At 40.0% G+C, this 288,358-nt stretch overlaps 2 protein-coding genes across 18 annotated transcripts; both read right to left on the bottom strand.

The window, feature by feature from the left end:
* Positions 1-59,516: 59,516 nt before the first annotated feature.
* Cdca7 (cell division cycle associated 7) lies at positions 59,517-92,907 on the bottom strand. 9 transcript variants are annotated; one of them, XM_063259304.1, is made up of 12 exons: positions 92,765-92,907; positions 89,942-90,037; positions 86,831-86,908; positions 67,525-67,647; positions 66,865-67,101; positions 65,086-65,328; positions 64,385-64,462; positions 63,309-63,503; positions 62,536-62,673; positions 61,900-62,049; positions 61,592-61,728; positions 59,517-60,865 (listed from the first exon to the last, which is right to left on the bottom strand). In XM_063259304.1, the coding sequence occupies exons 4-12, from the start codon at positions 67,603-67,605 to the stop codon at positions 60,826-60,828; spliced, it is 1,299 nt and encodes a 432-aa protein (XP_063115374.1). In that variant the 5' UTR covers positions 67,606-67,647; positions 86,831-86,908; positions 89,942-90,037; positions 92,765-92,907; the 3' UTR covers positions 59,517-60,825. The 9 variants fall into 9 exon arrangements, with proteins under 9 accessions (XP_063115374.1, XP_063115375.1, XP_063115378.1 ...); XM_063259305.1 differs by lacking the exons at positions 89,942-90,037; positions 92,765-92,907 and adding an exon at positions 88,994-89,033; XM_063259308.1 differs by lacking the exons at positions 86,831-86,908; positions 89,942-90,037; positions 92,765-92,907 and adding exons at positions 69,031-69,151; positions 70,234-70,332.
* Positions 92,908-118,641: 25,734 nt separating this feature from the next.
* Positions 118,642-284,665, bottom strand: Map3k20 (mitogen-activated protein kinase kinase kinase 20). Of its 9 annotated transcripts, none has more exons than XM_063259295.1 (20): positions 284,554-284,665; positions 272,301-272,493; positions 207,653-207,740; positions 197,383-197,484; positions 193,402-193,467; positions 190,016-190,044; positions 189,611-189,748; positions 182,877-182,963; positions 177,895-177,969; positions 172,828-172,934; positions 165,531-165,666; positions 154,099-154,143; positions 152,349-152,379; positions 152,115-152,254; positions 148,773-148,835; positions 147,393-147,485; positions 130,317-130,433; positions 127,658-127,732; positions 124,232-124,382; positions 118,642-119,487 (listed from the first exon to the last, which is right to left on the bottom strand). In XM_063259295.1, the coding sequence occupies exons 2-20, from the start codon at positions 272,457-272,459 to the stop codon at positions 118,775-118,777; spliced, it is 2,415 nt and encodes an 804-aa protein (XP_063115365.1). In that variant the 5' UTR covers positions 272,460-272,493; positions 284,554-284,665; the 3' UTR covers positions 118,642-118,774. The 9 variants fall into 9 exon arrangements, with proteins under 9 accessions (XP_063115365.1, XP_063115366.1, XP_063115364.1 ...); XM_063259296.1 differs by lacking the exon at positions 284,554-284,665 and adding an exon at positions 284,373-284,504; XM_063259294.1 differs by lacking the exon at positions 284,554-284,665 and adding an exon at positions 272,691-273,059.
* Positions 284,666-288,358: the final 3,693 nt, after the last annotated feature.

The following is a 288,358-nucleotide window of genomic DNA, read 5'->3' as shown; positions in this document are numbered from 1 at the left end:
AAAAGTGGCACGGTACATATTACCATGGGCGTGGCACGCTATGGTAAAGGAAGAGCGCACAAATTAGATTCTCCAGGGTCGTTCCCATTTCAAACGTTCTGTTTCTGTGTGTCTGTTAGTTCACCCTGACTTGTCAAACCATATGTCACCCAGATTTTTGGTGCCGAAAATAAAGCAGTGTGAGTTTCTTGTTTATTATGAAACAAGTACATAGTAGGCATGAATAAATACCGAGGAAAGAAAGGAAGACGGAAGGGAAGGAGGGATGATCAGACAGGAAGAGTCGGAAGGCTCAGACTTCAGCTCTAACTTTACAACTACCTACTTGTTGGCACTTGGCCAAGAAAAGTAATCTTCTGAACCTTTGCTTGCTTCATCTAGACAATGTCCAGGGTGAGCCAACTGCTTTCTGAGATCCACTCAAATTTCAAAACCTGTATTCTAATAAAAGAAGCTTCAGCCAATACTGTTACACCCCTCTCCTAGGCTCCGGGTCAGATGACTTCATTGTGGCCAGGCAGATTGACAGTCCTCTAAGCAGACAGAGACAATGGCACTGAGGCGTCTTTATCCTTTGTAGGTGGCAAACCCAACACTGGAAACCACTGAAAGCCCAGTCTTTAATGGGAATAATGAGACAAGGGCCACGCAGAGATGGAATTGTTTGGACCTGTGTTGTGTTTTGTCAAGGAGCTAAAGAACTTCAGTTTTAGGCCAGAGAGAATTACAAGGTGCAGAGGCAAATCTTACAGGAAACATGCCAGTAGTTAAGACTTTGAATAACTGATTTAAGAATAATATACTAACTGAATCAAAATATGTGTAAGTGACATATAAGACTTGCATAGGACTGTTTCATAAAATGAGGGAAAGACCTGAATTTATAGTCAAAGTTGGACTAATTTGTTAGTTGTATAGTCAAAGTTGGACTAAAACAGGGGAGTACTTTGGAAAGTATTTTTTACTCAAATGTTTAATTTTGCTGGAAAGAGTATTGTAATCTCATTCAGGAGTTACAAAGAATTTTTTTAAAGAATTGACCATAAAGGAAGAGAATGAGAAAAAAAAAAAGGAAGAGACAAAGAGAGGAAGGAGGAAGGATATGTTACACAACGCTTCTGAACTCTTCTGTTCAAAAAAATGTGGACTGTGTAAGCCCAGGCTCACAGCATGTTCTGTTGCTAAAATCTTCTCCTGTGATCTTGGCTAAGAAAGAGAACTGCTGGTCACCAGGAAATAATTCTTTACTTGTCTTCAGTTTCTGTTAAAGTTCCTAGTGCAGCATCCAGGGGTGAAAACAAAGCCAAATAGCCAAGTCTTTGCAGAAGAATCACCATTTCAGGATTTCATGAACTCCGTGAGGATGTGATTCCATCTCCAGAACCACACACACACACACACACACACACACACACACACACACACACAGGTTATTCACATTAGACTGTATAATTTTACTTGCTCCATCACTGATCTAAGTACCTGCTTCACCCACCATAGTAATAACTGGTGTATATGGAGCACTTTCCAGGTAGTGGTCTAAGCATTTTACATCTATTAATTTATTCAACCATTGGAGTAATTCTATCTCCATTAATTAGCACCATTTTGCAGATGAAAAGGAAAGAGAGACAGACAGAGAGTAAGAGACAGAGCAAGAAAGCAGAAAAATTCAAGATACATGAATCAACCAGAATAAACCTCAGGCATTCTGGTTCCAATATCTGTCTTCTTAAATCTTTAGACTGTATGATGCTGAAAACTTCTGCTGGTTTTAAGCATCCTTAGCTTAATCTATCTTCTTCTTTGTTAAATCACCTGTAATATTTCTACTTTTTTTTCTTCAATGTTATCTAGAATTAGAAACAGGTAAAAAATATATATGCACAGAATAGTTCAAAGAAAAGCAAGTCTGAGAAGGCCTTGGAAACATATTTGTTCATTTTAAAGGATTTTCAACAAAAATGCTAGTGTTTTAAATCTCTGCTCCATATGTTTAAAATAAAAGGCTTTTATTAGAGCAAGTTATTGAACTAAGATGCAAATCATTTGAAAGAAGGAAAAAAGACTCTTGAAAATGACCTCATGCCATTGTCTTGGAAGAGGATGATAAAAAGGACACAAATATAAGCAGTTTTCAAACTCTCAAAAAAGTTTTCAGATTTAGTTTAGTTTAGTTTTTACAGGTCTCTAATCCACAGGGAGATCCATTGTGAGCATTTTGAAGTACTTTCTCAGTCAGTTTCAATATTTCTGAACAGAACTACATTGATTAAATAATTTAACACTTAGACTATAAATGTTTGGTTTGGAGATTTTTGTTGATTTGAAGGTCATATCTTGTAAATAGCCCACACAGCTGTAGAAGAAATTGAGGGAGTATTACTATGTCAAAAGACAAATGTACAAGGCATCAGAAATAAAGTTCTTTAAAGAAGTTAGCTCTGATTTAAGTGTAAATTACTTTTAGCATCTCAGGCTTGGGATTCGCCATCTCTCCTCCACAGCATGGGGCTGAGTCAGGAAAAGAGATTCCAATTACTGAAACCAACAAAAATGTTTTCAAGCAAGTGTTTCAAGATCATGATTTATGATCATGAAAATGAACAAAGGAAAATAACCATTGGAATTGTCCAAGTTTTAAACTTTTAACCCAAATATTGACCACATAGAGATACAGCTTCATTTGATCATTTTCTGTCTTTTGAGTTCCTTTAATGTTTCTGTAATGGTACAACCACTACTAGAATGTAGCTCTATGAACTTGTTTAAAACATCTGAAGATGCTGAATTGAGATGGTAAAATGTGATGTGCCTAGAACATGAGAAGCTCATAGAAAGGACTGATAATGATGATGCTCAAAGACACCCACTTCTGTTGCATGCCCTAAAGGGTAACTGGCAAGATATCCACTGACTATGAATCATGTGGCTCAGGGAAATGTATATGGCTTATGCAGATGCTCCTCAACATAAGATGGGATTACTTCCCAATAAACCCTTGGGAAGTTGAAAATATTGTAAATCAAAAATGCACTTAATGTACCTAGCTAGCAAACAGCATAGCTTAGCACCACACATCACTGGAGAGCATCAGTTGCTCCCTGGTAGCCACTGGGTTGACTGTGATTCACTATCCCTGTCCAGCATTGTGAGAGAGTATTGTTCCACATATCACAGCTCCAAATCCAAGATTCTTAGCCTGCTTTACACTGCATGGATGTTGCTTTGCACCACTGTAAAGTCAAAAAGTCCTAAGTCAAATTATTGCTAATGGGAACCACAAGTAGTGGGTTTGTAACCATGTAGATGGGATGATGGAACTGAGGGATTTTTTTTTTTTTTTTTACTCTTAGGTTCCTTAAAAACACTGAAGGCCTGGCCCTAGGCCAGACCAATGGCCTCAGCATCACCGGATGTGGAGCAGGGATGATGGTGTGTGTTTAACCCCCAGAGGATACCACTATGCAGTGTGTAACACACTGGTACAGACAGTGAAAGCTGGCCAGGTAACAGCTCTGTCTCTGATTAACTGCACTATTGAGCCTTGTGTCCTTGTCCAGAAAAGAGAGATGGTTACTCCTCCAAAACTGTAACTACTAAACGAGAAAATATATGGGAAATATTTGGTAATCATAGCTAGCAATGCCAGTTTTCTTCTCCTTTACTCCTTAATGTTTTCTCGGCTCTGAAACAAATCTAATTTTGCTAAATTATTTCAAGAAAGTCATTCAAATATCCAATATCTTTTCATTCCTTCCCAAGGAATTTACTTTCCATAAACTATGCCAACCCTGGCTAAGTAGCTTGGGAATATCGTGCAGCCACAAAGTGTGAGCACCAGGTTAGAGAGCAACAAGTCCACACTCAGTAAAGCCTCACTTGCACACTCTAACCAGCACAGAAAGCTCGTACTCTTGTCTGTCTCTGATCTGACTTAACCTGAAGATTCTTCCCAGAGGGAGCCCAGCGCATGCCTGCCAATATTCTTTGTCCCTGGCTCATTAAATAATGGCTCAGACTGCCATGGGAGCCTGACATAGGAATTTTCTTTAGAAAGAGGTAAACAAGAAGAAAAAAACAGGAGAGAAGAAGGGGGGAAGGAAGGAAGGGAAAGGAAGGACATAATGTGATCTTAAAACTACAACACATCTCACCTTAAGAATCTAAAAACCCTCAGGAAGTTTGTCTCTGGCACAGAGGAGGTGGACATTCTGAAAGCAGGTGACACTGGATAAGTCAGGGCTGCTGGAATATGCCGGGAACCTTGCACGGGGACAGAGGCATTTCCCAGGGGACGTGCCGTCCTGCAAGGGAGGAGTTAAGAAGACCAAGCCGTGCTCTTTAGCTGTACTCTTCTTCCATCTTCAATTGAAAACTCAAGCCATAAGACTTCTGACCCACTCAGCAGCCCAGAAGGAACCAGGAATTTTGTTGATGTCTATTTTCCCTTCCAAAAGAGACAACCATTTTATTTTTATCATATTTCAATGGCTAAGCTAAATACTCTCCTCTCTTCTTTAATGTTCATGATTTTGCCATGAAATAAAAGCTATGCTTGGGTTCAAGTGTGCATTTTTCACCAGTAAGAAAAAGCTCGTGATCTACTCTTGAGTCAAAGACAAGAAACTTTAGCACAAACAGCCATGGCAGTAGCATCAAAAGAAGACCAGTGGGTTATATTTCAAACGAGTCCACATTTCTCATTACCACCATGGTGCACCGAGGACTGAAATGCAGCTTTTCAACATACTATGTGTCGAGAGGCCCCGTCCTTTGTCTGGAGGAGGAGGGGTCCCAGGTTCCTGAGGCACCTCGGCCCGTGCCCAGCCGCGCCTGGCCATCAGTGTGCGGAGGAGGAGCTGCGCGGATCCGGAGAGCCTGCAGAGGCCCCTTCCTTTGACTGGAGGAGGAGGGGTCCCGGGTTCCTGAGGCACCTCGGCCTGAGCCCAGCCGCGCCTGGCCATCGGTGTGCGGAGGAGGAGCTGCACGGATCCAGAGTCGCCTGCAGAGGCCCCTTCCTTTGTCTGCAGGAGGAGGGGTCACGGGTTCCTGAGGCACCTCGGCCTGAGCCCAGCCGTGCATAGCCATCTGCGTGCAGAGGAAGAGCGGGGTAGATCCGGAGTGCCCGCAGGAGGCCCTTCCTTTGTCTGGAGGTTTGTGGATATCTCTGCAAGCAGGGAGGGATCACAGGCTCCTGAGGCACTGCGGTCTGTGGTGAGTACCCTAACCCGGCTGCGATCCAAGAGCTGTGGATCTACCAAGGGGCAGGTGGACGCACAGTGTCCCTGAGGCCCAGCTTGTCTGGAACCGCGGAGTTGTGAACAAGCAGAGAAGGGCCATTGGTTCTGCAGGCCCAATGGCCTGGGGTAGAGTGGTGCCAGAGTCTCAGTAGCTGCAAACATAGAAGGGGATTTTCAACAGATCCTGAGGAGGCTTTCAAATAACACTTGAAACACAGAAATATAGGAAAATGACAAAACGAAAGACCAAATTACAACCTCAAACCTCCAGCCCATCTCAAGAAACCCTAGGAGCGATGTATATAGAAGAAAATATATCCCATCCACCTCATATATCGGACACAATAGCCACTGAAATTGACAAGCAACTCCAGGAAGCTTTAAAGAAATTCAAACTCGAAATAATCTCCCAGATAAAAGAAGAAATGATAAAAGAAATGAAAGAGATTCTAAATATATCTAAAGAAAACACAGATAAAAAATTGGAGGAACTAAACAAAAAGATAGAATCCCTAGACGAGCAATATAAGAAACAAACAGAATACATAATGCAGATGCACAGAGATATACAGGAAATAAAAAACTCCACTGAAAGTTGTAAAAACCGCCTTAATGAAAGTGAAGATAGAATTTCAGACCTTGAAGACAGGATTGCAGCTAGTGAACAGGAAAGGAAAGATCTTTTGAAAATAACAAGGAACCAGGAAACAACAATTCAACAACTGCAAGACGATGCAAAGAAGAATAACATAAGAATGATAGGGATTAATGAAAGAGAGGGAGACAACATGAAGGATGTCAGGAGGATATTTAGAGAAGTAATAGCTGAAAATTTCCCAAGCATGAGATCAGAAACTGACATCAGGATCAGTGAAGCATATAGAACTCCAAACAGTCATAACCAAAATAAAACTACACCCAGACATATAATAGTCACCATCCCAGAAATCCAACACAAGAATAGATTATTAAAAGCTGTCAGAGAGAAAAGACAAATCACTTATAAAGGAAAACCTATCAGAATCACAGCAGACTTCTCAGCACAAATGATAAAGTCAAGAAGAGCATGGAGTGAAGTATTCCAGATCCTAAAGCAAAATGATTTCCAACCAAGACTGATATATCCTGCAAAACTATCATTCAAAATAGATGGTGCAATACGATACTTCCATGACAAAGAACAGCTGAAGAACTTCATGAACACCAAACCAACCCTGCAAAAAATATTGAAAGACAGTTTAGATACACAAAGGAAAAAACCACTAAGCAAAGCAAATAATTAAACAGAACCGAAAGATAAAGATGCAACAGCAGAGAGATAACATTCCTACAATTAACCAGCATTTAACAGTAATAACCATTAATGTAAATGGTCTCAATGCACAAATCAAAAGAAACAGACTAGCAGAATGGATCAAGAAACAAAATCCAACCATATGCTGTTTACAGGAAACCCATCTAACCCAGAAAGATACTCACATACTGAAAGTCAAAGGATGGAAAACAATTCTCCATGCAGCAGGAATCCAAAAAAAGGCAGGAGTAGCCATTCTGTTTGCAGACAACGTGAACTTTAAACCAACAATGACCATAAAGGACAAAGAAGGTCACTACATACTCGTAAGGGGAAAACTCCAAGAGGAAGAGATAACTATCTTAAATATATACGCACCAAACTCCAGAGCACCCAGTTATATAAAACAATTATTAACAGAAATGAAAACTCAAATTATCAGTAACACAATTGTAACAGGAGACCTTAATACACCACTGACACCAAGGGACAGATCAACCAGACAGAAAATGAGCAAAGAAATAACAGAACTGAATCACACCTGTGAACAAATGGGTTTGATAGACATATACAGAATGTTCCACCCAACAACATCAGAATACACATTCTTTTCAGCAGTACATGGATCATTTTCTAAAATAGACCATATATTAGCTCACAGAACATATTTAAGCAAATGCAAAAGAGTTGAAATCATCCCTTGCATATTATCGGATCATAGCGCTCTGAAATTAGAAATTAATGACAAAGGATACTGCAAAAATTCCGCAAACACATGGAAACTAAATAACACACTCTTGAGTAATCAGTGGGTCACAGAAGAAATTAAAGAAGAAATTAAACAATACCTAAAAGAAAATGAAAATGCAGATACAACTTACCAGAATCTGTGGGATGCAATGAAAGCCGTTCTGAGAGGAAAATTTATTGCACTGAGTTCCCACATCAGGAAAACAGAACGAATACAAGTAAATAACTTGATGCTACACCTCAAACAGCTAGAAAAAGAAGAGCAAGTCAAGCCCAAAGCCAAAAGAAGAGAGGAAATTATAAGAATCAGAGCAGAAATCAATGCAATAGAGACTAAGAAAACAATCCAAAGAATCAACAAATCAAAGAGTTGGTTCTTTGAAAGAATAAATAAAATCGATAAGCCCCTAGCCAACCTTATTAAAAAAAGGAAAGAAAAAGCTCAAATTCATGCAATAAGAAATGAAAAAGGAGAAATCACTACAGACCCAATAGAAATACAGAGGATCATCAACACCTATTTCGAAAACCTCTACTCTCAAAAGTTTGATAACACAGAAGAAATAGACAGATTCTTAGAAGCATATGAAGTACCAAAGCTAGATCAAGAGGATATAAAACTGTTGAATAACCCAATCTCTGCTAATGAAATTGAGAATGTAATTGGGTCCTTGCCCACCAAGAAGAGCCCAGGCCCAGATGGATTCACTGCAGAATTCTACAAGAAATATAAAGAAGACCTAATGCCGACACTCCTCAAACTATTCAATGAAATTGAAAGGGAAGCAATCCTTCCTAAGTCATTCCTGGAAGCAAATATTACTCTAGTACCAAAACCTGAGAAAGACCCAACTATAAAAGAGAACTATAGACCGATCTCCCTAATGAACACAGATGCAAAAATCCTCAATAAAATATTGGCAAATAGGATCCAGCAAATCATCAAGAAGATTATACACCATGACCAGGTGGGATTCATCCCAGGAATGCAAGGATGGTTCAACATACGCAAATCAATAAATGTAACCCACCATATCAATAAAGCCAAAAATAAGAATCACATGATCATCTCTATAGATGCAGAAAAAGCCTTCGATAAGGTCCAACACTTATTCATGATAAGAACTTTACAGAAAATTGGAATAAATGGTCTTTACCTCAATATAATAAAGGCCATTTATGACAAACCAACAGCCAGCATCATACTAAATGGCCAAAAATTGAAAGCCTTTACTTTAAAATCGGGTACAAGACAAGGATGTCCTTTATCACCACTCCTATTTAATATAGTACTGGAAGTACTAGCCAGAGCAATTAGGCAAGAAAGAGAAATAAAAGGGGTAAAGATAGGAAAAGAAGAAGTTAAGTTGTCATTGTTTGCAGATGACATGATACTCTACATAGAAGACCCCCTAAGCTCCATTGAAAGACTCTTAGATACAATAAATAAATTCAGGAATGTGGCTGGATACAAAATCAATACTCAGAAATCAATAGCATTCCTATACACAAACAACAAAACCACAGAGAGGGAAATAAGGGAAACTGGACTATTCACATTAGCAAGCAAAAAAATGAAATATTTAGGAATTACTCTTACGAAAGAAGTGAAAGACTTATACAGTGAAAACTATATTACACTGAAAAAGGAAATTGAAGATGATCTCAGAAAATGGAAAGACATCCCTTGCTCATGGATAGGAAGAACAAACATTGTGAAGATGGCCATTCTCCCAAAACTCTTATACAGATTCAATGCAATCCCAATAGAAATACCATCAACATACCTTATAGATCTAGAGAAATCACTCCTAAATTTCATCTGGAACCAGAAGAGACCTAGAATCGCAAAAGCAATTCTAAGCAGCAAAGACAAAGCAGGAGGCATCACAATCCCTGACTTGAAATTATACTACAAAGCAACAGTAGTAAAATCAACATGGTATTGGAATCAAAACAGAGCTGAAGATCAATGGAATAGATTAGAAGATACAACCACAACTACAAACACACTCAACCACCTTATCTTCGATAAAGGAGCCAAGCAGGTTCACTGGAAGAACGACAGTCTCTTTAATAAATGGTGCTGGAAAAACTGGCTCTCCATTTGCCGAAAACTAAAGCTAGACCCATGTCTATCACCATGTACTAAATTAAAATCTAAATGGGTCAAAGATCTGAATATTAAAACAGAAACGCTAAATCTATTGGAAGACAAATTGGGTAGAAACCTTGGAGACATAGGAGTAGGTAGAGAATTCATGAATAGGACTCAAACTGCACGGGAAATACTTCCCAGAATCAATAACTGGGACCACTTCTTATTAAAAAGTTTTTGCATGTCAAAAGAAATCTCCAGCATAGTGAAAAGAAAACCCACAAACTGGGAAAAGATTTTAGTGAACTCTCTCTCAGACAAGGGACTCTTGTCTAAAACATATAAAGAATTAAAAAAACTCAGACCTTCAAAATTCAAAGATCCAATCCAAAAATGGGCATCTGAGATGAATACGCAATTCTCAGATGAAGAAATGCAAATGGCAAATAAATACATGAAAAAATGCTCATCATCATTGGTCATTAGAGAAATGCAAATTAAAACCACACTGAGATACCATCTCACTCCTGAAAGAATGGCCAGGATCAAGAAAACCAACAACAACAAATGCTGGAGAGGCTGTGGGGAAAAAGGAACTCTCCTGCACTGTTGGTGGGAGTGTAGACTGGTACAGCCTTTGTGGAGATCTGTCTGGAGGTTTCTCAAAAAGTTGGGATTGGAAATCCCATTTATTCCAGCTATTCCACTTCTAGGTATATTCCCAGAAGAACTGAAAGCATCATACCACAGGGATATATGTGCACCTATGTTTATAGCAGCACAATTTGTAATCGCCAGATCTTGGAAACAACCCAAGTGTCCATCAACTGAGGAATGGATAAAAAAGTTGTGGTATTTCTATACAATGGAGTATTATTCAGCTATAAAGAAGGATCGCATTGAGATATTTATCAATAAATGGGTGCAGCTTGAGACCATTCTCATAAGTGAAATAAATCAATCTCGCATGTATGAATACCGAATAGTTTCCCTAATGTAAGTAATGATTCAAATATATAAAAATATGTGATAATCATGATTCCCCATTATGTGGCCTTGAAGCCTTATAAAATTTTCACTTATTAATTAGAAAGGCTTTACTCTGGGCTTTTTGATATGGAAATATTTGAAGCTATAGTATATGAAGTTTTATCCAAATATTTTAAGGAAAAAGACAGACACTATGGTAACTACTATTCTTTAAAAAAAATTATTTAGCTATTTCTTATGTTTATTTTAATTAAGGGAAAAACTTAAAAAATTAGGATATATAGTAGTAACTCTTTTTGATCTCCTATTAACTTGTTTTGAAGTCCTGTAATACTCCCAAGATCTTGTTTTGACTGATTAGACTCTGTTCCATTCTGTGCGATAGTAGCAAGTTTGAAGGTATAGGCAACTAATTTGAAGGCAATAAGATTCACAAAGATGCCCATTCTGGTTTGACTATTGTCTCCTTTGGAAGTCCTGTAATGTTCACAATGCCTAAGTTTTATTGGTCTTGTTCTCCACTGTTTTGTCCGGCTTTATAATATCTAATGAGATGGACAATTCCTTTTAAGGAAACAAGAGACAATGTTGATAACCATTGTTGATGACCTTGTACTCTGTTCTACATCATGTGCTATGTCTATCCTTGGTTTGGACTTACAGCTTTGTTTTGCCATATTTGACTTTATTCTCTCCCCCCCCAAGAGAGTAATGAGAACTGAGGAGTAATAAAATCCAAAATGTGTAAATTTTGTTATAAAAAAGAGAGGGAGGGGAAAAAAAAAAGAGCTCTAACGGATATAACAACAAGTGTGTTTAGGGATGTTAAATAGCTGACTATATTAATGTTTTTGGATCATTGAACACAGCTGTTTGCAGTCTCTCCGTTTGAATGTCTACTTTGTATTCTTTGATACTGTGATTTGAGCAACTATTTCCAAGATGATATTATGTAATCTATTAACAGGTGATTTCTTACTGTTATGTTTTTTTTTTTTTTGTAGTTCTGTATTATGTGTAACCTTACACTGCTTTGTTTTGTTTTGTGTTTTTCTCTTTTTCCTCTTAAATTAAAAAAAAAAAACATACTATGTGTCTAGATCAAACAGTATTAAATAATCATTAAAATCCGCTTTGTCCTTCTTGAAGAGCTGCTCATAGCGTCACATTGTGCCGTGTGTATTAATGGAACACTGGATATTATAGAAAACGTGAATTGCAACTGCCTTGTGTGGTAGACAGTTTACTAAAGTATTATCCAGAACACATGCTATCTGATTTACTAACTTATTATCCATTTAAAAATCCCTGAGTAAATAAATGTGTAACTAAAAGAATTGTTACTCTGTATAATCAGATGAATAGATACAAACAGGGAAGATTGCTGTCATTATGCTGTATATTGTGCTAAACAGATGCACACGATTTTTTCAAATAGTGCACTATATCAGACTGCTTCCTTCTGTCTGGGCTTTGCTTTATCAATAAGATGCCTCGTATTGCAAATCAATTGTTCCAAGAAGGCAATTCTTCTCCCCACCTCTCCTCCTTCTTCTACCCTCTCATCTCCCTCCCTCCCCAAATCTTTTAGCCAAAGGGCTTGGCACAGAACAAATCACTGGAGACACAGTGTCAGTCGCTGAGCCCAAGTCTGCCCTTGCCCTGCAGAGAGTACTATGCCCCAGGGAACAATGGGAAAAAAATCACCCAAGCTTAAGTGGAACCAAGGTCCTAAGAGTCTGCCAGCAGCCCCGGATAACTGCTCCAGTAAGCACAGGCCAAGTCACACATTAGTGTTATTTGTGCCTTAGATTCTTCAATAGATGACAGTGATGGAGCAGCATTGAGTCCCTCAGTCCTCATCTCTTCTGTCCTTAGCACACAGCTTTTATACAACTGGTAGGATTCCTAAGAGCAGACAGTGGTCATGGGCAGACATGATGACTGGCCCTGTCCTTGTGTCCATCCATCCATCATTCCACCCCATCCATCCACCCATCCTGTCCACACCAGAAGCCCTCTCAAGTCTGTCTGGAAATTCACAGTATGCAAGGGTGTGGAGGTGAAAAGCCTCCAAGTATTGTAGTTCAGCATCCAGGAGCAGGGGCTTCCTGGCAAGGTGCCAACCTAACAGAGCGGTACGAAGTTTTTGAACTTAGCATCAGATGCTTTGCAAGCAGACAGGAGAGGCAACTGACCCCAGGGGAGGCGCAGTTACTGCAAGTTGTTTTAAAAACAACTTTTAAACAGCTTTATTGAGATATTACCATACAGTTGTGTGAGTCAATGACTGTTAATACATTCACAAGTCTGCACAGCCATCACCAACATCAGCTTCAGAACGTTTTCATCAGCCCCAAAAGAAAGTTTGTATTTTCTAAACTGCCACTCTTCATTCCCTACTGTCATCCCAACCCTAAGGAACCAACCTATAATCCACTTTATATACAGATTTGCCTATCCTAGACATTTCATATTAATAGGCTCATATAATGTGATTAGTTTGTTCCACTTAGTGTAGGACTTTGGGGTCACTGAAATTGTCTTGAAAAAGGCAGCCATGGGTCCCAGTCTTGGGGACAGCTGACACGCTGGCTCATTGTGCTCTGGACCAGAAGGGCAGCCAATGCACATGCTGATCATCCACCAGGGAGGTGGTCTGGTGAGAAATGCTAGGCAATCAGATCCTCTCCCATTGGAGCTGGAGAAATGCTAAGAGCACGAGGCAGCCTTTGGTGGGACCTGAAGCTTCCCGGAGCAGGATGAAGAAGAGAAAACTTCCAATGATCAGAAGCTGTGACTTAATGAAAAGATGCAAATCCTACCAGGTCATGCAAGGCAGGCTGAGGAAGCTTAGCGATGCTGCCCAGACTAAAACCATAATCACCTCTCCTGCAAACCTTCTAAAGAGATTTTCTGAGGTTGTGCTTGTCTTCGCCCAGCAAGGCTTCCTTTCCTTTTTGCCTGTGGCTCTGGCTAATGCCCTTTCTTATCCTCCTCTGTCAGCACCTTGATCTCTGTTCACTTCTCATTATTGTCTATATAGAGACCTTGCAATGTCTGCCCAGGATGGATGGATGGATGGATGGGGTGGAATGATGGTTGGATGGATGGACACAAGGAAAGAGCCAGTCTTCATGTCTGCCCATGACCACTGTCTGCTCTTAGGAATCCTACCAGTTGTATAAAAGCTGTGTGCTAAGGACAGAAGAGATGAGGACTGAGGGACTCAATGCTGCTCCATCACTGTCATCTACTGAAGAATCTAAGGGACCTGATTTTTGGTTTTGGTTTTTCCAGCTCTAGCAAGATTCTCCTTCCATGTGCATACAATAAAACCATCATTCTGTGAAATGATTCAAATGAACTTAAAAGAAAGGTATCTAAGTAGGATGAGGAAATAATGAATTCAGCACAAGATGTGCTAAGTTTAAGGTCTGAGACTCCAAGCTGAACAAGTGTGGAGATACATATGCACCTATCCGAGCAGAGACAGAGCTTGTGCAGACATTGCAAGGTCTCCAAACAGACAACAATGCGATCAAGGTGCTGATAGAGGAGGATAAGAAGGGGCATTAGCCAGAGCCATAGGCAAAGAACCAGGAGACAATGGTCAGGGACCAAAGCCACAGCTCTGGCCTCATTATGCTAAATGTCAATGCACTTGGTCATGTGACTGCTTAGATCTGCGTTATTTCCCGTCTGGTTAGGAGAATAGACTGCTCTGCTTCTTCTCAACTCTGACGTCCATTTAACTCAATGAACACTGAGGATGGACTTCTATAAAGCGCTAGGCTGTGAAGGTTTGCATGAGGAGGGGGTGGTTAGGTCCTGGACTTAAGGGAAAGGAGAGGAAGACCCAGCACTCTCTGTGAGATTACCATACACCTATCTGGCAACACACAAGACACATTTTAAAGTTACCTTGAACCTCTTAACAACCAGTGTAGAACCAGATAATCAGATGCTCCAAAGAGACAAAGAATAGCTTTCAGGCAGACAGAGATGATGAAACCTTGTTCCCATGTTGGCCACAACACCCAACACTCGCACCTTAAAAAAGGAAAGGCTGAAGTTAGCTCACGCTTCAGGGGAATTCAGCCCACACTCAACTGGCTCCAAGGCCAGACCATCAGCGTGGAAATGTGTGATGGAGCAAAGCTTTTAGTTCATGTTGCTCTTCTGTTACCTGGAGAGCAGAGCAGTGCTCTCCTATATACAGTGCCCGAGGCCATGCCTCCATCATGGACATGCCCAGGAGTGTGCTCTGCTAATCTGCTGGGCATGTCTCAATCCAGGAAAGTCAATATATAAGGATAGATAGTAAAACACACTGCTGGGGAGGGAGCAATTGGGCAGAAATGAGATGATATGAGTTTAATTCCTCCTGCGTAGTGAGTGATGAATGCACCGAGATGTTTGTTAACATCATCATTATCATTTACTTTCTTGCTTGCTTTTTTTGTAAACAGGGTCTTACCCACTATGGTAACTACTATTAAGTCAGGTTATATGGTGGTGAAGTACTAGGTTGTTGAAACAGTCATGCTGTGACCTCTATTGTTATATTGTTATGTCCTGTTTTATCTCAATCTCCCCCTTATTGTTTTAAAAAAATTATTTAGTCATTTCTTATGTTTGTCTTAATTAAAGAAAAAATTCAAAAAATTAGGATATATAAATAGTAACTCTTTCTGATTTCCTATTAACTTGTTTTGAAGTCCTGTAGTACTCCCACGATCTTGTTTTGACTGATTAGACTCTGTTCCATTCTATATGATAGTATCAAGTTTGAAGACATAGGCAACTACTTTGAAGACAATAAGATTCACTAAGATACCCATTCTGGTTTGACTATTGTCTTCTTTGGAAGTCCTGTAATGTTTACAATGCCTAAGTTTTATTGGTCTTGTTCTCTACTGTTTTGTCCAACTTTATAGTATCTAATGAGATAGACAATTCTTTTTAAGGAAACAAGGGACAACGTTGATAACCATTGTTGATAAACTTGTACTCTGTTCTACACCATGTGCTATGTCTATCCTTGGTATTGACTGACAGCTGTGTTTTGCCATATTTGACTGTATTCTTTCCCCCCCCCCAAAAAAAGGAGTAATAAAGCACTAAGGAGTAATAAAATCCAAAATGTGTAAATTTTGTTGTAAAAAAGAGAGGGGAAAAAAAAAAAAGAAAAAGAGCTCTAACGGATATAACAGCAAGTGTGTTTAGGGGTGTTAAATAGCTGACTATATCAATGTTTTTGGATCATTGAACACAGCTGTTTGCAGTCTCCCTGTTTGAATGTCCACCTTGTATTCTTTGATACTGTGATTTGAGGAACTATTTTCAAGATGATAATATGTAATCTACTAACAGGTGATTTCTTACTGTTATGTTTTTTTTTTTTTTTTTTTTTGTAGTAGTTCTGTATTACGTGTACCCTTACACCGCTTTGGTTTGTTTTGTGTTTTTCTCTTTTTCCTCTTAAATAAAAAAAATAAAAAATAAAAAAATAAACAGGGTCTTACCAGGCTGGCCTTGAACTCACTTTGTAACCCAGGCTGGCTTAGAACTCACAGCAATCCTCCTGCCTCAGCCTCCCAAGTGCTGGGATGGCAGACATGTACCACCACACCCAGCTCATCCACTTTCTTGTTGGGGGTAAACTTAGTTTCCACATCAAATTTTCAGACAGACTAACTTTTGATGGAACTACACTGTAGTCCGTGCAGACACGAATAACCACAATTCAAGGCAAAATACACTGCACTGAGAACAAGCCATTGGGCTCAGACCCTGCCACCTCTTCCACATCTTCGTACAAATTCTCTGGTCCTGATACTCCGCAGCTACCCGTAATTCCCTGGGGTGGTTTTAATATCTAACCTGACACTGCACAAAAGCTTTCTGTAGACTGTAAAAACATGTGCACAGCTACAATTTGACAGAACTGAGAAAGATCAGCCAAGTTTGGTTTTGGGAAGTGTTTTGGATACACAAGATCTTTTTTGTTTTGCTTTGCTTTTGTTTTTATTTGTTTTTGTTTTTTCATGCATCTTCAGTGGAGTCTCACTGTAAACACTGTCAGCCTCCTCTCACTTAGACATAACCTGGTGGGGAAATCCCAGGTGAGACTCCAGGAGAGATGGAGGGGGGAGAAGGATACCTGCAGGAGAGGTGTGATAAGGGCAGAGACAAAGTCCACAGCCACACGGCTCTTTTCCCTGGGTGCCCCTCAGAAGGATCCCCAGCACTGCACCCCCACAAATCTGTGGGCCACCTAGGCTGTTGGTGTCATCTGTGGCCATACCAACTGCCTGAAGTCCTCATAATTAGCCACAAACTGCTAAAGCAAAAAAGCAGGAAAAAAGACCACATCAGTGGAAGCCACCTTCAGAGATTAATTCAGACCACCCAGAAAGGCACTTAATTCTGTCAAATTCAACAAATCTCAACATACAGCATTATCAATAATAGTGAAAAGTAAACCCCAAACCAGACCCTCTAATTCTGAAACCAGCAGAGACCAACTGAAATAAAGAGTAGACATTACAGAGAGTTGTCAAATCCCGTACCGCACAACATACACTACTGGCTTGGGAATACAGGTTATTATTGCAAGGTGCAGAGAGACCTGAGGTCTGAAGGATTTCCCAGGCTCTGTGGTTATGTGCTCTGACTTGGTGAACTGCATTTGCGGAGGCACCAAGGGTAAAGAAAAGATCACTGGGACATAACCCTGCTTTCCTAAAGCTTACACCCTAAAGCGTCCTATGAAAGAACAGAAACAGGCCACACACAATGAGTGCTAAACTGTGTAGCCGCAGCTGTAACAATTTAAGACCAGTTAAGGTAGAAATATCAGGGAAAGTTCCATGGAGGATCCAGAACTTGGGGAGCAAAAGGCTTTCCTCTAGATAGGAAAAGTATCTAGTACATAGTAAGTATACAGTCAACACTTGCTGGATAAACTTTGTTAAAGGAAATCATCAAGGTGGACAAGGCGAATGGTCAAAAATGTCACTCTGGGAAGCCACACTTGCCTGTCTTCCTTCTCACACACACAGCTGGTCAACATTCCCAAGGACAGTCATTTATGTAGTCTGTGTCTCTTCACTCCAAATAAAGCAGAGGTAGGGATTTGCAAAAAGAAAAATAAAATATCCTACTAATACGAAGGACCTGTCCACCCCAGCCAGTGCCTTTATAACTACTTAGAAATTAATCTTCAGACATACACTTTACAGTTTGCACTGTTTTGCTAACATCAGCCCCGAACTCAAGCCCTCTGGCTCTTCCTATTCATTAAGAGATGGCAAGTCCTGGCAATCTATGGAATCTCTGTAAAAATTCTGAATAAACCTCAACAATTCAAACTGATTGATTGCACGAATTAAAGCAAAAGAAAACAAAAATCTATGTATGCATATGAAAAGCAATGGAAATGATACATGAAACTATTCTATTGATTACCCCTAGCAAACAAGGTAAAACTACACAAATAGTCAATGATATGCAAACCAAACAGGAAGAGAGGGAAATACTGCTTTTTCTTGTCATGTGATTTTGTCCATTTTATTTATTTGCAGGCAAAAGTCTTCAGCCTACTTTCAACACAAACGTGAGGCCAGCTTCCAGCTCCAGAAACACAGGTTTCAGGAACCTGGAGTACATTTGTGACTCTATCATTCCCCTCCCAGCCAGGAGCCACTGGTCTGTATAGAAATAGAGGAGTCTTCATTTTCCAGAAGAGGAACCGGGAGCCCCGCGAGGTTATTGATTCATCAGAAATCACAGCAGCTTTATGTAGGTCCAGAACCAGCTGACAGAGGGGCACGCTTTTCTTCACCCCTTGAACTTTGTCTTTTTCCCCACACTTAGCATTTTATAGTGTGCTGCATGGAACAGCAGAGCCTGGAATGTAAGAGCTCTGGGGAGACAGGAAAGATCATGGGGAGATAATTTTTGGAAATACTGCATTCGATAAAAATCGAATGGTTTTTTTAAATTTCTTTGTTTGAACTGCAGCACTTTTAGGACTTGTAACAAGCTCCTTCCACAAAGTCAGGGGGGCAGATGGGAACTCGTGGATAGTGGATACAACTTTTCCACGGCCGTGACCACAGACAGCACCCGAGGGGCAGCAGCGCTGCACAAAACACAGCTCCGGAAACGCTGCCCAGCACACCGCTTCTCAGGCATTTCAGGGGCTACCGCGGTGTTTATGTTATTTGCACAGCTGCCTGCCTCCTCCTGCAGACTCTGAGCCGAGCACAGAAAAACGAAGTCTCTTTGCACATCATGATATAGCCACGGTTTAGGAGGCTCTGTTTTTTCCTTCCTAGAACCCAAAGCAAGAGCAGCAGGCACCAGGCAGTGGCCGAGAGCTGACTAATGGCATCGGGAATCTGATCCATCTCCGCCATGGTCAGTTTTTACAGCCCGAGGTGTGGTGACCCTGCTACCCCTTGGCAATGTGTGGGGCGCCGCCCGTGATAAAGAAACAATTGTGGGGGAGAAAGGAGCGGGTAGGGGCTTCATCTGAAATTCCTCGCTTTCTTTGTAAGATGGGTTACGGACTCCTAAAATGCCTTTTTATCGGTGTTTCTCTAAAGGCATTAACTGTTTTCCTTGCCCAGGGACCACGCGAAGGGCTCTGTTTCTAGCTCAGCGTCATCGCCCGTGCACCTCTTACCCACCTCGGCGACCCGGGAACGCTGAACTTGTGGGGAAGCCTGGCCCGCTTGGCCCGCGTTCGTGCAGTGCTGCAGCTGGGTTCCCAGAGTTAGAGCTCCCCCTGCTGGAATCTGAGGCCCTCGCCGCCCTGCCTGGCTGTAAAAACCACAGCCCGAACAGCAGCCCTGATGGAACAGGTTTCCGTAAGAAGAATCCTGTACAGAGGCTTCTCCTGGGGAGCCGAGCTGACATCGTTTTCAGGCATTCACCATTCTTCTTGCCCCTTTGTCTGTGTCCCTTTTACTGAAGGACACTTCGGTTGGCCCAGCCCAGGTGCAATAAAACTCTCCTAGACTGAGAAGGTTTGGGGAATTCCCCAAATAAAACAAGGAGATCCTTGTAAGAGAAGTTTCTCCCTAACAAAATTACATTTATCAAACATCAAGCCCTTTAAACAGAGAGAGGAAGAGGGAGAGGGCTTCTTGTCTATGGTGGGAAAAAGACATGTATCGTTTACCTTCATTGAGATCCAGGGATTGGCAGGTAAAAAGCAGCTCCAAGTTCTTCTTTGGAGCGAGGTCTACAGGGCAGGCTGGGGCCTGATTTCATTCTGCTGCCATTGCTAAGCTGGTTCTTGCTGGACCACCCTGTGGTCTCTACTGAATAGAATGAACCGTGGCTCTTTTCTAGCTTCATGCCCAACCATATTCATCTCTAGAATCCCAGGCGGCTGAGAAATTCCATGTCCCACCACCCAGAGAATTCACCCTAGACAAAACTTTAATGGGCCCCGCCTATTTGAAATGCAGAGTTCTGTGTGTGTTTGTGAAAGAGGAAGCTGAAGAATCCCTTCTGCACAGAGACTGGAAAGGGTGTCTGGTCTTACGGTACAGGATGGGGTAAGGCTTGCTGCTGTTTTTCTCCATCTGATGATGACTCATTATGATTCCTTGGTGCACAATTTGGAGGCTATTTGGGGTCTCAGAATGAGGGGACTGTGTTTGCTGAAGGTAGTATGTGCACCCACACCAGGGCTTATTGAAAATATGAAATGCAAAGACACCGAATGTAAAAACCTAAAGGCATGCTTCTTTCAACCCAGTGAATAATCATTCAGATTTAGAAAAATGAATAATAAAGAAGCAAATCTTCATTTTACAGAAGGATGCACCATGGGATTTCTTTACATTTCCAGTTCCCCTGATGCATAAAACATACGATTAGATTTACAAAAACTTGATTTACACCGTTTTTTAAGGAAAACATCTTTGCAGGAAGATTAGGTGTGATTAGTTGCAAGAAGAGCTCTTCTCAGAAGGGAAAACAAATGCGCTTTGCTAACAGGAGATGGTAGAGTTAACAGCCAAACACTCTTCACACCATTTGACAGAGTTGATTTCAATTTGGTGGAGTTCTTGGAGGTTTGTTAAGCAAGTCCAAATGACTGCTCGCAGAGATGAGAATGGAAATCTTCGAAGCGACGGCTTGGTGAAATGAGTGGGGTCCAGCCCCTTCCTAACTCCTGAGTTCTAGAAAAAAGCCGAGGAGGCCGACCGAGCCGCGGGGAAACGGTGAGGTCTGCCCCCTGTCGGGCAAAGGCGCCCCGAAAGATGCTCACTCCTCTCCACGGAAAACCACCCCTCCCGCTGCTGTGAGGCGAGAGACTGCGAGGAGAAAGAAAAAAATCTGGATGGCATGGAAAGCGTTTGGCTGAAGCCGAAGGGAGAAATCTATCACTCTAAATTAATAACTTTGTTCCAAAGAGGTCTGAGAAGACTCTCAGAGCCTGCAGAAGAGAGCTGGGTTTTCTAGTTGCAATTTCACCATTTTCGCAGACACATCTTTCCTGGGAAGCTCTGCCACGTACCGGGCAAAAGACTGACCGTGTAGACGGTGTGCAGCACCATTAAGGATGCTCTCTCTGCACAATCTGGGTCATTTTACTTTTAAATATAGACTCAGAATAATTAGGTATTGTAACGTAAAAAAATTTCACATAGCCTCTATTCTAATATAGAAATATTACCTGCTTCATTTCAAGATGTCTATAAATTTCTGTCCTATTGTGGTCTCATTCCTGATTTGCTTTGAACCTTCTGATCTGCGGGCGACAAGGAGCTATGTGTGAGAAGCCACACCCAGGTTCCTTTCTCAGCATCTTTCTCCCCACAGCTGCACTTCATGGGTGGACAGAGAAGGGGGGCCCCATCCTCTTCTCTCCCTCCTCACAGACTCAGAGCCACAGCGATGTTGAAAACCTGTGCACACGCACGTCCACTTCGGTCGGCTTCCGTCTCTGTGCACGCTACAATATTTATGATCTTGCACCCGTTCTGGTGATGCAGCACATTTGTAGCTCATGAATATTTGATACCAAATTAAACAATTTGTCATTCTATTCCATAAAGAACACAATTTAGCTCAGAGCAAACCATTTGAAAGAGAACTCATTATTATGATACGGCGATTTTATTTTATTTTATTGTAGTGTTTTGATTGTTAAATAGACAATACATGTCTTTCTTCCTCTCTCTTTCAGTTTTGTCTAAGAGATGAAACCCTGCCTTTTACTTTACAGACTACATCATTTATTTTCATTTAAATAAGGAAAAATACTTTTCTAAAATATTAAATTGTTTAATTGGTGACAAATGGAATAATAATGTTTTACCATGAGACAATGCTTTAAAAATTAGAGAAAAAAACATGTGCTTTTTTACAAAAGAATAAAGAAAATCATGTTTGTATCTGCATTTGATAACAGTTTAACTAAAAGTTCTGGACTTAGCAGTAGACCCTTGCCAGGTTTATTAGTGGCTAACCCTCATAGGGTCCTGTGCATGTTGGTTATTAGTATGGATTCATATAGGGAGGCCTGGATACAGTATAAATGTTAGGCCTTTTTCAGCAGAACCATTTCTTTGTACATCTGATCAGGGCACCTACTTTGAGCAATGATGAAAGTAACTGGAGTTTTGTTAAGCAAGCAGAACAAGCAACACACTCTTCATTCCATTCCAGAGCTCACCTCAGTGCAAAACTACCCCTGTGTGCCCTGCACCCTAAGATACAGACTGAATTGCTGGTGGTGACTTTAGCAGCTGGAACGCCCATCACTCAAGAGAAGGACATCACTTGTGGTCAGTAAGTAGAACGGTGCTCTGAGAAAAAGGGTCCTAAGTCCACGGACCTGGAAGATTGTTCACTGACTTTGCTTAACACTGCTATTTTCTTGTTTGATTTTTCTTTTCCCTTTAATTTGACCAAAGTAAAGCAGGAAATGGTTTTACAGCTTTTTAAAAAATTAGCCTGAAAAACAAATCGAATTACTTAAAACACCCCTTGAAAGCATAAAGACTTCTTCCTTTATTCTCAGTTAGTTTATGAGACTTAGCCATATAAGGCGTTTTGTTAAGCTAGAAAGCCGGTTCTCTCCGTGCCATTATTAGTTGTAACTATCTCCAAGTATTTTCATTTCTTCATTTCCTCCCTTTAAGAATTTTTTTTTTCTTTCCAAGAATCAAATTACTTTATAAAGGTCCGGGATAATAGCTCTCATGCCCAATATTTGCTGGTTCGCACACCAATATTGAATGTGTTTTCTTTTAATTTAAATGCTGCCTTTGATGTATAATTTAGATAAAACCAGTATTTGCTGATTCACACACAAATATTAAATGTGTTTTCATTTAATTCAAATGCTTCCTTTGATGTCTAATTTAGATAAAACCATATTCAGACATAACCAAGGAAAATAGAACCCTTCATTCTGTTTTACTGTATAAAACACCAAATATATTTGAAATTCCTCTGTTATATTTTACATATGATGATCTCACTGCATGATAGCCACTAAAAACTGGCCAAAAGGTATGGTCTATACCTGATATCACTCCTAGAAGTTTTGTTAAATTTTTGTTATATTTTCAAGAATATGAAAGGACAATAATAGTCAAATTATTCTTTTTCTTGAATAAGGTACTTTAAGTCAGCAGGTACTGGATATGTGTTTGTGATTATTTTCCTCCATAATTAAAACTATATAGTAGTCTCCTAGCTACATCTGAATTAATGATTTATAATCAGTATTTTAATATTAGTTTCCCATTATTGACTAATTCTAAAGGGAGCTAACCCGAAGGTAGATTTTGTCTTTTAAAGATGAACAGCACAAAAGCTGGAGTCACGACTCGATTAAAATGAAGTCCGTGGCAGCTTCTGCTTCCCGTCTGATCTGCGGGTGGCATAGCTGACCGGTCAGTATTGCTCATCTGAGGATGCCACCGCGCCCTCAGCTAAAAAATGCAGAAGCTGAAAGGCGTCATCTCTGGCTTGTACAACTCATGTTTCCACTTAAAGATTGATTTGTAAAACAAACTTGGCTTCTTTGAGTGAAATCATTTAAGATAACTCTCCTGTGGAGGCTCCTTAGCCAGCCCACCGGCAGATGTTCTGTTCTGGGGGCAGGACTCTGTTCTCTGGGTTGTGTGTTTATTGATGCTGCTGTTACTTATTGGTTCTTGTTTAGGTGATCTGATTTCTTTTTTTGGCTACCTTATCATTTGCTTTCTCTCCCTTCCTGTTCCCCCTACCAACAAACACCAACAGCCTCTCCTTCTGTCTGTCTGACTGACTGACTGTCTGTCTCTAGCCCTCGCTCCTCCACTCATTATCCATGAATCTTCTTTCTAGCTTGATGGTTTATCTCCCCTCTTCTGCATGGTCTTCGCAAATGTTTCCTTCTCTGACTTTTGCTTGCTTTGATGTTTCCCTCAGTTACTAGTTTCTAAATCGCTTTATATCTAGGGCTGCTTGAAAATTGAATTTGCCTCAGTATTACTAGGAGTTAGGAAGTCCAATAACCTATAAAGGAATCAGATTTGTTTGTTTGTTTGTTTGTGCTAGGGATCAAATCCAGGGCCTTGTGCATGCTAGGCAAATGGTCTACTACTGAACTATATGCCCGACCTTCAAGTTTATTTTTCTAAGTCTGTGATTGCTCATGAACATGAAAAAGATGAAGATTAAAAAGAAACACAAAGATATCACTGTAATGTGGGTTCTCCATGGGCTCAGTCAAATGTAAGAGACCTTCAGAAGATAAATATTAGCCTCAGAGAGAAGACAATTTCTCTTCTATTGGGTCCACATCTGGCTTCCTCCCATTAACCAAGAAAGGCACTAATAGGCCTTGCTTTACTGTTGATTTTCACCCCCACATCGCCCAAGAGAGAGTGGAAGGGGTCCCTGCAGTCCCTCATCCAGTCACCCTTAAGGGAACAGCTTTACGTGAAATGCAAATCACACAGGAATTAAAGGTTAACCACAGAAAGATTCAAACTGCTTTAAGTCTCAGTGGAAATTCAGGCATTTAAAAACTACAGTGAGGGAGGGCATCCAAAGGGTATAATAAGCAGCCAATATACACGGAGTAGAGGAAACATTAATCAGAAAGGCTTCCCTTGTTATTACCATTTTGTTTCATTTAAATCTACTGACCATGTTTTCACCCAACAGCAAACTGTGGGCAGAACAAGATTCTCCACACCTGGTGGGTGCTTGTATAAATCTCAGGAGCCAGTATCTGGTTCTCCCTTGGCACATGTCGGAGCCTGTCTGGATTCCAGCAGATAAGAAGGCTGTTGGCCTGAGCCAGCGTGGTCTTAAACTCATCAGCCTCCTGTAGAACTCAGCTCTTGGTCAGACTGTCCTACCTGGGCATCCTAGGGTAAGGCCAAGGACGTGTCCTCAATAAATGCTTGTTGAACTTAGCTAATTCATGATCTCAGTGAGGATTTAATTCTAGATAGGTTCCTATATGTGCAAAGGTAAAACCAGGGGAAGTTCTGTCATGAAATCCAAAAACCAAAATTCATCTAGATGTGTGGAAGGGGGAGGTAGAGTTTCTCAGACTTGACTGAGGCCCACAGAGGAGAGACTCAGGCTCAGGCCAAAGCCTGTTCTTGATATCCATAGCTGAACAAAAGCTCATTCCAGAGCCCTCAGCACCTCTGGACCAGCCACACTCAGCCAGTATTTGCGAAGAAGCCACTCTGGGTCAGACTCTGGAGTTTCACAAGAGAGACTGCGAGCCCCAAGGCTGAGTTCTACAGAGAAACCTAAGATCCAGAACCACCTTAGCTCAAACTGCAGAAGTCCTGCCAACCTGTTAGCTGCAGTCCAGATTGTCATGGGCCCTCTAAATGAGGTCTGGAAATGCAGTGAAAATGTTGGCACCACAAGGAGAAAGAGGGTGCTCCCTGATGGTGCTCATGGAGGGCAGCAGCTGCCAAGGCACTTCCCACCTGCACACAAGACCTGTTCACAGCACCTCGCTTGGGAAGCAAACATGCCAAAGCGACCTGAAGCCACTCGAAATAGGCGGCATGTCTGCAATCAATGAGGGGTGTCAGTGGTTATAGGTGCAGGTGAAGCCTTTCTGGGGGATAGTTCCTACTTGGGTATGGCCAAGTTCTTGTTTGTTTCTGCATCACTCTAGACACCCTCTATGTCTGCAGTACACAACCCCTGTTCTTAGGGGCTCTGCCAAACCCACACCCCTCACTGGGCTGCATGCAAGAGGAAGACCTACTGCTCTTCTGCCCTGCATCAGACTGTCCTGCTGTGAGAGCTATCAGCACAGAGGTCCAAGGTCTGAGCAGTGGGAAAGCATGCAGTATTTCAGACATCTCCTGAAACTGTTAGAGGCACTGGTTACAGAGGACTTAGGCTGTCATCTAAGATATTTACAGACACTTTCATTGTTCAGACCAGCTCACCTTTTTAAAATAAACAAGCCTCATCAATTGTGTCAGCAGAGGTTTTCTTTGCATTTCACGATTCAACTACCTTATGTGTTTTTATGGCAACCTCCCTCCCACCCCACCCCCACCCCAGCATTTATCACGTCATCTTATCACAGTCTCTTTGGGAGACGCAAATAGCACACTAATGTTTCCTTTTGTTAGGGTGAGTTGTCAATCTCCTCAGAGAGGGAACAACTACAGACAGCTCTTTCTTTTGATAATCCTCCTGACACTTGCCTGGGACTGGCTTATCCATCACACTGAACGGGGCTTGGGGAGCGGAGCATGCCCACAGTCCATCAGTGTGGATGTCACTTTGTATCCATCAAGAAAATGTGTAATGTGAACTATCATGTATTTTTGTTCTAGTAAATAGCCTTCCTTTCTTCCTAAATCCTGTCTGGATTCCGTGGGCTGACAGTACAAACACAACAGGCAGAACTCTGCCCTTTTGAAATGCAAGTCTGAAAGCTGTCTTCTTTGTACGGCTTTCGGCTTTCTGATGTACTCTGTTATTTTCCGTGACGAAGGTGTGGGCGCCACAAACACGCGACTCGAAATGCTGCAGTTGGGACCAAGAACATCTTAGTGGAATTAGGGATGCTGGGTTTGGTGTGAAATTGCAACTAAATTGCATCATCAGCCCTAACCTTCCAGCCACCGGAAATCTTCCCACCAATAACAGTGTCAGATGCAGAGCAAGCCATAGAACTTGCAGGAGGAAACTAACACTACACAGTCAGAAAGGTATAATGAAGCCATTTCTACAAACAGGTTGATATACATCATCCTGGTCCATGCCCCATACCCCGCTTCTCAATTTTTCTTGGAAACTTTTCTTTTTTCATCTGATAGAGGAAGAAAGTCAAGCAGGAAGAAGGATTAGGGAAGGCAGGGATGGAAAAAACAGGAGGTTTTATCTTTATATTTGTGGGCTGGGTGGGCAGGCCACTCCCTGACTCTGAAGAGTCCCATTCCTATTCTGGAAATAGAATTGAATAAAAGCTGCCAAATGTGATTGTCCCCAGGCCTGGCCAAAATCTGCGGCTGGTATTATAAGTGGACCTATGATACATTCAGATGCAACATCTAAGTTTTCAAATAGAGAAATCTGAAGAAACCTTAGCTGTCCATTAACAGGAACTAGTTAATAGATTTTAGAGATCTTTACTATGGGGATCTCTGCTGCCTGTCAAAAATGAATGGATTTTTGTGTTCTGCTGCGGAGAAGGTCCAATATATAAACCACTTTTTGCATGATGACATGGCTAACACATCGCATATTTTATTTCTAAAGCCTGACACCAATGTCAGCTGCTAATGATTAACCCGAGATAATAGGACCGTAAAAATGCATAATTATTTTATTTTTCCATTTTTGAATTTTTAAAAAGTAAGTATTTCTTTGCTTGGTTATTTACCTTAAAACAGTAAGAAAGATTTCCTGACTTTCACTCACACATAGTCTCCTGGCCAGGAAGGGTTTCAGGGAGAAAAACTGCATGTGCTTTCATTGCTTTAGAGAAGAGAATGGTTGTGTTTTTGTTTTTGTTTCTTGGGTATGTGTTAGGATGGAAACAAAAATCCATGTTTAAAAAGCTCCCTGGCCAATGTAGCTGAGAAAATTAAGATTTTGGTGCTCTCTGCCAATACAAGAGAATTGAATTGAACTTGTTTAAATGGAAGAGAAACTGGAGCTTCTAGGTCTCCCGCAAAGATCTAGGGATTCCACGACAAAGAAATAATAATCCCTGTGGCTTTTGGACTAAAAAGAATTCCATAGCATTGATGTAAACAAACATCCTAATAAAAACCCTTTCTGCTTTAAACATATATCTCTAAGAATTATTTTCACTTGTCTTTTTGATTGAAGAAAAAATTTTAAAGTGTCTAAAACATAAATTAAATAACTGACCAGGAAAATAAACCCATGGATGACACTTCAGCAAACATGCAAACCCACACCACTGAAGTTTTGTAAGAGAATCCGATTCCTAATGAAAAACATGGAGTTTTTACACAAAAAGCTGGGGTTGGGGCTGAGCAACAAGGGCAGTGATAGTCATGGATTCGAGTGGAAATAAATGTCCTCTTCAAGGGGTGCATTAGGTCAAGTGGAAAAGGTGACTTTACCACGTGGCTCAACAAAGCACTGGAGCCCAGGACTCTTCTGTTTGTTTGTTTGTTTGTTTGTTTGGATTTTGGGGTTTTGGTTTTCGTCCCTGCGAATTGAAGACATTGAATGATCTGTGAGGAAATGAAATTCAACTAGAAATGAAATCCAATGCAAATTTTTAAATGACTTTTAAAATTAAATGATACCATATGTGAACCCGAAAATATAGCTCATGTCTCCTGCTCCAAAATTGGGCTGCATGGCAGCCTAGAAGGTACGGCCACCTACACGCACACACATGCACACACACACATGCACACACAGGCTCACTCAGGCTGTCCTCTAGCACGTGCTATCACACAAGTACATGCCTTGCTGTGTGTCCACCTTCCTTTCTGATTCACCCCTGACTGCGCACATCCTGGAGAAGACAGAATCATGGATACTGCCAATTTTGAGCAGTTTCTCCAGGAGAGAATCCACATGAGCAGCAAAGCTGGGAATCTCAGTAGCAGGGGCATTCACCATCAAAAGGAGATAGAGCAAAATCATCATGACTTCCAAAGCGCTTCTCTCCAAAAGGTATTTGAAATATCTCAACAAAAAATATTTGAAGAAGAATAATCCACATGATTAGTTGTGCATAGTCACTAGCAGCAAAGAGAGATGAATTATATTACTTCCAGATTAACAGGAGGAAGAAGAGGAGGAAGATGAGCGTTAAAACTCCTTGGAATGTTTTTTATGAGTTCTTGGATACAACTTGGGAGCCAAGAAAAAAAGTACATATATATTATTCATGATTGTCAGGCACAGTGATGTGTGCCTATAGTCTAATTACTTGGGAGACAGAGGCAGCAAGATTCCTGGAGTCCAGGAGTTCAAGGTCAGCCTAGGCAATATAGCCAGAGCCCCGTCTCAAAAAGTTAAAACACAAGAATACTCATAATCGTTTTATAACATTATAATAAGATTACAAAATCTTTTGAAATAAGTTTGTTCATAGATGTTACCCTAAGGGTACTTTTTAAACATAACCTTAAAGGAAAGATAAATGTTTATCAGTAGAATAAATTACAAGTTACGCTACACCTAACAATGAGATGTACTCATTGGAAGTGATAGTTTGGAGGCTGAGCGTGTAGCACAGTAGAAGAGTACTTGCCTAGCATGTATGAGGATGTGGGTTTGATCCCTAGTACCATCAAAAAAAGTGAGTTTAGTTTTATACTTATTGGCAGAAAAGTGTGTTACAAAGTGATAATTATATAAAATTCATACTTAACATAAATGAAATTTTATTGGCATTAGGGAGTGAGTTACATAAATATTTTAATAAAATATGTCTAGTATGATATTACTAAAGTGAAAAAATCAGATTGTAATATTGCATGAAGAATCTAGTCCAGTTTTGTGAAAATGGTATATACAGGTAACAAAATATGATGATATAGAAGTAACTGAACACAAATGTGATATAAGACATATGTGAGCAATTATGTTTTGTTTTATGTACAATATACATATTACAAAGTATAAAATGATAACCAAGGAGTCAAAAAGTGACCACCTCTTGAGGAGAGATTTCTGAGAGGGCGTTACCAGGAAGGGACTTGACCTAGTTTGCTAGGTACAAAAGACATTTGACCTCAATGGTGGTGATGTGGGTACATACCATTTCTAAAACGTTTTAAATGTTAAGCTATCCATTTGTGATTTGTGCTCCTTTCTGTATGTGCATTATAACTGAATTTAAAAAAATAAGTAAATAAAATTGGGCCAGGGATTTAGCTCAGTGGCATAAGCCCCTGCCAGGCAAGCGTAAGATCATGAGTTCCATCCCCAGTACCAAAAAATAAAATAAAATAAAACTCAAGAACAAATTTGTAAGAATGCCATCTTTGGAAGATATGGTTGAATTTTATTCTTCTCGGTCTTTCCCTCTTACTTAAATGTTTTACAATAATCACACATATGTTTCTCTTATAATCTGAAAAAAATAATAAAGTAATTATTCAGGGAAAAAAACTCAAGCCATAAAGACCAAGATGAAGATCAACCTTGTGGAGATGAGAAGCAGCCTTTGGGTTGGAGGAGATGGGAGGGGAAAGAAGGGTCAGGATGCAGAATGTCTGTGTATCAGTTCCCCACAATGCATATATTCCTTAGGTATCACAACGATATACTAACTTTTTACAAGTTTTAAAAATAGCTCCATCATAACAAATTTTCAGAACCAAGACATAATCTCCCTCCCTTGAGCTCTTTTCTCAATTTGTGGTAGATATATTATATCCATATCACGCTTTCCATGCATTCTAAAAATGTTCCCCAACCCTGATGAAATCAACGGTCTTCCCTCGGTGGTTAAAAGATGTAACATGGAGACCTAATCCTCCTGCCTCATTAGGAAAATACCAGGCCCAAAGAGGTCATCAGCCAGAGCAGTGTCCAGCCCAGGAGGGAAGTGAATGGGAGCGGGGATGAAGGGAGCCCGGTCTCAGATTCCTGCCGTTCTGGCCTAGAAGTTGAAGGGCTCCGTTGAGGTGTGTGGCTGTGTACGTGCCAGGCTCTGTTTATTTCATGTTCTGAATGATTTCTTTTTAACCTACCAAGTATTTATAGCCCATAGAAAGTCGGAGATGAAAGTTTTTCCAACGTGCAAAAGCCACAAATGACAAAATCTTGTTAGAGTGGCCAAAGCCAGGAGGGCTCTCAAGCCCGTGTGTGTGTCCGTCCGTCTGAAGCCCCGTTCATTACGACAGAGCTTTTCTGGGCTGGTCCTCAGAGGAGAATGGGTGACCCTAGGAAACCAGTGCCACCACTGTGTTGTGAGCTGAAGGAGAGCCATTGAACACAAACAAAAAGAATGCTTCAAGGACGCACTGCAACACAATCAGAACCATGCCACAGGCTCTGATGGCTAGAGGGGACAGCAGGAGTGACACAATTAGGGACAGGAGTGGTTCAATTTAGGGGGAAAAAACCAACAGAAGTGTGCGGTCTGCCGGACAAAGAGGCCGAGTTCTAAAGCACCCCCAGTAAGCAGCTTCCACAAAGCGCTGACCATGTGCACGGAGCAGCCTCTGCAGATGGCTCTTTAAGGCCCACTCCGAGCTGGCACTCTCAAAAGAGTTCGGGGGCAGCAGGCTTGCAGGCAAGGCAGGGTGCAGCTGCGTGAGAACGCGCGTGTGCCCTCGCGTACCAGAGGCAGTGCCGGCCAGACAAAGCCCCACCTGGCAGGACTGGTGAGTCTCCAGCCTATGTCTGCCCTCTTCCTCTTCTTCCCTGTCCTAGCCTCCCCAGCACTCCCGGGTTTGTGCATTTTGAAGTGATAAGCCAGTTTCCAAGCCCTGCTTTCCGCTTGCCTTTCGTTCAACCATTTTGGTTACAGAGCTCACTCAACTCATGGGTGAACGCTTTTCGTCTAGACAGCCGTTCTCAGAAAATAAGGGCTTGTGATCTTCTGGAAATACAGGTTAGCAAAGCCGCATCCTTCCTTCCAAGAATGCTAATGATGTTCACTGTATCCCCAGTGACAGAGACTCCTGTTAGAATAACTAGGGAAGGCAGAGGTGAAGGACACAAGTGGAATTAAATGGTTTTTGTTTTGGGGTTTGTTTTTTTTTTTTAAACAAATCAGAGCCTGGCACAGGTGAGGCATGTACTCTATCCCTGAGCTATACCACCAGCCTTCTTTCCAGGTTAATCTTAATCAAGATGTTCACAACCCACTTCACAAAATGAGTTTTGACAGTTCTTGCACATGCTGCTGAAATTGGGGACAAGCAACTCTCACATGCTCTGTCTTACCATGTTGCTCTTGAATTCAGAGGAAGAGGCCATGGGTGTGGACACCCAGCTCCACAGACGCTAAACGTGGAGTTTAACTTACCTTGCAGTTCACAGGAGACATTTTCTTCCTTCGAATATGAGTGCAATTTGCAATAACATGAGAGGAATGCACTTGCATATTTTAGCAAAGATAAATGCTATAAATCCTATCCATTTTTAGGAAATACTTTCTGCAATAGAAGTCATAAGAGCAATCTGCCTTGGAAAAAATGCAGACTTCAAATTCACCAATTCTTTTTTTTTTTTTTTTTTTTTTTGCAAGACATGGAAAAATGTATCCTGTATTGGCTTTGGCGTCCCCTGGTATGGCTGTATAGTCTGTGTCCCGGACAGATCAAGGAGACTATCCTCAAGAAGACTGTCAAGTGCAATCTAACCCACAGTATGAGGCTATATCGTCCATGCTACCAAAGTAAATGAATATGTGCTATGGATGTTGTTATCCCAAATTCATATTAGCCTTGTTCTCTGTCCTCTTCTGCATGGTGGCTCAGGTAAAATACAGTGTCACCCTGCACACACCCAGTTCTTTGTCTGTCCTGAGTACCCAAAGCCTCTCTACCATAGAACCAGAATATGGCTGTTCTGTGCCTCCACACAACAGTGAGCTCCCCAGCTGCCCCTCAGTAGTGATCATGATGGTCCCATGTGTGGGATTTCTATCTTAATGAGCTGGGACCTGGGCTGACAGCCAGACTGATGACATTATACTGTCCCTTAGAACTTGCCGGGAAATTGGTGCGAATGCAACTCAGTTCTCCCTGAGCCAAGAGGCCACATCCTTCTTCCTGTGACTTCGGGCCACTGCCCCAGTCCCTCAGACCTCCCTTCATTCCCAGGGGCTCTGTGCCTCCGACGTGCCTTCCGCTCCTAAGGCCGCCTAGTCTGTGGTTCTCTCAGATTCAGCTTCATTCCCTCAAAACAGGCAAGGCCTCTGTCCCCTTTCCTCCACCCAGGCATGGTGTGTTGTTCTGCAGGTGTCTTTGTTCCGTGTCTGCACTACCATCCTGTGAATGTTACAAACGCAGGGCGGTACCCATCACATAAGCCATCAGCACCTAGTGCCCAGCGTGGTGCCTGGCACGCAGTCAGGCTTATGTTCATCTGAGGGTCATCGCTTTTGCACTCAGCTGGCTGCCTCCTGACCTTCTTCTCCAAAGGGCACTTAGTGACCTTCTCTGCTTGACAGGATTCCAGCCTCTCTCCCACGGGGCGGCTGCATTCCCCATATTCTCCTGGGCAAAATAAAAGGCTGTTCACCGCTTTCTGTGTTACCGTGACTTGGTCCCACCACTAAGTACAATATTACTCATTAGTTTCATGTACAGTGATCATATTATAGTGATATAATACACTGTGACAATCCTGATACTTTCGTCTGACAAGCCAACAAACCTGACAATCTCATTTTAAGGCATCTACAATTTAAAGGGAAAAAAAAATACATTCTAATGTCATTGTACCCTCCCCACGCAAGGAGGGGTTGGACCCACTTGGAGTGCGACATTTTGAGATGCTGTCAGAATTCTTAAAAGTTAAACAAAAACCCTCTTGGTGTTACAAGTGAGAAGACAATAGCATCCACTACCTGAAGAGATAGCTGTCACTCCAGGCGACAGCCGACAGCCGACCAGCTATTTAGAGATGCCGCTTTTGAGAGAAGCTACGCTGAGTTGCAGGGGGTGTTTTGGTAGATATCAGATCCAGCTGTGGATGGGGAGCTGACCCTCACCTGGCTGGACTGGTCCCAGGCCATGGCTCTGTGTCTGGCAAACAAAGCCTGCAGATAGGAGTGAAACAGGGTAGCCCGGCTGTGTGGTAAGGTGGTACTAAGCCAGAAAACCACAGGACAAAGCTGTGTCCAGCCATGCCCCAGCCCCCACAAGACTTAACGTTTCCATTCAGCTCTGTTAATCTGTTTTTCAAACCACTATGTGCCTCTGATAGGCATTTTTTCTGGCATTTTCCCACCTAGGTTCTCAATCAAAAGTAATCACTTGCATTCTTAAAAAAAAAAAAAAAAACAACTTAGACTCGCGCTATAAATACAAGAGCAAAAAATCTAGCCAGTTCTGATCGTTTGGAGGAGAAAGGATACCCAAGAGCTTGTAAAATCCATCCGCTGTGCTCGCCTGGGAGCAGGCGCTGTGTCCGTGTCTGGTTTTGAAAAAGCCAAGCGCAACCTGCCCCTCAGGCAGAGTCAAGGCCTCACACTTGCAGGGCGGCCTGTGTCTGGGATCATTTCCCAGCCTTAATAAGAAGCTCTGTCCTTCCCAGGCAGCAGATGAGTGCCCCTTCGTGACCCCAGCACGCGACAACACTGAGTTGCCGAGAGGATGCTCACCTTTGGGGAAAGGAATGCTCTAATCTTGATCCCGTTCCCACGGCTGCAAGAATGCCCCCTGGTTGTGTATCCTCAGTCTTTTTTCTTGTTTGCTTTTGTGGTCTGGGTACACTGAACCTCTCTGCCTGGGCGAGACAGCAGCGTGGGCCCCAGGGCTCCCTCCCTCGCCTCCTCATCTGGGTAGCAGGCTTTTTCAACCCCCAGTCCTTCTTCACAGGTAGGAAGCACATCACAACTCATTAGTAATTTACTGCTACAGTAATTTTTATAATTACTGCCAGGAGGCCTCATTAAATTTGATCTAATGAATAAATATTGTATTTTTCAACGTGATTACCAGAACAGCTTAAGCTGAGTGCCATAAACAATTATTTTCCTCACTACTCAGGATGTCGGTGACTATTGATTTTTATTTCATAAAGAATTTACTGTAGTAATACCAATATAAATGAATTCAGGAGTAGCAGCATCCACCATGTCAAATGGCAAGCAACAGTAGCCCCAGAAACAGCCGGAGGGCAGACAAGGGAGGCAGAAAGAAAGGAACTCTGGCCAGAAGAGAGGTGTGCTGGGCGTCTGTGGCCAGGACAGGGCTCCCTAAGACCAGCCACTATTGTCCACTTCTGGTCATGAGCTCGGGGTTCCTGGGTATGGAACACCTCCTGGCTGACTAGCAAGACTGGCAGTCTTTTGCATTTTATAAAATTCAGGCAATAAACTATGCTCCCTTGAAATTTTCCAAAGTAAAACATGAAAACTAGGCTGAGTGGGAGGCTCACATCAAACTCTAATTCTGCATCTGTTTCTTCACTCTCAGTGAATAACTTGTGCTCTCCTGTTTCCCCTTTTATTTATTTATTTTTTCATTTCTAACTTCATCTAATGGAATTTCACATTTTAAATTACGGGATGGACATCTCTTTACCTCTTTCAGTGTCTGTTGCACGTAACATTCCATCTCTTCATATCCTAAGCCACAGTGAACTTGATTTCTCTTCCTAACCCAAGGAGCAATCTGCTCCCACAGGTGTCCATCATCGCTCTGGCTCACGGCTCAGACCACTGCCTGGAGCAGCCGGCCTTAACCTTGCACTATATTAGAATCAAGGATATTTTCAAACATGCTGATACCCAGACCCTTCCCGCAGAGATACTGTTTTAATTGGTCTAGGTAGGGACTGGCTCTAGCTATCGGTTTTTTTGACTCATCAGATGACTCTCATGAGTCAAAGAGAAGGCATGAAGGCCTCAGGCTAGAGGAGTGGCGTAGGGGCCAGGAGCCATGCCCACGGACCTGCAGAATGGCTGGCAGTGGTCCTCATGGGCTCCGCGGTTCCCTCACAAAGCTCTCTGTTGAAGCCCTGATACCTCAGAATGCGAATGAATTAGAGACAGAGCCTTTAAAGAGGTAATGAGTCATAGAGATGGGCTCTCACCCAATATGACAGTTGTCCCCATGAGACAGGGAGAGGAGAACACAGATAGGTGTGGAGGGAAGACCATGCGAGGACACAGGAGAGTGGCCTCTGAAGAAGCCTTCCCCGCCAATATCTTGCTCTCAACCTGCAGCCTCCAAGATTGTGAGAAAATAAATTTCTTTTGTTTAGGCCACATGGTCTATGTGCTCTGATTTGTTTTAACTTTTATTTTATTTCTTATTGATGCATAATTGGACATATTTATAGGATAGAGTATGCTACTTCAGCACACGCATCTGCAAATCCACAATCCAGCTCAGGCAATTAGCACAACCCCAGTGTGGTGCTTCGTCCCGAGCGCCCCGGAAATGAGCACAGCCGGTTTCATGGACTGTGTGGGTGGTGGAGCCCAGGGATAAGAGGAGAGTTTCTGCAGAGTGAGACTCAAACCTGGGGCCTGTTAGAGCCTCATCAAAAACAATTTTTTTCGAAGGACAGTTTTTAAGTATGGAAAACTCTGCAGTGTACATTTAAGTCACAGCAGTGGGATCTTCAGCTTTGCCTGTTCCATCTTGCAACACAAGCCACAGACTTTGGACCCAGGATTTTGCCTCCCCCGTGGCAGTGGATCTCATCACAGCTGTCACTGTGACTGCTCCTAAGAGCTTCCACCAGCTTAGGCAGATCTCTTTGACCCACATAAAGGCAGGGGTGCAAGTGTTGCTGTGGACTAGCTTCTCAGCCTGGCTGCCCTTGATAATGCAGTAGGGAGCTCCTAGGACAGGCAGGACTGCTCTCCACCAGGGAGGTGACAATATTAACTCCTGCATGCAGGGCAGGTGGTCTCTTAGAGGCAGAATCCCCTTCTTTGGGGGCTTTTCTCCTCAGCTCAGGCCCAGTCTCTACTGCTGTTCTTTTCCCCCTGATCTGCACGTATGGATCAGCTTACGCAGTTGAGTAGCTATTTGGCCCTCTGGGAGTGGATGGACTGGTTAATCGCAGGAGGCTCTTTCAGCTGCTTTAGAAGATAGCCCTTTGTCACTGTGGCCAGATGTAGCAGGGCCGTATGACCAAGCAGGTTACATCTCTTCTGCTTGGATATCCTGTCCCAAGCCAAAATTCTTCAACATTTTCTCAAGGGAGTTACCACCTTGGCCTCCTGCTTCTTCATAACGGCAGAAGACCGGGCCACCACCTTCTCTTTTGCCTTTTTCCTTTCCACATCTTGAGCATCTAGAAGAGATAGTTCTTTTCCACACTAATGAATTCCATAGTTGGGGATGTTGACAGGAGGTAACGGGGCAGTTTGTCTCTGTTCAGTCTGGTCTGAGGCCTCAGATGGAAAGCTGGAAGGACGAAGGAAGGCAAGTCGTGGTCCAGGATCCGCTAAAGTTCTGTCTTCTCCCATGTCTGGTGATTCATCAGCCATTGCTGGGACTCAAGTAGAAACATTAGCCAGAATACTAACATGTGGTCTCTTCATCGAATGTGGGCTTCCTCAAAACATAGAATTGGACTCAGAGGGTGGGAATCATCACAAAGGGACAGTAAGACTCTGTTCTGCTTTCTTAAACCAAGACTTGTAAGTCGGTGCGGTGAGATTCCCACAGGCTTCTTCCCATCAAGACAGTCGAAAAGGCCTGCACACCTTCCACGGGAAGACACCGATCCTACAACAAGCAGAGTGAATGCCGTGTTTGGAAAAGCAGGCAGGGCCAGGATTACTTCTGTGGCTGTTTTTTGCAGTCTGCTACACCTGGACTTATTTTTAACCTCTCTGAGCCTGTTTCTTGGTCCTTAGAAGTGGAATATTTCAGATTCACTCATTTGGTTGTCAAAGGATTAAAATGGCAGCTCTAAAGCACAGTGCCTGGCACCTAATAAGGCTTAGGAAATGTCCTTGCTCTTACTGTTCCTAGGGCCGATGTGCTTACTCTAGGTTGACCTTGAGGGTGAATCACAATTCTCAGAGGCTGCTCTCACTCGCCCAGAATCACGACATTTCCCCATGGCATTTTTTTTCTTTAAGATAAAGTCTTGCTATGTAATTGAAGCTGGTCTTGAACTCACTAAGAAGCCCAGGCTGGCCTCAAACTCACGGCAATCTCCCTGCTTCAGCCTTCTGAATACTAGGATTACAGGACTGCACCACCACACCTGGCTTCCCCCTTGGCTTAGTTTTCTTTCTCATTGCTGGGACAAAAACACCTACCACTTACAGCTTCATGGAGGAAAGGTTTGACTTACATTTTTAGTGGATAGCTGGCAGGCTCCAAGAAAAGAAGAACATGAAAATAGGGCCTGGCCAGATAAAGGCTGTTCACATCATGGTAGCCAGGGAGCACATGGCAAAGAGAGAGGCCACAGAAGGAAATACACCCTTCCAGGTCACACCCCAACTGATCCACCTTTTCCAACGAGGCCTCATCTCCCAAGTCAGGTGTATCACTCCAGTGATTTAATCACCTTCCAAAAACCCTGCCTATGACTGCAAGGAGACATTCTCAATCTAAACCATAATATTCTTCCCCTGCTCTCCTAAAGACTCAAGGCATCTCTTTATCCAAAAGGCATTTAAGCCTGGCATGGTGCCACACAACTGTAATCCCAGCATTCATGCGGCTGAGCCAGGAAGACTGCTACAAGTTCAAGGCCAGCGGGGGCTACATAGTGAAATCTTGTCTCAAAAAAATAAAAAATGCCATTTAGTCCAGGATCATCAAAGTTTTAACAGCTTTATCATTGCTGAAAAGTTCAAATCCAAAGTGTCCTTTGAGCCACAGGACAAATTCTTAGTTGTAAGCCTATTTAAAGTAAAAAAAAAAAAAAAATACATACAACACATACATACAGACATACAACACATTGTGTAGGGTTAACACTCCCATTCCAAAAGGGGCAGAGCATTAGTGGTTCAGTACACTAGGGCTTCTCTGTTTGGCATCTCTAAAACTTTCCAAACTCTTCCCAGAAGCCAGTTCCAAAGACTCCTAACCCACACAGTTATTCATATTAATGTCTCCACTTTTCTGGTTACTTTCTTGTCAATGGGACAAAATACCCAATGCCCACAATTTAAAAGAGGCAAGATTTATTTCGGATTGCTCATGTTTTCAGTCCGTGGTCTGCTGGAAGGTAGGGCATGCTGAAAGGGTCTGAGCAGCCAGCAGAGAGTGAAGGGAGACAGCACAGAGGGAGCTATACTCTCCAGGTCACACCCCTTCCTCCAACCAGGCCTCACCTCCTAACAGCAAGTCAGCTATAGCATCCCTGCTTATGAGCGCATGAGGCCTTTGGGTGATATTTTCAGTCCAAACCATAACACCCCTTATCTTCTTCCCCTTTGTACAACTTCAAGACAGACCCATTCCCCCCTCCCCGCCTTGCCCCAAACCTAGTTCCACCATCTCTCAGGCTTCCCACCTCAGTGCCTTTCATCCCAGCATCTCACTGCCCATTCACCTTCCATTACTCATGTTACCCAATATCTCATCCCTTAAAGGAGTACCTGCTCATATGAAAAACAAAATTACTTGAAAATTTTCAGAGCAAAAACTAATTTGAGAAAAGGAAATTATAAAACAGTACCTCCCAAACAATCCCACTTTTGTTAAGCAGAATATATATGTACCTAGACAGAGGAGATGTAAAATGCTACTAAAAATATTTATCTCAAATTGATGAGATTGCAGTTACTTTTTTTTCCTTTGTGCTTTTAGCATTTCCCACATTTTCAAAAATAAACATTCACTAACTGTAATCAAGATGTTTGGTAGAGTTTATGGTGTGGTTGAAAGGGAACTTTGTTATCACTGACTCTCCTTTTCAAATGACTCCAATAATTTCATGAACCTTGATCATGCTACTTCCCTAGTTTTTGATCTTCAAAAAACTCCTAGATTTTCAAGGTAGTTATATGTATTGGTTACTTTTCTCTCATTGCTTTGACAAAATACCTGACACCCAAAATTAAGTTCACATTATTTAGTTCATAGTTTGTGGAGGTTTCAGTTCATAATCAACTGATACCACAGCAGAGTGGCACATAGCAGAGGGCAACAGTTCATGGCAGTAGAAGACAATAAAAGCAACAAGAGCAAAAAGGGAGGAGTATGGAAAGAAGACTCTTTCTGTCCCTAATATTTCATGTAAGTGATCCACCGTAGGTGAGTGTAGCACTCATACCCATAATCCCAGTACTAGGCTATGAATTAATCACAAATCCTAGAAGCCTGCCTCCACATATGACTGTATGAGGCTTTGGTGGGGGAACATCCAAACACAAACCATAACATTTAGTCCTGGCCCCAAAAAAGACTCATCTACATCCTTTATGCAAAAGACTTTTAATCCATTTCCAAGAATTGTCAAAGTCCTAACAGTTTCAGCATTGCTGGAAAGTCCAAGTCCAAAGTCTCTTCTGAGATTTAAGGCAAACTCTTAGCTGTGAACCACTGTACAAATGAAAAGAAAGGTAAGCACTTCTAACATTCAGTGGCACAAAATAATACCATTCTGAAAGGTACAAACAAGGATACAAAGGATTGGAACCAAAGCAAGTCCACCACCCACCAGGACAAATACTGGGTACTGTAATTCCATGTGGAACATCCAAAGCAATCTGTGGCAAGTTGTGAACTCTAAAGGGATTGTGTGGCTCTGCCCCTGGCAATTCCAGTGGTTGTACCTCTCGTGGCTTATCTCCTGGCCGTTTCACTCCCTCTTTGCAGGTTTTCTCAAATGATCCGTGTTCCTGTCTTCTCCAAACTTCTGGGGTCTCCACTGCACTTTTGTATTCACACTCATGGCTTTACCCACTGGCTTCTCAGGGGCACACTGCCTGGACTCCTAGGCCTTCTTCTGAAATCTGGGTGGAAGCCTTTTTAACCTCAGAACTCTTGCATTCTGCATCTGCCTAAAACCAGTGCCATATGGATGATGCCAACATCTGCTGCCAACTGGAACAGTTGCCAGGCTTTCCTCTCTTGGCCATAGATTGCTGGGCACTCTGAACTTGAGAAACAGATTTTTAGGCCACCACCATTCTGGAACCTGGTGTGGCTGCCACCATTTTGGAACCTGGTGGCCACCATTCTGGAATAAGGGGAATCACCCAGAGGAGTCTCCTTGAAAGAAGAACAATTCTCTCCATTTTGGATAAACTTGGCCTCATCTCCATGTATTGATATGTACAGAATGATATGTATAGAACTGATATGTAAAGAATGTATTGATATGTACAGAGATGACTAGCCTATTTCTTTGTCCCTTCAATGGGCTTTAAGCAATGTAAATTGGATTGGCTGAGGAACTGATATGTAATCTTTGAAGAAAGGCCCTAGTGACTCACAAAAAAATATGGTTGAGTCAGGCAGAATGAAGAACCATGCTCCATGCTATCAGCTGGGATCTAGCCTCAAGAAAGAGGTTATGACTTCCCAGGGGGAAAAAAGACCATAAATCAGAGCTGAAGTACTGACCTCAAAATATTAGATACTACATCAGTTGTGTTATGCATGTTACTCTTTTGGCATTTCTTGCCCTCTGCATATTGCAGAGGTGATCTCAGGCTTCCTACTTAGTCTGGCTCATGGCAGCCATGTATTTCCCACCACTGTCACTGTCAGTCATTCCCAAGCCACTCCACTTACAGAGAACCAATAAAACCCAGGGCCCTTAACTATATACAGTTATGGGAGCCAACAGGGATATATATATATATATATATATATATATATATATATATATATCTTAGTGTCTTTATTCTCCCTTTGGGTTTCATCAGAAGTGGTAGATTGCAATTAACTTGCTGGAATTCCAATAACTTTCCCATAGGATTACAAATATAAACTTTCTAGACCAAGACAAGGATGGGGAATTGATCTCTATACTGAAACATGGTGCTCTGCAGCTCACTCCTCAAAGCAAAGTCTTTCACTTTTGCAATTTTCAGACTACAAAGGGTAGAGACTTACAGCTTCTTGTAATGCCCTCAGGCCAGCTTTTATGTTCTCCTGTTCCTTCTTAGTAATCCAGATCTTCTCAACTCTTATCTTTGCAATAAGCAACAAGCACAGCTTTACTAAAGTTTCTTTTCTAGATGTAGTGGATTAGTTACTGGTAGTCAGCTTAAACACCAGCTGAACTGAATTGGCATGGTGCTGAGTGTGGGTGGTCCACCTGAGAACTGTTACCAACACAAAAAAAAGACCTGGAGAGAAAAAGTAATATTGTGGGTTCTCCTAAGTGTCGCTATTATTCGGAGCTGTTGGTTCTCCTAAAGGAGCTTGTCATGCTGGCTCCCCTGATATGAACTCTGCTGTTATCACTGGAGGAGCTCAGGACCTTGTTGCTGAGAATGACTGTGGTTCAGTTTGGGGGAGCTCTGGTCCTTCCTTTGAGCATTGCTTCCTGACTCCCGAGGGGAAGATGTATGCTGTTTAACCTGTGGGAGAAGCTTATCATTGTCACTGAGGATGAGTGTGGTACTTTTCAGGGGAGCTCTTATGTTGAGCATCATTTCTTGGCTCCAATACAGAACCCATGACCTACTAGCACAGATCCTTCACCCCACTGGCATAGACTTTCTATCTTTTTTTTTTTTTTTTTTTTGGTACCGAGGATCAAACTCATGACCTCACACTTGCCAGGCAGATGCTTATGCCACTGAGCTAAGTCCCCAGCCCTAGACTTTCTATCTTGCACCACTGACTTTTGGGCCTTCCCAGCACAGATCCAAGAAACAACTTGCATGAGTCATTGTCATGGGCTTTAGGTTTTCAGCTGAAGTCATGCAGTTATTGCCATGAGATATAGTTATATAGTTATATAACTATAATTATATAGTCATATAGTTATTGTCATGAGATCCAGCTCCTTGACTGGATTTTCTAGGTCTTTAGTGTTGTGGCAGATTTCCTGAACTTTCTTGTATTTAACTCTGGGTGACCATCATAAAATAATGTTATAAATTCTGTGTCCTGTATGTAATTATTCTCCTTGTAACCCCTGACTGCAACACTGGCCAAACACACATTTTAAATCATCCTTCTGGGCTCTTTACTCTTGATTCTCAATGTAGATCTGGCTAAAAGCTCCCAACAATAGCCATGCCACAGCCTCAACATTTGACAGCCTTGAAATTTCTTTTGCCAAATGAATTAATCCACCACCCTTAATCTTAGTCCCAGACAGTCTCTGGACATGAGCAATGCAGACAAGCTTTCTTCCAAGCCATAACATACATCATCTGGAGTCTAGTACCCAATGCAGTCCTTTCCAGCAGAAATCTTCCAAACCTTGTCTTTCTGCAGGATTTTTATCAGCTTTCTGGTCTGAGTCTGATCAGAATCTCTCATATAGAACAATTTAAGGCAATCCACTCTACTCTTTCAGGCAACATTACAGAACCTTTCCAAACTCTTCTCACAAACCATTCCCAAAGGCTCTCAAGCCACATGGTCAGGTATAGTCATAGCAATGACCCCACTTCTCTAATACAAATTTCTGTCTTAATTACATTTCTTTCACTTTCTGGGACAAAATAGCTGATGCCCAAAATTAAGGAAAGAGATGTTCGTTTAGCTCACAGTTTATGGAAGCTTCAGTCCATAATCAGCAGGCTCCAAGGCAGGGTAGCATGGCAGAGGCAATAGTTCATGTCAGCAGAAGACAGCAAAGGCAATAAGAGCAAAAAAGGGGAGCAAACAGAGAAGACTCTTTCTGCCCCTTATATTGTATGTAGACCACACCCATAATCTCAGCATTAGATCATGAATCAGTCACAAACTCTGGAAGTCTGCCCCTATGACTGCATGATGCTTTGGGGGGACATCTAGACCCAAACCATAACATTATGCTAGACTCTCATTTCTTGAACTGGAGGATGAGATGTTACAGGCATACATTTGTGATCATACCATTAACCCAAACATATTCCTAGAGAAATTTTAAGCAGATTGTAGAGGAGTTAGTAATGACTATTTTCCTTCCTCCCAAAATGAAGGACCATAGTGGGTGGGGAACTACTCTACCCAGTAGGATAGCAATGAAGCCAGTGTGGTATTGGTCAACAATAAGAGGTTGAGCTGAAAATGAGAAATGGCTAGAAGGCATGTACATGAATAAGTACCTTTTACTTTCACCCTGTAGATGGATGATGATCAGCCAGTCGTTCTCCCACTCTACTCCCATTCTCCTAGAGTTCTCTTCTAGGGAGACAGAAGTGAACCGTTCAGGGAGATCTAAACCAACTAATGTGTGCTAGCACTTCCTAGAACAGCCCTCCTCATGCTGGCATTTGTCAGTCTCCTAGAGGAAGACTCACTCCCAGCCATCAACTTAAAATGAAGTCCACAAGTAAGCAAGCCTGGCCCAATTCCAGAGCCCAGAGTCAGCTTTCCAATGGCCCCATTCCTATACATGAGCTGACTCTGAAAGGTCCCTGCTATCATTTAGAACTAAAATGTCCCCTAAAAGTCTCATGTATTTAGAAGTAGGACCTTGCCATGGTGATTGGATCACAGGGAGCTATAGTTATCAGTGGATTAATCAATTGATGAGTTAATCCTGAATGGGCTTTTAGAAGGAGTGTGGCTGGAAGAGGCAGATTACTGAGGGCATGACCAAGAAGAGTGTATTATTTTCCCCAGCTCTTCCCTCCTCTCTCTGCTTCCCAGGATCATTCTCCTTTGAGAAGCCAAAGGTGGTGATCAGGAAGAAAAAGTTAAGAAATGTAATCATAATAAGTTATTCTCAAATGTGACATCATCTTATTCATGTAAATGTCGTTTATTTGCTCTCCATCTCTAGGACTATGCTAGAGACAGATTTGAAAGACTACATGTACAAAAAAAAGGGGGGGGGCTGGAGATTTAGCTCAGCGGCATAAGCACCTGCCTTGCAAGCAGGCGGTCGTGAGTTCGATCCCCGGTACCGATTAAAAAAAAAAAAAAGACTACATGTACACAACAAAATGAAAATACCATCATCCTTAACTATGAAGCAATAGAAGAGTTGCCAGGAGTTGGTCCTAAGTGGGAAGGAGAAATTGGAACGTAAGTAGGTAAGACCTCAAGTTGAGGAATCAAGAAATATTGAGAAAGAAATATTACGGAGATAGGGAGGTATTCACAGAAAACTCAATGAAAAACTTAATGTTGTTAAGATTTTAATATTCCCCAATACAACTACAGCTTCAGTGCAATCTCTATCAAAAGTCCAATTACTATTTACGTAGAAATGAAAAAAATCTCTTCTTAAAATTCACGGAGAGTTGCCCAGGATCCCCAGTAACCAATATAATCTTGAAAAAGAAAGTAGAGTGATTTCATTCTCTACCTTGTTACACTTACTATGACACTATAGTAATCAAAACAGCATAGCACCGCCGTGAGGATAGACCTAAAGATCAATGAAATTGAATCGGGAGTCTAGTGATACATTCATATATCAATGCTCAATTCATTTTCAACAAGGGTGACAATGGGGGAAAATTAGCCTTTGCCTTTTCTTTTCTTTTCTTTCTTTTTCTTTTTAAATTAGCCTTTTCAACAAATGGTACTTGGACAAAAATTATCTGCACTAGCTAAAAGCTGAAAAACACCAAAATATTCACCAACTAATATACGGATAAATGGCAGTATATTCATACAATGGGGTGTTATTTAGCTGAAAATAGGAAAGGAAATACTGATACGTGCTACTTCATGAAATAGCCTTGAAAACATTATGCTAAGTAGCAGAAGCCAGACACACATTACCACATGTTGTATGTCTCCAAATGTCCAGGATAGTCAAGTCCACACATGATATGGATTGCCACAGACTAGGGAAAGAAAAGCAGGTGTGGCTTTTTGACAAGTACAGGACTTTGGGGGAAGAAAATGAAAACGTTCTGCAGCTCTATAGTGATGAAAGCTGCACAACATTTGCAAACATGCCAAAGCCAGAGACAGCAGACTCTGGACTGCTGCCCACGTCCAGTTCTATATTAAAACGACTAAGTTGCAACAGAACCTCTAACCATGAGATCCTCTTCCCATTTGTAAGAATTTGAAGAGCCCCACATCAATTAGCAGAATTCTTAGCATCTATCTTAATTCTCGTGCAGACAGATACAATTTTAATAATACCCTTTCTCCCTCCCTAACACTGAAAAATAAGACAAACAGAATCTATCTCCATAATTTTACTTAGTCGTGTAGTTCGGTAGCATCTGTTTATCATGATTTACAAGAATTCGGCTGGCAATGAGAGTTGCAGAAAGTATTTGCATAAAGGAATTTTATTTACATATTTTTCATTTTTAAGCACTAGGATCCTCAACATGGCCGTGCCTTGGAAATTCGGCGAGCTGCACTGGTGATTACTACTTTTCTAAAAGCTATATTGGATGACCATTAAGAAGTGAGAAACATTCACAACTACGCAATTGAGAAGACAAACTTGAGGATCTGTCTGTTACAGTAGGGTCAAGCAAATGAAAGTAAGAGAAAGAGAAGTTGGCATTCATGTTGCTCAGGCTTGCTGCTAAGCCTGTGAGAAAAGAAAACTTGGCTTTCTTGGAATAAGCCCACAGAACCGTCTACCCTAGAGTGGCAGGGAAGGAGAGAAAAGCACCCTCCAAAAATTTGTTTCTGTGGAATTTTAACGCTTACTTCCAAGTTCACACATGAAAATGTACTTCAGAGTTCTTTATGTAATATCATTTGGATAATAAAACGTATTATGCTTATCTCTCCCACATGTATTATGTGGAAAACAGTCAGTGACAGAAGTACCTAGTGAGTGGTACCATCTTTTATCTGAAAGGCAAGAGGGTACAAAACTAGACATAGTTACCTAGATTTTTAAAAACTGAAGTATATAACCAGGTGAGGATATGCAAGTGTATCCTCCTTGTTACTCAGGAGGCTGAAGAAGGAGGATGTAAATTCAAAATCAACCTAGGTAATTTGATGAGATCCAGTCTCCAAATAAAAAATAAACCAGAGGTGGATATGGAAGCACACACCTATAATCCCACTACTGCAGAAACTGAGGCAATGGAATTGTAAATTCAAGGCCAGTCTGGGTTACATGATTTTAAGAACTACATAGCAAGACCATAAACAAACAAACAAATAAATAAACGGGTTGGGGATGTGACTTAATATACGTAGCTCAATAACCTCAGAGCATCTCTGAATTCTATCCCCAGTCCCAGGAGGAAAACAGATCATAGTTTTATAAATGGATACCTATAGAGCAAGAGATCACTCAGGACAGAACAATCAGAAATGTGATCTAGTTATCTCTAAAAATAATCTTGTTCATGTTCCAGCTCCCAAGGATGAATGTAATCACTTATGTACTGCAAACATATACTAATAAAAATTTTTAAAAATAAAAAACTTTATTTTGTAGATTCGATTTAGTAATGTGTTACTATTTATGTTTTATATCATTATATGATAAAAGTAAATTCTAATTTTTTTTTATTTTTTTGGTACGGGGGAACAAACTTATGACCTGGCTCTTACCAGGCCAACCACTTGAGCTGCTGAGCCAAGTCCCTAGTCCTTAAATGCTAATTTTTTAAAAACTTAATCTTTAAAATCAAAAGCAAGCTAGGCATTGTAGAGGCAAGAGATTAGGGGTGGCAAAGTGGCCAGGCCGGCCAGTTTAACTTGTCAATCAGGAGATCCAGGACCATGTGACTCAAATCCTGCACCAAGGACCAATCAGAGAATGCTAACTTTAACTCTTCTGAGGAGAATTTAAGCAGGTTTTTGATAGGCTGGCACAGCCCAGACATCAGGACAGGGAATATAAAAGGCTACTGTGTTTGCTCTAGCTCAGTGGTGCATCCTTGTCCTGCAGAGCCCACTTGTTTTCCTATTTGAATTGGCCCACTCTTGTTCTGCAGAGGAAATTTCTACACTTATCTTTTGCATATGTCTTCATCAGTTCTTAGCTCAGGACCACAAGAACCTCAAAAGAATCTCTAGAAGAACATCCAAGGACCCAGAACCCCCCAAGAGCATGGTGACACATACTTATAATCCCAGCACTCTGGGAGGCTGAGGCAGGAAAATAAAAATTCAAATCTAGCCTAGGCATGTTTGAAACCTAGTAAAACATTGTCTCAAAATAAAAAATAAAGAGGGCCTGGTGCTGTAGCTTGGTACAAAGGCTCTGAGTTCAATCCTCAGGCCAAAAATAAAAGCAAAAGCAAAACTAAGCAATGAATCTAATCATGTATCAGCTTGGTTTGACCATAAGAAGGGACTATTTGAAATGGTTTTGAGCTGGGGATATAACTCAGTGGCACAGTGCCTGCCTGGCAAGTACAAGGTCCTAAAGTTTGATTTCGACTACCAAAAGTAAATAAATAAATATAAGATAAAGTGGTTTTGAAACATACTAAATTAACTATATCTAGAATTCTAAGGACAAAAATCAATAATATTGCAATTATAATTATGAAATCATGCATGTGTACTTAATATTGTTGTTATTAATATATTCATATAGTCTGCCAAAAAATGTCTAGACCAGGAAAAGTTTGTGTAAATTGACTGAGACATCACAAGATTAATGAGTTACCTTTGGCCACTAGTTACAAGAGGTATTCAAAGTGGTGGCCATTATTTTCTAGACATTTATTAGGATAAAGAACTGTTTAAGTGTATATACATGATTTTGGTGGACTCCAAATATAAGGATTGAAAGAGTTTTGTATAGTTATGCCGGTGGTCTAATGTGGCAGAAGACCAAAGCGGGGATGCTTACTACTTTCTTCTTCTTCTTCTTCTTCTTCTTCTTCTTCTTCTTCTTCTTCTTCTTCTTCTTCTTCTTCTTCTTCTTCTTCTTCTTTTTCTTCTCCTCCTCCTCCTCCTCCTCTTCTTCTTTCTTCTTCTTCTTCTTCTTCTTCTTCTTCTTCTTCTTCTTCCTCCTCCTCCTCCTCCTCCTCCTCCTCCTCCTCCTCCTCCTCCTCCTCCTCCTCTCCTCCTTCTTCTTCTTCTTCTTCTTCTGCCCTAAGCACAGAGAATTCCAGTCGGTTCCTCACAAGTCATCAATATCAGAGGTCATATAACCCCAGCCGCCATGAGTTGTGTGCTCCTTTCCAGGTCCTCACCTCAATAAACCTGTTCTTTTTGTTTTGTACTTTTTGCTTCTCTATTGTGCCAGAATACTCTAGTATTATGGTGCCAAAATCCAGGATAAAGGAGTCCCTTAGCTGCTGGGAGTCACTCCCAGTTGGAGCTACCCTGCCAGGAACCACCTTTCCTTCCCTCCAGGGTCTGTTTATTTTTCACCACTAATCCGCATACAACACTGACCCTCCACTCATCACGGGTGAGTCTGTTTCTGTCCCTAAAATTCACAAGCTTGCATCAGAAAACCTATCTGTTGCTGGTCCTTGGACAGAAAGAGCAGTTTTCACACTCCTTAGGCCGTACAGCCTCAGGCAAACTGTTATCCTTGTTCCCTGGGACCCCGCCCACACTCAGGATGGCAGAGGAGAACGGTGTTGGGACCTTCCATGTCACATGTGATGACTTCTTTTGATAGGTGTGATCCAGGACAGTTTCCACGTTCCTTGGGGGAGAACTAAAACTCTATATTCTGAGACGAAGTTGTTCTCTCAGCACACTTGTAATTCGGTCATGGGGACCATTTCCTAACCCCTGAAAAACACACCTCTGGGGTGCCTGGTTCATAACCTTTGTGGTTTTGGTCTCAAAAAGGCTATAAAAACCCAAAAGTAGATACCTTATTTATACTTTTGTCACAATGGTGGCAAGTTGGCAGAAACCCTTCATTTCTAGGCCTTTTTCACTTTGAGCACATGTCCTTCTCCCACTGTGTCGTGTATGATGGCCCAAATACTTCTGGCTCACTCTGCTCCCCACCAGACACGGCTCCTGTCTCTATGGTTCCTCCCCCATATCTCCAAGACCAAATCCAGCAGATTTCTCAGCCAGAGATTTCTGTGTCCCCTGTACCATCCTTTCCCCCTTCCTCACCCCCAGTGGCCTCTAATCCTCTCCTTAGTTTCTCTCCCCAGTCTCAGATTTCTCAGTCCCCTCCACCAGAGCCATCTATTCCATCAGACGGCTCTGCTTTGTCCCCTATTCCTGCACTGCCATTTTCTCTGCCAGCTCACCATACTTGGTCTTGTGCATTTCAGCCACCTAACAGGCCACATGGTCTTTGACCGCCATCTTGTGATCCCACACCACGTGGTCTTCAGCAGCTATCTGCTGTGGGTCTCATGGTAATCAGTCACCATCTTGTGCTTCCCTGTAGCATGGTGGTCAGTTACCCAGTAATTGCCCACCAATGCCTGCTGGGCAGTTGGCAGCTTGGTGGATGTCTACACCTCCCACTTCACAACCTTCTCAGCCTCAGTCCTATTCCCACTTTAGGAATAGGATGTTCCTGAAGGACTAGTTCATATTCGTGTTCTTTTTTCCTCTTGCTTACCTATCTCAGAGTAACCATAAATTAGGTTCCTTTTCTGCTATTCTTATTTCAAGAGATCTCTATTACTTAATCTACAAAAAGATTTGCACTAGTCTATTTATTATAGTTCAAATTGGCCAAATGTATTTGAGAGCACTTTGATTTTGTAAAATGTCTGTCAGTCTATATATCTGTTGTCTGTTTGTCCAGTCTGTTTTGTACTGTACAGATCATCTGTCCATGTTTGTCCATTTGTCTGCTTTATAGACAGCTGTTCCTTTTTGAGCTCAACAATCTTTTTTCTCCTTTTTTACATTTTCAGATCATTTAATCAAGATTTATTTGGGTTATAGATTTAAAAGTCATGCTTCCACCTAGGTTGCCAGCTGGTCAAAAGGATGCTAAACCTGGTTAAACAAAATCCCTTGAGGTGCAGAAAGATTGGACAAGACTTCAATTGTTGAATAAGAAAGGGCCACCTGGTAACTTTAACCAGCTCTTGTTCATTAATTGGAGGCCCCAGTAATCTCCATAGCCTTATGGAAAACACCCCAACTAAAGTTCATATGACTAAGAAAATTCATTGTTGCCTATTTGATGGTAAATTCACGCCTTCAAATACAAAATTGGGGTTATGATGACAAATATTTTCTTTCACATCCAGACATCTGCCTTTTTCTTGTGCTCCAGCCAGGAAATCCAAGTCAAACCAACATGAGGTCACTGGCCAAATAATAATTTTTAGACAAAAATTTATGTAATTATATGTTATACTTAGAGATGCTTAAATATTGAGCAGTCCAAACAATGTCACAAATTTCTTCATTGCTCAAATGTTCAAACACCCATAGTTAATAGAAAATAACAGTTCCATTTAATGCTCTTTGTTAAGCTTATTGAATTTACTACACTGTACTGTTATCAATATTTTCTTCTGGACGTTCAACAAATAAATCTAAGAGATAATTATAAATTCCTTTTAGATTCCTTTTACTGAGATCCACCAGATCTTTTCTAGACAAAGGTTATATGATGCATATTGGGGCCATAATTAACTATACTCAACTGGCCTTAAATGAAACTTCAGCTCAACTCTCTCCTAAATAAAAAATGATAAAATGAATAAAACAGGCTATTCTCCAAAATCAGATGACAGTAGACATTCAAACAGCACAGGAGGTACTTATACAACTGTAAAATCTAAATGTGTGTATGACAAATGAATGATATGTCAGTTTCTAAAATTCCCTAGACCTTATCCTTATCCTCCTTATGGGAAGCCAATACTAAAATTGTACTGATAAAAATCCCATTGGTTCTATTATTTGGCCCCTGCATACATTAATTGATTTTTTTGCCTTTGTCTCCTTTAGACTTAAAGCTGTACACCTACCCAAGATGGAAATGCCTGCTATCTACTGAGGGCCACTAGTTAAAACTCTGCAGAGTATCCTTCACTGCCATTCAACAACTTCAGTCCCCTTCAGCCTGAAGAAGCCAGATTGGTCACCACCCATTATCCCTCACAGCAGTTCGAGTTACTTCTTCAGAGAAAAAAATGTTACAGGAATCTAAATCAGTTAAAAATATTATAGGCAGTCAGATAGGGGTAGGGCCTCAAATTAGCCAGCACAAAGAATCAGATGTCTTGTGATCGTAGAGGAGACAGATACCTCCTGTGGTGGGTCAGATCCCAAGACAAAAGGCTAACCTTGGCCCTTAAACCCCATAGAGAGACCTTCTTAATATGGCTTTTCATGTTTTCAATGATACAGATAAAAATCAAAAAGAAAAAAATAACAATCTGATCTTTTAGAGTGACACTTGGAGCTCTGAGACAGGTAAACTGAGGTGGAGCTGCTTGAGCCCCTCTGGGACCATGCTTCAAGCACAACAAAAAGGACACTGGGCAAGAGAGTGCCCCCTCTGCAATCTCAAGGGCCATTGGAAGAGTGACTGTCCTAGCCACCAGAGAGCAGGTAAGCCATTCTCTAAATCCTTGCCCTCACAGGAGATCTCATCACCACTGCATTCATCACTGGCTGATCCACTTGGACTTGCTATGAAGAGTGATAGGGCTCAGGACCTACAGCCCCCATTAAGGTGTCCTTCTCAGAGCTCCAAGTCTCACTGGAGGTCTCAGGTAAGACATTCTCTATACTTATAGACATGGAGGCTATATATAGTGTTCTTCCTGAGTTTTCAGGCCATTACATTAAGTCCTCAGTCTTTGTAGTAAGTGTTGATAGCCAACCTACACAGCCCCTACAGACAGGGCCCAATCCATGTAAGTTCCAGATTCTCTTCCTTACCCATAGCTTTCTAGTAATTCCAGCATGTCCCATGCCCCTCTTAGGTAGAGATCTTCTTCCAAAGCTTAGCTTCTCCTTTACCTTCTCCCTCCCCACAGCTCTAGTCCCCCAAACACCCTCACAATGTGCTGCAAAATCATCCCTTCCTCTCCCTTCTTCTCTGGTCGATCCCATTGTTTGGGATACCTCTAGGCCCACCTATGCTACCCATGTCATGCCTGTTTTAAATCCTCTCAGGGATCCTTCAGTCTTTCCTTGCATTCCCCAGTAGCCCACAGTCCCCATTTATGGGGACTTAAACCTATAATTTTTTTTTGGTACCAGGGGTTGAACTCACAACCTAGAGCTTGCCTGGAGGGTGCTTATGCCACTGAACTAAATCCTCAGTCCTGACAATGGTTTTCTTAAACTTACCCATCATCCTACAATACTCCATTCTCCTGGTACTCAATCCTAATGGGTCCTATAGTCTGATACAGGACCTTAGAGTAGTCAATGATGCTGTTACTCCAGTTCACCCAATGGTGCCAAACCCTTGTACTATGTTCTCTCATATCCCTCCCTCCACCACTCACTTCATAGTGCTAGATCTTAAAGATGCCATTTTTTTGTTTTTGTTTTTGTTTTTGTTTTTGTTTTTTACTATCTTCCTATATCCTGATTGTCAGGATTCCTTTGGGTTTATGTAGATTGACCCAGACACCCTCAGGTCTCAACAACTTACACCTGCCCTCTCTATGTTAGAACCTCTCCTCAGGGACACATACCACCCCTTTCCTTTCCTACTCATTAATTTTGCAGACACTCTCCTGGTCAGATCTGACGGGTAAATTTTAAACTAATGCCCTCCACAAAACTCTCAAATATCTTCTCACCTTTGTTTGTACTTTTTCAGGATATATAAAAGCCTTTCCCATAACCAGGGAGACTACTGATATAGATACTAAAAGTCCCATTACAAAAAATCGTTCCAAGGTTTAGTTTACCTCAGAGTATCAAATCAGTTCAGCCTTTGTTCCTCAGATCCCCCAACAGGACTACGACTAAAATGGAGTGGCCCCCACCTGGTCTTCCTTGGAACTTCAACAGTGGTCCAGGTCGCTGGACTGCCATCCTGGTTCCACATCACTCAAGCTAAGCGGTGCCCTCCTAACCCTGAATCTAAGCATCCCGAGTGGTCATGTCATCTGCTATCTCCCACTGTCTCTGTCTCCAAAGCCCCACAGCCGCAACTCTCAGTTAAGTCATGTTTTGTTATCCTATTTGGTTACTGATCTCATACATTCTATTAATTATTTTTTTCAGTAGGACTCTTGGCAGTCTTTCCTAAAGACTCCCACATCATGCGTAAAATTGTCTTCATGTTGTTCAACTTGACAACTATCTTAGTCCTCTCTACCCTCAGCTGTTTAGTTAAATGTGAGATCCCTGTGGGTCTGGCTCTCACCTCCCTTAGAGTGGCACAGCCATGGCCCTCCCCACCCCTACTCTATAATTTCCCAAACATGATTCAACTGTGCGGCCTTATATTTCTCATGCTTCTTATTCCCTCCAGCTCAACTCCTGGACCAAAGACAAGCCCTACATACCTACACTTTTAACTTTTACCCTTTCAGATGGGGGAATAATTACCTCTCATATCTTCACTCCTCCTAACCCCACACTTATTTTTCAGATTCTACCTCACCATGTCCCTGATGGAATAACACATTTGGGTCAAGGACACTTTTCCTTCTACCTTTCCTGGGTCCTTTAATTATGATAATGATCTATCTCCTCATAGCACCTTGTGTTTTTTATTTCTCCAATCTAGTATGCGAGCATTCACCAATGATTAATTCCTTGTCCTGGCTGAAACACCTGGCACTAGCTTCTACAAGGGCATCAACCGTCATCCTGTCAACCTTGCTAAACCAATGCAGTGCCCCCTTTCAGCAGTAAGTACTAACAGAGAGACTTTGCCCTTCTCCTAACAATAAAAAGACGGGAATGAAAGAGTTTTTGCCCTAGTATAAATTACAGTACAGTTATGGCAGTGGTCTAATGTGGTGGAAGGCCAAAGTGTGAACGCTTATCACTTTCTGCTTCTTCTTCAGCCCTAATTGCAACCCCCCTTCCTGTTTGCACACACAGAGAATTCCAATCGGTTCCTCAGAGTCCAGATGCCATGGGGTGTGTGCTCCTTTCCACATCCTCAACTCAATAAACCTGTTTTTTGGCTTGTACTTTTTGCTTCTCTATTGGGCCAGAATACCCTAACAAGTATATAAGAAGATACATGTATGTGTGTATAGTGATATATACAAATTGATATATAACAGGTTGATTAAAAGAAATATGTCTTGAAAGTGAAACACTTTAGATAGACAGCTGATTCCAGGTTAGCGGCCAAAAGGACAAGGAATGAGCCTGCCTGTCTTATGTTACCAGAAAACAAAAAGATGCTTTCAACACCAGGGGGGATGCTAATGTTAGTGCTGAGGAAGTTGTACCAATTAGTATAAATACTACCTCATGAAACAAAACACACAGACATGGTGGTGGGTCTGTCATCTCAACACTCAGGAGGGTGAGGCAGGATGATCTCTGCAAGCTGAAGGTCAGCCTGGGCTCCATAGTGAGTTTAAGGTAAGCCTTAATTACACAGCAAGACCCTGCCTCAAAACCAAGAAACAAACTAAAAAAAAAAAAGGCACAAGCAGACTGGGAATAGAGCTTAGTGGTAGAGTACATGCCTAACATGCGTGTGGGAGACCCTGGATTTGATCCCCAGAATCACATGGAGGGAAAAAAAGAAAGTTGGACATAGCGGCATCGTCACCAGGAAGCCAGGTCCTGATGCAGTGAGAAACTGGCCCCCTCTCCCTTGGTCCGTGGTTTTTTGGGCCTTTGATGAAAAGAAGCCAGACAAGACACACAGGCTATTCAGAAGAATAGGCAGAATTTACCGTAAAGCAGGCACAGAGGGCACTAAGTGGGGAGGTGGGCAGTGCACAGTGTCCATATGTGAGTTTGGGTACATTTTTATGCACCCAAGAGGTTGGGGGAACTGGGGTAATTCTGGAACTTATCAGCAATTTACTTAGAAGTCTTTCTGTTCTACATAGAACATCTTTCTGTTCTTTTAGATGGCCAGTGTGTTTCCTGGGGCTTTAACCACTTAAAGATTTACAAAAGACAAATTCTTAATTTTAACCAGGCCCAGCCCTAGGCAGGAGGCCCACAGAAGAACTTCTTTCCTGCTATCATTGGGCCGTAGGCTACCGCCACCAGGAATGCAGTGCACCTCATCTTGGAAGTGGCCAAGAGGTGTCAGAATGGCTCAGAATGGCTCTCTGCTCCATGGGATCACGTTAGGTTTGAGATTCAACAAATGATGGAGGCAGGGGCCGTGGGGTACCGGGAATGAAATTCAGACAGAGATTAGAAAAGATAGGAATGGAGATTGAACCCAATGATTGTAGCCACTGAGCTACAGCTCCAACCCCCTTTATTTTTATTTAAACACAAGGTCCTGCTAAATTGTCCAGGTTGGCTTGAACTTGTGGTCCTCCTGCCTTGGCCTCCTAGGCAGCTGTGGTGACAGACACACATCTACACCCGCATATGCGTGGCTTTTTCCTTTGAGTGGTATCTCCTTTCTTCTTGCTCTTTCTCCAGTAGCTTTCATCACCTGGATATTTCATGCAATGAAGGCCTCTCCCTGGAACTGTTACTTTGTGACCAACAGGCCTCTCCTTGCACACACCCTCAGGTCCCGGCTCATGTTCTACGCCAGCTCCTGTGTCTCAGAGCAATAGCATCTAACAGTCTCTGTGCTGTGCTCCTCTTTCCCCAATCTTGTAGATCTCTAAGAAGTCCTTTCCTGCTTACAGAATTTTTGAGCTTGCAGTTAAAGTTTCAGGAGTTTTCCAACATCTGACCCTGAAAATGTGCTACACAGACAGGCCTGGCCAGCTGCTGAAAGGTCTGTCTCCCACTGAGCCTCACTAAGCAGGCTACTTCCCGGCACCCTGCTCAGTCCAGTTCAGTATGAAGTCCCTCCTTCCTGTCCAGTGTGGCTGTCAGACCTTCAGCTGGGGCTGATGGGCATTTTCCTCACAGTTCTTGGCCTTACTTCCGCCTGGAGTACCATCAATGTGGGGCTAAGTCCACATAAAAGGACCCACGCTATTTATGTGCTCAGGACTCGCACTTTATTCTGAGTACCTAACACTGTGCTCCCTCCTCCTCCTCCTCCAGAAGCTCGGAGCTTTGTTCCATTCTCCCAGTGTGCAAATGACTCAACTTCTTCCCAGGCCTCCATCCGGCAGACACTCCCCTCCAGGCTTTTCTTTGAAAAGCAAATTAAAATAATGCCTCCTGTAGCACTGGCCACTGCCCCCAGCCCGCCTCATTGTAAAGCTTGTCTGGCGGTATAATCATCGTGTATGGAAGGATCACTATCACCCCAACTTCAGGACCTCAACAGAGAAGTATTTGGGGTACAGAGCCAAGATATACTTTTTCTTTTTTGGTTGAGACAGTGTCTCACCATATAATTCAGGCTGGCCTTGAACTCACTGGTGTGACCCAGATTGGCTTTGATCTCACAACAATCCTCTTGCCTTGAGTGCTGGGATTATAGAGGTGCACCACCAACCACGCCCACCATAATTACTTTTCACATCCACTTGTCCAAACTCCAATTCTGCAACTGAGGATGGTGTGGAGAGCTCTGCAGGGGACATTTTTGGTTGACACATTGTCAACTTGGTTTAGAAATTTAACTAAATGACTCAGCAGGGAGTCAGGATCCTTACTTTATAAATACCATTCTGTGCAAGAGGACACAGATTTTGTGAGCGCTACCTCTGCCCTGGGGTGCAGAGGGTGGCCTGCATATTATATAAGGGAGGAAGAGGCCTGTCTCCCGCTTTTGCTCTGCCTTTAAGCATTTTCCTGGTGCCATGCCACCCTGCTTTGGACTGAAACCTCTGGTGAGCTAAATAAGCCCTTCCTTCCTTCATTTTGGGTGCTGAGTACATTGTCCCTGAGACCACACTTAAGATCCTTACTGTAAAATGGGAGTCATAACAAAAATCCAGGGAGCAGGCCAGGTAGAATCCATTACTCAGGAGACTGAGGCCGGAGGGTCATGTAAGTTTAAGAGTTTGAGGACAGGCTGAGCAACAGTGAGGACCCCCCCATCTCAAAAAAAGAAAGCAGTCACATGATTTCAGATGTCTAAAAGGAAAGAAAAACTAGATAGGGGAAAAGGAAAAAAATTATATATATATATACATATATAAAACATACACGGGATTTAAGATAGTTATACTAATTTCTCTTAGTTCACTGAAAAGAAAGATTTGTGCTATTGTTTGGACAATTTTTCATGCCTGTATCTTGTACTGAGTAACTACTCTGAAGAGAACAATATGCAATGTATTAACCATTGCTACTTTTTTTTTGAGCTAAGATCTCACTACAGTTCAGACTGGTCTCGAACCCATTTTGTAGCACAAGTTCCTCCTGCCTCAACCTCCCAAGTGCTGGGATTATAGGCATGAGCCACCAGGCCCTTTTCTATTCTTTTTTTTGAAAAAAATTTTTTTCTTTAAAGTAAAATTAGGCTGGTGATATAGCTGAGTGGCACAGTGCCTGCCTAGCAAGCATGAGGTCCTGAGTTCAATTCCCAGTATAAAAAAAAATTAATTTTTTAAAAAAATCAAATGTCTAGTAATGAGAAGAGACAAGTTTGTTTCCTCCCTCTCTGTATTCCTGAAGATAACATTTTTAGGTTTTTATCTTAGTTCAGGCCACTACTGTGGATCCTTTTAAGATAAGGCATCACAATCAACTGTCCCTTTTCGTGGTACTAGGGATTGAACCCAGGGAGTTACACTAAGCTACATCCCTACCCCTTTACTTTTTTTGACACAAGGCTTTAGTCACCCAAGTTGAGTTTGAACATGTGATCCTCCTGCCTCAGCCTCTCAAGAATGTTGGAATCACACACAAGCCCAGCATTTTTAGGGAAAAACATACTAGCTCTAAAACACAAAGAATGTCCTAGTAACAGGATAGACCTATGTGAAAGGGTATGTGCTTAACGTATGCAATACCCTGATGGGATCACATATCACATATACGTTTCAACTATAATATATACCTAATAAAGCTGAATTACTATTAGAATTTTTTTTGGTACCAGAAATCAAACTCAGGACCTTGCGGTTGCCAGGCCAAGCACTATGCCACTGAGCTACATACATCCCTGGCCCAACTATTAGGATTCTTTTTTTTTTTTCCTTTCTATCGGTACCGGGGATCGAACTCATGACCGCCTGCTTGCAAGGCAGGTGCTTATGCGTCTCAGCTAAATCCCCAGCCCCAACTATTAGGATTCTTAAGATTCCAAGTTTATTTAAAAAAAAATCCTTTCTTTTTCCTGGATCTGTCGTTCACCAACCGTGGTGTGCTCCTGGTGGTAGCTTCCCCCTGCCAAGTAAACACAGCTTCCCAGTAAATTTGGTGTAGGGTACCACAAACGTTCCATAAAGTGCCATGTTATAAATATTTTAGGTTTTATGGGCCATGCTGTCACATGCTCTTTTAATACAGGCTACAGCAGGATTCAGCCTTCAGGCTGCCATTTGCCAGCTCCTGGCCCTAAGAACTGGGCTTTAGCCAGGCACGGTGGTGCAAACCTGTAATCCTAACACTCAGGAGGCTGAGGCAGAAGGACCACATAAATTGTGAGGTCAGCCTGGGCTACACAGTAAGTTCAAGGCCAGCAACACTGCCTCAAAAAATTAGGTAATAAGAGTTTTTACACTATACCTTCAGATTCTCCCAGTCCTAGAATAGGTCTCAAAGAATAGCATGCGTGTAATAAATATTTGAATGGTAAGAGTAGCCAACCATTGCAAAACCACTGTTAGTTTAGGGGCCGCAAACCACAACTCACAATGTTTGTTCTGGGTGATGTGGCTGAACTGCTCTTCTGATTACAGCTGTTAGTCACATGACCAAGTGAGATTCTGTTCAAAAGAGCTGGGCCTGGACCTTCAGAAACAGGGAAATGTACAGAAAAGGCACAGACACAGTGCCTGCCTGGCAAGCAGGAAGTTGGCAGTTCAATTCCCGGTACAAAACAAAACAAAACAAAACAAACCAGAAAAGGTAGAAACAGCCTTTTATTGAAATACAAGGAAAAATATAGATTGTAAGATTCAGTATTTTAAAAAGCAGACAAGTTAAAACAAAAACATTATTAAAATAAAAACCTTTGTGTAAAAGTATTACAGATCAAAAGCAGTATTTACACTCATTGTCCGAAGGTCTAATTAGCTGTCGCTCAACAGCAGAGCAACAGCTACACAGGCGGGGAACTGGACGCGTGGACCAACTTAATACGAAGGGCAGGGGATTGATGATGCGAAATAGGCCCAGAGGCAAAACTGGAAGACACTGTGTTAACAAACTGTTGAAAGGTACCATCTCCAAAAAGGCACTTACTGTTACAAAAGTGCTTAAAATCTCAACCCTTTACACAGGAACTGGCAGGGATAATTTTAAGGCACCATAAAAACCAGACTAGTCATTAATACCAAGATTCTAACCTCTCATGCTAAGGATTCCTATCAGCCAGTTACTGAATTTTTCACCATCCAAATTCCCCCAGAATGTCTTTTCCACAGTAATTTTAAGTAGCACAGCATAATACTGCCCACAACCTCTGGAAGACTGACTGTGTAAGTCACCTAGACCTCGGCAACCAAACCACAACTGTGGGGCATTCTGTGCTCTTCCGAGAGGCATCTTAAGAAACACACTCCACTTTGCAACAATTACCTAACTTTTTCACATAGTCTTAAGACCTGGGTGCCTTGATTCTGTTAAGAAGTCAACCAGGGTGAACTCAGTTATACCCATTGTTTCTGTATAAACAAGCTAGAAAGCTCATCTCTGACATCCACCAGAACATTGAGTTAACACTTCTATGCTTCTAAGTGCTTGGGTTTATGGGAAGGTTCCAAAGCTACATCAACATGCATTAAATCAAATATACACTAGTAATCATCTTTGAAAAAGAATTTGAGGGCTGGGGATGTGGCTCAGTGACACAGCACTTACCTAGCATGTGCAAGGGCCTGGATTCCACCCCGAGCACCACACACACATAAAACACACACACAAATTAAAAAAAAAAAAAAATCTGGGTACTTAAGTGGCAGATGGAAATAGAGGAGACACTATGAGGTGGGGGCAGAGGACACAGAGAAGTGGCAAAGAGGGCAAGGCGTCACTAGCAAACCACCTTCCATGATGTTCTAGAAGCACCTGCAAATCTACTGGGATTAACCTGATCTGAGTGTTCTATTAAACTGACCATCACAATGATTCTTAACTCAGGTTTCAATCAATGAAAGAACTGGAAATTTCAACTAGGAAAATGTGGGCTGTGGAAAGCAGGCAGCCAGTCTTCTAGGTATTATGTACTTGCATTTCAAACTCCTGTTTCAGACTGTGGGGGGAAAAGAAAAAAAAGAGTATGTCAGATATGACCTATGAATTCTCTTTTGAAAGCCAAATACCACTCCCCACCTTCTAAATACTGTGCACTGAACCTAGGGCCTTTGTACTGAGCTACATCCCCAATCTTTTTGAAATTTTTTATTTCAAGACAGGATCTCAATAATTCACTAAACTGCCCAGGTTGAGCTGGAACTTATGTTTTTTGGTCTTATGGGGGTTTTTATGTTGGTATTTTGAGACAAGGTTTTACTATATATTCTACGCCTTTAACTCTCTATGTAGCCCACCCTGGCTTTGAATTCACAGCAATTCTCCTGCCTCTGTATCCCAAGAGCTGGGATTACAGGTGTGCACTACCATATCTGGCTTAATTTTCTAAACAATGTTTTAATTATAGAGTCATAACATTGGCCAGGGGTTTAGCTCAATGGCATATGTGCCTGCTTGGCAAACTCGAGGTTGTGAGTTCGATCCCTGGCACCATCATAACATGCACATGCTCAAATGCACACATCAAGTGTATAATCTGAACTTTACATTCATCCACCTGGCTACCACCCTTCAAATGAAAAAAATGTTTCCAACTCTCACTATTTAGTCAGTACGCAATACTCCCCACGCCCTAGAGATAACATGATTCTGGTTTCCATCATCTTTTTATTAAGATGCACAAATGAAGGTAAAATTCAGATGTGGAAGAGAAAATGGCTATTACCTCTTCAAGTAAGCATGCACATTCCCAAAGCCATGGTATTTGGCTAAATACACAAGGACCCCAGTTGCACACCGTCCATCTCGCTGGCGACAGAAACTGCAGTTACAGATCCCCCGACAAGGTGGGCAGTGCCAGTCCTACAGGGGAAGTGTGAAAAGCACCCTGAAACCCGAGTTCTGTACATACTGTGCAGGACACTTGTGCACCCCAACACTGTGACTCTACCTGCCGCCCCCAGGCCGAGCACTGCCATCTCCAAGGCAGCTGTGATTGAATCCCGAGGGTCCCCCTTTGTTCAAGGCACCTACCGGGTCCAGCAGTGCATCCCTGACCTCCTCCCCATAGCGATTCCGAAGGCAAGGGCCACAGAACTGGCCACGAATGCCCCAGCAGTCTGGGTTCCTGCAGTTTGTTTTGGTATCAATAGTTTTCTGACGGCACTGATGGCAAGTAGAACCCTACAAACACAGAGCAAGTAAAGACAAAACTCAGGACTGTTGCTTGTTGTAGAGAAAAATGGCACATCTAAAGAATGACCTGACCAAATACGAGTGTGACATTTTCTGTGAATCTTATGTCCTATCGCCGTCCTCAGGTACATGGCACAGCATGGGAAGCCCAGGAAACAAGATGACCGCACTCAGCAGTAACAGCACACGGCACTGGAACGCCTTCCTTCTCTCCAGGGACAGATGCACAGCCCCAAGGTGCAGCCCTTGCCTAGCATGTGCAAGGCCGAGTTCCACACAGGCACACATAGCAATCTGCCCAAACCATTCTTCTCTTTCATATGCCACTGTGTCTACATGCCTGCTTCCTTGTACGGGAAGGCAGAGACACACACCCTTACATCTAAGACGTTAAACACTAGCAGCACTGCAGCCGCATCTCCCTCTCCCTACTCTCACTGTTTACATTCCGAGACTGAATTCCGGAGCTCTCACCAGCGAGCGGTTATAGATCTTCTCTCGGGAGTTGCTGCAGATGTTCTCCAACTCGTCCTCTGTGATTTCTTCTACTGGACGAATTATATGTGGAAGGGTCATGGATCCCGGGCGGCGACTTCTGGGCATGTCATCGTCCTGTGTGATGAGAAGCAAGAGACAGGGTTCCCTCAGCCTCCCCGCAGCTTTGAAGCTAAGATGCCTGATCTGTAATTTCTTCCCAGAAGGTTCAACTGGAGATTTCACAGGCTTATGCAAAAGGGGCAAGTCGTAAGTTTATAGTGAGGATGACTGGATGACACTATGGAAACAACTCTTACAACTGAGAAAAGCCCTAACAAAATCAAACCACCAGCATTTTGGGAGGCTGAAGCAGGAGTCACAAATTCAAGCCCAGTCTGGGTAAGCTAGCAAGACTCTGTCTCAGAATAGAAACTACAAGACAAAAAAAAAAAAAGATGAATATTACTTGGGCTGGGGATTTAGCTCAGCGGCATAAGCACCTGCCTTGCAAGCAGGCAGTCATGAGTTCGATCCTCGGTACCGATAAAAAAGGAAAAAGACAAAAAAAAAAAAAAAAGAAACTACAACAAGGCTGGGGATGTGGCTCAGTATGAAGGCTCTGGGTTCAACCCAGAACCACCACCAAAAAAAAATCAAATTAAGTTGATGTGACAGGAAAGGTTCTGAATGGTTAGAGAAAACACTTAAGTTGGTTCCCTGGGTGGGGAGGCTGTGTGTACTGGACCCTGGACCAACAGAAGAGCAAGTACCAATGCATCCAAGGCCTTCCTTTTCCTCACGAGCATGTACTTATCGTCTTCCTCTTCTTCCTCCTCCTCAGTGGGGAGAGCACTCAGAGACCCCAGGATCCGAGACCTGGACCTGGTAAGCGGCCGAGCTCTGCGCTCTGGGTTCCTCCTGGCAGCCATTCGTGGGAATGTGCGCCTCCTGGGAGTCTTCGACAGCTTAACAAAACAGGGTGGAATCCAGTTTATTTCATAACAAAGACAAGCAGAACTTTGGACAATTTACATCTTTCCCTTAAGGAGTTTCCTTTTAAGTAAACAAAAGAGCTTCATTTTGTCTTTTTCATAATGCACAGAAAATGAGCCCAAAACTCATGTAGCTATTGTAGTTTTGTAAAACCAAGCTCAGGTTCTCTCAAATTGGTCTATTTATTCTTCTATTTAATGAAGATGTGAATCTGATTTCTTGTTCCAAAAAAACCCTCTATTACATCTCTTGAGCCCAGGACACACCTACTGTTTCTATATTTCACAAAAGAATGTCTGGCCCACCCTCTTTACTGCCTCACTGGATTCAGTCTGTCTCCTGGGGCAGGACAGGAGGGAGCAGAGTAGGCTTTGCTTTTGTTTTGTTCTCTTTTGTGTACCAGGAATTGAACTTAGAACCTAGCACTTGCCAGGCAGATGCTTATGCTGTGGAGCTATGTCCCTGGGCTAGGCTTTCCTTCAATACCACAGCAGATCCACCAAATTTCTCTCTGCACTCCAGCTCAGTTTCAGAGTATAATCACATAGGATATCAGGCCATCACCTGGTACAGAAATTGCTTTCCTGATTTTCCATTTTATCCCATGCATGATAAATATGGTAAAGCCATGTAGAGAAACAAGGTCTCGGCTTAGCCTAACTGGGAAGGACGTCAGAACATAAACAACCAAATTTTGAAAAGCCCAGTGTGGTAGTACAAGCCTATAATCTAGTACTCAGGAGATTGAAGTAGGAGGATCGTCTGAACTAGAGGCTAGCCTAGACTGTATGGTAAATCAATTCTAGGCTTGCCCCAAACAATGCCAAACAAATAAGGAATCACATATACTCACTGATCTGGGGCCCGGGACAGATGGTCTTCCAGAGAATGAGCCAGGAAAACTTTCTAATTCTGACATGAGTTTTGCAAGCTAAAAAAGAAAAAAGTTAAATAGAAATGAATGATTTAGAAAAGCAGTTGGCCAGGGGTTTAGCTCAGCGGCTTAAATGCCTACTTGGCAAATGCAAAGTTGTGAGTTCAATCCCCAGTACCAAAAAAAACAACAAAAAAAAGAATCCCCAGATAATTTTGGGGCTAGGGATTTAGATCAGTAGCATAAGTGTCTGCCTTTGCAAGCGTGCAGTCGTGAGTTCCATCTCACGTACCAAAAAAAAAAAAAGAAGAAGAAAAGAAAAGAAAAGCAACAGCTAACTTATAAAGATTACACTAGCATATCTCACAGTTTTAATAAACTGACACATTCAGAAGTTTCTGATTTCTCCTCTGTGCTTAACCATGTCTTTAACATGTATTGTATAAAGCAAAGTTTAGGGAACGAAATGCTTTTTTTCTGATGCTAGGGATTGAACCCTTTGTCAAGAAGCTTATAGTAGTATACCACTGAGCCAAACTCTCAGCTATAAGAAAATGCACTTCAAGTACATACTGTAAAGTCTTCGCAGTTATACAGAAGTCATTCTTAGAACACAGATATAAGCTAACAAGTTGCTCAGGGAAAAGCTGGGAAGACGTGATTCAAAGTCAGATACTTACCATGGCTTTGTTTTGCTTTATATTTAAGGCCCTTTTTTCCAGAAAGTTCACGCCACTTTCGTCTTCTGAATCGGAGATGGAAATGATGTCAGAATTCTCTGGAGGTTTGGGGGGTGCTGGCTTTTTGTTGGTTGTCGCCCTGGTGCTATGCACTCGCACTGGAAACTTCATGGCCACCCTGAGAGGGCCAGAGAGTCTACCCTGGCTGCGGGTCCTGCAGCCCTCTCGGGCTGCCTGCAGTCTCTAGTCAATCAGAACAATTGTTAAGGACTTGATAGAAGATAAGCATCACCAATTTGACCTCCCTCTAGTACAAAAGACACTTCAGCAAATGAATTTTAGCCTCACATTGGGTTAACAAATCATTTGGGTTAACAAAATCAAGACATGCAAATAAATATAGTAACTGGAGAATACTGTGACACCATGCAGCCCATCTGGGACACACTGTTCTGAGCCATCAGAGAAAAAAATGTCACTCATGATGCCCCAGGAAGATCCATTTCCCTTTTTCTTTTGGGGGGAACTGGAGATAGAACTCAGGGCCTCTGTAACAAGCTGTATCCCAGCTCTTTTGAGACAGGGTCCTGCTAGGATACTAAATTGCCCAGGCATGGGCTCAGATTTGCAGTCCTCCTGCCTCAATTTCCTAGAGCTGTAATTACAAGCATGAGCCACCACACTCAGGTTGAAAAACTCGTTTTTAACATTCAAAACTTTCTTAATAGGCTGGGGTACAGTGCTGTGGTGGAATGTGTGCTTACCAGTCATGAGGCCTTGGGTTTGAACCCCCAGACTGAATAAATGAATAAACAAGTATTTCTTAAATCCCCATGATTTTTGGTACTATTCATGTACTTTTTCGTGTCTAGGGAGGAGAGAATACAAAACAACAAAGAACTTTAGGGATTCTTTGTACTTCTAATCAACGGGCATTTTATTCATCACAATGCCCAGTATCTACAAAAACCTGAAATCACTGCCCAGTAAGCATTCAGGCTACTAACAAAGGGTCACATCCAGATTTGCAGATTGGCCACTGGGGATCAGAGGAAGCATGGTCATGGCAGTCACAGGGTGCTAAGTGCTCCCGGCTCAGGTACTGTCGCTCACATGTGTTACCCAAGACATGGCCTTAGGAGTGGAGCTGTGCTATACCAGTGAGGGAAGGCATGCATCCACCTGCAAGGAAACATGCTTCCTTTGCAGAAAGTCTGGGGCAAGAACAGGCCTGCAAAGCTAGGCACGTGCTCAGGAATGGGGCAATCGCAGCAGCAGCCTTAGCAGGGCAAGAGTCAAGAAGGAGGGCACGTGCACAGAAGAAGCAGACAGAAGAGCAGACAGACACAGCAGGAAGGGCCCTATCTGTCCTTGTGTACTCTAAGCTCCTGCCCAGGAAGTCTGCCAAGTTCTCAGGATACAGGGAAGGAACTAACTATGGAAACCGGCGTTTATCTAAGGCCAGCTGTGGTACGCTAGGCACCAGGCTGGGCACCTACACAGACACCCAAGCGCTTCCTGTCATTAGGCTGGATCTCTGTGGTTATCATGGAAATCTGCACTTTGGCCAACTTGAGCCTGCAAAATGTTTGAGATTTACAAATAGGGCTGCAGTAGGAAAAACTGTTCCAAGACATGAAGATAATATTCAAAATGTTTAAATGGTCAACAAAATCTCTGGCACAACTAAAAAAAGTAAAAAAAAATTTTTTTTTCAAAAACCATGTCATGCCTTAAATGCACCCTACTTCTTGAAATTGGTGAAACTGTCAGACTCACCATTCCATCTTGTATCTCACTCTCTGAGAAACCGCAAAATGATTCATCGTCAGAGTCGGCATGAAAAATACTGGCCAGTTCGCTAGTGACATCTGGCCTTGGTTTCTGTAAAAATCCACAATGGTCTAACACATCTTGTACCTCACTTTCGGAAAAGCCGCAGAAAGATTCATTATCAGAGTCCTCATAAAAAACATTTGCCAGTTCTTCACTGATATCTGACCTGAATTTAGATTTCTGTAAAATAAATAAATAAATAAGTGTGGTTGTGCATTTTTTTTTCTTTTTCAAGAACCAATTTTCCATAAACCGTGCAGAGAACAAATCACATTTACAAGTGCACTACAAGAGAATAGCTTTTGTTACAAAGAAAAATGGTTCAGAGGTTTACAAATGATTTCTGAGTTGTTAGGGCAAATCATCAGGCATGTTAGGTTAGGCGACATTTCAAAAGGACAGAATAAGTAGCTAATCTACCTCCAACAATTACTACCTAGAACCACTGCAAAAAGTGAAATAAAATTACAGTGCATACTGTATTTTCATAGCGGCTGTATAGAAATGTAGGCAAAAAGCAAGCAGTTTTAATCATGCACAAAAGCATTTGGGGCATTTTGAGTACTGCAGATTCAATTCTGTTTATTCTCAGGCTGCACTTACTGTGTTTGCAAAATTATCAGAAGCAAAGCTGTCACAACTGTCATCAGAGGATGACGATGTTTCCATGGAAATCAACTTCATATATCTGAATTTCTTTACGTTCTTCACTCTGAGATCCTTTTGCTGTAAATGGAAATGGCAATACTATTAAATAGGATATTTCCTGTAGTAGCTAGCTAAAGACATCATTTTTGAGTTTAAGTAGCAGAGTAGATATGTTCATTTCTTATACTTTACAGAGAAAAAAGGAAGCGGTGCAATTGCTACAAAAAAATTTCTAAACTAGGTCAAATTTTAAGAGGTATTCCTCTGGAAAAAGAAAAATGTAATGGTAGTTATCAATTTATTGAAACATCTGCAGAACTACCTCGCTTCCTACCTTAAGAGGCCCTAAGCGCTTAGCATTATACTGGGCTCCATAGGAATTCAATATTAAACTCTTAAAGAGTTTAATCCAATCTCACTTTAAAAAAAACTGAACTGTACTTTTAAAAGTCAATTTCAAAAGCACAAAATGGCAGAGCACATTTTTTCTTCCCTCAGCCAAAATCAAGCTAATGAGATCTTTTTAATGTAAGCTTTGGACTATGTACTGTTGCTAATTTCTCCAACTACCAAAATTGGGCAGGACCTCTGTTTCAAAATAGCTTCTAAACAGCTTGTGTTCCAGTCAGGAGAGGTACAGTGATTTCACCACAAAACCTTACCAATCAAATCTATCAGCTCAGCAAACACGTGGTAGAAGACAAGTTAAAGATCAAACACCCCTCCAAAGCAGGAGAGACACTTGATTCCATTTTAACACTCCATGGCTGTCACTCAGCTCTTTCTGCAGACCCCTTACTCTGTTAAGACTTCATTTTTTAGGGCCGGAAATGCTGCTCAGTAGTAAAGAACCCCATGCACTGCACAAGGCCCTGTGTTTTATCTCAGTACTCAGAAAAACAAAAGGAGAACTTTTTACAAGTTCTTTCATTAAGTGCAAATTACTTGTAGACATGAAACAAACAGCCCTGCACTACACATCAGAAATGCAATCTATCTTGGGTAAAAAGGACAGTAGTTTTTGCCATTTCTTAATGAGATTATCTTAAATGTCCGATTTGTTCCTATGTTTTTATTTCCTTAAATAGGGCCACAGAGGAGCAGTGAATCCTTTCACTGAAACCCGAAAGGCAAGTTCTGCTTTAGGTCTCAAAAAACAAGGTGTGGGAAGAGCAAATGTTCTTGATTTCCTCCTTCACTTGACATTCTGCCTTTCAGTCTCTTACTAACAAAATTATTTGTGTAAGATGGCAGCCTAACTTTCCTAACCCGTTAGAAGCTATCCAATAACTTTAAGTGTCAGTCTTTCTGTCCTTTTAGGAACTATTTTCCGGATGAAGAAATTCAAGCCCCTACGAAGGAGAAATTGATTACACAAAAATCCCAGGGCTGAAAGGACTGTAGTTTGCAACCTCCTAAAAACAGTAATGCTCCTTACTTCGGGGACTCATCATCATCTACCTGGAGCGTCGGAGGCCCACCATAGCCTCCAGGAATGCATTCTATATGGACTCGGGGTGGAGGGAGGGCGGAGTGATTGCTGCACTTTAACAAGTCAAGTGATTTACCAGGCAAACATAACCTTAGAGGAAACACAAAAGAAAAGCAAATGGTCGTGATTGAGATGACCGTTTTTTGTCAAGCCTAACTGATTCCGTTTCACAGTAGGGTGTAAGTGTGCCTGGTCTTTGTTAAACACTTACACATCCTGTTTAATTCTTGGCAACAAACGTACTCCCTTAACAGACGAGGAAACTTAAGTTCAGAGAGGAGAAACGGATTGCTCCAGTCACACAGTGGACCAGATCTGAATCTTGCACACAGTTAACAGCCGGCTTTCCACAGGCTGGACCCCAAAGCCCTCAGCACCGGGCAGGGAACGGGTTCTGAGACCACGCCCCTCGCACCCAGCTCAGCCTCCCCCACACAACTCCCTAACCCCTGCTAACTTTTGAGCACATCACTCTTTTCCTTTCCACCCAACCCCCACTTTCCTCCCCTCTCCTGGCCAGGCCCTAAATTTTGCCTTCCGTTAGAGCAAACAGTTACGTTCAGTTCTGGGTAACTCGCAGCTGCGACGGAGTGGAGAAAGCGGGAGCGAAGGCTTGAGATGGTGGTGGTGAATAGTTTGGATCACCTGGGGCTTCAGCTGGGCTTCTGCAACACGTGGGACTAAAAGTACACCTCCTCCCCTCAGTGCACAGCCCACGTCCCACAGAAAGGCGTCTGCAAGACCCTCGGCGGTTGGGAGCAGCCGCAGGGGCTCTGCGTCCCTGGAGCATCCCCTGTGCGCTTGAGCGGGGTGTGCGGCCGCGCTGTCTGGCTCCGGGACATCCCCGGGCGCCGCCAGGCAAGCGCACGTGCAAAGCGGACGCACGTGCCTGGATCCCCCGCGCTGCCACCCAGCCGCGAGCAGCTCTCCTCCCTCCGCGCTGCGCGCACGCAACAGGGACGGCCCCAAAGCCTTGAGTTGCTCCAAATCTTAAATGCACAAAATCTGGGATTTGCTCAAACCGGCGACGCCCAGGACGGCCATCAGTTGATAAGCAGCCTAGGACTGCAGAGTGCTTGGAGCTGCCGGGTCCCGGCCTGCACACCGCACCCAGCCTGCCCGCCCCTCGGGTCCGCCCACCCCCCCCCAGCCCTCACCCGCACGCGGCCAACCTCCATGCTGGCGGTAGGCGCCCGAGCGGCGGTGCTCGGACAGGGAACGGCGAAGGAGCCGCGCCGCGGTGCCAAGGAGCCGGAGCAGCGGGAGCCGCGCAGCCTGCAGGCGGGGCGCGCGGACGGGGTCCCTAGGGGCGGGGCTCAGGCCGGTTTTCCCGCGTCGGGGCGCAGGTCCTGCAAGCTGAGGTAACGTCCCGACAGCTCACAAGGCCAATTTGGGCCCCGGGAAAAACTTGGCGCTCCAGATATTCTAGGCATCAAGGATAACCTTGGGGACTCCTAAAACTTCCTTTCAGAAAGTGGGTTCGGGGAGACCTACAGAAATCTCACTCTTTATGTAGCTGCGCGGTCCTGAGCGAGTGGCGCGAAAGTGGTTCGAATTGCCCCAGGGTGAGCTGGATGATTTGCATGAATTCCGGAGCAGGGGAGAAAAAGCCAGGCGGTGGGCCTGGGATCGGGGGTACTTTCCGTGCTCCCCAGAGCTCCCATTATCTGAAACAATATAAATAACGAAGAATCCAGCAGGAACACCACCCTTTGTAGTAGATTTTCCGTCTGTGGGTATAACTCCCCTTATCTGGTAACACCACCACTATCTGAAGCAATAAAATGAGTTAAATCCTGATCGTTCCGGAAAGTACAGGAAATCGACTCGTTTTGCATAAGATCTATAGTGTTTAAACTGGAAAACAGCCGGTGCCATTTAGTGAAGACTTATCCGTGGGATTAAAAATGATCTCATCTGAGTAACTACTTTGAAGACAACAATACGCAATGTATTAACAACCATGGTTAGTTTCCTATTATCCTGTTTTGAAATTCTGTATCATTGTTTCTATTTTTTTTTTTTTTTCTCTTTAAAAAAGAAAAAAGAAAGGTCTCTAGACGGTTATTTGTTGGAGATAGAAGCTGCAGAATGTTTTAATGTGGCCGGGTGATCTTTTCGAAATAAAGTACCTACCTGAGTCAGAAAGAACGGCAGCCACTTTTCACTGCCTTTTAAATTAAACCTACCGTGACAACGAAATGCTGTAAGTGCGAATCTTTTTTAATTTCTTTTGGTAAAGAGCAAAAAACTTGCTTTTAGAAGAAAAATACATGGATTACTTTTAAAAGATCCTAATAACATCGTACATCTTCAAATAAATGTTTGAAGTGAAAACACATTTCTCCCTTTTTAAGAACTTTTCTCTGAAGATGATTCCTTGGCGTGAACTCACCGTTTTCCCCAAATATAAACCTGTCTAAGTAGGCAGTGCTCTGAGAACAATGAATTGGAAGGAGTCTTCCTGCTTTTCATAAACACGCCTGCCCAATGGGCACTGCCACTGCGAGTTACAAAGAAAGGGAGGTAGACGCCAGGAGGGGAGGCTATTGGTCTTGTCTAGTGAAGTTACCAGTGGGACCAGAGCCCTCGGTAGATGTTTGTTGAATAAACAACTAAACTGGAGGTAGACTAAAATTATTGTTGGTATAGTGTCCTTAGGAGTAGGATTTTTAGTTTCCTAACCCTCAATACATATAATGGAATTGTTAGTCACATAAAGTGGGGAAGATAAGATAAGGCATAATTATATGCTTGTAAGAGGTTATAAGTCTTAATCCTCCTGGGGCACTAGAAATAATTTGGTATATATATAATATATTTTTTTAAAAGGATAAGCTCTCTGGTCCTTTTATGAAAATAATAATAAGCTTTTTAATAATTAGGAAAATGCAAATTTAAAACATTAGTTACAGTGTTGCTGTAACTGGCAGGACTTCAAAAACCTGCTAAGACCAAGTTAAAGATGTGAGCAACTCCCATAATGATAGTAGTGTAAGTTTTTATAGTAAAAATCAATTCGGGAATATTTAGTAGACCCAGCTAAGTCACTTTAAGATATATACACTAGAACAGTTTTTCACTTTGTGGCTTCAAATCTGTTAGTAGATTGTGAAGTCAATTCAACGCGTTGCAACTAGCGTATTTTCTTCTATTTTTATGTGTGTCTGTGTCCGTGTTTACTTTAGCAATTTTATTTTATTGTGGTTGGTTCAGAAAACACATAATATGAGAGATGTACCTTATATAGTGCTGTTGACTATGGATACAGTATTGAATAGGAGATCACTAGAATTTATTAATATTGTTTACCTGAAAGAGAGCCTCAATCATTGAGACTTTCTTGGCCACAAGAAGCACTTGGGATCCATCCTAGGAATGCTGGACAGACAGGGAAGGGTTTTGATGGAGGAAGCAAAGATGCCATTAAACCTCAAGGGTGGTGTGCACTGTGGACTGCAGGAAAACCCTAAGTGAAGCTGGGAAACTAAATGGTTCTATTTCAGACCTGTTATTTTGAACTTGGAGGTAACTGGGTTTGCAATGCGCATGGTTTTGTAGCTGTTAGCATCGTATGTCATGGTAAAAGATGGTGAAGCACCTATATGCACTTTAGAAAGGAAATGGATACGCGGGCAGTGGTACATGCAGGCAGTGGAATTTAAACAGTAGTTCAAATGAATTTACCTACAACAAGGTAGATAGATCTTAATACTATGGAACGAAAAAGCAATATACATCTGTAAAGTGTAGCCCTTCTTCAAATTTTATGAACAAAAAATACATAAATCGTGAAAATATTTTTTTAAAAACCTGGAATAGATAGGATAGAGGTTAACACCAAAGAGGCATTGGGGAAGAAGGGAAGGCTGGAGCCTCAGACTCTAGTATGAATGCTTCCTTTAAAAATAAAAACAATATGTGTAGCCAGAGGTGATGGCACATGCCCTTGACCCCAGCACTCTGGGAGACTGAAGCAGGAGGATGGCAAGTTTGAGTCCAGCCTTGGCAACTTAGTGACTTAGGAAGACCCTATCTCAAAACAGGAAAAATAAAAAAGGGCTGGCAGTGTTGGTCACTGCAAAGACTGTGACATTAAACCCCAATTCGCTAAATGAATGAATGAATAAATGAAATAAAATAACCATATGAAGCAAATCTGGCAAACAATAAATATGGGTACATGAGTATCTTGTTTTTAGTTGCAATGGTTTTTTGTATCTGAAACATTTCATAATTAAAAATTGTTGAGCCTTATAAAATATGTCCCACTATATATAAACTGTGCATATATATATATACATATGTGTATGTATGTGCATGCATATATATTTGTAGGTTTGTAGTACTAAAAATGTACTTTCTTGCTGGGCATGGTGGCATATACCTACAGCACTTGTAGAGGCTCAAGCAGGAGAACCACAAGTTTCTAACTCAGCCTGGATGACTTAGCAACTTAGCAAGAGCCTATTTCAAAATAAAAAAGACTAGGGTTGTAGCTTAGTGTGAAAGCCTGGGTTTAATTCTTAGAATGACAAAAATAAGTAAGCATGCCTTTCTTCTTTAGGATTCAATGAATAGGAATGCAAATTTCTCTTGCAATTTTAGGTGCATCGAAAAGGTTTTTTGTTCAAGATAAATGCTTTCCTTTTTTTGGAGTCAGTGTGTTGTATGATAACCTAGATGGACCCAAACTCATAATTCTCCTGCTTCAGCCTCCTGAGAGCTGGGATTACAGCCATGTACTGTACCACCACACCAGCTCACCAAGGTACACCTCACTCTATTAATCACACACTAGTTTTTCATTTTGAATGAAAGACAATGAATAAAGAGGAAAATCAGTATCCAGGAAAGATGAGCGCCCTGCCGCAGCAACAGGTGAAGGGAATGGCATTTCATAAGCACACGCCTGATGCATTCACATCATATCTGAGGACTGTAAATAAAACAGCCACTCGGTAAATACTTACTGCCAGCTAAAATGATTGTAAGTGGACTCTCAAATCTGTTAAGCATTCTAAACTCCGAGGCTGCTATTAGGGAGCTTTGAATTCCTCGGGCTGTGGCAACTCTTCTGGCTTTCCTTCACCTTGCACGGTGAATTCCACATTGTAACGTTTGCAACTTGACCCTCTGTAATGTGCACTTGTGTAATGAAGTGAGCTAAAATCAAACTTTAGGTTGGCATAATTGATTTCAGGACAAAGAATGCAACAACTAGTAAAAGGTATCGTTTGTAGGTGAGCTTTCAGGACAGTGCTAATGTCCCCACCACATACCCATCTCTCAGGCATAGGAACAAGAGCTCTGGCAGGCCTGGAAACTAGACACCTCACCTGGAGACAAAGGGCTGCAAAGATTTTTCGCTGCATTAGTGGGCACAGACAGGTGGCAGTTTGTCAGGTCACAAATCTCTTAAATTAACCCCCTAATTATGGATTTATCTCCCCTGTGCCTGCTTTCAGAATGCATAAAGGCAAGAAAACTCAAAAGCCTGAAGTTAGGCTTGCATTGCCAAGAGCCACTTGTGGGCGGGTGGCGCGTTACCAGTTGGTTCACAGATACTACCTCTGCGGACCTCCTGGAGTGGTAGCTTGTCGTGTCTGCATGACAGCTGAAGTAGCACAGTTTACTGACATCCAATACTTGATTAGAAAAAAGAATGTGGAAAAGTGAGGGCAGATCTGGCATTTTTAGCCGAAGAAAGTATTTGTTTCTTCTTGGATGAGCATTGTCCATTTTAAGTGTCTGGCTGCAAGGTGGGAAAACACTATTGAACACTAGAATTGAATCCAGGGCCTCGAGCATGCTAGGCAAAGGCTCTCCAAGAGTTTTAACCAGTCCCCTTAAGACTTCCACACACACACACACACACACACACACACACACCCTTTTTTGAGACAAGATCTAACTATGTAATTCAGGTTACCCTTGAATTCACTAGGTAGACCAAACTGCCTGGAATTCACAGAGATCCACTTGCCTCAGCTTCCCTTGTGCTAGGATTATAGGTGTGCACAGCCATGCCCAGTTACCCTGAAACTCTTTGGATAAGTAGAATCAGGTTTTGACTACTGGATCAGTCAATTCCAACATTATGGAAGCATGAATTACAGCTAAAACCATTTCTATTGATGTTTTAAAACTCTCTTCTATCTGTTTTCATCCTATAATTTTAAAAAATTTGTACTTGACAAGGCTTTTGTTTGTTCTTAAGTAATTTGTTTGTTTTTATTTTGATACCCCCCCCCACCAACTGGAGTAGCCTCAAAAAAAGTTTTGAAAGATCTCTATTCATTGCATAAATGAAAGAATTAGAATCAACTCTATACAACTTTTTGAGATAATAAAGGAAAGAATACCTCCTAACTCAACTTTTAAGGCCAGAATTACCCTTATGTTAAAATAACAAAGATAGTACCAAAAGAAACAAACAACAACAATGAAAAACCCTTACAAGCCAATATTCCTCATAAATGAAGGTTTAAAAAAGCCTTCAACAAAATATTAGGAAATAGCAATATGTAAAAACCTTGCATGTTGTGATCATGAGAGGTTTATTTCAGGGATGTGAGGTTGGTTTCATATTCAAATTTCAATCAGTATAATCTACGATATTAACAGTTAAAAGAAGAAATATTTCATGATCATATTAATCATGCAAAGAGGATTTAATAAGATTCAAACCCCAATAATGATTTTTAAAAACTCTAAAGAAAGTAAGATTAAAATGTCCCTTCCCAATTTAGTGAATCCCATTTTCAGCATAGCTAATATTTCACTTAATGGTAAAAGAATGACTCCTGCCCCTTGCTTGGGACCAAGGCAAGCATGTCTGCTCCATCACTCCTGTTCAACATAGTGCTAGAACTCTGTGTGATAAGGAAAGAAAAGGAAATAAACGCAAAATAATGCAAAAAAGGAAAAATAAAAACTGTTCCTATGTACAGATGACATAAAACAATACAGAAAATTCCCTGGAATCATTTGTTCAAAGAACCATACAGACACACACAAAACCCTTTTAGGAAAAGAAAAAATATAAATATATACAAGATATTTCAGATAGTTATACTACTAATTTCTCAATTCAGAGAAACAGAATCTGTGCTTCTCATCTTGTATTCTTGAGTAACTAATTTAAAGACAATACACAATGCATTAATCATTATTACTCTATTACCTTGTTTTAACATTTTGTTTCATTTTTTTCTCTTTAAAAACTCTTTTAGAATTAATGTATTCAGTAAGATTTCAAGAAATAAGGTTAATCTTAAATGTTGTATTGTTACCTTTTTTCTTTGTAAGACTTTTTGATCTATTTCTTATATTCTGAATATGTATTTTGAAGATAGTAATATACAGTATATTAAGTATCATTCTTTTACTATTTTGTTATGAAATTTTGTTTTGTTTTTTCATTAAAAACCGTACAATGCTTATGACACATGAAGTCCCAGGTTTGAATCCCAGAAGTATGTGTGTGTGTGTGTGTGTGCACACACACACATGTGCAATTAATTACATATCTAACAAAACACATACAGGACTTATATATTGAAAATTACACGAGTCTGCTCAAAGAAATCAAAGAAAAAAATATATATACAGAGAAATATTTTCATAGGTTGCAAGACACAAAGATATCAATTCTCCCTAAAACTGGTGAAAAATTTAATGCAATTTCTATCAAATCTCAGCAAGGGTTTCATAAGTAAAAAAGAAGTAGAAGAGCTCAATGATTTTTAAAAAGGAAGTGAAAGGAATTGATCTACCTGATTTCAGGCCTCACTATAGCTATAGCAATGAGTGTGCTGTGGTGGAAGGATGGACACATATGTCAGCTTCCACTGAGAACCCAGAAATAGACCACTGTGAAAATACTTGTCTTTCTTTCTTTTCTTTCTTTCTCTCCCTTCCTTCCTTTTTCTCTCTTTCACTCCTTTCTTTTATTTTTTTTCAGTGTTCAGTATTGGACCCAAGACCTACACATTGAACTACATTTGCAGTCTTTTTTTCCCGGAGACAAATTCTTGCTAAGTCACCAAGTTGTCCAAGCTAGACTCAAGCTTGAGATCCTCCTGTCTCTGTGTCCCAGAGCGCTGGGATTTATTTTGATAACCCCCCCCCAACAACTGGAGTAGCCTCAAAAAAAAGTTTTAAAAGATCTCTATTCATTGCATAAATGAAAGAGTGTATGCCATCATGTCCAGATACCCATGTGATTTTTGACAAAGCAGTTCAATGGAGGAAAGAGGGCCTTTTTAATAAATGATGCTGCAGTAATTGGATAAGCATAGGACAAAAGCTCAAAGTCTTACACCTCATGCCTTACAAAAAACGAACACCAAATAGACTACAAATTTAACTGTAAAATATAAAACTGTAAATATTTTAGAAAAATGACAGGACAAAATATTCAGAACCTGAGGAAAGGGAGAGAGTTTTTAGCCTTGACATTGAAAACATAATCCATAAAAGAAAAAAATGATAAAAAGGGGCTTTGTTAAAATTAAAAACTCTGTTCTGCAAAACAGCATACTAAGAATGTGAAAAACCTAAGCTAATCTCTGAGAAATTATTAGCAAACTGCATATGAGACAAAAGATTACGTTTGTGCAGACAATAAACCCGTGAAGAGATGCGTGGTATCATTAGTTACTGGGAAAATGCTAATTAAATCCACAATAAGACATCTCCACACACCTATCAGGATAGTGTAATAAAATAGAATGACACCACTATATGCTGGTGAGGATGTATTCAAATACTGTACAACTCAACTTTCACACTGCAGGACATTTATTGCCCAGAAATAAAGAGTATATTCACACAAAATCCTATACATGAGTTTACGTAACAACTTTATTTAGAATATTCAAAAACAGTTGAGAGGGAAACTAAGATGTCTCTCAATGGTTGAATAATTTAAAAAGCAATGAGTACATCAACACCTTCAAATCCTACTTACAAATAAAAGGAAACAAGCTACTGACACATCCTGAACCTAGGGTCATTGCTAGAGTTACGCTGAGTGAAAAAATTCAAACCCCAAAAGTTACATGCAATGTGATTCCATAAGTAGCATCCTTAAAATAGCAAAATCATAGAAACGGAGAAGAGACTAGTGGTTGATAGGAGTTAATGAGGGGGTTGAGGCAGGAGAACAGTAGATGTGACTATTAAAAAGCAGGTGATAATGGAAATGTTCTGTAGCTTGATTATATCAATATCAGTATTTTGTTGTAATTATTATTAATGCTTTTTTGAGAAAAAGTCTTGCCATGTAATTCAAGCTAGTCTCAAACTTGTAGAAATCTTTCTGTCTCCGCCTCCTGAGTGCTGAGATTACAGACATGGCTACCACATCAGGCTCCTGTTGTAATATTGTACTATGTTACATTGTTACTTTTCCATGGCTGGAACAAAATACCTGATCTATACAATGTAAAGGAGCGAGTTTACTTTGGTTCAGGGTTTTAGGGGTTTTAGTTCATGGTAAGGTGGCCCCAAGGCAGAAGCATGGTGGAAGGGCACCGCAGAAAAAAGTTGAGCACCTCACAGCAGCCAGGAAACAGAGAGATGGGGAAAGAACCAGGAAGGAAGGGGGCCAGAGACCAGAGTCCCCAAGGTCATGCCCCTACAACCCACCTGGACACCCAGAATTATGTTGCTGGTCTCCTTGGTGTCTCTCAAGTCAATCAAGTTAATACTCAAGATTAACCATGAGAATTATTTTTATGGGAAGCTAGGTAATGGTATGTGGGATTTCTATTGTTTCTTATAACTGTATAGAAACTACAATGATCTAAAAGTTAGAAGTTTAGTTTTAAAACAGCAAGGCACATGGACAGGGTGGTACATGCCTGTGATCCCAGCACTTCGGAGGTGAGGTACTTGGTTTGTCACGTATTTGAGGTCAGCCCGCACTATATAATGTGTTCAAGACCCACCTGGACTACACAGTGAGAACCTGTCTCCAAAAAGAAACCACAAAAAAAGCAGGACTAGATACATAGCCAGTGATATAGCTCTGTGCTTAACCTGGATAAGGCCTGGGGTTTGATCTCAAGTACCAAAAAATGTTTATAAATTTAAAAATATTAACAGTTGACTATTAAGGCCTAAAGAAAAAAATTTTAAAAAACCATTAAGCATAAAGCAGATCCTTTTATTTTTTTTGGAAACATAGAGAAAAATTCAATTAAATATATTGACCCAAAAAGTACTTTGGAGATACTGCCTACGTAATGATATAGAAGTGTCTAGGAGACCAACACTCCTAGACCAGTTCTGAAAAACGGCTAACCTACTGACCAAAAGCACTTGAAAGTGATTAAAAGCTGGCAAGAACTGCAAAGTTTGTAGTTGGAAGAAAGATACACTCTGTGTGATGCCCATTTTTATGACTTTTTAATTAGTCAGTTGAAGGTGGCACCAGACAGGTTGGCTCAGAGTTCAATAGAAACTTGGACCCTTACTGGCTTGAAACCAAATGGAAGAGTTTAAAGACCAAAGCATCTAGAAACTGAGGGAGAAATCTCATAAAGGAGAGGTGACCAAAGGATACTCTCAACTTCTCCAAAAGGCTCTTCTCACAAAAATTCTTCTCATAAACCCTGCCCAAATTTTTGTCTGATCTCTGTACTACATGTGGGATAAATCCAAGAAGTTAAACCATGGCATCCTTGGGTCAGAAAACCATGATAGGTTTCAGCTGCTGCCAACTACAGAGAAGACCTACTTAAACTTTTGTTAAAACAAATAACCCAGACTCTTTAGGAGAATGGAACAGAACCCAGAGTCTCTACAACATATTGCTTTCAATGTCTTGAACAAAATCCAAAATTACTAGACATAGAAGAAAAAAGAAAATCAGTACAGGCTCACTTAAAGATTCACCAGATATTGAGGCTAGCAAAGAAATATATTAAAACTAATTTTGAGTGAAGAAAATATCCTATAAATTACTAAACAGATAGGAGACATCAACAGAGAAATCAAAAGTATAAAAAAGAACCACACGGAAATTCTAGAACTAAAACACAAAATAACAAAACGAAATAGCGAAAGGGCTTATAGGAAGATTGTAAATGATATAAAAATCAGTAATTGTAAATACAGATCATTAGAAATTATCCAATCTGAAAAACGAGAGGAAAAGGTTTTGGGTATATGGGAAAAGAAGACAGTATAACAGGTTAGTGACCTAGAGAACTGCATAAAAACTAGCACATGAGTAACTGAAGTCTTAGAAGGGAGGAGGGAGCATGGGACAAAGAATATCTGAAGGAATAGGAACTGGATCTCCCAAATTTATAGATTCAAGAAGCTCAGCGAACCCCAAGCAGGATAAATACAAAGAAAATGACATCTGTAGTATTAGTAAATTTTATGAAAACCAAAAATGAGAAAAATACTAAAAACAGTTTTTAAAATTTCAATATATAGATATAGGGGATTATAGCACAAATGACTACTGATGTATTTTTTTTTTTTTAGAAAAAAAAGATCTTTGTTATTTAAGTATTCCAGAGTCTGTGTTTTAGGAATTAAACTTTAGCACTCCATCAGCTAGACAAGGCATTGGGACACACGTCCATGATGTTAGGTCTCTAACAGAATTACGGTAGAGGCATTTTTTTCTTCAGTCCCATCTCCAGAATAGATCAAAGAACTACTCAACAGCAGATGAACAAAACCCTAGTTGCTTAAGGAAATAAAATTGTGCCTTTGTTAAATAAATCCTAGTATCAAGTTGTCATATCAAGCCCTGAAAAGCCAGAATTGGAAGGACTGATAGCAGGGAGATCAGGGGGAAAAAAAACTGTAGCTGATTAAATTGGATTATCATCCCTCTAGCCTTTCTTCTAATCTTCAGTCAATGCTGTCTCTCTGGGGGTTTATTTTCTTTATACTCTTTGGATAACAGAAATGTTCGTTTTCAGGTGATACTGACCTGATCCAGGACTAGAGTCACACGACTTAAAAGAAAATTTTATAACTCTCTTTAGGATCAAGATCAATGTAGAAAAAAAGAAAGCCAACAATAGACACTTCTAAAATCGAAGACGTTTTCATCAGAGACATTCAAACAAATGAACTTATAGAGGTATTTTAAAGCTATCTTCACAATGGTTGGAAATATAAAGCAGAAATCAAATAAAAAAACATAAATCAGAAGTAGAATTGAGCATGTTATACTGATTCTTACACACCGTAACAACCTATAAGGATAAAAACATCTCAGGGGACCAGAGACAGAACCTCTTAGAATGGCTATATTCTCAACAACCTTTAATTAAAGTTGTAAAACCCAATCCTAACAATGGCACTGGACTGAAGGTCTTAAGCCTTTGAATTCTCAAATCTATATTTCTTAGCCTTACTCCTCTTCTGCACTCTGGATTGCTGTTCATACCGTTTCATGGTCAGAGGGAGTGTGGTGCTGAATGATGCTTTTCTCTTTAGTCGTCCGGCACTGTGGTGATGTCTTTTGCCATAACTATAGAGCGTATACCATCATGCCTTTGTTACTTTAAGTAGACTTACATTTTTACTTGTATAAAATTACAATCAAAGCTATAATTAGAAAAACAGCATAATTAGCCACCAACAATATTATAAATCTATGAAATATGAAACATTATTATTAAGTTTTAATTACATGTTGTTGTCTTCCAGGGTCTGATAACTATTCTTTCTTTGGGAAAACAATATCCAGTGTTAAATAACATCAGACTGAGGCTTTTCTTTGATATAATTAGAAAGAGAGAAGAACATACAGGATTGGAAGAAAACTAACTCTTTTTAAAAAGAGACAAGGAGGAGGGCCAAAATAAGAGCAACCAAAAATGTTATATTCTAATATTACTAAAACAGTGGTGTTAAGGAAAATAGAGAAATGACTAGAATTGGATAGGAAAAGGAGAAAGTCTATTTCATGAATCTAGTTGCCTTTGACAGAAATATATTTGTAATAGCAAGAAGTAAATTGAAATTGTCAAAATAATCATATTATAAAACTATGCAGAGAACAGTAAAAGGTGTTCATATTTGGAACATAACCTAGATAAGCTTAATTTTTTTAAGATAAGCTTGATTTTATACTTGACTGACCATGTACCAAATCTAATCTTCTCTAAATAGAACTGACTGCATTTATTTTACTTTGGGACAAGACAAATTTAATACTTCTCTTTAAATTTTGAATGATATCTATAATCTTTGCAAACTCAGTAAAGTTAAACTAACCACTACTGGCAAAATTTTTCTAAACAACCAGTTAACTTTGGATTGAGCTGTATTCTACTTTAAAATGCTAAAAGTCATTTTCTAATAGTCATTTAACAAAAGAGTTAAATACAATCTATTAAATTCCCAGGAAGAAGAAGGAAAGAAATGACACTCAGAGGATGAAGTTCACATTCATACAATTTTCTCATGTTTTGCATCATGTTTCAGTTAGACTTTATGGAAAAATCTGCATCCTGGAAATTCAGGAGGAAAGCCCGGGAAAGAAAGAGCCATAGAATAACCAGGCCCCAAATCTGCTCATAAACTCCTGTTAAACACTGGTTGATCTTTGAGGTATACCTTTGTGGAAATCATTCCAAGGAGTCCAGTGGAAAGCGAAGGTTGGAAGGTTAGAAAAATTTAGCAGCTAAGTCTGTTGCTATCTGCTGCAGCAGAGGGTTTCAAGTCTGACTCTTGCTTAGTTACAAGTCTTGGTAAACAAATTGATCTTCAAACAGACTCACACTTACGGCCAAAGTTTGGAAAGGTTAAAGTGATCAACTGCTAATTTGTGTATAAAATGAAAACCAAAACCAAAGATCTTCAGTGAGGAGAAGGAGGAAGAAGAGAAGGAGAGCATACCATAGAAACATACCCCGAGATGACACATTTTGGCATTGATGGACAAGGACTTCAACGCATCAATTGTGATTATTATAAATAGTTATTTTACATATATATGTATTGGGAGTAAAACATATCACACATAGGGGAACAAGTTTAAGAACGATGGCTTGATTCTCATCCAAGGCAATGGCTACCATAAGACTTGGGACCATATCTTTAAAATGCTAGGGAAAACTCCCTGCCCAAAACTTGATATCCAGTGAGAATACCTTTAAGGATGAGATGTAAGGAAGGTATTTTCATATACTATTAAGATAACCCATTTCATTAACAGTAGACATATAGCACAAGAAATAAAGAGGTTATTCTAACTCAATGGAAAGGACATGAAATTTGGATCTACTAAAGGAAGAAAGGGCACGAACAGTGGTAAATACACAGCTAAAACAAACACTTCCCCTTTTCTTTAACAAATAACTGATTGCCTAAAGCAAATAATAGTATACTGTGGGATTTATAACATAATTATATGAAATATAAATGAACTAAACAAACCAACTATAATACTGGAATTATAGACTGAATCAAAAAGCAAAAGCCAACAATGTATTGCCAAAAGAGACCTAATTTAAAGAGAAAGGCATAAGCTAAAAGCAAAAGGCTGAAGAAGGAATGTAAAGAGAATTAAAATATGCTGTGTCTATATACCATATACCAACTCCCCAAATCAGTGTAATCATTATGTACTATAAACATGCGCTAATAAAAATAAAAATTAAAAAACCAGAAAAAGCATGAGAAAGGACATAGCATGTGGATAGTAAGTATAAAAAAGTAGGGGAGAAGGTTTTTAACACTTCAAAAATTGATAGACAAGCAACAACAGCGACAAAGACATGAAGCATCTAAACAACACAATTAAACAACCTTATCCAATCACAAGCATGTGCCACATAACATTTCAGTCAGTGACAAGCCATATGTGATGGTGATCCTGTGAATTAAAATGAAACTAGGAAGTTTCTCGTGTGGTTTGAATGTTTCCTGAGGCCTCAGGTACCCAGAGGTGGGGATTTGGGATCATGGAGAATTCATTTACTAATGAGTTCAAAGCTAACTATGTTGTTGGGAAGTAGAGCTTGGTGGAAGGGCCGGGTGCTGGGGACTGACCTCCTCCCCAGCTCTTCCTTCTCTCTCTGCTTCCTGGCCACATGGTTGGGCACCTTTCCTCTGCCATGCCCCTCTGCCATCCTTTTTCTGCCTTGGAACCATTGGACCATGGAGGGAACCTTGTGAAACTATGAGTCAAAATAAACCTCTTCTTAAAATGGAGCATTTTGTGTCAGCAGGAAGAAAGTGACTAACACAATTCTCATTTCCTTGTAGCAGAACCATTTTCTGCTCCTTTTATCCAGACTGCTGGGATGAGGAGTGCTAATCCAATCAGTGGACCGATCTAGCCACCCACCCTTAATCCCAGCACTCACAATTCCAGGATTCAACAATGAATGAATTATAAAAAGGCTTTTGTGGGGTCACATTCTTGATATAAACCATAACAGTTTGTATCTTAATTTTTAATAAAAAAGCAATAGTTTAAATCAGCATAATTGCACATGCCTATAAACTCAGCCGTTGGGAGGCTAAGGCAGGAAATTTGTCATAACTTTTTGGCCACAATGGACTACATACTGAGACACTATTCATCACTGCCCCCCAAAAACAGAAAGCAAACAATTTAAGAATAAAAAAAACCAAACATATAAAGAAATAATTTTTTGTATAGTTGTACAATATATTTAGAATTGAAGTTAAGTGTTACCACAAGAAAGTCAAAAATTCAAAAAAGTTAAGAGGCTTATAAACTAAAAAATAACAGTAAGCTAAGGTTAAATTATTGAAGAAAAAAACTTGTTACTGATTTAGGGAAGACTAAGTGTGCAGCGTTCACATGGGCTACAGTTGTACACAGTCACAGCCTGGCCCTTCTGTGGTCCAGCAGAGAAGTTTCCAGTCCTGTGTCCGCCTTTCACAGATGGTGACCTATACGGGTGTACCTTAAAAAAAGTTTTTTTCTGGCCAGGGATTTAGCTCAGCTGCACAAACACCTGCCTCCTAAACACAAGGTCAACCCCGATGCAAAAAAAAAAAAAAAAAAAAGTAAGTTTTTATCCTACATTTCTGCTGTATCTTTTTTATACTGAGAGATATATAGAAAGAAACATTGTACTGTTGCAATTGCCTACAGGTCTATAGTTTACAATGGTTGCCTATACCATCCAGGTTTGTATAAATACATTCCATGATTTTGCACAAGGATGAAATCCCCTAAGGACGAGTTTCTTAGAACAAATCGTGTCATTAAACAGTGCACGACTGTACTTAATAGTTATAAAACTTTTCACTCAGAAATAGCAGAATACACATTATTTTCAAGTACAAATGGGGCATTCATCAAGATATATCGTATGTTGGGTCACAAAATGTTTCGATAAATTTAAAAAGAAGTTACAATTGTACATAACAGGTCCAACTGACTGCAAGAGAAATCAGTTATACTAAGATATCTAGAAAAGCCTCAAACATTTGGAAATTAAGCAGCACAATTTTTCTAACAATCCATGAGTTAAAGAAGATATCACAAGAGAAAAAATATTTTGAGCTGAATGATGATGAACAGGACAGCACTAGAATAGACGAAAATGGAACTGTGGTGATGGAATCAGAACTGGACCGGTGACTGCAGTGCAATGTGGGGATGAGCTAAAACATGGCACCACACACAATGTGCTTGCAAATTAGCAAAACAGGGCTGTGACTGTTCCTGAGAAACAGATCATCTGAACTCATGGACAATGGTGTCACTACATGCTATGACTGCCAGGGTTCTGTCTCCAGCCACGACCTTTTCTCTAAATCAAACTCATATAGTAAACCGGCTACTTGATGTCATTTTAAATACATCAGTAACAGGACTCTTGGTTCTCCCCTCAAATCTTCTCTACCTCACTAACCCAAAAATTCCAAGATCATTTTTTTAATACATGTGCACATTGTTCAAATTAGAGCAACCGTATCTATTTCCTAAATGCTTATTATTTCTTTGTGGCAAAACATTCAAAATCTTTTCTTCTATCTTTAAAATCTACAGTACATTCTTAAGGATCACCCTCAGTCCTTCTCTGTTCCTTACTCTTCCCATCCATTCGGTCACCAAATAGTGTTGACTTTATTCCAGGGTAACAGCAAATCCATCTACTTCTCTCCACCTCTAATGCTATCACTGTGGTCTGAACAATTATCAGCTCTCTGGGCACTCGAGTGGCTTCCCAAGCAGAGTGACTGTTTTTTTTTTTATTTTTTTGGGTCCTTTTTGTCGGTGCCGCGGATCGAACTCATGACTGCCTGCTTGCAAGGCAGGCGCTTATGCCACTGAGCTAAATCCCCAGCCCCGCAGAGTGACTGTTTAAAGAAGCAACTTGAACTGTGTCACTGTCCTGTTTAAAAAGTCTTTCATCAGTTTCCCAGTTCCTCAGGCTTTACCAGATCCGTCCTCTGCCTCCTCATCCACACCAGTGATCCCCTTGTTCAGTGGAACCCCGCCGCAGGAGCCTCAGAATGCACAGGCACCTCAAGACCTCAGCATTTGTTGCCATAAAAGGATCTTTGTGTTTTGGTATCTCCTCAGGCTTCAAGTCTAAATTCAAACGTCACCTTCCCTGGGCCCTGTATTATATTCAGAAACCTGCTCTGAATCCATTTTATTCTTTCTCAACATCCTGTTTTTCTTCACAGGTCAGTCATGAAGTCTAACATTTTCATGGTTATATGTTTACACTCTGTCTCATCCACTACACCAAACACACACACACACACACACACACACACACACCCGGCACTTACCTAGAATATAGACTTCTGATTCCAGGCTGTCATCTTAATCATGTTGAAATGAATGAATTAACTGGACCTTGTATGGCTCTGTAGATAGAGCAGAAATAGAAATGATAACCAGAGAACAAATAAGGTGTATGAGAAAGCTGAGTCACCTCCTTGCCTCTTGTCCCTGTGCCACCACCAACCCAGTCCAGCAAATTCTGGCCAGCGAGTGTTTGTAACACACACACACACACACACACACACACACACACACACACACAAACGTATAGTCCTACTTATAGAGGAAGGAGATTTTTCTTCTACCCCTTCTTTGTTCTTACATGAGTTCTTTGCTGGATCTAGAAGTCCAATTAATAGAAATGCTAATTAACAAAAGAAATGTGCATATTTTACTAATTTTACATACATAGGAATCTTTGCAAGAGAGTGAAATCCAAAGAAATAACCAAAATATGATGTGTTTGTACGCAAAAAAACAAATTTGTGAATTTTTCCACAGATGAATATCTGGTTACAGCCATGACTTCTAGGAGTGTTACTAAGAGCTGGGGGGGAGCCAGCAGAAGAAGCTTTGACATCAGAGTTTGTTTATTTAGGTTCCCTGCAGCCCCAATTACCTGTCTCCGGCAATTAAGGCTATTTTCCAGCCTGGAACTGATAAGAGACTAAAACAATCTTTTGGCTCCCCCGTGGTAGGGAAAGAGACCAAGTGGCCTTGTTTGAAGTTGCAGCTTCTCAAGTGACTTTTGTTTTAAACAAAGTGAAAGCAATCAATGTACCAATTTGGCGTATTTTGCCTTGATTCCTTCACCCTGTTTGCAGTTTTTCAATGGCTTTCCATCTGGCAGTGAATAAAAATTCAAGAATTTCAGCCTAGCCCAATCCCCTACTGTCTTTATTTCTTCAATGACTGAACAGGCTTTTCGTTCCTTTCTACAATCTACCATCCACCATCCCCTATGACTTGTAGCTGTTTTCTCCTTTCCCCAAGACTGACTGACTACCTAATGGGTCACATTTGCACAGCAATTCATGTGAGAGTTGGTGTTGGGGGTTCATTTATGTCACCCTGACACATGCCTTTTTGGAATAAAGATTATTTTGAGCTGGAGGCAAATAAGAATACACAGATAAGAGAAAGAAACCTCCCAGGAACTTCCTGTAACCTGATGACAAGCCGGAGCTTCCAAGAAGTGAGGCTGACCATAAATCTTTCCCAGAGAAGTTTTATGGCCTTGGGGGAGAGACAGAGTACGTGAACCCACAGAACATAACCTCACCCATTAGTTTCCCCGCATATTTCTCTTCCCACAATGTCCTACCCTAGAACCTCAAGAAGTTCTTTTCCTCAGAGCTGGCACTTGCCTTAAAAATCTATTATTTCTTTACTAAGATGATAAATAAACTCAACTTCTAACCAGCCTTTCAAGCTGCTCCTCAGGAGGTTGCTCCAGTGAGAAATACACTGTGTGCATTTATAAACTGTTTTTCTCTTCACCTTGCCCTCTGTGTCCAATTTACAGGACTCCAGCTGGAAAATCTAAAAGGAAATAGGAGAGAGATTTTTTTCCTTTCTTATTGTTACAGTCAGGGGTTGTGAGGACACCAATTAGAATCAGGACACAAAATTTATAATATTATTTTGTGATGGTCACCCTAAGTTTAACACAAGAAAGTGCAGGAAATCTGTCCCCAACACTAAAGACCTGGAATATTCAGCCAAGGGTCTGATCCCACAGCAATGTCCTTCATGAGTCCAGATGAAGACCTAGAGCCCATGACAATGCCTCCCATGAGGCCAACTGGAGGTCTAGAGCCCATAAAATGGACTCATACCAGTCTATTTTATGGATTCATGCTGGGAAAGCTCCAAAGACAGTCGTGGAAGCTAGAAAGTCTATGCCAGGGGCTTGAAGGAGCTGTGCTGGTAGGTTGAGGGAGCCAAGAAGTCACTCTCCTAATAAAGTCCAGGGCTGTCCCAAAAGCACCACAGGCATCTTCAGTGGAACTACTCCGATGCTAAGAGCAGTCAAGTACATGCCAGAAAGCCAGTATGATGAGTTTCTTCTGAGGATTAAACAGCATGCATCTTCCTCTCTGGAACCATCAAGGGATGCTTAATGTAAGGACCAGAGCTCCCCTAAAGTGAACCACAGCCATTCTCACCAACAAGCTCCCGAGCTCCTCCAAAGGCAATGGTCAAACTCATAGCCAGGAAGACAGTCATGACGAGCTCCTCCAGGAGAATCACTGGCTCAAACAGCAACACTTAGGGAAACCCACAACACCTCACTCGTCTTCTCCACATCTCTATGCTGGCAACTTTCCTCAGATGAAACAGCTACGCTCAGCACCATGCTGAGTTAATTCAGCTGGTGTTAAATTGACCACCAGTTTTTAATCCATAACACCTATATAGGCAATCTTTCTGTCTCCACTGTGCATCAGTTCCTCGGTTCACCTCATAAAAAAGATATTGAAGGGGAGAAAGATACAGTTTCTGAACCTGCACTAGGTTCTTAGCTGGGACAAACACATGTTAACAAAAAGGCAAATTAATATGAGAGGAACAAGCAATTTCATTAACATGTGCCCTGCCTGTCATACAGCGGAAAAAGACAGCTCTCTCTGATAAGTAACTCTCCACCTCAGGACTCTATTTTGAATAGTGTTTTAAAGAAGATCAATAAATCTCAGGGTGACAAGACAAAGAAGTAAGGAGTTTCAGATTTCAGAGATAAGACCCTGTGGGAAGGTGATAAAGCCCGCTCCAGATTCTGCTGGGTCTCTGATGTCAGGTCTAGGCAACAGCTGCTGCTCCCGCTAAAGAAGATTTACACTTTTGGCTTCGGGGATGACAAGAAGAGAAGGGGAGAAGGACCTTTGTCTGTGGGATTGTCCATCCTCTCACCAGGCAAACAGAGAAAGGCAGAGATCCCACCTCACTATTTTAGGGAACGATATTTCAGTTTTCTTTGAGGTTCTTGGGGATTCTGCTCTGCAGTGCTGCCCCCCAATCACACACTCTCTGCATGATCACAAATGTGTTAATCAGCTTTTCTGTTGCTGATACAAATACCCAACACCCACAATTTAAAAGAAGAGAGGTTTAACCTGGCTCACGATTCAGCAGATTCAGGTCATAGCTGGCTCCAAGGAAGAACCATGGTGGGAGGGCCCAGGGAAAAAAGGCTGCTCACTTGGTGGCAACTAGGAAACAGCAGGGAAGAGTTAGGGACCAGAATACACCTGTTACCAGGTAGGCCCAGGTGTTTGACCTACCCCAGCCCTAATCTCCTACCTCGTACCCTTCCAGGTCATGTCCCCAGTAACCCACCTGCAAGCAAGCCCCATCTCCCAACAACACATTCAGGCAGGAATTCATGGATGGATGAATCTACTGATCAGTGTAGCACCCATGATCCAATTGCGTCCCAGTAGTCCATCTCTGAATAGATGAGACTTTGAGGGGAAGGATATTTTACCTCTAAACGTAACATGACAACATCTAATCTTTCCTGACTGGTTCCCTCCTTATAGCTTCCTGGCCTATTCATTCTGTTTGGGGCTAAATCTTCAGGGTTAGGATGTTTCCTTTCATTTTAAAAGAAAAGTGGGGAGTGTAGCTCAGCACTGGAGTGCTTGCCCAGCATGCAGGCAGTCCTCAATTCAATCCCTACTACAGTAAAAAAAGTGGATAATCCCAGAGGCAGAGTGAAGGTCACTGACCCTCACATGAGCACTGCATCATTTTCCTTATGAAAAGCTCAGAATTTGCAAAGGCTCCTCTCTTTTCAATGCACCCAGGGACTTGAGCTCATGGACAAATGTTTTTCCCTGTATTCCAACTCTCTGGGCTACTGTATCTCACAAAGTAGCAGAAATAGTAGCCAAAGATAACAGATGCTCTCTGGTCTCGAGTGGGTTATCTGTATTTTGAGGGCTTCCTTCCCAGGTTATCTAAAGTGACAGAATCACTGTGCTTCTCACTGATGCATTCTGAAATTCTTTTTCTGTGACAAAAGTTGAGGACTCTATTCAGCAAGACAGGTTGAGATTCATATCTTCTTTTCAGGGGACCTCTTCAGATTCATCTGGTGACAAAAGAGCTTTTGCATCACACAAAAATGTCTTCTGAGAGGGGCCTTCTATCATACTTCTTTTTTCTTTTGTTTTCTTCAGACAGAGTCTTGCAGTGTAGTTTAGGCTGGCCTGGAACTCATGGCAGTGCTCCTGCCTCAGCCTCCTGAGTGATGGAGTACACCCGCCTCTATATTATACTTTCTAAACTTAGGTGATTCTCTCTAAACCCCTATGAAGAGTGCTTTATCACTCGACATGGTGGCACACTCTTGGGATCCCATCACTCTGAGAGGTTGAGGCAGGAGGATCACAAGTTTGAGCCAGCTTGACCCTGTCTCGAAATAAAACGTAAAAAGTGCTGGGGTTTTAGTTCAGTGAGAAAGCCCTGGGTTCAAGTCCCAGTACTGCAGAACAAAAGATGCTTTATCTTCTAATCTAGACCATCCTCGCCCCAGTCATTAAGATCCTGAAGAAGAGGGACTTCTTATTCCTGATGCCTCGCACAAGAATGGCAACTGAGTTTTCCTTTTCTGAACCAGGTCCGAGCTCAGTAGTGATTGCCTGGCTCAAGAATGACCGTGATCTTGAGGAGATGAAGGGCACCACAGCCCCACTGCAGCTCTAGCTCAAGTTAATTAATAATTAAAATGTACCAGGTACTTCCTGGTGAGCCTCCATCCTGGCTGAGAGTTGCCTAGGTTTCCTATTACCAGTTTTTATTGTTTATTAATGTGTGTTTGCAGCACAGAATGATCGCCTTCCTTGTGGGAAGTAGATATGTATACATAACACACCTTAATTCTATTTTCTTCCTCTATTCTTACTCTCCTCTCCTTTCATCTCTTGGTTCTCTGTTGCAAAAGATCTATCTCCCTTTCTCCTATTACCTACTTTTCATTTTGCATATTTATATTTTGGGTTTGTCATGTAAGAGAAGCTGTGCAATATTTAACCTCGTGTGTCTGATTTATTTCACTTAACATTATGGTCTCAAGGGGCACCCATTTGCCTACAAATGACTCAAGTTTATTCTTCTTTACAGCAAACTAGTATCTATTGTGTATAAATACCATGTTTTCTTTATCTGCTCATCTGTTGATGGACATTTAGAGTGCTTTCAAGATTTAGCAAATATGAGCTATGCTACTATAAATAATGGTATGCATATATCACTGTAATATGATGATTTTAACTCTTTTGGGAAGATACCTAGCAGGCGAATAGCTGGGTTGGATGGAGTTTCTATTTTCAGTTTCCTGTGGAATCTCCACACCTATTTCCATTGTGGTTGTACTAGTTTACATTCCCAGCAGTGTAGGAGTAAACAAAATCAAGTCTGCAGCCCCCCGGCTTTCCCATGGGAACTTCCGCTCTCCAGCCCTGCAGGAATGACCCTCCTTCTAGCTTTTGGCCTGCTAACACCTGTTCGGCCTGACCTCTCACTGTGACCACCTGGATGACACTAGGATTCCCAGGTGAGATCATTAGTTCTCTGTTTTCATCCACCACGAATGAGAAGGTATATGAATTCTCCTAGTGGTTTGTGACCAACCTCAGTTAATTTATGTCTTACTTTCATAGCAAAAGCCACCAAATCAATCATACTGTCCCCACTGCTCCACTGTCCCCACACTGCTGTCATTGACCAACCTCCAGGTCACCCAGAGTTTTTCATTAATTTCAGGACTTAGAGTTCATCCTGTCAACACTTCTTTTTTTTTGTTTGTTTTTTGTTTTGTCTTTTTCATTTTTATCGGTACCGGGGATCAAACTCACAACCACCTGCTTACAAGGCAGGTGCTTGTGCCGCTGAGCTAAATCCCCAGCCCCCTGTCAACACTTCTAACACCTCACCGTCAGTCTTCCTTCATTTGCTCTTTGCGATCTCCAAATTCCTCCTTGCAGCTTAGAGCAGCTCCGTTGGCAGAAGGATCAATTTTTTTTTTTGTACTGGGAATCAAACATAGGACATCGTGCTTGTTAGGCAGGCGCTGTGCCACTGAGCTACATCCCTGGCCCAGAAGGGTCAGTTCTAACAAGAGAACTCAAGATCAATATCCGGTCCCTCTAGTCAGCTCCTTCACTGACTTCCACTTTATATTCAATCAAAACAAGCTGTTCTTTGACCTCTCTGTCTTTTCTTGGCCACTGGCAAATACAGCAGGCACCAGGCTCAGAGGCTCAGAGGTCAATCCATCCCTTCAATCCGTTTTAACCACGGCTCTGCTTCTTCACCGACGGAGGTGTGGTCCCCCTCACCAGCCTGGTCTCTGCCAGCTGAGTGCCGTTGGGAAAAAGCACCTGACAGTGAAGACTAGTAATGCTCAATTTATGATGTCTGATTTAGGCCAGATTCTCAGTGGGTCTCCTTAACGTTTTATAGGGGTCCAGGTCAGTTCTGACAAATAACAAAATTACAAAAAATTAGGTTAAGGACCTAATGATTTGATTTTATTTATGATTCATGAATTGGGGAAGCCTCTGTTCTACAAAGCAGAATGGGATCTTCCTACCAAGCAGTGATGAACAGTGAGTTTATAGGACAGGAACAAGGAAACAGAATAATACAGAAAATGTGGACTAGCTAAAATCAGGTTATTTCACATCATATTGCTTTTTTATGAGGGTTAAAGCAGAAGGAACTTCCTTATTATGCTTTCTCATGTAAACTGGAATCTTCCGTTTTCACAGGCAAAAAAACAAGTCTGTTTCGGGATCTGTTTCCCAAAAGTTTCCCTTTATGTGGTATTTAGCGTGAGTGACTCCATTTTGACTTAGCTGTTCAGTAGGGACCCAGTAGAAGAGCTCAGGGTGAAACAAGAACCTCGTAATTCTTCATGGCCGTTCCTTCATTAAGTCTCACAGGGCCTTCCCTAGACCACTCACCCCTTTCAGCACAACCCTTGACCTCCTTTTACCTTGTCTTTTGGCTGAGGAACCCACTTTGTGCTTCAACAAGAAATAAAGATACAACTCCCCACCTAAGTTCCACCTACAAACAGCTCTGTAGTTTGATGTGTTACCTGTTTCCCCATATATATATATTTTTTTTTTATTCAAAACTATGTTTTCCTTGGTTCTTGGTCAGGTTAGTGCTCTCCAAGTCTAGTTCCTGGACCAAAGATCTTTGGAACATGTGAAAAAGGTAAATGATCATTGGTTTCACTCCAGGTCTGCTGAATCATCTGCTCTGGTGGTGAGGTGAGTGTCTAGTTTAACAAGGCCTCCAGGTGATTCTGAGGCAGTGAAAGTTTGAGAATCCCAAGTGTAGACCTTCACTTCTGATAATCCTTTGTTCTTTCATTTGCTTTCATTCTTTCTATCTTATTAAATAATATTTTCCCTTCTGGGGATTTATTCTTTAAAAGAAAACAAAAAAGGAGATATGATTTTATATACAAAGATGTTCATTACAGTATTATTTACAACTGGGAAAATTAGAAATGAATTCAGTGACAGGGAAATTATTAAGTAAGGACAATAGAATATAAACAGCAATTAAAATACTGTTTATTAAGTTTTTATCACATGGGGAAATGATTATGCTGTAATGTTAAATAAAAATTTAACAGGAAATATTGAATTGTATATAAAGTTTGGTTTAAAATGTTGGTTTTAATACCAGGAATTAGTTATGCTACCTTTCCAAAACCCACTAAAACTACAGTAGTGGGGCTTAATGGGAATTTCCTTTGTTATTTGTTCATATATAAGGCAAAAAATCACAAGTTCTAAGTGGATAGGAGGAGAAAACACTAGCAGTAGGGTTTTAGAAACTGAAAAATCGTGGAATGATAAACAATTTGAGAAAATGCATTTTGTACTAAGCAGTTAGTAACAGCATGAAACAGACCCTTCAGTGGGTAACACTCTCCCAAAGACTCAGGAATTGGCCCTGTCTTGTGCTCTCCTAAATAGCAGTACATGCGAGCTGCACGTAGGAAAAGTCAAAATGTGGTTGGAGAAGTTGGACCAGGGCTTGACACCTGCTGGAGTCAGATAACAAGTTCCTCAATTGGAATAAGTGATGCATGACAGTTCTTAGGCCAAATATGGAGGCACCAGCTCCTTCTTTATTTGGCTTCCAAACCTCTGGCCACCAGGCACATCCTAGCCACACAGGACTGGAGGAAAGTGTCTTACACTTGCTGATTCCAAGAGAAAGTTCTGCCCAACAGGTTCCTCAGGAGACCAGCCCAGTCAGATTGTCTTGCCCAGGGCCACTCAGCCCAGAGAAAAACACATTCTGAGCTAGGAAATCAATTTAATGCCCATAAAATAGGAAGAGAAGATCTTAGATGGTCTCACATGCAGGAAAGGGATGTATGACTACAGTTTTGTGAAGAGCAGGGTGAAACTTTTAAGATAGACGCGCATACATAGCTCAAGGTTATCACGCTGTGCATTTCTTGCTCTGACTTGAACAAAACATTTCGAAAGCTCATACTGTAGCTAATACTGTAGAAGATGACATGGGAAAAAGTACGTGACATAAAAGAAACAGAAAACAAAAAACAGAAAAAAGCAGCTTGAAGAAAACAAACTCTATGGGGGGGATGAATGGCAACTGATGGCATTAACATCCCCAGGAAATGAGAAGCTATTGAACAAGAACAGCATGCTACAAAGAAAGAATATTCAGAGGACAAAAGAGAAAGGTTTGCAAAATAAAAAGTAGGATTGCAAAACTGAAAATCTAAATAGAAAGGTTTAGAAGACAGAACTACATAAACTGTGTCTCCTTTGTAACCCTTTCTGCACCACGCTGTGCACAAATCAAAGAAAAATGAAAGATCTGTTCAGTGACTATAACATACAAGTTTAAGTCATTTGTCCAGAGTCACACACATAATTTACAAAGCTGGCAGTGTAAACCAGGTCACCTAGTTGAGGACTCTACCACACCAGAAAAATGCAATAAATGTATCCAGAAAATTAAACGTGTTTTGTTTTGCTCAGCACATGTGTTCTTTGCTTTCTGACAAGTGGTAATGAGGAAAGTTAGCTGAGCTAGTGTGACATTTGACTGCTGGTATTTTCATCCTGAACCATTGTCTCTTCTGTCAAATCAATATTGTGAGCTGTTCTGTGCCTGTTTTAGTTCAAGCTGCTGGAACGTATCACCATACACGAGGTGGCTTATAAACAGCAGAAATTTATTTTGCATAACTCTGGAGGCTGGGAGTCCAAGATCAAGGTCCCATGTGGCCAGGTCCTAGTGAGAGCCTCTTCCAGGTTGCAGACAATGGCTTCTCATTGTATAACACGCAGGGAACAGAGCAAGACAGCTGTCTCACAAGGGCACTGATCCCATTCATGGGAGCTCCATCCTCATGACCAAATTACCTTCCAAAGGCTTCACCTCATGATACTCATATGGGCACTTAGGATGTCAGTCTGAGTTTTGGGGCGACATGAGCATTCAGTTCAAAATAGTCACTGATTTTTGTGAAGTTATTCAAGTTATTTACCAGCAACCCTCCCCAGGATCCAGCTACTATTTAGTGGAAAAAAAAGATCAAGCTATACAAATGGTCCTGCCATGTTAACACTTGGTTAAATATTTTGTGCTGAATTAAGTGTGAAAATGTAAAGGTCAGACCATGAATAGATGAGGAACTTCAAGAAAGGAAAATCAAACTTTCTGTATGATAGGATTATTTTCAAAACATGAAAAATATTTCCAAAAGATGAGAAGTATAAAACAAAAAGCAGCCTTTATTCTGAGAACATGGAGAGAGATGGCCAGCACCCCCCACAACTGGCATCTGGCGATCTCTCTGGCGGACACGTGGCGTGGGGGTATGGAAGTAGCCTCGGTTTGGGGTAGAACCTAAGGGGGCATCAGGGATGCACAGGTAGCCCATTGGTCCTAGGTTTCGTGCCATAGGTAAATTCTCAGAGGCGGGAAGATGGAGTCACAGGTAACTTCCTAGGGTCAGGAGAGATAGGGGCTTCCTGCTTCCGGTTGAGGCTTTCCTGGCTATAGTGTCCTGTCTCTGGCTATAGTGACCAAAACCCTTTCATATCCCATCTTATGATTATTATTACGAAAAGGGGCAAAGATTTCTCTCTTTAACTACTTCCTTCTGGCAGAGGGCACTGTACTGGAGCCTAGGGGAGTCAACGGGATGACGGTTGATGCCCAGGTAGAAGCTGGTGCCAGGTGTTTTAGCCAGGACAACTTCACGTATGTTAGACTGGAAAAACAAAGAGACAAGATGTTATGAGGAGACATGGCACCGTCATATTTAAGGACCCAGGTGAGGTAGAAAGGAAGGTGCCTTTGATTTAGACATGTCATTATATCAGGACGATGTTGAGGTAGGAACATTTCCACAGTAAGGCAGAATTCTGAAAATTAAATGTGGGGTTAGGAGGAGTGAAGTTATGAGAGGTGCTTACTCCCCCATCTGAAAGTATAAAAGTTAAAAAGGGTAGGTGTGTAAGGCTTGTCTCTGGTCTAGGAGTTGAACTGGAAAAAATAGGGGGAGTAGGGAAGGTGGTGGCTGTACCAGTATAGGGAAGGTAAGGGCTTAGGCTTTCAGGGATGTCACATTTAACCAGACAGCTGAGGGTAGAAAGAACTGTGACTGTTATCATATAGAACATTATGAAGATTATCTTACGCATGATGTGGGAGTCTTTAGGAAAGACTGTCAAAAGTCCTGCTGTAAAAATAATTATTAATAGAATGTAAGAAATTAGGAACCAAAGTGGATAACAAAACATGACTTAGCCTGTGGCTGTGAGGCCTTCATGAGATGGAGACGTATGGGTGACAGAAGATGAGATGACCACCCAGAATGATCAGATTTAGGGCTGGGAGGGCACCTCTTAGCCTGAGTGATGTGAAACCAGGATGGCAGTCTAGCAACTTTGATTTAGGCATGGGTCGCTGTAACCTGGTTGTAGTCCTTGGAATGATTTGCTGTAACAGAACTTTAGCAAATATATCAGCAGTTTCCCTGGCTGTGAGAAAGGCTTTTATGTATCCTGAAAAAGTATAAACGAAGTGAGAAGACAAAATGTACCTGTCAGTCTTGACCAGGGTTGTCTGACAAACTGGTGAATAAGAAAGGAAGGGGTGGTCTTATATCACTGAGGAGAGTTCCACCAGCGACAACAGGTGGAAGCTGCTGAGGCCTCAGTGTGTCTAAGTTAGCCTGTATATTTAGGACTGAGACCTGTATGAAATAGGGCCCATTTATAAATGGCATAGGTTGACCATCAATACCCCGTCATAGAGATTGAGGACTTAATATAGCAGCCTGAAAACTCAGGAAGACCTCTGTATATATGGCCTCTATGTCCACAAATATAGAGAATGTCTTACCTGAGACTTTAGTCGACTTGGAATCTGAGACGGACACCTTAAAGGGGGCTGTTGTTGCCCCTCAGTCTTCAGCAGCAATTTTTTCAGCAATGAATCTGGCAGTGTCGACATTTCCTGTGAGGGCTAGAAGTTAGGATGGCTTACCCACTCTCTGGTGGCTAGGACAGTTCGGTAGCCCTGGAGTAAGGTCTCAAAGAATGCCAGGATGGGGCACTCTCTTGCCCAATGTCTTCTGCTGCATTTGAGTGTGGTCCATGGGGGGCCAGGCAGCTCCACCTTGTGTAGGTTTACCTGCCTCAGAACTCCCAAGTGTCACAAGTGTTAAAAATATGAAAAACCATATTCAAGATGTGTCTAAGTTTTGAAGGTCAACTTTTGCCCTTTTCTTTGGGATTTGGACTACAGTACAATTAAGTAAGCATGTAGGAGTTTAATAGTGGCATTTTAGATCAGAGAGCAGGATTTATCTGGATGGCATATGACTTTTAGGGTGTTGTGTGGAATTATATATTTAATAAAAAAGGCTTTAGTCTGCCCTCCCCCTTTTGGAGTATAATCTCATTTTAATGGAAACATTTAGCAGTAAAGGTTTACCAATCTTATGAATACTTTTACCAAAACTGATCTAATATTGTCAAATTCTGAACACATTTAGACAATATTAAAACTTTTAACAAAACCCTTGTCTTGGAACAGAGCTAGTGGTTTCCAGCAAAAAGGAATTTATAACCTTAGTTGTTAAACAGGAGATTGGTGAAGGCTTTGATTGATAAACAAGGCTGGTAAAATTATCAGGTGGCCAATAACCTTGATTAAATGGTTTGAGAATTGTAAAAAAAAAAAAAAAAAAAAAAAGCATCTCTTAAGTGGAGCCGAATTGTAAAAAAAACCATGCCTGAACAGAGCTGCTGAGCTGCTGTTTCGCGGCACACCGGCAGAGCATGCCCAGGGTGGGGGTGGGGCGAGCAGTGGGACATAGCGCGCAGGGGCAGGCTGGGACTGCCCTCGGAAATGTGTAAGGCGGCGGCGACAATGACAACAGTGCACAGGAGAGGGAGGGTGCATGAGGGAGGGGCTGGGAGGCGGCCCCACATAGCACACGAAGCTGGAACTGCTCGGCGTGGTGCAAGGATTAGAAAGCCAATTTAGGAACATAGCTGGGTTTTTATTAGCCTCCTGGACCTGTTTTAAAAGTTTGTTATAGTTAGTATGCTTGTCCTGCTCTGGCACAGCTGTAGGCCCAGGGTCATTATCAGTGGTGTTTAACTTATGTCTGTGATCAGCTTCTTCTTGAGCTGCTTGCCACAGATGATTCTGTTCTTGTGAGCTGAGAGTGGTATTTAGAATCACATAAACATCCTTAAAATGTAAATCATAACAATTAGTAATAAATTCAAATTGCCTGATATAATTCTGTGGGTTAACAGAGAAGCTACCTAATTTATGGGTAATCTGAGATAGATCAGAAAGGGAAAAAGGCACATGGATGTTAACAAGTCCCTCAGGGCCAGCTTGCTCCCTGAGGAGAAGATTCCGGAGCAGAGAGCCATTGGGCAGCCATCTGTCCGGTAGGCACATGTGAGCAATCATCTGTAGAGCGGCTACAGAGCTGCTGGCGGTCACCCTGGGAAGCACAGGCAGATGGTGTCTCACTGTGTGCCTTGCAGCGAGAGGATTGCTGTTGGCAGCGCAATGAAGCGTCCTGTGCACTGCAACAGGGCAGCTGTTGCAGTTCACAAGAGGAGCCACAAGGGGGCGCCCATTGACAGTGAGGCCCGTGGGAACATGGCTGCGCTTGGCTATGTGTTGGAGGGTTGTAACATGGCGGCTATTCTCTGCGCCAGTTGGAACAATCACGTAGCCTGCTAGAAGGACATAGGGACCAAGACCTAGTATGGTGGGTGGGCGGTGAGAATGCTGTAGGGGATAGAGAATTCTCAGGAAAATAAGAAGTTGAAGACTGCGAGGTAGTGCTAACAGAGGGATTAGGGCCACTGGGAGAGCTATGGGTCCTGGAAGACGGAGGGGAAGACAATTCCACAGTGGGAGATAACGGCAAGGAACCATTTTGGGGGTAGGGAGGCGGCGGCTGAGAAAACACCGGAGGGCAGGACGGAAAAGTTTGTGGCACGGTAGAGTTAGCTAGAAGTATCTCAGCGGGAGCACAAGACTTAATGAGAGATGGGCGTGTTCTCAGAATAAGAAAGGCCTGACTATAAGGGAGTTGTAATAACTTGTTGCTGGCCTGACAGAAATCATACAAATTCCTGAGAATGCAGGGGTCAAATGTTCCTTCCTTGGGCCAATGATTGCCGATAAGCAGGTAGGTTGGCCAGACCTCCTGGCAGTAAAAAGTTAATTGTTTAGTTTTTATGGTACTTTTAATTTTTAGAGTACGTAAATTGGAAATTAGGCATTGTAAAGGCGTCTTTTGGGAGTTAGAAAATACATTTCCCATGACTGATTCAGGCAAGAAATAAGCCTTGGAGTAAGCCGTGGTCCAGAACAAGCCGTCACTTGTTTGTGGCACCACATGGTGGCTAAGGTTCCAAAAACTCGTATATTCCAATCGTCACTGAGAGATTTACGAGTGGAGCCCACGTGGGGTCAGTAACAGTTTTGCCCATGAAAGCGCGAGGCTTTAAGGGAAGTGAGGGCCTTTCAGTGTGGGCGGTCCAAAAATCTCTGCTTTGGGCTATCCGAACCCAAAGAACGTTTGAGATTTTAGAGTGTGGACACAGGTTTGCCCAGAAAGAACCCTGCCCTGGGCTGTCCTAAGGACATGAAAATGCACAGACCCACGTGAACGGGGAGAACAGTCGACTGGGGCTGCCCAGTGCCAAAAGTTCCCTGGGGAGCGCTCACCTGAAATCAATCTGGCCGATGCTGAGTGCAGGCAGCTGGTGACAAGGACGTCTCGGGAGAGGAAAAAGCGCAGAATTAATCCAGGATGTTATCTGGTTTGTGAATTGGCTGGGGAGTCAATTGGGTGTGTCCCAGGAGTCAGTCACCTGCCAATCCGAGTCACGGCACCAAATGATAGGATTATTTTCAAAAGATGAAAAATATTTCCAGAAGATGAGAAGTATAAAACAAAAAGCAGCCTTTATTCTGAGAACACGGAGAGAGATGGCCGGCACCCCCCACCACTGGTGTCCGATGATCTCTCCAGTGGACATGTGGTGTGGGGGTATGTAAATAGCCTCGGTTTGGGGTGGAACCTAAGGGGGCATCAGGGATGCACAGGTAGCCCATTGGTCCTAGGTTTCGTGCCATAGGTAAATTCCCAGAGGTGGGAAGACGGCATCACAGGTAAATTCCTAGGGGCGGGGAGATAGGGGCTTCCTGCTTCCAGTTGAGGCTTTCTTGGCTACAGTGTCCTGTCTGGGCCAAAACCCTTTCACTGTAAATCTGATATTCAGATACCCAGAAAAGTCATTTGAGTGACATGCCTACATTGGTAATCTCAAGAAGAGAAGTGGGTGGGCATCTAGATGCCTCTGCAGTCTCCAGCGAAAATATTCTAGTACTTTTCAACTGGATCTCATGTCAGACCTACTGTTTTCCACACAGGATGTCTTAAAAATTTTTATATATATATTCTACAATAAATATATAATCTCCACAAACTGTTACTAACCAGACATGTAAAATCCCTCATAGGTAACCTCCAATTAGTCACAAACAAGGTTGTGATACTCAGAGATCAGGAAGTATATTAGAATAAAATTTAGAAAAAAGATCTCTGTACCATATGAAGCCCATTACAAAAATATTTCTACTGATCTCCATCTTCTTCGGGGGACTTGTTATTTCCTTCCAGTTTATTGACATGAAATGTCAAGAAAGAAATCTTTTCCAGCTCAGGTGTTTTTTATTTTTTTTTTTCTCTGTTACATAATAAATCAACTTGTCCTTTCAGCCTCAGAATAATCGAGTAACTAGGTCATTGGGCATTCCACTACAGAATTAAAAATTTAAGTAAATATCTATAGGACCTCCTCCATGTACTTGGGAGTTTAGGTTTGTGGAACGCAGGAACTTAAAAGGCAGAAGGCCTGATCCTCAGCAGTGCAGCTAGAAGCAGGTGACTGAACTGTGGCTGAAGGCCACACACCTGGAGGTCCTTGTTTCAAGTGATTGCACTCAGGAGGAACAAAGACAGTCTGAGGAACTCTACTCCAGGCGAGCCACTCAGCAAGTTTCCAAATAATGGTCTGGGAGCAGTTTTGATGTGTCCCCTTGTGGAGTCTGCCGCCAATGGGCTTCCTCAAGCACTTCCGTATAAGTGGGGACATCTACTGGGGGAGGCTGGAATAAAGGGATGAAATCAGATTAGAGAAATAATAAGGGACTCTGCAATCAAACCCTTAACTGAACTTGATTGGTGGAGGAACCAAATAGTTATGACCGCAGCTTATCAGCAACTCCAACCCAGGTTTCTCTACAGGACAGAACAACATTGGTGCATTCAATTTTCATTCATGTGTGTCATTCAAAAATGACTGCAGACTGTGTATGTTCTGCTTCCTTTCCTAGGACAACTGTATGCCACTTAGTAATTTTCTGAGCATGGTAATCATGAAGCAGAAGCCCGTGTGTAGGTACATTGCCATTCTGATGGGCGAATAGGGTTGTGAATGTTAGTGGAATATGTTGTTTCACTTTTATAATATTGATTACATGTCATCATCGCTACTTACCATATGCTGAGGTCTCACCATTCTAAGCCATTTACCTATGAATAGGTCAGGTAGTTTGTTATCTTATTATCCTGTTAAGAAAATTGAGCACGGTGGGTTAAGTAGTTTGTCACACAGTTTGAAAGTGGCAAGTTGGAATTTGAGCCCAGGTCTAGTTTGGGACCTCTCTAGGTTTAGTCTTCAGGGTTTCATTTTTCCTTTTGTCAGGGATCAAATCCAGCACCTTGTAAGTGTGAAGCACAGGTAGCACTGAGCCCCATTCCCTGCCAAGTTTTAAAGAAAGTCAAAAGAAGAAGATCTAGAGATCTTGAAGACTCTCACAGTGAATGCTACCCAAGGAGATTTTGAGTTTTGTTTTGCTATGCCAGGGATTGAAACCAGGACCAGGCACGTGTGATCTCACTGTCACTGAGCTACATCTGCAGCCCCAAGTGGTTTTGTTTTCTTTTGTTTTGTTTTGAGACAGAGTCTTGCTATGTAACCCAGGCTGTCCTCAAATTTGCGATCTTTCTGCCTCAGTCTCCTGAGTGCCGGAATCACAGCTGGGTGTTCTTTTCACTTAGTACCAGATTGGGATCCTGATGACCCATTAAAAATTTGCAGAATCTAGACCAAGGATGTATTCAGTGGTTGACCCCTGCTTAACACACGGGAGACCCTGTGCTTGACACCCAGCACCTCTCCCTCCAGCCACCGTGGCATTCGGTGTTTGAGAACACACACATGTGTAAAGCCCAGGCCCTTCATAACAGCCAAACCCTAGAGGCAGTAGACACATTTATTTTGAGGGGAAGCTGACTAGAATAGAAGAATTTAAAGAATTTTAATATTGATCCACTAATAACACAGCGTCCTTAAAAACAAAACAAAACCAAAAAGCACAAGAGAGTGGTTTTGACAGAACACATTAACAAAAAACTAAAACAAATACTTAAGTATTTAGCTGGATGGAGGGGGCTGGGGATGTAGCTCAGTGCTTCAAGGGCTTGCCTGGTAAGTACAAGGTCATGAGTTTGATCCCCAGTACCAAAAAAAAGTATTTTGCTGGATGACAGCTGGTTTAGAACCTGAGTGCTGTCTCAATGCTGGCCATTCTATTTATGAATTAAATATATGTGACATATAATATGTAATAGAACACATTTATATATAATATTATTTACTAAAACACATTAATAAATAATAATAACAACCATGATAAAAGTTGTGTTTTACTGAATCCATGGCAGGGAGCCAATATAAACAGCATTTACCTATATAACCTTTATCTTTTACTCATAAATACCATTTATTTTTCAGCCATGGGGATTGTGGCCAAAGTTTCACACATGCCAGGCAAGTGCTCAGCCACTGAACTACATCCCCAGCTCCTTTTCAATTTAACTTCAAGACAGAGTCTTGTTAAATTGCTGAGGCTACCATTGAATTTACAGTACTCCAACTCAGACCAGGTCGTAGCTCGGGTTACAGGCAGATGCCAGAGCACAGGGCTGTCCCTTTGTCTTTTTAATGATACTTATCTCAAGGAGGCATAGAAAAAGGAGTAAGGGTCAGGCTGATGCTGCAACTCTGTAATATCAGCATTTTGGAAAGCTGAGGCAGGAGGAGAGTAGCTTTGTCCAGCTCCAGCAATTTTAGCAGGCTGCTAAGTGCTAAGTAAATGTGTTAGTAATGTGAGATATTCCTCTCATATTGTCGGTTCAGGGCATTACCCCTAGTTTAAGACCTGTCTGGGCTGCATAGAGTCCAAGGTCAATTTGAACTACACAATGAAAAACAAAACAAAACGAAACCAGAAACCGAGATCTTTATTTTGGTTGGTTTCAGTCCTATGGGTCCTGCCCAGTGGTCCTCAGGAAAGCGTACTTTGGGGGATGAATCAGTCAGCGCCTGCTGTGGTAAAGGTGGCTTCTCAGCTTCTCACTTTCAACCCAGCTCTGACCTTTGCAAGTTCAAAAGTTTGCCTGGTGTTAAAGGTCAAACCCGGAAGTGCAGAATGTATTGAGATTTCTTTACCTTCCCTTGCCTGTTAATGGTGACAATCTGGCTTTCACATGCTACAATCAGCATACTGTTGATCAGGCATTCAAGAGATCTCTGAAATAAAAATGTTTTGTTGAGCTACATTAGACGCTAGCCAAAAAAAGGATTCTGTATCAGGGCAGTTGAAAACAGGAGCACCAAGTCTAAGAAGCCCAGGCATTTTGACACATAGGGAAGCATAAATCACCTGCATTGTGAATTTATCTGGCTACAGATAAAAGGGATGGCACCAAGAGGGCAAAGTCCTGGGATGAAGGAGAGGCCAAAAAAAATGTGTTGCTCCCCCTCCTTCCCTGCCTCCCCCATCTCCTCCTCCGCTTCCTCCTTGAAACAAGGTCTCACGATGTAGCCCTGGCAGGCCCAGAACTTGCTGTGATACCCCTGCTGCAGTGTCCAGAGCACTGATATTAGAAGCATGCAGCATCACTCCAGCTGCTTGTTACTTCTTGGCTGATTCTACAAGCAGAATATAACGCTGTGTTGATGGCTAGTCTTTTACTTATTTAACCCATACCCCTATACTGGAAATTGAGCTCGGGGCCTCCGGCAGGCTGGGCAAACACTCTATCACTGTGTCACAATCCCACCCAGGGAAGCTGCTCTTAAACATACAGGAAAGGCATGTTTGTTTTGTTTTTTCTTCTATTCATTGTTGGCTTTGCCCAAAACTGTTAGCCAAATACACCATCCCTTATGTTTTCCTCTGTCATTTTCTATCTTATACCTAAATTTACATCCTGTGGCCCATACCTAAATTTAGGACATTTTAGGAGTTTTAGTAAACTTCAGGAATGATCATTTTGAAAGAAATCCAGCCAGACATGGTGGTGCATGTTGTAATCTCAGAGTTTGGGAGGCTGAGGTAGGAGAATCAAGACTTTGAAGGCAGCTGGGGCTACATAGCAAGTTCAAAACCAGCCTGGTGGACAAAGAGAGATCTTATCTTAAAAATTCAAAAAAGGCTGGCTGGGGATTTAGCTCAGCGGCATAAGCGCCTGCCTTGCAAGCAGGCAGTCGTGAGTTCAATCCCTGGTACCGATAAAAAGCAAAAAAAGACCAAAAAAAAAAAAAAAAAGATTCAAAAAAGAGAGAAAGAGAAAGTGTGTGTTGATATCGATTGCTTTTTTCTTTTTTTGAGATAGGGTCTTGCTGTGTTGTTCAGGCTGGCCTTGAACTCACTACGTAGCCCAGGTGGTGTCCAAGTCAAAGCAATCCTCCTAGCTCAGCTTCCAAAGTGCTGGGATTACATTACAGGGATGCACCGAAATGGCTGACCAAAATTTATGTTTTAACGTTCATATTCATTTGTTTTAAGACTGGACTTGTGCAATCACTCTTTTCCACCTTTATAAAACATTAACCCTGGGGAGAACAAATATGTCTTTTAAAGGAGCCTGAACTTTAGTAACCTCCCAATGTAACTTGTTGATTAAAGCTTGCACTATCCGTCTCCCGTGTTGAATGACTGGTTTTGAGCATAACTCTTCTCTGAGAAATCTTTCAAGATATGCATAAATTTAAAGAAGAAAAATCTCCTATTATCATAAACTGCAAGTCGATGGGGCACAGGCCCCTTCTCCCTGAGGGAAGCCTGCGCCCTCTTTGCAGCCCAGGGCCTGGTTCGCTCTTACTTTACCACAGTTATGATAGCAATCAGCTTCACAATGATGACACTGAAGGGCACCACGGTGGTCTGTACGGAAGACTAAACTTTGATCCTTTCGCATTCTAGCGTGGGTGACACTGAATTTTTCTGATCAAGCCAGGGGCAGTCTCCGCCCATCTGGGGTGGTGTCCTTTGGAGTGCTCTCCCGCAGCGAGGAAGCCCTCACTGCCTTCCAGGGTACTGCGGTTGACCCTGAAAGCCTGGCTGCTGCACAGGACAGCAGGAGGAGAGTGGAGGAAAGGGCCGAGGTCTTTCTTGGGGAACCTGGCTCAGGAAAACACAGCTCACAGCAGAACACTATGAAGCACAAAGGCTTCCTCTAGCACAAAGACTATTACTGAGAACCAAATGACTGCAGTCATATACCGGGCAGAACGAACTGTCTCTCTTTAAAAACAACAACAGGCTCGGGACATAATAACTCCACAAGCATCATTCATTCTGGATTCTAGTCAGGGACAAAAACGGCATGATTCAGGGGGAGAGTGCACCCCTCCGGGAGCCCTCTGCAACATTTGAGCCGGAAGAGAAACATCCCCAAGACCAGACACACAAAAGTGATCTGTGCAGGGAAGCAAACCGAGGATACCTGGACCTGGGAGTCTAATGACACACTGCTAGGTGGCCCTTAAAGCGCTCTGCACACAGGGAGACACAGTTAAGCGACAGCTTCAATGATTACTACCCCTGAGAGGGGATGAGAGGGGAAAAGTAAAGGCAGTTAGGACAAGCGTGGAAATGCGGACTTTGGTGACACTGGCAAGCAGGACTAGAAGGCTCCCAGGACAAAGTCCAGGGGAGGACACAGGTCTGAAAATGGAGTCGTGGCTCTGTTGTCAGTCTTTTGTGGCCTTAAATTCCATCATGGTTCCCTGAGGATCCAAGTTCTGGGCATTTGACCATGTAAGACAGTATCCGTCCTAAGTAGCTCATGGGTGGGGGCTGGGGATTTAGCTCAGCCACATAAGTGCCTGTCTTACAAGTGTGTGGTCATGAGTTCAAGCCCCAGTACTGATAAAAAAGAAAAAGACAAAAAAAAAAAAAAAAAATAGATTACTAAGTAGCTCATGGGTTTTTTTTTATATTCCAGGGCCTTGTCTACCATCCAGAAAGTAGTACGGAGCTAAATCTGTGTTCTTCGATTTCAAGTAGTAGGTAGTGTCCTCTTAAAGGAAAAGAATTATTGTCACCCTGGGAGCCTGAAGTAGCAGGATAGTTCCAAGTTAGCCTACGCAAGTTAGCAAAACCTCTCACAAAATAATACATAAAGGGCTGGGGATTTAGTTCAGTGCAAAGGCCCTGGGTCCAATCCCCAGAACTAGGAGGAAAAAAAAAAAAATACCCAGGTATAGAGGCATAAGCTTGAAATCACAGCACTCTGTAAACCTGAGGCAAGAAGGTCACAAGTTCAAACCCAACCTAGGAAATCTGTGGACTTAGTAGGAACCTGTTTTAAAATAAAAATAAATAAGACTGAATATGTAGTTCAGTGCGAAGGCCCTGGGTTCAAACTCCAGTAGTGCAGTAAACAAAGAGAATTATATTTCCTGAATATTATTAGACGACTCTAGTTACAATGCTACCTAAACATAAACACCCACATGGGAGGGGAGGATAAACCCTTTAATCTTACAGTTGTCTTTCAACTGTGTCACTCTAATGATTTACAAACTAAATATAAACAAAATCAATCTTAAGAACATTGATTAGATGTGAAGATGATGCTGTTTGTTAGAACAAAGTGCTTCTCCTTGTTAAGGATTCCATGTGTTCTCCCCCGCTCAATCTTGTCCTTTTTTTTTTTTTTTTTCCTGTGCAAATTGAGAAACCAAACCACTGACTACAGTGAGTCTTGGTCTTAATGTGTTTCACGGCAGTGCGGTTTCCTCTTCTATCTTTGGCTCCCAAAACAAATATTTATACCTTACACCGAAAATGCTCACGGAGTGAGCTGAAAGTGCATAGCTGTGCCCGGGTTTGGGGCATCTGTGTGGGTGGTCAGCGTGGGTTCATATTCACTGTTTCAGGTTGCTCTTGCAATACAAAAGCACAACTTTAAAACATTGCTAATAGAATGAGCGACCTTGACAGTGCATCTGATTTGGGGACACTGAACCAAGTGATCCCAATATTCTTCTTAACTCTATTTTCTTCCTTTTCAGAAGTTTGTCCTTTACACACAGTAGGTGCTCAGTTTCATATTGGTTTAAATTGATTACTTGTGGGTCTATAAAACTATCCATTCTCATCTTCTTTAAAAAGCAGAGATTTTATCTGCATAACTTTCCCAGTACAGTTCTCACGAATGCCACATAAAAAGACTTATCAAACTTAGCAAATTTGTTTAAACATGTCCTTGTAGCAAGCTAATAAAGCACTAGAGAATAACAGCATGCTGGAAAGGTTATGCCTATACCTATTTTAAAAGAAATGATTGCTCCCCAAGGTTCTTACAGCTTAAGTGCCCAGCTTGCTCCTGTATCTCATCTCCCTGCAGCCCAAGACGGGCATGGCTGGGTGCTGGCACCTGTTCAACTGCAGTGCTGCCGAGCAACATCTGACCTCTGTGATCCATCTCAAAGATATGATTTGGGCTGGGGGACCCTGAACCCAGGGTCTGGAAGGAGTTTCCCAGTGAAAGGCAGGAGCAGCAAACAGCATCAGGGAGCCTGTGGGTGCAGGCTGCCACATGGGGAGAAGCAGGGAGCGGAGGCCAGATGCCGGTGGCTTAGAAAGGCAGATCTTGCAGGGGTAGCCGGGTCACAGTGACAGTGGCACTCAAGGACAAAGGTTCAGCAACCCACCCAGCCCCTAGAGCCACTTCAGATTCCGGCAATCCCCCAGCTGCTGTGTCCTGCTCTGGTTCCATTTCGTGGGTCACCTTGAGCAAGTAGCTAACTTCTCTCTGCTCATTTCCTCAGCTGTAAAATGGGGACCATAATAGAATCTACTTGTAGGGTTGATGGGGAGGTTAAAGGAGAAAAGAATTCAGAACCAGGTTTGGCACATAATAGTGAACATTCAGTAAATGTTAACTTGCATCAGAACTATTATTCTCAGGATATGCACATTTTACATTACATCACAATAAACTTAATTGTGTTTGAACTAGCTGGCCATTTCTTTTTTGCAGTACTGAGGACCAAATCTGGGTCCTTCCACGTGATAAGCAAGTACTCTACCCCTGGGACTCTTTACTGTTGTGAACCTGCAGTAAACCCAGCAGGTGCTGTGCTGTTTTCCTTTCCATCTCCTTGGGATTTCACTGGTGTTGGTAAAGAAGAATGGGATTTCTGAAAATCAATTGTCGGTGTGGGCAGCTCATGCTGCTAAGACAAATTGTCATAGACTGGGTGGCTTCAGCAATAGGCATTTGTTTCTCACAGTTCTAGGGCTGAGAAGTTCGAGACCCTGGTACTAGCATATGGTGTTCTGGTGAGAGCACCCTCCTCTCACTGTACACTGCACACTGCTGACTTCTCACAGAGAGGACAGAGCAGAGGGCATGGGAGGGAAACCAAGCTCTTTCATGCACAAAAAAGGGCTTCTTTTAAACTGATACAAAAGGCTTCCTCTTCATATATCCTTACATTGGAGATTAGGGTTTCAACATAGGAATTTGGGGGCAGCTATAAAGTCCATAAAATTATCTAGCATTGAATTGATACACCTCTCATTTTAATAAATTCATTTTGAGTCTTAGATAATGTAAGGCAGTGATTTGCTAGAATGGACCAAGTCACCATTGAGAAAGCCATATTAAATTCAGGAATTAGTGATTTTGAGACTTCGTGTATTTTTGGTACTGGGAATTGAACTCAGGACCTTGAGCTTGCCAGGCAGGCGCTGTGCTGCTGAGCTATATTCTCAGCCCTTTGAGACTTTCACAGATAAAGTATAATAGAGAAAGTTCACATTCAGAGTTTCAGGCAAGGGTGCTACGCAAACGGGGAGGAACGGGCAGGGTGGGAGGCAGAAGGAAACCCAGAACTGAGGAAGAAGAGGCGGAAAGCGATGATCCCTGTCCCAAAAAATACATGATTTCTCCCATTTTATGTTTTACTCGTTTTCTTTGCTCATTTCCAATTAGGTTTATATGGAACCACCCCCTCCTCACTTTAGAGACTCACATCTTGAAGGAACAAAGGAATCAGAGAGTATGTTACTTACGAAGGTGCTTAGTGTGCAGTGTTACAATTTAGTTTGCAATTTTATTAGAAATCTTTGTTCCAAACAACAAACACTCTATGGCACCAGAAAATCCTAAAGAAAAACTCAGGCCTGATGAAAGAAGGAGAAAGTGTGCCGCCTTCACGATTGCGGTCTAGAAGCATTGACTGAGCCGCTGAACGCTGAGACTCTCCCAGTCTCCATGGAGAACCGGGGAGGGTTGGTCATTAACACACACACACACACACACACACACACACACACACACACACACACACGGCTCACAGGAGCAGAGCAGTGCATGAGCCTGAGAAGCGCAGGGAGGGAGGCGGGAGGGTAGTTTTGAGCTCGGCCTTTGTCTGAAACTAGCAGCCAACGGGGCAGAGGCTTTGCTGCCTTCACCCGAGCGAGCGTTGATTAGCTCAAGCGCCCCTAGATGATCTTCAAGATGCCTTCTGCTCAGGCCTCCTGGTGCACTGGGCTTGGGTTCAAAGTTTAGACTGCAGGAAAATGTGGACCGAGCACAGGAGGCAAAGCTCGGAAAATACCCAATCGCAAGGCGGGTAGGGAGAGTTTATGGGTGTCTGTGGCAGCCAACCTGCTATTGGGTCCTGCGGTTCTGGGGACTCCTAAAGATTCTTTCTGAGTTTATTTTGTCCTGAACAAAAAAATGAACAAAATAAGCCCAAAAGGTAGTGAGGCTTTGCATTGTTTTTGCATTTTATTTTATTGGTACATTTTAGGTATACATAATGGTGGCATTCATCATAGGGAATCTGTACCTGTATATGATATACCTTGATTCTTCTTTTTTACCCATCTACTCTCCTCTATGAGATTCCTTTTGAGTTAAATGTGTCTCTTTCATTTATTAACTTTTTGTTTGTTTTAGTACCAGGGATCAAACTCACAACTTTGTGCTTGCCAGGCAGGCACTTGTGCTGCTGAGCTAAATCCCTGGCCCCATGTGTCTTTTATACAGAATATTGCTGCGTTTGGTTCTTGATCCATTCTGCCAATCTGTTTCTTTTGATTGGTAAATTGAGACCATTTACACTGATGGTTACAGCTGATATGTATTGCCTTATCTTTGTCATGTTACTGGTTCCTTGCCTTTCCCCTCTGGTTAATTCCTTGCCCTGCCTGGTGGTTCTTTGTTGTCGTTCTGGGAAATGAGGTCATCTCTATCTCTATTTAGAGTATCTTTCAGTACTCTTTCTAAGATTAGTTTGGCAGACATGAATTTCTTCAGTTCTTTGTCATGGAAGTATCTTATTTCTCCATTAAAGTTGAAAGATAGGTTTTGGGTTTTTTTGGTACCGGGGATCAAACTCATGACCTTGGGCTTGCCAGGCAGGCACTTAGGCTGCTGAGCTAAATCCCCAGCCCTGAAAGATAGTTTTGAAGGGTATGTCAGTCTGGGCTGGGAGTTGTTTTCTTTCATGGCTTGACATACTTCACTCCAAGTTCTTGATTTGAGGGTTTGTGTTAAGAAGTCAGCCATGATTATAAGGGGCTTTTCTTCATAGGTGATCTGTTTCTTTTCTCTAACAGTTTTTAATATTGTTTTGTGCTGAATTTCTAGGACCTGGATTATTATATGTCAGTGTATAGATTTATTTTGGTTATGGCTGTTTGGAGTTCTATGTGCCTCACTTATCTTTCTATCAGATTCTATTACCATGCTTGCAAAATTTTCTGCCATTCCTGCAAATAGTATTTTTATGTCATTTGTGTTGACCATTGCTTTTTCAACGACACCTATCATATTATATTGTTCTTTTTTGCATTGTCTTAGAGCTGTTGAATTGTTATTTCATGGTCCCTTGTTATTTTTAGAGATCTTTCCTTTCCTAATCGCTAGTTGCAATCCTGTCTTCAAGGTTCGAAAGTCTATCTTCAGTTTAATTCAAACGGTTTTGCCAGCTTTCAGTGGAAAGCATTCCATTTTTGTACAGTTAGTATGACGTTGGCTCTTGGTTTGTCATAGATGACTTCTGTCAGATTGCAATAAAGACCATCTATTCCATTTTTATTTATTTATTTATTTAATTTATTTTGGTGCCAGGGATCGAACTCATGACCTCGCGCTTGCCAGGCAGGCACTTAAGCCAATGAGCTAAATCCCCAGCCCCAAGACCATCTATTCCAATTTTCTGTAGACCTTTTATCATGAATAGATGTTGGGCTTTGTCAAGTGCTCTTTCTGAGTCTATTGAGATAATCATGTGATTTTTGTCCTTGACTCTGTTCATACAGTGTATTATATTTATTGATTTGCATATATTGAACCATCCCTGCATCCCTGGGATGAATCTGAAATGCTCTGCGGAACAAGTATGGGGCAGTTAAAAACAGGAAAAGAAGTACACTCTATAGGAGGAGTGCAGGCCATCGGGAAGAGAGAGCCCAGTGGCCCAGAGCTCAGGCAGGCCCTCTTTCATATCTCCTACCCCTCAAGCTGACATCAGGTCCAAGTTTTCTTACTAAAAACCTGCTTTAATTCTCCCCAAGAATTGAAGATAGTACTTTCTGAATGGTCCTGGGTTGTGGGAACCTTTCTGAACATGCCTGGATCTCCATGATTGACAGGTTATGCCCACTTGCCCCGCCAGCTGTCCACACCCTGATTGTCTGCCTCAAGCCAGCAAATGACCCCCAGGGTCTTGTTTCCTGGTATAGGTCTATAATCCTGGGACTCTGAGAGCTTGAGGCAGGAAGATCACAAGTTACAGGCCAGCCTGGGCAATTTAGTAAGACCCTGTTTTAAAATAAAAAACAAAAAGGGCTGGGATGTAGCTCAGTGCAAAAGTCCAGGGCTCAAACCCCAGTACTGCAGTAAAGCAAAAAAAAATCTCATTATCAGGGATCTGTGTGATAAATGGTGGCAAACCATCACTCTCTAACAGATATCACTTATACCCCTGCTGAATGTGATCATTTTTGGTTTCTGTCTGTGTTCTGAGTACATCAACTTTGGCAGTGACTCAGTAGTTGAAGATAATGCTCTTCCGTTCAGGCTGCGGGATTGTTTTGGGTTTTAATACGAGTGATCAATACCATCAGCTCCCCTTTAAATGCTAATGAACGCTTTAACGCCACAGATGCAGACATACAGTACGCTGCAGATTAAAATTAGGCACAAAATTAAATTGCTTACACATAGCAAAGGAGCCAGTTTGGACATCTTGATAATCAGCTACAGCCAGCTGACAAGTCTTGAATTGTCCCTGCACCGAGACAAAGCCTCTCCAGACTCAGCCAGACAGACGTTACCCTCCACTAATGAGGGGGCCCAAGGCCAGGCAGGACTAAGGCCAAACACCAGGTCGGGTTTAGAAGCATAGGTTTAGAGGCAGTCACAGCAGGACACAGGGCTCCAGGGTTAGGACCGATCCAGTTTCATTATGAAGACAGAACGCTGTGGAGCCAGATTCTGTAAATGTCCCAAAGGATGATGTCTGTGTTTGAATTTCTTGAAAGTACATAAAAATTCCTATTCTTTTTATTCCTATGACAAGTGTTTACTGAGAGCCTGCATTTACAATGCTATGATAAGTGCAGAAATGCAAAATGGAAAATGAACACAATTTGCTGTGACACAAGGAGCAGCTTCTGGGGAAAAACAGGCTGTCCTTTCCCTTGGGGACCTTAGCCACCCACAATCTGCCTTCAATCATAGGCTCCAAAACTTAATCAGGGTTTAGAGTTGTGCTCAGGGGCCAACTCCCATTGGTAAAGCTCACCGGAGACCAATGTATAAAGTCAGAATGGCAATTGATTTAGCATTAAATATAATTCTTAGGGGACTGAAGACTTCTATTAAGGTCACTTAATGAGTATGGAATTAGAACAAGAATGTAGAGGATTTGGAGGTCTGTTAGTCTGGTTAATAATCAGTGAACCCATCACACAGCAAACAGACTGTACTATGTTTTAGAGATACCCTGCTGACCCAGGCATAATCCCTGCTTTCATATAGCTATAGCCCAGAGTGGCAGGCAAATTCAGAGAGGCAAATTCAGGGAATAAATTGGATTGAGTGACTAAAAAGTTCTGTGCAAGCACTCAGCGCAGCCCTGAACTGGGCCTGGGAATCAGGGAAGTTTCCCTGGAAGTAACAGTGTCTTAGCTGGGAGTTGAAGGATGACTTAGCCAGATGACAGCTGGAAGCTGGTTGACGACAACAGGAAGCGAGGGATGGGATGTGCGACAGTGTAACATTTGATTGCTTTGGTCAGGGTGAGTGTAGTGCAGACAGGTTCGCATGAGCTTAGTCTCATGATCGCCTCCACACAGGTCTGCGTTGCTTAGATGGAGGGGACTGTCACTGTGTGTGGGGCTGGCTCCTGTCCCCCACCTCCAGTGACTGGTGGGTTGCATCCTTTAGGGAATCTTTGCCTGCACAACAGGTAATCTTTTCCTGTCCTTCAGCATGGTGTTTGTGTGTGTATACACGGACGTGCAAGCACCAAGTTTGAGATTTAGCTCAGTGCTGGGCAAGGGCTTTCTCTGGTAGAGATCAGTAGTTCAGGCTGGCCTTGAACTCGTGGCAATCCTTCTGCCCCAGCCTTTTAGAGTGCTGGGATTACAAGTATGAGCCAACACACTTGGCCTCTCTCTCTTTTTCTCTGCACTATGGATTGAACCCAGGGCTTTCACACCGCACTGTATCCCCAGTCTTTTCTGCTTTTTGAGACCAAGGTCTTGCTAAATTGCTCTTGTCAGGCTGGGCTTCAACCTGTGATCTGTCTGCCTTAGCTACCCAGAGTGCGAAGCTCATAGATATGCACCACCATGGAACCCAGGGCACCATGGAACCCAGCACATGCTAAGTAAGTGCTGTGCCACTGAGCAACACCATCTCCTGCTCCATGTTTTGCTCTGTTCTTCTCTCATACAGCAAATTGAACTCAGGGCCTCACTCTTAGCTATGCATTCAGACTTCATCATGTTTGTTTTGAGACAGGGTCTCACTAAGTTGCTGGGCCAGGCCTTGACCTTGCTCTCCTGTTTGAGCCTTCTACAGAGCTGGGATTATAGGTGGTACCATAATGCCTGGTCCCCCATACTTATTTCTAAAGCAGTTCTTGACTTAAAAACTCCATCCCTGCACTGTCTGGGATTATCCACTGACTTGAGCTTGGTCAATATCAAGAATCTGGGGACTCTGTTGGAAGAGATCACCTGGTCTGTCGGGGTTGGCTGGGAGGGAGGCTGGAGCTGGAGCTGGCAGCCCACGGCCTGGCTCTGAAGCTGTTGAGGGACCTCCATATCTGGAGGGGCCCAGGCCAAGATAAATATTCTCTTGATATATATATATTTTTTGTCTTTTTTATCGGTACTGGGGATCGAACGCACGCCCACACACAAGGCAGGCACTTATGCTGCTGAGCTAAATTCCCAGCTCCACTCTTAATATAATTCTATTACTACTTTTTCCTCCTAAATTTTTCTTCGTTCTTAACCTCAGTCTCTTGCAACTAAAGATGTCCCTGACTATTGGGAACACTTATTTTCCTTTTGGCATCAGGGCCTCGCACATTCTGGGCACCTGCTCTTCTGTCCCCTGAGCTACATCCCCTGCTCTTTTTTTTAAGTTTTTAAACAACTGAGTATTTTGATGGAAAAATATAATTCTTGTTAATTCCTGTTCTGCTCTTGACATACATTCATCTTTCAACCTGGCAGCCACTTTGGGAGAATAAGCATCATTAGGGAAAAAAGAAAGAACATGCAACTCTTATTATTTCTTCACAATCAAGAAGCAGCCTGCAGATGTTCTTGTTTTGATTTTGGCTGGGAGCACTGATGCTGACAAGTATTTTTCCATGAGATATTACAGAGTGGTCACTTTTGTGGATGTTGGAAAGACTTTTTTGTGATCACCTACTATACCTATTTATAGGGCTGAGATCATGGAGTCTCTTTACTATCAAGCCATGTTTTGCTAACCCTTGGCCCAAGAAAACAGATGCACAAAAATAGCATGAAACAAGCTATCTTTTGCACAGCACCTTTTAAAATAGAGTGGTCAGTAATTCTCCAGAATGCATTTTTCTAAATAATTAAAGCCATACTTTGTGTTCTTTTTTAAATAACAGAGTCCAGTCTGTTCAGTTACTTATCTAAGGAGTGTAATACAAGAAACTTTTATTTGGAGAAAAACCTTTATTTGGAAACAGCATGGAATTAAAATAGGATACTTTGTATTAGTTGGCTTTTCTCAATTTAAACATGAACAAAGGACAAAGGGTTAAAATAACTGAAAACAGTCTGTGGTTGATAAAAGTAAGCATTGTGAGTCAGTGGAGAAGGCTTAGAAAGTCTGGCTAACTGATCTCATCATTTCTAATCTTTACTTGTAAATGCCAACGGCAAACAAGAATACTAGCTGGATGTAGGGGTTCATGCCTGTAATCCCAGATCCTCTGGGGAGGCTGAGGCAGGAGGGCTGCAGGTTGGATGTTGGCCTGGGCAAGTTACTGAGACTCTAACCCTAAGGAAAAAAAGGGCTGGGAATGTAGTTCAGTGAAAGGCCTTGGGTTCCATCTTCAGTCAGGCAAAACAAAACGAAAACAAAAAGACTTACAAAAATCAAGTCGTTGAATCAATGTTTAGATCATAAGAGCTTCCATCACAAACAAAGGTCTTCTATACCCTTGACTTTAATGCTACAGAGATAGTTTTTCACAGTAGAGTCCAAGTACTGTGCTACTCTGAGGACCCACGCACATACTTTAATGATGAGTTCAACTGAAAAAGAGACCTCTATCTTGTAGAATCACAAGTCACCTGGATGTCTACAGAGCATTGGAAAGCCTAGGCAGGGCAAAGGATACTTGATATTCAGTGCTAGTGAATGCTGAATGGAATCTCCCAATATTGAAAATAACATTTATTCACTTGACATGTTTGTTGTTGCCTGATTTTTTTTTGAGGTGTAAAAGATGAAGAATTTCCCACTTTGGATTCCACCATTGCTGTCCTAAACAGCAAGCCACCTCCTCTATACCCAGCTACTTCGAGCTGTGTTGCAGCAAGCCTGGTATTTACTATCTTGTTCTAACGAGGATGTTGGTAATTTTAAATTTCTCTGGCTTTTAGCTTGTGATGTTATTATCCTGCACTGTTTTCTTTTAGATTTTAGATTTCTGACCTCCTAAGAGGCCTTTATAGAGCCTTTGTTCTTTGGTGAAATGTGGAAAACAATACTCAAAAGGAGTCCTGGAAGCTTATGTATGTGGCTTCTCATGAATCTTAATGAACGAGACACACATCAAAACCACCATTAAGTTCAATAACCTTTTTAATTATCTAAAAGGGACAAGGCAAACCAGTTCAATTACGACCATGACAGAAACACAGTATCTCACTAAAATAAATACTAACCAGCAAAGCTGAGATGAGGGAGGTTCACTTGCTTTGGTCATAAAATGTTGAGAGGCATAAAAAAAAAAAAACCTCTCAGTAACTCATAAACGTCATTTTAACGGAATATTTTAAAAAATAAGACCAGTGCCAAAATTCATGAACAAAATATCAAAATTTGAAATAAAAACAGGATCGGCAGTAGTGGTAAACAGGCAACACTGTCTGTATAGGGATGTTGCACCGTGCATCCTGTCTGTGTCAGGGTTGCGATTTTGTGTGGACCTCACTTGCCTTAGGCCCAGCCCCGCGGACCAGGTCAGTGCTCTCAGCATGCCCGGCGGAGCCCCTGCTCCCACCGAGTTAATTCCGCGGAGGGCCACATTTCCAAGTCCGGTTGCCACCGCTCGGCCAGCACAGCCACGCTTGGCCGCGGTTTGGCTCCGGGCCGGGAGGGAAGGTGGCTGCCGACCCCAAACCCCGCAGGGAGCGCCGTCCTGCGGGCCGCACCTGAAGACCGCCGCTCGGCAGGACGGTGGCCGCGCGCGGGGAGCGCCCGTCGGCCGGCGGCCTGCTCAGAAAGTCCTGCGGCCCGGGTGGCTCCCCCGCGCCCGCTCGCGGCCGCCCCTGGCCGGCGAGGCCCTGGGCGGCTTCTTCCGGTGCTCCACCCTGGTCCAGCCGCCCTCGCCGCCTCTGCTCTCCTCCTCGCCGGCGCGCGGCCGGGGCTCGGGCTGCACGGGCATCCCCGGGATGGGCCTGGGCAGGCGGCGGGCGTGCGGGCTCCTCCCGGCGTCGGGACCCGCGTAGGAGCCGGAGCCGGAGCCGGGCGCCGGCGCAGACGCCCTGTGGCCCCTGCCCGCGCCCCGACCCCGAGGGGGCGCCGCGTGCCGGCTCTGCCCCCCGAAGCGGCCCCGCGGCGAGGAGCCCAGCGACCCGCCCCCGCGATCGCACTTCCTCCGGCTCGGGTCCGAGTAGCGCCCCCTCTCGGCGGAGCTGTCGGTGTTGAGACTGGAGAAGCCGCTGTCCCTGGAGTTGAGGCCCAGGCCCGAGAGGCTCTTGGTGAGCCCGTACTGGGTGGGCGAGGAGCTGCGGGACTGGTTGATGGGTGTGATCTGCTGGTACTTGACGGGCCCCTGAGTCCGCCGCACCGCGGCCGCGTAGGAATCCTGGTCGTTAAAGTACCGGAAGAACGGCGAGCCCAGGATGGGGTTGCTCTGCGAGCGGTGCAGGGACGCGTTGGAGGCGATCTGCCGCATCCGCAGCGTGTCCAGCCACTGGCAGTCTGCACCTGCGGGACAGACGGACATGAGCGTGGTCCAGCGGCTGCCCGTGCCTCACTGGGACCAGGAAGCTCGAGCTGCCCGGGCTGCTCCATCCTTTGAGGCCACAGAAATTCTAGGCCATGGATAAGCAGGTTTGCTTTATTCATACCGGTGGTTGATAAGTCACCTGGGAGGAGGGAAACTCGCCCAAGGCCACTCAGCCAGTAATCCCAGGCTCTCCCGCCTCTAAATGCCATCTTCTTCCTACCGAGTTGTGTTGTCAGGTCTAGGAATTGCTGTTTAAGTGTGCCTGGGTGGTAGGCCTGTGTGTGTTTCAGAAACCAAAGAGTTTGTTTTCTTTTGGCAACCAGCACTTTTGACCCCTAAGGGACCCAAAGGCAGATAAAAGAAAGAAAAGTCTAAAGGTTGAGCCTGCTGGAGCCGCCGCCGTCTCCAGAGAGAGGTTCCATGCTATGGCACCCCACCCCAAGGTCTGCAGGGGTCTGCGCTGTGCTCCGTTGCCTCTGGCCCTGCTGGTTGCAGATGGCGTTTGGGGTGGTGCAGCAGAGCATGCACCATTCTCTTGGCCAGCAAGTGCCCGCCCTCTCTGCTGAGCACAGGGGGCTGCATCTCTAAGGCAAGAGACTTTTCCAGACCTGGGGCACCTCTGTGTCCTCCAAGCTTCCATCTGCCCAGTGCCTTCTTGTCACTGTGTGTGTGTGTGTGTGTGTGTGTGTGTACCACACGCCATTTGTCAGGGCATGTAGTCAGGAGTATTTAGCACACTCCCTCTTGTGCAACAGCGCTGCTGCAGACACGATACCTGCTAACCATTCTTTCCGCGCCTCCACCCTCTCCGAGACCCCGGTAACTATCCATCTGCTCTCCATGGCTGTGATTTGGATTTCAGAAAGGTGACATGAGCCGAATCATAAAGCATCAGGACGCCCTCTCTTCTCAATTTGATTTCTCTGACATTTTAGCTTCCAACCGAGCCATGATTTTCTGTGTCTGCAACCCCAGAAACCTTGAGTGCGTGCTAAGGAAGCAGGCCACCGTGGGGCTCCCAAGCCACTCTGGTCTGAGCCAGAGTGCTGGTGCCAGGAAAGGGCAAGCGGCTCATTTCTGCCAGAGCACAGTCAGCAAGGGGCGTCTGCTAAGGCTGTCCTCACTGCTGGATCTGAGGGCAGGGAGGCCCTGACCCTTCCTGTCCTCTGGGCGTGCCCACATCCTAGGGTCTGTGGACAGAGAGCAGCCAGTGGAGGACTGGCCAAAGGGCAGGCAGGGCAGAGTGGGAAGAAGTAAAGGGACAAGGACAGTCTCAACCTTTGCAGGGTCCCGCTGTGTTTTCTCACCACAGCTGGAGCCTTCACTGCCTCTTACTACAGAAGACAGAACATTTTATTGTTACTTGACTCAGTGATTGAAGGGCTTTACAATACTTCATAATTACCCAGAGGGCTTCTTAGAATGAAGACTGCTGTTCTAACCCCAGAATTTATGATTCTGTAGACTTGGGGTGGGCCTCAGACTCTGGATTTCAACCAGCCCACAGGAGAGCCAGATTTGAGAACCCCTGGAGAGAGCTAAAAGGGATTTTCTGCTACCCGCCACTGAAAGAGTCAGTAACTGTTTGGGGTAGTATCTTCTGAGTCTTCACATCACACTGTGAAAAGGGGTAAACTGGGATCTAAGGTCTGGGCATGGTGGTGCTCCCTTGTCATCTCAGAGCTCTGGGAGTCTGAGGCAGGAGGATCACAAATTCTACCCCAACTTGGTCGAGCCATTTAGGAACTGTTATAGCTTGTGTCTAGATGTCTTCCCAAAGCCTCATGCAATCAGAGGTTGGGCTTTTTCAGAGGTGACTGGATCTAGAGTGTGTGAGGCTGGAATTGATTCAGGGTGCAACGCTAGCTAGAAGCAAGGGCACTAGGGTTAAGGGTGTGAGTGCTACCTGTCCTAAGTAGCCAGACAACACGTAACAGACAGAAAGAGCTGTGATCATCTCCTGCCTGCTTTGCTATCATCTGCTCACTATGAACTGTTTCTTCTCTACAATACCTGTCTGACATTCACCCTGTCTTGGAGCCAGCCAATTATGGACTGAAACCTCTACAAACTGTGAGCTAAATAAACTTTCTGTCCCTTAACTTTGGGTGTTGGGTATTTTGTCCTGGCAATGAGGACAGTAACTATAACAGGAACTTAGCAAGACTCCAGCTCAAATCAATCAATCAATCAATCAATCAGTCAATCAATAAATAGATGAGCTTAGGATGTTGTTCAGTGTAAAGGCCCTGGGCTCAATCCCTGGTACTTAATAAATAAGTACATAGCTATAATGAAGATGAAAGGGAGGCAAACTAGATAAATTTGAAGTCAAAGAGATACTCATTCTGTAACCTTTCTAGTTGATAATCAGAATAAAGAAGTCTTGGCCATTTCTAACAAAAGATAGGACGGTATGCCTGTGTACATGCATAGAGAAAGCAAAATTTACTATCTTCTAAGATATTTATTTTTTAAATTTACCATGTTACCCTTTATTTTTTCTTCATGATACCGGGCATGGAGCCTAGGGCCTCATGCATACTAAACAGTGTTGTTCCACTGAGGCTCACCCTGACCTCCCTTTTGAGACAGGGTCTCACTAAGTTGCCCAGACTGCCCTTGAACTGATTTTTTTAAATTTAATTAAATTTATTGATACAATTTAGGTATCTATGATGATCGCATTCTTTAAAGAGAATTTGTACCTGAACATGATATATCTGGATTCCTCCTCTTTCCCCATTTCCCTCCCCTCCCTGCAACCTGTCTTCCCCTCCTTATTCACAAAGCTTTGTTTGCATTTTATCCTTCTCTTCTCAGTTTTTCTTTTCCCTTCCTTTTTACCTCTCTCCCTTCCTAGTTCCCTTTTCTTTTCAAACAATTTTTCCCATTTCACAAAATCTATTGTACATAAAGTATTTATTTTTAAGAGTGGCCAAGAACACCTATTGCTATTTATCACATTAAATAGTAAATTTAACACCACCTAGGCCCATGTCATGCCACATTAAGGGTTCTACCTTGACTCCATTCACATGGTGACAATATGTTACATTGGATGTCCTGGCCACCTACCATCCTCTCATCCTATTCACGGAGCTAATTGGTCTATAAGAGAATGCTTGGAAAAAACAGCATCCATAAGCTTTATGCTAAAGAATCTGAAATTGTTACCGACAAAGTGTCTGTTTGGTGACTCTCACATGGTGGGATTGGAGTCACATAAACCTTCGAAGCTGGTGGTAGTCGTTCTGTATCATGTTAGTAGGGAAGCAGAAAACAAGCTTTTAATGGAAGGAAAATACAGCAGAAATGCAGAAAAGGTTTCACAGGGCTGTTGTAGGGATCAAAGCAGATCAAGGTTATAAAAGCCCTACAGAAGTAAAATGTGCCCTGCAAACACTAGTGGTTGTAGAAAGAAGTCCTTAGAAGTATAATAGGCATGCAAAGCAAGGCTGGTGTATGAACAATATAAAAGAACTCGGAAACAGCTTCTGAGAGGACAGCTAGTGGGAACCAACACCTATTGTGTGGAACAGTCATTTGTAGGAACAGCATGCCCTAAAAGATGTTTGGTGACAAGATTACAGCAAGGAAGGCAGGACAAAAACTCAGTCATGCCCAGTGCTGGCAGTCAGGATGTCCCTGATGATTATGTATAAAAGAATATAAGCAAATCAACCGTCCTGACAAAGGTGGACAGGCCTGTCATGCTGTCCAGTAATTTGTTGATGGGTTTTGAGTATTGTCCAGGATTCTGGTCACCGGGCTGGAGGCATTCAAGGACAGTTGGTCAGCTTGGCAGGTCAGACTTTACAGTGGAAGTCATGGGCGTGAGCTCTCAAGGGCAGCAAGTTACAGCCCCTCTTTGTGCTTACGTCCACCAAACAACCTTTCGGTCAGGTTTCACAGATACATTTTCCTCTTGGGGGAAAAAAACACACCAATCAGAAAACGTGCATTTCTGCTTTGTTTGCCAGCTATATTTATAATGGTAAAGAGCAAACTGCATGGGGGTTGTATACACATTTCCAGTGTCTTTGTTAGCTTGTGCCAGTCCCAAAGAGTTATTTGAATTTCTGGACCTACAGAACTGAGGATCAGAACCTTTTCTTTAAACCCACCAAACAATGACCAAGTAGACTCCGGTCAGCTGATCCTTTGCTACTCTAGATTGCTTCTTTGTGTCATTATAATTTTACTACAACCCACCATATGCACTTCAAGTTCTGTCTTTGTGTATCTTCTTTTCTTTCTGATCATATCTTTCTTTAGTCCCGGCATCCTTCCCTCTTTCTCTCCCTCCCCTCTCCTCTTCCTCCCTCTCCCCAGCCTTCCCATGTATCAGCGGGGTTCAGGATGCAAGATGCTTCCCAGGAACAGCAGCGACTTTGTAGCAAATGTTTACTACACATAGAAGATTCATGTCTCTATCTGCGCACACACTTCTGGAAACTAAATATGCAAAGAGATTTTTATTACCAATACAGTGTAATCCAATCTTCTGTCATGGTTATCCTGAAATGTATTCTAATAGACCCAGTTTTATGACTATAAATGCTACTTACCACATAATCTGTTTACAAAAACCTGTATTATGAAAGTATAAGCAGGAAGCACTGTATTAGGAGTATGTGGCTACCGACAGGCACTTACCTCTGCTATGAGAAAGTCATAACTAACTTTTCGGGGGACTACACACACGTAACACTGACTTACTTGAGTCAGACCTGCTGCGAGGGTTGCCCTCGGAATTGTGGAGTAAAGTCTGAATGAAGAGTTGGACGGCTTTCACTTCGTCCTGCGGCTTCGTTCTACTCCACTGAATTGAATGGACGTGTTTCGTGCTTTTTGGAGTTCTAACATCGCTCTGTCAAAAAGGAAAAGGATGCCATGACCAAGCACATACCATTTATAAAACTTGGAGGAAAGAAACAAGGCTATTGTGTCATTTCAATGTCACTACTCAGAACACTGTGCTCTGCCTTAGGTAAAATATTCTGAATAGTTTGCCTAAATATAATTCTCTCATATTCTCTTGTCTCTGTCTCTGGCTCTGTGAGTCTGTCTCTGTCTGCTTCTCTGTGTCTCTGTCTCTGTCTGTCTCTCATGCTGGGGATTAAAGTCAGGAACTCACACATGCTAACTGCCTGCTCTTCCATTGGCTAATTCCCCAGCCCCAGCAGCACTTAATCCCTTACTGGATTGTAACACGCTCCTTACTGATGATGTTAGTAAAATATGTGTTGTCTTCTCCCAGGATTTATAACATTTGGCAAATCTCAACTTACCTGCTTTTATAAGAAATAAGAATTTTTTTTCTGTTTTTAGTACTTGAAAGAGATATTTTGTTGACTAAACGAACATCTGACCACTGCTTTTTGCCCAAGAATGGTTTCAGTTCCAAGGTACTTGGGTGCACGTGGGGCACAAAGTGGCCAAGGGTAAGAGGTGCAAAGTGAGAGGGGATCAAGAAGGGAGAAGTTTGGATCAGGAAACAAAGGACATCAGCTCAGGACACAGCCCACTCCCTCCTCAGTAGGTGTCACCGAGCCCCTTGGCCTTTGCACTGGGTGTGGCGGTACAGGCTCACCCAGAACACACGGAACTCTGCACCACATCCCTAGCCACATCTCCTAAAAAGGAAGGACTCTCTAGGATTCAATGCAGTTATGAAAATGTTTTTAAAAACCCAGAAGTAAAAATAAACACAGACATAAGTGGTTATAATAATGGAGTCAAAAATGGAGGAGGGAAAGTAAAGGAAGCAAGAACAAGCTGCAAAGCGTGGGCGTGGCGCGTCTGCAGAAGCAAGGCCGGCAGCGGTGAGCTCTGGCTGAGAGGTCACTAGGAAGAGGGCTCCCCGGGGAGCGAAGGCCCTTCAGCTTCAGAACGGTCTTGAGCAGCTTATCAGATCCTCCTTTTGTTTGGGTTTTGTGCACTGCAAGCCTCACTGATAACTGTTACTTCTCTGATGCCTCGCCCCAGAACCCATGCACCCTTCAGCCGATGACAGAAATTACGGTTTATATCTAGATGTCCCCAGAAGCCTCACATGGTCATAGTGGGGCTTTGGGGAGGTGACCGGGTAATTAGTATGCAGATGAGTTTATAGCTAGATGAGATGTTGGGAGGTAAAGCCTGGTGGAGGAGGGAGTCACTTGGGGCGTGGCCTGGAAGGGTTTCTGTCCTTCCCTCCTCTCTTGATCTCTCTCTCCTCCCCATTGCCCATCATGAGCTGCTCTCTGCCAAGCCGTGTTCTCATGCAGCCCTGTCTTGGAGCCAACTGACTATGGACTAAAACTTCCACAGATTGTGAGCCAACATAAACCTTCCCTCCTTTAATTTGCAGGTGTTGGGCACTGTATCTGAGCAACAAGAAAAGTAACCAAGACCACAGATCACTGTCAAAACACTTATTATTTTCCAGGCTGCAGAGCCAGCTGGCCAGGGTTTGGAGCTCTGATACTGAGAAGCCAAACCCTGGCAGTTGGGAAGATCATGCCAATGAAGCAGTTCATATAGCCCAATTCAAAGCAGACCTTTTAAAATTTTTACTTATCTATTTATTTTTGAGACAGGGTCTTGTGAGGTAGTTTAGGCTGTGCTTGAACTATGTAGCCCAGGCTGACCTGGAACACTCAGCAATTTTCCTGCTTCAGACTCCTGAGTATTGGGATTAAAGGCGTGTGACTCCACTCCTGACTGGGAAGTGCAGGTCTTACCAGTGGTAGATGCACAACAGTATCTTCATGTAGACTCAACTCTATCTGTGCCCCTCCAGCCACTCTACACAGGGTTCTTTTATTTTGTAAGCTTAATGTCCCCCAACCATGAAGACGTTAGTGACTTAAAAAAATTATTGGTGTTAAATGCATTTATGGAACCACAGAGCATTAAAATATATATAAGAGAAATCATTCTCTGTGAATGTGAGAAATGTTATGATACAAAACATATAACATGATATCTACTATCTTAAAACCTTTTTTAGTACAAAGCACTGGTAACCATATACATGTCATTATGCAGATCTTGTTGATTTTTAAAACATAATTAGGTTCTTTCGGTCTGCAATTTAAAGTGCCCCACTGACTTCCCATTGTGCTTACAGCAAATCCAACACTGCTCACTGCGGCCCATGGCCAGCTTTGTCATTGCACCCTGTGCTTGGGGACTTGCACTTGCTATTCCCCAGCTGGTTCCTGCTCTCTCTTCTTTACAGACTTCCTCAAGTTATTTTCTACTCACTGCCTTTTGCACTCTGACATAATTTACTTATTTGCATCTTATTCTCTGTTTGGATCCACTGGACTATAATCCTCCAGAGCCTAGGCCAGGTATATCCTAATCACAGAATAGCAGCTGCCTTCAGGTACCGTTAAATGTATGAATTCTAATTTTATTTTATTTTGGTACTAGGTATTGAACTCAAGACTGCACACTTGCAAGGCTCATGCTTATGTGGCTGAGCTAAATCCCCAGCCCCTGAATTCTAATTTTAATTGCATATTTTAAAAAATATATAAAATTTTCTATCTTTTCATATCAAAGTTATGTCATTTGTCCCTCTGTTTCTGATTTATCTGTTTTGACCAGGTAGTGGGGCTATCTATGTTACGGTCTTTTTTGGTGGGGAGTCTTTTTGACACAAGGTCTCACTATGCTGTTCAGGCTGGACTTGAGCTCACTTTGTAACCCAGGCTGGTCTCAAACTCGCAACAATCCTCTTGCCTCCGTCTCACAAGTGCTGGGATTACAGGTACGCACCACCACGCCCAGCTGTGTTCTGATTTTTGAAGATTTGCCCATGTTTTCTCACTCCTAAACTCCTTACTCTAAGAAGGCAAAGGTCTATTTCAGTCACTTTTTGGTATTTTCAGTACCTAAATGTATTTCATGGTGTGTAGCAGTATTCAGTCAAGAATGAATGAATGAAGTGTTGCCCCATCTTTAAGTTTATCCTGTTCTCTTTCCTTTTTAACATTTTGTCAGTGAAATTACATTGATCTTCCCATATTCCTGTTGGTTAACTAGTTTCTTTCCCAGTAAATCCCAAGAAACCACAAGCATTCTGAGGGACCAGCTACATCCCCACTGACCAGCCGGCAGGAAAGCCAGCAGCCATCTCCCCCAGGGACTCACCTCATAGGTGACAGTACACTCCACGGTCTGGTTTTCTGCTATTCCTACAATCCACTTCTCCATCACAAATGGTGGCTGAAAAAGAAAAGTTCTGTAACCCCACAATACAGCCTGCCCTGCCACAAAGCATTTTTTCGAAGCTAGCTGTGCCATCCTCAGTTGGCAAATAGTGGCATCATACGAGATTTTTGTGCAAGTGATGCTGACTCACAACATGCTAACATTTTGGGCTGTTTTTCATTAATACATCCTTCCACAAAACTGTAAATTGCTGATCCTGGTCTCCCACAATCCTCTCTTTTGTAATATAAGATTTAATATAGTTTGGTCCTAATTATATTGTTAACTCATGCTAATGTTTAAAGCATCAACAGAAAAACTTTCTTGAAATTAAGAGAAAGCTACAATATGAGAAGACCCAGGAGTGTGTCCCTTGAGTGCAAGCAGTGGCTTCAACAGTCACTCAACTTTCCACTCTGTCAGGCTGTCCTGCAATGCCACATGTACAAGCGAAGATACTGTTGCAGTATTTTCCACTGTCTTAGAACGCCTTAGTGACCAGACCTGTGCCTTGGATCCTGTGCTTATCCTGATGAAACTAATCCCTATGAGAAGTGAATTGCATTTTCCTTTCATCTTTCTGTTCCTCTAGTTTAATGCTACAAAAGAATGATTGCCTACAAGCTGAGTAACAGAAAGTGTAATAGATATAAACCGGGCTCGTTTTGTTTGACATTAGGATTGTTATTGTTTCTCTTGGTATTAAAAAGTCCTATACATTTTAAGTGGTCTGCTCCATCTTATTCTTCCAGGGGCCCTGCTAATGTTGCATTGTGATTCTGCTCACGTGGTATTGCAGAAACGTAGGCACTGTGTTTTACAATTCCATCCTGCTACTTTTTCCATGAGCAACTAACTTCCACCCACAGTCAGGGACTGGGATCTTACTCGTACAGTATGTTGAGACAAGGAGTAACTGCCACAGCCAGTGAAGTCCTGAGTGGGGAAGCAGCAGAGAGTCTGTAACAGGGACCTAGAGGCTAGGCTGGCGGATGCCCAATAGCATCTCTGCCTTCATTTTCCACGTCCTTTATTACCTTAAAGCTCTAGGTCAGATCGCTGCTCAGCTCTGCACATGGGCATGTTAATCACTCAGGAGTGTAAGCATTACAAGGTTTGTTATTCTTAAATTCAGTTAGCCCATCTCATTTCCCTTCAAGACTGAGAACAACAAAGTAACAGTAACTAAAATAATTTTTAGGGTTTGCAGGGACATCACCTCACAGAACCAGTACTGAAATAATGATCAACAGGATGAACTGACCAGCATTACCTAAGCTGCCAGCTATGTAAATCCCACCCCTCAGCTATATACACTCCCAGCCCTTGCTTTTGTTCTCCTTTTCTATAAAACCCCAAAACTGCTGTCAAAACTTTAAAGACAGACTTTGAATCCGGCATGGCCATGTTGATTAAAGTTCCTTTCCTGTTCTTCACCAATGCTGATTTCCTTGAGTGTGTTATGGAATGGGTGGCGGGTCTGGTCTGTTGGGTCCCTCTCTTAGAAGGGCTTTTGACCCAAACGCCAGTAACAGTATCAATACTTTCTAGTTCTCAAGACATCAAAACATCATATGCCCCAACAACATGAGGAAAAGTTAAACCCAAAACATAACCTTTACAGATAAATAATGCCATTGAAATAACTCTCAAGTTATGCAAAGGAACCCAACAATGAATATCAAATCAGTCTACTTGATGAATCCACTTGTATATTAAAAGAACTTGGGTGTTTAGCAATCTAATGTTTGTGCAGAGAACACATTTACAAGTCTAATGCCATGGCAGTGAAGGCTCATTTTACTTTTCTACTTGTGTTTGTACTTTGGTTCTTTATGACAAGTCTCCTTTTCTTTACTGAGCCCAAATGTCCAGCTAAAAGAGTACCAGAGTTAAAGGCTAAGGTCAGGGTGACAATCATGTTGACACCCAGATGTTTGCCTCAGATTGCCGACTTTCTACAACTGACGTTTCATGTGTGTTTTTCTCTGTATGGTTGGGACAGAACTGATTTTTTTTCCATTCTGAGGAGGCAGGTTAAGCATTTCTATAAGCCTTTCTTCAGTGTTCCCAAAGGCACAGTTCTACCAGTGACTCTGGAGGAGGAGGAGTAGTAATTCCTCTGACAACTCCAGGAATCCCTAAGTGTGAACCAGAGGAGCAATCAAAACATATACCCCAGAAATAACCTCATCTCAGTCTTGCAGGAAATTGAGCTAAACCAAGGGAAGTCTTCCTCTTTACAAATTTTCCAATGCTTAAAACGATCCAAATTTGAAGTAAATATTGTCATCAATAACATTTTTCTTTCCTTTAATAAATGACAGGGTAAGTATAAAGAAATGTAGATGGAAATTTTAAAAAAAATTAAATGATAATTTTTTTTGCAGTGCTTTTTAGTTCACACAGCCTAAGTGGAATTTTAACAAAAACCTATTATCGTCTCAATCTACTAAATAAAATGTGCCTTTCAACAGCCAGCTTGAGGCTGAGCTGATGTGAGCATCACAAGCACAAAAGCACACTGCTGGGGTATTTGAATGTCTTTGTTTGATAACTGTGAATTCAAAAAACTTTTGAGCTGTAAATAGAGCCTTACCTTTATCATCTTTAAAATCTCTGCATCAGGCAGGTTAGTGTTGAATGTCACATCTTTTATGTAGGTTATTGCAATTTCATCCCCATCCATCTCCATATACATTTTCCACTTACAATCCTGCAATTAAAAGTAAAATTACAGGATTGAGAAAGTGAAACAGAATTTTTTGACTCAATGTTTTATAATGCACAAAATATTCTAAATAAAGAATTGGGATGGTTTTTTTCAATAAAAAGACATGGAATTAGATCCCTTTATATATCTAAAGAACCTCCAGTTACTGCAGCCTTGAGGCATAATTTATCAGTTCAAGAGATGTACAAAAGGAGCTACTAACACAGAATCCTACGGGGCAAGGCAGCTAATAAAAATGAGTAAAGCCAGGCAGTTTCAACATACAGTCTCACGTTGCAGCCTTTCAGAATACACCCATTTAATTCACATATTAAACATTGTAGTAATATTTTTCTCATTGCCCCACAGAAATGTGGTCTTCCCACTTTTTTTGTACCACATAGCCCTCTTGATTCACTTTTAATTGCCCTAGTAATGGGTTCAAGAAACAGCTCACTTTACTCTTCATAAGGAGAAAAATAGCACTGTAACTGTGATAAGGTGTGGTAACTTAACTGGGCATTATGGGGTGCTGATGAGTAGTTGCCTTTAAGGCACAGCCACTGGTCAGTTTCTGTTGATTGATCCCAGGTGAGAATTTGAGTTCACCTTTGCTAGGTGTTTTAATGAATGCTGCATGAAAAGCTGGAAATCCAGAACCCAAGTGAAACTTCTTAACTTTTAAATGATTGATTAAATTTTAAAAACACCATATCATGAAAAGGTGCTCTGTATCATTGGTCACCATGGCAGTGTAAATCCAAACCACAGTGAAGTTCTATCACATACCCACCAGAATGGCTAAGGCTGATAACGTCAAACGTTGGCTAAGATTTGGAGCTACTGGAACTCTCATGCATCGCTGGTGGGAATGTAATTGCACTGGGGAAAGATTTGGTAGTTTATTACAGGACTAAATATTTGCCTATCCTAAGACCCAGAAATTCTACTTCTATAACATGTTTATTTCCTAAGAGAAATTTAAAAAAATTGGTCTGAGTATGTTCTTAGCAGCTTAGCACAGCCAAATAAATAAATAAAGATAAACTGTCAAAGGAAATTGATGAATAGTGGCAGAATGGAAATAAATTACTGATTTACCAACAACACGGATCACCTCAAAACATTACAGTGAATGAAAGAAGTGCTATACACACAAAAGAATAACTAATGATCTCATATATAGGACATTCTTAAAAAAGTCATCTATGGTTGGAAAAGATTCAGAAGAGCAGTTGCTTTGCAGATGGAGATGAACTGGGAATGGTATGAGGGAACTTTCCAAGGGGTTTTAATACTCTATTGATAGAGGTCAGGCCTCGGTAGGTGTATGCATCTGTCAACAATCAGTGAATATAAGCTTAACATTTGTGGATTTCTTACTGAATTATACCATACTAAAGTGTTTAGCAGGAACTAGTACTAATTTTTGCAAATTATTTTGAAATGCATGAAAATTAGGATTGCTGGATGGCTCAAGGGGTAGGTAGGTAAGTGGTAAGGCAAAAAGAATAAAATGTTAATGGTTGAATTGAGGGGGTAGGAATATGGGGTTTATAATAAAGATCTCTCTACGGCTGTATAAAGAATTTAGGAATAAAAATGTTGGAGGATAAACATTCAAAGGATAATAAACCCACATCTGTGTACCAGATTGGACCTATGGACCACAAATTCACATTCTCTCTTATGTTTTTTGAAGGATGAAGGGTTATGAGATTTCAGATAATATAACAAACACCTCACATGCTGCCACTAGCAAATCCTCTGGTAAGAGTAGATCTGGACTGTTTCCTAGAGCAAGCTCAGGCATAATCCTCATGGAGGAAGATCAACAAAGAGACTGTTGAAAACCTGTTGGCCTCAGTGGGAAGCTGGGGAAGCCTGATATTTTGGAAAAGCCTCTGGTAGAGAAAGAATGGCTATTTTCAAGAAATCAACCAATACAAATGGGGCGGGGATTGTGGGGGAAAAGGAACCCTTCTCCACTGTTGGTGGGAGTGTCGCCTGGGGCAATCATTGTGGAAATCAAGTGGAGATTCCTCAAACACTAGGACTAGAAGCTCTATTTATTCAGCTATTCCCCTTCTTGGTATCTTCCCAAAAGAATTAAATCATTGCCAGGGATTTAGCTCAGTGGCATAAGTGCCAGGCTGACAAGTGTGAGGTTGTGAGTTTGATTCCCTGGTACAAAAAAAAAAAAGAATTAAATCATCATAGCACAGTGATATATGCACACCCATATTTATAGTGGCACAGTTTGTAATAGTCAAATCTTGAAAACAGCCTAAATGCTCATCTACTAATGAATAGATTTTTAAAAAGATGTGTTTTTTTAATACAATGGAGTACTACTCAGCCATAACGAAGAATAAACTTGAGACTTTTATAGCTAAATGATGGACCTTGAGACCATATTCTTAAGTGACATAAACTGGACATGTGTAAATGTTGCATTCTTTCTGGTGTGAGAAACTGAAACTATAAATAAGAACCAAAATGTGCAATAGATGTTATACCTAGTATATAATATTATACATAATAATAGAAAAAAATTTCAAAAGGAAAAGGGAACTAGGGAGGAGGAAAGGGGAAGGAAGGGAAAAGAAAAACAAATGAGAAAAGTAGGATAAAATGGAAACGAAGCTTTACAAGGAGGAGAAGAGATGTTGAAGGGAGGGGAGGGGAATGGGAAGAAAAGAGGCACCAAAATATTATGCATAGGTACAGATTTTCTGCGGTGAAGGTGACCAATATGTACATCTAAATTGTACCGATAAACTTACTAAAGGGAAAAGAAAGAAAGAAAAGCTTCTAGAGAAATTGCATGTCCAAGCAGGGCTCACATCTGAGGGGAGCAACCTTCTCTGCCTAGACATTTTCACAAAATGGAGAGCCCATTATCGAAGGAGGAAGTTTAAGTGCAAAATGAAAACCAAGCTCTTGTCTACTGTGAGTCAAGTTAGGCCCTAAGAAGCAACAAACATCTCAGTATTTCTTTGTTTGGGAGCCACTGCTACCTGGGCAACCTGGCTCAAAGGCAGGACAAAGACTGATGTGAAGAATGCTCTTCTCTGAAACAGTGAGAGCCTCCTAAGGGCAGTGCGTGGACTACAAGTTTCTTGTATTCCAGAAAAGACAAGTTTCTTTTGCCTGTCCAGTTTTGGAGTTATGTAGTCAACAGTATTCAAAAAACTTTGAACTGCATGGAAATTCAGGAACTGTCTCTTTCATCCCTGGCTCATAGTCGGAGTGCTCCTCCATATCAGAGCCCCATCGAGCTGTCGGAAGAGCTCTGTGTTAAGAACAGGGTCATGGGGGTGTGGGGGAACTCACGTTTGTGGAGTGCTTACTATGCTGTAGGCATGCTGCTGTTTACTTACACTATGCTATTTTACTTAATATTCATAACTCTGAAAATCAGGTCTACATTCCCTTTAGATGAGGCTCATTGAGTGAGGAACCTTTCTGGGTTTCATGGCAACAGGTGGTGGCTGCAGGACAGTGACAGGCCAGAGCTGACTCTTCTAAAGTTGAGAGAGATGCTAACAGGGAAAGGAATATGGGAGGGTGGCTGGGCTGGACCCTCTGGATGGCTTTGCCAAGCTCCATAAGTGGATTGATCCATTGAGAACAGATAGGAAAGAAGGACCAAAGAAGACTCTGTAAATATAACTAAAAAAGCAACACATCATAGGTTCTCCTTGAGCAATCACCTGCTCAACTCTGCCCTGGAGGAACACTAGTCCAAATAAGAGGTTACAGACCTTTTACTTTATCTGATTGTTTTGGTACTAGGCATTGAACCCAGGGTTTCACTCATGCTAGGCAAGCACTTGACCAGCCCTTTAGAATTTTATTTTGAGAGAGGGTCTCACTAAATCACTAAGGTTGCCCAGGTTATGCGTGAATTTGTGATCTTCTTGCCTCAGTCTCTCAGACAGCTGGCACTACAGGTGTCCACCATCATGACTGGCACAGCTTAGTGTCTTTGTTGCTGTTGTTGATGTTGTTTTAAATTCTCCTTTTCTGTTATCTGAAAGAAAGCCTTTTAATGGAAGCATAAAAGAAAGTAGACACTGAAACAATAAAACTATAGTCAAGAATGTTGTAAGACAAGATGGTGTTATTCACTTCATGGAAAAATAGGTCCTAGTTGTTACAAAAATGCATGAGAAATAAAGAGAAAATATAATATTCATCTAACATATTAATTTTCCAATCCCTTCATATAACTCAGAAATTTTCAGAGCCTCGATGATGTCATTGTTACCTAGTTAAGTAATCTGAAAAAAAAAAGTAATGGAATTCCTTAAATTCTAAACAATTTCAAATTAATCTAAGGCATTTTTGGCAGTTTTGTTGCCTAATGAGTCATGAGCTGTCTATGAGAATTGTCTACAACTACCAGAATTTATACAGTGGTCACTTAATTCCGCAGAGCACACCTATACAACATAGCATACAAAGCTATGTTGTATTGTTTTATTCTTAAACAATTCATTGTTTTATTCTTAAACAATGGATCACTGAAATGATTTTCATAGTGCATAGGATGAATAGAATTATCAGTAGCATTACTAAAAGAGCAACAACTCCACATATTTATGAGACTAATCAGATCTTTACTTGCACCACTTTTTGGCAGTGACACAAACCAGGTATTGAGTCTATGTCCACTGATTTCAAAACCATTTACTTTTACTGATTTTACTGATTTTTGCTTGATAGGAGAGCTAGAAGTGTGACTAGTGTTCAATAGTAACTGTTATGACTTGTATCTAGACGTCCCCCAAAGTCCCTTTTGTTCATAGGTGAGTTTCAAAGGTGGGCCATGCGTGTGATACTAGGATTTAGGGTATCATGCTGGTCTAAGGGTACCCCACCCTGGGCACGGGTGACACCGTGAATCAGTAAGTTTGCAGCTTAGATAGAATATAAGGGACAGAAAAGACAGCAGCTGCTTCTGTCTGCGGTTGCTGGTGCTTCACTGCTTTGCTGCTTTCTGCCTGCCATGAACCATTTCTGCTCTGCAATGTCCCCCTGTTATGCCACCCTGCCTTGGACCCCGCTGACTATGGACTGACACCTCTATGAACTGTGAGCTGGGATAACCCCTTCCTCCTTTAACCTTGGGTGTCAGGTATTTTGTCTCAGCAATGAGAAAAGTAACTAAGATTGTAATTTTCAATGACTATAGACAACTCGCAACCTTAGCCCTGGTGGCCTGAAATGTCCTCGCTAGTCACTCAGTTGGTTAAAGACATTAATGACTCCAAATGGAGTTTGGAAGCAATTCAGAAAAAATTTAAATCTTTTTTTTTTTTTTTAAGTTTAAATCTTAAGCCATTACTATAGGATGCTGGGTAGAGCTCACAAGGTAAAGTCCTTACCCACGCGAGCTTGACTCCTAGTTTTTGCCATTTTCTCTCCCCCCAACCACAGCCAATATATGTACCCTTCTGAACCTCAGTGCTCTTGATTCACAAGTGGGTTGCTGTATTGTGTGATAATTAAAATGGAATAGTATAAATGCAGTACCCAGCATGTGTCAAAACCACATCAGGAGCTCAAAAAGGTGCAATTATTATTGTTTCTATTATGATCATCAATCAGCTCCAATTATTTTACTGGACCAGTTGGCCTATCACTTAGCAGTGACAGAAGAGAATGGGACAGAGGGCCAAGGAACTCAGAGAAGCAGGAAGGTGCAAAGTGTGGTATAGATCAGGGATGAAGCTGCAGCAGGCAGACTGCCTCAAGCATCTCGCTGGGGTAGGAGCCTAGGGGCCCAATGGTACAGACTAGCTCTGGGAACAGGAAATGACCAGTGTTGAAAAAAGTTGCAATGTATGCATGACTGGTTTTAGGAAAATAAATAAATGAAATAGATTTATTTATATCTTCTGACAAAGATGGATTATATAGTATGAATTCTGTTCATCTCTGGTTCAGTAGACCCTAATGCACCTCTACTAATAGGCACCATCAGATGTCTGGAGGTGCAGTGGCTATTAAATGTGATTGACAGTCAGTGAGTCTTATTTTAGCCAAGGAAAGAGAAGCACAGAGAGATGTGGTCATTTGACAGAGATCACATACATAGCAAATGTGGATCACATTGACATTTGAACCAATGTAGTCTTGTGGTACTATGAAAAGCAGGTTTCTTGTGTTAGCCAGTTTTTTTTTTCTCTTGCTATGATCAATATTTGAGATGATCAACATACAGAGAGAAAAGTTTTACTCTGGCATGTAGTTCTGGAGTTTCTGTTCCACAACGGTTGGCCCTGTCCCTTTTGAGTCTGTGGTGAAGTAGCATCCATGGCCAGAAGGTGTAGTGGATCAAAACTGCTCACCTTCTGGCAAGAGCATTAGAAAGGGAAAGACCCAAGTCCTACAGCCCCCTTTGAGGGATGCCTGCAAAGACCTGGAGACCACCAGTAGGCCCCATCTCTTGAGGTTCCACTATCTTCCAGTCAGTCAGCTCTCGTCTCAGTGCAGATGCAGAATCAAGGAAGATGGGTCTGACTACCCTGGGTTTTTAGTTTATAACTGGATTCCTAGCTCTACTGCTTAGCTTTCCTACCACAAACACAACCCTCCATACCCACAGCCTAAAGGAAGACAGGTTTAGTTTGGTTTGCTGTTTCAGTTCATGATGGACTGGTTCTAAGGCAGAAGGTGGAAGGGTGTGGCAGAACAAAGGTGCTTAGTTTATGGAGCAGAGCAGAGGAAGTACTCTGCACAATGGAAGGGGCAAGGAACCAGATATAGACCTCACCCCATGCCTCCATGACCCACAGACACACTTAGAAATGACCTCTAGCAATCTCCAGGGCAGATCCCAGGACCAATTGGGTTGAAACTCCACCTAACAGCCACACCATTCAAATGGATATTCACCAGCCATTCAAACAAATTGTGCTGTTGCACCTTCCAAAGGGAATGCTAATTACTAATCCATCCCTGGGCCAGGAACAGAGCAGGGCTCTGGGAAGAAGGAAGTGTCTTTGCTAGGGTTTAGATAACAAAATATAGTTACGGAAACTTTCCACTAGTTAGAAAATCTGATTCCGCAATACAAATCTGAAAGAACCAAATGGCATTTTCTTGGAGACAGGGAAATTTTCGCACTTGGAATGATAAAAAAACAAAAACAACAACAACAACAAAAAAAAAAAAACCAGGACAACTCTCTTGGGAATCCAGGATGGGTACATTTCTCAGGGCAGCTGTTGAAATGCATGGATAATTTTAGGAGAAAGTATATGGGTAACAGAGGACAAGAAAGCATTCCCAGTGAAATGCTTCAGGATTGCTGGTAATGTGAAATATTTTCTGAATTAAGACTACTAACCAAGTAAAACAGAACCTTTTACTCTGTGAATATAAATCCTAAACAATACTCTCCTAATGCTAAATTAAGTTGTTTCTTTGTAAGACTCACTATCACATGTTTTTTAAGCCACTGAAAATTCTTTGGAGTTCTAAGGTGGTACCACTGGTGCCAAACAAACATAGTTTGGGTCTGGCAATATCCTGCAGAAGCGAATGTATTGAAAGCTGGATTCCCAATGCAGCAGTGTTCTCAGGTAGAGGGCTTTTAGGAAGTGAGTGGATGTGAGGGCTCTAATCTTAGCAGAGCACTAATCTACTGATTCCTTCACCCTGAGTGGACTATGGGAGGTGATGGAACCTGAAGGAGATGAGAGAGACCTCGGTGAAGGGAAGGGTTCCCTGGGGGGATGCCCTTGGGGACTGGATCATGTCGTGTCTGTCTGTCTCTGCTTTCTAGCCAGCACAAGGTGAAGCCTCTTCTCCAGACTGCCATCACCGTGACGTTCCACCTCACGGCAGGCTCACAGCAATGGAGCCAGCTGACTATGAACCCAAACCTCTGAAACCATGAATCAGAGTAAAGCTTTTCTCCTCTAAGTTGATTTTCTCAGGTGTGTTTTGTCACAAAACTAATAATACAACAGACATCCCTTCTCTCTCCTTTTTGAAAAAGAGGACGAAAAGAATGAAAAGTGAAGAGAATTTAAAGAAATAATCAAGACGGGGTAAATTTTCCAAATAGAAAAATAACTGAAAGTGTCACAAAAAAATTCAACTTTAAAGTTCTGGGCAATTCAGAGACAGAATCTCTCCCTATATATGTTTTGTTTTGTTTTTGGTACCGGGGATCAAACTCATGACCTAGCGCGTGCAAGGCAGGCGCTTATTCCACTGAGCTAAATCCCTGGCTTATTTTTCAACTTGATAAAATTAGATTAGAATTATCAACACTGTAGATAAACCTTTTATAAAATCTAAGTCTAAGATCATTCAGGATACTCCAGAAGGAAACAGATCTCAAAATTAGGATTTTGGGCTTTTATAGATCACTTTTACATGAAGGTTACAGATATCTAAATTTTTTTAATATACTTTCTTATTGAGGTGTAATTTACATCTAATAAATTGCAGATTTAAATTTAGCATGGTACACTACAGTTTTGACAAATGTATATACCGTATAACCAACAAAACAAGCAAGGTATTTCTAGTACCCCAGCAAGCTCCCTCATACCGTTTCCCAGACAAGCCCCTTCCACAAGCAGGGGCACCCACTCCTCTGATTTCTATCACCAGTTTCACAGTGTGCGTTTGCATATGTTGGGAATGATGTGTTTGAGATTTTTCTATGTTATTTAACCCTCAGTCTTGCAAACTAGCACTGCCCCTACTTTACAGATGAGGACACCGAGGCTCAGAAAATGGTGAAGCATTCAACAAGGTCATTCAGCCTCCTGGGACTGGGGTTCAAGTTCTGGGCACATTGAGTCCAATCTTACAGACACAGGTTTTCAAAATCCCCAGCCTCTCCTCTACCTTCATGAATGGAGGAAAAAAAAAAAAAAAAGCAAAACCACCCAAGAAGATTCCAGGAGGAAAAAGAAAGCCTTTATGGAGGAAATATTTCAAAATATAGAAGAGAGTGGTTGGACTCAACTTTTTAAGATTCAAGAGGAGGGAAAGAAAGGTAACAGTCATAGCAAGCAACTGACTGTCACGAAACGTAAGAAGTCATGGCAGATAAAATAGAAACGAGCTAAAAGACTGGTCATGCTGGTGTTGAGTAGTGAGATGTTGATGACTTAGGCCTCAGAGAGCTTCTTTACACAGGTTGCTATTATCCAGCTCAGCTGCCGAAGCCCGCTGAGTTCAAGGCAGGAGAGTGGAGCATCCTGTGATGGCACCTGGGTTATTTATCATTAAGCATAACCCCGCTACACTATATTTTATTATGCTGCCTTTAAAAGGAAGATAATACAAGTATGGTTAATTTGCTTCTCCATCTATACAGTGTCATGACCCGCCACATCTTTGTCCCATGAGATTTGTTTTTCAACCCGAAAGAAATCCACAAGAAACTCTCCCTAAAAATTCCATTAATAACCTCTTTCAGCGCGTATAGGTTGCAGGGTCTGGAACTAAGAATGTTTTAATCTCTTCAGCAAAACAATGTCTCATAATGATGTACAGGACTATTGCCGCACTGATGAAGAATCATACATAATTCAGCACCTTTCACTTTGGCACCACTGTGATATCCTCATTAGCCGTGGCTCACAGTGCCTGTCAGATGGTGTCCATGCGAACGCAGGCATTATATTGTCTTTGAGATGTGCAGCTGCTTCCATGACACTGCCAGTATATAAAAACATGACGCCAGTTTGTTTTATTTAGTGCTAAACCTTCCAGTTTGTAAAAACAAGGCTGACACAGAGCCTGACATGAGGCAGTGAAAATAATTAGCTCTCATTTTCTCAGCCTCCTATTTCCTTCTCCCTGCTGTGTTCTCTTTCCACTAAACCACCACATGTCAGTCGAAATGGGAGGCAATTAGTGGGCTCATTTCAGTCCCCACAACTGTGCTGAAAAGAAAGTATTTATGATGGCACAATGAACAGCTGAAAGATTAAATAACATTTGCCTTTTGAAAAGAAAATGACTTCTAGCTAAATGGGCAATTTTTGATTATTCTCAAACAAGCTTAGAGTAGTTGGTTTTTAAAATACAAGAAAGGAAAATGAGTCATTTTTAGGTGAAAGAATCAAATAAAACTTGACACAGTAATGCAAATAACTGATGTTTTATTGCAAAATATGTAAATGTGTTATACCCTTAACAATGGCTCGTGTCTAAGGTCAGGGCAGATTGGTGCCAAGTAGACACCAGTGGAGATAAGGTTGTTACATTGCCTTGTTTGGGGGGTTGTTATTGGACTTCTGTATGAAAAAGGGACCTTAGGGATGATGTTAAAATAAAGTGAACCAAATCAAGTGAGTCGCACTTTCATAGGATGCACTACACCCCCGGCTATCTAAAATGGTTCAGATATTAGCTGATGTGTTTGGAAAAGGGTTTTGTTTTGTACATGTATTTTAAGTTGGAAGGTATTAGGTTTTTACCTTGTAGAAAGGAAATAGTAAGTCTCACTACTGATTTTTGAATAATTAAGACTATTCTCAAGGGTTTCTTAACAAATCTACAAGGTGACCTGGCTTACCTCAGAGGTGATTAATAAGTATTTTTATACTGGAAAATCTTCTGCAAATAAACTCTCATTTAGGACCCTCAAAACAGCTGTTCTATCTGCAAAGCTCTTCTCCTGCTTCCACAACCTCAAAAGTGACTCCAAGAAATTATTTCTGAAGTACTAACCTAAGCAGTAGGCACTGTTTACCAGTTGAGCTATTCTCAGTCCAAATCCAGAGTCCAGGATTGACATAGCTGTCATCAGTCCTTGATTTTCCAACACAGTGCTTTTAATTTTACTTCAAATAATCTGTCACTTCTATAGCTGGTTATTCTCAAGACCTAATTTTTGGTTGAGAAAACACAAGTCACTGTTGAGTACTGAGGTCTTTGCTCTGCAGAACTTACAGTGATTCTTGGAGGCTTTTCAAAACACACTTCTAAAAGCAAAGATCTCCTCTATCAGTATCAACACCTGCACCGGTCATCACGAGGTTACCAACTAGAACAGTTTCCATTGTTTTTAAAGGTTAGCTGCAGATTTAAAATTTGTTTCTGTGCCTCCATAAGTCTGTTTTTACTGCACAAACTTGAATCCTATGTTTTTTACTCATAAAACATGGTAAGAAGGAGAAAATGATGACTCAAGGAGACCTAAGCCAACAACAGGCTCATTAGGAGACTGGAGCTTTCTTTGAGCTAATTACTCTCAAGATAGTAGGAAACCAGCAATAGTATGTTTATAACTTACTGAAGCCTATGTTTTCTCATGTGGGGACATTGCTATTTTTGAAAGGTTTTATAATCTTTTTAAGAAGACTAAGCGTAACCCCGTAGTCTACTGCAGTCAGCACTCACAAGCCCGGTGCTCACAGCTCTTCCTTCCTACCAATCCACAGTGAAGTTGGATTGGTAACTCGAAAGCAGCTATGGCGGGAATATTTACACTGTGGAAATCTGCAAATGCCTCTAATCAGGGCTATTTTCTCTAGTTTCTAGACACTCTGTGGCATGAAGCATGTCCATATAGGTGTTAATCCATCAGCAAGCAAGCACTGAGCACCTTGCCCGGTTTTAGCACTACAGGCGCTGGCCAACCCACTGGAAGGAGGAATCGCCATTCTGTTTAGAAGTCAGCAGCAAAGTTATGCAATTGTAAAATTTTTGTCTGTGTTTGCTTTGTTACTGTCAATTAATAAAACTTGTGTTTCTCTTGTTCAAGAGACCACTTTATTTGGAGGTATGATTGACATACAAAAAGCTGCAAGAATTTAATGTGAACATTAAGTAATATATCATGAAGCCCTCACCACAACCCATGGCATTAACATTTCTATCACCTCAAAGCTAATTCCTGATCTCTTATTGTTATTTTTGTGATCAGAACACTTAACATAAGATGTGCCTTCTTAGCGCCTTGTTTATTATAGGCATGTATGCTGTACAGTGGATCTCTAGGACTTATTCATGTTGTAGAGCCAAAATTTTGTACCTGACTAATACCTCCCTGTTTTGTCCTCCCTAAAACTTACTTTTCTTATAAAACCCTAGTGCTGAAAGCTTATAGACTTAACCACACAAACACGTTTGTGTATTCATATCCCCTCACTCCTGTGCCTTATCATGGGAACTTCCTTATACTGATTTTTGAATAAATGTAACTCACATTAAAGAAAAGCTCTGCTTTTAACTATTCTGAAATTTATAAAAGGTATTGGCTTTATATTTCCTTACAAAATCTTTTTCTTTGTGCCCTGTTATTTTACTCATGTTTATCTATCCATTTACAAAAATTACACAATAGGGAAAAAAGCCCTATTTGACAGTTTTTGATATTTATAGTGCTCTGAGAAAGGACCTGGAGATTCAATTAAATTTATTAAATGCAACATTTTACAAGCAATCTAATAAAGACCTGAAAGCACAATACAAATGAGAAGCATTTGTAAAAAGCAGTGTTTTTAACCTGTGATGTGAGAAGACCAAAGAAGCAGAACTATTGATTGGAATATTTCCCACCTCTGGTGAGTAGGGGTTGGGGCCAGATGCTAACAATGACCAGGCTGGACAGGAGGGAAGTTCCCCAGAGGGGACTCGGAGGCGCTTTGTCAGTTGTTTCCACTCCTTCAAACTGTTCCTCTCATTTTCTCTTCTTGGTTCTATCGAGCCCTCACACCCTCTTGAGGGAAAAAGGGATGGAGATCCATTTGGAAAGAGGTAGCCCAAGATGAGAAGTGGATCCCTATTAAAGGCCCAGCGATCAGAGGTGTTGGGAGACCGGGGCGTTGTTTCCCTTGCTCCTCCTCGAACCCAGTTCTCCCACCTAGGGCAGGTGGTCAGTCCAGACCTGCAGGCACTCGGCTTCCATCAGGCTTCTTTCATTGCATCAGAAGGGAGGGGAATCAGGATTCAGGAGACAAAGCCTGGTTGTTCATCACTCATGAGCAATGGACAACTCTCAAATACAGTAGTTCCTTCCTGGCTCTGCTTTTGAATTTTTATGACACAAAGTCGCAAAAAGATCTTGGTGAGAAAACTGCTGGGTGATTTGATAGTTTATCCCTTGGCAATTTGAGAATCAATATTCCTGACTGGTGAGCTGATAAGAGATATAATAATAAACTCTATGCAGCTGAATATTTCAATAAAAAGGGTGGTTGTCACCCTGGGGAGTGTGTGTAGCTACTTGAGAGTTTGAAAGCTGCTTCTCTTCTGTGGCAAGTCAAAGGCTTTAGAATACAAAACATAAGACAGTTTTCTCACAAAACAGAAACTGTGGTAACGTAGTGCTAACTTCGGCAAATGAATTGATTATCAATGTACCTACTTTAGGGGATAATAGTACTTTCCAGAAAAAGGTGGGTAAGCCTGTGGACTGGATCCACCCTTAGCAGGTGAGAACCCTTGACTAGTGCTTCGCCTCCCCACTCGATTTCCTCCTGAGGAGTCTAATTGAGGTATGATGCTTTCCTATTATGCTGGGCTATAACTGTGGCATGGAAAAAAGGTTTGCAAAGTGCTTTCTGCAGTGTCTTTGGCCAGAAGTATGAGGTAATAATAATTATCACAGGCATTTTCTGCCCTACAGTAGACATTCAGATGGAGAAAGATGCAATTTCTGCCATTTTGTCATAACTTCCAGCCTGCACCATTATTTAAATGAATAATTAACTTTACCATGTAGAAATGGATCAATCAAGTAAGTGGGTAAAACTCACTCTCACTTATTCATTCGTTAATTAAATGTTTCTTGGTGGTTTGGGGGCTGGACCCCAGGGCCTCACACATGCTAGGCAAGTGCTCGCCTACCTCACTACATCCTTAGCTTATCATTTACTGAATTGCCGCTGAAGTTTGTGGTTCAATCAAGATTTTTGTTTTCATCTGCCAGGTTGTTTTTAAAAAGGCAATGAAAAGGGCATTCTGAGAGGATGGTTGCTGCAGCATGTGTATGAGCTGGAGTACGGTCAGGTCCTGGCTTTCTGCAGTGGTCCAACTATATGGACAAAGCTCACAGGCAAGGTGTCACCGCGGCGACCCCTGTAGAAAGCACAGGCTCTCAAATGCAGATGGCTTCCGAGGTTCTGCAAGTCAGCCTCATTCTGTACCACAAACCACCTAGTTGTAAAATGAAGTTAAAAAGAATTTAATTCAAATTCTTAGAACAAAGGATTGGACAGATCTTACAACGAAAGGCTTTTTCTCTGTATGTATTTGTCTTTTTGTGTATGAAGTCATATTTTTATTATTTACTTTTGGTAGCTTAAAGTTATTGAAATGGTATAGCTTTTATTTTTTTTAGTGTGTGGGGGGCAGCACGGGAGATTGAGATTAAATCACATTGAGCTACATCCCTAGCCTTTTTTTTGTAATTTTTGAGGCAGGGTCTTGCTAAGTTGCCCAAGCTAGGCTCAAATTTGTGATCTATCTGCTTCAGTCACCCAGAGTCACAGGTGTGTGTCACCACACTTGGCTAAGCATACGAATTTTAAGGGCTCTAAGCTGGAAGTCTTTACCAAAGACAAAGGGAAAATGCAGCTACTATTTTCACAATAAAGTCTCTGTCATATGTTATTCCCAGCAGTTCCCATTACAACACACCTCTCATCTTACTTGGGAAAGAAAAGGTGAAATCAAGCAAGTGTGTCTGACCTGCAAACTTAGATGTGGGAAGAACGTCCCTTCCCAAAGCTTCCGCTTTCTCCTGTAAGGCTTATCCAAGTCGTGGGTTGGGGAGGACGAAAGACTTTACCCATACCAAAAACCTCTAGCAGCATCCTGGCTCCTGATGAGGTCCTAACAGTGTCACTCTGCGTGTCTTGGGATGTGCGGCCCTTGGCAGCATTGCTGCAGGCTCAGGTTCTTACCACTTCTAATGTGCTGGTCTTTCTCACACTAGCCTGGCTCCTTCCCACTGTATCTTTCCTCCTCTGTGCTTCTAATCCTACCTACTTTCTACTCAAAACCCTTCAAACTCCTTAGTTTAACACATAGGTTAAACTCAGCTGTTTGTGGTCACCAGCCTCCTTTTCCGGTCTTAATGATCAACATACTACTAAGTTTTCCCAGGGGGAGGATGCCTGAGCTGTGTGGCCCCATGGAAATCAGCTCAGGAGGAGCTCCCCAGGTTTGTGTGGCTCCCTGAGTGTGAACACTGGCACACACTGTTGCTTTTGCCTTCAATGTCCTCTCCCCGCCCAATTTACACTAATGAATTTCAAATTTGAGTTTAAGTATCACTTCTAACAGAAAGACTTCAAGATCCTCCCTCACCTCCTTCCCATCTGCAGAGGTGCATGCAGTGTGTGCCCCAGAATGATGTATATGGTGTTGTAAAAACTCATCATTTGGTACTGTAACCACTCACTGATCCCGTGTATTTCTCCCAATAAGCTCTGGGTTCCTTCCAAGTCAGGATGCTACTTTCTAACACCGAATCCTAAGCGTGCAGCATACAGCCAGGCGCATGGCACTGAATGAATGGATGAAATTATCACTCTGGATGAGATAGCAGAATATCAAATGTTGTGGCAGCTTTGGGTTTATGGATGATTCACGAACTTTACATGCTTATGGTAAAAACACACTGCTGAATTCTGTCTCAAATATCATTGACAGCTCTTGTTTCTTACTAAAAGTTATCAGCTTTCCACATCAAAAATCATTTCTTCAACAATTGAAAATATTTTTGTTTGGAGCCTCTCAAAAAGTCTTAGAGAAATTCTTGTCTCTTTATCAATTATAGGCCATAAAATGGTTTAAACGAAGAGCACTCATAACTCAAGAAATTGAGGATACTAAAGCAGGCAAATGGAAATATGCAATTTGCCTATCGTTGGATAGATTTAGGGTGCCCACAGCTACAGTATCTCAGTGTTAAAAGGCCCTTTGATGATGTTGAAGGTAGAAACTTACTCTGCAGTCCCTTTTTGGGTCTACTTCTAACAACCGGAATGACAGACAGTGACCTATCCAGGGAAGGAAGACAGAAGTGTGCACAGACTGGAGGCCTGAATTCAGAGCTGCTGTCTTTCAGCCCAGCACTGTGGTTCCACAGAAGCATCACACACCCGTGGCAGCGCAGGCCAGGCTCTCCCTGCCAGGTGTCTGGAAGGGCATCTTTCCAACCTCAGGTGACAGTCAACCTTCACCACAACTTCCTAGCTTTCCCAAGCACTGGTTCCCAGGAATGGCCTGGGCCAAGCATGCTTTTCTTCGCCAGTGGTCAGTAGGCCAGCTGAGTCTGCCTCAGGCCCAGCTACCAGTTACAGTTTTATCGATGAGGTCCTGTGACTACTCAGAGGAAAAGCACAAGTAATACAGTAGGTAAGGGCTTAGGTTCTGGGCCGGAGGCAGAGTCACTGACCCTCTCAGAGCTTTAGCTTTCACGTTTGGAAATTAGCATTTACACTTCGGTACTGTATGCCTGGCACAGAACAAGTAGTCAATAAGAAGTTATTATTATTATCTATCTATGGTAGTCTAGACTAACACGAGCCTAGTAAGATTCCAGCTCACATGCTATGTAGGTAAATAGCTTTTCCTAGACTCTAAAAATGACAAAAAGTGAAAACGTGAGTGAATGACTGGTGGTAGGCTGGGCCTCCGTACCGCCTGGAGTTCCATTCGCGGTGCTGTGCCATCCTCGGTATCATGAGACTGAAGCCCTTGAGGAAGCAGGAAGCTGGTGTTCGCCACTTCCCTCCCTGTGAGTTACCTCCAGAGCCTGGGTGGCCTCTTCACTGACAGAGAAAAACAGTTCCCATACTGGGGTCTAGGGGCAGCATCTGCCTGTCAACTCAACCCTGTTTAACAAAGTCTTTAAGTTTACTCGGGTCACCTAACTGTGTGGCTGAGGGTGGCACACACAAAACCATGGAGTCACAGGAAAACGAAGGAGCAAATTACATGGAAAATTTCCCGAATGTGATTTACCTGTGGGCCAGTTCCTGGTTTCAAGTGAAAGCCAAAAACAAGTTCAAGGTTCACAATTTTTTCCTCATTTTCTTCAGGTTCACCTCCTGAGCCCTGGAACAGAAAACCAAGCACTATTTATGGTAGATGGTGCTTGACTTTGACTTGTTGTGTAAATCAGATTTTTAAAAATCTATTGTTTGCTGTTGGTTTTTTTGGATAAAGCTACAAGTTATAATTACTTAAAGCAAGAAAAATGATAAATTAAGCCTATGAGAACTTTGCTAAATGATCAAACTTATATACTTCAGGCTGAATGTCATTGTTTTGTTTCTCATGATGCATCTTACATCAGTTTTATGCTAGAAAAGCACTTCATATCTGGAGCTGCATTGTGATTATTTCAATTTCAGAGTTTCAGGACATCTGAGATAGCAATAAGCTATTCCCAAAGAGAGTTCTGAAGCTCCTAAAGCACACATGGATGGAGGGAAGGGCTTGCAGATGGAAAACCATACTTACTATCTGCACAAGTAGAGGGTTTTGTGTTTTGTTTCGTTTGGTTAGTGCTAGGTATTTAACTCGCCTTTACAGATACCAGACAAGTAGTCTACCACAAGGCTACATCCTTAGCCCCTAGTGATCTATGTAGTAATTACAAGTGTATGCTGACTTTATGCCATTACTCTGAGATTATATATAGAATAATATGTTAAATACCCTGGTCCCTTCTTATTTGCTTTCCATGGTTTCAATTACTTGCTAGCCAGTTGTGGTCTGCAAACATTAAATAGAAAATCCCAGAGATAAATAATTCATACCTTCTAAGTAACTTTCATAACTGTTCTATTTTACTATTGGTTACTGTTGTTAATCTCTTAACTGTGCCTGGTTTACAAATTAGACTCTGTTATAGGTATGTATGTACAGGAAAAAGATTGCATGAAGGGTTTGGCACTAACCTCAGTTCCAGGCAACCATAGAGGGTGCTGGAATGTACTTCCCACAGACAAGGGGGGACTACTGAATATTAGTATATCATTCAAAAACAGCCCTCCCACTCCCCAATGCCGCTGATAACCCAGAGCTCTAGTGTGCAAGTTCCTCCAGGGACTTGTATGTCAGAGAAAGATGTCTAGAGCAAGGTAAGGCTCGATGGTGTCACCTATGCTGTAGTCATTTACACCTCTTCTTATCATGAATGCACTGTTAATATTTTAACATGTGGGGAGCAAGCCTATTTAATTGGGACACATCCTAGTCCTCAAAGGGACTTTTATTGTCTAGATAGGATTAAATTCCACTTCAAACAAGTTTCCGACACTGGCAAATTTAGGTGTGGATGTGGCAGGTGCACATGTCAATAAAAGAAGCATACCTTCAGAAAAGAAGAAACCTTACCTTAGTTAGTGGCGGGAAGTGGAATAAGTTTAGGTAATCATGGGTTAGTTTCTCAATGGCTGACTGTAAGAAAATCATCACATTATTAATGATCCAGTACTAGCAAGAGAAGACTAAAGTTACTGGCACATATAAAAGCATTCTTTATTTACATGGTACATAAAATATATTGGGGATGTTAATATCCATTATTTGTTGATATACATATGATTATCCATATACCTGATTATCCAAAGTAGTGCAGGTAGTTTGTAATTATTTAAAGGACCAGGAAGATATTTAGCCTCAGACTAAACAATACATTCTTCAAATGCCAGCAGGGTACAGTAGTGACAGGTTAATCTTCTAGTCACTTGTATATAGAATGCAGATGTCACTCTAACTGGGAAAACCCACCCACGTGCAGGGAAAGAACACCAATGACTTTCAGGAAGACTGCGTCTCACCAACGTGGTTTGTGTGCTACAGGGGCTTTCCTGTGAGCGATTCCAACATTCTCTCAATGAAACACAAATCATCGTACAGGAGAGGAGGATAACTGAAATGATGAGAGTTTTTGGCCATTCATCAGATATTATTCAGCTTTCCCATGAACTATCACATAGAGAACAAAAGGTGCCAATCTGGGAAAAATGAGATGCATTTTTTTTTTTCCTGAAGCCAAACGAAACTGTTGACACTTGACAATGGAATGACCACTTATTGGGTGTTCAGCCTTTCTCCTTCCACCCGACTCCTCCACACAAGAGCTTGTAGACTCAGGGGAGAAGGAAGCCACAGCCAGGCTTACAGGGAGGCACAACCACGTAGCAAAGGATGGTGGATCTGTTACTCCATCGCTCCATTTTCCAGTTTTATCATTTACTGTTAGGCTGAGACTCTTTGAGAAGGTGCGCAATAATGTAGCAAATGAAGAACATGTGTGTATGTGTGTGTGTGTGTATGTGTGTGTGTGTGTACGCGTGCGTGCAAGGCACTCCATACAAGTCCCAGGAGGGCTCCTCTTGACCGGAGGTGTACATGGACACCCCATCTCCAAGACCCAGCTGGAAGCATTATTCGTCCTAATTGGCCAAGAATACATGCAGGGCTTTCTAGAACAAGTCTCCATGATCTTTCCCCTGCATCTTTCCTTCTTGCAGGAGCTTGGCGGAAATCCCATCCTCCCCTGAGTTTAACCAGAAGCCCGGCAAGTGGCAGTGAGGTGGCAAGCTGCATTCGCAACAGGGACCCCTTTGTGTTCGATGTGCCCAAGCGGACTCAGGAAGGAACTTGTGGTAGTCTTTGCCCCTCATGATGCTGGCCACCACCCCCTTCCTCTGGAGCTCAGGCTGAAATCCTTGGGTCATGGGGCCCAATACCACCCTGTCCCCATAAGGGCAGCCCAAATGTTGCTCCCACCTGGTGTTTTCACAGTGCATATTTCTTGGCTTCTCTGCAGCATGGGGCCTTTTGAATCACTATCTGTACCTTACAGCTCTGCTCCTTTGGTCTCTGTACTGCCACTCTCTCCTTTTCTCTCACTCCTGGACTCAGTCATACTCCTCTCTTCCTCCTCTCTCTCTGCTGTACACTGTTTACCAGACACAGCAGCATCCCAGCAAAAGAGGACTGGCCTTCATTAGGGGTGCCATTCTTCTTTTTATTAATATTATTTTAAGTGGGGTGACACTCATGTAGCATAAAAGTAACTACTTTAACAATGCACCCCAGCAGCACTTAGGACTTTCAACACTGTCATGCACTATTCCCATTAAAACATGTCCCCAGATATTTCTGTCGTCCCCAAAGGGGACTCTATGCAGTAGGCAGCCCCTCCCTATTCCCTTGTCTCTGTGGATTCACCTAGTCTGGGCATTTCATCTAAGTGGAAGACAAATGTGCTGTGCGTGTCTGGCTTCCTTCATCAAGTCTCATGTTTCAAGGCTCACAGCCAGACAGCACATGTCGCTGTCACTGACCCTGCTTTGCAACCTGCAAACTTTCTCTTGGCCTCCTCTCTCGCCTGCAGCCTCCTCTCCTGCTTTCTGTTGCATTTTTGCAATGAGTCAGACCTTATCACTCTTATAACTTCCTAACTGGTTTTTCAAATTCGAGCCTCTTCTAATTCACTTTAAAATTTCCAGATGCAGAATTTAAACACAAGTTCTTAGTACTCTCCAGCTGTCATCAAATTCCAGACCACCAGCCTGCAGGTGGAAGCAGCCCAGACAGGACTCTGTTTTCCTCTAGTTGCAGTGAGATCCACTCCCTGACCCTGCAGGAGCCTCCTAACGTTCAGTTCCTCTCCATTCTCCTCCATTTCTCTCTTAGCTGCTTATTCTCTCCTTTCCAAACTCTGTCCCTGCTTCAAAATCCAGTTCTCCACTCCATGAGGTTTCCTCTTTCTATCTCCCAAGTGGATTCTGAATTGCTCTTTTCTTTCAAGTGCCTGTGGGAAGTTGTAGGCGCATGTGCTATGTCTTCTCTGGGATATAAATTCTTTAAGGGAAGGATGGTCCTTTGAGTCTTCACAGCCCAGCCTTGCAATTAGTGTGTATTCACGAATTTACTGAACAATAAACAATAAGTCTGGAATTTGGAGGTGCATGCTGCTTGCCCCCAGCCATGTCAAGGAGTATTTAAATCCCTTACAGTTTGGTGACGGATCACAGCCGGCCTCCTTCTTCCCCTAACTGCTCCTTAAGGGATGCTGGTCCTTTTTCAAAGATAGTAGAGGGAAGAGAAATTGAAAGTGTCTTATTTGGCATCTGTATCAAACAGGGCAAGACTTACAAAGTTTCCCGTTTGAAACTCAGAAACTTCTCTACACTAAAGAAAATAATTTTTCCCACAGTAGTCCATTTACACCAGTGTAGCTCTACAGGATGGATGTGTCCCTACATAGAGGTTGAGCTTAAACTCTTTGCCAGCCTTTGGAGTGTTTGTTTAGGCATGAATTTTCTTGCCCATCTTGTAGGAAGGAAAAAGTCCTGTTTTCTTTCTCAGAGATGATCTCTGGGGGTTTAGTGCCAAGCCACTGTCCAAAGGACACTGAGGAACTGTAAAGATGTTTCTCACAGGGCACTGCAGGCTGTGGAATGAGGTGAAAGGATTCTCTTTGGACCTTAATGCAATTTCTCTAGAAAAGTCATTGTAAGTGGCTCTATCTAAGGTAAGGGAAATTAGGTGACATGTTGGCAGAGCCTTTGTGAAAGTGTGGCTTTTTACATTTAATTTTATTTTTTGTATTACTTTTCCTGTGTACGTCCCTCTACGTAACTTCCTGGGGAAGGGGCAGCTTGGAGAGTGAACCACACCATGGGTGCTCGGCAAAGACAGTGTGTTGATGGGATCCCCTACCTTAAAATGGATGATATGTCCTTTGGAGACAATGCCCATGTCTTTCAAGTCTTCTTCATCCAGAAGCAGCAGCCGCTTGCCTGTGATGTTATTGTCCTTAAACAAGCTTGCGTAGCCACTCATCTCCACCGAGGAGTCACCTGCAGGGTTAGGAGAAGGCAAAAGGAAATAAGACTCCACCACACCCCCAACAAAGTTAACTCCATGAGTAGGAACATAATATATGCCACTTGCCTTTTCTGACGAGCTGCTGAACCCAAAAATACTGTGAAGAGAGGACATACGTGGTTTGGAGGATGGACACACAGTGGCCATTCTTAATAGTAAAACAGTTTTCAGTATGTGACATGAGTCTAGTTCCTGGTTAAGCCACAAAGGGAAGATGAAAGAGTCTCTGTAGTTTTAAAACTCAAGCTTTCAAATTGGAGACATTTCTTCTTTTGGAGGCCATGGACAGTAGAGGGATTTCCCTGGGTGGGTATTTTAAAATCTTTTCAAGAGGGCTCTTACAGTGATTTCCCTCCCTAAGTGCCAGTGGACCCTGGATTGCCCAGGGACAGTGGTTTCAGGAACTGTGTGAGTAAGAGGGACTACAAAGCAGTGGACAGAGAATGAGTTCTCTGTTCCAGGCCTGTCTGGTCATGACACAGCCACATGGGTCTGGGTAAGTCCAAGCGGGGAGCTTGCTATATAGTTGGATCCTGTGACCCTGAGTCTTTGGATTTCACTTGGTGCCTGCTCACTGTGGCCTCCATGTTGGGTGAAGCCATGCAGATAGGAGGCCGCACTCAAGCCCTCTCTCTGGGGAGCCCTTGACCTTGGAATTTTACTTAAATGCCTTGGAAGCCATCCACCTCAGAGCAAAAACTGAAAGTAACTGTTAGAACTCAGTGATTTTAAAACAATTTCTTTTCAAAGGAGGTGAGTCAACTTTTTGGCAGGGGATAAAGGGACTGTGTGCAGGCCTGGGAATAAAGGAGAACTTAAGTCCTCTTTCCATGGTAGGCAGGGCTGGCAGGAAAGTTGGGATTACTGGGGATCAGTGAATGGGAAAAAACAGGCAACTGGTGCCAGGTTTCGCACACGGCAGAAGCCAAAGAAGTCTTCCATCACAAGCGTACGAAGGGCAGAGAGGGGAACGCTCTGGCTCCCAGATCCAGCTGAACTAAGTAAACCGACCTTCTGAAGAGTTTCTAGTAGTGCTCCCCGGGGTGAGGCCAGTCCCAGCTAAGCTAGTGTTCCATCTTGATTTTCTTCTTCGTTTAATGATACCCTTGAGCTTGTAAATTGGACCTGGACAGGTGTAAGTCCTTGTGGTCTCTGATCAGGAATTCTCAAGCCTGTTTCATTATCACTTAGGAAACAGACATGGAGACGTAACAGGCTAAGGAAGAAAGCTGTTCTTAAGGCTTCTACTCAAGAGTAGGGAGTGTAAGACTTTTTTGAACTTAAGTATCTGCCCACATCTTCCCAGCTATATAGAACTCTGCTGGCTACAGCAGCAGAGGATGCCGGGAACAGTGTGGCTGTTCCTCCTGTGAGAGCTTAAGGACGGCCAATGTGATGTGGTTGTGTGCAGGTGTAAGTGGGAAGGACACGCAGGGTGACCCCAGCCCACCAGTGCCTTTAGCAGATTCTTCTTCATATGACTCAGTCCACGCCTGGGTTTTTAGGAAAGTTTAAGATCTATTTATTTTTCAAGTTTGTTCATTTGGTTACCTAGGTCATTTTATTTTGCTTTGTTATTGCTATTTTTTTATTGTATTCTAGAGTCAACAGGAAGGTGGGATCCTTTTACAACATTGGAGGAGATACTTGCTGTTGAATTTGCAATCATTACTAAACCAGAAAATAATGGAATGTGTCAGCTTCTGTTAACCAGACTTCCCTATGGCCTAAATTCTTCTAGCTGCATTTTAAACTTGTAGACAAATGTCTGAAATACCTGCCCAGGCTCAATGAGGCATCAATAGAAGCAGCTTACCACGTCGTCTTCAGTCCATGCACTAATCTCAAAGGAAGGCAGCAGCTGCGTGGGAAATATGAATGAAATGAAAAAGAGAGTAATATTATCCTTGTCTTTTTGGTTTATCCTCTGGGGTCCCTTAGCTCTGAAATGCTGCTCTGGCTTGATTCCTTCTGCAGGTTGGAAGAATGGGAAAGAATTTCCCTGCCTCTAAGAAGTTCTCAGTGCTCCAAGGATTTTGATCCAGAAGCCAATAATGCACAGCTACTGTACTTTCTGAGCTGTTCCAGGCAGGACTTTGCACAACTTGGTATATTCTTCTCTTGGTCCTCGGCACACCAGGAATGGTCTTGCATCCCATAATAGGACTGAGATAGGGAATTTCTGACATTAACCAGGTACCAGGGCTTTCTTCAGAATTCTCAGCCCATTAATATGAGGTTCATTTATCAATGAAAATTCCAAACCAACCACTTGGTAGCCAGATAATTGATTATGCCTCTTTTCACAGGGGTATTTCTAAGTGTTTAGATATCTCGGTTGCACTGCATTTGTAAAACCAAGTTTGGGGACCCATGGAGGATGGACTCGTGAAACTGGAACTGTCCTAAGAAGCCCAGGTGTAGCCACCCTAACATAGCTTAAAACACGTCTCTGCCAGCTGCACTAGCAGGAACGCAGCCTTTGCAGAGCACTCAGCCTGGTCCATCTTCACAGCCAGAGCTTCTCACTTCAGTGGCTGCCCCATGGCCACAGGCTAAATGATCCTTGCTTATGTACTTGAAAAAGATGGTGTGTTCTATGGTTACAGTTAGAGTTTGGTAGAGTCATTGGCTCTGATTAGCTTTTTAACATTTGCTAACATGTTTGGGGGCACTTATGAAATAACATGTTAAAGTATCATCTCATAGTGGTTGTAGATGACTTAAAAAATGTTGCTTTTACTGTTACACAAACGATCAGAGGGTGACTGAGTTAATATTTCTAATCTCTGTTATTTTGTACTCATATACTCAAAACTCTGCTAGGAAAGGTATATCCCTTTCAAGGAGCTTTTAATAGACATGAGGGTGAAACAGGTGTGGATTGTACACAGGGGAGTCCAAGACAGCCTTCATCACGGTTTACTCTGTACGTAGCATACACTACCTGGCATGTTGCTGAATCGTTTTATAGAATAAAAAAAATCAAAGAGTGCACATACTATAATGCTAATTTCTCTGGCAAAGAGTTCAATGGGTATGGGTACACAAAGCCTGATATAGTCACAAAGTGTTTCATAACAGGGCATGGAGATATGGAGGGCACAGTGGCTTGAGCTGGGTACTGCAGGGCTAGGAGGAGAGGTGATTCCAGGCGAAGGGAAGATACAAGGCAAAACACTGGCAATGGTAGGAGCAGGAAGGAGAGCAAGAGGATGGATACAGCATGTTCTTCTAACTGGAGCACAGGATTCACTGAGCTCATGTTGGAGGAAGAAGGGGAAATGAAGCAGACTCAGGGATGGGGGAGTCCCAAGTTTTTAAAAAATTCTGCTAGTTAACATAAATGTGTAGAGTTTGAGTAGTAGAGTCAGCTTGCAAGGATATAAAGCACATGCTTAGATCGGTATCATTCTACAAATACTCTGCTACCTCACGTGCCTTGATTCCCTCAGGATTGCCGCTTCTTCCTCTAAAACACCTGAGATATGTAGGAATCGCCCCACACCTGCACCTGCTTTAACAATGTGGCAAGGAGAAAGACTTGAGGAATCAAAGCCAAAGCTGAACTCGATCAAAGAAAATACATGACAAGTTTTATTTCCTCACAGGGCAGCTGGATACAGCTGCAGAAACATGTCATTGCCTTCTCCCATCACAGGCAAAAATATGAAACGAGGAACTTTTTGATTAGTTCAAGAAACACCAGACTGCATTACAGAAATATTTCTCTGCATCAAGGCTGGCTTTTACAGGAAATGGGGTGTGTATGGTGTTTTGATTTTTATATGATTTCCAAATGTTATGCCAAACAAAATTGAGAAACAAATATTTCTTGAGTAGAATAAAGGCTGTAAATGAAACCAACATCCTTGGGTTTAACGTCAAAAGGAGAAAAGAGTTCTTGCATTCTGTGGATGGGTCATCGACATGACATTAAGGGAAAGACACTGGACTCCATCTGATACTCACTCCTGCAGAATTCTCTGCACGGTGCTTAGAAAGATCAGTGAGAGGAAGGCTGGAGCCAGACACTGTTGCAAGACGTTTTGGATTTGGCAAGACAGGGAGAAGAGTTAATGATCTCCAGCCACAAAGTGGCTCACCATTTCTTTTATGTTTCTGTGCCTTGTTAACATATCAGTGTATCTGCTGTAGGATGAGTTCTAAGCCTTTCTCTTTCTTTGGGGATTAAAAAAATCTCTCATGACTGCCCCATCACTTTACAAATTCATTATTTACACTCCAACTGACTTCGGGAAAGAAAAGGTAACACTCACGTGTATGTGTGTGACAAGGATTCCTTCAAAGGATGTTGCAGGTTCAGTCTAACAAAGATTTTATATACACAGCAACACATAACAAAGGGATTTACTGTCAAAACGTTTATTGCAAAATGGAGTCTTAGAACAAAAGAAAGCAAAGTTCACATCAAAATGAAATGTATGACACCAACTTGGATTTCTGAATACATTGTGGACTCTGAGCTGGAATATCAAATTCCAATATGAAGTCAGTAACTGAGTAGTCTTACCACACAGGAGTAAAATTTAATCTTCCATACAAACATTATACATGATACTTGGCATAGGACTTGCTCAGAATAACATTGCAATAGAATAACTGCTAGAAGGTTTTTGTTAAAAAAAAATAGTGATAATGCCATCTATTCAAAGCTCACACCCAAAGAATACAAATATTTTCTATTATTTAACACAAAATTTTAAGAGTGCAAAAGCAATATGTGCAGTGTATTATATCTGATATTAAAAAGATATACTGTTCTGCACACAACATAAAAGAATTAATGTAGGTGCCTGAAATTCTAATTCTGAAGTAAGTAATCACATGCCAGAAAGCTCTTCAAAAGCAAGAGTGCATATGAAGTCAGGGTCTCAGAAAGCATGGCCATTCCCCAGTTTCCTGACAAACACTCATTTTTCATCATAGAAATGCTGCACCTAACGCTATCAGGCTATGCTAGAGTTAGCATAGAGCAGAGTCTGTCTGGCGATGCTTAAAATCGAAAAGGAAAACAGTTTTACTCAAATGCATCAAAAGGTGCCTGATTATAGAAAACTTATGCTCTATCATATATGTGGTATGGTGAGATTACTAGTTTTACACAAGGCTACTGTAATGAAAATTTTTAAAAAAGAACATCAATATTTAACTCAGACCAAGTTTCAAAGCTGTCTTTCATAAAACTCTTAGCACTCTAATGAAAAATTAAGTTATATACATAGTGAGACCTCACTAAGAGAAGTCATTCTGGAGCTCTTCTAAACCCTCGCCCAATGCCCCAATTTGTTTTATTTTGATAGGGATCAAGTTTAAATACCTGAGCTGTTTTAAGGTCTTACAAATCCACTGCATGTTTAGAAGACTCACTGGCTAAAATCCAGCCTTCAGTATAGCCAGAGAATCAAATATTGTGTGCTATGTGCCTCCACCCTCTTCTCACTGGCTTTTTGTAAGAAATATTAAAATGTGATTTTATTTTAATAAGATAGCTGTAGCAAAGGGGGCTTTCAAATTAAACGGACTGTTTTGCAGAACCGTAGCTACCTCAGTGTAGTTTTTCTCTTTCATACATTGCGGAATCATCATAACTGGAGGGTGACACCCGCTTCTAAGATGAATCTGGCTATTTCATAAAGTGGTCAACAGCACTCCTAAGAGGGAAGAAGCCATTTTTCCACAATTGGTTATTTGAGATAGAGGCATAAACTTACAGAACTCAAGGTTGTGCATGTGTAGTTCTGAAAATGTATTTTGATTTTGTTCCAGCTTGGGTATTTTGTTTGGGGAGAAAGCTGAGGTGGAACTTTAAAACTGCCAGGTGTAACACATTTCTCAGTGGAGAAGACACAAGGTTAGTGGTATGTAGGATGGAATTTGTCACAACGTGATAATGTCCCTGCCACGGAAGATGTTAAGTCTCGGCAGTGGGCACTAAATGCTGCTCTGCTCATCGTGACAACTGTAAATGTGTCCTAGTATCCCCAATACCATTAGGTGATGACACTATGCCAGTTGAGAGGCCCTAGTGGGGTGTCATCAAATTTATATGCTCAATTTTCTGAGCACAGAAAAAGAGACAAAGAGTGGTAGTCTTATGACTACCATGACTCATAATTATTACCATAATTTGGCATTTGAATCCTCATTTGGTATCTTTAAATTTCTCAGTGTTTCTTTTACTCTTCTCTTTTGAAATGTACATTTTGTAAGTCAAAGTAACTGCAACTAAATCTAACAGTGATAATTTGCCATTTGAAAAACTAATGTGTAAAGTGAATTAGAATCTGCACAATTAATATCACTAGAAATTCTGCATACGCTTCAGACAATTTTTAAATTAATAAAACTAATATAATCTAAAGTCTTCTAAATAATTTTTACAGACAAAGTGAGACTATAAAATTCTGTTTGTATGATTTAGATTTCAGGGATGTTTTACCATTTTTTCAAACTACTACAAGGACACTGTTTTGGGACAGAAAGTAACACAGCTAATGCCAAACACATAATGTCATGTGCAGAACAACTGCCGGCTCTTCATGGGGGCCAGCTCTGCTGTACCCTAAATCTTGTGGTTTCTTCATGGCAGAATGTTGAGTTATAAACAGTTTTGGAATACTGTTGAGGAAAACAGTAGTAATTAAAAGGTGAGCGAAATCTTACCTCCATAATGATACACCTACTTCTGTATATAGAGTTCTGTAACTTTCCTCTTTCAGCCCTATTTGGCTACTTTTAGTGCACCAACACTTTATATATAACCATATTTTATATGTAAATATTAAGGTATCATTTTCATTCTGGCTAAATGTTCTAAATAGACGCCTGATTACTCCTAAGTGAGAGGCAAGAATCACATTCTGACATAAAAAGTGCCAAGACTCTGCCACCTGCTGAGATTCTCGCACTTTCTTCAGGTTTGCTTCAGCATGACCAGCAATGGGGCCTTTCTTGACCGCACTAAAAACCTCCACATGCTCCCTCTGGCTTATCATCTCTCCCTGCTTTGCAAGCATTTGGTGGAAATTAACATATTGTATGATGCACTGCGCAGGTTGCTGAACTCCTCTCACTAACACGTAAGCTCCACGAGTGCAAAGATTTTCATCTAGCTGCTCCTGGAACAGTACTAGCATAGAGAGGCTCAGGAGTACCAGCTGAACGAATGGCTTTAGCTTTGCCTGGAAGATGTGCAAGAGGCTTTAGAGCCCCGTGCCTTCTGCTTTCTCTTCAGAGGCCCTGGTCAGGACGGCTGGGAAGCGGGTGGTAGAAGTCATTCCATCCACTCCTCTCCACCATTTTTTTGCCTAAGTGGCTAGCTGAGGTCAGGGAGTACTTCTGTCTGAACACAGGCTGCCCATGTATGTGCACATGCATGTAGATCTATGCACGTGGATAGAGGAGTAAAGCAGAGTAACCATAAGGGGGATCCATCTTCCGGGCAAAGGTTTATGGGCTCCTTCTGTGTTTACTCAGCCTGTGGGTGGTGGCAGCCTGCAACACCTCACACCAGGTGCACCTGGTCAGAGCTCAGTTTCCAAAGAGCAACTGGATTAAACCTATTTGTACAGCTTACACCCTAATAATGTTTGCTTTATCTTTACTGGAAGCTTTACACTTAAAAAAAAAAAAAAAAGCCAGTCAAATTTAGCAGTGGGGGGGGGTGGTATACCAACTTTAGTGACACTAATGTTAGTAAGTTCTGATAACCCACTGCCATCGGACCAGCCAAGCTTTACACTTTTAATTTAATTTCATCTTAGCCTAAGCAAGCATCATTAGAAATTGATAGTTTAGTTTTCTAGAAGGGTATGGAAATCACTCATTGTTCAGTGCCTTCTCACTGGAACAACAGCAGCTGACAAAAACAGGCCACTCACCACGGGCCTGGTACTACGCTAAGTGCTTCTCATATTATCTCTTGTAATTCTCAAGACAGTGCTCTGAAGTAGGTTATCATTATCCCCATGTCAATGATAAACAAACAAAATCATGAAGATTAAACTTTCCTGAGACTGCACAGCAAAGCAGAACCTAGAACATCCTACTTGTTAGTTCTCCCCATCATTTGACGGTGGTTTTCAGCTTTCAGCAGGGATTAGAAACAACTATATTTCAAAGTCTAAACAATTTTTTTCTGATAAGGTATACTCGAAGATACTATTAGAAACATTTGTGATATCCTTTCTTAAAACTTCCACATAAAAGCCTCCAAAACTATTAGAGTTTGAGTCAAATGACCCTGCTTTCCAGTTCAGACTAAAAAGTCTGTTCTTTTGCTTTTTAACTAATTGCCATTTAAAAAATCGTATGTTGTAGTTTAAACAAGTTTTGACAAACATACGGTAGTATTTAGAGAACATTCTGGGTAGCCAGGGCTTCAGAGCACCTGCACCTATTTTTCTAACACACCTGCATCACCAAGCAGGGCTAAAAAAGGACAATTCTAGAAATCTAGATCTGACATAGAAAGGACCCTTCACAGTGAGCTTTTGCCTAAGTAAAGATAATGTATCTTCCCTATTCTTTTTACAGTATTTAATTTCCTCAAGATATGCATATTTATATTTAGAATGCAGGGTTATTATGCATTTCTGGAAAACAAAGAAAACAGACAAGCACGTAGCATGCCCTTACTGGACGGGCAGAGATGGCGTGTCTTCGTGTGTAAAGTACAAGCTAAGCCCCAGATGTTAAGAAGCTTCCAGGACTAGTACCAGTAAGCTTGTGGCTTCTGCTGTTCACTTCAAATTAGTTTTCCTCCTCAAATGTACTACTGAGGACACCTCCAGGGTTTTACTTTGAGAAGCTGTGCTATTTAGTATGGAAAAATTCTTGGCATTTCTGAAGAAGCACTTTGTTATAACCCTTTATCTCATTTTCTTGTAGCTGGATTTTGCAGTCACTATCAATCATTTCTGACATTACAATGTATTGTCTTGAGAAAAAAATATGGTATATTACAAAAGAATCAAGTGTCAAAGAAGGATTAAGAGTGAAAGGTGCTTGTTCAAAATGTAGGTTTTCTTAATCAGCTGAATAAAGATAATAAAATAAAGTCAAATACAAATTATAAAATATTCATTAAGAAGAAAACCCAAGAATGAAAACCCTTACTATACTGTATATAGAATCACAAATTTCTATAATCAGGCACCACATTTGCTGATTCATAAATACACCTTTGGCTTAATCACACCACCCCACTTTTCTGAGAGCAAAAATAAGTAAGAAGTAAATTACTGTCCTGTAAATATAATTGACCTAAAAATGCAGTGCTTGGTTTTCTGCCTCCTTAACTGTTTTTGTACAGACTGAGATAACAAGTTTCTTTCATTTTTACTGAACATTTCCAATTTTATTCGTTTGCTTTCTCTTTTCATTCACTATTATTATCCATGTCATTCTCCTCCTCACCAGCATCATCGTCATCACCTTCTGACAAGTCAAAATCACTGAACCCCAGGGCCATGTTGACTTTCTTTCCCCTTCTCTTAGATGTGGTTTTGGAAGAATTCTGCTTGGCTTGCATGTTTATCTGCATCCCAGAATGCAGCACCGCTCCTGCTTTGTTCATTGAGAAGATATCCCCAAAGCCCATCAGCATCATGGCCTGCAGACCTGGGTTCATGCCATGTCCCTCCCCGTTACTTGCTGCTGTGATCTGACATGACATCTCTGCACTGTTTGATTCCTCTGTTTTAGATTCAAAGTAAGACTCCTCAGACATTCTTGCAGCAAGAGGCAAGAGAAGCTATCAAAGGGAAAGAAAGGACAGAAGTAAAAAGAGAAATTAGGACCAATTTAAATAAGGGGAATAGATACCACAAAATTAGTTCGCACTGCACAGGAGGTGATTAGTGAAATACATGAACACAGGGAATTATTTCTGAGAACTTATTTAATGGCAGATTTGGCTCTAGTGTATTTGCCATAATTTATGAATGACAGAATAAATCTTATCCAAAAGTCTGCACTGTAGCAAGCCAAATTCCAAATGGACAAGAAGGTTCAAGTTTTAAGCTTAAAATCATTTTCAGAATTTCTCTTAATTTTCCCCAATTTTACTTTCCCACAGAAATATTTAGTTAAACACTACATTTTTTTAAAAGGAAGAAGAAATGAAGCAGAGATTAAATGGCAAGTAAAAATTAAGAAATTCCAGTACCAAGGAAGAAAAGCCCAGAGGAAGCATAAAAACAGTTCAGGTGTCAATGCAGTTCTGCAGAAATTTGGGTGGTAAACTACATTTTAAAACTAGACTAATACTCTGAATACACACTGAAATCAGTCTAGAATTTTACTTGCTTCATCTATTATTTATTATAGCCAGGTACAAAGTAATAGCTTTTATTCAAACCATAAAATAATTCACTTGAGAACAAATTTTAAATTCTGTCTCTTTTATACATAAATATGTAAACATGTGAAAACTGAGGGAAAGTATTAACTTAGATTGCTACCTTTATCCCAATACTCAGGTTTCCTTGTTTTTATAGGACTTTTCCCTTAGAGTTCTCATTCTCACTGTGGTGACAAATATTTCTTATTCTATGTAATTATTTTGATCAGTCAACCCAGTTCCATGAACATTTGGTTATATTCATTTCAGGGGTAAAACTAGGATATGAAAAATGTTAGTGCCTCTTCTTTTGAGAAATAAGTAACTTAAGGTATATATATATATATATATATATATATATATATTTGTCTTTTTCGTTTTTATCGGTACCAGGGATCGAACTCACGACTGTCTGCTTGCAAGGCAGGCGCTTATGCCGCTGAGCTAAATCCCCAGCCCCTCTTAAGGTATATTTTTGATGTGGTTCAATATGAATGAATTATGATACTGTAATAGAATAACCTTTACATTCTGTGCATAAAACTACCTAACAGTTAGAAGCAATTTCCTAATTTTTAAACTTAAATTGGAGCTGAATTTTTTTAACAATCTATTAAGAAAAGACTTCTGCAGCTGTCAGTACAGCAACAAGTTTGTTTAATTTAGCTAAGAAGTACCAGGTATACAGAAGAAAAAAAACACTGGTTTTAATCCTTAAATATTGGAAACAGAATCATACTTCATTGCAGCCAACTTTCTGGGCTTTGTTTTCTATGGTTGCTTATTTAATTATTTCAGAGGTCCTTCCTTCCATTGTGCTAGGTACTAACTATTCCTAAAAATTGTACAGCAAGCTACAACAAATAACCAAAAAAAATAAACATTATTCCTATTTATGAACTTATCTTCAAATATTTTTAACATTTTAGTTTAAGAAAGAAAAATATCTTTGAAAACAATTCAAAAACATAATTTTTAAGAAGTGACATAAATGTTAAACTTAATGTTTAACATAAATGTTAAAATTAAAACAGGGGCAAAACACAGAAAACCTAAGCCTGCAGCCACTTTCTTTTTAAAGATTGATTTTTATCTTTCAGTAATCTCATTTGAAGCTGGCTAGAAACTGAAGAGAGGATAAAAGAAAACACCTCCTTATAAAAATACCTGAGCATAAACTTTCTTTCCTTCAGAAATACCAGCTCTGGGCACAGGAGACATTAAAAGGAAGTGCTATAAAAAAGGAAAACTTAGCCCTCGTAAGTAAAAAAGGGAAGAAAATCTCATTGAGCCTGCGCTTCATGCTGTCCATTGTTAGCTGCAGCCCTCGGCGCAGGCCTTTACACAAAGTTTGCTGGAGTTAAAACGCAAGCATACAACCTACTGAGCGCTCACAGCCCTTTATTATTTATTATACAACTATGCTGCCACTGAATAGCAAAAACGTGTGCAAGGCAGCCCATAATTTCTTAGCAGAACTCATGACAATAAACCAAAGAAAGGTTCTAAAGCATACTCTACTAGGTGGTTTAAAGTTTTTTCTTACAATACTACATTTAGAGTCAAGCCATGCAGTGCTTTATAGCAAAAGATTTCAATGCATTTAAAAAACAAAATAAGAAACTTCTCAGACTTCCAAGGATGTGCTGTAAGGACACGGCCAAATTTGCTTCTGCCCCTCCACAGCCTGGGAGAAGCAGGACTCCTGTGCATACGTGGCAGCAGCTTTCTCAGCATGCATAGGAAACTGCACTACCCTCTCGGGAGCCAACCTAGATTCACAGAATGCCCTATGACAGTCCTGGCAACTAAATCCTTATTTTGGGATTCCCTGGATCACCACAGTCTATTAAAAAATATTAAATCTGATAATGAACATTTAACTTGTTTTTTCTCTCTCTCTCTCTTTTTTTTTTGATATCAAGTTGCTTCCCCAAACAGCTTAGAAAAAGACACGAGCTATTTTATTCTTAAGACACTGGAAATACTTTGAAAATGGGCATAAGACACTTAACAGAAAGTAAGAATTTTAAAGAAATTTCTTTGGAGGTCCCAAAACTAAGGGTCTTTTTCCTTTTGTATAACTGTCACAGCAACTATAAAAATGAATTTAGTATGTATAATAAGTTTATTTTAATCTACCATTAGTTGTGATTTTAAGTGTACAAATATTGCCCATTAAAAACTCTGGGAAAGTCAATGATAAATTTAGACTTGATTTCTGAAAATAAGACTTTTAAAATAGGAAGAATGCTTCAGTTGGATTCGAGTTTAATGTATCATGTCAGCATGCAAACTCAAGATTAGTGTATAAATAGTGTGACTCTTAAAAAGAATTTTTATGTTCCTCTAACGACAAGACTTGGGGAAAAAAACAAGCCTTCCTAGAGATGGAGCATACTGGAAACTTGTTTGAAGAGAAATCTTTTCCCAGTCTTTTGCTGCCCATAATCATAATACCAAAATGAGTAAGAAATAGTAAGGCTTGTCATTTATGTATCATCTGGCTGGCTTGGTTTTAGAAAGAAAATGTGGTAAGTTCTGACACATCAAAGGCTGCCTTAGTGTTATAGTTATTAATTACTGATGGACTAAAAAGTTAATCAGCACTTAGGCACATGTTCTGGGAATCTAACAGATGGTGTGAAAACGCATGGGATTTTGTTTTTGTAAACCTAACACACAAACACACTGAGAGAATGAGAGTTCTTAAGGAAACAGGCAGAAGTAGGATAAGCTTCTTCCCCTACACTTTGAACACTTGAATCATGTACACTACTTCCTACAAATGCGGGCGGAAGGCAGAAGGAGGGGTGCCTGGCTGCCATGCTCAGCCTCTGCTCTACGTGCAGCGTGGGAAGCTCGAGCGGGACAGTACTCACCGGGGTGTTGGACTGTTCTGTCAACTTCTGCTCCCACATCTTTAGCCGTCTTTCCCGTTCTTTGAGCTCTTGCTCTTTAAAGCTGAGATCACGTTCTAGCTTCTTTAGCCGCTCAAGGGTTGCCTCAATTTCACACCTGTGCAGGGATAACTGGTATAAGTCTGAAACCTAATGAAGCGACAGTGGATGCTCAATGGGTCCATCCAAAGGCCAATCAGAGTAAAAGACTAGTTAACACACGTAGGCCTTGAAATTGACTGGGAAATGGCCAGCAGACCCTTTCACATTCTTAAAAATCAAGAGGTAGTTTTTAGTTTGGAACAACAAGCTTGAAGCACTGCAACAAAGCACTGCTGAAGAGCAGCTGGGATGTGGCGTAGGTATGGAGCTGGTGTCCTGGTTGGCTCTCTGGTACATGTCTACTTTCATTTAGCCCTTCACAGTTTACGAAGCACTAGTATGTAGTTTCTCGTCTTACTTCACAGATTCTTCCAACTCTAGACAATTTTGAATTATGGATGGGAACATGAAATTTAGGCTAGGTGATCAAGTCATTGAGATGGCACTTTAACCTACCTAGTAGCTGAGTCACCCAAGAAATCAACTAATGAACCTTAGATCCCTTGGTAATAAGGGGTAGTGGTTGCATCATGTCAGAGGTACACAATTTGCCTGATCCTAAGAATCACCCCGGCAGCTTGTTGAGAACAGGACACAATTAAGCCCCTTCCTTGGAGTCATGGTTCAGTAGGCTGGATGGGGGCAGGAATTTCCATTATTTAATGATTGAGCCAGGTAGCTTTTACAATCGGTTAAGTATAAGGCACTGTTGGCCTGAGGAACTCTCACAGGCTCTGGTAATTTTTGAAGGAAGTTCTCTCCTTCATCTTTCTGGGCAATCAGCTTCATATCTGGAACATCATGCCCAGTGGCAGAAACCTGTCCTTCACAGAAACGCACTGGGAAGGTGGCTTTGTACAAACTTTTTCTCCTTCAGAGCTGCTACGATGTTAATGTACACATTTATGCTCTGAGAACTGGAAGCTGTTACCTAGAGTTTCTGAAGAGTGTGTAAGTAGGCCACAATAACGAGAGAACACTTAGTGGGCAAGGATTGAGGGAGAGGGAAGGAAAGGCCAGAAAGGTACACAGAGAAAGAGGAAGAGAAAGGATCGATGACCGGATTCGGCTTCCCGGTGCCACTGAGACACAGCTGCATTACAGGTTTCATCGCCACAGTCAGGATTTTGAGTGTGGAAGAGAGAGGTGCCCAGATTTAAATTAATGAATATATGTAACTAAAATCTGCCTTTTTATTTCCAGGAAAAATCAGAATAAGTGGATGGCTTACTCTCATGCTCTCACAGATGAGAATTACATTAATAAAAACAAGAAGGTTCTAAGTATTAATTGGCAAAGCCCAACTCAGGAAACATCTACTGAGACGGGTGGATTTGGGCCCAAGGCTCCACGTCCCTGCTTGTCTGGGGAGCTCCTCAGAGAAACGGAGACACAAGTAAGCATAACATGATAGAATCAAGTCCCCCCAAAACAAGGCATTAAAGCATCAGTCTTTCAGAATTATGACATCATAAAGTCTAAATTTATTTTTGACAAATTATTTATGATTCTGTCACTTAATTTATTTCTGACAAAAGTATTATTACAATCCACAAACAAATGGAAGATGGGAGGATCAATATGGCAAACCTTCAGGTAAACTGTTCTAACAAGAAGGGCACTCTGTCTTCAGTCAGTGAGGGCCAGAGTGGCAAGCAGGCCGTGCAGCTGGGCATGCTCGTTAAGATGAGAAGGCAGTGGTCTGGACCTTCGACCTGTGGGGCATTCAGCCAAGCCAGTCCCAACAGTCCTGCCAGCAAGACCGATCTCACTGATGTCCTTTCTAATCAGGGAAAACAGCCAACACATTCTGTTTTACTTGTAACTGAACCCAAGTTCTCATCTCAAGTTCCAGCTCTGGGAGCCTCTGTGATTCTGAGCCCTTCTGGAAAGCAGATCAATGGTTATAAGTCAGCCGAAAGCAGTGGCACAGAAACAAACAATGACTGAGAAGGCCCAGCCTGCCTTCCTCCCCATGGCCAGCTTCCCAGCACTGCCCATCCAACCTGCCCCCCAGGACCCGAGCTGTGCCATTATGGGTGAAACCTTAAACCTGAGACATGCAGAGGCTGCTCCCCTCATCATTCCCTTTGCTTTTGCTGGAGCATTGCTTTACATCAACTGCCTTCACTAAGGCATGTATGTAACCTTTCTGTTCTAAAAATATAGTTTAAATATTTGAGTTGATGAAAATTTTGGTTACTCTCAAAACAAATCCAACTGAGGTTGATTTCAACTATCAACTTTCCCTATGCTAAAAACTGGCAACAAACTGTAATTATCGTCTTTTCTTACAAATTTACTTTGAAATAAAAAAAATCAATTTGCTAAGGCAGCAATATAGTATTGTGTATACATGTTGTATGATATGTAAGTATACTCAAGTTTGTGTTTATGTTAAATAATTTGTGCTAATATCCAAATGGAAGAGATTACATTTTCTTGGTCTTTTTTTTTATTTTCAAGAAGGCAGATCATGGTGAGAGTACTTTGGTCATCAAGGAAAACATACAAACAACAAAGTATTTTGCCACACAACACAGTGAGATTTGAACAGTCCATCACGCCCTATGTAGTTCCCTCAGTGCAGATTGCAACAGAGTTGTACACAGTCACATGGGTGACAGACAGCCAAAAATGGGACCAACAGAAGGGCATGGTTCTGCTCTTAATGTTTGTAAGTCACTGGAGAGAATCAAGCTGAGGTTCTGATAAATAGGGAAATGTCAGATACTAAATTTCTTTCCTATCACTTAGTAGGTCAAAGGGAAAAACACAGCTTATGTGATTTTTAGTAATCTACTTTTAAAAGAAATTTCAGAATCACTTAATTGTCTAAAAATAGATATTCCATCTGGCCCATGTGTAGAAGAAGCTCTTTCAGAAAACAATCATCTGACAAAAACACCATGGCAGAATTGGAGTTGTACTTTTCTGTGACTCTTGTTTGCAAAAATATCCTTTGGATCGTAGTCATGTGGCTTTAGGCACCAGATACAAGTTGGGAGAAAGCAGGGAGCAATCTGAATGTGTCATCATTTGAAATATCCACATGACCTGATAAAAACATCCCTTCTTTTTAACACTCAGCACATCAAGTAAGACAATCTTACTGCCTTAAGAATACTCTAAAACAATTGTGCCCTGCAAAATGCCTCAGAGATAAATATGGGTCTAGCTAAATGAATGCTGCCTGTGTAACTGTGGATGACATGACTGTAGAGCATATTTGTCCATAGACACTGTACTGCGTTACAGACTCCTAGTACAGGATGACCTCAGGCAAGCGACCAACCCCCTACGCCTCAGTTTTTACATCTGTGAAACAATTACAGTTGCCATAGAGATTTAAAAAGATGATCTAAATGAAGTGCAAAGATTCATTAGGAGCCTAATAAACAGTAACCGTGTTTATTTTTTTTAACTGTAATTGATGTTACTCCCCATGTTTTTAACCAATTGCCAAGTCTGTTTACAGCAGCCCTGCTGCTTCCAAGCTGTGGTTCTCTGGCTTGGGTAAGGGTATACATTCTCCCTGCAGCTCTTGAGCAGGGCCAGCAGCTCACGAAAGAGCCACAAGGGGGTCCTTGGGCAATGGTGTGCCTTCCACTAAAATATATGAAAGGATTCACCTTTTTTCCCCCTCATACTCTATTACCAATTTTATTCTCCTCATTATTCACCTTCAAGTATTTCTGTTTGGTTTGGTTGGAGATGGGAGTCTGGTATAGTGCACAGACTAAGCTCAAACTTGTGATCCTCCTGCCTCTGCCTCTGAGCAGTCTAAGTTATAGGTGTGTACCACCACACTTGGTTTTCACCTTGAAGTATTTCAAAAATTAAATTTGTCATTCAACTAATCCAGACTTAATGTATACAAATAAAAATCATTCTTCAATAATCCCATTACACGGTGATAAAACTTACTTTATATTTTCCCTTATGTTCATAGACATATATACATGAGTATGTGTTTGACAGAAATGGAATCATTCTAAACAAATTAGACTGTAGAGTCCTTATTTAAAAGTCATTTAGCAGATCTGTGTAACCATGAACTTTTCTATATTATTTTGTGTACAGAGATATTGTCATTTTAAAAAATCATTCCTCTTGTATTTTGTATAATTTTTCATTGTGCAATTCAAATGGAGCTTGGCTGGACAAATGCCCACACATTTTCCACACAGCCTTTCCATTTATTTGCATAGGAATAAAATGGTAGTGGTAAGATTTCTGAGACAAATCATATGAACACTTTTGGGGCATCTAATTTTCCTACTAACAATGCACTGGAAAGCCTATAGTACTGGATACTCTTCATAATGTAAAACTTGCCCATCTGATAAAACAAATTCTGATCCCATGTATTTGTCTGATTGTTAAGTGAGGTTGAATTTGTAGTGTTAACCACTCCACATCTCTTTTTATGAAATGCCCCTTCATGTCTTAGTATGATATTTTAATAAAAATGTAGTGTAAAGATAGTTACTCTATCAGACTGGTTTTCTGTGTGTGGACTGGAGACCATGAAATGTTTCTAGAGGATTCTTGAAATTGGTTTGTACAGTACCAGTAAGACAGAATTTCCTTCTATAATCCTATCCTTTTTGGAGGGTTCATGACACGTGACAGCCATAAGCTAAATGCCAGAAACAATCTTGTACTGATTTTTGTTTGAGACAGAATCTTGCTATGTATTTTAGGCTAGACTTGAACTCATGGCAATCCTTCTGCCTCAGCTTCCAAGTGCTGGCATTATAGGTGTGAGCCACCACATCAGGTTTCTTATTTATTTTTAAATGAATCAATAAATGTGTATTTAAATTTTTTTCTCATTTTTCCTCCCAGTACTGGGGATTGAACCCAGGGTCTCAATCGTGCTAGTCACAGTCTTATGCATGTGTATCCATTTTTGAGATAGAGTCTAAGTTGCCCAGGTCAGCCTTGAACTTTTCATCTTGCTTCAGCCTCTCAAGCAGCTAGGATTACAGTCATGCACCACCGTGCCTGGCTTCAGCTATTTTTATTAGTTCTATTTTTCTGTTGTGGTATTAAATACTGACAGATATAACACACTTAAACAAAAGTTCTTTGGGTTCTTCAATAATTTTTAAGAACATTAAAAAAGTTGCAACAACATGTCATTTGGAAATTTATTCATCATGGGTACTGCTTTCAGCTATATGAAGGAAGGCTTGGAAGTTTTATACACAAAATTTACCAACTTCTCTTTGTTTTCAGATTTTGTTGCTATCTCAAGGGCATTAATACAAATGTTAAAATCCACTAATCCTTTGGATAACAGATCAAATAGCATTTCCTTGGGGAATCCTTTCATTTAATCCTCAGACTAGATCAGATTCCACGGTTAATACTCTTGGATATCCAGTACTTCTCTGTCACAACACATGTTGAAACAGCAATTAGTTATTTGTGTACTTGTATCTAGAGTCTTACATCGAACACTCCAGACACTCCTGCTGGGGCTGCCATGCACACTGGGTAGCTGGGCTCAAGGCTAAGGCTCCGCACTGGCACAGCACCAGTCTTTCCTACACTAGCAGAAGTTTAAGAAATCTATGAATGTGGGGCTGGGGATTTAGCTCAGCGGCATAAGCGCCTGCCTTGCAAGCAGGCAGTCGTGAGTTCGATCCCCGGTACCGATAAAAAGGAAAAAGACAAAAAAAAAAAAAAAAAAAAAGAAATCTATGAATGAAAGCAGATGAAGCATGTTTGTCGCCACAAGCAAATGACCTTACATGTTTTTCTTCTCTCACAGGAGCACTATGTCTTTTACATTATACCACTGTAGTATTTTCTTCATTCCTTCTCCACATGTTTAGGAAGTAGCTGCTGTGTGCAAGGCTTGTCCTAGCTGTGAGGGGACAGTGACAGATTGAAAAGACTGTCTGTCCCTCTCACATTTGGGTCAGTGAGATACAAACACTGCAGTGCACAAGACACAGGTGCACAGGCCTGGCCTGAGGCTAGAGGCCATGCCCTTGTGGATATATGAGCTCAGAAGCCACCAGAATGGCTACAGGAGCTGGGGTGGGTCAGGCTGGTGCAAGGCTGGGACAGGTGGCTTTATACAGATGCGAATGAGTGAAGGAGAAACCTGCTTCTGCGGAGGGACCGAAGGCCAGAGACCAGACAGCAGCAGCACAGTGCTCTTAAGACGAGGCTGGTGAGTTGGAGTCCAGAGGTTTTCTGAGTCTTCTTAAGTATTTTGGTCTTTAAGAGCCATGAGAACTTACATATAGATTTTAAAGGGGAGTGGTCTCAGTAGATGTATGCTAATCTTCAACTGTAGGAAACAGTATTGCTTCCCTGCTTCATGAATCATTTCAGCTCAGACAAAAGTCTCTCATATCTAGACTTGAGCTCACTGAATTCACTGCATCCCTAAATAAAAACTCATTAAACTCACTGGCTGTAGGTAGTTGTTCCAGAGCAATAAGAATACATAAGGCTGTTGTAAAACAGCAATCAAACACAAAGCCCGAAGAAACGTCCCGTGACTTCCAAAGTGTGTGCAGTGTTCACCTGGCATCAGCAGGTGGCGTAAGGCATCATGTTACCACCACAGCAACCAGGAGCAGAGATGAAATTACTTAAAATCTCTGCTGAGTCCGGGAGGGGACAGTGTCTGCTCCCAAACATGCTATTTATACTCCTGCATCGTGTGACCTGGCTTAAGTGTTTCATCCTGCGCTGACTTTTTCCACTCACAAAAGTCTCTCATTACTAGTCTGTATTACTCTTAACACATTTTAATAGGATTTATAACATCCAAAGTTTTGTCTTGAAAGTTTTTATGGTCTCTGTACCCTTCTGCACTAGTGGATTCAGTACTCTGCACAGATCAAGGCTAACAAGCACTTTTAGCTTTTGCTGGGCTAGAGCCAAAGAAACGTTTGGTAATCTTTTGTCTCAGAAGATACGATTTCAACTTTTTTCGAAGAACTCAGACACATCCTAAGGTAACAAACTTAGAGAAACAGTCTTTCTTGTATACATATGAAAGGGAAGATGTATTAGATCTCCAAAACCTTAAATTTTTTCCTGTGCTCAGCTTCGGAATCAGGACTGTCCTCAAGGCCTCAGTTCTCTTCCTGAGGCCAGTGACGGACTTTCAAGCTGGGCCAGGACTGCGGTACCAGGGCTTACCCACCTCCACTCTGCCTTGTGGTGCAGGAATGAGTTACACTGGTCAGGAAGGCTTGCATCATTTGACATGGACTCTAGAATTGAAATGATTTGCTTGAATGATGGCCGTTTCTGCAGAACAGAAGAAACATAATCACTTAGCCTTAAGAAAGAAGAGAAAAACGTAGGCACCCACAGCCCACTAATAAGCTAACTCAATCAGGACAAAATAAAATATTGATACAATGTTCTGATGTAGTTACTTCACAGTTGTCAAATCACTCTGGATAAGTAGTACACATGTTCAGTCCATTTTTACTCCTAAGAATAAGTCAGATGTTGATTTTTCTGTCATGTGAGATAACTAATATTCTTCCCTACATAAAGAGTACACCAATTCTCTCTGTGAGGTATGATTAAGGACTCGCAATAGGAAAAACTCACTTAAAAATCTATGTGATGAAGGCATTAAAAAGTTTGCACAGTGGACATGTTCATATTCCCTGTAAAACTTTTTTAAATTTTTATGTGCATTTGAAAATTTTATATAAAATGCTGGGAGAAAATATATTTATCAATCTATTGGAAGTAACAAAAATTTCCCAATAAGTTGGGCAGCAAAACAAAAACAAAAACAAAACAAAAAACCAAAAGCAAAAACCAGAAGACAAAACCAAAAAATCTCCAAATGTTAAAGGTATCCTAACTTCATTGTTTCTAGTCTTTACCCCACATTAGCTTTAGGCTGGGACACTGTAAGATATTCTTCAATAGAAATTGAAAAAGCAGCGGTTAAGTGTATTTCTTCGGCAAGCAGTGAGTATACTAGTCTGTCTTCAGATTCCAGCCAAGGTTGAGACAAAAGGTTAAAACAAAAATGGAGAAAGATAATAAAAGGGTGATGCACCTTCTCTCTTCAGCATGCCTCATAATTATACCGTTTCTGAACAAATTACAGTCACTGCAATTAAAACATGCATTTTAATTTAGGAGCATAAAAACAAGAAGGAACAATGGTGAGGTGGTGGCTTGTTCTCAGGACTTACGTGCTTCCTACATTACTAAGAAAAGCAATTTTTGCATTTCTCAGAAATATAAAACTAGGATGTTCATTGAGCTCTATTATTATTGTTCTTCTTTAAGGATGAAAGAGAAAGAGAGCGAGCGAGAGAGAGAGAGAGTGTGTGTGTGTGTGTGTGTGTGGGTATCCTTTTTAAGAAGGCAGCAAAAGAAGGCACAAATGTGACTAATGTACATTAAATTATCTAATAAAGAGGAAGATGGCTTCTGCAAGTAACTTTTAAAATATTCTGTCTTCTTTAACTTTCTTTGTACCTTAATTTCTCTACCATATGTCAGGTTTTAAAAGAAAGAATATTTTAATTGTTAGAGGAGGAAATAATTATATAATAAATACAGGACTTTCATTTTGCAAGGCAAAGCAGCAGGAGGAGCTCATGAATTTTTAAAGAAATATTTTTGCCTGCATTTAATTATTCTTGAAACAAGGTAAAATTCTTTTGTAATTGGATGATAAGCATCCCCAGAAAAATCTTAATTGTAATCTGTGCTCAGAAATGATGAATGTGAACACTTAAAAACCAGTAAACAGCTGGGCAACATGGTGTACCCTGTAATTTCTAATTGGGAGGCTGAAGCAGGAGGATCACCCAAGAGTTTGTCACCAACCTGGACAACCTAGCAAGACACACTGTCTCTAAAAAAATAAACACAACAACAATATAGAATTTTGTGGTGATATTTTTTTGAGCATTCTGGTTGTAGAATATATTTGGTCTAGGATTTGACAGGCATTCTTCTGGGGGCTTAGATTGCTTTAAGGTATTACGTATATTTGCTTATTTAAATATTTAAATACTAGGTGGGCTGAATATTTAAATTTTGGGGGCTTAGATTGCTTTAAGGTATTACGTATATTTGCTTATTTAAATATTTAAATACTAGGTGATTTATTAAGCATCTTTTATTTCTCTATTTGTCTCCACTTTATAAATAAGGAGAACAAGTCTCAGAAAAGTATAAACTGCCCAGCATCACATGCAGACATAAAACTTACAGACATAAGGGCTCTGCTTTTTTTTCCCATCTTTTATCAGAAGGGTAAGATGTTACCTCTTCTTGGCTTCAGCTACTGATTCCTTATTTGGAAATTTCATATTAAGATTTAAACCAATACTCTTCTTTTTTGCAGTAAAACACTTTGAGTATCTGGCATAAGCACTAGAGTGACCCAACACTCAACACCAGCTTTCTCTCATATACATCTCCTCCTCCTCACTGCAAAAGAACCCCAAGCCTAGAGATGGACCAGCTATTTTAATTTAGGTGTTAATATTCCAAAGCCTAAGGGTTGAAAAAGAGGTGAAATGCTTTAACCAACGATTGCTCTCCAAATGTGCATGGGACTGGGTTCAACTTCTTGTTGACTTGTATTTCTTGCCAAAAAACTACAATGTACCTCAGAAAATTTATTTTGTTTTGGCTTTTTTGGGCAACAACAAATTGGGCATCTACTGAAGTAAACTGATAAGAGATCTTACAGGGAAACACACACATAGGAACAGCTCTATGCAATCCATTTAGGAAGAAAAATATATTAAACAAAACAAAACAAAGCACTGCAGTACCAAAGAGTACAGTAGGCCAGACTGTGGTTTGGAGGAGTTCTAAGCCTAGGATGGGGCAGGCGGAGTAACAGGAAAAGCCCAACGATGAAAGATTCAGGGGGAAGCATGACACAAAAGCAGTATCAGCAGTCAGGGGAAAGAAGGCCTGCCTGGAGATTAGTGAAGAGAAGGTTGGAAATGTGGGCTATAGTCTGCTGTACAATCAAATCAAATACAGGAGGCGTGGCATAGTTTTATCAGAGTAAAATTTCCTAATTTTAGGAAACAAAAATCAATTTTAAACCCTCCTTATACGATGCAAGATAGGAACACAAAATTCTTTTGGTCATAAAGAAGAGTCAGTTGTCTACACAGTAAATGCCTGACAACCTCAGGTTGTCTACGTTGGAACAATTACCCTTGGTGAGTGAGGTATTCATACTATCACTTAATCAATGTGGCATGATGTACATTCTTAAAATTTTAATGAATGTAGTACCAATTAAAAATTAAAAACTTGCTTTGCAGACAGAAATGTAATTACAGTTATAGAAATATAGTTGCATTCATGTAATTTCAAATAAATTTCTATTAAAGTATGACAGAGAAAAATACTACCCAAATCTCCATATATGTTACAATGGACATATAATTTGTAGAAGGAGTAGGGACAGGGTAAACAATACATTTTAAACAGTATAAATGTTCTAAAGAAAGCTTGAAAATATCTGCTTACAATTTCAACTGGATTAGATACAAAGTGCATAATGCTTTAAAAACTCACATTCTGCAAAGTCACACAATAAAAATAACGGCCTACATAGGTAAAGGTGACCATTCAAAACTCATGCAAAGAATACTAATAAAAATAGTAACAAACCTAAATAAAAATACTGATGTTGTTTTAAAACATGCTCTTAAATAAACATGATACCAAATAAACGTAGGAGTTGATTTGAAAAAAAGATAGGGAAGATTTAAGGATAGAAGCGAACACAAAGATTGAGGCCGCTGAATAGCATTGCTGGATGAAGGCACAATGCACGGGGCTCGGGGAACCAGCGCGTGTGTTCCAGGTGACAGTGACCATGGGCACGGCAGGTCTCAGTCACAGCACGGGGCCCCTCACTGCGATGCCTGCACTGCTGCACTCCGCCCTCAGTGCAGAACATGTGCACGAATCAACATGAATTCTGTGTTTCGCTAACACAGTCCCCAAGTTCACAAACTGTTTCTGAACTTTACCACCAAAGCACCAGGAGGCACAACAGCAGACTCTGCTGTCATCGTTCATTTTTCTGGGGGGGGGGGGGTCACACTGGGGCTGGGTTAATAAAGAGTTCGGTTTTAAGTCTTTCTTTATAGGCCTGTGTTTCAAAGGTCAGTTGAAATACTATTTCCATGAAAAACTGAACAGGTTTGGACTGCGATGGTTTTTGGTCCTTTCCTGTGTATAACTGCTCTCTTACTCCAAAGTTTACTTGGTTGAGAATCTTTCATCCTTTAACTTTTTATTATGGAAAATTCTTTTTTTTTTTTTATTATGGAAAATTCTAAGCATACATAAAAGCAAAGGGAACAATATAATGGAACCTCTATTAAAATTATTTTTAAAAGCTTCAAAAATTATCACAGCCAATTTTATTTACTCTACACTGTCATACATTTCCTTTCACCTTATTTTGACACAGAGACTGGCATATCATTTTATCTGTACGTATTTCCGTATGTGTGCAAAAGTCTTTTAGAATGGTCCTTGCTGCAAAAGGAAATGAGTCATTCATGTTCAGATGTGATAACCACATGAAAGCCTAAGTTCTGGAATTTCTCCAACTAGACTGTGATAGCTCAAAATATTTCTGCAATTGGACAAGGAGAATGTAACAAGAGTCTCTGCCAGTGCTACTTGTGCCTGCTTCTTGGTTAGAAAGGCAATTCAGAATAGGGTTAAGAGCAGGGACTCATGCCAGGCTGCCTTCATGTCCAGCCACACTGTGTATTATCTGTGTGGCCTTGGCTTATTGCTTAACCTCTCTGTGTGCCTCGATTCTTCAATTGTAGGATGAGAATAATAGCAGCTTCCATTTTCAAAGAGGCACTCTGAGGAATAAATGAGTTCATATACATAAAGTGCTGGGAACAGTGCCTGGTATGTAACAAGTACTGTGTGTTAGCCATTTTTATAATATAAAAGTGCAGTGGTTATTATTAAAGATTAAAAACAAAAAGACAAAAAGTTACTTTCACTGAGTCAAGAATTCCAAAACATGTTTTAAAAAGCCAATAATGAGACTGTGGAGATGAAGATAAGGAGATGCCAACAGAGAGCCTTCAAAGTCAGCCTGGGGCTCACAGGAATAGCAATTCAGCTTTGCAGTACAAGGGATTTTACTACCTCAAGTTTGAAAACTCAAAACCATACAAACAAGTGAAATTTCAGGATTCAAAATAACAAAAAAACATACCTTGGCATCAGCTTCCCAACACTGATGTAACAGTTCAGCAAAACTTCTGGGGCAACTGCTTGGAATGGTTAGTCTCTACAGGAAGAAAAAGAAAACAAAACAAAACACAAGAATTTACTCATTAAGGCAGGCAAGTAGTATTTGAAGAACCCTAAAAGAGCTAAACCAGAATCATAAACAAAATATGAAATTTAGAAGTTCCATGGATCAATATATGACACGGTAGAATTTATGCTGAGATTTATAATATCTAAACTCTGAAGGCTTCTACTTTTTCTATAAAGAGGAATCTTAACTAATGGAGAAGTCAGACTCAAGCACAACTAATGTAACAAAACATTCAAGGAGCCTGACTTCAGATAAGTGGTATAGCACCTGTTTAGTATGTGTTAGGTCCTGGGTTCAATCTCCAGCACTACAAAAATAAATGAATGCCAGTCAGCCTTCACTATACACTAACGTCCTACAGGATCAAGAATTCACAGCTCATCAAATATAAGTTGTCATGTTGATTCACACAAGCAATACAAGCAAGCAATGAGGTTTATCATTTTCTGGGCCTAGACTCTAATTCTGATTTAAGTATTTTTTTTGAGCAGTTTCAAAACAGAAAAATTTGTAAGAATTGAACTATCAAATAAAATCCATCAAAGGCAGACTGATTTTTATATTTTATTTATAACTCTACTGAGATTTTTGAGGCTGTCACCAACAACAGTTTTCTCTCAGTACTGCAGGCATTAATACGAGAAAATCTATCAGGTTGCCTTTGCAGCTGCTGGACTCTATTTACCCAGAGATGCCAGGACTTACAAATGCCTCATTATTGCCTCCAGTGTGGCCAGGCCTGAGAATGTGTACAATGCAACATACATGTTTCATTTACTTATCTTTTATACTATAGTACTGATGTAAAATATATATTGATGTAAAATATATTTGGTGCAGGTAAGCTGTGCTTCTCTGTATTTCCTATGGGGGACTGAAAGTGTTACCACAGTTGTTAATCAAGCAAACACTGGGTGTGCCCAAGTTGAGAACTGCATCACTACAAAGTATGAAGAAGATTTATTCCCCAGTACTGTCTTCTAAACAAGTCTTATACGCAGAAAACTTGGCACTAAACCTAGCTGGATTTAGGGGAAGCTATACGTAAAGCTAGAAAGAAAACTGATGATCTGTTTTTGGAATTATAGATAATCCTAAAGTCAAAACAAAGTTAATGAAACAATCCTCTCCAGAGTAAAGACTACACAAAGCACTTTTAAACTTCTAGTCTTGTAAATTCACAAGAACAAAATGTATGAAGCTGTACTATTATTTTACTGTAAACTGGACCCTCATCAAAAGGAATACCAAATGTTTGTTTTTTCCTCCTTAAAGTATCTGGGAGATGGGAACTAATGAAAACGTACTAGTTATGCAACTAAATTTTCCTCATGTAGAACTAAGGATAATGAGTTTTTGGAAAGGGTAATACTTTTCTTTTTTTTTTTGTCTTTTTCGTTTTTTTTATCGGTACCAGGGATCGAACTCACGACTGCCTGCTTGCAAGGCAGGCGCTTATGCCGCTGAGCTAAATCCCCAGCCCCCAGGGTAATACTTTTCAATATAAGCTTTTTTTCAACATTCTTCTGTGAGCTGAAATGAGAACTGAATGAATATATATGAGTATTTCTGTCATCTTTTCCAGCTGAACACAACACCTGAAGCATTACACGAAGACACAATTATTTTAAATAATCTGGTATGGTCAACTATCAGTTAAATCTAGACTCACTTTATGTAAGGGATTTTTTTTTTTGGCGCATTAAAAAATACTTTAAAATAGAATCCAAAATATTTAAATCTTGATTACATAGCTGCACATTCCTAATGCATTAAAACATTCTGAAATAATGTAGCACCAGGCTTGCAATACTATAAAATTTAAATATTTATAAATAGAAGTTCATGTTTAAGATTAAAATATTTCCCAATCACTAAATTAGGCATAACATTTTTAAAGATCATATTTTTACACCATTTTCTACGTAAGACATAAAAAGTATTTTTAAGTTTTTATTTTTCTGAAGTATAGTCAAGCAGAGTAGATTAATTTTTATGAATGTTTTTGTTTTATAGTTTTACTTCTCTTTTTTAAAAACATTTTATACAAGAATCTAAATATTTATAAAAATAGAAATTATCCTAGCAGAACATCTGAAATGCTGATCAAGATTCATGGGACTGACAAAGCAAATCAGCATGCTTTTTTATTTAAAAAATTTTTAGTAATATCCTCTTAATTTCATGTCTTCTATAAAGACTCATTGTTTACTTGGTAAACTTTAGTAGAGCTTTATGAATCTAGGTTTAGTGTTAGAAGAGACTTGTGGTTAAAGGTCTAATTTCATTAATAAGGGATTAGAAACAAAGACTCTCAGATACAGTTTTGCAATGTATTAATTCTTTGGCAGATGAAAATCACAGTGATGAATAGTGGAACTAAGATCTGGCACTGGTTAAGAGTAATGTACGGATCTCAATTCCCTAGTTTTGATACTATACAACAGCTATATAACGTATCACCAATAGGGAAGCTGGGGGTAGAGTACATAGAATCCCTTGCAGTATTTTTACCAATTCCTGTGAGTCTATAGTTATTACAAAATTAAAAATTAAAAAGAAAAAGCAACCTGAATGGATATGGATATTACAGGCTGGCTGGATCACATCTGAAATTTCTCCTTGATAGTTTAAAGACATCATTCTTTATTTAAATGGAGCCTATTAAAAACATAGCTACTTTTTTTTTTAACCCAATAACTGAAGGTATTCAAGTTAAAATAAGTAAATAAATTAATTAGAAGTTGAAGGGGTTTTATCTTAATTTTGTTATTAAATGAAATCGATCATTGGGAATTACTGCTGTATCAAGAGAATGTGTTCTGGAAATGACAGTCTCCATTTATGAGGTGAAACGAAGACACGTTCTTGAATGATGACATCGGAAATTGCATTTACACTTACCTTCCACATTGTGAGCAAATAAGTACTGTGCACATAAATATTCTTATAGTACCCAGTATTACCTAAGTTCATTAGGAAAAAATGAGAGAAGTTGTATAACCATGTGTGTTCTCTGAACTAACATCCGTATTTGATAATTACAGTATGGGAGGTCCTTGAGCAGCCTTGGTGAGTCAGGAGCTGATCATCAGAATGCACCACAGTAAACAGTGCTCTCTGTGGGATCTGCTGGGCACAGAAGGAGGCTGTCTCCTTGTATACAATGTTACAAAGGGGCTGAAGGTCATTTGTGGGGATTCCCAACCCTTAAGCAGCATCTAGTTCATCTTTCTCTTCAGCTTTAAATATCTAATGGTTTAAAAATGCTTTAGGTTTACACCTGTTCTGCCTTCCTTTAGAATGGAATATTATTTAACAGTATTATAAATATTAGGAGGGTCCAGTTAGCTTTAAAAATCCCTTCTCCTGGTTTATCTTAGCACAGTGTGGAGGGGGTTCAGAGGGGGTTGCTCTGCTCCAGAGTCAACTGAAGGTCAATGATTCGCTTCACTTTTCACCTGAAAGCTCTGAAGCAAACATCTAATCATTTCACTGCCAAAAACATAGAACAGAAACAAGTGGCTCCTCATATTCTAAAACTATATTACTCAGAATTACTATCACATTTAATTAAAATCAAGCAGCTTCTGTGAAAACAATGAGTAAGGCACATTCTTGCATTTAACTCCTTTTCATTTCTTAAACTGGCAGCTCTCTCTCATTAAGTTCAGCTATCATCAATATTTCATCCATCTTCAATCAACCAGGAGGACAAATTAGTAAGGTTAATTCTGGATTATGTGATCTAAAAGATGGAAACTTGGTTTCTCCTACTCAACAGCAGCTTTTTGAATAATCTAACTTGTTCCTGCAACTCACATAGAGAGATCAATTTAATTCTTTTACAGAATTAGCAAAGCAATATCTTTATACATTTGCCTTTTGGAAAATTATTTTATCTTAAAATTGCACTCTTACCCTTTGTGGAGGGCTCAGATAAGATTTGGAAATGAAGAAGTTTTGTGAAATGAAGTTGTTTCGCCTTGCAAAGACAACTGCATGCTTCCATTACATGATCTGAGTCCTCATAATACCTTGATACTGGATGCTTCATCCTTATGCTGAGAATTTCCATGGCTGTGCGTTTCAGGCACAATTTTAAACCTTTCAAAATGTAGTTGCTCTCTTTGATATGAATGTGCCATGTTCTCTGATGTAGGCTCATAGGTCCAACTAACTGAAAGCCTCAATTTGTGGGAAGAAGAAAAGCGAGGCTGGGGACACAGCACAAACGGTGTTTACGCCACTGAAGTTCTTTTGAAATGGAAAGGCTCTGCATGAAGAAGCGAACAGTTATGCCACTGCCTCGCCAATTCCAGTGAGGAGCTCATCTTCAATGTAGTGTTCAACGTAGGTGGCAAAACTGTAATTTTTCCCCTTTTTGAAACTATTTTTTCTTCTTTTATTTTTGAAATTCTCATCTAAGCGACAGTTTCTTGTACTATAGTGACTCCTGCTGGGAGAGGTAAGTTGAAGTAGCTGAAGGTCTCTTACAGATATATCAACTCCCGGCCAGTAAAAAAGATGTCCTAAACGCAGGAGATGGAGTTAAACTGTTCCCCTACCTTGGACGCAATGGCTTCTTTCATCACTAAGAACAAACCCCTAGGTTTTACAATTGAGACTGAGAAACTAGTACAGTACTTGTACAATTTTTGATCTACAGCATCACGACGTGAAGCTGCAACAATTAGATGTAAAGGGTCCATTCATGAGGAATAACATCACTTTGACCCTTTGTGTTAGCTCCTACTGCTAATCTTTCCATAAGCGTGAACTTACTTTCAATTTGAAGAAGATGAAAAAGTCTTTTGCAAAACCCCAATACTGTTTTCTGATCTATGTACCTGAATGGAGAAACGTAGTCTTACCTCGTTTTTTTCCACTACAAGCCAAGCTACTTGTAATCCTTCCAAACCTTTAAAGGGGACCTCCCTTGTTAGCATCTCCCAGAGAACCTGGAACAAAAAGAAAACGGAATTTTTATTCTTGTACTTTATTTTTGGTATATTACTGAAATTTTATCTAACATTTAATTGTACCCAATTACCAGGCACAACCAACCCCATCTATAGAAACTTGGACAACCTCTATATGTATATATTTACACACAGGACTTCTTTTAAATTTTATGTATTTTTTATGTTCTTTTTTAATGAAGAAAAACCTCAGTTTAGAAGAGTCAGACTTAAAATTTTATGAAATCAATGAGTCTGAATATTTAACTTTATCTCTCAAGTTATTGAGATTTTTCACATATTCCCACAAATTACATTTTATATTTTATTAGGTAAAACTCATACTACCTTCAGTCTCTGATACATTTTCCTATAAAAGGAAATTCAAAATTTTTCAATAGTAATATTGTAACAAAAACAAGACCCCAATCTAAATCACTGGCAAAACCACTAACTGTACAATGGTAAGCCTTTGTAAAATTGCAACATTTAAGATTTTGTGTTTTGGATAAATGTCTCTCAAAATAATGAATCCATTTTTATCTACCTATAACTTATAACATCATATGCTAAAATGTAATATATGTTTTATATACACTTGAGCTATGTGCATGTGAGTTTATGAGGATTAATCTCTGCAACCCTTGAGATAAGCATGACTAACAAATCTTAACAGGAAGGCCCAAAGCAAGCAAAGCAGTGCTAAGAATGCTGCTGATTTTGGTTTCTCTTTAACCACTAAGTAGCAGAGGCTGGGATGCTCAGTTACGTTCTCTATTTATACAAACGGACATCCAAACTTTGAGTCTACTAATACTTTGTAAAGTGCAAATTTTAAAAAATTTTATCAATAATAATAATAATAATAACTACAATCATTTACTGAGTGCTTATTACATTCTAGGCACTGCTTATCTGTGTCATCATGCTCAGTGTCGATCCTCTCACACAGGTATTATCCTCATGTCATAGGTGAGGAAACTAGGATTTAGACAAGTTAAATAAACTTGCCCAAAGACATTTAGCTAGCAAGTGACAGACTAGAATATGAACGTGCTGTCTCACCAGGAAGGCCAAGTTCTAATCCCACCCCATGTCATTCTAGGGAATTACACGCTGTAAGGGGAGGCTGCAGTGGTAGAGAGAATACACACTGCATGTTGTAGGTGCTGAGCCATGGCAGAGGCAAGAAAAGACTCAGCAGTTTGGGCTTAAGATTTCTCTTGTTCCAAACATGAGAATCTATTTCTAAATGAGAATAGAGGACAAGTATTCTATTCAAACAAGTTCTGTAAATCTTGATCCACTATTTCTTCAGCTAGCACTCAGCCTTATTCGAGCCACAACATGTTAAATGAATGCTCGCTAATATGAAGATAATTAGCAGGTAAATCAGGGAAATTGGCAGATGCTGCTCAAGCTGGAGGGGGAAAAATTCACTGAAGCCTCTTTGGGCTTTTAATCAAGTGTATAAGGTACTTCTTTAGAAGAGCTACTGAATAATTCTATTTGAGTCACACAAGTGATTAGGAAAAGGTAAGGGGCATCCCAGAAGGGGACAATTCGAGTGATGGCTGTAAGTAAGGGAAGGGTGAGAGCTAGCACAGGTATGCAATCACCGTGACACATGCCTGCGCCACGGAGGAGGCAGCAAGTGGGCTGAGCAGGAAATGAAGCCCCTCAATTTGCTGCAATTACCCCTCCACTGGCGCTGGGGATGGGGGGAAGGACATGAAGAGCAAATAAATGGATGAATCTGGCATTCCTATGGAGAGAAGGAGTCAGCTCGAACAAATCAATTGCTCTAGACTGAAAACTGTTCAGATGAACCACCTCACACCTCCTTCTTGGTTTGGCCGGTGCATACATTACACTCGTGTAAACATGTGCACACACACACACACATGCACACAGAAAGAGAAAACGCACCAAAAACTATTAATTCTTCATCCTGTATTGCAAAATACTCTGTGGGAAGATGTCTAAAACCTAGTAAGATCTGTGCTCTAACCCCGAACTCCCTCCCTGTGTCTTGGAAGATCCACTGTAGGCAATGGAGGCGCTTGATGAGTGTGAAACTGTGGGGACAGCACTGCTAATCCTCACGAGCCATCACGTTTTGAAAGCCAACTGAGGCTTACACTTTGGTTCCAGTACCAGGACATCTCACTGGTTTCTTTTACTAATTCTCCAGGTTCAGGAAAGCACCAAAAACTAGGTAATATGAGACAGGACAGCTTTTTATACACTCAACAAAATGACAATGGGCACACAAAAACCCTTCTTATAAGAATTTTGTTGAAGTCACTGGAGGTCTAAAAATATATTAAATGATGCCCTAAAATACCACTTAGGAGGATGCGAGCCAAACATTATTGTGATCTTACACCTTAAAAATATTTTCCAACTCATTGTATATTGAGACATTGTCCCAGTTAAACTGTGCTCACAAGGAAAATTTCTATTTTCAGTTTACAGAACAGAAACTTGGACAAGGCTGTGTACTTCTGCCTTTTCTCTTACACACAATAGAAAGCCATTACCTGAGCCTGGCTGGTTCTGGAACACGGCTCACAGACAAGTGCACAGTGAGGCTTTTTCTTAAGCTACTTAGTTTTCAGGGCTGGTTTTGGCTGAGAAACTCCTAGGAAGGTAATCCTTTCTGCATTGTCATTAGGGTAGCTTTGTTTTTAGAGAATGACGAGGCCTTGCATTCTTGGAAGGCTTATTCTTTCAATGAGTTTTGCCTTCCTGAAGTCCTTTCTCTTTTTGTAGATTACACACTAAACACGCTTTCTGGTTTGGTGTTTCAAGAGAAGTTATCATAAGAGGGTAGAAAAATCTTTCTTATAAAATGAATAGAGGAAAAATTATCTGCCTAGCAATGTTTACTCCTTAGAAAGAGAGATTACAGAATCCACTTCTGGCACTGGTAGCATATTTGTTTTAAGGTGGTGCAAGGCAAGAGAGACTTGCCAGGAAGCAACACGCATCTAGGAAGCTGCAGAGGGCTAATCTTCCAGGGAATACTAGAGGTTAAACTCTCACAGCAAGTCTGAAAGAAAATAGAAGAATAAAAAGTAAAAACGTACTTTTTTGAGTGGGCCTCAAAAATGGACAACTCTTTTGGTGGCTTTATTCACTGATGTGTGACTGCTGCGTGTAAGGGGGAAGTCTCGAGCCACAGAATGAGCTCTTAATGAACTATGGGTGCTTCATGCAAACAGATGCTCTTACTGACAGAGTCCTGGCTATAGACCTCTTTCTGAAAGGACACCAGAAAGTCTGAATGGCCACATTATTTTCTTACGAAGGTATCATTTTCAATGTTCGCGGACACTTCTAAAAAGAATGTGGTCCCAATTTTAACAAGTATCCTCTCTGGCTCTTTTATTTAATATCTACTTGAATATATAATGCTTTCTTCATTAAAAAAGTGGGATTATCTAAAACATGATTCTGGAAATTATGCCTTGTACATTTTCTTTCATTAATAATGTTTACTTGGAACAAATGAAAGGGGGGACTAGAATCAAACACAATCTGAATTCTTGTTTATAATCAAGTTAAAATCCATACACTTTTCTGAATGGAATACTGCAGATAGAGCTTGGTGCTTGAGGTGAGCCAGAATTCTGAGCCAACCTTCACTTCAACAGACAGACAACAATGCTGTTTAAAAACTGAGTCACTGAGGAGTCATTTCTGTTTCTATCAATTAAGGGAAAGTACTAGCATGAAAGTAGAATTGACACTGACACAATCCTGTCCTGTGGCTGGGGGCACATAGGTTCTATCTAGCAATATCTGGTTTGTAAATACGCTTCAGCCAAGTAAACGACTAGGCAGAATGATTTGCTAGACTATTTGTTAAATCCTGAAGCAGGCAAAGGTAGGGTGAGTAAGCAAGAAGACAGAGCCCTAACATGCAGCCAGACATGCTCAGCCATTGCTCCTGAACAGCAGTGCATAGCTGCCTGGATGAGAGGTTTTCACTGTACAATAACCAACACCTGTAGCTCTTGAGCAGACTCAGACTGTAAGAAATAGAAGTTGAAGTGTGAAAGATACTATAGAGATACAAGAAACTTCCTAAGGTTGGATCTTCACCTCTCAATACCTTTAACAGTTTTTTTTTTAGGGCATCTGTTCTTGGTTACTGGTACTAAAATTGTATTTCAGCTAAGGAAAAGCAGATGAGCACATTTTATATCACAGTTCTAGGAAACTGGAAGCTTTGAAAGAAAGTGTCCAGGAGTTTGTTTTGATAAATGAAATAATACCATAGCCAAAAATTTGGTTTCTTCTATACCTAACTCACAGTAACATCTTTAGGTCAAAATTTCTAGCGGAAAAATTTCAAGACTTAGGGTGAATTTTCAAAATAAAAGTATTGCATGGGCTCAGGAGTATAAAATGAGCCTTAAAAGTTTTCCAGTTCATATAACTGGAAAGCAATTTAAATGTTGTGACCTCCTAAATATGTTCATATGCTTTTCTATACACATGCACATAACAGGAGTCAGAGCTGGTCTCTTGCTGGAACCACAGAGAAAGTGAGGGCCGCTCAGCTGTGTTCTCAGTCTTGCTGCTTATTACTTCCTGAGCCCTCTTGTTCCACAGAGGTCTCCAAAGGAGGCCTGCTGCCAAGAAGAGTGGTTTAAAGGGTTAAGAAACAAAACAAAACAAACAAAGCTAACTAGGCAACAGTGAACTTAATAGGCCCTCAAAGCCAAAAACATGTACTATCTGGCTCTTTACAGGAAATGTTTGCTGGCTCCTGTTCTACAGGACAGAATGAGGTATCAGTGCCGATGAGCAGGTGACTTCAAATCTGAATTATCCTAAGTTGGAGTCTGGTACAGTGCCTAACTCAGTATAGATATAGATATAGATATAGATATAGATATAGATATAGATAGAGATAGAGATAGAGATAGAGATAGAGATATAGATATCTGCATATATAGATATGAAGTAATGGTAAAAAATATAGATATCCAGATATCTATATCTATATACACCTACATACATATGTTTATTTCTTTTCGATTAGGGATACAACTTTATAAGACAAAAATTTCACAAAGTGTTAAATTTCACAAGTGTTTCACTTTTAGAATCCTAGAGTATGAATGTTCAATGATTAAAAAGCAGTACCTTTTGACACAGGAGACCAGTTCTAGAACTTTTTTTCCATCTTTCAAACAGAATTATTACATCATTATCTGGAAAAATATATACTTTTCATTCTTAAAAATACTCAGCTAAAGGAAATTAGATATTTTGCTTGATATTACTGCTACTGTCCAACCTTTAAAATTATACCCGTTAGCCAAAAGCATGTATTTCATTCTTGAAATGATTCATTCAGTAGCCAGCAAAATGCATCTCTATTACAATAGTTTGGTGTATACAGAACATGTCATAACTTAGAGCTGATCAGCTGAAAGAACTCTGGAACTCAATACGTCTAGCAGTAAACACTCAAGAGACTGACTGAAGACCAATAACATGTCTATGGCTATACTACCCTGAAAGCGCCCGATCCTGTCTGATTTTGGAAGCTAAGCAGGGTCGGGCCTCGTTAGTAATTGGGTGGGAGAACAGTAACTTGTTTAACCATGTTGACTGGTGATTTCCTCTGTGTCACCAGCTAACACCTTCATCAAGAGCGTGCACAGTTCAGGAAGGAGCATGGGCTCCAGCTACTCTGTTCCTGTTTATCTTCCTAGTACAGTGAAAATGTCCTTTTATGAAGTAATGGTAAAAGAAAAAGTATACATGGCACAAAAGGAGACAGACTACAAAGTGAGCTCAAGGCCAGCCTGAACTGCATAGCGAGACCCCATCTCAAAAAAAAAACAAAAAAAAAACAAAAAAAACAAAAAACTGTCCCATCTCTGGCTTCTTTCTCTCTGACAGTAGAGGGAGATCATCTTTCTCCAGGATGACTCACCTCCACTCTCAAAGAAGCTTCAGCTCCTGAACTGGTTCCTTCCTGTGGTCTCCAGTCCTTGAGCATCCTCCCTTATATCTGTACGAGTCTACTCTTCCATGCTTCTCAGTTGCCATTCTCATGTAGTGTTCCATACGTACACCTCAGACAGCTACCATTACTTGGTAAGACTTACGGCAAAACTGGGCAAGGCCATCTCCTAAGTGTGTATGTTTTCTTTCATGCTTTTAGAAAGTCACTTATCTGTTACTAGTTGACACTCAAGTTGCCTGTTAATTAGCTCATGAGGCAGATCTACTGGTAGTTTTATACTTCTTGAGCAACCCATCACAATCAAGTCCTGTTCCAAAAGATCCATATATTCACTGAGTTCAGACATACTCTACAGGCATGTCGCTACTCAGCAAAAATGCACTGTCCACAGAGTGCACTGGACCCTGTGCAAATTCAGGTCACATCTAATCTTGTTCCTTGGAAGGTACTGGTTTTTTCCCAGTACAGGACCAAGAGTTCAGATGCAAAAAGGCGATCAAAATACACATTCCAACAATTAGGATGTGCTCTCCTTGGCAGTCTTCTAGAAATAGCAGCACTGTCACACTAGGTTAAATTGTGGCCCTACTTGTCTCAAGGTTGTTTGTTCCTTGTATTTTGCTTTGCAATAGAAAGAAATGAGAAATACACTCACCACACCATAGGAATATGTGTCACAAGTTTCCGATACAGGGAGACTCTGGATAACTTCTGGAGCCATCCATGGGAAAGTTCCAACCAATGACATGTGTGTTGTATGGTTATGGAACCGAGAAGCACCAAAGTCACAGATCTGAGAACAGAAAAACCAGTATCAAGCTTCTCCTTATTGACTAGTAACAGAATCGTGAGTCACTAAATTACATCTGAAATTAATAATTTTTTAAATTAAAATAAACAGATGGTAAAGAGAGCAAATGAAGTTGGCAGGGCATGGAAGGGAGAGGAGAGGATGTAAGAATTAAGATGTGTCATGTGCAGGCACCAACAACCCAAAACAAATGCATCCATTATGGACCTCAAATGTACTAATAAACTTAAAAAAAGGAACCAGTCCTACCTTCAATACTCCATCAGCAGCTATAACAACTAAAAAAGAAAAAAATAAATAAATAATCACAATCATCTAATTTGTTTGAATAGTCTTACACTGAGGAAAGCGTAACTTTCTTCTTCTAGTTTTGTTTGATATAGCTAAATTTCCAATTGGATATTCAAAGTGTTTACTGAATTGATTGTTCAAAAGAGAGATAACATTATAACCAAAGTTTAATTCCATGAGGTACAGACTGAAATGGCTCCTAAGACACTTGTTTCATATAATGTATATAAACACTGAAAAAGGCATGAAATTTTTATGTGGGTCCTGCCAGGATCAGCTAAGATGAAACTGAGGAAGTCATTATAATTATTACATCATAGTACATTGTTTTTCTTCCCAATTTAAGAATAATTTTCTTAGGCAGAGGCAATATTCACTCATTCACTTATCCATTCATTTAACAACTATGTGCTAAGTATCTACTATGATCAAGGCCATGTAGATGCCTGGAACAGAAAGGTGAGCAAAACTGGCATTGCTTCTGCTCCCATATCTAATCAGAGAGACAGTTAAATAAATATCTATGATAAAGTGGGATAAACACCATGATGAAAGAAAATGAGAATATTATAGAATGAATGAGTAGGGATTCTGAGTCTAGGGAAGTCAGATGAAATTTCCAGGAATAAATGATGCTTATGCTAAGAACTGAAAAGTTGAAAGTTAACCAGAAATAGGAGAGCTGGGAAGGCAGAAGAGAGAACCTAGGCCAAAGCTCAAAAGCCATAGGAAAGGCACAGCAACTCTGGAAGGTAAGAGTCAGGTCAGCAAGAGCCCTGTGGAAAACTGAGCAAGTGTGCAGGGGAGAGACTACATCAGGGAACACAGAAGCAAGGAGAGCACTAGGCATGCAAATGGTTGCAGTCCAAACAAGGAGCATAAGGTACTAGGACTGTGAGAATGCATAGGAAAAAGTGCACTGAGCCTATAAACACCTGGGATGCAGGACTAGCTGGGCCTGACGGACAGCTGCATATGGGGAGGGAGGTTCAAAGATAAGTAAATTAAGAAGCAATATAGTTAATGGTTAGAACCGGAGCTCTGGATTCAAACTGTCAATATATTTGTGTTTAATTTCTTGTGTAGGCAAATGGTATGATTTTTTTGAAGGAGGAGGAAGACAAAGAGACCAATTTAAATGAAATACATTCTGAGGTCATATAAAATATCTGTATGGTTATATTTAATAAGCAGATATGCAGTTTTGAAGTCGAGATGTGTTAGTGTTAATACATTAAGTGTATTCTCATGGGAGTAGGAGAACAAGCAGGTAAGGGGAGAGGAGGCCAAGGATGGAACTTGAAAAATAAAAAATGCTTTTGGTATTTCTTTTGTAAGCCACTAAGTGCCTTAACATCAATTTAGTGCTTAGCAGCAGCTATTTATGACTTTGATAAATGCAGAAAATAATCTATACATGACCAATCATATATTACAGGTAATATGTAATAGCATTACAAGTAATCAGGTATAAACTTATGCCAATAAAATGCAAATATTGCTAATACTATATTCAATTGTTTTAAAAATATCTCTACTATTTTTTCTTATTATAAAGCTAACAAACAGTCATTTTATTTTATTTTGTTTGGTAACGGGGACTAAACTCATGACCTCACATTTGCCAGACATGTACTGTGCCACTGAGCTATATCCCCAGCCCCAAAATTTCATTTTAAAAAATAACATTATAAAAATACATAACATAGAAAATGAGTCTTGTTCCCTCTTCCAGGAAAAAAAATTACATAAAATTAGGTCTATATTATTTCAATGTGAGTGTGTGTATGTTCCTAGCAAGTCATAGCATAAATTTTAACACTATACATTGTATTTAAGTGTTCATAATTACAGCATAAGTAAATTCTCAATTTAGTTAATCACTGTTCTCTCATGAAAGATTAAGGACATAATGCAGTGCAATAGCTTTTTCAGGTTGAAATTCTGAGCATGAACTGAAAATTTACAATCATAAAACTGATACTTCTTACTAGATTATTTCCTAATGATTTACTGTTTGTCAACTATATATTGAAAGTGTTGCCTGGTATGGTGGCACATGACTGCAATCCCAGCACGTGGGAGGCTGAGGCAGGAGGATCACTGCAAATTTGAGGCCAGCCTGGGCTACATAGTGAGTTCAAAACCAGTGTGAACTGCATAATGAGACCCTGTCTCAAAAAATAAATAAATAAAAGTGTTTAGGTTCAAGATGCCTCTGTCTAATAAGGGCCAAGGGATAAGTGATAATCTAGAAGGCAAGCCAAATCAGTGACAGTCAATTGGCAGGGTTACGTTGGGGGTCCAACCTGGACTCCTCAGGAATGGCCACCAAAATGACTTCCTTTCTTCCCTGCTCTTCCCGTGATCAGCCAGACACATACCCCATGTTCCTGTCTCTGAGCAGAGGCTCCTGGCCTTTTCCTTGGTCCTCTTCTACTTCCACTACTATACTAGGAACCACTAGGGGCAAATACCCATTTGAAGAGCAGTGACTAAATGATTTTATAAAAATAAATAATTTTTCTGGGGCTTACTGAGAACTGCTTAGAAAGTGTGGAGACGACTGACAGAAAGATATATTTTTTAAAGTAGTAAACTCATGTTTATTTTACCAAATTCAGATGAAGCTAAATAATCCTACTGCCTTTCTCTGAAAACACTGCAGTGATGCAACAGAAGAAGCTCTCTGTTACTATTCTTACTTGAAAGTAATGCTTACTCCTGCAAGCTATTCTACAGTGCTCACTCTCCAAATTATAAAAAAAAATCATAAAACAAAACTACATCAAGTACAGAACAAGGGAAATAAGTAAAAGAAAAACTTTACCTTCCAAACTTCCAAGAATGCTGATGATTTTTGGGCATTACTCCAGGTAATATGGGCATGAGTACATAAAAATGTTACACTATGTAATTCAGAAGTAATAGGAACAAAACTCAAAATTGCCAGTACAGAGAATCAACTAAAAATAGAGGACTAAAAATATACAACTACATACTTGGACCCAGCAAAACTTCTTTTAGAAAATGATTCTAGAGAAATAATTAGAAAATTTGGCTGAAAGGTATTAAGTCAAACATTTCTTATCACAGAAAAAAATGTAAACAATCCAAATGTCCACATTCTGTGCTATATTTATACAACGGAACAGTACACAGTTTCTTCAAATACTATACAGAATTTGCATTTATTGATAGTGGAAAGACTGTTAGGATATCAGCACTCAACAAGTTGCAAAGGATATACAATGTAGAATGCTTATTTCTATACATAGACATATATAATTTGTAATAAGTCAGGGTTAGGGTTAAGGAAAATAAAAAATATGTGACTATATTACCATTTCTTGACTTGAGATCTCTGTGAATCACCTTGACAGGAGCCTCCATATGTAAATAGTGCATTCCTTTTTGTACAAGAAAAGAAAAAGGTCTATTAATCTTTTTCAACATTGCATTAGTACTTTTAATATTCTTGCAAAGAATTTGATAGCAAAAATTAAATCCATGTGTTTTATTCTTCAAGATTTATAAAACAAACAAACAGGATATATCTATGGTAGTAACACTTAAACAAAATTTATAAACTTTAATCTCTTGAAGGATGGAATTTGATTGAAGTTAAAGCTAATTTCTTATATTACCTAATAAAGGCACCTCAGTTTTCTAGAGTTTGCATGAAAATAGCCAGTAAGGGGCTGGGGATTTAGCTCAGCGGCGTAAGCGCCTGCCTTGCAAGCAGGCAGTCGTGAGTTCGATCCCTGGTACCGATAAAAACAAGAAAGACAAAAAAAAGAAAATAGCACAGTAACCAGTGGAAGAAATGCTTGGTGACTAAGGTATTCCACACTGCCAGCTTCACGTCTGCCCAAGTCCTGCCCCAGCATGCAGCTCTTATTTGGATGCCCGTGATTACCAGTTGCAGCATGGTTTACTTTCTCAGTATTCACCCTATCAAGACCTGGGAGTGAAGATAGGTGGGGAGAGATGAGCTTGGAGAACTGACTAGTGCTGGTTGGTCAAGGATTTTATGATCTTCAGACAGAAAAAATACAGTTATCATAAAGTATTTTCTTCTTTTCACAAATACCAATCTTAGTGATAATCAGTAAACAGACTCAAAAGTTCTCTCCAACACATTTTTAATATAAATCAAGATTATAACCTAAATAATTTTTCATTGTTTTGAATTAAAAAATTATACTTCAAAAGATATACTTCATGTCTTAGTAGTATTTGGCTCTTAGTCATGTTTTAAGTCTCTCTGTATTTATGCATTTGTCACCCTCTGAATATAAAAAAAAAGAACATTCGAATGAACATTTCCTCTCCCTTTATTTTTCAAGTTCTCTTTTTTAAATAATGGAAGAAAAGTTCTTTCTGCCATCAAATCAGACAGGATTCCTCTGAGAATGCATTACCCACTGAAAACCATGTAATAACTACAATTTAAGTTTTTAAAGTATATAGGACATTTCAATTTTATAAAAGTTAATTTATTAATAATCTATTGTTCTTTTACTTTTCATGAGAATCATGAAAGAGCAAAGAAAATAAATTTCAACTCTTCCCATATAACAATATCACTGAAAAGAGTGAACAAAAGTATTAGTAATTTAGATGATTTTAAGCAAAATATAACTAGAATAAAGGGAATCTCTTTTAATATGAAATTTTACATATGTCAAACTGTAAAAATTGAATAGTTTTACAACTTGGGTGGCACTGAATAATCTGTATGATTGAATTTCAGTTACTTCTCTCATTTTAGATTCAAATTCCTGAATAATTTCTCTATTAGGTAGAGAGAGTTTCTACACTTACTAACAAGGATTCCAAAAAACAGCACATGAATATAAAAGCTTAAAACACAGGCACTTTTCTCTGTCACAGGAGATTATAAGGTAAAGTACCGAAAATTATTTGTGAACAAGATATACCATTCATTTAAATAATACTTGGTGTATATGTTATCATTGTAGTATTCACAACCATGTAATATTGTTTAATTTGCTTTTAAAGAGCCATTTATAATTTTACCCTCCGAATGCAAATTATTGAAAAGGTTGGTAAATACTTCTATCAGGTTTAACATTGAGAATTTTCTCAAAAAGATCTGACAGGTGTCACCAAGGAGACTTTTGGGGAGATTTGGAGTCAGGGATGATCACTTTGAGTGTGGATACACGATTCAGCAATGACATGGGGCAATTTCAATCTCCCCTTCCTTATTCTTCATCCTACCAAGAGTGAAGATAATCCTTTTAGCTTTGAGGACACAGTGTCTCAATGGCAGTTAGGATAAGCAATGCCTGTTTCAAAATGCATGAGCCAACTCTTATTTGGAATGAATTATTCATCCTTTGATTTCTCAACACTGTTGCTTCAGTGGCTTCAATCTCAGCCAAATTGACAAGCTCACAGTTGAATTTGAAACAGAAATCGACAAAAGTCAAGTCTTCCTATTTAAGCTCTAAGTTCTCCACCTAGCTTTTCAGGAGAAGGTTGAAGTCATTCTAAGACATTGATTTCTTTTCCTTTGTAAGGCCATCAGAAAGGATTTTTAAATGTTACACAGTATATATAAATAAGCCTCTTCTCAGCAGATGCCAAACCACTGGTGCTTGCCTCTCAGATCAATTCATCAACCAAGCAGAGGAGGAGATTACTTAATAGCTTGGACTCTGTTTATCAGGTCTGCTCCCATCTCCGTCACTCTCCTTCACCTCTAGTTCTAGTTTGCTACTTAGCTCTGTTCATTCTCTTCGCTTTCCTTCTCATATAGACAGCTAGTGCCCTTCAAAAACTCTGGAGAATGACAGTCCTGTTCTACAGCTAAGAGACTTGGCCCTCAGACACAGCTCCTGTGGGGGGTTGGGGTGTGTTACAGGGACCCTGAAGTAGAGAACAGGAAGCCAAGTGTCTGATAACAATGTTTGTTTGATGTCTATATCCCAATGTCGTTCGTTAACTAACATGAGTATATTTTGCCGAGCACCCTAACTATAAAAGTCTGTAAGGTAGTGTCATATGTCAAGAAATGCTTGTATGTGCACCTACATTGACATATGTGTATTTCCATAATGCTGCAGGCAGCTCCCACTAACTGCATATCATCTTGCTTACACACCTTTGGTCTGACATATTACTGACATGCAGAGGACTGTGACACTACATAAAAATAGCTTGAATATGAAACTCAAGGCTGATTCGAGACGCACGATGCATGAATATATAATTGAGTTCATTAGCACAGCCAAAGCTTTAAGTACCCCATCCTTAACACAGAGCTTATTATTCTTATAAGGTAATGAAGTATTGTTCAGAAGCAGCACCTAGCATGGAATTTCAGAATTTTTTTTTTCACTTTCTCTATTTAAAGAATTTGGTGAGTGTTGATAAAATAGTCAAAATAATTCCCCAAAGGAAAGTATTACTTTGGGAGTCACTGTGGGACTGCAATGAAATCAAAGCATGAGTTGTTCTCTTTTTTGAGAAGAAACACTGTATTTACTCTGTAAAGAGATGCTACCCAGGATGGAATAGTAAAATGTGAACGAGTTAATTGCCCAGTGAAATGTAGAGATACTTACTTTCTACAGGTTGCTAGAATACAAATGTAACCATTAACATTCATTACTTAGATCAACTTGTTTCCAAAGCAACTTTGACAGTTATAAATAAAACTAAAAATGTTCAGTTAGGAAAATGGAACAAAAGATAAAAATAAATGGAATTTGAATTGCTTTAGAAACCATTAATCTACACAGAAATTTATGAGGGGAAAAGAACTGAGCATCTTGTTTAAGACTTTATGTATTAAAATATTTCATTTCCAAGTGTGACATCCAAGTTTACATTAAACATAAAATAAAATTTGAATTGTTCATACATAGAAGGATGAAGAAATTTTTTGGCAAGTACTATATTTAGCATATTATTATGTATACAAAATGAGCAGAACTAATTCTGCAATAAATCATGTTTTTAGATACTGCAGAGAAACTTTCAGAGCAAGCACTGAAAGTGAGCTTCTCAATTACAGTTATCACAAAAGGTGGTAAAAATGTCTGCTCCAGAATTTGCTGATTTTGTAGAACTTGATTTTAAGGAAAGAAATAAAAAGAGAAAATAAATTCGTAAGTAGAAAGGCAATGACCTAAAACATTATCTATATGGTAAATTGAAGAATTCATACTCCTTTTGTTCTTCAAAAGCAAGAGATCTCAGGACATAGAATAACATGTTTATGATATAAGCTGCTAGATTGGAATAGGAAAATGTTGCCACTAATTCTGTAAGCAAACACAAAGCAATATTACCTTTGGCTACATCAGTAGCCCAAGTCATAATGTGATCCATATCCATTTCCTCACTCCTTTTGCTGTTGATATAGTCATAGAGTGAACCCATAGAAGCATATTCTATTTCAAAAGATAAGCATATAATTAAAACCAAAGTATATTTCAGCAATTAACATTTTCATCAAGAAAACAGGTTTTAACACAACAATAAAAACATCAAATTATATAAATCATTAAATGCTGTGGTTCTATAGTTAGCAACATTCTGAAAAAACTGTCAAAGAAAAGATCACTGACATAGAATGAATAATAACCTTTAGTTCAGAATTGGAAGTCATTCATCTGGAACTCAAAAACACAAAGTGTTGGAAAAATATATTTGAAACAAAGGCATATATATAAACAGGTATTTCTTTAAAGGCTGCTATTCTTATGAGATGGAAAATATTAAACACAAATCAGAGAGTTTATGTGACAATGTCAACAAATCAGTTCTGGTTGCATTGGGATTTAAGAGTTCACAAAATTTAAGCACAAATGGTCAAGAAAATGATAGATTTTAAATGGCCATATATAAGTATGAACTATATACTATGAAGTTACTGGCAAAAATGTATAATTTCATGATTTTTAGTAAATTCAGAGTTGGTTGATCATTATCATAATCCAAATAGTTCTGCAATGCAACTTTAGAATTGCAAGATCATATGGTAAGTTTGTATTTAACTTGTGTAAGACTACCAGATTGCTTTGTAAAGAGGCTATACCATTTCACAGTCCCTCTAAAAATGAAAGAAGATTTCAGTTTCTCTACATCTTTGTCCTCACTTGATACTGTCTTCTTTATTGTGGCCATTCTAGTGTTTAATTTTAGTGGTATCTTGCTTTTAATTTGCATTTCCCTAGTAACTAACAAAGTTGAATATCTTTTATATTAGCCCATTATGTACGCTATTAAGCAAAATGTCTACTCAGATCTTTTGTTCATATTATTGAATTCTAAGAGTTCTTTTCTCCTATGTACAAGTCCTTAATTAGATATGATTTGCAAAGTTCTTCTCTCTATCTGTCACTGGTCTTTTCACTCCCTTAAGAGAATCATTTTTCAAAAGGCAGAAATTTTTAGTTCTTACAAATCCCAATTTACTGATTTTTCTTTTTTGGGGCCTGCCTGCATTTTGCATCGTTATTTAAGAATGACTAATCCAAAGTCATGAAGTTTCTCTTATTTTTCTTCTAAAAGCTTTAGAGGTTTAACATTTATACTTAGGTTTATGATCTATTATGAGTTCATTTTTGTGTGCTGTATCAAGTTAGGGTCTAAGGTCTGGTTTTGTGTGTGGTTCTCTAGTTGTCTTAGTACTATATAATTTGTTAAGCTGTCTTGGCACTTTTGCTAAAAATCAACTCACAAACAATGTAAGATTTTTTGCCTGCCTTCTTACTTTTATTTCATTATTTATTACGTCTTTAGCTATTATACAAATATCATATTAATTACTGCAGATTTATAATAAGTTTTGAAATAAAACAGGCTCTCTTCAAACTCAGTACTTTTTAAATACTGGTTTGGTTATTTCAAAGTCTTTCGCATATTTGTGTAAATTTGAAGATCAGCTTGTCAATTTCTATGGGGAGTAAAGGTCTGGGGGTCTGGTTGACAGCTCTGGCAGTGGGGAGGGCCTGAGTGGACTCTGGAATGTTCTCCGCAGACCGCAGACCGAGTGAGTCACCCTGCCAGATGCCGTCCTGCTCCAGCCCCGCCTCCAGGAGTAGCCCTCAACCTTTCAGGACGCCCCCATCCAGGTCTCAGCCCTGCCTATGTAAGAGGGCAGGAGACTTATTAAAAGTTGGATGGGTGCCATCAGCCTGGTCTCCGGTGTAATTTATTCCCGCCCTGACTCCGCGCCACTTCCCACGGGCCCAGGTCTCACGCAGCGACAAATTTCCATGAAAAAGTCTACAGATATTTAGAAAAGAACTATGCTGAAATTATAGGTCATTTTTAGGAACAATTTCCTTCTTAACCATGGGAAGAATTTCTTTGTTGGCTGTACTGAATCTTCCAAACCATGAGCATGTAATGCTTCTCTATTTAGAACTTTCTCACAGTACTGTTTTCTATTTTTCATTGTATAAGTCTTACACTTATTTTGTTAATTTTATACTCAATGATATCATTCTTTTTGAAGCTACAGTGAATTGAATTGTTTCTTACTTTTTTAAGTTGTTCATTTCCAGAAATATAAGTGATTTTTGTATGTTGACTTTGTATCCTTGTGATCTTGCGAAACATGTTTGTTAGTAATTTTGGTTTGAATTCCTTAGGATGTTCTACATACAGAAATACAGTGTCACAAAAGAAAGTTTTACTTCTTTCTTTTCAATTCGGATGCTTTTTATTTCTTTTTCTTTCCTGATTGAACTAAAATCTTTAGTATGATGCTGAATGCACTGTGATCAGAATGGAACCTGGTTTTCTTTTCTTTTCTTTTTTTGGTCTTTTTCCTTTTTATTGGTACCTGGGATCGAACTCATGACTGCCTGCTTGCAAGGCAGGTGCTTATGCCGCTGAGCTAAATCCCCCTGGTTTTATTTTCAGTACTGGGGAAAAAGAAACTTTTCACTATTAGGTATGATTTAATTAAATTAATTAATTCATTTCTTTGAGACTGGGTCTCCTTACGTAGGTTAAACTGGCCTTGAACTTATAGTGATCCTTTTGCCTCAGCCTCTTGAATGCTGGGATTACAAGTGTACATCACCATGCCACACTTAAGTACGATTTTAGATGTAGATTTTTGTAGATGCTGTTTATCAAGTTGAGAAAAGGCCCTCTCTCTACTCCTGGTTTGTTAAGCTTTTTCATTGTCAGGGGGTGATATAGTCTGTCAAATTCTTACTCTGCATCTTAAAATACTGACATAAAATTTTGGCCTTTTATTCTATTATCTATTATGGTACCTTACATTAACTGATTTTAGATGTTAAACCAGTCTAGCAATTCCAGAAGATATTCCATTAGGTCATAATGGGCTTTTCTTCATAGAAATATTTAAAATTACAAATTTGAAATTTCTTTTTCTTATAGGTCTATTTGGCTTTTATTTTTTTAAAGCTAGTTTTGATAATCTGCAGTTTTTAAAAAATTTGTTCACTATATCTAAATTTTCTATTTGCTAATAAGAGGCTGGTCACACCGTCGCTGATGGAAGCCGGGCAGCGCTGGGGACTGAACTCCGGACATTCACACCGAACACATCGCAGCCATTTGCTAAGTTTTCGATGCTGAGACAGGCTCTCACCGAGCTGCAAAGCTGCCCAGGCTGGTGTGAACTTGCAATCCTCCAGCCTTCCAGAGTGCTGGGATTGCAGCGCTTGTGGCCTTGCACTGACCTTCAGAGTTCTGTAGGAGGCACAGCACTGTCCTCGCTTTCGCTCCTGCCTTTGCTAATGTGTATTTTCTGTGTTTTCTTGGTCAGCCTAGATAAAGAGTTGTTAATTTTGTTTTCCTTATAAAGACCGATCTTTTCATTGATTTTTCTGTTTTATTCAGTCTAATTTTTATTATTTCCTTCTGTTGGATTACTTTGCTTCTATTTTGTTTTTTCTGTAATTTCTTCAAGGTTGAAGGAGGTTAAAGCTATCAACATCAGATGTGCACTTTTTTGATAAAGGTGCTGGAAACTATAAATTTCACTTTTGGTGCTGTCTTATCTATGTTCTTTAATTTTGACTCATTTTTCTTTAAGTTTAAAACATTAAAAGCCCATTGTGATAAAATCTTTTAGATGTACCAAAATTTATTTCATGGTTAACTTATGGTATATTCTCAAAAAAGACTCATATGTACTTGAAGAAAACATGTATTCTCTGTTGGGGGAGAAGCCCTACATCTGGGGTTTAGCTAGTTAGCTAAGAGTGTTATCTAAGTCTTCTATGTCCATGCTGATTCTATTCAGTTTTTCTAAAAATTATAGTAATTTATTGAGAAGAGGACTGAAACCAGTCATTGTTGTCTATTTCTCTTTTTAATTCAGTTTCTGCTTCACATACTTTGAAGACCTGTTGTTAGGTACATATGCTTTACAATTACTATCAATTCCTGACATGAATCTCTTTTTCATAATAAAATGGCTACATGTGTGTCTAGTAATATTAAGTCTATTTTGTCTGAAATGAATACAGTTACTCTAACATCACTGTCTACATTGGATGTCTGTCTTTATCCCTTTACTTTCAACCCATTTGTGCTCCTTTGAACCTAAGATATGTCTGTAGCAGAAATCTAGATCAATCTTGGTTTTTATTTAGCCTGATAATCTCTGCCTTTTCACCAGCATATTAAGACCTTTCACAATTAATGTAATTACTGATTCAGTGGTTTACATTTACATTTGCCATCTTATTTTCCACATGAATCTCTTGCTCCCTCTGCCATTCTTCCTTAATGCTCTCTTTTCTGTTAATCCTTTTCATGAATCATTTTAGTTCCTTGGTCATTTTTTTTTTAACTATATTTGAGTGACTTTTTCAGTGATGACTCAGGGAATTTAAAATGCATCTTATAAAAATGTATCTTATAGCACAATCAGCTCGTTAATACTAATATACAAAATTTTTATACACTTTTCCCAATATAACTTCTTTCTCTCATCTTATCTACCATTATTGTGACATACTGTATTTGTATCTGTTTTAAAGTCCACATAAAATTTATTGCTTTGTAAAGTTTTATGTTTTTAAAGATACTGTAAGAACAAATAATATATTTAAGGAATCTTTCTTATCAACTCACATATTTCCCATTCCAGTTATTTCTTTCTATGAATTTTAATTATCTGTGTCATTTCCCTTCAGCATGAGGAACACCCTCAGCCTAATATCCTTATAAAGCAGGACTATCCAAGAACACCTTTATTTTTTATTTCATTTTTAAAAAGATACTTTTGCTGCACATTTTTTTCTTTTAGCACTTTAGATATTACTGGCTGCTGGCCCTGATCATACCTGCTCATCCCTTGTGCATGAGGTCTTTTCTCTTGTGTTTTCTTTGTCTTTAGCTGCCATTAAATCACTCTAGAAAAAAATCCCATTTATTCTTTTTTGCCTACAGGACGTTCACTGGGTCTTTTAACAAAGTAATAATCATCTCTACTACTTAAGATTCTCTATTGTTTGACTCACTGTTTTCATATTTTCCTTTTAATTCTTTGAACATAGTTTGCTTTAGTTCTTTCAATATGCTGTTTGGAAATTTATGTTAACAACTGGGTGTAATTGAGGGATTATTCTACTAATCGTTTTTCTTCCTGAACATAAATTACACATTTCTATTTTAGCATGTTTTATTTTCTGTAACTGAAGAGCTTATGTAATACTTTATGGCAACTCTGAATTCTTACTGTACCCCTAAATGTTGTTCTTAATTTTAATAACTTGCTAAATTTATTAAATCTGCCTTTCCCTGTATCCCCAGTGATGTCTTTGCTCACTTTCTGTTTTTTTTTTCCCCCAAAATATTGCTTTAAGTCTAGCATTTTACAGACTATCCTATATTTGCACAGATTAATGATCAGCCAAGGGTGAGGAAGATGCAAATATCCCAGGCTAATGGACCCACATGTGAGCAGCAGGAACACATTCAAACTTTAGGCTTTTTAAGTCTGTCTAGCTCTTACTTTTCAGAATCTCTCCCATTCCTTTTTTTTTTTTTTTTTTGGTCACCTACAAAAAGTGCACCATCTCAAGAACCACAAGAAATATGTGAATACAGGGCCCTCTCCTCTCTATGTTGCCTATATGTGGCCTCACCCAGGAATATAATTACCCCAGTCACACCATTAGTTCAGGATGATGGAGCAGTTAGCCACCCCATTCTTCTGTCACCAAGAATACCATTTTTACCAGCAATGCTGTTGAGTGTGGGCGCTGCCCACTGCTCCAGGTTAGTGAGCACTCAAATGACAACACAGCAGCCCACCCCTGTGCAAAATGAGCTGGAGTGGAGGAGGAGAATGACAGCTTCCAGGCAAGCACACCACAGACTCCTGCTGTTACCCAAACTTTGGGGCAAGAGAAGAGGGAAGAGGCAACAAAATTTAACATACACAGGTATTCCTGGAGCCACAGGATCTCATTTGCAACTTCAGAGTGTTCCTGAAAATCCGTTTTCTAAAGACAACTTTAAAAAGCAATGAGCTCTGGTTACAAACTCATGGAACTGAAATGTCTATCTATAATATGTCACTGGACACTTGAAGCTTGGGATAAATATCCACAGATAGCACAATGCCGAGAAACAAAAACTATTTTATTTTTTTTTAGTTTTCTGCAATTGGGTCTTACTCTAATCCAGGCTGGCCTCAACTGAGGCTCCTACCTCAGCCTCCTGAGTGCTGGGATTACAGGCAGGAACCACCATGCCTGGCTACTATTGTATTTCAAATGAACTACAGTGAAGATGATGCTCTATGAAAATCACATGAAGATAATTTAAGTAATGCTGGATAAGGTGGCACACACCTGTAATTTTGGCAGTTAGGAGGCAGAGGCAGGAAGACTTCACGGGTTCAAGGCTAGTCTAGACTACACAGTGAGTTCACTGTTTTGTTTTTATTTGTTTGTTTGCTTTGAGACAGGCTCTCACTATGTAGGTTCAGCCAAGCCTTGAACTCATTTTGTATTTGAGGCTGGCCTTGAATTCATGGCAATTTTCCTGCCTCAGCCTCCTGAGTATTGGGATTACAGGCATGTGCCACCATGCCCACTTTACAAAATGAGTTCAAAGCCAGCCGGAATACACAGGAAACGCTTTTCTCAAAAAAAGAAAAAAAAATGATAATTAGCTAATAAGAAAGATCAGCATAACATCAAAACATGCACATTAGATGTATCCATACTTAAAATAAATCAAGATCAAGTTAAAGGAAATAAGATTGGGTGCTTAAAAATTAACATTTTCCATGGTTAAGTTCAATAAGAACTTAGGCCTGCTGACAAATTATGTAGGACTAGTAGCCTAAATGTGCTATAAGAATAACATGGAACAGGTAATAAAAGGTGCCCTTCAGCCGTGAGCACAAAGACGCAATTTTGTAAGCCTAAACCACTTTTCCCTGGAACTCAGACTGACACTTTCTTTACTCTTAGACAGCTTGAGTGGGAGTTAATCTCCCATTGGCAGCTACAAAAGAACTATATGATGTAGAAGCAAACCACTTTCCTTCTGTCCCAGGTGTTCTCTCTACCTTCATGTGTGTGCGTGTGTGTGAGGCAGGGACAGGAAATAGCACAGAATTAACAGGTTTCCAAATAGGAAAGAAAGTAGGATCCATAAGTAAATTTTTTCTTTTGATTCTGGAGTCTGTTATCCAATTTCTCTGTAGATCTAGAAGAAAGATGTTCATTTCCCTCTAAGGGAAATAAATCGGTAGCTTCCTCTCAGACATCTCCCCATGTCCTAATATAAACAGGTGTGTGATGCAAGATTTCAGCAAACACACATACAGATATGTACACATACACATAAACCCTCTCCCAGTCATCTCTCTGGTCTCTTTGTCCACATGAGAAAACTGAGACAGAGAGATCTTCAGTGCCCATCTGTGAAGCTTTGGCAAAGTCAAGAGAAGATCTCGCATCTTCCAATTCCCATTCCATCATTCACTCCATTCCATTCCATCATTCTTTTTTCTTTCCATTCCATCATTCTGATAAATCATTCTTTCAAGGCTTCAGTCTGAGTGACAACAGCTGCCTTCTTCAACAACCCTCTCTACTAGCCAAAAAACCCAAACCAAAACAAAAAAGCTCACAAAAAATCCAGCTGAATGGACTTCTGCCATTCAAACTTCCTCCCTCCGATCCTCTAACATTTGATACAGGAGATGAGGTTCTCAGAAGGGCATGTAGCTAGGCCTGGTGAGTAAGGTCGTCTGCCAGCCTGCCTTTATTTTTCCCTTCATATCCTAACAGTAGGACTTATTTCTGTTCATCCCAAAAGGCAAGGTAAGTGTCACTATCCCTAATCCATCTGATCTTTCACCCCAAACTTGCTTAGTTGACATATGCACAGCTGGCTACCCATGCACAGTATGACTTGAGCCCAACACTGCAGAATATTGGTTGGAAGTGCTGAATAAATGTTTAGTCAAAACTAAATCTCTAGGAATACACACACAATTTATTTGGTCTGAATACAAAAAAAAAATCAAACCTAATCATCAAACATCCTGGATTCTTTCTCCCACTTTTCAATGAGATGACTTAGATTGAATAGGCTAGCAAAGAATGAATATGTTTCACATCTTTCTTGGGACAGAATCCTGTTGGAAAAAAAAATTCATACCATGATTCAAGCCCCCTTTTCTACTCTTCATCCTCACCTCTGGACATGAGAAAACTCCATAAACTCCATAACCCATTGATTTAGGTAAGCTAAAAGTTTTCTCCAAAGCATTAGACATCAAGGGTATAAGAGACGGAGCAGTTTCTAACATATTGGATGTGCAGTAATAATATCTGGTGGATAATAATAATATTAGCCACAAATGAAGACTGAAGACAGAAAACAGAATTCAGGTCTATAAACATAACCATAAAAAGTAAATACATACAACTAGGGGACAAAGAATCATAACTACGTCTGGGAAAAGTTTCATTTTAAATCAGAAATCAGACATGAAAGGTCAGGCATATTTTAGCCCTAACAATATAAACCATTCTGAGGTATTCATGTTAATATAGGAAATATAAGAGAGAACTGGGATAAGCCTCATTCCTGGCACAGATCAAAAGGGAGCAAACTAGTAACAAAAATCTTTCTAGCTAAGAATCTAGGTAAAAATACTAAATACCAAAAGCATGTTAAACTACCCATCAACAAAGGATGAAAGTGACAGCAACCATGTCCCTTGAACTGAAGAAAATAAGCTTACAGTCTTCTTGAGCCTGCTAATGGGCAAGAAGTGCTTCCAGGGAAAACCACCCTAAGGAACGTGTACCACTTGCCCTAGCAAGGAAAGTTACTTAAGTGAATGTCTTGGTTTCTTGTAAAAACAAGTTAGCTTATAGATCATGTAGGATTATTGTAACCATGAGGTGAGAGAATTTATAAGAATGTCCCTAAAACAATCCTATTAAAGACATTTTATTTCTGTAAAGACAACCCAAGTTATTGTTATTACAGTGGAAGACAGGGCTAATTTTTAAGGTTTTCTTATTTGTTTGTGCCATGATAAAAAAGAGTCGCCACAATAAAGAGCTTTGTTATAGCTGGTTTCTAGATGTTTCCTAAAGCCTCATGTAGTTATTGGTGGGTTTTTTCAGAGATGGCTGGATCTACAGTATGTGATGCTGGAATTAAGGATGTGATGCTGGGATTCACAGCACAATGCAAAGATTAAGACTGCCCCATCCTGGAGATAGCATAAATGAAAGAAAGAGAGTCATGGCTTGCTTGTTCCTTGTTGGCCCCTCTTCTATGCCATCCTACTGTGAAGCCAGCCAACTGTGAACTAAAACCTCTACAAACTTTGAGCTAAATAAACCTTTTTTCATTTAAATTTGGGTGTCAGGTATTTTGTCTGAGCAACAAGAGAAAAAGTAAGACAAACCTGTCAAACTTTGTTGTAAAATTGAACATTACAGTTATTACAGATGTAAACTAGTCATAGTATTGTACAAATATGAGCATAAAGTATTAAAAATGTGTCTTTCTGTGTTTTCATATAGCAAAATTTTCTATGTGCTCCTTTTCAGACATGGTATTTCCACCAGCTAAAACTGCAGCTCCAAATTACATGATAATATAGCTCAAGGTCACTACCAGTTCAGATGATCAAACCTAAAAAATACTGTTCTCCTATCAGAGACCCTGAAGACTGCTCTACTGGGATTAAAATGCTTTGCAAAGAATTACAACACGAGAACCTCAAGAAATCTTAATTTATAAAAGGTCACAGCATCACAAAAAACATCTCTCATTTCAACTAATTAAATGAAATTTTAGTTAAATGGCACCTTTAAGTATTGGTATTGCAGCTGCGAGTGAATTTAAATAGCATTTACACAGATATAATTAGCACAATTAAACATGGGTAGAAGTAGAAACACCATTCTTAATTATATTGATATAATCAGATTTATTAATGCTTTATAGCAACAAAAATGACATCTGACAGTAGCACACAATTCATGACTGAACCTAATATTAAGCATTTTAGCATATTAAGGATTCTAAAGCGAGGTAATTAGAGAAAGAAAGAAGTCAAATATGAATTCCTACCTGTGACAATACCATAGTTGGGAGGTTCAAGAATTACTCCATAAAACTGGATGATGTTTCTGTGACTCAGGACACTGAGTATTTCTGCCTGTACAAAAATAAAATGCAAAATTGCATAAAACTTCATATTTATAATAATCTAATAAAACATAATACACTCAACTTTTCTTCAATTACATTGAAAAGAAGTATGTTATGGTTTGTGTCTAGATCTCCCCCTGAAGTCTCATGCAGTTTTAGAAGGGGCTTTTCTGCAGGTGGCTGAATCTGGATGTGTGATTCATTTATAGTGCAATTCTAGGATTAAGAATGTTGGCATTAAGGGTGGGTGATTGCTGGATCAGTTCATTGACTGGATTGACACCAATCTAATCCCAGTAGACTAGGTATAAGAGACTTATCTCATTCCCTTTTCTTGTTGCTTTTGTTGTCTTCCACCACCATGAACTGGTGCCCCCTCTGCTATGTACCACTGAACTTTGCAGTCAACTGATACAGACTAAAACCTCGACAACATGTGAGCTAAATAAACCATTCCTCTTACAACCTTAGGTGTTGGGTATTTTGTCTCAGTAACAAGAGAAAAGTAACTAATACTATAAATCTCTTTAGGAAGCTGCAGCAAGTCTTAACTTATGTCAGCTCGATGAGTCAAAATTAAGGTAGAGGTTTCAAATATTTTTTTAATAAATTCAGATAATACCATTTGTATTACTTATGTAATAATTCACTCAAAATATATTACTCTTGTCTTTCATGCAAGATGCTATAAACATGTAAGGTGAGCTGACTTTCATTAGTGATCTGAGAGGGCTTGCACACCCTGAAAGATATTAACACTAGAAAACTACTACAGTGGCATAGCAAAAATAAGTAATATTTATTAAACTTAATTTTTAAAATGAAAAAAACATACTACAGTCTATAGAAGGATATTCTAGATAAATCACATACATTTATCACAATTTCATTTGTTTTATGGAGATAAAATGGCTAATCAATAATTATAAAGAAGTATTAAATCATGTAAATTAAATATAGAAAAGATTCAGTGGTTTTAGTGAAAGGTATAACTGGTAGTAAAAAACTTGAGAGCCCCCCACACCAGAAAGAGTATCATCAAGAAGAATGTCAATAATTAATGGAGAAGTCAACATCTGAAATGGGACTCCCCTTTGGCGATATACACATTATCCATTATTACTTGCTATATATTTTTCCATAGAGTGGAGTTGAGGTTTCGTTAAAAATACATTCTGTAAAGCTAGTTTTGAAGATGATGAAACTAGATAGGAAACAGAGGTCTGAGGGTTGGCACAGGGCTAACACAGATTCATGAGAAAGAAAAATCATCATTGATGAGAGGAGACACTTATGAGGGTTAATTTGACAGTGTTTTTCTCCTAGTAAAACAGATGCTTAAGGGGGCTCTCACTGTTTAGCCAAAAGATTCCTTAACATCCTTGGAGTGTTTTGTGTTCACAAGCAATCTTCTCAAAGCTGAGTTTCCCAAGCAAGAAGAAAATTTATTAATTAGCCTATGCAACTATTCATCTGATGGAAATTCCAACTCTCACTATGAAATAATAAAGGAACATCATTATAAAATAAAGTTTATGTGAAGCTTGGAAATCACAAGTTGCTCTATTTTTAAGTGGCAGAACAACTCTCTGTGAACAAAGCTTTAGAGTTCAATGTGAGTAAAGCAGAAGAGCTCATGTTTGCACCAGTATTTGTCAAAAAGGGAGAGTGTTATCTTTCAGTATATTCTTCAGGGTGTCTGAATTTTTTGGTCATTAAAGTATTTTACACCAATAAAAAATACATATAAGAATATCTGAATTTGGGCCAGGGATTTAGCTCAGCAGCCTAAGCACCTGCCTGGCAAGTGCAAGTTTGCAAGTTCAATCCCTGATAGCAAAAAAAAAAAAAAAAAAAAAAAAAAAGAATATCTGAATCCTCGGATGACCATTTTATACATTAGTATGATGGAATTTTCAGTGTTTCCAGCAGCTTTCATGTTTACACTGATGACACTGTCAAGTGACCCTTAAAAGGATTCATCTTTTAAGGAGTTGGTTAGCATGTTTAGCAGCTCTTGGGCAGGCAACTGCAAATGGCAAAGTAACAACCAACATCCTGCATCCCACTGCTGAGCTCATATTTTAATTTTTTACAATTATGAGGACAGAACCACTCTTTTGCAATGTTTCCTGGAATAAAATTTTAGGTTCTTATATCATAAACTAAGAATCTGATTTAACAACATCAAAACAACTTTGACTTTAAGACTGCTGTACTAGTTTTACGGAAATGGGCCACCTCAAAACAGGCAGACAAAAGTAAATGATATGTCTTAGTTTCATGTTTGAGCATATTTAACTTACAATGAAATAATTTTAGTCAACAAGTAAAATAAAAAAACAATGCAAAATGTTATTCTAGTGTTTTAAACACTTGTAACCAGTGTTCACCTAGTATTGTTCACAATAGTTAAAAGGTAGAAAAATTCAAGTATTTGTCCTCTGATGAAAGATTAAACCAACTGAGGTATATAAACACATGGAATATTATTTCAGCCAGGAACAAATTAAGTTGAATCTTGAAAATATTACATTGAGTAAAACAAGCCAGACACAAAAGGCCAAATACTGAATGACTCCACATATGTGAATAAATAAATTCAGAATATTTATATTCTGTGCCAGGGGCTTGACAGACAAGGGAAAATGGGGAATCATTACTTAAGGGTTACAAAGTTTCTGTTTGGGATGATGAAACAATTTGAAAACAGATGATAATGATAGTTGTACAACACTGCATACAATTAAAAACAATTATATAACAAAATGTAGTTAAAATGGCAAAGTTTATACTATCTATATTTCACCACAATAATCAAGTTAAAAGATGCTATTCTAGACTTCCGCGGAGATGAGTGATCAGAGTCTGTTAAGACTCTAGATACCCCCCCCAAAGCCTCATGCACTCACAGGTGCAGCATTTTGGAGCTGATTGCATATAGATGTGTGACATTAGGACATAGGTGTGTGGTACTCAATTTACTCACTGACTGGAATTAGCATAATTCTAAGTCATACAACCCAAAAAGCTGGTACCCCAGATGGGATAATAAGGAAAAGTAGGTTTGCTGCTGCTTGCTACATTCTGCCTGCTACACCATAAACTGTTTCTCCTCTGCCACAGCTCTCTACCATGCCTTGGAGCCATCCAACTATGGACTGTAACCTCTAAAAATCTGAGCCAAAATAATTCTTTCCTCCTTTAACTTGTGGATGTTGGATATTTTTCTCAGCAAGGAGAAAAGTAACAAAGACAGTATACAATCATCCTAAAGTTATACAATGTAAGACCTAAATATCCTTGAGATACATGTATAGTTTTCTAGTTTAGGACGTAAGGGACTAAGGAGGAGTTGGAACAGACTATAATAATTTTAACTCAAGATCTAAAATGCTCCATAAAACAGGGGTCACAGTCTGGTATATAAATGGAGTAGTCAAAAATCTATCTATGAAAATGTCTAAGAGGAATGTTCTTTTTAAGAAACGTTTATTTTAAAGAGAAAAAGAAAACTTCAAAACAAGGTAATAGAGTAACAACAGTTAATATACTGTGTTGTTATATTTAAATTAATTAGACTACAAAATATAAGCATTTAATTGCTCAAACTATATTAGCACAAACCTTTCTAGACTAAGAGAACTAAGAGAAATTATTAGTGTAACTATATTAACTATCTTGTGTGTGTATATTAACTATCTTGTATATGTGTGTGTGTGTGTTTTTTCTTCTTTTTTCCCTTCCTTCTTTTCTCCTTCCCCCATTCCAGTTTCTCTTTAACAGGAATGTCCTTAACACAATATAAAAAGTCTACATATTGTGTTTGCAATGAATTATGTGTCTGCTCTTACTGTTTACAGCTTGAGGTCAGGTCCTTCTGCCCTTCTCCCTCCCTTCTTTCATCCTTCTTAACAGCAAAAATTACAGTCATTTTACTTTGTTTTATAAGTATGGGTAAGAGGTGGATATTTTTATGTTAGTTTTATTTTATCTGGCATTTCTGTAAGTGTGTGTGGGGGGAGATGAGCTATTAGCTCAATTTGCTGTGCTTCCAGGAGTTGACCAGCACACAGGCTCCAAACAACTGATTCCACCAGAGATATTAAGAGAAGCTAACTGTCATAGTTTTAATTCTCTTCCTTTGAAGTACTTTCAACAGTTTAAAATAAGATTTTGAATAAATTAATGTTTTTCTATCTTCTGAGTGATTCTTCTTAATTAAAAACCTGTTTTTCAATGAATTCCAAATTTAAACCTGTTTTTTAATTTTGGAAAGCTACTATAGAAGTCTTAAAGATTCTGTCTCTAAAGCTCTACATAGTCCATTGATACAGTTTATAAGCATTTACATGTGATAAATACATTAAAAATACAAACAAACTTTGAGAAATACAGCAGATACTGGCAGCAATCTGCTGATGGTCGAAGAATGAAAACAACCGTGTAAGAATCCGTATCATAAAGCTGACAAGCTTCCCTCTTGCATTTGGAAGAGGCCGTGCTCCTGGGGGTAACCAGGTACCGCTCTCCACCAGATACTACTCTCCCCCACTCTTGTGTGACAGTGGGTTCTCCACTTCCACTTGTGATGTGGCACTGATACAGGGTTCATTCATACTGCCTGTGACTGTCAACTGCTCTTCCGGTCCTCAGGTGTACATGGTATTTAAACACACTACTCCACCGACCCTGACCTCTGAGGTCCTCACCAATTAGAGCCTGTGATTCCCTCCAAGTATGACAGTAACAGAAAAAGTCATTCAGCTGACTACAGTCTCCTCACTGCAATTATACCCAAGGTCAACGTTCTCTCCAAAGACAGCTGTATCTCCAATATCCAATATAGTATCAGGTCACTTTATTCCCACAAAGCTCAAGAAGATTTAAGATGGTCCTACTTTTTAAAAAATAATAAAATGATATGTACAGAAGAAACAATGGGAAGAAATAAAACATTAATTATGGTTATTCATCTCAGCAAAATGTCTTGTGTTATTTTATTTCCCAAACTCTTTTAATATGTATTTTTTATAATAAGCAAATATATAAACACATATAATACATATTACATAATTAGAACATACATAAATATGGAATTGAAAGAACTGATTTACATGGAAATTTAGATTTTCCTTAGCACCAGGACAGGAAGACTTTACCTTCCTAGACCTTCACAGGCATATAAAAACTACTTTAGTTATCCTCTGGCCTGTGAGTTTCTTTTGACATGTTTCTGGAACAAACTAATATTCAACCATTACTCTGCTACAAGGTTATGGGTTCAGAGAGGCATAAGACCAAGGATGTAGGTAGTGGAACTGAGTTTGTTTAAACTGATTTCTACCTGCTCATGCCCAGTTTCATATTTTATTAAGCAAGTTCCTCTCCCTCCAATGGCCTGCGCCCTACTCTGTTCCTTTTGTAAGGTGACTACTATAATACCATAGGAAGCACTCCAGAACATATGAAGGGTGAATGAACAAACAACATTTGCTGATAACACTTAGCGTGTCTGAATAATTATTATGGACCACCTATGTGAGGAAGGGTTTGCTCTGAGCAGCACAGTGAGAAGAGCAAAACACCAGAGGGTAGGAATCTGCTTCAGCATTCACTCTGTTGTTTCACAGCTGGAAGAGTGACTTAGCCTAGACTTCACAACTATGACACTCAGTCAACTGTATGACCATAGTAAAAACCACAGTGAGATTTATGTTCACCAGCTCACTGTTGATTTAAACTTTAAGAATGAGAATTTGGACAGCTGCACGCTGCCTCTTGTGGGCTCTGCTGTCCAAGACAAACAAAGGAGCATGATGTCTTGAGATCCTTTCTAGCTTTGTGTTCAAGGGTGCTCTTGCCATAGCATCAGACCTTTTACAGGTTACAAATGCAGAGGCCCACTTAGTCTTAAACCTCCACTTTTCAGTTTTTTACCCAATACATGTTGCTGTGCATTCCCAGACTTGTGTCAGTAGGTGAACCAGCCCTGGTCAGGCCCTCTCTCTACACCTGCTATGCCCCCGACTGCCTCTGCAGACACTACTCCACAGTGCATTGAGACCAAGCCCTGACTCCCAGCAGCAGGATGCACTTCCTGTGCTGGGCCAATCATATAAATATACACACCAAGAGAACCAGGCCTCTCCCAAGAGGACAGGTCATAAAGGATGAACACACTGGTCTTCTCAGTACAGAACACCTCTTATCTTTATCCTCACAGAGCCTCCAGAACTACTGTATTTAATAGAAAATGTAAGGACCAAGGGACATTCTTGATTTAAAAACTCCTGGAGCATGGGCTAGGAGGAGAACAGAGCTCCCGAGATCCGGCCATGGAGGGACTCAGGCGGCTTATTCACCCGCCCTCTTGGTAGGCACCTGCAGCGTGGGCCTGGAGGAGAACCATTGCCTGTGAGCCTACTGCCACGCGGGCTGAAAATCAAGCACCCTTCCCCCGCCTGCCCCTTCCCTCCATAGCTACTGGGGATAGATGTCTCAGCATCTCTTGGGAGGATGACCGTATGCAGTATAGCAAATATGGGGGATTTCCTTCTATCTTCTGTTCAAAGGCATAGGTGGTTTTCACTGTTTTGTTACGTTTCTTTTGCTCTATTCAGTACTCTCAATTGGTTTTATAATGTTCTATTTTTGGTTTGATTTTACTATACCTAATTGACTGGACAACTATTGTTAAGTTAAAGAGATATGCCATAATACACATTATTACTATCCCAGTATCCCACTGTGAAATCCTATACCAATTTCACTGCATTGTCTCGATTGGCTTTTTTCTGTCTTGTGCTGTTGCATTTTTACTACTTTCAATATAAAAAAAATTCTCTTCTTCTGCATGGATTGTCTTTTTTCCTTCAAAAAATAAAAAAAATAAAAATTCCTGAAGTATTATTTACAAACCTATGAGGTGAAAACAACTAGTTCTTTCAACCAAGACTGGCAGAACTTCCCTACACTCTCCCCTCCTCTCTTCCTCTCTTCCCCTTTCCTTTTCTTCCTCTCCTAATGGTTTCAGGCCTGGATTACTATAAAGCAAAGTTCTCAACTGTCATTATCCTGAGATTAATAGCACAGAGCACAGTGTTGCCTACCTGTAATCTTACCACTCTGGGAGGCTGAGCCAGAGAACTGTAAGTTCAAGCCCAGCATGGAAAACTTAGAAAGAGCCTATCACAAAATTTAGAAAGTTTAAAAAGGGCTGGGATGTTGTTTCTCTGATGAACTGAACTTAATTAATTAACAAGGGTGTACTCGGACACCCTCGGCAGTCAAACGGGCTTCAGGATGAGTCCTGGCTCTGCTGCTTACAAGCAAGGGGGACTGCTGTAGTTTGGATCTTGCATGTGCTCCTTGTTCCCAGTGATAAAGGCTTAGTCCCTGCCTTGGCACTCCTGGGAAGTGGCAGTGGAAGGCCTAGTGGAGGTCACTGGGGGTGTGCCCTAGAAAGGAAGAATGGAATCCAGCTCCTTCCTTTTTTTTCCATCAAGTCACAGAATGAACGGGCTCCCTCTGCCCAGCGCTCCTGCTATGATGTATGATGGTGCTGTACGCCTAAAGCAATGGAGCCAATCACCAATGGACTGAAGCCTCCAAAGCTACGGCCAAACCAAACTTTCCCTCTTTTTAAGTTGATCTGTCTCAGGAGTTTGTTATAGTAATGGGAAGCTACCTAACACAAGGACTTTGAGGAAGTCAACCTCTCTGAGACTTAGTGTCCTCATGTGCAAAATGAGCAATAATCCTACCCAGGTGCCCAGCAAATGTCAATCAACGAAACAATGTCAGTGTCTTTCTCTGACAGCTCTTCTCTTGCTTTATGATCAATGCATCATTAAACCTAGCTTCTAAGTAAATTCATCTCTCCTCCAGCAGTCATATATTTTGCTTGATTTAATTAGCGTCCTATAGTATTTGACTTTCTGTGTTTACTTATGTGTATACATAAACACAGCACTTTAGAATTTCCAAAACATCTATCCTACCTGACTCTCACAAATAAGGTATTTTATCATATTCAAGTGTTGAGGAAATTGGGTTTTTGATAGGTGCAAGCTCATTAGGCAGTGGTTTAGTAAAAGTAATAAAATCTGAATCCAGGTCTATCTCTGTCATTTCTTACATATTTCTAGTCCTTTCTTTCTTAAAAAGTTCAATGAAATCATGACTCCTTCTAAGTATTTTTTTTATTAAACACTGCTTTGCTCAAAGGGAGTGCAATTCTCAGCTTCCCTTTATTAATAGCTAACGTCTACTGAGTACCTGCTGTGAGCTAGGCTAAGCACTTCATGAAGATCAAATCTTTGAATTCTCACAGCAAACCATGAGCTAAGGCCTACTATTATCATGCTTTCATGGGGGAGGAACTCAGGCAAGCAGAAATTTTAAAATGTGCCCAAAGGCACAGTTAAATGACAAAGCTTGGTTTTTAACAAGGGTCATCTGATCTCAAAGCCCTGCTTATAATCACCTGACAAATCTAATTTGAGCACAAACTGAAGCATTAATTTATAGAACATCCAAAAATTATAAGAGACCTAGAAAACTTCAGGGCTCTCTAGTTAGTTACAGAAGTGAGAAATAACTTCTCTGTGAGTCCCTCTTAGGGTTTGGGACACTGTACCCACTGAAAGATTTCCATATCTTTCTAAAATTCAACTTGTACATGCTGAGGCAAAAAACCAAGATCCAATTCTCCTCAGGCACCAAGCCATCAGGCTAGTTAGCAACAACCAAATTTATATCTAATAAAACCAGTTAATTGCACAGCATGAGGTACCCTCTCTCTATGCAAAAATTACACGGTTATGAATTTTGAGCAACTCTCACAATTTGATTAGCTAAGTGCTTTATAATATTACTCTACAGTGCAATAGGATTTGATTATTTACATCCCATAAGAGAAATGTTTGCCACATTTATTATGGAAATCTACAAGATCATTTAGAAGAGTTTAAGCAAATTTAATTTTAAAATAGTCTGAAAAGTCCTTTAACATCTTTTAGGCTTCAATTAGTATCTTGCAATACCTGGATCCCTTAGCTAAATTAGTAATTATTTTAGCATCTGAGGGTTCTGTAAGCATACTCACATAGTAACTAATGGCAAAGGCAAATGCTTGTCATCTGCCATCAAAAAAGGCAAATCAATCAAACAAGCAAACAAAATCCAAACTCTAGCAGATAATTTGGAATCACAGAATCTTAACTAAAGTGATTCGAAGTCTTTCAGTCCTTTTCTTCCTAGTCGGAAACTGTAACACCACAGTAAGGTACCTCCACTCAACAGCAAAAGGTCACATCTCCCCTGAAGGCTCAGTGAGAAGAGACTCTTCACTTCTTGAACTCTTTAATACTTCATCACAGGCACTAGCCACCATCTCTCTTTTCCTTAACCTTCATGCCAAAATCCCAATTTTTATTTGTGTCTGGTGGACATAATGAAAAATAAAATCTGAAGGCTAATTTTTACACAAGCTTCAGTTTTCCCTAGGCTCAAAAGTTCTAATCACCATTACACTTTAAAAAAAAAAAATCATTTGGTTCTTTTAACTACATCTATGCAAAGACATCAGTGCTTCTGAAAATATATTCAAATAATTAGACATATTCAAGTAACTGAAGATGTTCTCTTTTTTACCCTATCAAGAAATATGGTAGACAGTTGGTTATAGTAGTCTTCTTTGAAGCTATCTCTATTTCTCCCATCTAAAAGTACTGGCATTCTTTAATTCAACTGGACATAAAGTTATAACTTAAGTGAAACAATCTTAGTAAAAAGAATATTTATGATTTTCCTAAACAACCAGTTTAATTCATAGGCCATTGTTTGAGTGATTACATTAACAACTTATTATGTTACACTCTCCAAGTTGGTGACTAGAAAGTTAGTCCTAAGTTTGTTGCTTACATCTTAGAAAACATTCAGGCCTTTATGACTGTGTTTTTAACACATACCCATAACTCAAGATTTTATTTAATATTGCATATTTATACTAGATGACTGTCAGGAGATAAAGACTGTTCTGTATATAAACAAGTATAACTTGGTAATGATAATGATATAACTTGGTAATGATATAATATACCAACCTACATTAGAGCAAAATTCTGCAAGCCTGAGACAGTTTATAACAACATATAGTCATTGCTAAACTGTGCTGAGATGTAAGCCAGATAAAGAAGGAAATAAATTAGAACATCAGCATGTTTTCTGTGAGAATGGCACATTATGAAACACGAGGACACAGACTCTGTTAAAAGCCTATAGAAAAGTATTATCTAAAATTGATAAATACAAACCCAACCACATGTTGCATTACTGTAATTCTTTTGCAATCAATTAACGTAACTAGTTTCAAAAACTGAAAGCTGAGTATATTCTTTCTCATACTTTACTACAACAGCTATGGTTATGAAGCACTTCCTACGTATCACCACTGCCTCATTTCTTTACATGAATTAAATCATTCAAGTACCATTACTAATCACAGCTTAACTAAGGAACAGAGAGGTTAAGTAATTTGCCCATGATCGGATAGTGAAATAAAAACTAGAACTATTCAATCTGGCTGCAAAGTCTACGAAATGTGAATCCATTAATTCTGAAAATCACGCAAATGTACATGCCCACACATTTCTATATTACATATAAATAATCAAACTCACCTGTGACTACACAGGCACCCATGATTTTGTACATAATAAATGTTCTAATGCTTTATTTGATTATAGTATGGGAAGAACTGTAGAAACAGAATCAAAGACCCACAATAAAGTTTGAGGTATGCGATTTGTGGCATCAGCTTACCTACTAATAAAATATCAAAATGTGGAAGTAAAAGGAATAGCTTGAATGATGTAAACGGTCTTCACTAATATTCTGGTTTCAATTTGATTTAACTGGCATGGAATGAGGCCTGGATATAGGAGCATCTTAAAAAGCTCTCCAGGGGAGCCTAACTGGCCGCCAGGAATTACAGCCATGGAACTTGAAGAGCAGTTGTGTGGCAGCTAAAAGCACCCTAAGTGTTTTGGAGTCAGAAAACTGTAGAGCTAACTTTCTGCTCTACCATGTACGAAGTGTATGAACCTGCAGGGTACTTTAACAACACCAAGCTTGTTCTTCACAATGTAAAATATGAAAAGCAGTGAGAACTTAGAACAACTGCAGGGACTAAACGCACTTGTACACTGTATGGTAGGCACATCCTTTCGTCTGTATTATTAGCTGCTACAAACTACCTAGAGTGAGCAAAAGAATGTTTTTCTTGTTGTTTGTTTAAGACATGGTCTTGCTGTGTAGTTCAGGGTAGTCATGAATTCACTATGTAGCCCAGGTGACGTTAAACTCATGATGATCCTCCTGCCTCAGCTTCCTGTGTGCTGGGTTACAGGTGTGCGCCACCACACCCAGCAACAGAAAGTTTTAAAAGAGATACAGAATGGAGCTCAGATACACAGAACATCAGTTGCAACTATAAACTGCTGGAAAACAGATCCACAGACTGACAGCAACAGGACAATCAAGCTCAAAGGAGAAAAGAGGCCAAATAAATTGGGGATTTGAGGGTAAATGAACATTTTTTTTCTTTCACCCATTTACAGGGTAGAGAATCTTACCATCCTGACCTTCATAATCACTGCATTTGCAGGGCAAATCTAAACTTGATGGGCCAGCTGTGTTTCTATTTTCTGTCCATTCTCAGATTCCTGTGTCACAGAAGGTCACAGAAGAACACAATATACTATTATTCTTTTTCAAAACAACATCTTGGATCCTTGACTATCAATCATCCTATCTTCTCTATATAGTTCCTAAATGAGGCTTCTGATGTGATTTGGTTGTTAATCAATTGTATTATCCACTCAAATATAGAAGAACTACTAACTTGAAGTCAACTGGAAAATATTTTTGTGTTATTTTCCTCATAGTGAATGCAGATCACAATGATTTAGGTCCTGGACTCTTATCATGTCCCATATATGCTACTAGGTAAGTTACTCTGTTTTTTCTAAACACTAGAAAACTGTACAATGAAGCTAATAAAAACTTGCTTTAACTAGGTCGTAAGTTTTTTTTTAATAAGCTCTTTTGAAGTAATTTTCAACTCAGAGAAAAACATAATAGAGCTCTTATTGCCTTCTTCCAAATTCCCATTTTGCTAACATCTCATGTTACCATAGATCATTACAATGAACCGTGAGTCCAGACTTTGCTTAGATTTACCAGTTTTTCCATTGTCCTCTTTGTGTTCCAGGATCCAACCCAGGCTACCACACTGCATTTAGTTGTATTTCCCTAGTCTTTTCTGGTCTCATATTCACAGCATCTTAATAAGAAATCAGTTAAATGTGAAACTACTTTATAAAATGTAAAGCACCATAAAATATAACTGTTAAGCATTAAATGAGTTTGTGCACATTAATCACCAGAAAACTGTTTAGCATATATTAAGTTCCAATTGTTGACTATCAGCATTATCATTGTAAATATTTAAACCTATCCTACATTGTAATCAAGTCTATGTCTTCCACGGTTGGTTAAGAGTTCACAATTCCTTCCATGACTACAGCCCTAGAGAACTGCCCTTGATCACACCTTTACAAGCATCTTACTCAATCTAGGAGAGCAGGAAAGACGAGACCAGGTGAAGGCAGAAACATAATGGAACCTCACTTCATCAAACATCAATCTATGCCCCAAAGTTACCTAACCAGAAAAAACAGGAACTCGGCCAAATTTGGCAAAACCATGAAACCCAAGAGAGGAACTCTCCTTAGAGATCAGCAAAGTAACCAATACCTACACATTTCCTGTTAAATAATATGCACACAGCTTCCAAGCACCATGAGGAGGTTAGGTGGGGTGTGGGGCTAGGGGTCCACGGAGTGCTGCTTTTTCTCATCCCTCAGCACACCCAGCTCATGAAGCTGCCTGGAAGAAAGCTCTCCCAGAACTCGTGCTACTGAAACACAGGCCTCCTACCATCAGGAAACAGTAGGGTCCACTCAGGTGCCTTCAGCCAGTAAAAAGAAAGGAAAAGCTCTGCAGCTGAACTCTGCTGAAAGTCACTTACTATCCTGTGTCTCTCAGTACAAAACTACCAGAAAGTGATCAGAAGTTTTTATGACCCAAGAGCCAGAGAGGACACTAAGCTGTTTTTTAAACTGGACAGGCCTAAATGTCCAGTTAAGGATATGTTTGGCAAGCCTGTTAAATATTATGTAACAACAGCAGGCAAAAGTAGCCACGAACTACACTGCGTGTGTGCGTGTGTGTGTGTGTGCGCGCGTGTGCGTGTGTGTGTGTGTGTGTGTGTGTGTGTGTGTGTGTGCATAGAGACATGGGGGAATAGAATAGGCAGTGAGCAGGGGATATAAGAAACAATAAAAGAAATTCTTTTTTTTTTTTTTTGAAAGAGATTCTTTTTTTTTTCTTTTTCTTTCTTTTTTTTATCGGTACCAGGGATCTAACTCACGACCGCCTGCTTGCAAGGCAGGTGCTTATGCCACTGAGCTAAATCCCCAGCCCAAGAGATTCTTTAATTATGATACACAGCAATCCCTTCCAGCTTTTAACATTATTTTCAGGAGAATCATGTTAGTAAGCATTAAGAAATATTTTAGAAAATCTTTTTGTGAGGGGACTTATTGGATAATGTTTCTTGATAAAGTTCATATTTTTAGAGAATTTGGGACAGAATTATATTAATTAAATTGGAGAACTCTTTTTGAGACTAATTATAGATGAAATTCACATTTTCAGAAAGGTTAGGACAGTGCATGAAGTTTGATGGTATAATATTTTAAGATTAAAAACAGTATATGCTACAGCAGATGCTGCTGGTTGCATTCTCTTTGTCTAGACAGCAATACCCCAAAACAAACACTTCATCTCCCAGTATCCCCTTGCAGCTATTAGTCATATAATTCTAAAAAAAAAAAAAACAAAAACAAAAACAAACAAAAAAAAAAAACAGAAGTGGAGGACTGGACCCTTTTCTGAAACATACATAGAAAGTAACTCAAAATGGATCATGATAAAGGTATGGGCTAAAAAAATCACAAAATATTATTGAGAAAAATGTGGGATAAATCTTTATGGCCTTCTATGTCTCTGGGGTTTTACTACTAGGCTACAACCTCAGTTTTTTTGTGTGTGTTTGACTTTATTTTGAGCTAGTCTTGCTAAACTGCCTAGGCTCACATCTGTGATCCTCCTGCCTCCTAAGCAGCTGGAATTACTAATGTGCACCACCACACCTGATACCACCTTCTTAAATATGAACCCAAAAGCACAAGCAACAAAGATATACTGTAATTCACTAAATTTAAGGGTTTGTGCTTTAACAGACACCATTAAGTTAATAAAAAAGCAACCCACAGAATGGGGTTGTATCATAAATCATATATCTGATTAGAGATATGTATCTATGATATAGGAAAACTCTTAAAAGTCAGTAACAGAGCAATAACCCAATTACATATAGACAAAGAATGTAAACAATTCTCCAAACAAGATACACAAACAGCAGTGACACATGAAAAGAGGCTCAACTCATTATTCATTAAGGGAATAATGTACAAAGCAAAATCTCAATGAGAAACAATTTCATACTCATTAGGATGGTAATAATAATAATAATAATAATAATAATAATAAAGCAGAGAATAACCAGTGTTGTCAAGGATGTAGAGAATTAGAATACCCATATTCTTCTGGTGAAAATGCAGACTCTTAGAGCTGCTTTGGAAAACAGTTTGACAGTTACTCAAACAATTAAACATGAAGTTACTACACAACCCAGCAATTCCACTAAGTACAGTCCCCAACAGAATTACACAATAACTTGTACACAAATGTTACTGGTGTTATTTCTAAAAAAAAATTGGAAAACTATGTGTCTACCAACTGAGAAGTACATAAAGTAAATGTGGTATTATATCCATACAATATTATTTCCCAATAAACAGAAATGAAATAGACTCATGCTAAGCAATGAACCTTGAACACAAACATGCCCAGTGAAAGAAGGCAATCACACAGGGCCACATATTGTGCAATCCATCTGTCTGAAACTCCAGAATGGCCAATCTGTACAGACAGAACTCACGGGTTCTGTTCTGCACTCTATCATCCTACATTAATTTTGTCTTTTTTTGAACTTCACATCAATGGGATTATACTCTATATGATCTTTTTTAATCTGACTTTTTTGCTTGAATTTTTTTATTCATCTATGTGACTGTATCAGTAGTTCATTCTTTTTATTTCTAATTAGCATTCCATTTTATCATTTTTTCAATATTGTTTGCTTATCCACTTTGCTGTTAGTGTATACAGTATTTGATATTTTTGGCTTTTATAAGCTGCCAAAAAACACTCCTTTACTAGTCATTTTTGTACTTTATATTTTTGTCCCTCTTGAGTAAAAGTTGAATTCACACACTCTTAGTTACTAAATGCAGTTAAGCACTTCACATATCCGTACAACTTTTTTTGTGAGATGATTGTTCAAATCTACCTAATTTTTAAATTTGTTGTTTCTTTTCAATACTGATTTGTTAGAATATTTTTCAAAAGTATTCTTTCCCATATTTAATTGCAGGAACACATTTGTTAAAATTCAGTAAGTTATAATATATGCAGGTTAAAATCTGAAATTATGTTGATCTTTATTTTTGTCATTATGCCAGTACTGCAATTAATTATTAGAGACCTGTAATAAATCCTGAAATCAGATAATATGAGTTCTCTTTGTTCAATAAATTAATTTTTGGGGGGTGATGACAACTTGATAATCTTACAATCCACAAATAAGGTGTATTTCTCTATTTAGGTATTTAATGTTTCTCAGCAAAGTTCTATAGTTTTCAGCATAAAGATTTGCATATCATTTGTTAAACTTATTTCTATGTGCAGTATCTTTTATGTTTGGCACGACTATAAACAGTTTTCTAAATTTTGTCTTCTGAACTGCTTGCTCCTAACAATGGAAATATAAAATCTTTTTCTATAACTTTGCTAAAGTTTTTTGTTTGTTTCATTTTTTGAGACAGGGTTTCACTACATAGTTCAGGGTTACCTCAAACTTTTTAATATTGCGATCCTTCTACCTTAGCCTCCCAAGTGCTAGGAACAAACTCAAGCATACCACCACACTCAACAACTTTGCTAAATTAAATTGACTAGTTCAGTTCTTAGTTTGTAGATTTTTTTAAGATTTTCTATGTAAACACAATAATTTATCCATGAATACAGCTTTACTGCTCCTCTCCAATCTTTATGCTTTTTGTTTCTTTCCCTTGTTTTACTGTAGTGCCTAGGCTCTCCACCACAATGTGTAACAGAAATGATGTCCCTGTCTCACTCCTGATAAGAGGGAGATTAACAGTCAGGGTTTTTTTTTACTGCTGAGTTAAAATGACTCGATATAGAGTTTTTGGTAGATGCCCTTTAAAATACTGAAAATTACTGAAACATTTTATGACTGACCAAAAGGTCCCGTGTGAACCTGAAGAGAATATGTATTTTATAGGTGTTAAGGATAATGTTCTCATATGCTTACAGGAGTATGTTTAAAATTTGCAAACATACTGGTGGACTTTCATTCTTTAGTTCTATCAGGTCAGCTTCACATACTGTTATTAGATATATATCTATTTATGATTGTTATATCTTTTAAGAAAATGACTCACTAACATATACTTGGGTCAAGCATGATTTTGGGAATCAGTTTGAGTTGCCCAAGCTAGCCCCAAATTTGTGATCCTCCTTACTCTCCCAAGTTGTTGGGATTACTGGCATGCACTACTGTGCCTGCTTTCGTTCGATGCTTTTCTGTTTATTTTTTATTAAATTCTTCAGATTTGATAAATTCTATTAATACATATTTTTTAAAATTTTCTTTGAAAGTATAAAACAGAACAAGTCAGAATAAAGCCAACTAAGATTGTACAGTGAAATTGGTACAGAACTTCACAGCAGGTTACCAGGATAACAGTAATAGGTATCACAGTATATTTTGTTATCTTTATAATAGTTGTTCTTTCAATCCCGTATATCAAAATGAGATGAAATATAGAACACTATAGAACTTATCAAAACAGAATATTGAATAGAGCAGTACCATTAATCAGAAAAGAGCAAAACAGTAATAAAAGTATTTGCCTTCAAAGAAATGGTGGAAGGAAGTCCCCCTTATTTGCACCTCCCAGGCGATGCTCAGATTTCTGGTTCCCACTTGCTAATGGGGGGGGGGGGCGCTAGGGGAAGTGGGATATTTGACTCTAGGCCATGTAGCAGTAGGTTCACTATTGCTAAGCAGGGAGGCAGGATGGTCATTTGTTTTCACAGCGTCCTCAGTTCCAACATGTTGCGGATCTCAGGAGACACTGCTGGGTCTCCCCCTGGAAGGGCTGCAGTCTGCCACCCTGCCTCCGTTTACCAGGGAGGAGAGGTGCTGGTTTGGCTTCCCAGAGTCCTAAATTCCCTTAATCCATATTTTTGTTTGTCATCCCCAATATACTACTAAGCTCCAACAGAAAAATTTACATTTCAGAGATTAAAATTTTGAAGTTCTAGAACTCTTACTATCCATACTCTGCTAAACTGTCCATTCTATTTTCCTTTTCTACTGTTTTTCCTCTAAGTTCCCCTCCCCAGCTTTTATTAGTATACATTTGCAGTACATAATGTTTACACTTGTTGTGAGGAATTGGTACAGGTATACAATACATATTAATTTCTCTTTTTCATCCTTTCTCTGATCTCTTGATCTCCTTTGTCTCTGAGAAAGCTCTACCTCCCCACTTCCTGTTATGTGTTGTATTTTGATAAGAAATCGATGTCTGATTTATTTCACTTCTTATTATTGTCTCAAGGTGCATTCATTTTCATGCTTAGAAAAGCTGCTTCAAAGTTTCTGTCTTTTCATTACCAATTCATTTGTCTAACAGTTTATTGTATACTGGACAGGAATATGATTTAAAGGAGAAAAAATTAAATACAGTATAAATAAAAAGGTTATTTTAAAAGGGACAATGTAGCCACATATAGCCACAGGAAAAGGTACCTTGATATACTAAGTTAAAACTCCAAGTTGCGTGTGCGTGTGTGTGTGTGTGTGTGTGTGTGTGTATAAAATACCATAACCTATTTTTTTACTTTTTATTTTGAGATAATTATAGATTCATATGCTATTATAGGAATAATAAAAGATCTCATATAGTTTTCTCTCAAAAGAAAATTGACATTGATATAATCTACCAACTTTATTCAAATTTCAAGTTTTACATGTACTTACATATGTGCAATTCTACCTGTTAATTCATAGGTATTCATTTAGTTGATCACGACTGCAGTCAAAACACCAGATAGTTCTACCACAAGATTCCCTTGGACTACCCTCTTTACACTATCCATTTTTATGGTAGGAAAAAGTAATAGTACAGTCATAAATGCAGACAGAAAGAAATCTAGAGAATTACAAACTAGTAAGTTTCAGAGTATAGGTTTGTAGGCAAGGGAAACTGCCTTTTTATTTTTATGATACTGTATTTGATTTTTTAAAAAAATGAGTATAAATCACTTTGTTAATATTTAAAAGTCTAAAAAAATTTAAATTATAAATAATTTAAAAATAAATTATTAAAAAATAAGTAACATTGGACATATCTGATGGCAGAGTAGCAGCAAACAAGAGGATAAAAAGAGAAAACTTTAACAAGAAGCCATGATGTTGAGTGTATGTAACAGAAATTCTTATGTATACCATAAAATATAATATTTAGAAATCTAATTTTATACAACTATACTATATCCACAATGGCCTCCCTTAAGCAAGCACTGGTTACTTTTAATTCTTGCAAGAGATTCCAAAAAGCAAGAAAACACGTTTAAGAAGTTATAGAAAACCAAGAAGCTAAAGTAAGTATATTTTTCTAAGCAAGGTAAGAATTAAGAGACAGGTATTTAATAAATGTTATTTTGTAAAAATTTTCTGGAGTATAACTTTAATGTTGCATTTTTTTAAGAAAACTACATTACAGTATTACACTGATCCTTTTAGTCTTGGTCCAAACAAGGGTTGTTAGACAACATGTGGGATAGACTCAAAATGACAGAGAGAACAGTTATGGTTTTCCAAAGATGAAATGGACTGTCCCAGCAGGGGATTTAGCTCAGCAGCATAAGTGCCTGCCTGGCAAGCATGAGGTCATGAGTTCAATCCCTACTACTAAAAAAAAAAAGGCAAAAAAAAAAAAAAAGGATTGTCCTAGCCGGTTAGCAAATTCCCATCATTAGAACCAAAACAGACGCTAAATGCCCATTTGTGGCAGGAATGTTTTGGAAGATATTTGGGCATCAGAAATATGGACAATTAAGGTCTTTCCCAAAGCTAAGATTCTATGAAGGGTAAAGAGCATTGGTCGAGAGCCAAAAAATCTAAGATTAAACTCTGGTTTCTCAAGTATGATTTTGGGAATCATTCTGAGACTATTTTAGCACTTGTAAAGGCAAGACGTGTAAGAAGCAGAGCTTTCCAAATGATAAAGCATCATCTGAATAATATCACTTATTAAGAATAATGAAAGGGGTACTCAGTTAAAAATGTTAACAGAAGTTACTGAAGCTAATAATTAAGCAAAAATTTGCAATGGTAAGGATTATGGAATCCATTTTTCAGAGCCTGTAAAATTTTATAACAGACACATGATTCTCTGTATCTGGGGTGATTCAGAATTTTCATTTAATGTGGTACCATGTCCCTATTGCTAGAAATACTAGTTGAGGAAGGAAAACAAATGACCTTTTGCTACTAATGTTGAAAGTATTATCAAATGCCTATTACTCAGAAATATGCTTATAACAAATATAGGGTAGGCTGTTGGGTGTCATTTAAAAAATGACAGACACAGTGGGAACTTGACAGTGTATAAGTGCTCCAAAGGGGCAAACCAAAGACCTGAGCCCTTGAACTGAAATAAGGATTTGGTTTTATTGGATTAATCACTATTAAAATTCCAGTTTGAGTACTGTACTATATTTCTAAGCTAACAGACCTTTGCTAAATTATGTGCAAACTTGTCTGTTAAGCAAAAAATCTACCAAAGTATCAATTCTTCATCAATTCTCCCATCTTTCCTATATTAAATTACTGTAACAATGCACACAAACACCAATTTTTGATCCATCCATAATTAGTTCAAAACACACAAAGAAGGAAAAAGTGCATATCTCATAATCATAAACACTTTTAAATTATATTCTTTGTAAAATTAAAATTTTAATTATATTTGAAATAAGCTACATACATGAAATAAATGATATAACTATCCAAACAGATTTTTGTAGGCTAGCTGGTTAAAGAGTACTTTTATTTTCTTTCCCTTAACTCTTGATGCCCAAAAGGCAAATTTCCATGGGTATTGATTTAAGCAGTACTTTAAATAGAGACCTAATACAGCCGAGGGGTGGTACACACCTGTTATCCTAGCATTTGAGAAACTGAGGCACTGATCACTGTGAGTTTGAGGCCAGCTTGGGCCACACAGTGAGTTGAAGGCCAGCCTATACTACGTAGCAAGATCTTGTCTCAAAAAAACCAAAATAAATAAATAAAAATAAAAGAAGAATTCCTCAAACGAAATAAACTTCCTTCTGTTTTTGCTCATGGATTACCATTTCCTTCTTAGGACACACAGATTTTCAACAGAAGATTTTATAAAATACAGTAATAGCACCAAACATAACTACCCAAAGGGAAAGATATAATACATACTTCCTTTTTACTCATATATGATTGCTAGACAATTTCCTTTACACATAAAGGAAAATCTGACATTTTAATTAAAATCGGTGCTGTCTTCTTCTATACTTGTATTGATGCCTGCTTTTCTAGAGAACTTAGGTTATCTATAATTCTCTTCTTTACACATGTATACTACACTGTACCTCTCAATAACAAGGTGACTACCAAAAAACAAATGATTTAAGACAGCCACCATAACTGCTATCTTTTGGGCCAACTGCTTTAGCAGACTCTGATAGTAAATGAGGAATTCTGCACAGAAGTTTTACGAGAAATCATTACATTTAAAATGCTTAAAAAAATAGAATAAAGAGTTTAATAAAATCTAACACTCCCCTGCAATAAACATAGGAAATTGTGTTTTTTCATTCAAAATTCACACACAGAGCAACTGATCCTTTTTAGGTTTGGAGAAAAATTGGAAAGACCAATCTTCTGTATATCTTCATAGCTACTGTTCCTAAAAACTGGTGCTTCTTGCAAGAAAAGGATAGAACAAAGATCCTAATGTTGCAGGTCTGAAAGATATCCACATCAAAACCAGGTAGAGTGGTCCTAACCTAAGCAGCTGGCAAGCTGCAGGATGGATGTGGGCACTCTTCTGCCTAATAAAATCTGAATCAAACACTTTGCATCTGATTCTCCATGTGAGCTTTTATGCAAACTTCTAAAGTGCAAGGAATCCTGGGGTGGAAGAGCTATTCTGAGAGATTTCACATAGTTCATGTAATTAGGGAAACCACTTCCTTTGATTGTAAGTGTTCAAAACAGCAGAATTTTTCCTATCAAAGGTACTCTGTGATTTGGGTCACCTCTTTTACTTTCTCTTTCATGTTTCTCAGGATGAGAGCTGAAGCTAGAGAGCACATTATTTAGGAGAAAAAAAGATCTTGCTTTTTGTTTTAGGGATTGAACCTGCACTATTCAAAAGACTGTCATTTAGAATCTTCCTTTCTTTCTCATCCTCTGCCTCTTTCCCTCTCTGCCGAGGCTCTTCCGGTGCTACAGAGCACACATTCCAAATACCAATTTAGAGCTGATGGAAAACTGCCATATTACGTGTAAAAGGATTCTAATTTTTGTGTTTGGGTTTTAAACATAATTAGAAACAAGTGTAACCTGCAGATTCTTGACCTCCATAATACGCGTGTGTGTTGTTTTAACAGAGGATAAGACAGGGAAAGAGGAGGACCACACAGAAGGGAGAAGACAAACAGAAAAAAGAGCCCCTCCCCCAAGTCACATGCAACCTTCAGCAAACACTGTAAAAGATACTTCCACCCTGGTCTTTCCTAATCCTGGGGTATCCTTTTTCCCTAAAAGTGGAACACAGTCTTATTCCACAAAGTGATTGTCACAGCTAATTTTGGCATCGATCCTGTTAAAATTCAGTAAATCTTATTTACTGTAAAATACCTCGGTCAGTTTAGCATATAGGTTTTTCAGTGAATGTACAAACAAAACGAGGCAAAAAAAATAATTTAACATTTACCAATTGCAGAGGTGCCAATATTTCTACAGAATGTAAAGCAAGCCTAACCATAATTTATATGATACAATCTCCAAAATTTATTAATTTAAATTTAAATTAATTAAAATATCTAATGACTGAAAATCAGTAATGTCATTCATATCAAGGAAAACAGTCTTGAACCACATGAATAAAAGTGATGATATGTTCTGGAGTGACAATAATACCACGTGCATTTATTATATTTGATATTTAAAATGTAAGGGAATATAATGGGGTAGGAATTATTCTCATTTTATAGGTGGCCAAACCAAATCCCAGAGTAATCTGATTTCCCAAACATTCCAGTTAATAAGAGCAAAGTAGGAGTAAATCTAGAAGTGTGACTAGAGAACATGGTATGATTCTTTTGCTAAGGATTCTAAAATTTTATCACACTTTGAAAATCACATAAACTTTCTGGGCAAATATTTCACACATTTTAACTTATCATAAAACCAAGCATGTGTGGTTATGCCACGTCTTTCTCCCCCTCTACCTATACTTAGAAGCTACAGGTAGGATTTTTATTTCCATCTATTAGGTTCTGGCTGTAATCTGTTGACATATTTTCACTCTCTTATTGTACCTTTTAGCATGTTGACTACTTTTCAACTATCAGAAAACCAGAGTGAATCAGATGCTGCCGAAGTTATCAATGGGAGTTCTGAACGAGACACTGAGTAAAATTATTTAATTCCAGAAGGAGTAAGTGCCTTTTCTATACTAGGCAAAGTATTTACAAATCCATCTAATTTGCTTATGTGAAATTTATTTCAGTATTTTTATTTTAGGACCAAATAAACTTTGTCTTCCAAATAGTAATGCAGCTTCTTTGGTCCCTTCATTGTCAACCCCTTTGGCATATTTCTTAGAAAAATGTACTGTTTGCTATGTACCAAGCCTGTTTAGGTAGGTCCTCACTTTAGAAATGAGGAAACTAAAGCACACAGCTGTTAAAAGAGCTTGCTGGGGACCAAGCTAGTCAAGTGGTGGAGCTAGGGATATCAACACAGATCTAATACCAGCACTCACACTGTAAATCACAAGTTTATTTCTCCCAGTTCAACTTGTAGATCCCTGAGGGTCTCCCAACTTCAGTTCTGGCATAGAGTACGTGCTTAACAAGTTGTTTCTTAATTAAACTGAAACTCCAGCACAGTAAGGATGGAGAGAATTTTGTAGTCTAAATGAAAAGAAAGCTGAAAAGGAGCACTGTGGCTGCCTCCAAATACAGTGTTTGAGCTGCCAGATGGAAGCAGCCACAGACACAATTTATGTAGCTCCTGAGAACAGCAGTATTAGAATCAATAGATAGGGTTCAAGTAGGCCTCTGAAAGGCAGACACACAGACAGACAGATACACACACACACACACACACACACACACACACACACACAACACACACATACACACACACACACACAACCTGGGTTCCACTCCAGAACTACAGAATAGAATCCTTCAAGTATATTCTAACAGGCCCACCAAGTCACTTTGATGTGCAGTCAAAGTTTTTAAGGTCCTTTTCAATTTAAGGATTCTATAATTCTACGAAGGCACACTCCTGACTGTCGCAATTCTACAAAATCTTCAAGTATGGAGATGTCACAGTCTGTGAGTGACTCTATCAAACCATCTCTTTCTTCATTTCATTATATCCTTTTAGAAACAGTCACTATGAGACAGCTTCTTGCAGGAAGTGTCAATCTGGAAATGGTAGTTTCCAAATCAAGTATTATCCCTCCTTATGTTACCCAATCTGTTTTCAGATTTTACCTACTTTTATTATCATGGAAAAATCCCACTGGGCATAAGCTTCTATGAGGATAGGCGAATAGTTTACACTAATTTGCTACTATGCTATCTTGTAAAATTTTGGAATTACATAGAAAATACAAATTCTTCATCATATTTCCATTGCAAAATTGTATGTACCCCCATCACCAGTTTAGCACAGAAATATTTATAGAGGAGTGTATACAAATAAGCCATACTTCAAAATCAATAAATATTTCAGAGTGCCTATTATATAAAAAATTCAATACTATGGGGAATTGAGAAGTAAAAGAAGGAAAAAGAAACACATACAATATATTTCTAACATTTATTTAATGCTTACTATGTGCTAGGCATTGTGCCAAGTGCTTCTTGTGTGTTCTTAACTCCTTTAACAAAACTACAGGATTACTACCAGAATTATGTTTATTTTGCAGATAAAGAAAGGGAAATTTAGTGAATAAATAACTGGTCTCAGATCACAAAGCTAATAAGTGGTATGGCTGAGACATTCAAACTGAGGAAAACCTCTTCAGACACTACTGACAAGGGAAGAGAAAAAGCTTACCGAAAGCAACTTAACTCAGGGCTTAGTAGAGAAGTAAACAGATCTATGAAAACACACAGGGAAAATTTAACTCTGCTGGGGGGAGGAAGGGGCCTGGAGAGGTTTGAAGGAGAGGTATTTTAAGGACAACAGGCTTCTGACAGGCCAGAAGGGGCCAGAAAGCACACTGCTCATTTAGAGAATGTTCTGTCCTCTCATAAAGCTGATACTCAGCCACAGAGAGGCAGGTAGCAGAAGTTACAAGTTTTTTTGGAGGTGACTTTCTTAAAGGAGCCAAAATGTTTGACCCAAGGATTGAGAATTTATTCTTCAAGTAATAAAGAACTGTCAAAAAGGTTCTGGTACAGAAATTACATGATCTGATCTGTTTTTGTTTTTCTTATATTTGGTGTCCACATGGCAGATGGATCAGAAAGGACAAATAATCAAATACTACAAGATAATGATGACCTGAATTGTGGGAGGCAGAGGTAGAGATGGAGAGTACCAATTTTTAAAAATGTCCTGGAGCTAGGCACAGTAGCACATGTCTGTAATTTGTTTGTAAGCAAAGTGGGAGGCTGATGCCAGAAGATGATTAATTTAAGACCATCTTAGGCAACAAAGCAAAACTCCATCTTGTAAGAAAAAAAATCCCTGTTATCAACAAACTGTGCATGGTTGAGAATACAATTATAAAAACACTAGTGTCTTCAGAAACCCTGCCCTTCCATTCCAGAGATTTTTTTTTTATTGTTTGTTTGGGGATTTTTTGGAATCCATTACATTGGAGAAGAGAATTCCATTGCAGAGGGTTGGAAGTCAGATCAGGGATATTTCTAGGAAATAAAAGAATTAGATATCTAGGGCTGGAGGTTTAGCTCAGTGGCATAAGCACCTGCCTTGCAAGCAGGCTGTAGTGAGTTTGATCCCCAGTAGCGATAAAAAGGAAAAAGACCAAAAAAAAAAAAAAAAAGAATTAGATATCTAGTCTTGAATATAAGATACTCTTAGAAACGGGGAAAACATGAAATCACATCAAACCAGAGCTACCAGATTTACCCCTGCTTCTATGTATCACATTCCTTCTTAAAATTTGTTTTGTTCCCAGTAGTTCCTCTGTCATCATTCAAAGGTTACCCAAGGTTTACAACACTGAGTGCAGCTCAGGGACCCTCCAAGAACTTTCCGCTTTCCATCCCATTGCCACTTTTCCGTATTTCCTCATTGATTTACTGAATTAATTTTATTCATCTGTGATTAAAATTTTTTTCCTAAGAATATCTAATATGCCACAGCATTTCCTAGTTGAAGTAAAGAATTCAGCCCTTTGGTTTATAAAACAATAGACAATATACAGTAACTACCATTAATTGATAGTCATTTTGAAATGTTTTCCTTTTAACTGACAATTTTGAAAACAACTACTTATATATGACTGGTTTAATGGTTCTTATCCCTGGACAATTTATTTTTCACTCTACTTCAAAATGAAATCGTCGAATTCCTAAGCAACTCTTTCCCCATCTCCATCACACTGGGTATCCATGGCAACATATCCCAAAGAACTGGTACAGTATGGCATTTCATTGTTTAATGGAGCACCTAATGTCAATTACTAAACATACAACTTTATATGTGTGTATGCTACTCAATCTCCTTTATATTCTCTAAGGCAGATAGACAGCCTCAGATGCCCTGGAGACAATATTATCCTCTCTAGTGGGTAAAAGCCAGCATAGAAAAACAAAATGAGAGTACACACAGGATGATGTAAGATCTCTGGGCTGCCACTGTTTCTCCTATTTTCACCAAGTTAGAAGACACAATCAAGGATTTTATTCAGGAGCACAAAAACTGCACAAATGCCGTTACTCCACGAAATAACATTCTTAATAAACTTGCATGCACGTTGTTTTCAAAGGCACTAATAGACCCGCCAAAATCTATTTGTAGAGGTCTCTGGTTTGTTTTAGTCACAGCTATAGTCTGATTTGTTTAGTCACACATGTTCTAAAACCCTGTCCCTGTCTCCTTGTATCGGTCTTTCTCCCTGTCTATCTGTATCTCTCTGTCTTTGTCTCTATGTCGGTCTCTGTTTCTCTCTCTCTCCTGATCAACTACCTTATCTCATTATCAACAACTACACTGTCTGCTCAGAACACACACACAAAGCCCCACCTGCACAGCACACTTTGTGACTAGTGCTTGTCCTTGCCTGATCACATTCTAACATTTGGGTACCTTAACTAGCATGCCTTGGATGAAATCCAACACATTCTCATGTCCTATTTAATTCCTCACATTAGAGAAAGAGCATTTACATTTTGGAAGTGGAATGATCATTTTATTTTCACTTTACAGATGAAAGAACCAGAGAAGTGAAATAACTCATTATAAAGTCTATGATAAGAATGTGAGTATTCCTGTCTCTTTGATACCTTAAAAATACTGACATATTCTCATTACCTTTTATTCCTTGTTTTTTAAAGTCATAGAAATTGAGTAGATATCATATTAAAGCAATTCTTTGGCAACAAATATATTGTCTACAATCTGCTTTAAACATATATATAATAAACATTTTTTTCATGTCAGTAAATATGAATCTAGATCAACAGCTTAATTTCCATTGAATGAGAATGCCAGAACTTATATTGTCAGTCCTCTACTGCTGAGCATTTATTTCAATTGTTTAATAAAAAAACCGCTGATGTGAAAAAACTACACATATTCATCAATGTACTTGTTTGCCCATGATCTTAGGAGATATTCTTAAATGCAAAATGTCAAAAAGTATGTATGTTTAGATACATAAATTAATAGTACACTTCAGAAATAAAATAATACAATCTGTGTTTCTACCAATGATTTAAGAGGGTACCGTTTTTCCAGGCCTCACTGATAGTATCGGCATTAACAGTAAATAGCCTATTCTTTTGTGAAGTGTCTCTTTATAGCCCTTTTCTATTTTTACAATGAAGTGTTTGGCCTTAAGTTCTTGACTCCACTAATTCCAATTACAATTTCTGATTTTAGAAAAGGTAATTCCAATGAGATTTTTAACAGGTCAAATATAAATAAAACATTTAGTAAAGTTTCACTTCTAAATATTCCCCACATCCCTTAATGAAAGCATTTTTAAAAGTAAAAACTCAAGAGTAATGAACACTAGGTCTATAGTCAGAGAGACCCCAGGCTTCATCCCAGCTCTGCTATACAAGCTGTGTGAGTTAGGGAAGTTGCTGAACTCTCTGTGTTTCAGTTTCTCCAGATATAAGACAGTGATAATGACAATGTGTTTTAGATTCTGCAATGCGTGGTTCTTCTGGTGCCACTGGAACTGGGTTCATATTACAACTGATGGCATCGTACCATTTTTACCAGCAGTAATTTCTTCCTTCTTAGTGACACAAACAACACTCACTCATTTTAAACAGAAGACATCTTAGATTTGATAAGATGGTAGTGCTCCCCTCACAGAATTTTGCTCGGACCAAAATGAAATGAGTGTAGTATAATAAATACTCCCCAAATGGTACTATTTGTTTATGCAGCCTTACATTTTTCTATAATTGTTTTCAATGTTCTAACTTGTAAAATTGATTTGAAGAATATTTTACTTCCTATATTTTACATAATATTTACTTCCTATATTTTACATAATAGCTAAAATTTTTCATTTTAAAAGTGCCACAGATAAAGCAAGTTCTTATTTAATGTAACTTAAAAAAAATTCTTTTTGGGAAGGAAGTAATCTATTATTTTTGCACTTTCAGGAAAGAATCACCAGCTCAATAACATCCTACAGTCATGATCATAAGAAAAATCTCCAAGTAGCTGTGGGAGAAATAATACAAAGAGCAGCATGAAAACTTGATTAAGGTCAATGTAACCATAATGCTTTCCATGTGACACTCCATCAAAGATCCTTTGCAGACGTATAAATTCAAATGAATGTCACTGCTGCAGAGCTGCAACTAGAAAACTACTACAAGAAATACTGCAGAAGGCATCAAGCAGGAGCATGTTCACATTGGAGGAAAAAATAACTTTCTCTTGTTATTTTAATAACTTTCATGATGCTTTTGTCTCAACCTGAAATCACTATATTTATCTTGTTACAGTCAGAAAGAAATATGTGTGAGAAGGCTTCAACTGATGTGAGTTATGAAGGGAAAATAAAGTAGGTATGCTTCTATTAGCAGAAGTATAGCTGAAGGAGTATATATGTAAGACAGGCAAGGTTTGGATTCAAATCCCATCACTTTACTAACATGGGCCTTTGGGTCTCTGAGCTCACTTGTCTCCATTTCTTCACCTGTGTCCTGGTAATGATACCTAACTTCGTGGGTGTTACCTATTATACAGAGCCCTCAACATAATGCCTGATACTGACATATGAAAAAGGTTCAACACAGGACTGTAGGTATTACTAATATTGATATATATCATACATAATATTGATATATGTTATTGATATGAAATATTGATCTGTAACTTTGATATGTATAAAGTATGAGGTTTCTGACTTTATTTCTTGCTTCTGTCATAATTTAAGATAAAATTTACTAACATTCTCAACCAACATACATATAATGGAATTACCACTTTCTCAGCCCAACTCCCATCTCATTTAAGAATTAGGAAATTCTTAAATTTTTTTTTTTTTTTTGTTTAAAAAGAAGGAAAGGTTTGATCTATTTTCTGAAATGTGGTACATTTCAGGCTTATATCAGCTGCTTCCATTGTCTTTCTTCTTTGCTAACAACTCTTCAAAATGAAAACATGCTTTTAGCTGGATTCTTAAATCTGAAAGATACTGCTTACTCTAAAGATTATCTTTTAAACAGAATTCACAAAAAACACAATCTGTTTCTGAACAAATTATTCCATTTTAGGAATAGCAGAGAAAGTTTTAGGAGAAGGGGTAAAAGAACAATACATTACTTGTTAAATTATTTAAAGAGGAATCTATTTCTAAGATGAAGTAGGAAATGGAATGAGGGGATGAGACCTTATCCTCCAAAGCTTTTAGGATCAATATCGATCCATGTTGCCAATCTTTTTTAGACCCACTAAGATGGAGTGACACAGCTACTGGGTGGTCCTGTGCAAGGGACATTTGCTCTCTTGTTTTACTCATTATGCAATCTAAATCCTTATGTTTATTGAGTGGTCATACTGCCAAACCCTATTTCCTGCTATATGTTTAAGAAAACCACAAAACCAAACCAAGCAGGACTGTGGTTGGGAAGGAAATGTCCATTCTAAAACCACATGGTCACCCCAGAAAAAACAGCCTTTGTTGCTCTCCCCCCTCTTCCAAAGTCCAGACTACACAGACCCTTTCCAGGGGCATAGCTGATGTCAGAGTGAGCTATGTAAATGCTGCCTGTTTATCCTGCTCGTCTAAGCAGACTTTGCTGCTCAGAAGAACCTGTAAGAGCATTCAGCAATTTAAGCAGCTCCCACCCCAATTCCCTCTCGCCAGACAATAAAAACAGGGCATGAATATTCTCTTTGTAATACAACATTCTTTGTGACTTTGTACACCACCCTACCCCATCCCACCTCTGGAATACTATATCATTATTCTTGCTCTATGCCTGTCATTCTTCTCTGCTCCAATTATATAGTATGAAACTCTTAAAATTCTATACCATACCTTTTCTAATTTATATAAATTCTATTAAGTGCTACTGGTAAAAACATCACCCAAAATGCTTTTAGTACATGTTTAAAAACAATGTCTCATTCTTTGGATTAAATATATTATAGTTTCTTTAAAAATGTAATTATATTGCTTCAAAGTATTTCTTTTTAATCATTGCAGATGTATAATTTTCTGATCACTTATAAAGTAGAAATTACTGCAAAACAGTACTGGAGAGTATACATCCTTCAATTTAAAAAAAGAAAGAAAGAAAAGAAAGCCTTCTGAGAAACCTCTCTGGAATGAACTCCATCTTCTCTTCCACTTCACAGTGTATGACACTGTTTGTGTTTACCTGGAAATACTAGTACGTTCAATAATATAAGATTCTATTTTCAAAGAACATGTTGGTAATTTAATTTCATTTTCTATTGTCAAACTATGAGGTAGAGAAATCTAAGCAGAAAAGCACAAGTAAGTGTAGCTGCTTTACAGTAACCAGAGATCCTTGTTTTGCTGTGCTCTTGACAGTGCTTAACAAGGTAAAAAGGTATGAAACAATATATGTTTTTTATTTGTAGTCCCTGAAGACTTAAATACACAAACAAATTTATGGTGCTGAGGAAGTACTTTCTTTTATGAGGTAGTATTTGTGATAGCCTACAAGGGATACTTTTTTTTTTTCTCTTTTTTTTTTGGTCTTTTTCATTTTTATCCGTACCAGGGATCAAACTCTCACAACCGCCTGCTTGCAAGGCAGGTACTTATGCCGCTGAGCTAAATCCCCAGCCCCACAAGGGATACTTTTAAGAGTAGATAAAACATATCACCTACATATACAAACTAATTATTAGGCAATAAATTTTCAGTATAGGAAGAAAAAATAGCATCTCTGGATAGTCTCAGGACAATGTACTACTTTATAAAATGTGCCAGTTATGAATTACTTGCCCCTCCATTCCAAATCCACACTTTGCCCTCCTCTGTGGGACATGAGTGGGACCCTGTAAACATCTTTCCTTTGTCATTGCTGTAAACATCACTCTTTGGCACTGGAGAGTCCCTGTGGAAAAAGGGGCTTCTCTTTCTTCTTCTCAGGGCTTTTTTTCCTTTGTCTAGATAGCTGCCAGCACTGTGCAGAAGATCCAGCTGAACTCTTCCCTCAAGTTCCTCTAGACGCACAGCAGCTGAATTTTTGTAAACAATATGAGGTGTGCTTCCAGGGTTTGCTTCCTACCTGCTAGCTCTGCCCCACTGTACTCAACTAGGTGGCTTTAGGTTCATGATCCCTGGCCCACAGGCCACCCAGTGAGTGGCTTCTTGAGGAACTCCCACTGTGGTACTACCTAAAATTGCACTAGCACCCAGCTGGTAGCTTGTGAATCATTTCCAGTTCATGAAACCTCGATAGATTCTCTTCTATCATCCATTCACAGCCCAGCCTCTCCAAAGAAGTCTAGTCACAGTCTGGTGGACAAGCTCTCTCTCAAGTCAGCTCCTCGTCTGATATGCTTCCTAAATGCTACAGTTAGTAACTGCTCTCTGTATATGTTATCCCTATAGTCTTTAGTGGTCTTTCTTTTAGTTCATTTATTAACAACCTTTACCATAAACATTAATTTTCCTGATTGCAACCTGACACGGAACTGGTCCTAGTCTCAGATTACAGACCATTAAAAATAGGATTTGGAAGGGGCTGGGAATTTAGTTCAGTGGCATAAGCACCTGCCTTGCAAGTGTGTGGTCGTGAGTTCGATCCCTGGTACCGATAAAAAAGGAAAAGACAAAAAAACTAAACAAAACAAAAAATAGGATTTGGAGATTACTCTGGTCATGAGCTTGGACTGGAAAGTAATATAAGTTTCCTGTCAATGGGAAATGGAATGCTAGTAATTTATGTCTTGATCAAGTGTCAAAATTAATCAAGCGATCATTTGTAATGAATTGCAAGGAAGTATCAACTGAAAAGAAGTAGGAAACACACTGGCTGCATCCTTGACCATTACAGTAGCAAAGATGACTGCAGAGAAAACAGGGTAGGATGGATCCTTTTGAGTGTAGTGAAAGATTTACCAAAAGAAAACAACAAGTTCAAGTCCTTTAACCTCCAACTCAAGTCATGACCAAAGCACCTGAGAACTTCCATGGAAGCTTTAAAAGAATCTTTTTTCCCCATGGTCACAGAGCTATTATTTGCAGGAATCAAAAATATAATTTATTATATGTGCTGCTGAATTACAACATTTTCTGAATTTATAATCTCACCAAGATTCTCATGTGAGAATTTGTGGACTGACTAGGAAAGAATGGGACCCAAAACCTGGAAGACAGAGCATCTGAGTAGATTCAAGATGAGACTATTTCAAACCCCAAAGAAACTCTGAGGCTCCCTTGTCCATGGAAATGGCTTATCCTCATCTGCCTCAAGACGCTAACCTTGGGTGGAGAAGCTTCTGCTGCAGTGCCTCACCTAGAACAGATACCTAGCAAAAGGATGCTCATTCTCCTCAAGATCTCCTCAAATCACTCTTCCTAAATCTCAGCATGTTCCAAGGTATATAAGAGTCATGCAGAACAAAACAGCTTACAGACCAAATAAAGCGCAAGATTTTCATATTCAAAGGCAAAGTCCTTAGGCCGGGGATATAGCCCAGCAGCACAGTGTTTGAGTTTGAGGTCTTGAGTTTGAGTCCCAATACCAAAAAACAAAACAAAACAAAAAAACAGCAAATGGCAAAACCCCAGAAACATCGGTGATGTTACAAAAACATCTGCTTAGAATACACAACAGATAAGGCTGATTTCATGGACAAATGCACGGACTAGAGTTGCCAAAGTTAACATGTCAGTTCTTGAGCCCAGAAGCTTACTAACTGACTGAAACTTGAATTCAAATGACAGCCTACATGCAATGACTATAGAGATGCCAGAGCCCTCCTGACATGATACGGATGAAGAATTCCAAAGACTTAGGGAGACTAGAATGCTGGAGTGACTTATCATGTGTGAATTACATATCCATCCACCTCAACTTCAATTTCATCTGTTGAAAAGATCAGAAAGACTCCCTACACAAAGACATTGAAATATACATTAGTGAAGGGACAAGGTGTACCTCTGAAAAATCTGTTTTATTTTCTTTTATAGGCTAGGTAAGATGATAGGAGATGTTATCACTGAATGCGCTTCCTGGCTTCCTTAGCAAACATGGGATACAGCAGCAGTGAAGGCTCAGAAGCAGCACTTAATGCCAAAGATAAAATGGGTACAATTACCATCAAAGGCATCAGGGATTTGCTATTAACCCAAAGGCTCTGGTCCACCGGAATCTCTGCTGGAAGCTAATTTATCCTGATGACCCTAGAAATGCAATTAACACAGAATCTACTAGAATACTGTGAGATCTGTGTAACAAGAAAAAAAACCTCTAGGTCTGGTGGCTAGTCATTGTAATACAAAGTCATAGTGTCACACCCAGTTTCTAGGCCTTTGACAGCTTATCAACCAGAGCCAAGTTTTCTTGATAAAGAATTCTAGACTGTTACTCTAGGTGTACATAATAAATTCTCTTCTAGGCCCTCACCAAAGGTACCTGTTGCCAATTACTAGACAAACAATGCTCTGGTGAAAAAGAAATACTCAGATATTTCAGGGATTTCTTTTTCCGTTTTTTCTTTGCTTTTTGGTATTTTTGAGACAGGGTTTTGTTAGAGAGTTCAATCTGGCCTTAAATTCAGTTTACAGCCAAGGCTGGTCTTGAACCTGTGGTGATTCTCCTGCCTCTGAAGTGCTGGGATAACAGACATCTGCTACCATGCCTAGCATCTGAGGTATTTCTAACCCATGGACTTTAATCAGCAGTAAGCTCTCCCATAATAAGTAAACCAAGAAAGAAAAAAAAAAAAAAAAAAAAAAAAGCAGGGCAACCTATTCACCACCACCACCACCACCCCATATCTCAGGAGCTATACTGTTACCCATTCCTTTCTCCCAGTAAAATTTCCTACTTTTAACCTCCCTTGTTACTTAGAATTCATTCTTCAACTTCAGGGAACACAAACCTGGCATATTTAGCATCTAGCATTTCTGCTATGAGGTGCTACCCAGATCTTTGGAAGGAGGTATAAGTTTGCTCTTATTTCATGGCACTCTAAGATATTCTGATTAGATTCTGGATTGAGACTTGCTTAGATAATCAAAAACTGTTATCCCTGTCTTCATCAACTGCTTATGCCTTGTCTCTACAATGCACTGTACTGTCTTTGGTTAAAATGATAGTAAATTTAAATTGAGAACATGAGAAGATTATTATGTTTCTTTGATGGGACATTTTATTCCTGCTTTGTGTATGTACTGGCACTCAGAGAACCCAAGGGAGATTTTCACAAGTGAGGTCTCAAGGTTAAAGAATACATGTGTGCAAGACATCAGTAATAACTGCAGGCATCATGTAGCAGAGCAGACAGCAAGAGCAAGAGCCACCTGCAACTTTATTGTGTAATTCTTATACAGGTTATCTCAAATTTACGTTCTTGTACAGTGCCATAACCAGCATATGTGTGTTCGCCTGTGCTAAACCCATAGTTACATAATTATACCACTGTGTGCCAGTGCCAGACTAGGGAGGTCACGTCGTCAGGTGTCCTTAGACACCCCTGAGCTTTGAAGTGGTCTAAGTGGTTCCTCACAATACACTGCATTTTTGGACTTAGCTTCTGAACTTACTTATGTTCCTTGTTTGATCTGTTTGACTTCTTTGACTGCTGTGGTTTGTTATCTCAGACAACAGGGCCAGGGAAAAGTAGTGTTACAGTGCCCCCTAGTGAACCTTGGTGTGAAATGCTGTAAAATGGATTTTTTACAAAATCTAGTTTATATTTTGAGAATATATAGGCCTAGTAATGAATCATAGGACCCCTTCTGCCAATTAAAAGGAGATTGGCTGGCAGCCATTCTCAAGACTTGGAGGACAGGTTTCACTCGGACAGACTAGCCCCAATTCTCCTCTCCACTCTAGAGGAAATGTTGAGCCTGGCTGCCTCAGTTTCCTTTCTGGTCTGATCGTCCACTGGTAAGAAGGCAATCTTAGCTATTGAGAGTCCCCATTCTTGCCTTTTCAGATTGAGAATGATGACTGATAGGCAAGTTATCACAGTAACTCACCACAAGTGTAAGACAAAAAGGCTGCCTGTTCTCATCTCATTTCTCACCTTTTCCTGCCACTTTGTACTTTCATTTTTTTTAGAAGCATAAAAGATTATAGAGATGGGCCAGGAATTTAGCTCAGTGGCATAAGCACCTGCCTGGCAAATGTGAGGTTGTGAGTTTGATCCCCAGTACCACCAAAAAATAAAAATTATAGAGAGAGGAACTCTAAACTGCCCCAACCTCTTCCTCCTATCCTTCAACGAAGAACTTGTAAGTTGACACCATAGAAAATGAGCATTGTTAACACCAAAGACACAAAAGTCATCTTAGATGAAGATAGTTGAGACTTATCTGTCCCTTATAGAAAAAATGGTTACTCTGCCACCCAGTTAAATGCTCTTAGAGCCACTGCCATTCTTAAAGCACAGAACAAGTTCCCCAGCACTTTTTGACCAGTCCTCACTGAAGCCAATCAAATGTTGACCAGAAGGGCATCTGGATTCCGTTCCAAAGACAAATCTCTGCTCGGGTGGAACCAATGAAAGCTGAGAGGACACCTGAGGGGCCATGCTTAGGGCGACTCTTAATGATACCCAAGCAATCTTCGGGTATCTATCCGAGAGTGAGGGGAGATGACACTGGTAAGAGTCCTCTCTTAAGCTGCCATTAAGAGTTGAGCTACAGGTTTGGACTTTTCTTTCTCTGGTAGTAAGTTAGGAACGCCTCCTACATGTTTCTCCAACTCACTGAGAGTTAACTTTAGAACCACCCTGTAGTTAAACCGCCCCTTCCTTCAGGAGATCAGGCTGAGGCAGCCTGCAACTATTTGCCTTTTACAGAGAAAAACAGCTATCAGGGGAGCAATTTACACATATGCTTTCTATGTGCTAAGAACAAAAAAAGAGGGGAGATTACATAGCCTTCCTTTATTTCATGTACATGTAGAAAACTGATAAGCATGCCGTTCTAACAGCATGAATTGTGGTTGCCAGCTGAATGGATAAGTTTAACCTGTGAGCTTCAGAGACACAGAAACTAGATTTTCGGTAAAACTTAGCCTTGCCTTGCTGTTAGGGAAGACTGCCTCAGTGATCAGGTAGACACAAATGTTTTGGAAACTGCATCACTCTATGACCCAGGTTAGGATTCTCTGTGCCATTTACTTAACTTTCTCTAAGGTGATCTCTTCTGCAAGCTGAAAAGTGTTCCAATTCACCCCTTGATCTGTTTTCCTCTCTTTTTCAAAGCAATGGTTTAGATCTTTTGATTACTGATTTTGCTAGCAATGCTTCCTTCATTAAACATGATTGATACAACTGGAATCAACTGAGATTTGTGCTGCTGGAAACACCTGCTGTAGTTAAAAATACAAGTTCCTGGGGAAGACAGCATTGTGAGCCAGTAAAAGGTGGCTAGTCTGACCTGACTTATCTTCTAACCTCCAGACTGCAGCTTGGAGTGGGTCGCCTCGGGAGATGCCTTAAGGATATAGAAATCAAGTAGAAATTAAAAGGATGCCAATTCTTTGTCTTGTATTTCAGTTGGGATACTCAATCTTCTACTCCTTTGGAAAGTGTTCTTTAGCACTGGACTATGTCCAACTCTTACATATTAAAAAAAAGCCATTTAGTATTATGGCCTGCCTACCCCCAGAGCCAAAGTGGTAATGCAGAAGTCAATACTGATTATGATACTACTTCACAACATTCAATCATATTGTAGGGCTGGGGATTTAGCTCAGCGGCACAAATGCCTGATTGGCAAGCTCAAGGTTGTGAGTTCAATCCCCAGTACCAAACAAAACAAAACAAAACAAAATCATATTTTACGAAAGAGGAAAAATGGGTAGAATTACTTTATATTCACACTTTCTTTGTAATTAATAATCCTGAGTTCAAAATATAAACATAAACCACAAGAAAACCAGATGCTACTGGCCTCAAAGGCAAATTAGATGCAGCCACTATCACTGAGCCTGAGGCCATGCTTCATCGCTCTCTAGACTGGTAAATTTCCTTCCCCTGCCTGTCTTTCAGACTCTAAGAATGAGGCTTCTAAGCCAGCCATAATTGAAATCTCTACTGGATTATATCCATCCTCAGCTAATTTTGAACAAGATTCTCAAGGACAGTAAGTAAATGGTGAATATGGGAAGAACCCACATTCATCTGTCCTTTTCTCTCATTGACCTCAAACAAATCAAAGGAGAGCTAGGAAAGTTTTCAGGTAACCCTAATAAGTACACTGAGGACTATAAAGGACTCTCTCAGACCTACGAACTAGACTGGAAAGATGTAACATTATGCTTAAATCAAATATTGACTTCTAATGAGAGACAATGGGTACAGACTTTAATCTGTGAGTTTCTTAACTGCATCACAGATATCCAGGAATATATACTTTCAGAGTGGATCCAGCCACCACTGCTGTAGAAGGAAGTTACCCTGGTGACCAGATAGAGAACCCAAAAATGACCAAAGACCTCCTTGTCCTATGGCTGAGATTTCTTCTGGACTATTACCTGTCTCTGTCTGTCCCTGGATAGGTCTCTTCTGCAGACTGGGATTTTAGAACTTTTTGATTCAGAGTTATTCATTAGAAAGTGACCCCTAAATGATACAGTCAGAACACTTTTGTTTTCTCTCCACTCTCTTTCAAAAAGTTAAAAAAATGCCATTCAGGTTCTTGATTATTATTTTCTGCTTGAAAATGTAGCTGGAGTCAATCATCGTTCTGGAGGCATCTTTTGCTAAAGATTAGAGACCCACCCTGGGAAAGCTCTGGGTTTTAATCATTCTTCTGCACATAAGATGGTTAGGATTTAGATTTTGGGCCACATTTACAGTCACTCTTCTGTTCTTCTCTACCGCCCAACCCCTGAGAAATAATACCATTTACAACAGTGTTTGGTCCAAGATAATTTTCTCCTCTGAGGTTGTTGGATTTCAGGACCAAGTTTCCAGAATGATGTTTCCCCTCCCTGAGATCCTTCCAGAGTAAAGCTGATCTTCCCTTATCTTTGTGCTACAGTCTAAAAAACTGGTCTATATTTAATCCTGAAATTCTCAAAAAATAAATGTAAACGTCTTAGTCCAAGTTTATCTACCTTTCAATTCTAAGGCAGAACTGGAGATTAACCCCTCTTTGTGCTCCTTTCAAGAATGATGCTGACTGGTTTTTATAGCACAGGGCAGACTGATTTTTATAGCACAGATAAGTTCAATGATGAAACATTCCTAGGAACCTTATAGTTTAGTAAAAGGTTTAAACAGAAACAGGTATTGAAGAATAGACACAACCCAGTCCCCAGAGGATTGCTTCTGTTGTCATGATTTCTTTAGAACATCTTGCTAGGCCAGTCACTAATCTAAGTGTTTTGCTAACCAAGGCTCTGAAAACGAAGGCCTATAGCTAAGTAAGGTCCAAGGAACACAGGTAAAATGGGGGAAACTCTCCTAGGTAGACGTATGCAGCAGGGCAGCTTGGAGCCTTGCAGACCCTCTTCCTCCACTGTTTGGAATACATACATAGCTCCAAAGAGTGCCATGCAGTCTCTCTCTACACTCAAACCTGGCCTTCATTTTCCGCTCTCCCAAGTAGTTAAAATTATCTTTAATAGTCTGTCTCTTGAGAGGCTGTCAAAACAGCAGCTCTGACCACTGGCTGTGACTATCAAACAACTATCGCTATCAAAGTCACGAGAGACCTGTAGTGCTGGATATTCCAGTCAGATAAACCATCAGCTTAGGGCCAGTCTTAAAAACTGTCTTTGCTTTCATAGGTGTAAAACATTGGTATTCATTTTGAGTCTTATTACAAGAAATCTCTATTAATTGACCTACAAAAAAGTTTAGACTAGTCTATTTAAAATTATAAACTTACAAACTGTAAAAGTGTAACTGTAATTCAACTTGGCCAAATATATATGAGTGTACTCTGGTCTATTAATTGTTTTATGTGTTCAACTTGTAAATGGCTGCAACATCTTTAGAGGTTTTGTTTGAGCTCAACAATTTTTATTCTCATTGCTTCTTTGCATTTTTAAAATATTTATGTCTACAACTTACACTGGCTTATAAATAAGTGTCATCAGAGTTAAGGACATGCTTCCACCCAGGTTGTCAGCTAATCAAAATGATGTCAAGACTGGTTTTACAAATGCAATGTATATTGTCCGTGTACAATAACTAGGGAGTCTTTTACTGGCCAAGAACAATATGTTAATTATGATCTAGTTCTCATAGGTCATCTGAAAAAAATTTGTCAAGATAATTAAATGGGGGCCACTTAAGTTTGGGGGAAACTGCAGGACAGGCTTCCTTTTGGTGAATAAAAGAGCAGCTTCCTGGAAACATTTATTCCAGTCTTTGATCACGAAAGGAATCCTAATAATTTTCATGCCTTTATGAGACACACATACTACTAAACATATTACTGAGATATGTTTATACTAGCTATCACCAAAAGGTTAAGTTTTCTGTAGGTAAAACAATACAGTTTTATTAAAAGATGCTCTTGATACAAAAGCAAATTAAGAGATCAAGGTTTTTCTCTGTGATACTCATTTAGCTGTGATACTCCTTATTGTTAATTTCATGGTGTACTATATGTTTTCATGCTGGCTAGGTGTTTGGGTCTTCTAAGATGTAAAATCAGGATTGTTTATGGTGATAACCTTTTATTTTAGTCTCAGATATCTGCCTTTCTCTTGTACTCCTGCTACTTATCATAAAAGGTACATGTCAAATCAGCATGAGATAGCCAAATGATAATTAAAAAAAAAAACAAAACACGTGGAGTTGGGTGTGGTGGCACACACTTATAATCCCAGCACTTGGGAGGCTGAGGCTGGAAGATCACTGTAAGTTTGAGACCAGCCTGAGCTACACAATGAGTTCAAAGCCAGCCTGAACTGCACAGTGAAACTGTGTCTCAAAACAAAAAGTAAATAAATATAAAAAATAAAATGTGTATGGTGTGTATGTTATATATGTGTCACTACACTTAGAGATGCTCAGGCACTGAGTAGTCCAAATAATGTCACAACTAAAAATTAAAGGCTAAATATTATAAATTTCTAAGATACATTATAGATAGGTGCCTTCTCCTTGGAGAGCACCTTATTGAAGATTAAGAGACAGTTTCTTTGTGTCATTTAATGTTTTGTTATCAAATAGAGATGTTTGACTAAAAAGGCTACTCTATTTTTATTTTATTTATTGATTGATTGATTGATTGATTGATTGTCTTTTTGAGACAGGGTCTTGCTAATCAATTCAGGCTGGCCTCAAGCTCAATTTGTAGCCCACGTTGGTCTTGAACTTGCAACAATACTCTTGCCTCCTGAGGGCTGGGATTACAGGTATGTGCCACCATATGCCCAGCTTCAAAAGGCTATTCTATAATAAGGACATTTAAGTGTGTTGTAAAGATAATGTCATCATGATTGTCATGCTAAAATACTATATGTGGCTTTTGATCTCAAGTTTTTGCTGTCAAACTAAATAACTGTTGTCTGTTAATATTCTGTAGGAATTTAACTACTAAAACAACCCTGATTGATAAAAAATAATAGTCCTCTGGCTGTACACTGTATTTCAAAGAGCTTGATATTCAGATGGGAGTATAATATATAAGTTCACTGTTCCTTCTGCAACACTGATGTAACTGATCTTTTCTTCTGGGTATTCAACAACTGAAATTTGGAAACTAAAACTATGGAAGTAACTGGGCTAAGCAGACAGCCAATATTTTGGTCCTGACCCTTCAAGGTCAATAAGGACCCATGACATGAAGAAACCTTTTCTACAGGATCTTACAATTTTGATGAGTCACCCAGCCTTCCAAACAGGGAGATTTCTGGACCCCAAATGTACAGTGTGTCAAAAGAGGGTCACCAGGGGCTGAGGATTTAGCTCAGTGGCATAAGCGCCTGCCTTGAAAGCAGGCAGTCGTGGGTTCGATCCCCAGTACCGATTAAAAAGGAAAAAGAACCCCCCCCCAAAAAAAAAAGAGGGTCACCAAAGAGGGAAAAGTCTCCAATGCTTTCACAGAAAGCAACATGGTCACGGAAAAACTGTGACCCATCCTGGCAGCTGACACTGACTGATGACCTGAGAGGCTCTGTACATGGTTCCAAAAGTAATACATGAGAATATTTAACTGACTTTGGTAGACTACCAAGAGGTTAATTTTGATTAGCAGAAGTCTCACTTTAACTTAGTCTTGAACACCCAGCAGACAAGTATAACAAAAAGATGTATGAAAACAATATAATAGTAATAAATGCTACATCCAAAAAGGGGCTCTAATCACTGACCCCTGCCTGGCAGTTCACAGCTACACTGGTAGTTGGGCACTGTCATGATACATTAAGAAAAAAACAAAAGGTGGAATCTATAAACGCTCAGCAAGAGTTTTTAAATTTCTTAGTTAAAACCACCAAACTTTCTACTTTCTTAAAGCTAAAACTAGAGGGACTTATGACAAGTATCAAATTTACAGATAACTTCCTTTAGTAGACCTGGTCTAAAAGTCAACTGGTTACAATTGCTATTCGAGTCCCTTACGGGTAGTTTCTGGACATGGTTCTTTCCCCAACCTGCCTTCCCATTCTAATGCTCAAGCTTTGAATATATATATAAAGTCCTTGGAAAACATGTTTACTCTTGCCTAGAGGCTGCCAAACTCCATCATGCAGATGGAGCCAATAACAAATGTGCCAGACTCCTTTCTCTGAGATCCCCTAGACTGACCTTGTAAAGGGAGTCTGTAACTACTAATCACAACATGACTTCTAGCCAAGGCCCATTAGATTAGCTTTCTGGAGAAGGCCCCTAACTGTGGTTTCCCTTACACCAATCCTTCTTAACTTCAAGCAGGTAGATGGAAATTATGCCTCTTCTCCCCCAACCAGTTAGGCAAACCTCTTCACAGAAGGTAATATTACAGGCAGCTAAATTAGGTGAAAATAATGTAGGCAATCAGATAAAGCTGGGTCCTCAAGAAAGTCAATGAAGAAAATGAGAACACATCCAGACTGGCTGGAAGAACATCTGAAGAAGATTAAAGCCAGATTTGCCAGATACATACTTTCCTAAGGGACAAATGGAAGTTTGAGATTACTGGTATCACTCCTTTGAGATTTCCCATTATCTCATTAGGGGTGGACCACTCTTTCCCACCCACTAAGACTAAGACTAAGACTAAAGACTAAGATCACTAAGACTAAGACTACTAATACTAAAAACAAAACTGTAGATCATCGATCAAGATTAAAGCTGTCATCTGTAGGCCCTTGCTACCATTGGATCAAAATTACCTAAGTGACTAGACCTATAAATTTACTGGTTGCTCATAATTTTGACCCACGTTGAACCTGCTTCGCGAATTTGCTCTATAAAATTTCCTTTGAGAAGTGGGCTCCTTGGCAACCCATGTGGGACTCCTCCTGTCTCCTAAGAGCTATTCCTATTCCCCATTCCTTTTCTCGAATATATTTCCCTACTCCTGAAAAAAAAAGTGCAAGGTAAAAATACAAATGCTTCTATGTGATATGTTAGTACCAACTGAATAAAACTGGGTACCTATAGCATTACATTCTTGGTTAGAGTGTTTGTGGCTTGTGTTTAGATGTCCTCCAAAGCCTCAAATGGTCATAAGTGGACTTTTTCAGAAAAGGCTGAATTTAGAGTGTGTGATCCGAGGATTAAGGGTGTATGATTAGTAAGTCAGTCCACTGATTGGTTTGGCACTACCCTAAACCTGGTTGCTTGGATAAGATAAATGGGGCAGAAAGATGCTATTAAGGTCCCTTGTTGTTCTGCTACCTTCTGAAGCCACAGATGTTTCTCCTCTGTGAAGTATGTCTGCCACATCACACACCCTTGGAGCCAGTCAATCACGGAATGAAACTTCTATAACCTGTGAGCCAAATAAACCTTTTTCCCTTTAATTTTGGGTGTTGGGCATTTTGTCTTAGTAAGACAGAAGAGTAACTAAGACAAAGAGTGACACCTAAGGAAGAACGTGTAAGGGAAATTCTCCCTGGGCCAGAAGTTTGGCAGTATAATTAGTGATTTATTTTGTCTGGAATAAGAAGTGACCACAAGTGTGAATGAGTACTAATTTATGAGTGACTGTTTATAGTTTAACTGGACAGTGACTGACTTGAATGTGATAAGATTTGAAGAATAGTGACAAAGAATTATGGGGAAGTATATGGATAGACCTTTCACACGGGCACCGTTTGTATCCCATATGAATGCTCACAAAAGGCAGCCACTGCAGAGCAGTGCTCAGTAATTAGGTGAAAAAAAATGGCACGCTCTGTGGATGCAACTCAGCCTCTTTCCTAGCCATTCCAAAGCTTGCTCAGTGGGCCCAGGAGCAGAGAGAACATGGTGGAAGGGCCGGCAACTATACGTGGACTCAGCAATCTAAATGTCCCCTTAACAAGGCTGTCTGCCACTACTGCTGAGCACACATCTAATCTTCAGTCAAGAGCAACACCAAGCCTGACAGTCATCATTCCCAGGACAACGGGTTTAGTACCTGGATATGGGGGAGAGGGCTGTATCCTCAATGGCGTAGACATGTATCCAGAATACGAATTTGTTTTCCCTGCCTATATTGTTTCTCAAGGAAAAAGGAAACATGAAATGAGTAGTGGAGGAAGGAAACCAGAGATCATTTATAGAAATGAGACCAATGGTAGCTTAGGGTATTCTTCCTTTGCTTGTTCTTTATATATGTGGCTGTACAGTTATATGCAGTTAACTGTTTCATTCTTCTTTCTCCTTTCTTTTATTCTTTTATATACAAATTGCTACAAGTTAAATTTATGATTTAGGTAATGCTATGCAGTATACTATAAAAATCTGAAGAGAAATTAACAGTTGGTACTCGTTGGAACTAGCTGTCTCATTTTGGGAAGGGGGTAAAAACTTCACTTGTATAAAGGGTAGTTTATCTTTATAAGCAAAAATATAGAGTTCTTTCATTACTCTATGGAAGTTCGTATGTGTGTAGAGGGTGTAGGCAGAAACTGAGTAGCTAACAGGATAAAGTATGTCTTCTAATTTCTTGCCTCTTAGCACCAAATCTGTTGTTTTTGCTCTGCTTGTAATTCTAGATCTGGGCTCTAATCATTCTTCCTTTATCAGGTGGCACAGTGTTCGCCTGTCAATAAAGGATGCTGGAAGAATGCTTCAAACCCTACAAGAGAGACTTATTTCTGGGATGGTTTTCCTCCCTAAAGGGGCTTGCATGAGCAAGACCTAGGATTCCGTACCCTCAGTGAGTTTTACTGGTGCCCAGTGGGACAAGGACCAGTATCAGCCTCTCAGCACCCACTGGTGGTTTTCTACACAGTGGCATCAGCCCACAGCACACCTGCGAACTTCCACAGAACCCCAGGAGATGGTTCCTGGGGGAAGCAACTCCAGTTTGACACTCCAGTTTGAGCACTAGGATACCACCCACCATCCAGTGTGCTGAAGCCATACTCCCTCCAAAAAGGGCTGCATTTCAGCCTGGGTGGAGCCTCTCTTAAATCTGCTCCCTTAGGGAGCTCGCTCAGCTCTAGTTAATATCTGTCTTCAACATTTGCTAATTCTATATTCTGTACAGTCTTTTAGAAATTAACTATCTTTACTAGATGATAAATTTAAATAAAAATCTCCCTGTTCAGAGTATTAGTGTGGCTCTGTCTCCCGACTAGACCCTGGCTAATCTACAATTTCTATACTGGAGCAGCTCATTTGACACAGTATACAAATGACATAGTACACTTCCAGAATTTAATAATAATTACTTCTAAAACTATTAATTTGATAATATTTTAAGGAAGTGACAGGAAAATGTTATATAATTCCTTAAATGAAAGAAGACAGATATCAAGTCCAATGTATCATGATGATATAAATGCAAAAAAAATGATGGTGAACTACCATAATTACCACTAATTTCTAAGTTAAACCTTGCCATTAAAGACTCTCTCACCCTCAAGGAATCTAAGTCTCTTTGTCAAATATAGTCACAAGTCTATGCTTTTCCCACACTGTAGAATCACTGTATTCAGAACAAAGTCTTGGGAAAAAAAAACACAGGAAGATGTGTGGGTACGCCTACCTGAATGGTTATTCTGTGACTCCCAAACTGTCACATCCTTAATAACCACACTTAAAATACTTACATTATTTATTTGCTGTTTTTCTAAACTGGTCCTGTATTATAAACTTAAAACACAAAGATAAGAACCTGGAAACAATTTGAAAAGCTGAATAGGCCTCTAAACTTCTGTGTGGTTCTTGCTCCTCCCATCAGATACATAAATGTCACTAAATTCGGATGTCATTCTTTCTCAGACATGTATATACAGAGAGTTTTTAAAACTCTCCCTAAACTATAAACAACACAATAAACTAAGAAATAATCTGACTCCATTGGAGGAAAATGGAGTTATAAAGAGCAAAGAGATGAAATGTAACTGTAAAGCCTACTAATGCCAGATTTCTCCACTTGTGAAATGATGGAAATAATAGCCTGCTCAGGAGTATGTTTTTTGGTACAGAATCTTCTGATTATAGCTCTATAGACCAGAAAACCCCTTTGGGGTAAGTCTTCCGCCATGACACAGATACTTAGGTACAGAACTCTGGCCATGCCTTGCCATTAACCATGTCTGCAGACATCCACTGCCCTGTCCTGCATGCCTTCCTAACTGTGAAGAATGGCACAGAGTGTCTTTACACAACTCAGGTGTTTTGATACACATCAGGAGAGGAGAGGAAAGCGTCTCTGTCACTAAGTGCCAGAAGTGATGAACAAGAATCTCGGTAGCCAAGGAAGATTTTTATCTGCTTGCCTTACTCAGAGTTTTTGGAGACGTACTCCTCTAAATTTCCTAACGTTTGCTGCATTGGAATTGCATAATCTTGGAAATTATTAACCAACTCTTTTTGTGCAATTAAGAATAAACTACATTATATTTTAATAAGAAACTAATGAAATCTGAACAATTACAAGAACGTATCCCTTTTTCTAACGAAGGTATTTTTTCACTATTAAGAGATTCATTTCTCCAATCTCTCAGGTTTACTTCATGGATAAATTTTAAAGAGCCTATTTTTTTACTTATGCATTTGTCTGCATTGTTAAATACTAATGAAAATTATATATTACATGAGCCATAATCAGAAAATAATAGAACTGATCTTTCCCAAATCTTTCAGAATAATACCTCAAAATGAGTCTTGCCTCCATCAATGATGTCCCCAGTGTCAAACACAGGGATCCAGTTTGGTTCATTTTCAAGAAGCCTAGGAATCTGCATGTTTTGTGTAAATCATCTTTTTTATTGTTTTTATTTTTTTGAAACAGGGTCTCACTATGTAGTTCAGGCTGGCCTTGAATTCTCTATGTAGACCAAGCTGGCTCTGGACTCACATGATCTTCCTGCCTCAGCTTCCTGAGTGCTGGGACCTCAGGTCTGTGCCACCATGGCTGGTAAAACCACCTTATTTTTAAATATTTACAATAAATGTTAAAAAATTGACATGTTGCATGGGTTAAACAGAACACACCTGGAGGACAGATACCTCTAGGTGTTACTGGTGTGCACACTGTCTTAAGCAATGACAACCCTAGTGGAATAGTACACAGCTAACCTCAGTAGTGTTGCCTTCTCTATTTTGCCACTGTTCTGATCACTTTCCATTGTGTGATGGTTGGCTGGCTTTACTCTTTTAGATTACTGTGTGCAGACTCTGGAATCTGCGATCTGCCCTGATTTATTGAGATCCTCAGTCTTATTAACATTTTTAACTCTATGAAAAGAAGCCCAGCTTGGAAGACTGGGTAAGATTAAGTATGTAAAGGCAGAGAAGAGAAGCCCAGAATTGCAATTCTAAAGGCACTGCTAGAGCTCTTACCAGCAAGTGGCTGAAGGGAAGCAGAGAAGAAAATCAAAGATGTGGTGGTAAAAGTCTGCAATTGGCTCAGAGGTCACAACATAGATACAAAGATCACTCAATGATGTTCAAAGACAGGACAGAGATAATGAGAATTGAGGCCAGTCCTGAAAGAAAGAAGGGAATGTGCAGGAAAGAAAACAAGGCTACAGCCAAAGCAGTTTTAGTAGTAATGTGGAAAGAAAGTCAGCAATGAGGGATGGTGACAAATGAAAAACTGAGACTGTTTTTTCAATAGTTGTATGAATTGGTTTAGCAAATATGATTTAGAAGTTGTATAAAATCAACTTCAGAGAGACTGGGCAGATGCTAGTCAAAGAATTGACTAAATTTCTTTAGTCAAAAGAATTGACTAAAATTTCGCTTGGAATAGTTTCAAGGCACTTCAGCTACTGTACATCACAGTGACTATAGTCAATAATAAATTTATACTTCAGAATTTCTTGGGGAGTATATTTACTTTATATCTCACCAGAAATGAATGATAAAAATTTGAAGTGATGCCTATTTTAAATAGATCAAGTTAGCCATTTCACAATGCATATATGTATTTCAAAACATTAAATTCTACACCACAAATATATGCAATATATTTATACTTGTGAATTTAAAAATATATGATAAAAGTACTACAAATTAGAATTGTTTCTCTTTAAAGCTGGAAAGATAATTATTTTATTTATGTTCCACTTATTACTGAACTAAATATCTTAGAAGAAAGAGGATCATCATATATTCCCTTGTGGGAAGCAAATATAACACTCCAGCCCCTAACTAAACTTCCTAGTCTACCAGGATGAAAAAGGTATTTTTTTCTTACTGCATCAAGTGGCAATCAAAAATTGAACGTAATTTTCATTTAAAAGAAAAATCTAAAACTTAAAGTGTGTTTCTGAGAATGTATTATACAAGGATCTTGTGATTGTAGACAATTCTGCTAGGTTAACTGAAATAACAGTACAGATGGGTTCGATAAGAGAAAGGAGAAATTTAAGAAAGGTTTTTGTTTGTGGACAAAACCCCTCCATCTGGTTCTGAGTGCTCTTATGGAGACAAGGTACAGGATTCTCTGTTTCTTTTCTAAATTCTTCTCTGAATAAAAGAGTTTATGGAGAATCTTGCTAAAATAAACAGGTGTGAAATGTTTTTCTTTCTTTATATAGAGTTCTTCAAAAGGAAAATTTCTTTCTACTCATCCTGACAAATGGCTGTGGATAAACATTCCAGGACCTTTATAGGTCTGCTTAAACAAACAAGGAGAAGAAAAAACTTACCATAATAAAGGAAAAGACCTAGTTCAAATGCCATCTAAGAACTAGTTACATGTTCTTTATACATTTTCACCTACAGTGCAAATGAAGATTTCTCTCCTTTATAATGACCAGATCTGGAACAAGCTATAAACAAAGGCAAAATTCTAACACATTGTTGGCTAGTAACCAAAAGATCTATTTGTGTTCCTTAAAAATACCAAAAGAAGGTGTCTAGCGCCCAGATAAATGCAAATTATATTTAACTTAAAATGTCTGCAGTGTTTCTTCAGCTATCAACCAAGCCATACAGAAACTCTTACATAGAATTCATGCTTACTTTATGCCACAAATATGTAGAGCTTCGTGACAGCAAAGAAATTGGAGGGGGAAAAAAAGATACACAAGATTAAAATTCTGGGCCATCAATGACCTTCTAGGAGAGCTTGAAGGAGAAAATATCAAAAGCACGTAAATATACTTTCAAGGCACTTGCATGATTCAAAACTAAGCAGAGGGTTGAACTGCCAATCTGTGCAAAACAAATTATGAAAATTGTCTTTTACTGCCTATCATAGTCGAAGCATTTGGTTAGTTTTTTTTCTGATTATCAAAGAATATGCTATTTCCATTTTGCATTAAATTCAACAAACCTTACTACATATGCACATGCATTTTTCCCATTATTTTCTTAGAGCAAATTCCTGTAAGTGAGAGTGATGGATAGAATGGCGTTTCTTTTCTAAGAGCTTTGTCAAGTCTCCTAAGCTGCCTTCCAGAAAGCTTATACTGTTTCAGACTTTCACTGATAGTGTACATGGCCATATCCCACCCCTTACCAGCTCTAAATATTATCATCCATTTTGACCAAGCTACTAGCAGACTGTAGTATTAGGCAAACGATGACCCTATATAACAATGACTCTTAATAATATCTCAATCTTCAGAGGCAGGGAACATGTGTACTCAAAAAGAGGTAAAACGTCTCCCCTCATAACACAAAATACGGTATAGAAATGAGAAAATATTGTTTGCTGGTGATAAAATGAAAAAGTATATGAAGAAATATCACAGAGAATATAGAATTTTAAAGTTTGGGAACATAATACTATAGGATGATGTAAATAGCTAGTGACTTATAAGTCTTAAAAAAGAAGGCTATGCTGAGATGTACTAACAAGTATCTGACGAGACAGAAAACATGGGGTGTGTTCTGACTAGAAGCTGCTAAAATAATAGTAATAAGAGCATCCTGTACAAGGAGAGCTGACTAGAATCCAGGAGCTCTCTGAGCGCACTTGCATGATTACCTCATTGGGTCCTCACAATGTCCTTGCAGAGCAGACCATATCATTATCTACATTTTATAGTAAACTAAGCCTTGCTTAAGTAACTTGCCCATACACCTAACACGTACTGGAGCCAAGATTTGAATTTATACTGGGTAACAGTGGAGCCTCAGCTTGTAAACACTAAGCTACATAGTGTTTTTCATTGGGTAAGAATTAAAATACCTCAATTTTCAATGAAAGACAGAAGATGCTACTTAAGATTTGTACTTTATTTTAAAACGTGTAAATAAAAATCCATTCCTGCACTTTTGTAAATAAGAGACTATGATTTTGGCCAACAGGTTGTATCTCTATGAAGAATATGCTGGCAAGAAGTTTTTCATCATTTTAAGTTCCTACTTTCTCAAGAATTATCTTTTTCTCAGTCCCTGCTCAGAAAGTCACTGACAAAATCAAATTACACATATCCCAGCACCCAAATTAATATGAACCTGGAAAATCCCATTTGTCTGGGCACTATGCTCCTCCCCAGGTACGATGCCCAACTCCTATGGCAGGGGACCCCTAATGCTGCTCCTTCCAATCTCCAAAACCTGAAGATATTCACCTGCCTTGAGTGCTCCAACACCAACCTCACACTGCACAGCTACCCATTACTGCCATCACCACACGAAAAAAGGATAACCATCTTCACAATGGTGTTAGACACTTAATGCCTATTTGCAAAACCAAAAAAGGAATCATTGATTTAGGGAAATGTAATATGCCAGCTGAAGAGCAAGAAGGTTGTGTTTCTGTTAGCCCTATTCAGTTCAACAAGTGCAGGAGTAGAGGAGACAGACAATTGGATTTCAGTAGAGTTGTATTTCCCTAAATATGGTGCAGCAAAAATTGACTTGAGGGTGATTACAAGAGAAGTATGTGATTTGTCATGGAACTTTAGCTGGGTAAGGAGGGAAGGAAAAATACCATCATCTCCCTCTCCTACCAGATGATCCCTAAGGGACCATACATGGTCCAACTGGGCCTCACTTCCTACCAACCCCAGCTCCCAGAACCCTCCTCTGTGTCTTCATCTTCCATCCTCGGGTGTACCCCTCTATCCTGACCATCTTCTTTCAACAGTCCCTCCCTCCTGATAAAGCCGGGCCACACTCGAGGGATGCACAACCTGTTCCATCCACCAGGCTTGGCGCTGAGCTCCTCATAGCCACTTCCAGACACTTGACCTTCTCAGACATTCAACCTTTTGTCATGACCTGGCATCAATCATTATCCTTCATTGTTGCCACCACCACATAACAAATCACAGTGCTCCCTCCCCCCGCCCCGCCATTTTAGCTCCTCACTCATTGTCGCTTCCTTCAATTACTATTCCTGTCTCACAGGGTAGGAATTTTTACACACACACACACACACACACACACACACAAAGCAACCTCCAACACTTGTTCTTTCAAACCTTTGAATTTTTCCCTTCCAACCATCTAATCCTTCATCCTACCTCAGTCATAAACTCCTTTGGTCAGGCCCTAGACACCATATTACCAATAACTGTTCCTCTACAACTCTAATCCACATGACCCAGGTGCCCAGCACCACTTCTTCTGTTTTCACCTACATAAGGCGTCCATGTGAAATCACTAGTCCCTACGCCTTTACAGTTTTTCCCTTCCTTGATACTTCTCCTTCCCTTCTCACTTCGCTAATGTTCCACAGTAAATCTCTGTCAAAAATCTATTGAGCAAATATGTGTGAGCCATTTCTGGATTTTGTTGTGCTCCACTAATCCGGCTACACATGAACACACATTGTCTTGATTACTGTAGTTCTACAGTAAGCAATCAAGTAAGGTAAGTCAGTAAGTAGTGTAAGTTTGCGTCCAACACTGTTCTTTTCAATATTCTAGGTTCTCTTCATTTCCAATTGTATTTTATGATCTGCTTATAACTGCTATAAATAAAGAAACCAACAACAAAGTTAGCCAGAACTATATATTCAATCTACAAACTAAGTAGATTCTAAGTAGAACTGACATCTTACTACCAAATTCGACAAACAAACATAGTCTATCTCTTCTTTTTTAAATCTTTTTAAATTTCTCTCAGCAATATTTTATAAATTTCAACAGAAAGACCTTATAGTTTATTTTTTGTTAAATTTATATTCTTGTTAAGTAAAAATTTATACTTTTGTTAAGTTTATACCTCATTTTTATATTTTTCAGGAAATAAAACTGTAAAATTGTGGTGCATTAAATCCATCATTTTAACACTTGAAGGATACAATTCAGAGATGTTCAGTACATTCACATTGTTGTGCATTTCTCATTGCTATGAATTACTAGAAAATTTTCACCACCATAACCAGAAATTCTGAACTTACAAAACAGTAACTCCCCATGCCCTGTCTTCTCAGGCCCTGGTAAGCTCTCTTTACTTTGTTTCTGAATTTGCCTATTCTGGATACCTCTATAAGTGGAATCATACAATCTGTTTCCTTTTGTATTAAGCCTCTTTCACTCAGTGTAACGTTCTCAAGATGCATTCATGTTGCAGCATGGATCAGAATTCCATTTCTTTTTAAGGTTGAATAATACCCCATTGTATGCAATACCACATTTTAATTATCCATTCATTGCTGATGGGCATTTGGATGGTTTCCAAGTATTTCATATTTTTGTTGCACTGTAAATGTAAATTTAACAGAAATTTCTCATTATTCATTGCCTGTAACGAAACTGCTCTACTCACGATGTTCCTTGCCCTCCACATGTAAACCTCCACTTCTTCAGGGCAAAACCTCTGAGACTTCTACTTTTAAGCCTCATGTCCAATCCTTAGGTAGACATGGTTAGTTCTTTCTAAAGAAGGCATTCAAAATTCAGCCACTTCTCACTGCTTCTTTTGCACCCTTCCAGGTATCAACCACAAACATCTTTCACCTTGATGACCACAATAGATTTTTCACAATCTTTCTGCTCCTGTCTCTGTTCCTTGGAATCTTTTCTCAAGAGTACCCAGAGTGGGCACATATTATAGCTTAAATCAAAATGTCCCCCAGAATTATCACATTAGGAGGTGAATCTGGTCAGGAGGGACATGTCACTGAGGTATGATGTAGAAGGATGTATTCTCTTCCTCGGTTCCTCCCTTTTCTCTCTGCTTCCTGGATGCCATGGGTTGAGTGTATCCTTTTCTCTGCCACGCTCCTCTGATATCCTTTTTCTGCCATGGAATCTGTTATCCATGGACTGAATCCATGAGCAAAAACAAACCTCTCCTCCTTTAAGAAGTATGGGTGCTCAGTATTTTGCCCCTGCAACAAGGTGACTAAGACAGAAATTGATAACAGAGACATGGGATCATTGCTGTGACTGTACCTGATCATGTTGTTTAGAAGCCTTTGGACATGGTTCATAGGAGAAGTTTGGAAAGGTATGTAGAAACCAGCTAGACAAGCCCTAGAATGCCATAAGACAAGCCTCACAAGAGATTCTGATAAGAGCTCAGAGGACCAGAATATTGATAGGAATGCTGACAATAAATGCCGGGCATAGGAAGTTTTATTTGGGTACAAAACTCTACTGGCAGTTGAAATAGAGGCAATATACCCTATGCTCTGGAAGAAAATTGGTTTACATTTTGTCTGTGTTCTGAGACTTTGTAGGAAACTGAGATTAAGAGAAACAAACTAATCTGATGGAAGAAATTTCAAAATAGCTCAATATTCAGGCTGTGGCACTGATACTGGTAGCTGTTTTTAGCCAGATATACAGTGACAATCTGGAGCAAAAACAGCCCTGTAAAAACTTTGCAATTTCATCAGAAAGGAAACACTTACAAAGCTGATGCAAGAGAAGTATAGTGGCTGAAAAGATTAGCCACTGAAGCTGAAAAATAAACCAGGTACTTGCATCAGGAAGACAAGAAGTATGACATAAAGGTATCTCAGAAATCAACAAGACCCTACACTTCATAGGCTCAAGAGTGAAAAACTGTAATTTCATTTGAGAAAAGAACATGAAACCATAAGCTAAAATAAACCTCTCCTCTGTTATATTTGGGTGCTAGATACTGTATCTCAGCAACGAGAATGTGACTAGGACACCATGTTAAAATATAAGTCAAATGATTTCACTTCCCTATTCAAAAGCATTAGCATGTTTACTATTTTATCCTGATCTAAATGAGAAGTTATTTACAGAACAGATGCTAACAAGATCCATGACTATTTGGCATTTTACCTGTCTAGTTTTATCTCCTATTTCTCCAACATACTAGCCATGTCACTAGCTTATGCGTCAACCTGCAAGATATGCATATGGCTCAATCCCTTACTTAAGTGAACATTTTATTCAAGCATCACATTCTTACTGAGGCCACCTTCATTGGCCCATTTAATTTTGCGAATGTAGTCCCACTCTGCCACTCCTGAACTCTTGCTCTTTCCTTTTTCTTATATTTTTTAAAATAAAATTTTGATTGTGGAATAATTTTTAGATTTACAGAAAAGCTATGTAATATAGATAATTTCTCTCATTCTGTTTCCCCTAATTTTAATCTGTTGTATCACCATGGGTAGATCTGTCAAAAATAAGAAGCCAACATTGGTAAATAACTATTAACTAAACTCTAGGCTCCATTTGAACTTCACCATTTGTTCTACATATGTCCCTTTCTATTCACGATACTACACTGTTCGTGAAAATTTCATTCTTACTTTGTGGTACAGTCTAAATGTGACACATCCCCCAAAGACCTATGTATTAAAGGATAAGTTCCCCAGCTGTGGCATTATCAGGGCCGTGGTAGACTTAGAGATAGGACTTGGTGGGAGGTTTCAGGTCACTGAAGGGTATGCCTTTAAAGAGAGTTGTGGAATCCAATTCTCTTCTTCCTTCTGGCTACACACTCCCCACCATCATGTGCTGCCTCTTTCCAGGCCCAAAAGCAGTGAATTCAACTGACCATGTAACTGAAATCTCCAAAACTGTGAAGAATAAAATTTTTCTCTTTATAAGCTAATTATCTTAAGTATTTTCAGTGTAGACAGCTGACCAACATACTAGTTTCTTAAATAATTAGCAGTCTTGAGGCCTATTATTCAGGTGTTTTGAAGAATGTTCATCAATTTGGAGTTGTGTAGCATTTTCCACATAACCAAACTTGGAGAAGAAAATCACACAAGTAAAGTACCTTTCCATCAGATCCTGTTGAGTTATACACAACATCAACATGATTCTCTAGTGATATAATCCTGATTTCCTGGTTAAAGTAGGAGAGATGTTATACCCACAATCCACAAACTGTGCAAAATTTTCCCCAAGGAAGAATGAAGACTACACTTGTGGCATGAGAAAATACTGTATGGTTAAGAAAATATCTTGGGGCTGGGGATTTAGCTCAGCGGCATAAGTGCCTGCCTTGCAAGCAGACAGTCGTGAGTTCGATCCCTGGTACCGATAAAAAGGAAAAAGACAAAAAAAAAAAAAAAAAAAAAAAAAAAGAAAATATCTTGAGGAAGATTCATCAGGAAGCAAGCCCTCCCTGTGAACCAGTGTCATCACACACTGCCAACAGTGGGCAGACAGCCAGACCCAAGCCTTTCCCCATGAGTTGGCATCATTCATGGACCGTGAGGGACAGAGAACAAGGATTCACTAGGAAACAAGCCCTCCCTGTGAACCAGCACCACGTGCAGGCTGCCAGCAGGGGGTCGGGGGACAGACAGCCAGACCCAAGCTATTCTCCATTAGTCAGCCATTCACAGACTGTGGAGGGCAGAGAATAAGGGTTCACCCAAGAAGCAAGCCCTCCATGCGAACCAGCACCATGTGCAAGCCACTGCTGGCAGGGGATGCCAGACCCCAGACCCTCTGGTATACAGGCTGGCAAACAAGAGCCAATCCCCACCCTCCCATCCCCATAAGGAACCAGCTGATCGAGAGAAACACAGGCTGCAATGACAGCTACAGAGGTGAAATGCAATGTGATGCTTGTGGGTTTGTTGTTTCACTGACCTTGCAGGTCTAGGGCCAGTGGTCTGATCATCTTTTCAGAGGATAGCGGTATACAGTGTAGCACCTAGGGAGATCTCTTTCTGAGGGTGGTAGCCATTAATTCCCTATTGTCTTGTTTTGAAGTCCTGTATTGTTTTCATCGTTTTATTGGGTTGGGTTTTGTTCTGTTTCATTTTGTTATATCCAATGACATGAGGAGTTTTTTTGTTTTTTTTTTTTTTAATCGGTACCAGGGATCGAACTCACGACCACCTACTTGCAAAGCAGGTACTTATGCCGCTGAGCTAAATCCCCAGCCCCCATAAGCAGCTATTTCAAAGACAGCAAGATATTTGTGGTAGCCATTCTGGACTATTGTATTGTTTTGAAGTCTTTTATTGCATTCATTGTTTTGTTTTTATTGGTTTTCTGTTGTATTCTATTTGATTTATAGTATATCTGAACATATCTGCAGCTATTTAGAAGAAAACAAGAGGTATTATGGTAACTACTGATTTCGTATTGTTTTGAAGTCTTGTATCACTTATACTGGTTTGTTTTGACTAGTCTTATTGTTTTATTTTCCTTGGTTTCATCCTCTTTAAAATAAAATAAAATAAAATAGAGAATATCTTGAGATTTTTGGGGAGGAAAAGTTGTCTTTCAAAGCTTTAAAGGAGTAGTCATTAAAATATAATTTATGATTAAAGTAAAAATGAATATATTTCTTAAAGTAGACGACTGGTTCCAATAACAGAAGAAAGAACTGATCTGTACATTTTATTAAAGAAAGAGCTAGGGGCTGGGGATTTAGCTCAGAGGCATAAGCGCCTTCCTTGCAAGCAGGCAGTCATGAGTTCAATCCCTGGTACCGATAAAAACAAACAAACAAAAAAAAATTTAAAAAAAAAAGAAAGAGCTTGTTTGTACATTTTAAAGATGTACTAAGTTAAACTGAGTTTATACCTTAATTGTTTAATATAATCTCTGAAAAAGCAGAGCACTCATACCATCTATTCCTTTTTAAACACAGACCCCACAGATGCTTACCTGACACTGTCATTCTTACCAGTGCAGCTACTCTAATACAGCTAATTTTACCAAGCACTGCTTTTCTAAAAAACAGTATCAAGGAAGACGTGCTACTTCCAAGTCATTAAAATTCTGGCAGTCTCATTTCATTTAGGAGACCTTAATTTTTCTCATCATGAGTCAGTAAATAGCTGATACTAGTGGGTCTAAGAAAAAAAATCTCAGGTTCTTTTTGAAATAATCCAAAAACAAACCAGATAAGAACCATGGCCAGGAAAATTTTCCCTGGCTGCTTAGAACAAAACCTTTCATTCAAAGACAAAATAATTTACTAAGACCTCAAAAAATCAGTCAACCACAAGAAAGGAAAAGTTAAGTAGACTATGAATGGCAAGCTGCACTCTCTGTAGATTCAAAACTAGTAAAATCTTTTCAAAAAATCTTACAAAACCAGGTTGAGATGTGATCATTATGTTTATTGTTTTGCTCCTTTGTGGCACTATGCGTTTACCGACTATTTACTGTGGGCCGGGTACTAAATATAGACCAAAAAACATAAAGATCAGTAAGACATAGATCCTGTCCTCCTGAAGGTGATGTTTGTAAGGGCTGAACTGTGTAGCCCAAGAGGTGGGGACTATTACCAATGGCTGGAAGGAACATTGTGAAGCACTTTCTGAGAATTAAACTACTGCAAAAGCCTACATCTATATGTTTTTAATGGCAACGTTCAACCAGAGAATGAAGGTCTTAAGAAGTGAGAGTCAGGAGGTATCAGTAGAAAAAGTCTGATAACAAGGCCTCAATTCTTGAGTAAATGCATGACAATGACCTTTTCTTCACTAGAGAGAAAAGAGAAAATTCCAGGTACCTTGTAAAACCCAAGTGAAAGAATTCTATCTTTGGAGATTCCAAGTCCATCTAAATTATCTAAAATACTCCTGGGTAGCTCTTCTTCTCCTTCTGTTTTTCAGTGGTTCAATTGTTCTCTCTCTGTTCACCTTCAAAGGTCTCAAAACTTCAAGGTATGCTTCATACTATTTTTATTCAGGTAGCAAGAGCCCAACTTTGTTTAACATATCAGTTAAGAAATAATATTTTTACTGGAATACATTGATTGGTTTGATTTCAGCATGGTAGATCACAGTATTTAGAGCACAGCTGGGGAACAAACATTAACTAACTGAAATACTTATTATTTAATATACTGAGATCAATAATACTTTAATTAAAAGCTGAAATACCAATTGCAATAATGTCTTCTGGTGGAAAATGAAAATAACCTCCACACAGAGTAAATATTTAATCTAACAAAAATTTGGAAGAATTTTTTTTAATTTTAACAGACTAAGTAAAAATAAGAGAGGGGGCTTCTGCTTATAAAGATTGTTTATGGTCATTTCAATGACGAAAAAATACTATAGAATGAAGAGTGAAGGCTGTTTCAACATAACTTCATTTCACATAACGTGGTAAGAATATTATTTGTAATTCTGGTAAGTTTCTAAACTATTCTTGGCCCATGAAGCCTTTCTGGTGGCTTTCCTTCAGTGATCTCTTCTCTATGGTTCAAGTTATCTTGAACCTATCACTAATGCATGCTTACTCATTTATGTATATATGTTCAACATACGTCCAGCATTCTCTATGTCCTTTATAGCAGTGCACCTTGGAGTGTCTTAGATTACAGGCTCCCAGTAATAGAAATGTCTCATAGAAAAGGAGTTGAATGATAGAGGCTATTCAATACAGACTTCGAGATGATGATTGCATTATCAAATTTAAGGATTCATTATTTTAAATGGCTTATTTTTTAATTCAACATGATGATTTATATATGTAGAATAAAGCTTTCATGGTATAGTGTCATGAAATGTTTAAAAGTCCTTAAGTGAAAAGGCATGTCAGGCTAAAAGGCACAAAATAAAGGCATTTATAAATTCAAACATCACATTTGCCCCTTGGGCAAAGATACTAGCTGCAAATTCTATTACTATGTAGCTGAATCTAAGTGTTTTCTACTCTCCACTGCTACAAGCAGAATGAGTGAATAAAACACAGGTACCCTGCACATGTATCAATATGAAGGAGAAGGAAGTCAGTATGAAAGGGAAGGAGGTCCACTGCAACACGATACCAAGCATCAAAGAACAAGCACTTCAGTGTTTACTGTCAGCAAGGTAGCTTCGCGCAGGCCCACACAAAGGATGCTGTTTATGTTAGCCAGGTGGCTTAACCTCCCCTGACCCTGACTTTTTCATCTGTCAAATGCAGATTACAGTATCACATACTGCCTGTGAGAAGGCAGAAGGCAGTAACCTAAAACCCTTAATCAAATTTGAAATCCCTGTGGTAGTTGTACTTGGTACAGTGTTGAGAACTAGAATGGTGACAGACTGTTCCTGCACTCCGAGAGCTCAAGAGTCTGAGGTCATATGGTTGGCCATCTACATTCACGCTGAGTCCTTGCCAGGCTCTTTCTTACTAACTACAAATGTAGCCCCTGGTTCCTTTACAACATAAGGTCCTAGGCATTGTTTAATTAAAATCGTCACAAAAGAGACCACCAATCTGCTATTCTAACTTTAGAGTACAGTTGTGAGGATGTAACTGATAAGTTAACAGTTATCCAAGTCTTCCCATTAATCTAGCACCCTTCTGCATATTTAATATGTGTTATCTCGTTTAACCCTCCCAACCACCCTACGGTATGAGTACTGTAATTAGCCCCACTTTTCAGCTGAGAAGACACAGCATGGTCACATAAAACACTGAGTGGCAATTTCTTACAATAATAATAATCACAAGGTAATTCTAATCCTATGTCAAGTTAGTAGTTTGGATGTTCAGAAGATAAAAGAGAAAATGATGTTTACAGGACTGAGGCTATTTCATGGAAAAGGAAAAAATTAAAACTGAAGAATGAGTAGGATCTGCATGGGCAGAACAGACAACAGTACTACAGGTGAAGGAAAGAACATGACCACTGTCAGAGAAATAAGAAAGCAACACAAAAGAAGGACAAGAGTAGACAGTTCAGATCAGAAAACTAAAACACAAAGCTGGAAAGTCAGAGTGTGGAGGGGCTGGAATCTGAAGGAATTTGCAGTTTTATGTGAATCTGCATTCTTAAATCAGCCCTTTGTTATGCTGCTTGAGCCTGCCTAACAGGACCTGTGCAGGAGTTTAACATGTGATTAGCTAAGGTTCAAGCCATGCAGTGGTTTTCAAACTCCAGTAGGAATCATATTTCTCCCCCAGCACTGAGGTTTAAACCCATGGTTTTGTGCTTACTACCAAAGTGATCTATTGATCTATCTATTAATGAACTATATTCCCACCCTATATAAAATTTCTGTAACCTGTATTCACCGTTTACTAATATATCATGAGTACTTTCTAAGCTCTTTAAACATTAGGTATAACATTATTTGTTAGCTCTAGGTCTTCATTATACATCAGGGATAAACTCCTATTTTAGCTGTCTTTCTGCATATCTAATTATTTCCTTAGGATAAAGTCCTAGAATTAAGATTCCTGACTCAGAGAAAATAAACATCTTAAGTTTTTTTTTTCTTGTGATACCTCTTGGTAAATTCTCCTCCAGAAATATCAGCATTATAAGATTTTATCTATTCGGAGGTAGGCTTTTAAATTTTAAGTTAAATGTATTTATAAAACAATTTCTCTTCCACTATTATTTCTGCCAGAAGGACAAAGGCCCATTTTGAAGTTGAAAATAAGCAAGCATAGAACTCACAGCTTGGTTCCTAAATATCATACTCCAAGTCAGGCTTACTGACGCAAGACTGTGTGAAGAAATGACTGATTCTAGTAGAAAAATTCTAGATTTTTCAAAAAGAAAAAATATCCAAGATTGAGGGGCATATATCAAAAGGACATCACAGCCAATCTGAAGGTGCTTTTGTTTACTACATTTGGGATACTTACAACACAAAAATGAGTAACAGTAAGACTATAACACTTTGTAAAAAAAAATAAAAACAATCTATAAGCAAACAAATGGATGCATATACAAAAGGAAGAGAAAAGGAATAAGGAGCAAAATTCATAAAGGGGCAACATCTTGGTTTCTACACAATACAGAACCATAATAATACTTGATTCAAACAAGAAGCATCAAATGGATGCTAAAATAATTAGGAAGGTGTTGAGGAAAGATACTTATATTCCCACAGTGTCTATAATAGCTTAATTATTAATTACAAAGGGAAAAGGAATATTGTACTATGGAGAAATTCAGTAAACTCTTAATCAAGGGTTCAAAATTAACACTGCCAAAAATCGGACAAACATCACACAACTCCCATTAAGTCATGCCAAGGACCACAAAGGGCACAAAACCAAAGCTGCATTCCTACCAAAACTGTGTAAACTGAAACTAGAGGAAGACAAAATCAGATGAACCAAAAAGGGGATACTGTGCATAACAAGTTCAAAAGTGTCCAAGTCTTAAGAGACAAAGGAAGATTAAGCCAGAATAAAAAGATATGACAGTTACATGAACTCTTTTATCCTGGACTAGATCCTAGGTTGAAAAAATTGCCACAAAATTCATCAGGATAACTGTCAAAATTGAATTTAGAAGTCTGATCATTAAATTTCCTGATTTTGTTCACTGTACTGTGGTTATGTTTTTAGGAATGTTAAAGATTTAACATTCCTAAAAATTTAAGGATAAAGATACATAGCATCTACAAATCACTCTGATGGTTCAACAAAAACTGAAATAAATTTATCGCATTAAACTAATACTATTAAAGCAAATGGTACAAACCATAGCACTAAGTGGTGCACTCGGGGCAAGGATATCTTTTTTTTTTTTTTTGTCTTTTTCCTTTTTATCGGTACTGGGGATTGAACTCACGACTGCCTGCTTGCAAGGCAGGCGCTTATGCCCAGGGCAAGGATATCTTAAGAGTTCATGGTATTGTTCTTGTAATGTTTTTCTAAGTTTAAGAGTTGTTTTAAAATAATGTTTCAAAGAGTATGTTGAGCAATTGCTGTTTTTCTTTCTTTTTTTTATTAGAAAAGTAATACAAACTGACTAAAGGGGAAAGTAACACACACTGGCTAAGCTAGAGGTCTGCAAAGAAGTAAAAGAGCCCTCCTGGTCCCTTTAACATAAGCAAAGTTAAAGAATGTGACATTCATTTTCTCCACATTTCACTAAGCTCACAAAGCATACAATCAGATGTCAAATGATTCTGACAAGTCAAATGGAGTGACAAATACTTTACAAAATGTTCCAGCTCCTCTAAAACTCACTGGCAAAAAATGACCAAGTAACATGGGATTGAATCAATAAATTGAAAAAAAATCTGGATCTTACATTTATCTTATCACCTAGAAAACACCGACAGCAGCCAAAATACATTTCATAAAGTATAACAATAATTCAGACAAGAAGTGCATGCTTCCTTCCCAATAAATGCCAGCATCCAGTCAAACGTTTCTGAATTTTAAATTCATGTGGACTCAGCATGCGTTTGCAGGTGCTTTGCCATAATGATGTCTCAATCACTCACCACCCCTGAAAAAACCCCTACACTGAAGTGGATCTTTTGGGTTTTCCTACTTTCAAGTTTGAGTTAAGTTTTTGCAGTTTACTGTAATCAACTCAATTTCCAAACTCCTGCACAGAAGCAGGATTTGGCAGTTTCTAATTCCTGCATTCACCCCTGTGCTTTCCCACGTCATGTTTCTGGCTCTCTCATATATAGTAGAAAAGATATTTTGTGTTTATGTTTATAGTCTAGGAGTAGATACGCTTCAATTTATGTTTCCTATCAAAATCTATTTCCTATTTTATAAGGTCTCACATACAAAAATAATATAAGAGCATGGTCATTACTGAAATTTCATAACCTAACACTTAAAATATTATCATACTTATAAATGTCTTAATATAAGTGGGTAAAATTAGTTTATTTTCTTTTCTTACCTGGTGAACTAGAGATTTTGGAATTAAATACTAAAGAGCAAGGGGTCTGGCATTCTGTATTTCACTTGCTCCTCCTTAGACAGCTTAACAGAGTTCTCAAAGTTCTATTTCCCAAAGTATAAAATGGAGAAAGTAATGTAAAGATTAAGGGATTAGCCCAGAGTAAGAAATGGTTTTATTACTTAGCTACTACTGAAATTTTTTTCTTGATCAAAAAGTGGGGAAAAAAAGAGAGCAAACTTTTTCTATCTAGTACATTTCTGTTTTGCAAACATTGGCTTTAAGAGCTCTCACTTTTTAAAAATTCTCTAAAACTAACAGGCACCTCAAGGCAGAGATATCCTTCTAGAGTCCTTCTGAGCTGACTTCAACAACTGCAAACATCACTGGTGACCCACAATTACAGAGCACTGCTAAGAGGAAACCCACAAAGTGCTGCCATTTGGGTGTCCTCCTCCAATCAATTGCTACAGTTCACTGGCAACAGTTAATGAAAAAATTAAATCACTCAGGGAGATGAAAGGATATTTATGGAAAAGTTCATTTTGAAGGGGTATTGAAATGAATAATAATTATCTAAAACCAGACATAAATAAAAATGGCCACAACAAGGTCCAGCAGGTAAAGATTAAGTTATCAGCAGAATGACTACAGATAATAACATACTGTACATTTCAAAATGCTAGAAAGAGTCTGAATGTTTTCACCATACAGAAATGATAAACGTTTGAGGAGACAGCCTGATTTAAGCATTATAATGTATATGTTTATGGACCACATGTACTCTATAAATATGTGCAATTTTGTATATATAGATCATTTTAAAAATTATATTTAAATTCTACAAAGCATCTGCAAAAGCCATCGATGTTGCTGAGCCCCTGTAGATCAGTTCTGTGAGTAGTTTTATTCCTAAGGCTGAACATGGCGAGCATGTTGGGCCACATGCCTAGGCAAGATGAAAGGTCTAAGAGCTCAGAACTCATCCAGAACCAGCATGAAGTCCAGACCTGGAAGTGAAGACCCTTTTCTGGTTTTAAAAGGAAGGGCAGCCCTATCTGGCTCTAGCGCTTACTAACTCTTCACAAAACCCATCAATGTGAGACATAAAAAGAGGCGAAACCCAACAGTTGGTATTGCTTATTTCTGTTTTTATCTTTTAAAAGACCGCTCTGAAGGGCCACAAATTCAAGGAGAGAAAGAGGGGGGAGATGAAAACATTACCATTACTCTTTACTGACCCCTCTTGGTTGCCCAAGGGAAGCAAAAGCACAAACCCTGGGAAGGCCTTGAAATCCCGCCTCGGCCTCCAGGAGCCAAGCTCACACAACACTGGCTCTTCTCTGCCATGGAAAGAAATCCTCCCACTTCAGATGACCCCTAGTAGAACTCAATCCCAAAGCACACGCTGCAATAATTTCTATTTATGGGGCTCCCAGAATGGAAATTGGGAAACCGCCTCATGGAGCAGCCCCAATGGCCTTGCCAGTCCCTTGCAGGCCTGTGACCCTCTAACTCTAGGTTGAAAAGCTTACGTAAGTGCTGCCGTGACCATTTCTGATAGCAGAAAACAGACTTTACCTCTTTCTCTATCTTCAGTAGCTTCTTTACAGCCACCTCCTTGTCCTGTGACAGCCATTTGGCTCGATAAACACTCCCGAAACTTCCTCCACCGCAGTTTTCAAAAAACTGCAAGTCATCAAATTTAATTTGCACAAAGGAGGTGCCGAGAGACGACATCTCATAATGACACAGTAGTATACTTCCACAAAACCTGCAAAAAGAAAGAAAAGGAAAAGCTGAATTACAAATAAATCACAGAGAATCCTTTGAATACGACTTCAGGGAATGCATAACAAGTCCCATGAAACTTGTAGAAGGATCATGATGACTTAAGAAAGAGAAAAGACAGACAAATGGAAATGAAAACACTCACGCTGGCTGTCCGTGGGAAATTTAACAGCAACTTGCCTAGGCTTTGAAATGCAGCTGTCCACAGAGAAATGGCTCAGATTTCCTGGGACAAAACCTGTAGCAGCACTTCCTACACTTCCCGGGGAGCTCTGCCTAAAGGCTACTGTGTCACCAGGTCTGCTATCAGGAAGCCCTGACAAACGGGAAGCATGCTTTCAACAGCGAGCTTGCATAGCTCTTCTGGCATGCACGGCATGCCATCTCTCCATGCTGCACTCACTTCACACAAAATATACATAACCTAAGCCACCGAGCATCCTGGCACCAGCTCAGCCAAAATGCTGCACACGGAACACACATCCAATGCTTAAACTCCAAAAAGAAATTTTCAGCTCAGGAATAAAACAAAGGCTGGCCAACTGTTTTTCCAAAAGTGGTTCCCCGCTCTGTATACCATAGCAGAACTTAATTAAAGTGCAGAAAATTTGCCCTTGATTACAATATTGTAAGTCATCCAACGAACACTGCCAAGGATATTTAAAAAAATATTATGCCTGTTTCCAGAGGAACAGATTGCCCCTCCCAGAGATAGTACTGTGATAGTTTCTGTGGTTTAAGAGGTCTTACTGTTTTCCAGGTAAGTGGATATTCTTATTATTCTGTATCAAACCACAGATAAATACAAAAAAAAAAAAAAAAAACCAAGAAAACAGTGGACTGAAATTCAAACCTGCATAAAAAACTAAAAACAGTGGGTAAACAAGTTTGTATACATATTCTTGCCAAAATTATACAAACCCACATTTGTAGGACATTCTACAAACAACTGGCTTCTCATAACTGTCAGTATCATGAAAGATATTTTTAAAAATTAGTGCAGGGAGACATCTTAACATAAGAATTGAAAAAAATATAATGACTAAATACAAGTAGTCAGTCATAGATAAAAAAAAATATAGTAACTGCATTAGATAATACTATTTTATACAAATAATGGTATTTTGGTTTTATAGGAGGACATCCTTGCTCTTGGGAGATAATGCAGATATATTAAAGTATAATATGTACAACTTACTTTAAAATGGCTCAGGCACCATCACTGCCTTCCTTAAAAAGTGGGGGGACGGTGCCAACACACCAGTCAGAGAAACAGAAAGCAATGTGGTAAAATGTTAAGAACTAGTAAATTAGGTGAAAAGCATATGGGCATTTTACTATTCTTTCCATTCTTCTGTGAGGTTTGTTTCCTCAAAATAAAAATGTAGACAGGGAAGGGAGGTTGACACCTACACATATTCACAAAACCTCTGTGAGCAACTGAGATTCTGCTGAGTGATGCACTCAGCTCAGAGGTCGTAATGCACAGCTGAAGTCAAACTGCTCTACTTTGGGGAGAAGGCAAGAAAGAGTAGGGGTGACTTCTTTACCCTCAAATTCAAAGAGAGACATGAAAATATGGTTTGGGAGAAAATGTATCTGATAGAGGCTATATATATTTGAATCAATTACCTTACCAATTTTTCTACAATCAGTTAACTGCTGACAAGAAAAATATGTGGATAAAATTTAGAAATGTGCCGAAGTTGGTAGATAGTATGCGCAAACTAAAAAGTTCATTCAGCAAAATGCAAAACATCACGCAGTATTTCCCACCATCACAGACACAAAGCCCAGATTTTATTAATTTTACCCTTATCCAAGTATTAAAAAATATTCCCAACACTCTAAGAGGCCAAGGCAGAAAGATCATAACTCTGAGCTCATCCTGGACAATTTAGCAACCTATAGATATCCTGTCTCAAAATAAAAAATAAAAAAGCCCTGAGGGTAGGGCTTTTTTATTTTTCAGTGCAAAGGCCCTGTGTTGAATCCCCAATGCAGAAAAGTAAAATAGAAATGTAAAGAAAGTTTTAAAAAAAGAAATAGAACCACAAAGCATATAGTACAAAATAGAAGCCCCATCCCACTGTTCCTCACACCCAATTCACACTCCAGAGGCAAATAATTTCAACTTCTTTAGCATTTCCTTCCACATTTCTAAATAATGTGCTTACAGTGTGGTTTCTTGATTTTTTTCTACTTTAGATATTACATGTGTCATACTTGCTCAATCCTCCATTTCTGATTATACTGTAACATTTGGTTAAATCAATATGTACTTAGTGTTTATAGTAGTCTGACAAAGTAAATATAATTACCAGAAGTGCCACATAGAATTTAATGTTTATATTTTCTTCCTTGGATAATTTTGTTTCCCCTAAAGTTATCAGTTGTCTTTTGTCATTGTTGCTTGCTTAGCTTTTTATACTCATAGTTATTCACCTCATCAAACTCCCCCAAGAACTAAAAACGCCTTTGATAAAATAAAAGTATCCAATTCTTTCTCCTTTAGTCCCTCCTCCCCCCCCCCACTTTTTTTTTTCTTGGAGACATTTCTACATACTTCATCCTGATTCTTCCTAGCTGGAATGGTTGTTAGGCCTTACCTGGACTGGGACTTCCCTTGGCTACATTTAAGAATTTCTTTCACCTTTTTCCTCTGAAGGAACCCCTATTCTTGGATCTTTCATTTTCTTAGTTTTTTTCCTGTATTTTGACAACACGGATCTCTCACTATCTGGACAAAGTGCACAGAATACAAGTTCTGAGAATCAGTGAGTGCCACAGTGCCTTGGCTGGTATGGGACTGCAGGTAAGCAATCACTCTCCAGAGAACTCTGAAAGTAGGACTTCTTTTTCTTGTAAATTCTAATAATGCTATTGAGCAATCTGATGCTCCTCTGATTACTCATATCCTTTTTACATTTTTTTTCTTCCTGGAAGCTTTTAGGACTACTTTTTATTTTCTATTCAACCCTGGAATCCTGAATTTTATAGACTGCTTAGGGGCGAGACTTTCTCCTTCTCTGACAGGATGCTTGGTGGACTGTTTCAATCTTAAACTTCTCTTTCATTCCAGGAGACTTTCTTGTGTTGTTTTCTTACCACTTATAGTCATTTTCACTTCGGGTCCTCTCGTGCATATGAAGAATTTCTGCTGGCTTCTCTCATCTCACTATACCTTGCATAGGCTAGTGTCTCTGCTCAGCCAGCTCCTATCCTGATCACTTCTTTGAGGCTCATGAGCAAAGTTAGTTTTCTCTTTTTTATGCCACAAAACCTTTCTGTACTCTTTCATCATTCCTACTAAATTTCCACCAGACTACACATAAATTTCCCAAAAGCAAAAACTCAGTTTGATTATACCTGAATCTTCAGCACCTTGTCCATGGCCAAACACTTAGCAAGTACCTTTTCTATTCAAAAACATTTGCTGAATAAATGAATAAATAATTTTTGATTATCCTTCTATTATATTTTTTGCAAGATTTTAATCAAATTAGGTAGAATCTAAGAACTGAGGTTTTTACAAGTACCCCCAGAAGATTCCAAAGCAAATCCTAATTTGGTAGCGGTTACGTAGGGTTCACAGGAAACTGAGGAAAGTGTCCCCCCCCCTCGCCGCCATATTGCCTCTCTCTGAGTCTTGGGGTAGAAAGGGGTAGAGAAATCCTTTCCAAAACAAAAGTAGAGATCTGAACCAGGGTGAGATCAATAGCATTTAATCTAAACCCAATGAAAAGCACCCTTCTGTAGATCTTCAGCCCTTGACACAGGCAACTAGTTACATTCTTCCCCAAATCAGTGTTACATTATGGTACACCCTGCCATTTGGGCATTGGCTATATATGAATAGAATCTATGCAATTACTTGAATGTTTCATTGGGACTGTAAGAAGTCAAGTCCTGTCTGATTACTAAAGAGACTAACAATTCTAGTGTATCTCAATAGATGTTTTAATCCTAGTGAGCTTCGAAAACTGAAAAACTTGGTAGAGGCTCCTATTCCCATACACACTATATGAATACTGAGTTTTTTCTACTTTCATTTAAAGCCATTACTCAAAAAAGATCAGCATATGACCTGAAGAATGAAAAATCTGGGTTACTAAGTAATCATGTCCACAGCATCCGGGGCAGACTGCTACCTAATCAAATTATATTCTAGTCTTTCAAATGTATTCACCAATGAATATACCACCTATATAAATCTGTCTATATCCTATAATGCCACATACAATACTTCCAGCAATGTGAAAAGAATTGCTTTTCCATTTTTAAAGGGAATTTTTCTCCATGTAACAATTCTCAATCCTTATTTGTTTGTTTTTCATCACACAGCACTGAAGGATAAGTTAGAGCAGGAATATTAGAAATATTAAAGCAGAGTAAGGCATCAAAACCCTGAAATGGGGCCAAGGGCTTTGCTCAGCAGCGTGAAATGCCTGCTTGGCAAACACGAGGTCGTGAGTTCAATCCCCGGCACCAAAAAAAAAGATGCTAAAAATCATAATTCAATGGTTGAATCCAACCCAGTGAATAGTTGAGTAGCTGCCAAAAAATTTTTTTAAAGTTTTTCAAAAAATTTAAATTATTAACTAAATTGCTGAAAGCATATATAGTATCTCGAGTTAACTGTCAAAAGTGGTACCAGATGAAAGTAGAAATCTCAAAGGGAGCATTATTTTATTTTTTAAAGTTTCCAATCTCCGCCACACAATAAATTTAAGTGTCTCTGCTCACAGATCTTCTATTTTTTATTTTTTAGAAAAGTGTTGACCCCAAATAACTCATCTGTCTCCCACCCCTTTATTTGTGCCCTAACCAAAAAAAGAAACAAAAAATAATCCACTAAAGTTCTAACATCAAAAAGTAAGGTTGTAAAATTAGACGCTGAGTTGAACCCTACTTGTACCTTTTGGTAATCCTAAATCACTTTTTCTCAGACTGTGGTATTTCCAGACTGAATAAATAAAAATGATAAATCCCTTCCATTCCATTTAATGTCTCAAAATCAATAGCCTAGAAGTGACTAAGTATATTCTGTATTACCTGACACTTCATTGATAAATCTTTCTTCCAAATGACAGAAATTTTGACACAGAAGTAGCACAGTCCAGGGGATAGACAGCTAACCTAACAGAGCGATCTAGTAGCAAACCCAAACACACATTGTTAGATCCTGGACCTACCAGAGATGCCTCTCTGACCTCAGGCTCCTCACTAGCAGTAACACTTATTCTGTGCAGGTTTTGAGACACAGGAGAAGGTGTAAAAGTGCCTTGCGTGGTACCCAGCATGTGACACACATACAATACATGGAAATTATGGTTTTCTCATCATTTAGTAAGTTTTGATACTATCTCAGCCATCTATTTCCTTCACAGTCAAGCATGCTTTGCTCTACAGCTTTCCCCTTCTCATTTTCAGATTTTCTATTTTATTTCCTTTCTTTTGCACAGCAATTATTAATAAATAAACATACTATAGATCCTTAAGTTCTTTTCATCTATTTATCTTCACGTGCGTTTCATTTTTTTCTCAGTCTTCTGCTTACTGCCTTGCTTTGGTTTAGGTCATTTCTGCAACATCTTATAAGCAGATACAACTTTTTCTTTTAAACTATTGTTCATACAGAGAGTATTTAAGTTAATAAAGGCAATATTTTTATCATTTGTACTTTTTGATATTAACATTTCTGGGAGCTATTTATGGAATCAAAACACTTGCTCTGGTAGAGTCCCTGAGTAGACACCTCCCACTGTCTACTTTTGGACCTTATCTCCTGTCATATTGTAGGACATGTAGTTTAGAAAAACTGTAACCTGCTTTATCATATACGTGCAAATCATAATTTTTAAAAACATTAAAACAACTAAAAAAACAATTAACTTTTCTAGAAAAAAAGATCTTTGGGATTTCTCTGTTTTTATCTTGCAGTCTATTATTTCTGAATTTAGGTTCTTCCTCTTTTTTTTTTTTTTTGTCTTTTTCATTTTTATCGGTACCAGGGATCGAACTCACGACTGCCTGCTTACAAGGCAGGTGCTTATGCCGCTGAGCTAAATCCCCAGTCCCGGTTCTTCCTCTTTTCCTATTCATAATTTATACTTATACTTCCCCCTTTTCCATGAAAGTTAACTTACAAGTTTACTTCTGATGCATTATAATAAGAAAAACTGATTCATTTTTATTACGACTTAAATAAGATTTAAAAAAATTTTTCAAAACTAGCCCTTAGCCTTCAACAAATCGTTTTGCCAACCTTGCTGCTGTAATATTTATTTATGCAGGTATTATCAATCTCCTTAATATACATCAGTTGTAGACCAGTAAATTAATCACACGTTTTACCATCACTTAGAATCACTGCTCCATACTATTTTTTTTTTTTTTTGTAAGTGTCTTATCTTCTACAAAAAGCTGGAAAGCTCTGGTTTGGTTCAGTTCTCCATAATGGGTCAAAGAGTCAAAGATTCTATACCTAACAGGACTGCTACTGCTGTTCTACTATTCTTTTATCACTAAAACAGATAACAGCTGCAAGTCTAGCTAGAGGAGACTAGCTATATGAATAAAAGTAACTAGCACTGTGTCTACCTCTAGTTCTAGATACTCCTTCAAGGCTGCTCTCTATGAACAGAACCAGCATATCTCACATAGAACAGGCAGGGCGCAGGGAACAGGACTTCGCAGGCATGGGTCCCTGAGAGAAACGAATTTTAAGCAAGTATCTAAAAGACAGAAGCTATGGTTTCATTTTTTCCCTTCTGTGCTTTACCATGTAAGTTAATATAGCTGTCTAGAGCACAGGTTAAAATAAAACAAGCTAGTTAAATGAAACATTCATACTTGTACTTTAATATTCTAATCAATGAAAACAGCTGCTATGGCATGCTTTGTGGCCAGAAATGTTACTAACAGAAGGAAAATACAGGCAGACCTGGGGAGTGTCTGGTGGGGGCACTTATCTTGCAGAGATGCCCTGTGGACCAGGCCCCTACGTTCACAATGTGGGAAGGGACAGGCAGTGTCATAGGCCACTTCAGGGCTCCCTGTGGCATGAGGGAGAGAAAGGTCCCAGGGCTGAGAAAGTGGGGGAAGTACAGAGGGTGGCTTTCCAGCTGAGGGCTAGATGAGAAAGACACAGGTGTCCGGGAGACACTTGTGAGTGTACAAGTCCTCCCTCAACGCCAGTCGCCCACTCATCCCGGGACATGCAACTGCTCAGCTGGACCCAATTTCTGTCAAACAGAATGTATCCAGCCATCCTGGCTGCTGACAAATAAGATACAATTTCCAATGGTTTACCCAGAATGAATGTTCCCTAAGAATGATATATACACGGGTTAAAACCTAGTCATCTCCATGTAAGAAGAAAGATAAAAAGAAACAGGAGCTGTCTGTGGTGGTGCACATCTCTAATCCCAGAATTCTGGAAGGCTGAGGCATGAAGGTCACAAGTTCCAGCCTAGCCCAAGTAACTTAGCGAGACCTTGTCTCAAAAATAGAAAAATTAGGGGGCTGGGGATTTAGCTCAGTGGCATAAGCACCTGCCTTGTAAAGCAGGCAGTCGTGAGTTCGATCCCCAGTACCAATAAAAAGGAAAAAGACCAAAAAAAAAAAAAAAGAAAAGAAAAGAAAAATTAAAATGGGCTGAGGCTGTAACCCAGTGCAAAAGTCCTGGGTTCAATCCTCAGTTCCAATACTAGAACAGCAGAACAGAACAGAACAGGAGACCAAAATCCTGTGTTACACTTCGCTGATCCAGAGGCAAAACAACCTGCGCACACAAGTTACAGGAAGAAATCCTGGGTTCTAAGGTTGCCCAAAAAGGAAACATGCAGCCTTGAGTAGTGAGTGGCCCACCCCGAGAGTCCAGTGGGAAGTGCAGGGTGGGATGAAGACTCTTGCATCAGCGTGAGGCCAGCAGAACGGCTACTTAAGATGCACTTCAGCCCTAGAAGTATGATGAGTAACCAGACTACTATGAAGTACTCCTGGTGGCCCTCCTCTTCTGAGGATGCATCATGAACCTGACAGCAAACTTCGCAGAGAAGCACAATGATCATCACCTGTGCTGGAAATGACTGGCCATCCTCCCAAACTCCTCCCAAGACTTCTCACCTTACGGAGAAAGGTGAGAGCCAAATTCCAGATTTTCATCCCTGTAGCTTTCCTTTCACTTCTCTCCTTTCCTAAAGCAAAAGCCTCCCTTCGTCTTGAAAGCCAGAGGATAACTGCAGACCATAAAAACTCTTTGAAGGCTTATCTACTCCTACTCATTTCTCAGCAAATGGAACTGTTACTCCGTGCGGTGGCTGAGCAGTGAACCAGTGCCTTTTATTAGCACCCATCCCACCTTCTTCAACCGCTTATTCCCACAGGTACTGTTCATAGCACTGTGCAGAAGATGTGGGAATAAACATCCATCCTCGAGCATCAATTTACATCAAGGTAGGAGAAAGAAACACGTCTGTTTGCACTGGATGGTTCAATGAAGTGACACAGGAAAGAAGAGAATGCGAAGTCTACATGGCTTTTTAAGACTAAATACAAGATTTTAAAGAAGATTCTTGCTTACAACGGAGGTATTTATAGCTGCAGTTACAGATTTTTAAACACATTCCTTCTTCCTCACAATAGGGTACTTTGGTATAAAAGTTTAATAAGCAAAGATTCACTCTGTGACCTAAAGACAGAAATTCTTTCCTTCTCTTTTTGGTTTTCCTATATGGAAGTCCAGTGATGAACCCAGAAGAATGTTGTTGGGCCCTGAAAACAAGCTGTACTCAGAAACAGAATCAGAATGGTTAAAAAAAAAGTTCCAAGTTTATTTCAATTCCAAACTCTAGGTCATAACTTCCAAATTCTTCATACAAATATATAAATGCATTGATTTTCAGATTTCTCCCTCAAAACATTAAAAAGCAATATACAAGCACAGAAGTCCACTGCACTTCTTTAGAAACTCTTATGCCCAAAGGAGAAATGTCATTACAAAACCTCCTCCATATACCCTTCAGCATGATCTGGGAAGAGGGTGATCTACTGAGGGCAAGAGGAGAGACAAGCAGATTTTTCTGGGTACGGCTTAAGAGACGTGCAAACCCCTTCTCTCCCACTCAGTTTTGGAAGCCTAATTACATGGACTGGCTTAAGCATTCCATGTGTTGTCTCATGTACTTACTTATCCTTAGGGAGCAGGTACTACTGCCCCAATTTACATGTGAGGACACTGAGGATCAGGACTGTAGAAGCTGCTCAGACTGACTACCTAATTTACAAATCACACAACTGGGATTCCACTCAGGTCTGGCTCCAAAGTAGTATCATTTTTTATTACCACTCTGGTTTTTTTCCATATTATTCTGCTGCTTCCTGATCCCTGCCCCCCCACTCCTTTATTACCACTGTAATTTCTGATTGCTCACTGTCGCCCTAAAGTTTAACGTGAAGCTTCAATTTCCTATTAGCAATTGTGTTGACAGTCTTGGGATGTTAGACGTGTGGCTGCTTTGATCTCACAGTCTTCCGGGTTGAGATTATTTAACAGCTACTAGGACATAATCAATGCTTCAGCTGTCTGTAGGAGCGTCTGCCACAAAAGTACCCATGTATCAGTCAAACCAATCTAAACTCTAGTATTTACGGTGCTTTTCCCACAACAGGTACAGTTTTCTGGTCACAGTTGGATATCGGCTTATTTGTGTGCAGCAGGGCAAGGTTAATAGCACAAAAGAAGTAGCCTAAATTGTCCCCACAGTAAGACCAAAAGGTGTCTTAGCCGTTCCTATTACATTTCGATAGACAAGATACCCATTCTGTCAATCTGTCCTGGGCAGAATAAAATGGAAAACAAATGATCCCAATCGATTTTCATTTCCAACATCTTAAGATACAGATGTAAGACTACCTTATTCCAAGAACTACCGTATCAAAACAAACCCCTTTTTCTGGAATCACTGACCCTCTCTTCTCCTATGAATCTTTCAATTCCTAAAATTTACTGTTGATTTTGCTCTTTCTTTTCATACTAAAATCTTCACTTTATGACTGACATCTTTTCATGAAATACCACTGTAATGTTGCTAGTGTCTTCTCTGATGATTTGATTATTAACTTCATGGCCTTTGTAACTCACTTATAATCCTGCAGCCCTATCAAAGTCAGTTTCACTGCTGATTCCAGATAGGTACTGAGCCAATGTATTGCCAATAACACTCATTCTGTGCTAACTTAAAATACACAGTGCAAACTTGCCAAGTTTCCTTATTTGGCAAGGTCCCTCAGTTCCCAAGATCTTTGACCATCCATTTTTAGATCCAAATCCTGGTGCTTAATATTTGGATACTAGTCTCTCTAATGTGTCCCTATGTATCTCCTAAAAGAACAGGAGAAAGCAATCAATCATCTATTTGCTTTGCTGAGCTAGAAAAAAAATGCCCTTGCTATTGTATTAAGGTTGTTTACTCTGAAATTATTACCACTAAAACTTATACTTTAACCAACGCTTCCCAGTTTAAAAAAAAACCTTAAAAGATTCCAAAAAGTTAGAGTAGGAATTACATTGTAAAAGATTAAAATAAACAGTGCACACTGCCCTAAAGACCATTTTTCTTTTTAATTCTAAATAAACTAAAATCATATTCATTTACAATCTCTCAAATCTCTCACTATTGTAGCAAGAATCTAAAACAAAAGCTTTACAAATGATAAAACCATAATTAAAGTGCAACCGTCACATTTTTTTAATTAAAAAAAGACATGAAATTTCATTGTGCAAATAGGCCTTCTAGAAAGAAAACATTAACTTGTCTTGAATCACATGTTTGTTTTTGCAGGTTTGGATCCACTCAACCCTGCTGGTTGGTTTCACCTTAGAACAGGAAAGCAAGAAGGCTCTCCTCAGACAGCTCTGGAATCTTTGCCAACCATCTTAAGTCAAATATCCTCGAATGCACTCCGCAAGACGATTCTCGTACACATTATTAATGAAAGCTGCTCATTGTAAAATCGCTGGAACAGGCCACCAAATGGTGTGCTTTCACTATTAACGAAACTAACAAAAATAGTAATTAAGTTCCCCATAAACAGTGCTTACGCGGGATCTCAAGGCTCAGAAACATACATTTCTGGCAATCTAACAATGATGATCCATTGTATTTTAGGCAATTCGATGTCATCTAGCCAGCTTTGAATTAGTTTTGCTGAAAGCTGTCGTGCCCAAGCGAGGGGTAGCTGGGGCCTGGGCGCGCACCTCTGGGCCTGGTGGAGGGCTCAGTGCCCACGAAAAGCCGAGCGCCGGCTGCTCCGCAGAGGGGTCGCCCTCGGCTCGCGAGGAAGGAAAGGGCGAGGCGGCAGCGGGCGGGCCGGCGCTGGCCCAGGACACGGCTAGCAGGGCAGGGAGCAGAAGCCCCGGGCGGGGGAAAGGCGAGCACAAGCTGGTGTCTCTCCTGGCACGCGCCGACCTCTGCGGGACGCGGCCTCCGCCCGGCCCGACACGGCCAAGCCGCGCTTCGCCCCGCGAGTGGCCCGGTCCCCCTCTGCGCGCAGCCCGGCTCGGGTCGCAGGCCCGCCGGGGCCCCGGGCCGCCCCAGCCCGCGCCTCACCAGCCCGGGCCGCCCCAGCCCGGCCCAGTTCTTCCGGGCGCCAACTTCTCCGCTAGACCGGCCCGAACATGCCGGCGCCGCCGAGGCCGGCCGCGCGCCCCGCGGGCCCGGATCCAGGAGGGGGCGCCCCGTCGAGCCGCCGGGCTCCGGTCCGCTCCCGCCCGCGGAGGCGCCTCGGCCCGGGCAACTGACGCGCGCGGCGGCCGCGACCCTTCCCGCCCCTTCCGCGGCCCCCGCTGGCCCCTACCTGGCTCCCGGGCCGGGCGCGAGCAGCAGCCGGGGGCACGGAGGCCCCGCGCTACGAGGGCAGCGGGTCGAGCGGCGGCGGCCCGCGAGCTCCCACGCTTCCGTCCGAGTCAGGAGTTGAACATTCCGCCTCTCCGCGCGGCGCCAATGAGGAAGACAGTCGCCGCAACAGCACCACCTACCTCCGAGCGCGGAACGCCGGGCCCCTTGCCCGCTCCGACGGTGGAGGGAAGGCCAGCGCCCCGCTGCCGAGCCCGGAGCCCCAAGCCCGCGCGGGCCGGGCACGCGCCTGCCCTGTCGCGAGCACGCGCGCCGGGCCCCTCCTAGCTCCACGGTACCGCAACTTGTTTTTGACAAGTTTCCACCACCTATTCTGTCATTCAGTCATCAACAAACATAGGCTCTGGGAATGCAGAGGGGAGGCTGCTCCGTGCCCTACAGGAGTTAATTCTCTAGTTGGGATGGGGACACGGGAAGAGATTTCTGGGGAGACTGGGGCTGCGGATTTCACGGTAGGTGGTACCTCCCTGGATTTTGGTCCTTATCTGCTGCTCTGGTGGGTGACTAAATGGAAGTGCCTCAACTTCAGATGAGGGAGGCCGCTTCAAGTGCGAGCAAAAAAATGACAGGGGGCTCTGGAAACAAGAAGGGTCATTGATTGGGGAGGATGGTTCTGTGGAAGGAAGTGACAGCAAGGTCCAGAGGGATGGACAGCGTTATCCAGGGCTTTGATTTTTTTTTTTTTTAATCTGTACGGGGGTCGAACTCACGACTGCCTGCTCACAAGGCAGGTGCTTATGCCGCTGAGCTAAATCCCCAGGGCCTTGAATTTGATTTAATCACCTATGGACACGGGGGAATTATGAAAGTTGGCATCAGGAGTAGATAAATGTAGTTTTTTTGTTTTTGTTTTACTGGTGCTTTACAGTGATTCCCAGTTAAAGAAGGAAGCAGGCTGTGGGGTGGATGTTATCACTCCCTACTTGATAAGACCTAAATTGGAAGATAAGACCTAAGTTAGAGGGTACAAAATGGAATTTAAAAGTGAGGAACTGGGAGCCCAGTTTCAGGAAGAGGTCACAGGAATTAGTGACCCACTGGATTGGAAAAGAAGAGGAAGGCGAGGTGGCAAGATTTCAGACCTGGCTGACAAAGAATGGTGGTGTCACTGTCAGAAATAGGAAGCTGTGGAGGGGACGGTCGTGAGAGGAAAACCAGATAGAAATGCAGCAGCTGAGACAGGAAACTGAAATTCAGCAGAGGCCAAGAGGAAAATATAAAATGTGCAAATCATTCTTATGGGTTAAAGGTCTGAATGTGAAGGAGTAGGTGAATACACACTAGAAAACTAACTTTCTAGTCCGTTAGTGTAAAGACTATTTTAGATTAATAAATTTTATTTTGGTAACTGTGGAATTAGGATTTATGAAAACTCCCGCTAAAAAAATTGTAATCTAGATAATCAAGTCATTCTAAAAACCAACTACTGTACCTATAAAAGGGAAAACCAGGCTCTTCAGCATAGACTCAGGCAGAAGGAGACTGCAGTCATTTAACTTTACCTTCAAAGGGACTTGATTGCAAAGTGACACTAGCGCGAAAGTGGAATTACCTGACAGTAGTTCCCGGCTGATAGCGGGGCGTATTGCCAGACAGACATCAATTTCCTCCTTACAGAAACGGGAAGGCCTGATCAGAGGTTAGCCACAGGTTCCAGCCTTAAAACTATGAATGCGCTCCTGTATGTTTGGAGCACGTGGCTTGAGAGCCTTAATATTTTCAGCTACATTAACCTTTCACTCTGAGCATTTTTCCCTCATTCTGTTTCCCTCACACAATTAACATTCAGAAAATAACCAGAAGGAACAATGAACAGTAAAGAGCAGTCTTCAAACAAACTTAAGTGATAATCTGGCAGGCATTCTCCTGTCTTCCCAAATAGGTTGCAAGCAAGGTCTTGAGGACTTATCTCATATTGTGCTGTCTCTGTCTATAACTTCAATAAATGCATAACAATTGTGCGATAAACTGCTTGCCTTGTGTCTGATTTATTTCAGCAAGCTGCCTGTTTCCTTATGATCACCTAAATGTATTAGGCTCCCAAACTAACAAATGTAGTCTAGTGCTTACTCCTGTCACTGATTTTGCTTTTCTGAACTTTCATATCTTTTTCAAAGTTTTTTGGTTAATCTCACCAGATATAGGTTTATAAATGTAAACAGCTATAATGAGGGAGACCTAGGCAAAACTGTCAAACCTCTGTATTCCTCCATTTCCTGTGTTTCCACATTAAAGAAAGGTGTACTCTCATCCTAAGGTAGGCTGGAAGTCTTTAGCACCTTCTTATTTCTATGAGCAACCTCCAAAACAAATATGAAATTTTAGTAGAAAGAGTAGATTTGCTATTTAAATATAGCTTTAAAAGCAAGTCTGGGGCTGGGGATTTAGCTCAGCGGCATAAGTGCCTGCCTTGCAAGCACTTGGTCGTGAGTTTGATCCTTGGTACCGTAAAAAAAAAAAAAAAAAAAGTAAGTCTAACTCCCTATTCAATGGGATTGTTTTCCTTAAGCCCTATTAAGTGGAAATTCTGGAACCACATAGAGCTATCAGGGGATCAGAGATGTACAGACGGAAATTCTGGAAGGGCAACTTAAAAGGAAGAAACACTTTATCTTGCACTCCCTTTACGGTGATAAGACATGATGCAAGCTGGCACTCAGAGGTGTTTTCTCCAGCCATCTGTTCGCCATCTCACGTTGTGAGTCATTTGTGTCTGGATCATAGCTGAGAATTAACCAACTTTTACACAATGGTCAGTATTTTACCTCCTGTTCAACTGCAGCTCTCTGGGAAATTGAGGCACACCACCAAATATCCTGTGAGATAAGTAGACATCACCTGAAAATAGTAAATGAAGCCCATGTTATCTTGGAGGTTAGTTTTCACATGCAATATAAACATAAAAGACATTCACAAGGTTATTTAGAGAATCAGTTTAGGTGACCCGAGGCACAAAGGAAGTAGTAGGCCAAGGAGACATGTTTAGGGACTTTAGCAAAATTCATTCAACATTTACCGAGTATCAAGCTTTGTGGCTGAGCTTGGTGATTACAATAATGATCACAATGTGGTCCCTTCTATCACAAGACTTTCAGAGAACAATGGAAAACCCAGCAAAGACACAAGCAATTCTCGTGAAATGTGCCTGTATGGGCTTACAGCAGGGCATCTGACACAGTTTTGGGGGGTCAGGGAAGGCTTCAAACCAAAGGACCTCTAAATTGATACAAGAAGACTGAAGAGGAATAGCTGGGCAAAAAAGGAAGGAAAGATGTATTTCAGGTAAAGTACAAATACTCAAGAGCATTTAACAAGTCCAAGGAATAATATTTGTAGATATCTGAGTAAAAGACATTTTCAGGCAGGAGTAATAGTCCTTCGGTGGTAGTAATAGTCATAGTGATGATGATGATGATGATGATGATGATGATGATGATGATGATGATAGGTGGGTAATATTTACAGAGGAAGCATGTGTCAGGCACTGACTTCAGAGTTTTAAGTAGAATCTCTTTATTTGGTCCTCACAATAACCCTACCAGTTTGTTGGCATCATCGTGCCATGTTCTAGAGCAGGAAAATGATTGGCGATTTGAGACAATTTCCCTTCTAACAGGGAGAAAGAAGCAGACATCAGTGCTTGCTTTTTGAGATCAAGCAGTCCTTCAACTTTTTGGTCTCAGGATTCCTTTATTCTCTAAACAAAAGTTATCAACGACCCTAAAAAGATTTCATTTATGTGAATTATATCAGTATTTATCATATTGGAAACTAAAGCTAAAATATTTATTGAAAACTAACAAATCTGCTTATCTTAACATCCGTGACATTTTGATGAAAAGTAACCATTGTCCAAAAAATTTTTTAAAAAATTAAAATAGTTTCAATTGTTCTGTGTTTTGGCAAGTCTCTTTCATGCTTGGCCTT

This window comes from Cavia porcellus, unplaced genomic scaffold, assembly GCF_034190915.1.
Source record: "Cavia porcellus strain 051 isolate PalLab524CR breed Dunkin Hartley unplaced genomic scaffold, mCavPor4.1 scaffold_12, whole genome shotgun sequence".
NCBI lineage: Eukaryota > Metazoa > Chordata > Mammalia > Rodentia > Caviidae > Cavia > Cavia porcellus.
The sequence above is the reverse complement of the archived record's forward strand: the minus strand, read 5'-3'. Positions and strand labels throughout refer to the sequence as shown.

What these genes read in the sequence shown, in the direction of transcription:
- Cdca7 (XM_063259302.1), bottom strand. Translation starts at nt 70,239, where the DNA reads ATGGAGGTTGGCCGCGTGCGG. An exon ending in GTGAGATACAAGATGGAATG is followed by an intron (nt 65,329 to 66,864) that starts GTGAGTCTGACA and finishes CTGATTGACTAG; the next exon opens with AGACTGCAGGCAGCCCGAGA. An exon ending in GTGCATGCTTACTTGAAGAG is followed by an intron (nt 60,866 to 61,591) that starts GTAATAGCCATT and finishes TTCCCCCCACAG; the next exon opens with TCTGAAACAGGAGTTTGAAA.
- Map3k20 (XM_063259295.1), bottom strand. Translation starts at nt 272,459, where the DNA reads ATGTCGTCTCTCGGCACCTCCTTTGTGCAAATTAAATTTGATGACTTG. An exon ending in CTGCTGATGGAGTATTGAAG is followed by an intron (nt 189,749 to 190,015) that starts GTAGGACTGGTT and finishes TTCTGTTCTCAG; the next exon opens with ATCTGTGACTTTGGTGCTTC. An exon ending in CATGGACTGAAGACGACGTG is followed by an intron (nt 152,380 to 154,098) that starts GTAAGCTGCTTC and finishes CTCTCTTCACAG; the next exon opens with TATTTTTGGGTTCAGCAGCT.